General features: G+C 36.6%; 1 non-coding gene across 1 annotated transcript; it reads left to right on the top strand.

Annotated features, from left to right (window-relative positions):
- The first annotated feature begins 90,090 nt into the window (after nt 1–90,090).
- On the top strand, nt 90,091–90,196 carry LOC128294460 (small nucleolar RNA R71). Its single transcript, XR_008284770.1, has one exon. It is a non-coding gene; the product is annotated as a small nucleolar RNA R71 (small nucleolar RNA).
- Nucleotides 90,197–288,358: the final 198,162 nt, after the last annotated feature.

Genomic DNA, 288,358 nt, shown 5'->3' on the forward strand with positions numbered 1-288,358 from the left:
TTACTAATATATATCCATAATAAGAGCTGGTAAAACCGGCTTGAGCTTGAAAGGCTGTTTGTGTCGGTTCGAGTCCGAGAAAGCTCGAGCATGAGAAAATCTTAGCCCGAAAAACCAGAGCTCGAAAAATACTCGAGTCTATAAGAATTTGAGTTCGGGACCAATTTGACCTGAGCTTGAGAATAACCTGACTCAAAGTTCGAATTTATAATTAAACAATCATAGACATTAATAATTAATATAGATTTCAATATTAAAAAATATATAATATTTTTATGAAAATTTATTCATATGCATGACATATTTATAATAAATTTTATTAATAGGAAACACAATTAATAGTAATTTTTATGTTAAATTATAAAGTGAAAATTAAAAATATTAATTTAATATAAAATATTTTTATTACTATGATTATATATGTATAATAAATATATAAAATTAATAGATATTAAAATCTATACTATATAACTATTATTATATTACATAATATATTATATATTATATGATATAACATTATATGACATAGAAGAAGAGCTAACTTTCAAATGTATGAAAAGTATAACGACCTAGAGCATATTTCAAATAATATAATAATAATTAATAATTAATAATTAATATATAACGTACTTCTATTATATATAATAAAAATATAATATTACTAGATATTATAATGTTTAATCATTGATGCATATATATCAATTATTAATATATTATATACTATAAGATATAACATTATGTAATATAGTAGGAGGCCAACTTTGAAATTTATGAAAATATAGGGACTTAGAGCATATTTCAACCAAGATAATAATAAACAATAATATATGATAATAATTAAAATATTATGTACTACTCTACTATTATAACATGTGATATAGTATTATATAGTGAAATAATATTATATATATAACTATAATTATATTATAGACTATAATAAAATATATCATATCCGTAATGGGCCGAATCTACCCAGGCCTAATAACAAAAAATCAAACCCAGATACCCATTTACAATGGGGCCCAATGGCCCAAAACCTAAACCTAAGTTTAGCCAACCAGCCAAACCCTAGCAGTAAGGAGCGCCGCAGCCCTAACCTCCAGCGCCATACAAGCTTCCAGCGCCTCCGTACGCCGTACACTTCCACGCGCCACGCACACCTGCAAACAGACAAGAAAACAACAGCAAATAGAAGCAAAAAACAACGGAATAGCAAAAAAAGAGGGCTTGTATTTTCATTTTTGATTATTGTTTGGCTAATAAAACCAAAAAACCTTTTCATTGTAAAACTATGAACGCACACTACAATACATATATTAAATAGTAGAAAAGAAAAAAAAAAGAGTGATCTAAAGGTGATTTCAAATTTTTCCCTCTTTTCTGTCAATTTGCTTGCATTATTTTGGCATAGAAAACGAAAAAGGATGCTTGAAACAACACCGATGAAAGCCCTCATGTCTCAGGAATATGGTGATTCGGGCTAGGGTTGTTTTCTCTTGTTTTTCGTCGGATCTCGCCTTGTTTTTGACAGAATAGTACAGGATTTTAAAGTTTCTTTTTTTAAAAAAAAAAAGGGGGAAGGAGTACTCTTACCGAATCTTCGTGGGTAAGGCTTTCTTTAGTAAGATCCGATCCCTATTCGTGCACCGTCAGTCATCAAATTGATGGTGGTTTGGGCAGTTGCTTAATGAACCCAAAGAGAATGAAGGGTTCTGTTTCTTTTTTTAAATTAAAAGGTTATTTGTGTTTTGAAAGGAAAATAAATGGGAATATGGATTTTAGCATTAAAATAAGTCTGTGCCTTTTCATTAGAAGTGGGAAATTTGCGCATTAAATCCTTCCTTTTGTGCGATTATTCAATTGTGCCTTATTTGTTTTGCCCTTTTTTTAATTTGGCTCTTTAATTCGTGCGCGTTTCCATTTTAGTCCGCGATACAGTGCTGCGTTTTGGGCTAGGGATATTTGCAATTCTAATCCCCATACATTCATGCGCCTTGTACATTGATCTTATTTATGATTATTTGTAAATTATCCCTGTTATTTTGGGTTCAATTTTAATTTGGTCTTTCATTTGTATAGTTTGCTAATTTAAAATGCATTTAATATTTTTATATGTATTAATCCATGTTAATAATTTTGTTTGTTTACATTTGTATAATTATTTTGAGAATTTTTTTATCTTATTATTTTTACATTGTGCATCCCATTTCTTTAAATATTTTATACATATTTGTATATACATCATTCTTATTAAATTCTTAATCTATAATAAACATTATTTTGAAGTTAACAACATTCTTATTTATTTTTGACAAGATCATCGTTTTAAAATTCTTTTTACATTAAATTATTTTAATACCTCATTATAAAGTTTTGCTTAAATATTTTTACATATTGATACATAAATTATTTTAATAGAGTTTTCTATTTAAAATATTTCTTGATTCATGATTTACTTAATGTTTTTATGTATATATGACACTATTTTGGGAACTTCATTTTATGTTTATAAAATTATTATTTTGAAATGTTTCTCTATATTATATTATCTTAGTATGTTATTTAGTATTTCTTTTAAATGTTTTTAAGTATAATGGTACTTATATAATTTATAAGCTAACTTAATTTTGTATGCATCATTCATTTCATGCCATTTTTTTACAAGTAATTATTCTTAAATATATATATATATTTGGTACGTATATCTTATCATGTACTCCACCATTCTTTCATATTTTTAAGTTATTGTATATTGTCATTTTTAAATGAATTTGTGTTGAAAATGTTTCGCATACTATTTGATTCATATAATGTATTCTATAATATTTATTTCAATGATTATATTTATAGCCTTGGTTTTTTTACCTAAATTATTTCAAATTTATCAATTCACCCACTCATATATCATATATATTATGTGTTCATTCGTCTATTTTGAAATTGTCTTATACCACATTGACTTCTAAATTCCATTTTGTCTTGTATATGATCTGTTGATTGATTTATATTGTGGCATATTTATTGTTGTTGTATATTATTTATTCGTTGTTTTATTTTTTATATTAATTGTTTTTGATCCATGCTAAAAAATTTGATCACATTTTTCGTAGAATAGTCGTACTTAATCGTTGGAGTTATCAATTGTGGTTTATTGTACTTTAGGTGTGCATATTATCGCATGTTTATTCTTTTTTAAATGTTTTTTTGAAATACACTAATTATTCTATTCTATTTCAAGTAAAATTAATATGTTTTAAGCTAGTTTTATAACTATTCGTTTAAAAATTCTTTAAAATGAAGGTAATGTTCGATGTTTGGCAATTTGGGGAATCGTGCCCTATCGTGCTGGGTTACGATTTCCTGTTTGTTCAAAATAATCGAATATCCCTTTAGAATTTCACTCATGTTCTCTAAATTCTAAAATAAGGCAATGTTCAATGTCTAGAAATTCGAGGAATCATACCCTACTGTGCTGGGTTTCGATTTTTTCGTTGGACTAAATAATTGGGCATCATTTTGTGATTTTCGACATATAAATTTTTAGAAGTTGAAATTTATCGTGTTTCGAGGATACAAAGGATCGTGTCCTATTGTGCTGGATGTGATGCTGTATTCCTCTGAAACAAGAGAATTTTGACGACCAACTCGGGCTATTCAAATAAAAAAAACCACCTTTCAAAAACTCTTTTAAATCTCAGACATAAGGACAATATTTAATCATTTTGGTACCAATTTTGGGCGTAATGAGGGTGCTAATCCTTCCTCATACGTAAGCGACTCCCGAACCCGTTTTCTCAAAATTCGTAGACCAAAATCATTGTTTTAGTAAACCAAAACGTTTTATTAAAATGACCAAACTCCTTGGTGATCCAGTCACACCTAAGTAAAAGATTGGTGGCGACTCCATTTTTGTTTTAAAAGTTGATCGTCCGTTTTTGTTTTCAAAATTTAAAGATGGTTTCGACAATATCAATAGCTATGTGTAATTTAGTATATTAAAATGCATATTTACAATTATAACTAGCAATACATAAAATATTATTAAAAATTTAATATCTTAATATGTTAGGATGTCGACCTATAAAAATAAAAACTTATTTGAAAAATATAAAAATTAGTAAATAGCAGCAAGTAGATTCATATTCATAAAGACCAATGATAATTTTATTTCTCTAATAAACAAGTAAAATAAAGATAAGGGGTTTACAGTTAAAAACTAAAATTAAAATGAAGCAAAGTAAAAAAGTTCATAAAATAAAATAAACATGAAGAAACTCTAGTCAAAGGTAAAATATTTGTTTGATTCATAGATTCAAGTATCGATGCAAGAATAATTGCAGTGCCTTAAATTAGTTCTAGTTGTTGATTCAATGTCGTGCAACCAATCTTTTTTTAGTTGTTCGGTAACCAAGAGACAACTCATTTGAAATTACTTCCCTAACCAATAAATAACCTTGCAATTCAACAATTAAGATTTAACTTATCAACAACATTTAGAACCAGAGTTACCTAATTCTAACCAACAAACTCACCTCAACGGGGTTCATAACGTATATGAGTTATGCAGTTCGTCACTAGTATTAGAATAATTTAAGTAATTACAAATTTAATTATCCTAATTGACAAAGAATGCGTTCTAAACTATCAAATATGACCACATATTTAATAAACCTGAGCAATTGTAATTAAAATAGAAGATGCATGAATATCAAAGAATCAAGAATAATTAAAGTGAAAATTAAGTCCCACGAATTTATTGAATCAAATTTCAATTAATCTTCGACTAGAAAAACAAGTCCAGAAACCCATAAAATAAGGAAAACAAAATAAAACTAAGAACGACTAGGTCTAAGTCCTCCTAATCTTAACCTGATAATGTCTATTTATAGGGAAAAAATATTACATTGAAGAAAATACAAAAGTGCCTTTAATTAAATAAAATAGAAAATTTCAAGATATTTTGGCAATTTTTGCATCAAACTTCTAGACCATATTTGGATGTCTTCTTGATGTTTGTGGAATTCATCTGTGAAACCACCTTAGTTATATATTTTGATTCCTTTCGAATTTGTATATTATAGGTCCAAAACAGATGTCTATAACTCAAGTTATAGGCAAAATACTAAAGCTACATGATGTTGAAAGTCCAAACCGCAAAATAAATAAAATATAAGTATAAATACTATAATTAAGAATAGAAATAAAATAATTTAAGGTGAGAAATATCACAAATAATTGAAAAATTATGCACTTATCAAACTCCTCCAAAGTTGAATCATGCTTGTCCTCAAGCATGAAACTAATGCAAATAAAAATGCAAATGCATATGTGAAACCTAAAGAAATGCTTAACTTGAATTAACAATTGAAATTATTGTCATATACCAATGAAACAAATAAACATGCTTTTATGGATACAATCGAAGTCCTATATGCTAAACAATATATAGCAGTAATAATAATTTGTACAATTATGAAGAATTATAAACAATAGGTCTTCATACTTGTGTGCGGTTGTCTTCCCTAATAATATGCAATGTTTAAGAGATAGAAAAAAATCAAGAGAATATTTTCAAACTTCATCGTACATCCAAAAATGATTAGGTCGCCAAATTTAACAATTTAATTGAGCACAAAGTATCAAACCAATTTCTTTTTCCAATTTCATCGCAAAGGTTTATCAATTAGCATTAGATGAAGGCATAATTCAAATAATATAACAATTAAAATTTTCCATTTTTTTAAAATTTAGGTCTATTACCTTTGAATGTGAGTGTCGATAACAACGTAAGCACCTACCCTGAATTACTCAGTTAATCAAACCTAGACAGCCTTTGACTTTACTCATATCTACAGCAGCGGAGTATACTAGAAAAAATCGAACATTTTGACACAAAGGTAAATGACAACTAAGCACCTACCCCTGGTTATTTAGTCAGGACATTAGTTTATTTTAGGGCTCATATAGTAGATAGCAGGGTAAACAATTCTCATGCTCATTATCAAAATTATTCAATTAAGCACATTCATCAATATATAGTCCACAACTCAAGCTAAAAATAATTCAAATTCTCACCTAGATCACTCTTTGTAAGCATTCTTCAAACAAAATTATTCTCAAGAAAATTCTAAATTGATTATAAAAATATATCAATAGAAAAGAACAATGAATTTAAATCATATGGAGCATCTATAGTTCTAATAAACATCCTAACAACATATATCAATGTTACAAATTCTATGTAAACTCAATATACAAGTTTAGAAAATATTCATTACGAAAAATTTACAAACCTCAAGAGCATATAAAAATATTTCAACATCTTATTGAGTTAAGATTTCATTCAAACTACATGCATCATGCAAAATTGAAAGGAAAAGAAAATCAACAATAAAATAAAACATGCAAAAATTAAAAAAAATTAACCAAAAAATTCATGCAAAATAAATTGACTCAACTCGACTCTCCCACACTTAAATTGAACATTGTCCTCAATATTCCAAAATTAAACAAAGAATTAGTGAACTTCCCTTTTAAAGTGATCATAAATTAGATTGAAATAGACCCATCTTTTGCTCTTTTTCCAAGCATCAACAACTCATTTTTATTAAGCTGTGGTGGTACTTACAACACAAAATAAAAAAATAAAATAAAAGCAACTAAAAGAACATAAAAAATTTAACTAAGTCTAGCCCAAGAATTAATTCCACAGTCGTATCTCTCTCTCGTCCATGTGTTCAGAAAATAAGTCTAATAACAACGAGAATTTAATGATAAAAAACTCACATAACAAATTAAAATGGTCTCACCAAATTTTCGAAGTCACTCCCTTGATCTATTGTCGAAACTGTTCTTTCATTGCGCTTGATTTTGAAGAAAAATAGGAAATCAACTAAAACAAGTAAAATGACTTTTAGAAGATCAAATATAGTGTATAATATTATATATAAAATTTTAAAATACCAAAATACCCTCAAATCACGAGTTCGGGTTGTCCATTCCATCAAAAACACAAAAAAATTGACGAAACTTTCTAAAGGAGGAGGTTCTATCACGAATGACTTCAGTTCTTCACTATTAGGTTAACCAATTAGCTTCTCGAAATCGACCACCTCTTGTTCAACTTCTTCTTGAGATTCTAATCTAGTCACAAAAGTACCGGTTTGACTGATTTGATTTTCCATATTTCCAAATTCGCTCTCCATACGTTTTTCTTGGCTTTCAATTTTTGTTTGCAAACGTTGAATTATATTAGTGAGAGACTCAACTAAATCTTCAAGAGATTTACCCAGCTTAGAAGATGATGATTTTGTGGGAGCATGCGAGCTTAGTTCATTGCCAAAATTTAAATAATCCCTCTATCCATAATTGTAAATATTGATATATGGATTATATCTCCATTGTGGCCAATTGGGAAGCCCTACAACTATATTGGCATATTCACTTTTATCTTCAAGAAGTATAAGGCATGAATTAGTGGGGTGGCTATAATTAGTGCATGGGCCACACGTCTTCATATGAATTTCATAATGGCATTTGTCCAAAGATTGCAGTTAGTTTATTGAGACGGTTTTCAAGAGAAGATAAATTTACCTAATTCACTCTGCTTGGAAAATCCTAATTGAATCCAAAGTGTTGTGAATATGCAACCATGATCTAAAGTTAAAGATACTAAAAGGAAATAAAATTAAAAACAAGAAAGGAATAAAATTATTAATATTAGTCTCTGGAAACGATGCCAAAATTTGTTAGGTTTTCAAGACCTACAAAAATAAAAATATACTGGAAAAATATAAAAATTAGTAGATAGTAGCAAGTAGGGTTGTATCCACAAAGACTAGTGATAATTTTATTTTTTTTAACAAAACTAAGAGGGGTTTAGAATTAAAAACTAAAACTAAAATTAATCAAAGTAAAAAAAGATCATAAAATAAAATAAAATCAACGAGCATAAACTTTAACCAAAGGTAAAATCTTCGTTTGATTCATATATTCGATCATCAACGCAATGATAAATTTAATGCCTTTAATAAATTAGTTCTAGTTGTTGACTCAACACCAGGAAACCAATCTCTTTGTTGATACAGTAATACAACAAGGAGTGAATATGGAAGAGAGGACAACCGATCTCTCTGTTCACCTAATCGGGGTGAAGAGTCGGAGGTTATAAAGAGTGAAGATAAAGAGAGTCTGAAAGTTGAAGGCTAAATGTTGGTTAGTAGAGTTTAGGTTCGTAGGTATTTATAGGTGAGGATTTTGTGTAAAGTGATGTTAACATGTTCGACTTGTCATTAAACTATCATTATGGAATGTGTGGGGTGGATGTCTTCAACGGGATGATGATGTTTGTGATGGGATAGATCCTGTCATTTATTCTACCTTAATGGTATGGATCAATTGAGCCCACTCGGTATTTGGTGACCAACAACTTTACGTTGCCGATAAAGACTAAGACCTGGACAACAGATGGCCTGCACTTGTCCAGATGGTCATCCTGGAAGGGAAAACTCGTAAGGGACTTCCTAGTTTGCTGGTGGTATACCTACTATTTGCCCGCCTTTCTAGCTTGTCACGTGTCTTGATGTGGATAGGAGTATAATAGTATTTCCCTCCCTTTCGAGTTGAAAGGAGGGACATAAAGTTACTTTCCTCAAAAGGCTCTGATTCACCAACTTTTCCTTTTATAGATTGCTCCGGGCCGTAACTTGCTTTATTGAGAAAGTATTCAAAACCTCTGAGATTTTGCCATAAACGCATTTTGAGGATTACATTTCTGGGAAGGTACTATTGGATGTTGTTCGTCCTTTGAAACATGCATTTGGGAAATAGGCTTATATATTCTGGGTTTTCTTCTTTGAAGTTGTTTTGCCTCCTTTTCTTTTTGAAATTTCTATAATTATTGCTGGTGATTTTCTAGTCTCTGTTGGTTTTCTATGACGATTTCTACATTTTCAGAGTTTTCTCACTTCAATTCACTTCGTCGTTCTTCTTCTTTGCTATTATTAGAGTTATTTTTAGCTTTTTTGCTAAAATATGGATAGAGGAGATGAATAGTTTGATATAACTTATGGAAATGGTGGTGCTCAGACTTGTAGTGTTTTACCGAGTGAGGCAGTGAGCAGCCAAAAAATAACATCGACAAAGTTTTTCTGAGCTGCTGAAACAAAGTCTGAGAGGGGGAGTTATGAGCTTGTTGTCAGCCTTAGTTACCAATGTTCTATGATCAAACAAGATATGAAGAACCTATTATTATGTCGTGGGTTACTCACGAAACATTACAAGTATGAATTTAGCATCCCAAAATGGTCGCATCATGTTAGCGAAGTATTTGGCCCAGACGTTACTAGTGGGAGGCCAAGATTACCTTCTATTGTTCCTTCTAGAGGCAAATTTTACTCTTCCCATCTAGAATTTCATCTGGGACGTCTTGTATGACTTCAACGTAGCACTGGGGCAACTGATAGGTCTTTCTTGGTGGCTACTTGTTGGATTTTTTTATGATGTTTCTCCTCAAGAGAGGCATATATCATTTTGACTAGATGCTTGACCGCCTCTTGATGTGCAAACGACCAGAGTGTGAATACTGCTACAAAAAATATGGAATTAGGTGGTGTTAGAAAGTAAACGGGTTAGACTATAATATAGTTTGGACAACAGGGTACAGAAGTAATCTGAGAATCATACCTAAAGGAGGCTTGATTAAACAATAATTAATTCCTTAAAGAATAAGTCTATCTAGGACTCACTTGGAATCATATTACGATTAGTCATGCAAAAAGATTGGCTTAAAAGTAGAATATGCAATATAATAAAATAACGAAATCAATAACGAATCTCTCAAATATGCTAATTGGAAAACTAACTCATTTCAGTGTTCATAGTTAGCTCATGTTCTAGAGTTTTAGTCAATCAACTAGTAGTTAACCTATTTATTACCTCTCAGCCTCTAACTAACCTAACTAGTTAATAGGAATTGCTTATCTCTAGACCTCACAGTTCAAACTAGGACAGGCTGAGTGATGCTCAGTAGACTATTCTCTCGATCTCATCTACCAAGTAGCTTCCTAGAGTCGTCAATCTAGGGTTTAAACTTCCTCAACCCAATCCTGCCAATTTTAAGAGAATCCCTAAAATGATTGCTAACTAATCCCACACCCATTCATTAATCTCACCTTAGAATTTAGTTACCCATGGATTTAATTACTAAAAACTCCAATTTCAATTCAAACATTGAAAAATATCAAAATAGAAAGAAGAGAAAAGAAATTTGATCTTGAATTTTGATTGTGCGCTAGAATTGAAATCCGTAACAAGTAGTGAGTGATCCATGATTTGAATTCGGAAACATTGAAATAATGGAATAAAACTTGCAATTGAAATGAAAGTTGAAAGTTTAGAAAGAAAACTAATTCCAAAACCTTGATATAAAGAAAAACTAAATTAAACTTAAAAGAAAAGTCCCCATAATGTTCTAAGCAGTCCTATTCATAGGAGTTCTTTTTAAATGACGCTTTTAGGCTTCATACAATAGACAAAACATGCTATAATAAAGTTGTGCGGATGAAAACACCCTTTCCAATTTAAGTGGCCTCATCACAGCAGTGTCTACCTCAGAACAACATCAATTGGAAAAATCATCACACATAATTTTGACATGATATGTAACCAATTCCCCATTTTTAATTTCAAATAGATTAGTTCAGTAAATTACACGAGAAACAAGTAAAAAGATCATTAAGTACATGGTTACATCAAAGTGTCTACGCAAGTATCACAATTATGCTAGCAGAATACATAAAATTATCATCTCATGTATTTAGTCTGATTTTCATCCATGAACAGAGTTGCCTATGCCACATAGGACTTTTCAAATTGTAATATTCTTGGGCTTAAAGTTGGTTCAAATTTTAAGAATAGGACACTTCAAAATGGATCAAGCATGAAAATAGTTTGACACATCACATTGTACCCTATACACCCCTTTAAGGTGATTCTTAAGCTCACTTCAATTTATCCCCTTTTCTCACCTTTCTTTTCTCTCCAAATTCGAAGATACATTATAATACTAATAACTATAATTAGCTTAGCGAATTTTTGTGCAATTATGAATGATACTTTTCTAAGTGTCGTGATCTTTATGGAATCACTCGATTTTTCTCTTCTTGTCACACACAATGCTTTTAACTCGTTCTATGCTTTTATCCTTTCACTTTGCTTTTGACCTTTACAATGCTTTTGTTCATACTTTATTTTCCTTTATGCACATATGTGCAAGAGTCCTATAATTATTGTATTATACTGTCTCTTCTTTTACACTTCGATTTTTCAAAATCATCTTGATATATCTACCTATCCCTCAATATGTATGGCTCGATGCCTAAGTTCGATGCCTAAGTTCATGCCTAAGTTCCAAGTTTTTTCTGAAGGTTTATCAAAAATTGGATTTAGGCTCAATTCAGTACTAAGGTATAATGTATATGGTTGGATTTGGCTCTAGGTAATACTAAATAAAGCCTTAGGTCATCCCTAGGCACTTCATGTTTATGGATTTCATCAACTACGTTATAAGATTCTGACTACATATAATTCAAACTAACATTCACACTTCCCTACATATTCATTCATTATATCGTATATTTAATTACTACTTACTATTCACTATGTAATATATTTAACTAACTAGTTTGCAAAATTAAACCATTTAGAGTCTACTATTATCATGCTAAATTTATAGTATATACAATCACTTTTATTTCTATAAGCTCAAGCACACATCACACACAAAAACAAAAGTTGCACGGAAAAGAAACTAACTAAGAATATCAAAGAAAAATACTACTAAAACTACCAATGAAAAATACTAAAATTTTCTACGTTACCCCTCACACTTTAGATGACACATCGTCCCTAATGTGGTCCCCCAAATATAAGAGAAAAAATACCCGATTTTTCCTTGAAAGTGTCGCGAGATATGTTAGATAAATCTCTCATTGCTCGTTTAGTTCTTCCTTATAGTGCCTCCTCATATGGGGTTCCTACATCGAAAATAAACAATTGTTTTCCTAGTTCATATTAATAATAATATACAAGTACTATTCTAAAACAAAAAAAAAACATCTAAGTTTAAAAAATTAATTATAGTCTATAATACCCTTAACCTGACCCGATTCTCCGATTCGGATCTTAGGTACTAAATTTTAAGAAACAAATTTGGTACTTAAACATATGATATTTACCCTACCTGTAATACCCCTTACCCGAGTTCGAGGCCGGGATTGGGCACGAGGCATTACCATTCTTAACCACATGCATACAATCATTTTCGAGTCACCAAGACTTGATCAAATTTAAAACTTTTTCTAACCTTGTTTAACCTCCTTAATGTGGGCCTACGAGGCCTCAAACTCTCATTGGAAACCATTCAGAACCAATTCGAGTCTTTAAACCGACTTAAAAAAAATGACCCTTGAAACAGGGCACACGTCCGCGTGGAAGGGTAACACACCTGTGTGTTCATTATAACACGGTCATGCTGATGGCCCGTGTGACACACATGGCCTAAGCCTCTAGGGACATGCCCGTGTCCTACGCGCGTGTGAATTAAATTCTAAATTCAAACCTACAGGGGATTTCACACGGCTTGACACACGCCTGTGTCCATGGCCCGTGTCTCTCACACGACCATGACATGCCCGTGTCTTAGCTCATGTCTAAAAATCTTGACATTCTGTTTCTGACGTCAGCAATCTTTAAGGGTCACATGGCTAAGGCACACGCTCGTGTGCTAGGCCATGCCCTTCACACAGCTGAGACACACGGTCGTGTCTCTGCCCGTGTGTTTACTACCATGCGTACTGACTTGAAATTTTTATGTGCAAGGGACACACGGTCGGACAGCACACCCATGGGGCTGGCCGTGTGTCACATACGGCCTAGACACGCTGTGTGTCTACCCGTGTGGACAACATAGAGCTATTTACCAAGCACTTTGCCACCCTGAAATGCAAAATAACAACATCCATCATGCTAAAGATGATCATAATATGATTCTTCAATCCAACAACCACATCTAAGACCTTTACACATTTCATATTTACTAACACAACCAACAAATTACCCATTCATGAAATAACTTCTCGTATTCATATCCCAACTTTCAACTTTATCAAATTCCGTGGCCTTATACAAAATGAATCAAAATGCTAAAGTAAGCCAACACATTTGACCAATTAACAGTGACACAAAATTCTAAAGTTAGGGTCCTATACGTGCCATAATCAAAATAAATAGATCTAACTATACCAAGTGTTTCAATTGATAGTGTGATCGATGCCTCCGACGTCCGTTGATCCAAGAGCTAATTAGGCGGCACTATAAGAAAATGGAAAGAAAATAGGGTAAGCATAAAGCTTAGTAAGTTGTATGAAAATAAATATAATGACAACTTTACCAATTCATCATCATGCTCATAACACTAAAATAGGCATAAGCACAACTTACTCATCACTATCCAACACAATTCACATAGCATATACTAAGCTCACATCTTATGCTTTTCATTTAGGTACCTATATCACTCACAACATGGTTATACTTTTCTAGTTTAACTTGAACTATAAGTCTCACCGTTGAACCATTTGGAATACTATCGGATAGTCACTAAGCCTCAAACATAGGGTATAATGCTGATGCCATGTCCTAGACATGGTCTTACACTGGCTCATTCATCAAGTCGATGCCATGTCCCAAACATGGTCTTACACTGACTATCGAAATCGAGGCCGACGCCATGTCCCAAACAAGGTCTTACACTAGCTCTCACATATCCATGCCGATGTCATGTCCTAGACATGGTCTTACACTGACACATCTCGTAGTCGATGCATGTCCCAGACGTGTCTTACACTGGCTTACATCTCGGGGCCGATGCATGTCCCAAACATGTCTTACACTAGCTCTCGTCTCAATGTCGATGCCATATCCCAGACATGGTCTTACATTGGCTCTCATAATGTGGCTGATGCATGTCCTAGGCATGTCTTACACTAGCACACAAATATCCCAAATGTCATGGCCTGAATATCCGATTTATTTCCTAAGGTTCAAACGGGAGTCCTACTATCTCAATATTCATCATACATGATTATTTCCATAAACAAGCAATTCATACTATCTCAATTCAAGCACATATAATAACAATGTAGTTGTATTATTTATATACAACTTACCTCGTATTACAAAATATAGACGACTAGTTCGGCTTAGTCCATTGCTTCACTTTTCCCCCGTTTAGGCCCGGATTTTGTAATTCTTGATCTAGAATGATAAAAATTTACGAATTTAATCATTTTATTAATCTAGATACTCAAAAATTTAAAATTGGGAAAAATGACCATTTTGCCCCTAGACTTTTGCAAAATGACCATTTTACCTTTAGGTTCGAAAATCAATTTTTATTGAATTTCTTCATATCTTAAGCCTAGTCGATTACTTTTTACACTAGAAACAGTCCAAAATTCTCAATATTTCACACCTTTATCACCTATTTTACAACTTATGCAAGATGGTCCATTTTAGGGTTTTCATGAGAAATCTCTTCACAAAAGTTGTTTATTTCACAACCATGGTTCATTTTCTTCCATAAAATTTCAGAAAACAACATGTCTACTATGAAGGCAAAACCCTAGACTTTCAACCATTTTGTAAAATAGTTCCCTCATTTGAAAGCTCATGCTACAGGGGTTCTAAAAATGTAAAAATTTTCAAGAAAAGCCATCAAAGTCACTTACTTGTAAGAGTAGAGAGTGGCTGGAATTTTTGAAGCTCAAATCCCCCTACAATGGCTGAATTTTTGGTGGAGAAGATGGTAGAAAAATATGATATCTTTTCTCTTTTTTTTTTTATTCTAGTCAAAATTAGGTCATCAAATTACCTAACCATTTGACCCTTTGATTTCCTTGCCCCTATGGCCGGTCATGCCTCTTGGAAGGGGTCTAATTGCCCTTTAAAGACCTCCAATTATGACTCTCTAGCTATATTATATGTCTATAAAATAAAATAGAACTTTTACCCTTTTTTGCGATTTAGTACTTTTTTCACAATTGAGCATGCAATCGCTAGAATTATTTCACCAAAATTTTCATGCACTCATATAAACATGCTATAACACATAAAATAATAATAAAAATAATTTCTCCAACCTTGGGTTAGTGGTTTCGAAACCACTGTTCTGACTAGGCCTAAGGTTGGGCTGTTACACTACCAGATTTCTCACTAAAACTATCTAAAACAACCACCTGCTAATTAAAGATTCATTTAAGAACTACAACAATAAGCCGCCCTATCAGCTCTGTATGCATAATAACCCAACATGCCTCTTTCTTGGCGTAGTCTTAACATGATTCCTCTAAGCTTAGTCTCCCGACAACGAAGCCAGAAATAATTAACAAGTCTTGTAAGTTCATGAGTAATTTAATGAATGTTATTTCATTTAACCTTGATGCTTACTTTATAATCTTTGATTATCATCAATGCGCCAACTAACATTCAGAACTAATTATTGGGCATATACCAATATAACTTGATTCACATATGTGTAAACTATTTTATTGTTAATATACCAATTCTTTTTCACTTGACTAACTGAAGATTCTTTTAGATATTACTAAATTCTTTCATTTACATATGTGCTTCTCAATACAAGTTATCTTCAAAATTCATTTTGTATATAGATAACATTTTTTGACAACATTAATCATAGACGGATACGTATGCATTTAGCGAATACTTACACATATCTGAGTACCATCAAACTATTAAACTAGTTATACCTTGAATTAATATCATACAAATCATATTGATAGTGTAATTCAAAAATTAATATGATGACATCCACAACATAACTTCAGAATCCCATGTGTTCGTAATAATAAATATATTAGGTGAAGTCATTATTCAATTCAGATATGATAGATTCCAAATAAATTTAATTAAATCGTACCATGAAAAATCCACGTTGACAATATCTTAGATCATACATAATTATGAATATGTCCCGATCCAACATTGTCATAATGTCATGGCGAATACGTTTACTAACATCCAGATACATAGTTCCTAACAACAACATTCTTAGAACCTATTCATTTATTTCACTAATCTTACTCAGCCCTTACTCATGAGAGCATAAATACCTTATCTTAGCCATCCTTATTAAAGAACTAACAAAAGTTATTCACATCTTACCATAGAAGGTGCCATGAATTTCTACCTTATGGACTTATACAGAGTTTCATGTATCGTGATATGCCATTTCTATTTATACATTATTGATGGCTACACCATGAACATGCATACAATCATATCATATCATGCCATGGGCCTTAACCACATGGTCTTACGCACAATCATGTATTGTGTTCTACCATTTTAGTTTCATTTTACTGAAGGCTACATCATGAAAGGTTCCCAATCATACCAAGCTGCCATGGTCCTCTACTCCATGATCTTACACCCGTTTTCAAACTATGATATCCCTGTCTAGTTAGCACTAAAACTGTGTTACTAGAGGCTTCACAATAAAGCTTCAATTTAGCATTCACTTACCCATATAATCACCTCTTTATTGGCACGTACATCTTGTGTACCAGAACTTACTTGTCTGCTTATAAAACATCATTCATTTAACTGAACTTTATACATTTTATTACAACACATCTCTCATGTTTACCATATTCATACCTTACCAGTTTTCATAAACTTCACCATTGCTCCATTTATGTAGGTATATAAATATATTTCTTATTTGAACAGTTCGTATAAAATGGTCAAGATGAATACCCAAGTTAACCCACCTAAACTTTATTTCGAAACTCCATACTTGAACATTTAACACGATCTAGTAGCAACAACTACTTACAAAACATATAAACACCAATAAAGACTTATTCACATACAATTTACGATCAATTCAAAGACTTTCAACCCCCATACAAAGCCTTATACAAACATCTTAATGTTCATACACTCCTTACAGAATCTAACATGCAGAGTTGTAATGCTTACCCAGATATGAAATAATCACTAATTTAACTAAAAAAAATCTCAATTTCTAGCTTAAGGAGGAAGAAATGAATCCGGTTCCAAAAAAGAATTGAAAAGTAACACTTTAAATCCAACCTCAAACTCTTCTCAGAGTCCTTATCACATGTATATATATAATCCAATCTGTCTTACAAACATTCAACAAATGTCACCTAAATTCAAAGCTTATCTCTCTTATTGGCCTACAGACTCTAATGAAAACATGAATAAAAATCCTGCATAAGAAATATTAAGATAGTCAATTTAGTTGGTACCTAACCAAGCACTTCACGGTCCAATGAGAACAGTGCTAAATAAACTGGGTGCACTATACATCCACAAGTAGACACCAAAAGAAACAAATGGGCGAACTACAATCTACCAAACACATGTCCTTTCACTGTTATAAGCCTAATCCTTGAACCCACGTCAAACAGATATCGTTTGGGTCTTTGAAATTTTCTTACTTACAAGAAGTCTACTAAATAAGTAATAACTTACCGTTTACGTCCAACAGATACCACCCATTTGGCATATAACTTAAGTATTCCTTATTGTCAAGAATACTAATAGTTTAATTTACCTAGGTGGATCCATATTTAATAGTCAGTTGTGAAATTTCAAATGTTTCACAACTTACTCTGTGAAAAATGTCACTTTCATATTGGAGAACTTGAACAGTTTCCATTTATTCAACTTCTAAACACAATTGCTATTCTATAAAACAAATGCCCAAACATCATTTAAACACTTTACTACAATCACTAAAACTCTAATTCCTTTGGTTTAATCTTTCTTCTTCCTTTGTCTTCAATCTTCATCGTACTTAAAGGTACAATTTAATTTATTTTCTTTATTTTTTTTCTTGTATATCCTTCATACAAAATGGTTTGAACCACAACCAAGGAAGGGCCCAAAACCAGGCTAGCCAAAACACCACTCCTAAAAATCCTATTCCCTTTGAACCTTAAGGTCCCAAAGATACTCTACCACGGGTAGAGTCACAAATGATCAACTATAGTACTACCTAGAATGCAATGCATAGGTATTTAGGATTACGGGGTATTCAAGACACCATAGGTTTCATATTAACTCTGATGTTGCTAGAAACCAAATTCCATTTTCCACTCAACCCTTTCTTTTGTGATGTACTAAATGAATATGAAATTGCACCAGAATAGTTATTGGCCCTATCCTGGTGGACATTATTTTTTTGTTTCGTGTATGTGTGACACATAAGTGTGTATCTGCTTCACTGGTTAAGTGTTCTGGGTATCTATGAGAGGTCCCAAGTTCAAGCCTTACTTGGTAAAATATTGATTTTTTTATAAATACAGCTTTAACCTTATGCAAAGGGCTTAAGTTTAATTGTTGGTAAGTTTATATCAGAATGAACCTGCTGGTCTGGTGGATAAGTGGAGTGTTCGAGCTCATGTGTTCGATTATCTGTGATGGCGTGAAGACAATATTTTTGCTCCAATTTCGGCTAAGAGTTGTGTTGGGGCAAAATTCTTAGTAGTTGTGTTTTAGTGGGTTAATAGGGAGTGATTTTAGGAGATAATTGGGGAGAGGTTATCAGAAAATAATCTAATTATCTTTTTGCTGCCAAAAAATAATAATAATAGACTTTCAGTTTTCTCTCCAATTCCCCAAACTTTTTCTGACGTTTTATTCTTTTTCTTTTTTTCTCTCCTTTGCTGATTCTTTCCCCTAGTTGCTGCCAAAATTTCCATATTTTTTCCTTCCGTTTCTTTCTCTTTTTTTTCTTCCAATTGATTCGGTTGTTCATCGTTGGTTACACGTTTTCGATAAGTAACATTTTTGTCTATTGTTAATCGTTCTTGGTTAATCTCTAAAAGGGGGGATTCCTTTTTGGTGTTTAGGAGTTAATCAAGGGGCTAGTGGTTTTGAGTCAACGCTGTGATTGTGTGAAGTCATGGTTACTCAAGCGAGGTAAGGGTTTTGTTAGGTTTTTAGTCAAGTTCCTTTCGAAATTGGTTGATTAAAAACGAATTAAGTGATTAATCTGAAGATATGTTGGTCGATTTTTAGGTTCTGGAGGCTTAGGAGTGCTTACGCATTAGAAACGATACCAGGTGTGTACCCAAAACTCAAAAAATGGGATTTGGCGAAAAGATAAAATTGCTTGTTTCGAGAAATAAGAGAAAATGGTGCGAAAGAATTGTAGAGAAATGAAATAAGGGTGTTATAAACTTGGAAATCAACATTTTGCACTAAAATAGTTTTGGACACCAACAGTAGTCTAATTTTGAAATATCATCAAAAATAGTGGAAATTGAGTTATAAGTTGAATAAAATATGAAATTGAGTCTAGTTTTTCATGAAAAAACAGTGTAAGCAATGGAATTGTAAATTATGAGATATAATAAATTTTGTAAGACAAGGTCAGAATGATTTCGGGTTCCCCTATTCTAACTTTGGAAAATCATCAAAAATTGTAAAAAATAATTAAGAGCTTAAATTTATATGTTTAAATCCTTAATGAGTCTATTTTCAAGAAAACAAACAGAAACATCATCCAAATTCCGTACTAAGAGATAAATAATTTTTAGTAAGGAAAGGATGAAGTTGTCAAATAGTAGAATAGGGATAAATTTGAAGATTTTACTGTACTTATTTATAAATTATAAATTCTGAAAATTTTATGGTAGAAAGGTATTTGAGTCTAGTTTTAAAAAAATCAAGTGAATATTAATTTGGAATTCTGTAGCTCAAGATATAAATAATTTAGTGACAATGACTCAAGTAGATAGCTTTGAATGAACATATAAGTAAATAGTGAAAACATATATGAAATTTAGCTAGCATGGGTTACATTAAAAATGGATCACACGGCCAAGGCCAATTTGGGCCGAGTGGGCCCACACGGGCAGATCAAATGGGTGTGTGAGCCCATTTTTACCGAAATGTTTCTAAGGTTGCACGGGTTGCCCAAGTCAACCGTGATCCTACTGTAAGGTCGGTAAGCGCTACATAGACCCCTAAATGTGTGAAATTGACTGAATGGTATCTGTACTATGCATGTTAATATCTGAATTGAATATATGTACTGAAATTGCATAATAGCATATCATCCATTTTATGTTGCATTGCATTAGGTTGGGGGTTGTTATTTGGAGGAAGTGTACTGAAAGGCTTTAAGCCTAATTTACTGGCATCTTAGCTGCAAACTACTGTTTTGTGCCGCATTCGGTACTAATTGGATTGTAGGGATGGGTGGTTGATTATATCCGCATATAGAGTGTAAAGTTGGATGGAGATGGTTTGTAGAGGCTGGTTGGGTAGGATTTTGTTACTGCATAACTGTTGCTGCTACTTATACTGTGATAGGTTAAGGCCCTACTACATTTTTGACACTGTACTGAGATGGGCTAAGGCCGAAACTATCACTAATACTGAAAAGGGCTTAGGCCCAAGACTGTTCAACTGTGCACTATGAATACTGATTGTTTGTTTGTTTCTGCAAGATTACACATTGAGTTTACGTAATCTCACCCTTTTTGTTTAATGTGCACAAGAAATCCCCAGACTTAGACGGATTGGTGTAACGGAGGACTCAACGGTGACCACAGTAATTTTTGGACTTCATGGTTTTCAATTTACGATTTATAATTTGATTATTATTGATTATTTGGGTTGTAATTTAAGGACCCTCTGGGACTTTGGTTTTAAATTTGGGTTTTTATTTATTTATTTTACTTTATGGATTTATACCTGCTGGTCATAGGAAATTCAATTTTCAAAAAGTTAAAGTATTTTTTAAATGCATGATTACTTAGACTATTTTATTAAAGCTTCCGCAATGAGCTATGTTGCAAAACAAATGTTTTAAATGAATAAAGTCGACTTCCTAAGTTCTAACAAAGGGTTACTAAAGATAATAACATGAAATGTTTTCATCGTAAGAACGAGTTTTCAAAAACACTATCGTGTGACATTGCCAGATACGGCCATAACGTCTAGGCCGGGTTTGGGGTGTTACAAACATTGGTGGCTTTCTAGATTGATTGTTTTATGCACAACAAGCCACCACTATTAGTTGTTTTCCAGAAATTCTATCAGTTAAGGTAAGAATACAAAGGACTTCTGTTGGTAGTGTTAATTTCAATGTACTTTCAGTCATGAACATATAATCCAAAATAGTATCTAAAATCTTCATCAAAGAAAAGACAAATATATAAGAGTTATTTGTAAGCTCAAATATGGATTTGGTTTCCCCCCAAGATGGTCCCTCCCCAAAGAGAGCATTTGTGCACAATATCAATCAGTAGATTCCTAACTTGTTGAAAAACAATATAAATAGTTATGAAGGGGGTGTGTTTTTTATTTAGTGGAACTCGTTTCATTTAGGAACATATTCCAATATTGCTTACATGACTTAAGCCCAAACGGTTACTAATCAAATGATTCTACAAAGAGGTTGAATGATCTTGTCGTGGCTTCTACATTTGAAGCTTGGCCTTACATTTCAGATAGTGAATTAGCACACATCTTGTTAGGGTGTAAATAAGAACGCCATTTCTATTTTTACAACATTGGTGGTCTTCAACCACACAATTGGAATCTAATAACTAATCCTGTTACAACTTCTACCTCATCTTCAAAACATGTTAATTCTCATGTTGTTGGTGTAAGGTCTTCTTACACGTTCACATACCGCGCTTGATTCCTCTCATAACATGGATATTACTTCAATTCTCAAAGAATCTCGAACGAAGGATAAGATTAATATTGCTCCATTAAGAAAGGCAACAACAAAGAAAACTAAGAAAAGGCCCAGACTAGAAGAAAATATTCAAGAGACTAGAAGTAGTGAATACTCTCATTTGATTTGGCATAAATATGGTAATAAGCCTACTACCACTATTACCCATACATCTCTAATTATTACATTACCTTTGGTGCTAGCTCTATTCGCAGATTCGATACCTCCTATAGACTCTCCAATTTATATATCTGATCCACCACTGGTAGAAAATCCTACAGAAGAAATACCTCGAATTCAATTAGTTACTCCTCCCAATAATCCACCACTCAATGCTCCTTTTGGTAAGGTAAAAAGACTTTTTCCTTGGCCTGACCTTATGAAGTCTAATCTATCTTTTGTCTCACTAAGTTCTATTTTTCAACAACACCGAAATTCAGTACCCTAACAATTAAGGGAAGCTTTTTTCTCATACTTGTCTTCCAATTCTAAAGAGTCTCCTCTTTCCATCATGGAAAAAGTTTCCAAAGCTTTATCAATAGAATAAAATATTTGGAGTGGTGTTCTGGAAGATTCTAGTAAGCGTTATAATGATAACATTGCAGATTTAGAAAAGGCTATAAAAACTGGTGAGGACCTACAGATCAACTACGCCAAAAATATCAAGAACCTACCAATTTGATTGGAAAGCTTGATACTCGAGTTATAACTTTGAAAGGTAAATATAAGGATGCATAGACTAAGTGTGAGTAGTTTAAAGAAGAGATCAATCAATTGAAGGGTGAAAAATCTATTTTATAAGAGAAGCTCAAGGTAGAAAAATCTATTAATCAACTGAGGTATGTTACACAGTAGAGTTAGAAAATATATGATAATCTCATGAAGTAAATTTCAGAAAACTTCAAGAGGATACAAAAAATAATCTAAATGATGCTCAGCCAGAATGGAGATCTAATCTGATTCTACACACCTAAGGGTTGCAGGTCCACTTGATCTTAGTCATGTAGATTTTCAGCTGCTTGAGAGTCATTTCTATTGGGTCACTTAACTTTAACATTTATCAACTTTAGGGCGAGGAATTGGAAGCCTTTTGTAACACCCCTAACCCGTATCTATCGCAGAATAGGGTTACGGAGCATTACCAAAGTTTACATTTCCAAAAAAACAAAACGTTTTTAACATTTTAACTCAAATCATTAATAATAGCAAAACAAATCAATAACATGCATATCATCCCTTATACGAGTCCTTGAGGCCCTAAAAACACATTAGTAACAAGTTGGGACTAAATCGGAAACATATAGAAGTTTTTAGAAAAAGATGAAAATTTTTAAATTTCAGGGATCACACGGCCGTGTGACTCACATGGCTGAAAGACACACCCGTGTTTCATGCCGTATGGACATTCAAAGCAGGGACCCACTACTGTGTCGCAGTCCATGTAACACCCCGTACCCGAGTCCGTTACCGGAATCGAACACAAAGTGCACACAGACTTAACTTAATTGTTTTCACAGTCCATAAAAAAAAAATTTTCCAGACTAGCTGGTTACTGCATCACTGTCGCCTTAAAAATAATATCTTGAGTTTTAAAGCTCGAAAATCAGTTTTGCAATTTTTCCCTGAAACTAGACTCATAATTCCATCAACATATTTTTTTCTAGAATTTTTTGTCAGGCCAATTAGTACAGTTTATTAGTTAAAGTATCCCCTAATCTAGGGTTTGACTACTCTGACCTTCACGCATTACGAATTGGATATCTCCCTGTACAGGTCTTCAATACTGATGCCGTTTGTTTCTATAGAAACTAGACTCAGAGAGGAATCTATAAATATATGGCATGACTCCTAATTATCTCTGGTTAATTTACAATAAATTTCCAAAGTCGGAACAGGGGATCCAGAAACTGTTCTGGCCCTGTTTCACGAGAACTTAAATATCTCTTAACATATAACTCATATGACCGTTTCGTTTCTTTCATATGAAAGTAGATTCATCAAGGTTAATTTGAATAATTTATTCACTATTTAATACTATTCCTACTATTTTTAGTGATTTTTCACATCCACATCACTGCTGCTGTCAGCATCTGCCTTTAAGGTAGGCTTTACCTATTTCATGATTTCCATGATTCAATTGGCCCTTTTTGCATACATAGCACAAAGTGTGATCATGATTAACCATTCCAATGGCTAATCATTTCAAAACCATTCCATACCTCATAATGATCAACATACAAACGATTATAGTACTATGCTAAAAACGTATATAAGCCATTTTCGCATGGCTATCCATGTTTACACAAAACCGAAAGGTACATGACCTACAACAAAAGGGTAGTCCTATACATGCCATTTCAAAGTTCAACCAAAATTGTACCAAAATGGGGGCTTTGATAGTGTGGATGACTTCGACTTCGATGATCCCGAATCCGATAGCTAACGAGCAAAATCTATAAAACAAAGATCCAAAGCAACGGGGTAAGCATTTTAATGCTTAGTAAGTCTCAAGTAATGAAATCAGCTTTGACTAAAGTATTACATTTACATAACTAAATGAATCGATTTATTAATACACATTCTCATAATCATACTTACTTCACATTACCGACCCTTATGTTCATACACAAAAGAACAACTTAGCCAAAGGCCGGTAGCTCGTTTATCAACTGAGCGAATACTTACTTGTAAGGACTCAACTAATTCAAGCACATACGAACATACCTCATTGCTGGAATTTTCACAAGTGTATAAACTGAAATTTTTACAGCAAGATAGCTCATTTCCGAGTCACGTACCTTCGGGATTTAACCGGATATAACCACAAGCACAATTGCCTTCGGGTCTTAACCCGAATTTAGTAACTTGCACAATTGCCTTCGGGTCTTAACCCGGATATAACAACTCGCACGAATGCCTTCGGGTCTTAGCCCGGATATAATCACTAGCATAAATGCCTTCGAGACTTAGCCCGGGTATCATTCAAATGCTCATGTACACATATATCAATAATCACGACACATTCATATTTCATTTTCGTTACTAAGGCTCAAACACAAAATATTTATCAAACCTTTACAATTTCGGCTCAATAGCCACACACAAGAAGCATGATTTCAATATAATTCAAGTAGGGTCATTACTCGAAGACTTACCTCGGATGTTGTCGAACGATTTCGACGGCTATTCGATCACTTTTTCCTTTCCCTTATCCAACTGTGGTCCTCTAAGCTCTTGAGCTAATTCACACAAATTTAACTTATTAAAATCTCATTATGATAGCTTATGGCCGAATATGACAAGGAGTTTAAATGGTCATATGGCCATCCTTTAGCTCAAATACACAATGGTCATGCACATTTTTAATCACAACAAGCAATTCAATACAATTCATTCAAACATCAAAGTGAAGCTCAAGGTACTTAGCCCTTATATACATTAGACATTAGAGTCACATGTGCACGAAATCACGAATCGAATTCAACACATTAGTTAGTACTCTCCTTAGCCGAATTTTCCAAGCCAAGAATAGGCATCAATATGCTTGCCTCTAACCGAATGCATGCACACCAGCTCCCCTCATGTGGCCGAATATGCATGTCCATGTTGAGGCCAATTATACACTTAATACCACACAAAAAAAATAGCATACATTTTACTAACTAACGCATTACATATTGTAGCTCAATACACATCTCTCATTTACTTCATAACCGAAACATCATCACAAGCAAATATACACCTTGAAATAGTATACATGTCATACCAATACATCATGTGCAAACATATATTCATGTAGGTGCAAGGGCCGAATCTCAAGTTGCTTATATCCAAGTATAAACACATATCCAAAGCTCAAATCTTACCTACCATGCAACATGCATGAAACATACTTATGGATATACCATGGCCGAATACACCACAACACCATATCGTTTCAATTTGGTCATGGTTAACAAAGAACTTAGCATCTCATTCAAAAATGCTAAAAGAAAATCTAAGAGTCCTCAATCCCCCATCGCATGTATCATTATCAAGCTTGATATTTAGCATGCAATGGCATTAACACCACATCCACTTTGGCCGAATATCATTCCCATGACATAGCAAAGATTTGAACCATGGGCTAATAAGAACATCAAGCTAGCAACTAAAAACATGCATGAATCTCATGGCACAACCTCAAACATACCTTAATCTTGATGCAAGTATAGCCAAATCTCTTCCTAATCCCCTTCCAAACCAAACATGAAGCAAAAATTCCTTCCTTCCTCTTTAGTATTTTCGGTCAAGAGAGAATGAAATGGATGAACAATTTTTTTCTTTTCTTTTCTTCAATACATGGCAATGGGGAGGGGAGAAGCCTTCACACACAATTTTTTTTCATTTTTTTATTACCCATACCCCTTAGTTTAATGTTTCTCCCTAATGCACCAACAAAACATGTCTATGACATGTTTTGCCCATCCTCCCTTGTCATGGCCGGCCACCTCTTATAAAAAGAGGGATATTTGACATGCAAGGCCATTGTTTTGCATCCATGCTTTAATTAGTCATCACACATTTCCCCATCATACTTTCAAAGTTTTCTACTAGGTCCTTTCTAGTGAAATTCACATTTATAACTCTAAATCAAACATCAAAAATGTCACACACGAATTAACACATATCATAAGCATCAAAATGAACATTAAATTATTTTTATGCCTCGGTTTTGTGGTCCCAAAACCACATTCCGACTAGGGTCAATTTTGGGCTGTCACAGTCCATGTTCGTGCCCATGTAACTCATTAACCTGGGTCACACGACCAAGCCAAACGCCCGTATGTCAAGCCGTGTACCTTTTGAAATAACATCAAACGTTCGTGTGCTAGGCCATGTAACTACTTGACTTGCAACCCTTTGAAACCAACAAGGGACACACGACCATGTTGCCTGGCCGTGTGTCACACATGGATGAGACACACGCCTGTGTCTTTGCCCCTGTTGATGAAAAATAGGTCATTTCCAAGCCATTTTCTCACCAATTAAAGCACATACCTACAACCAAATTTTCTCATATAAACAAGCCTTCAAATTGTACTAATAAGATGCATCATCAAGCTACCTAATTAAGGTATATAAACATACAACCAAAATGCCTAAAAGACACCTCAATCACAACAATTAATCATGTACAATTATAAGCACAATTTGGCCAAATGTTAAACTAACCATTAGCTAAGTTATTGCCAAAAAATACCATTTTGTTTACCTATCAATTTCATACCAAAAAGTACCAAATATACCAATTAACATTAGCATCATAAACCATATATGCCAACTACATGTTTCATACCAAGATGACCATGTTCAACTTCCATCACCCAAGCATCATAAGAACTATAAAATCAACCATCATAAGGTCACACATATATATCAACATAACAACCATTACAAGGCCTAAAAATATATATATCAACTTAATAATAACTCCTTCATAAGAAAATGCCATAACCACAAGCCAAAAAAAATGGCTACATCATCAACCAAAAATACCTATACATGAGCATATTTAACCAATTATCACTTAAATTGTTCCCATGCCAAAGCATTACATAATTGATATATAACCAACGTACCATATTAGATTAAAAACCTTTCCAAAACATACCATAACTTGACCATGTTAAGGTCAACTCATCATCTATAACTTTGGCCATTCAAATATGCTTTAACACATTATCAAATTAACACATATCAACAAGGCACCAAATGTACCAAGCCTACATCACACCAAACGACATACGTATGCCAAACTCATCTCCTAGCATTCAACCAATCATCAACCATAAGTCCACCTATACATGCCATTATAAAAACCAAGACATCAAAATCTACTGATATAATTGTTGGATAGTGTGATAGATCTTCGATGAACTTCCAACACAATCAAGCTTCTGATAATTTAAAAAGGGGAAAACAATTATGTAAGCAATGAATGCTTAATAAGCTTGTATAAACTTTAGTCATATCAATCCATTTCAAATATGAGATTTATACATATCCAGAATAATCTTATAGAAATACCGCAAGATTCATGAAACCATATTCAACAACTCACACCGTGCCTAAATCCACAGCATTACATATATATATATCATCCCTAGCATAGTAGGATTTTATAAAACTTAAACCCTCTCAAATTTTCTTATTTTCATTTCCATTTCGTTACTTTCTATTGGATTTACTTTCTTTAACTTAAATAACAACATCAATTCAACTCATCATTCCCTTTTTCATCATTTTACAATTCAAGTATGAGCTTACTATTTCATTACCCTTCCACACCAATTTCATATGCATAACAGACAAGACATACGGATATCATTCAACCATAACCACAAGCTAGTACATTTAAACATAGCTCTTTTGGGAATTATCCACATGATAAATCATTTCATAAGAAATTTCATAATTTAAACCTTGCAACTCTTTTATGAAAAAAAGCACATTTCCATTTGGGTTCTTACCATTTCAATACAACTTATAAGTAAACATAATACCATTCAACCAATAGCTTGGTACATGCATAAGCTTCAAACAACAACACAAGTTAGTATACTTGAACATATTTTAGATAAATTCAACATGGATAACCATTTATTCTCAACATGTAACACTTGAGTTTTATTACCCCTATCACCTTACATAATTTCCATGTATCATCATATCCAGGATGTTCATATATGTACATGTCAAAATACATATCATTCTCTTACCGTTTCTTATCTGAATAATGCTTGTTGAACCATTTAGAATACCATTGGATTCTCGAGATAGCTCACATATAGTGTGCTAACTCATATAACTATAATCCATCAATTCTTGTACATGTATGCTCACACGATCTATAAATCAAAATGCTTACACGAGCTGTGAACTAGAATGCTCACACGAACTGTGAAAATGGCCTGCTCACACGAGCTGTGGGTCAGAACGTAGCTACACGATGCTGTTCACATGAGTTGTGGAGTATCGGCAACACATGTCGAACCTCAGCCATTGGTAAGACATTCAAGACTAGCACTTGAATCATATAAACCCTAATGACATGTCATTTATACCCTACATATTTCTAAAGTTCAAACACGGCTTAGTAATCATCGTACGTCGTTGGATTTACGTTGTTTCATAACTTGATAAATGGTATAATAACATATATATATATGTATATATTGATTCATTTCCAATAGAACCATATATTAACATTCAATTTAATCAACATTATATATAAAACAGTTCATACGAACTTACCTGGATAGATTGCAAAAATATCAAAGTTTACGGCCATTTTCGCAATTTTCCATTTTCCTCGATTTTCTACCTAATCTTGATCTAAATTAATAATTTAATTTAATCTATTAATTTAGAAGTAAAATAATGTTTTTTATGCAATTTAGTCATTTTTGACATTTTTACAAAATTTCTCCTAAAGTTTTACTTTTGTTCAATTTAGTCCCTGAGCCTAAAACATGCAAATTAACCATTTTTACCCAAAATTGAGCCTAGTCAAATACTTATGGGATCCAATATAGCCCATTCATGCAATAATTTCACATAAAATCCTTGTACTTCTACTATTTTAACAATTTAGTCCCTAATTAGAAAATTCATCAAAAATCACTTAATAAAATACTTTTAAATAACAACTAATATCTCAAATTCATCATTTAACATCTAAAATCACAAGGTTCATCAATGGAAACATTCAAAATCTTTAATAGTTTCAAAATCGAAGGTACGGGCTAGCCAGACCTAGTTGCAATGATCTCAAAAACATAAAAATTAAGAGAAACAGCGCTAAAACGGGCTTACATGCACCATCCAAAACAAGGTCGAAGCTTGACACTTCTCCCATTCTTTTTCCATGACAGCCATCGGTGGTGAAAAACAAATGGGGAAGAAAACATTCTGTTTTCTTTATTTTATTAACCTTTTATTTTATTTTATTTTATCAAATAAATAACATATAAAACATTATAATTTAAGCATCCAACCACCCCACTATATTTAGGATGGCTAATTTACTCAACTAGGCCTTCCAATTACAATTCTTTAAGTAATTAATGATTGCGATTTTCATGACAGGTAAGTTTTATATATTTATAATTAATCATTCTTGAAACTAACTATTATCATGAAGTAGGCAAGTGTACCTATCGAACAGTAGTATAGTTTTAGCAAGGTCGGATTGTCGAACCCAAAAGAACTAAAAGAACTAGTAATGACTGTCTTTTTATTATCTAGCCTAAGAATAAAGGGTTTTTGTTTTAACTAACTAATTATCTAAACTAAGAATTCTCAGAAAATAGAATTGGGGAATTACTTTTGGAAAAACAATTGAATTAAGACAATGCCTAAGGAAAAATCCACCTAGACTTCACTTGTTATTCTGACTCCTAATCGGACGATTTATTCATTTAACTTGTTCCGTAGAGATCTGTAAGTTATGTTATTATCCCTATTTAAGACTAATAACGTCTAATCCCTAGATTGAATAATTGAGACTTTTCTCTAATTAACACCCTAGGGTTGCATTAACTCGATCTATGGATCCCCTTATTAGGTTTTACCCTAATCAGGCAAAATCCTGTCACCCTATCTCTAGGTGCGCAATCAACTCCACTTAATTATGAAAAATGTACTCTTAGACAGGGCCTATTCCTCCTCTGAATAAGAGCTTATCTTGAATCAGTACCCTGGGATATCAAAATAAGAATTAAGAACACATAATTAAGAACAAGTTAAATATTTATCATACAATTCAGATTATAATAACAAGATTCATCTTAGGTTTCATTCCCCTTAGGTATTTAGGGGATTTAGTTCGTAACTAAAAAGGAAAACATCTCAGAAGAATAATGAACATAGAACATAAAGAAAACCTAAAACTCTTGAAGGGAAATTGAGGGGAGATCTTTAGTCTTGATGGTGACTCCGGCTTCTGAGATGGATCAATCGGCTTCCCTTGAGCAGTTCCCTGCCTCCTTCTCTCTGTGTGTCCTCTCCTATTCCTTTAGGGTGTATTTATAGGCTTTAAAATGCCTATAAGCCCTCAAAATTGGCCTTTTCCAAATTGCACTCAACTTGGGCTCGAGAGGGACACATTCGTGTACGATTACTTTAGGCCGTGCTCGAGCCTGTTAAATAGGCACGACTGTGTGGTCCACCCGTGTGAGTCGTGCTTCGATTCTACCAAATTGACACGGCCGTGTGGTCTGCTGGTGTGAGGAAGTCCAGGCCGTGTTGATTTTGTACTTTGACCCATTTTCTCTGTTTTTGGCCCGTTTCTCATTTCTTTCACTCTCCCATGCTCTCCTAAGTATAAAACATGAAATTAAGGCATTAGGAGCATTGAGTTCACAAATTCTAAGGGAAAAATCATCCATAAAATGTGTTAAGCATGGGGTAAAAATATGTATAAATTACGGTTTATCAAATACCTCCACACATAAGCATTTGCTTGTCCTTAAGCAAAATTCTCAACTCATAATCAAAATAAATTCTTCTCAACTTATAATCTCTATCGAAAATATCTCGAAATAATCCACAGGTAATCATACATTGAGAATTCAACTAAAAGAACATCAAAGTTTCAAACATTCCAACCTAAGCATTTTATCATGAAAACATAGGTATCTCCCCTTATCTAGGTGGTTACCCTTGATTCGAAATCTCACGGAGTTTAACATCCTTACTAAAGATTCACTCAAATCACTCGAGGTGTTTAAGGACAATGAATGAAGCACTCAATAGTCAATAATGAAAAAATATTACCATAGGCTTGCATGAAAATCAAATCTCCACCACTATAAATTTAGATGATACATCAACCAAAAGGTCTTTAGAGGGTTGTAACGAGGCTTGGTTAGAGGGTACGGTCTCAAGCTGAAAGAAAAAGTTAGAATCGAGATTGAATTGAAAAAATCACTTAACTAGAAAAAGATTTAATCATCACTTGTGTACAACAAATCTTCTTCTCAGAATATGGAATTTAAATACTTAAGCTCAAAAACAAAAGATTACTATTAATGTATATACACAGTTTTTTTTTAAGAACAAGTTAAATAACATAGACTACCTATTAAGAACAAGACATAGCCGAGCAATTATTTCAATTCTAATCTCGACAAAAATAGGGATCAAATTTAATTTAGGGGATTTCAACAATAATGGGTTAAAGGTTAATATTAAGGGTAATACAAGAAATGGCTTGTTAGCTCAACGGGGCTTACTAAGGGTTAATCGTGGAGGTAGGCTTTTCATGACTTGAGTGGGTTAATCCTAAGTGCCTTAATCATTTTGACATATGAAATCAAATGGTGTGGTCTTGACATGCATAATCAAGCAAGTTCTAGAATAACAGTTTAATACTGACGTACTCAAAGCAATAATAAAAGTGAGCATGAAAGAATTAATAGATGCTCAAAAGGGTCAAAAATCTCACAAAAGTTTTGGCTTTTTAATGTTTAAAACTTGTGAATTCCAACTCAAAGTAATATCTAAACTTTGGGAAAACAACCTAAAATTTGAAATTCTTAAAAAAATCAACTTATCATGCTTGATTCCCTAATGTCTTAAAGTTTAAACAATCAATGCATAAATGCCTATGTTTTAATTCAAGATATATCAATAAAAGTCATGAATCAATAAAAATTTATCCTAAATATGATATGAGAGCTGTTCAAGAGAACAAGGCAATCATTCAGGGATTTTTCTGATAGTGAAATGAATACCCCCCACACTTAAGATGTACATTGCCCTCAATGTAAAAAGATAGATATATAGAAAAGAATGTCAGAATAAGATAGGGAGAGAAGTGAAACTTCTTGAGTGATGAATGAATTTCCTTGAACTGGATTTTGGAGAATAATCGGCGTGAGGGTGGAGGAGGATACTCCAGCGGTGGTAGAGGTTCTGTGACAGCCCAAAATTGACCCTAGTCGGGAAGTGGTTTCGGGACTGCTAAACCGAGTCACCGAAATGTTTGAACGTAATATTTATTGTCTAGAATATGTAATTATGAATGTGTGAAAATTTCAAGCTTTGATTTAGTCGATTGCATGTGAATTCAGTTAGTAGGACTTGTGTGACACTTTTGAAATGTGATAGGCTAATCTATAAGGACCTAATAGTGCATGTAATCAAAAGGGGGGACTTGCATGTCAAATTTCCCCCCCTAATTGGTAGTGGCCGGCCATGACAAAGGATTATGGGCAAAACATGTCATAGACATGTTATGTTGGTGCATCATGGGAGGAAAAAAATAAATTAATGAGTATGGGTAATAAAGAAATGGAAAAGAAAAAAAAAAGAAAGGATGTGTGAGTGTTACCCCCCATTTTGCCGTGAGTTGAAGAAAAAAAGAAAAAAATTGTTGTTCATCGTTTTTCATTTCTTTGAGCCGAAAATTCTAAGGAAGAAGGAAGGAGTTCTTGCTTCATGCTTGGTTTGGAAGAGGATTAGGAGGAGGTTTGGTCATACTTGTGTCTAGATTAAGGTATGTTTGAGGTTGTGCCATGAGATTCATGCATGATTTTAGTTGCTAGCTTGAGTTCTAATTAGCCCATGGTTCAAATCTTTGCTATGTCATGGGGATGATATTCGGCCAAGGTGGATTTTGTGTTAATGCCATTGCATGCTAAATATGAAGCTTGATAATGATACATGTGATGGTGGATTGAGGACTCTTGGATTTTCTTTTTAGCATTTTTTTGAGTGAGACATTAAGTTCTTTGTTTAACCATGACCAAAATTGAAATGGTATGGTGTTGTGATGTATTCGGCCATGGTATACCCATAAGTATGATTTATGCTTATTGCATGGTAGGTAAGATTTGTGTTTTGGAGTTATGTTCATGTTTAGTTATAATCAACTTGAGATTCGACCCTTGCACCTATATGTATATATGTTTGCACATGATGTATTGGTATGACATATATACTATCTCAAGGTATATATTTACTTATGATGATGTTTCGGTTATGAAGTAAATGATAGACGCGTATTGAGCTACAATATGTAATGCATTAGTTAGTAAAATGTATGCCATTTATGTGTGGTATTAAATATGTAATTGGCCTCAACATCAACATGCATATTCGGCCACATGAGATGGATTGGTGTGCATGCATTCGGTTAGAGGCAAGCATATTGATGCCTTTATCTTGGTTAGGACAATCGGCTAAAAAGGGAGTGTGGGTTAATATCTTGAGTTGATGCATGATTTCACATGTATATGACTTTAATGTCTAATGTATAAATATGGGCTAAGTGCCTTGTGTTCCTCTTTTCGATGCTCAAATGATTAAATCGATTTATTTATTTAATTAAGCTCAAGAGCAAAGGGGATCTAAATCCGATAAAGGGAAGGAAAAAGTGGTCGAATAGCCATCGAAATCGTTCGACAACATCCGAGGTAAGTTTTCGAGTAATGGAACTTAGATTATGATCTAATTAGATTATGTAATAAACAAATCAAAATCATGCCCTTGTATGTGGCTATTGAGCCGAAATTGTAAATATGATAAGTGTCTTGTGTTTGAGCTTTGGTAATGAGAATGTAATAAGGATGTGTTATGATTTGTTGATATATGTGCTTGGTTATTTGAACGGTATCCGAGCTAAGTCTCGAAGGCTTTTGTGCTAAGTGACTAAATCCGGGTCAATTCCCGAAGGCATTTGTGCGAGTTACCAAAACCGGGTTAAGTCCCAAAGGCATTTGTGCGAGTTACTAAATCCGGGCTAATTCCCGAAGGCAATTGTGCGAATTACTATAACCGGGCTATGTCCCGAAGACAATCGAGCGAGTCGCTATATCCGGTTAAATTCCGAAGGTACGTGATTCGGGAATGAGCCATCTTGCTGTAAAAATTTCAGTTAATACGCTTGCAAAAATTCCAGCAATGAGGTATGTTCGTATGTGCTTTGAATTAGTTGAGCCCTTACAAATAAGTATTAGCTCAGTTGATAAACGAGCTACCGGCCTTTGGCTAAGTTGATCTTTTGTGTATGAACATAAGGGTTGGTAATGTGAAGTAGGTATGATATTGAGAATGTGTGCATATGAAATTATCCGTTTAGCTATATGAATGCTATGCTTTTGTTGTGTTGGAATCCCTTGCTCAAAACTTACTAAGCATAAATTGCTTACTCCATTTCTTTGTTCTCTGTTTTATAGATTTTGGCTCGTCAGCTATCGGACTCGGGATTTTTGGAAGTCGAAGTCTCCCACACTATCAAAGCCCCCCCTTTTGGTACAAATTTGGTTGAACTTTGAAATGGCATGTATAGGACTACCCTTTTTGTTGTTGGTCATGTACCCATAGATTTTGTGTAAATTTGGATAGCCATGCGAAAATGGCTTATATACGTTTTAGCATAGTACCATAATCGTTTTGTATGTTGATCATTAAGAGGTGTGGAAATGTTTGGAAACGATTAGCCATTGGAATGGTTAATCATGATCATACTTTGTGCCATGTATGCAAAAAGGGCTAATTGAATCATGGAAATTATGAAATAGGTAAAGTCTACCTCAAAGGCAGATGCTGACAGCAGCAGTGATGTGGATGTGAAAAATCACTAAAAATAGTAGGGATGGATTAAATAGTGAATAAATTACTTAAATTAACCTTGATGAATCTACTTTCATATGGAAGAAACGAAACGGTCATATGAGTTGTATGTTAAGAGATATTTAGGTTCTCGTGGAACAGGGCCAGAACGGTTTCTGGAATCTCTATTCCGACTTTGGAAATTCATTATAAATTAACTAGAGATAATTAGGAGTCATTCGATATATGTATAGATTCCTATTTGAGTCTAATTTCTATAGAAACAAACGACATTAGTATTGAAGCCCTGTACAGGGAGATATCCAAGTCGTAATGCGCGAAGGTCAGTGTAGTCAATCCCTGTAACAGGGAAGACTTTAACTAATAAACTGTACTAATTTTCCCGACCAAAAATTCTAGAAAAAAATATGTAGATGAAAATATGAGTCTAGTTTCAGGGAAAAATTACGAAACTGATTTTCGAGCTTTGAAACTCAAGATATGATTTTTAAGGCGACAGTGATGCAGTAACCAGCTTGTCTGGAAATTTTTTAAAATGGACTGTGAAAATAATTAAGTTAAGTCTGTGTGCACCTTGTGTTTGACTCCGGTAACGGACTCGGGTACAGGGTGTTACAATTTTATTGGTATCAAAGCTACGGTTTAGTCGATTCTAGGACTACCGTAATGCGTTTGGGTCTAGCTATACATGCCATTTTATGTGATTATTTGATAGTGTGGTGATTTTTGACAATTGCAAATGTGTTTATTTATAGTAATGGATCCCGATCCCGATCGAGCGATGGTGATGATCTTGAGAGTGTAGCGCTGCGCCTCAAGACAAGGGACAGCGCCGGCGGACTCTCAACCTAATGCTAGTAATCCAAATGATGAAGCTAGACAAGCTTTCTATAGCGTGATGAATGATTGGTTCAACCAATACATTCGAACTAATACGGCTGTTCCACAACCTCCATTCCCAACAAACACAACCCCCGCACCTACAATGCCTCCAGAATCGACCAAATAAGGTTAAATAAGCCCTCAGTTGACAGAATTCGAAAACATGGGGCTACTGAATTTAAAGCTACGGATAGCGACGATGCCGAGCAAGCTGAATTTTGGTTGGACAACACTATCCGAGTACTCGATGAGCTATCTTGTACACCCGATGAATACCTAAAGTGTACTATCTCCTTGCTACGCGATTCTGCCTACTATTGGTGGAGTACTCTGACTTCTGTTGTGCCCCGAGAGCAAGTAACTTGGGAGTTTTTCCAAACTGAGTTTCGGAAAAAGTATATCAGTCGAGATTTGTTGATAAAAAACGGAAGGAATTTCTTGAGCTTAAGCAAGGTTCTATGTCGCCATCGATTACGAGTGAAAATTTGTTAGACTTAGTAGATACGCGGGAATGTATTTCATCCGAGGCTATCATGTGTAAATGCTTCGAGGATGGGCTGAATGAAGATATAAAATGTTCGTTGGCATTCTTGAAATACGAGAGTTCGTAGTACTTGTCGAGCGAGCTTGTAAAGTCGAAGAGCTTAGAAAAGAAAAACAAAAGTTGATGTGGGAACCGGAGAGTTTCGTAAAAGATCCTCGGAAAGTCTCTTCAACAGCATCGAAGAAATTTCGTGATGATGTGGGCGGTCTAGAGGCACTTCGGCCTTTTTAGACGAGATCGTGATCGACTTCAATGGGTACACGAGGCACTTGATTCGCCAAGTGTTGGGAATGAACGTCGAGATAGAACGAGTGTCGACATTGTGGCAAATGGCATTCTGGAAGTTGTAGATTCCATGACCGCTCCTGTTACAAGTGCGGATATGTTGACCACTTCATTAAAGATTGCCCGAGGTTGCCTGAACAGAATGTAAATCAGAGTGGGAAACCGGGCGCTACCACTGCTCGAGGTAGACCATCTAGAAATATGGGCAATGCTAGTGGTAGTCGAGAGGATCTAGAGATGCTACGACCAGATCCGAGGCTCGGCGCTCTGCTAGGGCTTATGCAATCTGGCGACGCGAGGATGCTTCCTCGCCGGATGTTATTACTGGTACTTTCACTCTCTTTGATACTAATGTGATTGCTTTGATTGACCCCGGTTCTACTCATTCTTATATATGCGAAACCTTAGCATCCAAAGAAGACTTTACCTATTGAGTCTATCGAGTTCATAATTCGTGTCAAATCCTTGGGTCGTTACGTGCTTGTCGACAAAGTGTGTAAGAAATGTCCCCTAGTAATTCGAGGTTTTTGTTTTCCGGCGGACTTGATGCTTCTGTCGTTTGATGAATTTGATGTTATTCTTGGTTTGGATTGGTTGACTGTGCATGATGCGATTGTGAATTGCAAAAGCAAGACTATTGATTTGAGGTGCGCAAATAACGAGATGATCCGAGTTGAGTCTGCGGACTTAAAGGGGTTGCCAGCTGTAATATCATCAATGTTGGCCCAGAAATATGTAAGAAAGGGGTGCGAAGCATACCTTGCGTATGTATTTGATGATAAGGAGTTAGAGATAAAACCCGAATCTGTGCGATGAGTTTGTGAATACCGGATGTTTTTCCAAGAATTACCGGGTTTGCCACTGCTCGGAGATAGAGTTTGGTATTGAGCTTGTACGGGACTACGCCGATTTCGATAGCTCCGTGATCGTATGGCACCAATCGAGTTAAAAGAGTTGAAAGCTCGGTTGCAAGAATTGACGGATAGAGGTTTCGCTCGACCAAGTTTCTCACCTTGGGGTGCACCAAGATTGTTTGTGAAAAGAAGGACGGGACCATGAGGTTGTGCATTGACTATCGTCACCGAATAAAGTGACGATAAAGAATAAATATCTCATATCAGCGTATTGATGATTTGTTTGATCAACTAAAGGGAGCCTCGGTGTTTTCAAAGATAGATTTGAGATCGGGTTATTATCGATTATGGATTCGAGATTCGGATGTACCCAAAACCGCTTTTAACGAGGTACGGTCACTACGAGTTCTTAGTAATGCCGTTCGGGCTCACTAATGCCCTGCGGTATTTATGGATTTGATGAATCGGATCTTTACAAGATTTGGACCGGTTCGTAGTTGTGTTCATTGATGACATCTTGGTCTATTCAAGAGATGAGACCGAACATGCTGAACACCGAGATTAGTGTTGCAAATACTACGGATAAGCGATTATATGCTAAGTTCAGCAAGTGTGAGTTCGGTTAAGAGAGGTTAGCTTCTTGGGTCATGTGGTATCTCAGACGGGTATTCGAGTCGACCGAGCAAAATTTCAGCCATACTTAACTGGAAGCCTCGAGAAATATTATCGAGGTTCGAGCTTTTGGGGCTTGCCGGTTACTATCGACGGTTTGTAAAGGTTTCTCGATGATAGCCACACCCATGACGAAGCTACTTCAAAAGATGTTAAGTTCGAATGGACGGAAAAATGTCGAAAAGTTTTGATCAATCGAAAACTTATTTGTGGAAGCTCAATTTTAGTGCGGCCGAATCGTGCAAAGAGTTTGTCATCTATAGTGACGCCTCCTACTTGGGTTAGGTTACGTATTGATGCAAGAAGGTCGAGTTGTGGCCTATGCGTCGAGACAATTAAAGCCACATGAGAAGAATTATCCGACCCATGATCTCGAATTAGCTGCCATCGTATTTGCCTTGAAAATATGGCGACATTACTTATTTGGTGAGAAGTGCCATGTATTTTCGGATCACAAAAGTCTCAAATATTTGATGACTCAAAGAGACTTGAATCTACGACAAAGGCGTTGGCTTGAGTTGTTGAAAGATTATGAGCTGGTCATTGATTATCACCCGAAAGGCTAATGTGGTTGCGACGCCTTAAGCCGAAAATCACCGTTCGCTGCGAAGCGATGAATGTACACTTGTCCGTTTCTACCCGACAATGTGTTAGTAGTGAATTAAAAGCCAAACCATTATTGATTCATCAAATTCGTGAAGCTCGTAAAGTCGATGATGAATTGGTTGCAAAACGGGCTGAGTGTGTTCAACAAGGAATCGAGTTTCAAATTGATGATGATGATTGTTTGAGGTTCGAAGTCGTTTGTGTGTTCCAAGGAATTCGGAACTCATTTCGATGATTCTGAATGAAGCCCATTGTAGCCGAATGTCAATTCACCTGGGGAGTACGAAGATGTACAACGATTTGAAACGTCGGGTTTGGTGGCATGGTATGAAACGAGACATCTCCGACTTTGTTTCGAGATGTTTAATATGTCAACAAGTGAAAGCGGAACATCAAGTGCCTTCAAGGATTACTTCACCGATCAAGATACCCGAGTGGAAATGGGATCGAGTCACAATGGACTTTGTGTCCGGACTGCCATTGTCCGCAAGTAAGAAGGATGCGATTTGGGTTGTTGTTGATAGATCGACTAAGTCACTCACTTTATCCCCGTGCGTACGGATTTTTCATTGGATAAACTAGCTGAATTGTACGCTTTCGATTGTGAGATTACACGGGGTACCAATTTCTGTTGTGTCGGATAGAGATCCGAGATTCACCTCGCGATTTTGGAAGAAATTGCAAGAAGCTTTGGGTACCAAGCTGCATTTTAGCACCGCTTTTCATCCACAAACCAATGGTCAATCTGAGCGGGTAATTCAGATACTTGAGGATATGTTGAGATGTTGCGTCCTTGAGTTTAATGGTTCATGGGAACGATATTTACCTTTGATTGAATTCACTTACAACAATATTTTTCAGTCAAGTATTAAGATGGCACCTTACGAGGCTTTGTACGGTCGAAAATGCCGTACGCCATTGTTTTGGACCGAACTCGGTGAAAGTAAAATTTTCGGAGTGGACTTGATTAAAGATGCTGAACAGAAAGTAAAAGTAATCCGTGAAAGTCTAAAGATAGCCGCAGATCGTCAGAAATCGTTGGCTGATGACTCAAAGAGATCTAAATCTACGACAAAGACGTTGGCTTGAGTTGTTGAAGGACTATGAACTTGTTGTTGATTATCACCCGGGAAAGGCTAACGTGGTTGCCGATGCTTTAAGTCGGAAAGCACTGTTTGCTTTGAGAGCGGTGAATGCTCACTTATCCGTCTCACCCGATGGGGTGCTAGTAGCTGAATTAGAGGCCAAACCATTATTGATTCGTCAAATACTTGAATCTCAGAAAGTCGACGCTGAATTGGTCACTAAACGAGCTGAATGTGCTTCGGATGAGGAATCGGAGTTTCGGATTGACGACAATGATTGCTTGACGTTCAGAGGTCGATTATGTGTTCCAAGAAATTCGAAACTTATTTCAACGATTTTGGACGAGGCTCATAGTAGTCGAATGTCAGTCCACCCGGGTAGTACTAAAATGTACAATGACCTGAAACGCCAATTTTGGTGGCCCGGTATGAAACGAGACATTTCTGAATTTGTCTCAAGGTGTTTGATATGTCAACAAGTGAAAGCGGAACATCAAGTGCCATCGAGATTACTTCAGCCAATCATGATACCCGAATGGAAATGGGATCGAATAACAATGGACTTTGTATCTGGGTTACCGTTGACTCAGAGTAAGAAAGACTCAGTCTGGGTCATTGTCGATAGGTTGACCAAGTCTGCTCATTTTATCCATGTTCGTACTGATTTTTCGCTCGATAAATTGGCAGAATTATATGTCTCCCAAATAGTTCGATTGCATGGGGTACCCATTTCCATTGTGTTGGATAGAGACCCAAGATTTACCTCGCGATTTTGGAAGAAATTACAAGAAGCATTGGGTACTAAGATGCATTTTAGCACCGCATTTCACCCCCAGACTGATGGCCAATGTGACAGCCCAAAATTGACCCTAGTCGGAAGGTGGTCTCGGGACCACAAAACCGAGGCATAAAAATAATTAAAAATTTATTTTGATGCCTATAATATGTGTGTGCTCATGTATGACATTTTATGATGATTGATTTAGTGTTATAAGGGTGAATTCCACAAGAAAGGACTTAGTAATGAACTTTGAAAGTATGATAGGAAATGTGTGATGACTAATTAAAGCATGCATGCAAAATAATGGACTTGCATGTCAAATTCCCCTTTTATAGGTGGTGGCCGGCCATGACAAGGAGGATGGGCTAAACATGTCATGAAACATGTTTTGTTGGTGCATTAGGGTGAAATAATAAACAAAGGTGTATGGGTGATAAAAAATGAAAAAAAATGTGTGTGAGTGTGGTAATCCCCCATTGCCGTGAGTTGTAGAGAAGGAAAGAAAAAAAAATTGTTCATCCTTTCTTTGAGCCAAAACTAAGGAAGAAGGAGGATTTTTGCTTCATGCTTGGTTTGGAAGAGATCTAGAAGGAGATTTGGCTAAGTTTGCATCAAGATTAAGGTATGTATGAGGTTGTGTTAGGAGTTTCATGCATGTTTTGGTTGCTAACTTGATGTGCATGTTAGCCATGGCTCAAATCTTTGTTAAGCCATGGAAATGGTATTTGGCCAAAGTTGTTATGGTGATAAAGCCATTGCATGCTAAGTGTGAAGCTTGATGATGATGCATGCAATGATGGATTGTCTACTCTTGAGTAAGATTTTGAGCTTTCTTTTGTTTTATCATGATTGAAGTTGAAAAGGAGCATGATTGTCATATTCGCCATGATGCATTCATGAGCATGGTTCATGCTTCTTGCATGTTAGTTAAAATTTGTGTTTTGGATGGCTATGGACACCTTGAAATTCGCCATGCTCATATATGTATATATATGTTTGCACATGATGTTTTGGTTATGAAGGAAGTGATGAATAAGTTTGTTTAAAGAAGAAGATGTTGAAGAATAATTGTGAAATTGTAAGCACATTCGGCCTAGCACACATATGAGTGCTTGATGCTATATTGTAAGTTTTGAGCTACAATATGCAAAGCATTAACTAGTAAAATGCATGCTGTTTTTGTGTGGTATTAAGTGCATAATTGGCCTCAACATGGACAAGTATATTCGGCCTTGGGTAGCCTATTGAAGGCCTTAGCTTTTCCTTGATGCTCGAATAAATTGTATTGAATTGCTTGATGTAGTATAAAATGTGCATGACCATTGTGTATTCAAGCTAAAGGGTGGCCATATGACCATTTAAATTCCTTGTCATATTCGCCATAAGCTAGCACAATGAGGTTTTGATAAATTGAATTTGTTTGAATTAGCTCAAGAGCTAAGAGGGCCACAATTGGACAAGGGAAGGAAAAGTGATCGAATAGCCGTAAAAGCCGCTCGACAACATCCGGTAAGTCCTCAAGAAGTGACCTTACTTGAATTATGTGGAATGAAATATGGATGTATTGATTATTGATTTATGTGTGTATGAGTATTCGAATGATACCGGGCTAAGTCCCAAGGCGATTATGTTAGTGATTATAATTGTGTTTGAGCCTTAGTAACGAAAATAAATATGTATGTCCAATGATTATTGATGTATGTGTGCATGAGAAATTGATTGATATCCGGCTAAGCCCAAGACAATTATGCTGGAAATTATAACGGGTTAAGACCAAGGCAATTGTGCTAGTGGCTACATCCGGCTAAGACCAAGGCATTCGTATGAAGTCATTCTATCCGGCTAAGACCAAGGCATTTGTGCAAATCGTGATATCTAGGTTAAGTCCCGTAGGCCTTGGTGCGGGTTACCATAACCGGCTATGTCCCAAGGCGATTGATCGAGTAGCGACATCCGGTTAAACTCAAGGTATGTGATTTGAAAATTATAAGCTTGCTGGAAAATTTCAGCTAATGCACTTGTGAAATTTCCCAATGACAAGGTAAGTACGGTGTGTGCTTTGCGGCGCTAGGAGTAAGAGCGTGTGAATATCCGCTCCTATGATGGAACGAGTTATCGGCCTTAATGAAGCCGTTATTTGTGTATGAACATAAGAGTTGGGATGGTGAAGTAAGTATGATTATGTGAATGTGCATTAATGAAATGATGCATTTAACTATGTGAATGTATTGCTGTAATTAGAGTTGATTATATTCCTTGAGACTTACTAAGCATAAAATGCTTACTCACCGCTTTGGCTCTCGCTCTAGATTTCGCTCGATAGCAATCGGATTCGGGATCGTTGAAGTCGAAGTCATCCACACTATCAAGCCCCCATTTTGGTATAAATTCTTGATTGAACTTGAAATGGCATGTATAGGACTACCCCTTGTTGGTTTAAATATGTTATGATGTATATGTGTACGGCCATACGAAAATGGCTCGTAATAGTGAAGTATCAACTTAAACTATTTGCGGTTTGTATATATATATATGGTGTCATGATGTGACTATGAATTGAAATGGAATGTTGGTCACATGATCAGCCATTGGCATGGTTAAAATGATCATATGTGGACCTATGTAAGGCAAGACTAGTTGGTTCATGGAGACTACAAAATAGGTAAGACCTACCTTAAAAACAGATGCTGCCAGCTGCAGTAACGTGAATGTGAAAAATCACCAAAATTTTTAGGAATGGTATTAAATAGTGAATCAGCTATGTAAATGAACATTGATGAGTATATTTTCATATGGAAGAAACGAAATGGTCATAGGAGTTACATGTTAAGAGATATTAAAGCTATTGTGAGACAGGGCCAGAACGGTTTCTGGGTTCCCTATCGCAACTTTAAAAATTTACTATAAATTATCCAGAAATAATTAGGAGACATACCTTATATGTACAGATTCCATTTTGAGTCTAGTTTCATTAGAAACAAACGGCACCAGCATTAAAGCCCTGTACAGAGAGATATTTAAGTTATACCGCGCAAAGGTCAGAGAAGTCGATCCCTGTAACATGGGTGACGTTAACTAATAAACTGTACCAATTGGCCCGACCAAAAATTCTAGAAATAAATCCATGGATGGATATATGAGTCTAAATTCAGGGAAAATTTACGAAACCAGTTTCCAAGTTTTGAAACTCGAGATATGATTTTTTAAGGCGACAGTGACGCAGTTTTTCCAGCCTGACCGAAATGTCCAATGGATGGGCAAAACAAGTGAACTTGGCTTGCTAACCCTCGTGTCCCTAATCGGCGATGGTCTCGGGTTCGGGTGTTACAATTTTATTGGTATCGAGCCACGGTTTAGTCGATTCTAGGACTACCGTGAGGTGTTTGGGGTCTAGCTATACATGCCATTAAATGATGAATCGATAGTGTGGTGATTTCGACAATTTGACTTTGAGTTTGTTTATAGCAATGGATCCCGATCCCAACCGAGCAATAGCTGATGATGTGGAGAGTGTGGCGCTGCTCAAGACAAGGGACAGCGCCGCGGCTCTCAACCTATGGCCAGCAATCCGAATGATGAGGCTAGGCAAGCCTTTTATAGTGTGATGAACGAATGGTTTAATCAATACATTCGAACTAACACTACTGTCCCACAACCTCCATTCTCGACAAATGCAACCTCAGACCTACAATACCTCCGAATCGACCAAATAAGGTCAAGTAAGCCCCAATCGATAGGATTTGAAAACATGGGGCCACCGAATTTAAAGCTACGGATGATGATGATGCCGAACGAGCTGAATTTTGGTTGGACAACACTATCCGGTGCTCGATGAGCTATCTTGTACACCGATGAGTGCTTAAAGTGTACCATCTCCTTGCTACGTGATTCCACCTACTATTGGTGGAGTACTCGACTTGTGGTACCTAGAGAGCAAGTGACTTGGGAATTCTTTCAAACCAAGTTCAAAAAAAAAAGTATATCGATCGAGATTCATCGACCAAAAGCGAAGGGAATTTCTTGATCTTAAGAAGGTTCTATGTCTGTTACCGACTATGAACGAAAATTTGTGAGGCTTAGCCGACACGCGAGAATGCATTTCGTCCGAAGCTATTATGTGTAAACGCCGAGGATGGGCTGAATAATGATATAAGGATGTTCGTTGGCATTCTCGAAATACGAGAGATCGTAGTACTTGTTGAGCGAGCTTGTAAAGTCGAAGAGCTTAGAAAGGAGAAACAAAAAGCGATGTGGGAACCGGAGAATTTCGAAGAGGTCCTCGGAAAGTCTCTTCAACAGCATCAAGAGATTTCGAGATGATGTGAACCGGTCTAGAGGAGCTTTGGGCTTTTCTAGACGAGGACGCGATCGACCCCTGTGACCACACGAGTCACTTCGATCGCTGATGGTGGAAATGATCGCCGAGAGAGGCGGAGTGTCAACATTGTGGCAAATGGCATTCGGGAGCTGTTGGTTTCGTGATCGCTCCTCGCTATAAGTGTGGATCGGCCGACCACTTTAGGAAGGATTGCCCGAGGATGCTTGAGCAGAATGTGAGTCGAGTGGAAACTCGGGTGCTACCATCGCCGAGGTAGGCCACCTAGAAATATGGGCAATGTCGTTGGCGGTCGAGAGGATCTAGAGATGCTACCATCGATCCGAGGCTCATGCTCCTGCGAGGACTTATGCCATACGCCGCACGCCGAGGATGCTACCTCTCCGGATGTCATTACGGTGCTTTCACTCTTTTCAATACTAATGTGATTGCTTTGATTGACCCCGGTTCTACTCAATCTTATATATGTGAAACCTTAGCATCCAAGAAGACTTTGCCTATTGAGTCTCTCGAGTTTGTAATTCGGTGTCAAACCCTTGGGTCATTACGTGCTTGTCAACAAAGTGTGCAAGAAAAGTCCCCTAGTGTTCCGAGGTTCTTGTTTCCGGCGGACTTGATGCTTTTGCCGCTCGATGAATTGACGTTATTCTTGGTTTGGATGGGTTGACCATGCACGATGCGGTCGTAAATTGCAAAAGCAAGACTATCGATTTGAGGTGCTCGAATAACGAGATAATTCGGGTTAAGTCTACGGACTTAAAGGGGTTGCCACCGTAATATCGCAATGTTGGCCCAAAAATATGTAAGAAAAGAGTGCGAAGCGTACCTTGCGACGTGCTCGATGACAAGGAATCGAAAAAGAAACCGAATCTGCGTCCGTGGTTTGTGAATACCCGGATGTTTTCCCAAGAATTGCCGGGTTTACCACTGCTCGGAAATAGAATTTGGCATCGAATTGGTACCGGTACCACTCCAATTTCGATAGCTCCGTATCGTATGGCACCAATGTAATTAAAGGAGTTGGAAGCTCGGTTGCAAGAATTGGTGGATAGAGGTTTTGCTCGCCCGAGTTTTTCGCCTTGGGTGCGCCGGTGTTGTTCGTGAAAAGAAGGATGGAACCATGCGGTGTGCATCGATTATCGCCGACTTAATAAAGCGACAATAAAGAACAAATATCCGCTGCCACGTATCGATGACTTGTTCGATCAACTAAAGGGATCCTCGGTGTTCTCGAAAATAGATTTGAGATCGGGCTATTATCAATTGCGAATCCGAGATTGGACGTACCCAAGACCGCCTTGAGCGAGATATGGTCACTATGAGTTCCTAGTGATGCCGTTTGGGCTCACTAATGCCCTGCGGTATTTATGGATTTAATGAATCGGATCTTTAGACCATATTTGGATCGATTCGTAGTCGTGTTCATTGATGACATCTTGGTCTATTCAAGAAATGAGACCGAACATCTTTGAACACTGCGGTTAGTGCCGCAAATTTTACGGATAAGCAATTATATGCTAAGTTCAGCAAGTGTGAGTTCGGTTAAGAGAGGTTAGCTTCTTGGGTCATATGGTATTCGCATCGTATTCGAGTCGACCGAATAAAATTTCAGCCATACTTAATTGGAAGCCTCCAGAAATATTACCGAGGTTCGAGCTTTTTGGGGCTTGCCGGTTATTACCGACGATTTGTAAAGGCTTCTCAACGATAGCCACGCCGATGACGGTTACTCCAAAAGGATGTTAAGTTCGAATGGACGGAGAAATGCCAAAAAGTTTCGATCAACTGAAAACTTATTTGGTGAAGCCCCAATTCTAGTGCAACCCGAGTCCCGCAAAGAGTTTGTCATCTATAGCGACGCCTCTCTACTTGGGTTATGTTGCGATTAATGCAAGAAGGTCGAGTTGTGGCCTATGCGTCGAGGCAATTAAAGCCACATGAGAAAAATTATCCGACTCATGATCTCGAATTGGCGCCATCGTATTCGCCTTAAAGATTTGGCGACATTACTTATTTGGTGAAAGGTGCCATGTATACTCGGATCACAAAAGTCTCAAATATTTGATGATCCAAAGAGACTTAAATCTGCGACAAAGACGTTGGCTCGAGCTGTTAAAGGATTACGAGCTGGTCATTGACTATCACCGGGAAAGGCGAATGTGGTTGCGGATGCCTTGAGTCGTAAATCATTATTCGCTTACGATCGATGAACGTGCACTTGTCTGCTTGATCCGATAGTGTGTTAGTAGCTGAATTGAAAGCCAAACCACTATTGATACATCAAATTCGAGAAGCTCGTAAAGTCGACGACGAGTTGGTCGCAAAACGGGCCGAGTGTGTTCGAACAAGGATTCGAGTTTCAAATCGATGATGACGATTGTTTGAGGTTCAAAGTCGTCTGTGTGTTCCAAAGAATTGAACTCATTTCGATAATTCTGAATGAAGCCCATTGTAGCCGAATGGCAATCCACCCGGGAGTACGAAGATGTACAATGATTTGAAACGTCGATTTTGGTGGCATGGTATGAAGCGAGACATCTCGACTTTGTTTGAGATGTTTAATATGTCAACAAGTGAAAGCGGAACATCGGTGCCTTTGATTACTTCACCAATCACGATACCCGAGTGGAAATGGGATCGAGTCACAATGGACTTTGTATCCGGACCGCCATTGTCGCAAGTAAGAAGGATGCGGTTTGGGTCGTGGTAGATCGATTGACTAAGTCGGCCCACTTTGTCCCCATACGCACGGATTTTTCAATGGACAAATTATTTGAATTGTACGTTTCTCGATTGTGAGATTACACGGGTGCCTATTTCCATCGTGTCGGATAGAGATCCGAGATTTACCTCGCGATTTTGGAAAAAGTTGCAAGAAGCTTTGGGCACCAAGTTGCATTTCAAGACCGCCTTTCACCCCCAAACCGATGGTCAATCCGAGCGGATAATTCAGATACTTGAGGATATGTTAAGATGTTGCGTCCTCGAGTTTAGTGGTTCATGGGAACGGTATTTGCCGTTGATTGAATTCGCTTACAACAACAAACTTTCAATCAAGTATTAAGATGGCACCCTACGAGGCCTTGTACAATCGTAAATGCCGTACACCATTGTTTTGGACTGAGCTCGGTGAAAGCAAGATTTTTGGGGTGGATTTGATTAGGGATGCTGAACAGAAAGTGAAAGTAATCCGTGAAAGTCTCAAGATAGCCTCCGATCGTCGAAGTCGACGCGGACTGAAGCGTAAGGATATCGAGTATCGTGGGTGATAAAGTGTTTCTCAAGGTATCGCTTGGAAAAAGATACTCGATTCGGTCGTAAGGGCAAGTTGAGCCCGAGGTTCGTTGGGCCATATGAGATATCCGGCGAGTCGATCCGGTGGCATATCGTTTGATTTTGCCCCGAACTCGAAAAGGTTCACGATGTCTTTCACGCTTCGATGCTTCGACGCTATAGATCCGATCCATCGCACGTGATTAGTCCATCAGAAATTGAAATTCAAGCTAATATGAGTTATGAGGAAGAACCGATTCGTATCCTATCACGAGAAGTGAAAGAGTTGTGAAACAAGCGGGTTTCGCTAGTAAAAGTGTTATGGCTCAAGCACGGGATAGAAGAAGCTACTTGGGAGACCGAGAACTCTATGAAAGAGCGATATCCAAACCTATTTACGGTAAGATTTTCGGGACGAAAATTTCTTAAGTGGGGAGAGTTGTGACACCCAAAATTGACCCTAGTCGGAAGGTGGTCTCGAGACCACAAAACCGAGGCATAAAAATAATTAAAATTTATTTTGATGCCTATAATATGTGTGTGCTCATGTATGACATTTTATGATGATTGATTTAGTGTTATAAGGGTGAATTCCACAAGAAAGGACTTAGTAATGAACTTTGAAAGTATGATAGGGAAATGTGTGATGACTAATTAAAGCATGCATGCAAAATAATGGACTTGCATGTCAAATTCCCCCTTTATAGGTGGTGGCGGCCATGACAAGGAGGATGGGCTAAACATGTCATGAAACATGTTTTGTTGGTGCATTAGGGTGAAATAATAAACAAAGGTGTATGGGTGATAAAAAATGAAAAAAAATGTGTGTGAGTGTGGTAATCCCCCATTGCCGTGAGTTGTAGAGAAGGAAAGAAAAAAATTGTTCATCCTTTCTTTGAGCCAAAACTAAGGAAGAAGGAGGATTTTTGCTTCATGCTTGGTTTGGAAGAGATCTAGAAGGAGATTTGGCTAAGTTTGCATCAAGATTAAGGTATGTATGAGGTTGTGTTAGGAGTTTCATGCATGTTTTGGTTGCTAACTTGATGTGCATGTTAGCCATGGCTCAAATCTTTGTTAAGCCATGGAAATGGTATTTGGCCAAAGTTGTTATGGTGATAAAGCCATTGCATGCTAAGTGTGAAGCTTGATGATGATGCATGTAATGATTGATTGTCTACTCTTGAGTAAGATTTTGAGCTTTCTTTTGTTTTATCATGATTGAAGTTGAAAAGGAGCATGATTGTCATATTCGCCATGATGCATTCATGAGCATGGTTCATGCTTCTTGCATGTTAGTTAAAATTTGTGTTTTGGATGGCTATGGACACCTTGAAATTCGCCATGCTCATATATGTATATATATGTTTGCACATGATGTTTTGGTTATGAAGGAAGTGATGAATAAGTTTGTTTAAAGAAGAAGATGTTGAAGAATAATTGTGAAATTGTAAGCACATTCGCCTAGCACACATATGAGTGCTTGATGCTATATTGTAAGTTTTGAGCTACAATATGCAAAGCATTAACTAGTAAAATGCATGCTGTTTTTGTGTGGTATTAAGTGCATAATTGGCCTCAACATGGACAAGTATATTCGGCCTTGGGTAGCCTATTGAAGGCCTTAGCTTTTCCTTGATGCTCGAATAAATTGTATTGAATTGCTTGATGTAGTATAAAATGTGCATGACCATTGTGTATTCAAGCTAAAGGGTGGCCATATGACCATTTAAATTCCTTGTCATATTCGCCATAAGCTAGCACAATGAGGTTTTGATAAATTGAATTTGTTTGAATTAGCTCAAGAGCTAAGAGGGCCACAATTGGACAAGGGAAGGAAAAAGTGATCGAATAGCCGTAAAAGCCGCTCGACAACATCCGGTAAGTCCTCAAGAAGTGACCTTACTTGAATTATGTGGAATGAAATATGGATGTATTGATTATTGATTTATGTGTGTATGAGTATTCGAATGATACCGGGCTAAGTCCCAAGGCGATTATGTTAGTGATTATAATTGTGTTTGAGCCTTAGTAACGAAAATAAATATGTATGTCCAATGATTATTGATGTATGTGTGCATGAGAAATTGATTGATATCCGGGCTAAGCCCCGAAGACAATTATGCTGGAAATTATAACCGGGTTAAGACCCGAAGGCAATTGTGCTAGTGGCTACATCCGGGCTAAGACCCGAAGGCATTCGTGCGAAGTCATTCTATCCGGCTAAGACCAAGGCATTTGTGCAAATCGTGATATCCGGGTTAAGTCCCGTAGGCCTTGGTGCGGGTTACCATAACCGGGCTATGTCCCGAAGGCGATTGATCGAGTAGCGACATCCGGTTAAACTCCGAAGGTATGTGATTTGAAAATTATAAGCTTGCTGGAAAATTTCAGCTAATGCACTTGTGAAATTTCCCAATGATAAGGTAAGTGCGTGTGTGTGCTTATGCGCTAGGAGTAAGAGCGTGTGAATATCCGCTCCTATGATGGAACGAGTTATCGGCCTTAATGAAGCCGTTATTTGTGTATGAACATAAGAGTTGGGATGGTGAAGTAAGTATGATTTATGTGAATGTGCATTAATGAAATGATGCATTTAACTATGTGAATGTATTGCTGTAATTAGAGTTGATTATATTCCTTGAGACTTACTAAGCATAAAATGCTTACTCCGCCGCTTTGGCTCTCGGTTTTCTAGATTTCGCCGATAGCAATCGGATTCGGGATCGTTGAAGTCGAAGTCATCCACACTATCAAGCCCCATTTTGGTATAAATTCTTGATTGAACTTGAAATGGCATGTATAGGACTACCCTTGTTGGTTTAAATATGTTATGATGTATATGTGTACGGCCATGCGAAAATGGCTCGTAATAGTGAAGTATCAACTTAAACTATTTGCGGTTTGTATATATATATATGGTGTCATGATGTGACTATGAATTGGAAATGGGAATGTTGGTCACATGATCAGCCATTGGCATGGTTAAAATGATCATATGTGGACCTATGTAAGGCAAGACTACTTGGTTCATGGAGACTACAAAATAGGTAAGACCTACCTTAAAAACAGATGCTGCCAGCTGCAGTAACGTGAATGTGAAAAATCACAAAAATTTGTAGGAACGGTATTAAATAGTGAATCAGCTATGTAAATGAACATTGATGAGTCTATTTTCATATGGAAGAAACGAAATGGTCATAGGAGTTACATGTTAAGAGATATTAAAGCTATTGTGAGACAGGGCCAGAACGGTTTCTGGGTTCCCTGTCGCAACTTTAAAAATTTACTATATATTATCCAGAAATAATTAGGAGACATACCTTATATGTACAGATTCCATTTTGAGTCTAGTTTCATTAGAAACAAACGGCACCAGCATTAAAGCCCTGTACAGAGAGATATTCAAGTTATACCGCGCGAAGGTCAGAGCAGTCGATCCCTGTAACATGGGTGACTTTAACTAATAAACTGTACCAATTGGCCCGACCAAAAATTCTAGAAATAAATCCATGGATGGATATATGAGTCTAAATTCAGGAAAAATTTACGAAACCAGTTTCCGAGTTTTGAAACTCGAGATATGATTTTTTAAGGCGACAGTGACGTAGTTTTTCCAGCCTGACTGGAAATGTCCAATGGATGGGCAAAACAAGTGAACTTGGCTTGCTAACCCCTCGTGTCCGACACCGGCGATGGTCTCGGGTTCGGGGTGTTACAGCCAATCTGAACGAACAATTCAGATACTCGAGGATATGTTGAGATGTTGCGTCTTAGAGTTTTGTGGTTCATGGGAAAGATATTTGCCTTTGATTGAATTCGCTTACAACAATAGCTTTCAATCAAGCATTAAGATGGCACCTTACGAGGCTTTATACGGTCGTAAATGCCGAACCCCATTGTTTTGGACGGAACTTAGTGAAAGTAAAATCTTTGGGGTTGATTTGATTAAGGATGCTGAGCAGAAAGTTCGAGTAATTCGTGAATGTTTGAAAGCCGCTTCGGATCGTCAAAAGTCGTACGCGGATTCAAAGAGAAAAGACATTGAATATCGGGTTGGGGACAAGGTATTTCTCAAAGTTTCACCCTGGAAGAAGGTGCTTAGATTTGGCCGTAAGGGAAAATTGAGTCTGAGATTCATCGGCCCGTATGAAGTATCCGAACGAGTTGGACCAGTTGCATACCGATTAATTTTGCCCCCTGAGCTTGAGAAGATTCACAACGTTTTTCATGTCTCGATGCTTCGACGATATAGGTCCGATCCATCGCACGTAATCACTCCATCTGAGATCGATATTCGGCCTAATTTGAGTTATGAAGAAGAGCCGATTCGTATTTTGATGCGTGAAGTGAAAGAATTGCGAAATAAGAAGATCCCATTAGTGAAGGTGTTGTGGCATAAACACGGAATCGAAGAAGCCACTTGGGAACTTGAGGACTCTATGAAGGATCGATATCCTAAATTGTTCACTGATAAGATTTTCGGGGACGGAAATTTCTTATGTGGGGGAGAGTTGTGACAGCCCTAGTGTGACCCTAGTCGGGAAGTGGTTTCGGGACCACAAAACCGAGTCATAAAAATAATTAATTGCTATATTCTATGCTTATTATGTGTGTACATGAGTATGTGGAAGTTTCATTCTCTAATTTTGCCAATTGCATGAGAAATTATTAAATAGGGATCAATATGAGACATAGTGAAATGTGATAGGCTAATTTTAAATGGCTTATTAGTGCATGTTAACACAAAGGTGGACTTGCATGTCAAGTTGCCCAATTTCTTTATAGTGGCCGCCAAGATGGAATGTTGATGGGCAATACATATGTTTAATTAGATATTATAATAAGAAATTGGGTTATTGGAAATAAAATAATGTTAGTAAAGAAGGAAAAGAAAAAAAATGCTCATCTCTCTTCTCCATTGCCGTGACTTGAGAAGAAGAAGGAGTGTTCATGTTTTCTTTCTTTTGCAATTGCCGTAACTAGAGGAAGGGAAGAAGGAAGATTCGCCAAGGTGGTCCTCTAGATTAAGGTATGTTCAAGGGTATCTTTGGAAGTATATACAACCTTTGGGTGATGAGTCTAAATTCTATCTATCTCATGGTTGGATTTGGGGTTGATGGAGAGTTAGAATTTGGCTAAGGAGCCTAAAATTTTGGTTGATACCTTGATGCTATTAGCATGCTAGTTATATGGATGTGTTAAGTTGCTTGGGATGTTAGCATGAAAGTTGGAATTGTTAAGCTAATTTGTTGGAAGTGCCGAATTTAGGACTAAGAAGAGAATGAGTATTCGCTAACATAGTGAAAAGGTAGGTGTTGCCGATTGTTAGATTTAGACCATGGGAGTGGCTATAATGGGCATTAAGATGTAGAACTTAAGAAATGTAGTTATATGTGAATTTACATGATGTTACAAATAGATGTGAAAATATATGCTAGATTAGGAAAATTTGATTAAGTGTTCATGAGATGAAATTAGGTGTTTAAAAGATGTTATAGTTGACATTGTATATATATACATACATTCGACCATCTAATTGAGTATGAAGGTGGTGTTAAATCTAATTGTGATGCCCATTTGGAAGTGTATATATATATATAAATATACATAAGTATGCCCGTTCGTGATGTTACCTTTAATTATGTGTATAATCGACTAAATGGGTAATTAGTGAGGATGGTTGCTGAATATACAAACATACATATGCATGTGTAATTGAATTATGAATGTTTAGCAAGATGGTTAAACTAGTTGATTTATTGATTAAGCTCAAGGAGTTAAAGGAGGAGAATCAAGCAAGGGAAAGACGAAGGTCATCGAGTAGCCGACTTGGAACTATTTTACCCAACACAAGGTAGGTCACTAAGCATATATTTTGTATTGATTTAAATAGACATAATGTCTATGTAATTATGCCGAAAGGAATGATAAATTTATATACATGTATGTATGTGGTGATGAAAGTATTGAATGAAAAGAAAAGAGGTGAGATGTATTGAGTTGTTGATTTCGGCACTAAGTGTGCGGCTATAAACATTTATGATCATGAGATTGGCACTAAGTGTGCGGGTTTAAAATTTGTACAGCACTAAGTGTGCGAGTTTGATTATATAGCACTAAGTGTGCGAGTTGATTATATAGCACTAAGTGTGCGGACTCACTATATGCTTTTGAATCACTATTGACACTGAGTGTGCGACATTATTGAGTTGATCACGGACAGCGGATCGAGTAAGTACCTTGAGTTCATGGCTAATAGGCGCTATGTTTATATTTGGAGTTGAGCTTGGTAAGTTTTGAACCTATGTGACAATTTTAATTGAAGTCACGTACATAAGAATTATCGTGGAATAAGTGAAAGGTCATTTAGTTGTATGATTGTAACGAAAACAAAATGATGTATAAAATGCCTCAAATATCCTATTGATTAGTATATGGAATGTGAATGTGTAACTTGGTATGAGATTGAATCGAAGGTCTAAGGAACTATGGTATAGTTCGGTTTGGATGGAGTAATTAGCCTCGTTCCATTTTGTTTCCTCTTGTGATAATGTTATTAATGGATGGTAGTGCATTGTTTATGACTTACTGAGTTATATACTCATTCGGTGTTTGCTTGTCACCTATTTTAGGTTCCTTGGACTCGTCTTTTTGCGTGCTCGGACCGTCATCTAAGTCATCACACCGGATTACAACTTTTTCGGGTATCTTCTTCTTAGTTGGTCTAGGAGAACATTTCGGCATGTATAGGCTATTATGTTTTGTTGAACTTTGGTACGTAAACTTTAGCCATGCGAAAATGGCATAAATATTAAGTTGAATTTTGGTCCTATGATACTTCGTCATAAGTCTTAGTAAAAATTGGTTTGATAATGTTGTCATGGTTGATTATTATCGGTGTTAAATTCATGATATGTATGATGAATTATTAGTTAGATTAAGGAAAAATCACAAAATAGGCATAGTTTGCTTTAGTAACAGATGCTGGTAGCAGCAGTGATGTGAGATTGAAAAAAATCACTAAAAATAGTAGGAATAGAATTAAATAAGGAATAAATTATGTAATCGAAGCTTGATGAGTCTATTTTCATATGGAAGAAATGAAACCACCATATGAGCTGTATGTTAGGAGATAATTAAACTCTTGTGAAACAGGGCCAGAGCAAATTCTGGATCCCCTGTTCCAACTTTAGAAATTCACCATAAATTAATCAGAGACAATTAGAAGTCATGCCTTATATTTATAGATTCCCTTTTGAGTCTAGTTTCATTAGAAACAATTGGCATAAGCATTGAAGCTCTGTAAAGGGAAATATCTAAGTCGTAATGCATGAAGGTCAGAGTAGTCGAACCCTGAAACAGGGGTGACTTTAACTAATAAACTGTACCAATTGGCCCAACCAAAAATTTTACAAAAATTCTACCATATAGATATAGGAGTCTAGTTCCGGAGAAAGTTTATGGAACTGGATTTCGAGTTTCAGAACTCAAGATATGATTTTTGAAGCGACTAGTACGCAGATTGGCAGCTTGTATGGGAAATTTTTAATAAGTGGTTTGAAGTCTGTTAACACCTCGTGTTCGACTCCGGTGACGGTCTCGGGTTCGGGGTGTTACACCACGGGTGCTAGACATGGACGTGTTGAATGCCTGTGTTAATTTGACAGTTTGGCCACAGCTTCAAGGCACGGGTGTGTCACACGTCCGTGTTGTTTTGGCAGGTTCGCCTATGGCCATGTCGCACGGCCGTGGTGATTTATCGTAGCCCGTTTTGGGGAAATCTTTTTCCTTTATTCAAGAGTTTCGTTAGTAAGTTAGGTGTCAAAAACTAAAATTGAAAGAAGTTAATACAGTTAGTGCTCGGGTTGCCTCCCGAGAAACGCTTATTTATAGTCTAAGCTCGACTTACCTCTCCATTGAATGGTCATGGTGGTTCGAGGAGTTTATACTCCTCATTCCTGCTATCATTCTCATCAAAATAAGGTTTTAGACGGGTGTTGTTTTCCTTAAAAGTGCTGAACTTGGGATGACTTACCTCGACTGTACCAAATGGGAAAATGCTAAGTATCGTAAGAGGGATTTCTTCGTTCAGTTTGGCAGTGACAATGTGAGGATCTGTGGTATCTAATAATACTTTATCTCCAACCTTAAGTTGATTTGGAAAGGTATTGAGCTCGTTCTGGTGTAGTTTTAGTTTATCGTGTGTTCTTGGTTTATGCATCCGCCATTCATCTAGCTCCTCGATTTGTAGCCTTCGTTCTTCATGAATAGGTCCTTTACTATTTCTTGAAAATGGCTCATGTACTTCCTTCAGACTCATTTCCTGCAAAGTAGGTTGCACCATATTGTCAGTTTTAGTAGAATGGTTTAGACGATCACCTTCAATTTCCGATGTGTTACCAGAATTGCAAGCTTGAAAGGTGATTGTTTCGTCTCCCACACGAAGTATGAGCTCACCTGTGCCAACATCAATAATAGTTTTGGCAGTTGCTAAAAAGGGCCTTCCTAAAATCAAAGGAGTGTTGGTATCCTCCTCTATGTCTAGAATAATGAAGTCAATGGGAAATATAAATTTATCGATTTTAACTAGCCCATCTTCAATAATACCCCTAGGAAATCTTATTGTTTTGTCTGGTAATTGAATGCTCATCCTAGTCTGTTTGGGTTTCCTAAGACCTAATTGTTTAAACATTTTGTAGGGCATAATGTTAATACTATTCCCTAAATCAACTAATGCATTATTAACATCTAAACTACCAATTAAGCAAGGAATTGTAAAACTCCTTGGATCTTTTAATTTGTTAGGTAGCTTATTCTGCAGAATAGCTGAGCAAACTACGTTTAGCTCCATATGCCACACCTCGTCCAAATTTCGCTTAATTGCGAAAAGCTTCTTTAAAAATTTCATTGCTTTTGCCATCTGCAATAGAGCTTCAATAAACCGTAAGTTAATATGTAAATACTTTAAGAGTTTAAGGAATTTACCAAATTGTTCATCTAAGTGGTCTTTCCTTGTCGCGTTGGGGTATCGTACACGAGGTTTATATTTGAAATTCACTGATTTGTTTTTATTATGACCTACCTCACCTTGACCTCTACTCACCACAGTTTCTTGCCTCAGTTCTTGCTCAAGCTCAACGAATCCTTCTTCATCTTGAACATTAATCGCGTTGAGCTGTTCCCTTGGATTAGGTTCAGTATTACTTGGCAAGCTACCTTGTGGTCGTTCAGAGATTAGTTTGGAAAGCTGGCCTATCTGAGTTTCGAGCCCTTGGATCGACTCTTGTTAATTTTTAAGTGTTGTCTCGGTGTTTTGGAAATGAGTTTCTGACACCAAGATAAATTTAGACAGCATCTCTTCAACGATCGGTTTCTTTTCTTGTTGATAGGGTGGTTGTTGAAAACCCAGAGGATGTTGTGGTCTTTGATTTCCTTGACCGCCCCACGAGAAATTGGGATGGTTCCTCCAACCTATATTATAAGTATTGCTATATGGGTTATTTTGGGGTCTAGAGTTATTGTTACCCATATATTGGACTTGTTCCTCCTCGATGCTAGGGTTGAAGGTGTAACATCCCAAAATAGGGCCTAGTCAAAATAGTGGTTTCGAGACCATAAATTCGACATCAAAATATTTATTTTGTGATTATTATGAGGCCTAGAATATGAGTATATGCATGTGTTAAAGTTTCATGAAGAAATTTGAAGTATAAGGTGTCCAATTGGAAATCAGGGACTAAATTGAATAAATTGCAAAACTTGGTTTCTAGAAGAAATTCGTATGAAATTGCTTTAGATTATGAATTAGAAGGTCTTGGAGAGCAATTTTCCCAAATTTGAAATTTTTGGACAAAAATGGGCTTGCATGGATGAAATTTTAAATAAAGGGCATAAGGGCATTAGGGCATTTTAGTCATTTGTCATTTTAATGAATTAAAATGGGAAAAATCAAGCCAAAATCAGCCATTTTATTCTCCATGGCTGCCAAAAATTGAAGAGACACCGTAGCTAGGGTTTTCAACATTTTCAAGCTTAATAGTAAGTGCTCCCAAGCCCCGTTTTTAACATTCTTTAGTATTTTTGAAATCCCGGTAGCTTGATCTCTCCATTTCTACCCAAATTTCATGCTAGGGTTCATGTTTAAAAATTTACCCATGCATGAGTTGCTTGTATTTTAATAGATTATGAAGGAATATGAAAGATTAATTTGTATTAAACATCTTTTTCTAGTTGATTTTCATAAAAAACCCTTATAGGGACCATTTTGCAAAAGATGTAAATGTGTGATAGAAATGCGAAATTAATGGAAAATGTGGGCTACCATAAGAAGGAAAAGTGTTCGGCTAGGCTTGGGTAAGGTAGGAATTGCATGTGTTTCATTATACGAACCTAGGGACTAAATCGTAAAAATATGAAAGGTTAGGGACAAAATGGTCATTTGGACCAAAGGTAGATATTAAACTCAAAATGTATAATGTGGGGTATTAATGGGTTAATTTTGCTGATATAGACCCCGAGAAACAAATTTCGGAGGTTGATCGTGGTAAACGCAAGGTTTCGAAATAACCAAAACACATTTTCGAGAAGAGTACCAGGTATGTAACACCCCTCACCCGTATCCGACGCTAGGATAGGGTTCGTGGTGCTACCTGACTTAAACTCAAAAAACTGTATAAAACTGGGCCATGAAATTTTAAGCAATTTAAAAACTTCTCTTTTCACAAGCAACTATCTTGTATATGGGCTTACAAGGCCTAATCATAAATCCAGGGTTGTTTGCAACCTAATCGAGACCTCATGAAAACTTAGAAAAAATTTTTGCATCAAGACTCCACATGCCTGTGTGGGCATAGAACACATGATCGTGTGCCAGGGACATGCCCGTGTCCTGAACTCGTGTCTGAAATCATAAGCATTCTACCAAAACCACACGACCCACGAACACACCCGTGCCCTATAACCGTGTCCTTCACACGGCCGATACACACGGTCATGTCTCTTGTCTGTGTGCTACAAGCATGCATACTGACTTTATGACACGACCTTGGCACACGCCCGTGTGCCTACCCGTGTGCTATAATGACTTTAAAAATTTAAGTGCAGGGGACACACGGCCATAACACACGCCCATGGGTGTGAACAATGTGTCACACACGGCCTAGACACATGCCCGTGTGTCTTACCCATGTGGACAAACTAGGCGATTTCCCAAGCCCTTTTGTCACCCATTTTGCACAGCCTACACAAGATTATTTCAATATATAAGTCTCATCACAATAGGCACTAATTCATCCATAGAAAGAACATTATATGCATTCATCAAAATGAATAATAGCCATTATTCCAGGCTTGATTACAAAATTAAGGGCCTTTAACTTAAGCCAAAATACATGAATCATTCTCTTAATACAACATCCTAGTCTAGCTTTATAATGTCACCATCAAAAATATAAATCCAACTATATCGGGTATTGCGGCCGATAGTGTGATCGATATCTCTGACTTTAAGGGATCTTTAAGTTAGCTTGATAACACTGAAAGAAGAGGGAAAGGAAAGAGGGTAAGCATAAAGCTTAGTAAGTTGCATATAAATAAATATACAACAACAATCTCACCATTAGTCATCATACTTATCACTCAAAGGTAAACATAATTGAACTTACTCATTCTCATCTACTCGAGTCACATTCTCTAAATTAAGCTTGTTACTCATGCTTACCATATAGGTACATGTACCACTCACACATGATTATTCTTTCTTTATCAAAATTGATCTATAACTCTCATCATTGAAACATTTGGAATACTACTAAATATTCTATGAACCTTCAACATGGGATATATTGCCGATGCCATGTCCCAGACATGGTCTTACACTGGCTCTCATATACGCGTGCTGATGCATGTCCCAGACATGTCTTACACTAGCACAACTCTTAGCCGATGCATGTCCCAGACATGTCTTACACTGGCACTCATCTCTGTGCTGATGCCATGTCCTAGACATGGTCTTACATTGGCTCTCATAATGTGGCCGAAGCATGTCCCAGACATGCCTTTAATCTCTCGAAGCTCTGTTGGTACTCTTCTGTGCATTCGAACTTGACATCTTTCTGTAATAGCCTCATTATCGGTGTAGCTATCATGGAGAATCCATTTACAAATCGTCACATTCTTTGGCGGTTTCCATTCTACAATAGCTGAGATCTTATTCGGATCAACTCTGATCCCGTCTCCCGACACAATGTGTCCTAGAAATCCAACTTCCTTAAGCCAAATTCACTCTTACTATACTTAGCATAGAGTTGTTTATCCCTCAAAGTCTGTAACACAGTTCTCAATTGTTCCGCATGCTCACTCTCATCACGCGAATAAATCAATATGTCATCGACAAAAATGAAAACAAACTTATCCAAGTATGGCTGGAAGATGCGGTTCATCAAATCCATAAACACTGCCGGGGCATTCGTTAATCCAAAAGGCATAACAAGAAACTCGTAATGCCCATATCTTGTCTGAAAAGTAGTTTTCGGCACGTCTTGCTCCTTAACCCTTAACTGGTAGTAACTTGATCTCAAGTCTATCTTAGAGAATACAATGGCCCCTCTCAATTGATCGAAGAGATCATCAATCCTCGATAAGGGATACTTATTCTTCACTGTCACCTTGTTAAGCTGCCTGTAGTCGATACATAACCTCATCGTTCCGTCTTTCTTTTTCACAAAAAGTACTAGAGCACCCCATGGTGAATAACTCGATCCAGTAAAACCTTTATCTGTTAACTCTTGCAACTGTACTTTCAACTCCTTTAACTCAGTGGGGGCCATCCTATATGGTGTAATCAAGATTGGCATCGTACCAGGAGCCAACTCGATACCAAACTCAACCTCTCTCTTTGGGGGTAACCCTGGTAACTCCTCCGGAAAGACATCTATAAACTCATAAACCACTGGTACTGACTCAATCTTCGATTTGGACACTTGGGTATTCAGTACAAAAGCTAAATAAGCTTCATAACCTCTTCTCAAATATTTTTCAGCGGTCAAAGACGATATTACCACAGGCGGTTATCTGACTTATCTGGCCCAACTCGAAGAACTTTACCATTCTCACATCTTAACTGAATTACTTTTCTCCCACAGTCTACTACAACGCCATGGGAGGTCAGCCAATCCATCCCAAGAATTACATCGAATTCGTTAAACGACAAAAACATCAAGTTGGCCTGAAAACAATAGCCTCTAATCGCCAAAAGACAATTTTTACATACTTGGTCCACTAATACATGCTTGCCTAACGGGTTAGACACTTTCATAACAAACTCAATGGACTCTATAAGCATGTCTATATGAGGTATCAAATCAATACACATGTAAGAATGGGTAGATCCTGGGTCAATTAAAGCGAAAACAGTTATGTCATGAATAGAAAAGGTACCCATAATCACGTCTAGAGACTCTAGCTCTTCCCAGGCTCGTATAGCATAGGTCTTCGCTGGTGCTTTACCTTCAGACCTCATCGCAGTATCTCTCGGCGCACCTTTACTACCAGCCCCACTCCTAGGGTTCCTTTGAGGCCTACCCGTAAAGGGAGCACTTCTTGCTTTCACATCTTGTTTTCTCTCTCTCTCGTCCATCTCAAGACCCTCGCAGATAAAGTGGTCAAGTGACCCATACTTGAAACAGCCCCTCTCATTTACTCGGCATTCGCCCAAGTGACGTCTTGCACATTGCAAACACTCTGGCCTATTTGGCCGAGCACTACAAACACTTGCAACTGAAGTAGTTTGGGCTTTAGATGCCATGTTCTTCTGATTCTTATTTCTCTTCGAGTACCCCACTGAAGTATTCGATCGGGTAGTAAATTCTTTTGATCTCTTGGAGGACGACTGATATGCTCTCCCCATCTATCTTTTCTTTAAATCTCGCGACTCACTGGTTGCTTTCCTCCTCTCTTTCACTAGCTTTTCTGCTTTGCACGCTCTCTCAATGAGCACTACAAATTCTCTTAACTCCAGGATGCCCACAAATACTCGAATGTATTTATTGAGGCCATCCTCAAACCTCTTACACATGGTAGCTTTAGTGGATACGCACTCCCGCGCATACTTGCTGAGTTTCAGAAACTCCCACTCATACTCTGTCACAGTCTTATTACATTGCTTCAACTCTAGAAATTCCTTTCTTTTCTGGTCCATAAACCTTTGGCTAATGTACTTCTTTCAAAAATCTCCTTGGAAGAATTCCCAAGTTACTCTTTCTTTCGGTATTAAAGACACGAGAGTGTTCCACCACTGATAAGCTGAGTCTCAAAAAAGTGACACGGCACACTTCACGCACTCTTCAGGTGTGCATGACAGTTCATCGAATACCCTCATGGTATTCTCTAGCCAAAACTCTACTCTCTCTGAGTCATCATCTACACTAGCCCAAAATTCCTCGGCCCCTTGCTTCCGGATCTTGTCTACTGGAGGCTTCTCTCGTCTGAACACATCCGCACCTTGTAGAGCCATCGGGGCATATTGAGGAATCGGAGGAGGTGAAGAAGGTGGAGTGTTTGGGTTCGCACGAACAAACTCCATATACCAAGCATCCATTATTAGGAGGTAGGCTTCCCTAGCCCCTCCGCCTTGGCCCATACTTACGGGCTCATTCTCAATCGGCACGGTCCCTTCTGCAAGAGCCGACACATTACTTTCCACATCATCTGTCGTGGTTCTATTAGGATCCATTACTATAATAAATAAAATTTATAATCATCAAGAATCATCACACTATTAATATGCATATATGTGGCATGTATAGCTAGACTTGTACTCTAGCTAGTTTAGTCCTAAAATTGACTAAACCATGCTCTAATACCACCAAATGTAACAGCTTTCACCCGTATCTGACGCTAGGATAGGGTTCATGGTGCTACCTAACTTAAACTCAACCAACTGTGTAAAACTGGGCCGTGAAATTTTAAACAATTTAAAAACTTCTCTTTTCACAAGCAACTATCTTGTATATAGGCTTACGAGGCCCAATCATAAATCCAGGGTCGTTTGCAACCTAACCGAGATCTCGTGAAAACTTAGAAAATTTTTGTGCATCAAGACTCCACACGCCCGTGTGGGCATAGAACACAGGACTGTGTGCCAGGGACACACTGGTGTCTCGAACCCGTGTCTGAAATCATAAGCATTCTACCAAAACCACACAATCCATGAACACAACCGTGCCCTATAATCGCGTCCTTCACAATGCCGATACACACGGTCGTGTCTTTTATCCGTGTACTACAAGCATGCATACTGACTTTATGAAAAGGCCTGGGCAAACGCCCGTGTGCCTACCCATGTGCTATAATGGCTATAAAAATTTAAGTGCAGGGAACACACGGCCATAACACACACCCATGGGTGTGAACTGTGTGTCACACACGGCCTAGACACACGCCCGTGTGTCTTACCCGTGTGGACAAACTAGGCTATTTCCCAATCCCTTTTGTCACCCATTTTGCACAACCTACACAAGATCATTTCAATATATAAGTCTCATCACAATGGGCACTAATTCATCCATAGAAAGAACATTATATGCATTTATCAAAATGAATAATAGCCATTATTCCAGGCTTGATTACAAAATGAAGGGCCTTTGACTTAAGCCAAAATACATGAATCATTCTCTTAATACAACATCCTAGTCTAGCCCTATACATGCCACCATCAAAAATATAAATCCAACTATACTGGATATTGCGGCCGATAGTGTGATCGATATCTCTGACTTTAAGGGATCTTTAAGTTAGCTTGATAACATTGAAAGAAGAGGGAAAGGAAAGAGGGTAAGCATAAAGCTTAGTAAGTTGCATATAAATAAATATACAACAACAATCTCACCATTAGTCATCATACTTATCGCTCAAAGGTAAACATAATTTAACTTACTTATTTTTATCTACTCGAGTCACATTCTCTAAATTAAGCTCGTTACTCATGCTTATTATATAGGTACCTGTACCACTCATACATGATTATTCTTACTTTATCATACTTGATCTATAACTCTCATCATTGAAATGTTTGGAATACTACTAGATATTCTATGAACCTTCAACATGGGATATATTGCCGATGCCATGTCCTAGACATGGTCTTACACTAGCTCTCATATATGCGTGCTGATGCATGTCCCAGACATGTCTTACACTAGCACAACTCTTAGCCGATGCATGTCCCAGACACGTCTTACACTGGCTATCTCTGTTGAGGCCGATGCATGTCCCAGACATGTATTACATTGGCACTCATCTCTGTGCCGATGCCATGTCCCAAACATGGTCTTACACTGGCTCTCATAATGTGGCCGAAGCATGACCCAGACATGTCTTACACTAGCGCACAAATCACCCAATGCCTTTGCACGAATATCCAGTTCGTATCCTAATGTTTCAACGGGATGTTTCTATTATCTCAAATATTACTCGACATTCTCAATTCATAACTTGACAACTCATACAATATCAATTCAATGGTTATATGAATACCAGTATTAACAGTGTAGTTGTATCATTTACATACAACTTACCTCGATTTACAAAAAGTACTTGGCTATTCGGTTTAGTCGGTTTGCTTGGCCTTCCCCTGATCTAGGTTTGGATTTGGTAATTCTTGATCTATAATGACAATATGCACTCATTTAGTCACTAATTAGGATTAAGCAATCATAAATTTACAACTTTGGTAAAATGACCATTTTTCCCCTAGACTTTGGCAAAATGACCATTTTACCCTTATGCCCGAAAATCGATTTTCATTGAATTTCATTGTATCTTAGGCCTAACTGAACTATTTTTACTATTATAGCAACTTCAAATTATCACTATTTCATTTACTTATTAACTATTTTACAACTTATGCAAAATAGCCCCTTTAGGGGTTTTCATGCTAACACCTTTTACAAAAGTTGTTTATAACACAACTAGGACTCATATTCCTCCATAAAAACTCAATAAAAATCTCAAATAATTTCATGGAAACACTCTAAGCTCTTGACCATTTTGCAAGATATCACCCTCATTTGAAAACTCATGTTTCAAGGGTCTCAAAAATGCAAAACTCATCAACAAAGGGTGCGGGAATCACTTACTTATGAGGGATTTTAGTTGCTGAAAATTTTCAGCATTCAAAACTCCATTTATTCTGATATTTTTGGTGGAGAAGAGAGATGGAGAAGAAAGAAATGATAGCTAGGCTTTTAGGCATTATTTTATCACCAAATAATGATATCATCTACCTAATACTTTGACTAATTGCTTAAAACCCATCACATGGCCGGCCAACACTAATAAAAAGGGTGTAATTTCCATTTAAAAGCCCTCAATTTAAGTTTTTTAGCTATTTAACTCATTTGGGTACTAAAATGCAACTTTTTCCTTTTATGCGATTTAGTCCTTTTTCAAAATTGGGCTAGGAAACATTAAAATTAGCTCACCAAACTTTTCATGCACTAATAAAATAATACAATAACCTCATAAAAATAATAGAATAATTTTTTTTCTAACTTCGGATTTGTGGTCCCGAGACCACTGTTTCAACTAGGTTCTAAATCGGGCTGTTACAAGGTAAGTTTGGATAACTTAAAGTAAACCCCTAATATGTATAATTGCATGATTTATGAATGCATGATATTTGCAATTATTGATCGCATGAAAATGTATGAAATGCATCTTTGATAATGAATTGTTGATAACCGTCTCGGTTGAGGTTAAAAAGGTAATTCGATGGATAAACCATGTTTTACATATGGAATGAGATCCTGCATGTGTTGCAGTAAGGATTTAGCTCGGACTGGTAATCCGTGATCTCAAGTATAAAAAGGAATCTAGCCCAGACGGGTGCTCCTTGAATGATCAAGCCTCCCGAAGAATATGTGTGCACTATGGATTTAGCCTGGACGTGTAATCTGATTAGGGTCTGAATTTAGCTTGGACTAGTAATTCAGATCTGAGCTCAATAAAGGTGTTTGTCACTATAAGGGATTTAGCCTGGACTGGTAATCTCGATATCACATTACGAGTTCATGATATGGCGAATTTAGCCTGGACGTGTAATTCCGCCATGAAATGTGAGGTTCACGGAAGTGCATATATGTAAAATGATCATTCATGAGAATTGACGAATACTGGGTATTCCATTGAGATTTCCTAGAAACTCAACGGGGTTAATATGATGTATGCTAACAAGATGATGAATGATGAACTCATCTATATAAATTACATGATGTTTTGTTAAGTGACTAACTCATTGATTGAGTTCACATGGTAGGAAATCATTTAATAATAGATGATTCCATGATTTAAGTATGGACGTATGCTAATTACTCGGTAAGTTTACTTTCCGGTTATTCGAGCTTACTAAGCATGTAAATGCTTACCCCTCTCTTTTTCCCTGTTTCACAAAGCTCGAGGACTTGAAAGGATTGGAGGACATCTGGAGAGTCAACACACTATCAACTAAATAAGCTTTGGTATCGAGACTTTGTTGATTTTGTTCAATGGCATGTATAGTATTTTTGAGTATTTTGTTATATGTGTCATTTGATTTGCCAAATGAAAGCATGTAGAAATATATTTATCTCTTTGTATATAGCCATGAAAGTTGGCTTAATTTAAGTAGGCTATGACCTACGATTTTATGCATGGTTTTATTTACAAACGATGGGTTGCTATCAATTGGCAATGAGACTCTTGAACGAGCCAATTTCGGATGGATTAATGCAGCATAGGAACCCATAAACACTAAATGGGAAATAACCTATCATGTATGAAACCAATGATATGAGGTTTCCATATAATGAGTTTTATTAAGATTATTTACAAATGTAAAATTGTGTTTTCTCTTAAACTTGGAAATTTCTAAACATAAGACGTAGAAAGGGGTGACTTTAGGCTTGGAAAATATGCTATTAGAGTCCATATGGTTGGACACACGGGCATGTGTCTAGGCCGTGTGTGATACACGGTTTTCTCCCATGGGCGTGTGCTAAGGTCGTGTGTCCCCTGCACTTAAAAATTTTTATCTCGAAGTTGTACACGGGTAGGACACACTGACGTGTGTCTGGGCCGTGTTAATTTAACAGAATGCTCAAGTTTTGAACACGGGGTGAGTCCACGGGCGTGTGCCATGGTCGTGCCTAAATGTCAATGTTGCCCACGGGTTAAAGGCATGGACATGCCCTAAGTCACACAGGCGTGTGAGTCCACACGGCCCACTTGTATAGGCGTGTGCCCTTTTTTTGCTAAGGAAAATGCTCTGAGGAGCCCAAGGGAAATCGAACGAGCCCGAATTCATCCCATATTACCTTCCGATATGTTATAGGTTTCGAAGGCCTATGCAAGGGACGAGATGTTCATGATTGAAAGGTTTTAAATTCAAATGAAATTTTGTGACTTGAGTTCGTGTACCGAAAGTGTAAAGTCCCGGTAACACCTCGAGCCCTATCCAGAGTTGGGTGCGAGTTAGGGGTGTTACATTTATTGGTATCAGAGCTATGGTTTAGTCGGTTCTAGGACTACCGTAGAGGATTGTTAATGTCCGCTATACATGTCATTATTTGAGTGTTGATAGTGTGACGTCTCCTAATTGTTTAAATTGTTTTGAAAATAGTAAATGTCTTCCAATCAAGCATAAGATGAGTTCGAGGGAGCCGAGAGCCATGCTTTAGCTTTCGTACAATGAGCAGTATCTAGTAGTAGTAGAAGACTAATGTTAGAAGGCCGAGAAGAGGCCCGAGCGGCCTTCTTTGATATGATGGGTGAATGGTTTGGGGATTATCTAAGAAATCGCCCCAATATACCAAAACCTCCCTCGCCCCCTAACCAAACTGGTGAGGGTGTGCCACAAGGTATGGCACCAGTGAGAATCAGTAAAGCCCCAGTAGATAAACTTAGAAAGTATGGGGCTGAGGAATTCAGAGCGAAAGTTGATGATGACGCTAGAAGAGCTAAGTTCTGGCTCGAGAACACTACGCGGGTGCTAGATGATTTTTCATGCACACCCGAAGAGTGTTTGAAGTGTGCTGTGTCCCTTTTGAAGGACACTGCATACAATTGGTGGAAAACCATATCCTCGGTAGTGCTGAAAGAAAATATTACTTGGGATTTCTTCCAAGCAGAGTTTAGGAAGAAATAGATTAGCTAACGATTTTTGGACTCGAAGCGAAAGGAGTTCCTGGAACTCAAACAAGGGAGCAAGACCGTAGCAGAATACAAGAGAGAGTTCGTATGACTAAGTCAGTATGCAACTGAATGGATCCAAACGGAATGGGAAATGTGTAAACGCTTCAAGAAAGGTTTGAATGAGGACATCAAGTTGTTGATTGGGATCTTGGAAATACGGGAGTTTGCCGCATTGGCCGATCGAGCCAAGAAGGCAGAGGAACTCAATAATGAAAGAAAACAAGCTAAGCAAGAGGCTCGAGTTACAAGTAAGAGGTCTAGTGGTAAGACACACTTGTTCTCCATGAAGAAAGCTAGGAGCCTGCATGAACACTTCACTTCGTCAGTGGGATATTCGGGTAGATCAAGAAGCTCTAAGCAACGAGGTCAAAAGTCCTCCTCCCCGATGGTAACTAGTGTGCGGAGTGTAAACGATCAAAAATTGAAGTGTAAGAGATGCAAAAAATTTCAATTCGGAGAATGCCGAATGAAAAGCGGTGCATGTTTCAGATGTGGTTCTCTTAATCATTTTCTTAGAGACTGCCCAGAACGAGCTGAAAAAAGATGAGAAATTAGCTCAAAAGACGAATGCTCCCATGTCACGAGATAGACCTCTGAGATACCCTAAGAGTGTTAGTGGTAGTCGAGTCGAGGTGAAGGGCGCTACAAAACCATAGGTTCAAGCCCCGGCAAAAATGTATGCGATACGTGCTCGAGAGGAAGCCTCTGCTCCTGATGTTATTACGGGTACTTTCTCTCTTTTTAATACCAGTGTTGTTGCTTTAATTGACCCGTGGTCGAAGCATTCATATATCTGCATGAGATTAGCGTCTAGTATGAATATATCTGTTGAACCTATAGAGTTCATCATTAGAGTGTCGAACCCACTAGGCAGATCAGTCCTGGTTGAAAAAGTCTGTAAAAATTGTCCTTTGACAATTCAAGGTCATTGTTTTCCGGCTAACCTTATGTTGTTACCATTTGATGAATTTGATGTAATACTTGGTATGGATTGGTTAGCCCTTCATGATGTAATTGTGAATTGTGGTAGTAAGTATATTAAGTTGAAATGTCTGAATGGTAAGACTCTACGGATCGAATCAAGAGAATTGCATTCGTCGCCGGCTGTAATTACTGCAATGGTTGCCCAGAGATATATGAGGAAAGGATACGAAGCTTACCTTGCGTTTGTGATGAACACTAAGGAAATTGAATTGAAGATTGAGTCTGTGCCGATAGTATGTGAGTATTCAGATGTGTTTTCTGAGGAATTACCTGGATTACCTCCTGAAAGAGAGATAGAGTTTGGTATTGAGTTGGTGCCAGGGATGACTCCCATTTCTATTGCCCCGTATAGAATGGCAGCTACCGAGTTGAAGGAGTTAAAAGCACAGTTGCAAGAGTTGACGGATAAAGGATTTGCTAGGCCAAGTTTTTCAACCTGGGGTGCTCCCGTGTTGTTTGTAAAAAAGAAAAATGGTTCAATGAGGTTATGTATCGATTATCGGGAACTGAATAAGGTGACTATCAAGAATAAGTATCATTTGCTAAGGATCGATGATTTATTTGACCAGTTGAGAGGAGCCACAGTATTCTCTAAGATAGACTTGAGGTCTGGCTATTATTAGCTGCGAGTTAAAAAATTGGACGTACCAAAGACAGCCTTCAGAACGAGGTATGGCCATTATGAATTTCTTGTCATGCCGTTTGGGCTGACGAATGCACCGGCTTTGTTTATGGATCTAATGAATAGGATCTTTCAGCCATATTTGGATAAGTTCATCGTTGTGTTTATTGACGACATTTTGATCTAATCTAAAGATGAGACAGAGCATGCGAAGCACTTGAAAATTGTGTTGCAGACCTTGCGAGAAAAGCAACTATATGCTAAGTTTAGGAAGAGTGAGTTTTGGCTCTAGGAGGTTGGATTTTTGGGTCATATAGTTTCGGGTGAAGGCATCCAAGTTGATCCAAGTAAGATTTCTGCAATTGTTGAATAGAAATCACCTAAGAATGTAACTGAGGTTAGAAGCTTTTTGGGCTTAGTCGGTTACTATCGAAGGTTTGTAAAAGGATTTTCTATGATAGCGACAACAATGACGAAGTTGGTATAGAAAGATGTTAAGTTTGAATGGACGGAGAAGTGTCAGCAAAGTTTTGAGAAGTTAAAGACATTATTGACCGAAACTCCTATTTTAGTGCTACCTGAACCGGGAAAAGAATTTGTGGTCTACAGTGATGCATCCTTAAATGGATTGGGGTGTGTGCTTATGCAAGATGGCAAAGTGATAGCATATGCTTCACGACAATTGAAGCCCCATGAGAAGAATTATCCAATCCACGGCCTAGAGCTTGCCGCTATTGTTTTTGCCTTGAAAATTTCGAGGCATTATTTGTATGGAAAGACTTGTAGTATATTCACGGACCACAAAAGTTTGAAGTACTTGATGACTCAGAAAGAACTAAATTTGAGACAGCGAAGATGGTTAGAATTAATTAAGGATTATGACCTGATTATCGACTATCACCCGAGAAAGGCGAATGTGGTCGCCGAAGCATTGAGTAGAAAATCCCTATATGCTTTGAGAGCTATGGATACTCATTTGACATTGCTTAATGATGGTTCAGTTCTGGCCGAATTGGAGGCTAGGCCAACATTTCTGCAGGAAATTCTTGATGCTCAGCTTAATGATGATGACTTGCAAGTAAAAAGAGCTCAATGTGAGTCTGGTGTTGAGTTAGAATTCTGAATTAGTCCTGATGGATGTTTAATGTTTAGAGATAGGGTTTGTGTACCCAAAGACAATGAACTTATTCAGAAGATTTTGCAAGAAGCACATAACAACCATTTGTCTGTTCACCCGGGAAGTACCAAGATGTACAATGATTTAAAGAAGATGTACTAATGGAACGGTATGAAAAGAGATGTATCTGAATTTGTATCGAAATGCCTGGTGTGTCAGAAAGTTAAAGCTATACATCAAGTACCTTTAGGTTTGTTACAACCTGTAATGGTCCCCGAATGGAAGTGGGACAGAGTTACCATGGACTTCATGACAGGATTACCTAGGACTCCGAAAAAGAAAGATGCCATTTGGGTTATAGTGGATAAATTGACAAAGTCATCTCATTTTATTCCGGTAAGGACGGATTATTCTCTTGATAGATTGGCCAATTTGTACATTTCTGAGATAGTAAGATTGCACGGAGTACCACTGTCAATTATCTTTGACAGAGACCCGAGGTTCACTTCGAGATTCTGGAAGAAGTTACAAGAAGCCTTGGGTACAAAGTTGAGCTTTAGCACAGCTTTTCACCCTCAGACCGATGGCTAGTCTGAGTGGGTGATTCAGATTCTTGAGGATATGTTGCGTTGTTGCATCCTTGATTTTCAGGGTTGTTGGGAAAAATACCTGCTATTGGTAAAATTTGCCTACAATAGCAGTTTCCAAAAAAGTTTGAAGATGGCACCTTATGAGGACTTGTATGGTAGGAAATGTCGGACTCCATTGTACTGGACAGAACTCAAGGAACATCAGATTCATGGAGTTGATCTGATTAAAGAAACCGAAGAAAAAGTTAAAGTGATACGAGATTATTTGAAAGCGGCATCAGATAGGAAAAAGTCTTATGCTGACTTGAAAAGAAAGGAAATTGAGTTTCAAGTTGGGGATAGAGTATTCTTGAAAGTGTCTCCATGGAAAAAGGTGCTGAAATTTGGTGGGAAAGGTAAACTGAGTCCGCGATTTATTGGACCGTACGAGATTACCGAAAGAATGGGCCATTAGTGTAACACCCCTTACCCGTTACCGTCGCCGGAACAGGATACAAGGTATTACCAGAACATAACATATACCAAGATAGAAATATGTCATCCCATTTGATAATGCATCGTATAACATATATCTTGAACAATATTAGCCAACTTTTATGGCTTGTACAAAGTAATGGTCGAAATCAGTAACTAATATTTTAAACCTAGACAAATATGACACATAACAAAATAATTTTTGCCTACTATACATGCCATAATTCAAAACATTTAGTTCAAATACCCCAAAGTATGATAGTGCGGGTAGATCTTCACGATCCTTGACTCTGAGCAAGTGGAGAACACTATAAGACAAAAGAGAGAAAACGAAGTAAGCTTATAGCTTAGTAAGTAGTATGTAAATACTAATTTAAGAATCTAACATGTTTACACAACAATTCAAGTATGTCTACTTTAACTTCACTACTTATTCCACTTTGATTAAGCTGTCTCTGCTGTGTCATATTCACTAAATAAATTATAACTCGAGTTACAAAACTCGAAATTCATATCCGTAAAATTTCCTGAATCTAGACTCATAAAGCTTCTTGCTAAATTTTTTTATAATTTTGGTTCAGCAGATTAGTACAGTTTATTAGTTAAAGTTTCCCTGTTACACAGCTCGACTGGCCTGACCTCTGTCCACTACGAATTGAATTTATCTCAGTACATAACTCAAACAACCCTGAAGTCTGTTGTATTTAAAACTAGTCTCAATAAGGAATTTAGGCATGTAAACTATATTTCTTAGTTTGCTTTGTACAATTTTTAATGATTTTTCAAAGTGGAAACAGGGGATCACGTATTCATCCTGAGCAAGTCAGTTACAATTGTAAATATCTCAAAATATAGAATTCCTTTGCTTGCCCTGCTTCTTTTATATGAAAGTAGACTCATTAAGCTTTAATTTAACATCTCATTCAACCTCTAATTATATTCCTCCTATTTTTGGTGATTTTTCAAAATCACGTCACTGCTGCCATCTAAAAACAGTTTTAATACTAATTTCACTCTTTCACACATTCTTTATGCTAACCTCATTTTATCGTATATATGTATATGCCACAATTCATTTTCACCACATTTCATTCACTATAAGTGTAGGTCCAAACCACAATGTCACCACAAAACCATCCCGTTGAACAATTCGGATCAATCCTCGATATTTAACGGTTTCAAAGACACTGACCCCACCATCATACTTCATTTAGTTCGGCTCTCTTGTACACATGGGGAACACTTAGTACCACTCATGCGACCTAGCCGATTTGTCTCGTAGCTCTCTTGTCTACATGGTGTCCTTCACTTGGAATCACGCATGCGACCTAGCTACATTTATCTTTCACGTAGCTCTCTTGTCTACATGGTGTCCTTCACTTGGAATCACGCATGCGACCTAGCTACATTTATCTTTCACGTAGCTCTCTTGTCTACATGGGATACATCTCGTATCACGCATGTGACCTAGCTACTACAGGGTGTCTCGTAGCTTTCTTGTACACATGATGTGCACTCAAGCATCATACATGTGACCTAGCTACGCCCTCTATTTCATTCGATCTCTCCAATGTTCAACCGGATCTCTCTCTCTGATTTATTTCCATTCTTCCCATAGTCAATTTATATTTTAATATCAGCTAGTATATTTATATAATAGGCTGAAATATAAGAATGTACATGAAATTATTGTAATATTTACATACAACTTACCTTGGTGCAAAATATGGAAATTTTGCAATTTAGTCCAAAACTTTTTCTTTCCCGCTCGAGGTCGGTTCAGCGCCTTTCTTGATCTATAATAACACATTTAGCTCATTTAATACTCATACTATTTATTTCAATCCAAAAATCACATTGTAGAAAAATTACATTTTGCCCCTAACTTTTACAAAATTACAATTTTGCCCCTAGGCTCGAATTTAATTTCAGCCCTTATTCTTATGTTTTATGATATGCTGAACATTTTCTCTTCTACAACAACATCAAATTCCCACTCTAACATATAGTTATGAACATTAGGTATTTTTACCAATTATGCTGCTTTTACTCGCTTTCACTTAAAACCGAGTAGCACAAATTATTTAACACAATTTAAAACCTCATATTCTATCATAAAACATCAAAATACACAAATTTCACCTATGGGTATTTTTCCAAATATGAACCCTAGGTTAAATTATTACTAGCATAAGCTTAATCGAGCTTCCGGATTCCAAAAACGTAAAGAACATTAAAAGCGGGCTTAGAATCACTTACTATGGAGCTTGAAAGTTGAAGAATCCCTAGCTATGGAGAGAATGAAGTTTCGCAGCAACTAAATGGGAAGATGACTATTTTGTGTTATTTTTCCCATTTTATTTCATTTAATATCAAAATGACTAAAATACCCTTACTACTAAACTTTCCAAAATTCCTTCCATGTCCTAAATTTGTCCATGAACTTAAAATTGGTAGAATTGCTATTTAAGACCTCCTAATAAATATTTCAAAACAATTTCATACTAAAATTTCTAGTATGCAAATTTTGCAACTTATTCGATTTAGTCCCTACTTTCAATTTAAACACTTTAGACATAGAATTTCATCACGAAATTTTCACACAATCATGCAATCATATCATAAACCCCAAAATATTTATAAAACAATTATTTCTATCTCTGATTTGTGGTCACGAAACCACTATTCCGATTAGGCCCTAATTCGGGTTGTCACAATTCTCCCCCTTTAGAGATTTTCGTCCCGAAAATCTTACCCAGTAAAGAGGTTTGGTCTTGTTTCCTCATAGCTTCCTCGGGTTCCCACGTAGCCTCTTCTATCCCATGTCTGTGCCACAATACTTTCACTAAGGCTATACTTTTGTTTCTTAACTGCTTAACTTCTCGAGCCAAAATCTTTATTGGTTCCTCCTCATAGGTCATATCCGATCGAATCTCAATTTCATTGGGAAATCACATGTGAAGGATCGAACGATAACGTCGCAACATTGATACATGAAACACGTTATGAATCTTTTCTAACTCTGCCGGTAAGGCCAACCGATATGCCCTTGGTCCAATGCTCTCGTAATCTCGACGGCCCAATAAAACGCGGACTCAACTTGCCTTTTCGACTAAATCTCGAATCTTTTTCCATGGTGACACCTTCAAGAACACTTTATCACCCACTTGAAATTCAATCTCTTTTCTTTTTAAATCGCATATGACTTTTGTCGATCTGAAGCGACTTTCAAGCAATCCCAATTACTTTTATTTTCTCTTGGTTTCTTTAACTAGATCAACTCCGTGAATCTGCTTTCTCACTAAGCTCGGTCCAATATAAAGGAGTCCGACACTTACGACCATATAAGGCTTCGTGACGATGCCATTTGTATACTTGATTGATAACTGTTATTGTAGGCAAACTCAATCAAAGATAGATATTTCTCCCAACTACCTCCAAATTCTAAAACACAAGATCTAAGCATATCTTGAGTACCGGATTACTCTTTCCGTTTGACCATCTGTTTGTGGATGAAATGCGGTACTAAAGTTCAATTTTGTACCCAAAGCTTCTTGTAACTTTTTCCAAAATCTCGAGGTAAATCTTGGATCTCTATCGATATTATAGACATAGGTACTCCGTGCAACTTCACAATTTCAGCAATATATAATTCGCTAATTTATCAAGTGAGTAATCGTACGTCATGGTATAAAGTGGGCTGACTTTGTTAATCTATCAACCACTACCCAAACAAAGATCCTTCTTTTAGGAGTTAAAGGCAAACCGGTTACAAAATCCATGGTAATCTTGTCCCATTTCCACTCGTGCACCATTACCGGTTGAAGTAATCCTCAAGGTACTTGATGTTCACTTTTACTTGTTGATGATCAAACACTTAGTTACAAATTCGAAATGTCCCTTTTCATACCGCCACCAATACTGACTTCTTTAAATCATTATACATTTTTGTGCTACCGGGGTGAAGCGATAAACAGACCATTGTGCGCCTCATGTAATATTTTCGAATCAATTTATCATTTTTTTACACATATTCGTCTCAAACATCAAACACTATCCGTCCAACTCGAAAATCGAGTCATAACTCGATTCGCATTGAGTTCTCTTGATCCGCAACTCACTATCATTCTTTTGAGCATCACAAATCAACGGAGAAATAACGGTTTAGCTCTCATCTCGCTAAAATTGACCCGTCATCGACAATGCTAACCCGTGTTCATGGCTCTCAAAGTGAAAAGAAATTTTACGCTCAAGGCCAAGAACTACATTTGCTTTTCCGGATGATAATCAATCACTAGATCATAATCCTTTAATAATTCAAGCCATCTTCATTGTCGCAAATTTAGGTCCTTTTGATTCATCAAGTACTTCAAACTTTTATGATCGGTAAAAATTCGCATTTTCACCAGTATAAATAATGTCGCCAAATCTTCAAGGCAAAAACAACAATGCCGGCCCAAATCATGTGTAGGATAGTTCTTCTCATGCGGTTTTAAGCGCCTCAAGCATAAGCTACTACTTTGCCCTCTTGCATCAACACACATCCAAGGCACATCAATGATGCATCACTATAAATTACGAACTCCTTTCGACTCGGCTGTACTAAAATTGGTGCTTCATCAATCGTGCTTTCAACTTTTCAAAACTCGTTGACATTTATCAGTCCATTCAAACTCAACATTCTTCGCAACAATTTAGTCATAGGAGAGGCAATTATCGAAAATCCTTCAACAAAACACCTATAATACCCGGCCAAGCCTAAAAGCTTCTAACCTCAGATACATTCTTGGCGGTTTCCAATCAACGATCGCAGAAATCTTGCTTGGATCCACCAATACCATCACCGAGACTATATGCCCCAAAATCCGACTTCACGAAGCCGAACTCACTTTTACTAAACTTGGCAACAGTTTCTTTTCTCTCAAGATCTGCAATATAGTTCTCAAGTGTTCGCATGTTCAAACTCATCTCGAGAATAAATTAAAATGTCATCTATAAACACTACTACAAACTTATCCAAATATGGCGGAAAATCCGATTCATTAAGTCCATAAATATGGTGGAGCATTTGTTAAGCCAAAAGGCATCACCGAAACTCATAATGTCCATACCTTGTCCTAAAGGCGGTTTTCGCACATCGACTCCTTAACTCTCGGTGATAGTAACCGGACCTCAAATCAATCTTTGAAAACACTGTGGCCCCTTTAACCGATCGAATAAATCATCAATCCTCGGCAATGGGTACTTGTTCTTTATAGTCACCTTATTGTCGACGGTAATCAATGCAAAGTCTCATTGAACCATCCTTCTTCTTCTGAATAATACAGAGCACCCAGGAGAGAAACTCGGTCTCACAAATCCCTTGTCCGTTAACTCCTGAATCGAGCCTTCAATTCTTTTAATTCAATGAGCCATTCTATATGGAGCAATCGAGATCGGTGCGATGCAAGCAACAAATCAATGGCAAAATCTATCTCTCTGTTTGGAGGCAACCCAGGCAATTCCTCTGGAAATACATCTGGAAACTCACAGACTATAGGTACTGATTCAAATTTCAGTTGAGACATCTCAACATTCATTACATAAGCCAGATAAGCTTCACACCCTTTTCTCATGTATTTCTGTGCAGACATGTGCGAAATCACCATAGGCAATTTATTTGATTCGTCTGTTTCAACCCACAGAATTTCTCCATTTTCACATTTTAACTCTAGTGTCTTTTGTTTACAATCTACCTTAGCATCATACAATGTTAACCAGTCCATTCCCAAGATAACGTCAAACTCACCAAATGGTACTTGACATCAAGTTGGCGGAAAACAGTGACCTTGAATCATTAATGGGCAATTCTTGCAAACCTTGTCAACTAGCACATATTGGCCTAAGGGGTTCGACACTTTAATCGTAAACTCAGTAAATTCAACAGGCAACTTTTTATTGGATACTAAATTCATGCAAATATAGGAATGGGTGGACCCAGGATCAATCAATGCAATAACAATAGTATCATAAAGAGAAAATGTACCAGTAATGACATCGGGAGATGATGCATCTTCTCGAGCACGTATAGCATAAGCTCTAGCAGGTGCTCTAGCTTCTGATCTTGCCGTTAAATCTTTCATCACAGTTCTACTACTAGTCCCACCTCCAGATTTCTCGGTGGTCTACCTCTACTAGCAGTGGTATTTCATCTAACACTCAAATCTTTCTTCTTTAACCTTCTCCGGACAGTCTCTAATAAAATGCTCATGAGAACACTTTTGAAACAAGCTCGCTCGGTCCCCAACACTCACCATAATGTTGCTCGCCACATTGTCGACACTCGGGCTTTCTAGGTCGCACATTACCCACACTTGCCATCAAGTAGCTTGAGCTTTAGACCCGAATATGCTCTACCACGATCTGTGTAAATCCCCAATTGAAACTGTCATTCGAGGGTTTGTCTCTTTGGACCTCTTTGGTTGAGATTGAAATGGCTTACTTATCTGTCTTTTTCGACATCTCGAGCCTCAATAGCGACTTTTCTTCTTTCTTTGTTCAATTCTTGGCTTTAAGAGCTCGATCAACCAATACTACAAATTCTTTCAACTCCAAAATCCTACAAACACTTTAATGTCCTCATTCAGCCCATCTTCAAATCTTCTACACATAATGGCCTCGGTGGACACACATTCACAGGCATACTTGTTGAGTCTTACAAATTGCGTTCATACTCTGCTGCAGACATTTTCCTTGCTTCAATTCAAGGAACTCCTTCCGCTTTTGATCAATAAATCGCTGACTTATGTATTTCTTTCTAAATTCTTCTGGAAGAAATCCCAAGTAACTTTTCTTTTGGCACCACTGCAACCAAAGTCTTCCACCGGTGGTAGGTCAATCTCTCAAAAGTGATACAAAGACACTTTAAGCATTCCTCGGTGTACATGAGAGCTCATCAAATACACGGTAGAATTTTCAAGCCGAATTCCGCTTTCTCAGATCATCATCAACCTTTGCTCTAAACTCTTGCCCCTTGTTTTCGAATCTTGTCAACCGGAGGCTTGTTCATTCTTACCAAATTTATACCTTGAGCTGACTCTGAGAATCGCCCGAGGTATAGGAGGGGTGGAGGAGGTTGAGCATTTGGATTTGCTCGAATAAATTCAAGATACCAATTGTTCATCATTTGGAGAAAGGCGCCCGAGCCTCATCTCCTTGTCCCAATGTCTCGTGTCTACTTTCCACAGTAGCGGTCCCTTGTAAAGGGAGCCGGCGCATTACTAAAGATCATCACCGCAGTTCCTTCAGGATCCATTACTATATTAAAATAAAACAGCTTTAGAATAATCAGAGTCACCACACTATCACAATATTTTTATGGCATGTATAGCTAGACTTTTACACACACTTTATTAGTCCGAGAACCGACTAAACCATAGCTCGATACCACTAAATGTAACACCCTTACCCGTTACTGTCAGGAACAGATACAAGGTATTACCGAACATAACATATACCAAGATAGAAATATGTCATCCCATTTGATAATGCATCGTATAACATATATCTTGAACAATATTAGCCAACTTTTATGGCTTGTACAAAGTAATCGGTCGAAATCATCAGTAACTAATATTTTAAACCTAGACAAATATGACACATAACAAAATAATTTTTGCCTACTATACATGCCATAATTCAAAACATTTAGTTCAAATACCCCAAAGTATGATAGTGCGGGTAGATCTTCACGATCCTTGACTCTGAGCAAGTGGAGAACACTATAAGACAAAAGAGAGAAAACGAAGTAAGCTTATAGCTTAGTAAGTAGTATGTAAATACTAATTTAAGAATCTAACATGTTTACACAACAATTCAAGTATGTCTACTTTAACTTCACTACTTATTCCACTTTGATTAAGCTGTCTCTGCTGTGTCATATTCACTAAATAAATCATAACTCGAGTTACAAAACTCGAAATTCATATCCGTAAAATTTCCTGAATCTAGACTCATAAAGCTTCTTGCTAAATTTTTTTATAATTTTGGTTCAGCAGATTAGTACAGTTTATTAGTTAAAGTTTCCCTGTTACACAGCTCGACTGGCCTGACCTCTGTCCACTACGAATTGAATTTCTCTCAGTACATAACTCAAACAACCCTGAAGTCTGTTGTATTTAAAACTAGTCTCAATAAGGAATTTAGGCATGTAAACTATATTTCTTAGTTTGCTTTGTACAATTTTTAATGATTTTTCAAAGTGGAAACAGGGGATCACGTATTCATCCTGAGCAAGTCAGTTACAATTATAAATATCTCAAAATATAGAATTCCTTTGCTTGCCCTGCTTCTTTTATATGAAAGTAGACTCATTAAGCTTTAATTTCACATCTCATTCAACCTCTAATTATATTCCTCCTATTTTTGGTGATTTTCAAAATCACGTCACTGCTGCCATCTAAAACAGTTTTAATACTAATTTCACTCTTTCACACATTCTTTATGCTAACCTCATTTTATCGTATATATGTATATGCCACAATTCATTTTCACCACATTTCATTCACTATAAGTGTAGGTCCAAACCACAATGTCACCACAAAACCATCCCGTTGAACAATTCGGATCAATCCTCGATATTTAACGGTTTCAAAGACTGACCCCACCATCATACTTCATTTAGTTCGGCTCTCTTGTACACATGGGGAACACTTAGTACCACTCATGCGACCTAGCCGATTTGTCTCGTAGCTCTCTTGTCTACATGGTGTCCTTCACTTGGAATCACGCATGCGACCTAGCTACATTTATCTTTCACGTAGCTCTCTTGTCTACATGGTGTCCTTCACTTGGAATCACGCATGCGACCTAGCTACATTTATCTTTCACGTAGCTCTCTTGTCTACATGGGATACATCTCGTATCACGCATGTGACCTAGCTACTACAGGGTGTCTCGTAGCTTTCTTGTACACATGATGTGCACTCAGCATCATACATGTGACCTAGCTACGCCCTCTATTTCATTCGATCTCCAGAATGTTCAACCGGATCTCTCTCTGTATTTATTTCCATTCTTCCCATAGTCAATTTATATTTTAACATCAGCTAGTATATTTATATAATAGGCTGAAATATAAGAATGTACATGAAATTATTGTAATATTTACATACAACTTACCTTGGTGCAAAATATGGAAATTTTGCAATTTAGTCCAAAACTTTTTCTTTCCCCTGCTCGAGGTCGGTTCAGCGCCTTTCTTGATCTATAATAACACATTTAGCTCATTTAATACTCATACTATTTATTTCAATCCAAAATCACATTGTAGAAAAATTACATTTTGCCCCTAACTTTTACAAAATTACAATTTTGCCCCTAGGCTCGGAATTTAATTTCAGCCCTTATTCTTATGTTTTATGATATGCTGAACATTTTCTCTTCTACAACAACATCAAATTCCACTCTATCATATAGTTATGAACATTAGGTATTTTACCGATTATGCTGCTTTTACTCGTTTTCACTTAAAACCGAGTAGCACAAATTATTTAACACAATTTAAAACCTCATATTCTATCATAAAACATCAAAATACACAAATTTCACCTATGGGTATTTTTCCAAATATGAACCCTAGGTTAAATTATTACTAGCATAAGCTTAATCGAGCTTCCGGATTCCAAAACGTAAAGAACATTAAAAACGGGCTTAGAATCACTTACTATGGAGCTTGAAAGTTGAAGAATCCCTAGCTATGGAGAGAATGAAGTTTCGCAGCAACTAAATGGGGAAGATGACTATTTTGTGTTATTTTTCCCATTTTATTTCATTTAATATCAAAATGACTAAAATACCCTTACTACTAAACTTTCCAAAAATTCCTTCCATGTCCTAAATTTGTCCATGAACTTAAAATTGGTAGAATTGCTATTTAAGACCTCCTAATAAATATTTCAAAACAATTTCATACTAAAAATTTCTAGTATGCAAATTTTGCAACTTATTCGATTTAGTCCCTACTTTCAATTTAAACACTTTAGACATAGAATTTCATCACGAAATTTTCACACAATCATGCAATCATATCATAAACCCCAAAATATTTATAAAACAATTATTTCTATCTCGGATTTGTGGTCACGAAACCACTATTCCGATTAGGCCCTAATTCGGGTTGTCACAATTAGCCTATAGTTTGGTGTTGCCACCCGAACTGGAAAAGATTCATAACGTGTTCCATGTATCCATGTTAAAGAGATACCGATTAGATCCCTCTCATGTAATTTCACAGACTGAGATTGAAATTCGGCCAGCCATGACCTGTGGAGAGGAACCGGTTAAGATATTGGCTCGCGAAGTTAAATGGTTGAAAAATAAAGATGTGGCTCTTGTAAAATTTTTATGGCAATGACATGGTGTAGAAGAGGCTACATAGGAGCTGGAAAGAACTATGAGGAGTCAATATCCGAATCTATTTCCTGGTAAGACTTTCGAGGACGAAAGACCCTAAGGGGGGAGAAATATAACATCCTGAAATAGGGCTTAGTCAAAATAGTGGTTTTGAGACCACAAATCCTACATCAAAATATTTATTTTATGATTATTATGAGGCCTAGAATATGAGTATATGCACGTGTTAAAGTTTCATGAAGAAATTTTAAGTATAAGGTGTCCAATTGGAAATCAGGGAGTAAATTGAATAAATTGCAAAACTTGGTTTCTAGAAGCAATTCATATGAAATTGCTTTAGGTTATGAACTAGAAGGTCTTGGAGAGAAATTTTCCCAAATTCTAAATTTTTGGACAAAAATGGGCTTGTATGGATGAAATTTTAAAGAAAGGGGCATAAGGGCATTTTAGTCATTTGTCATTTTAATAAATTAAAATGGGAAAAATCAAGCCAAAATCAGCCATTTTCTTCTCCATGGCTGTCGAAAATTGAAGAGACACCATAGCTAGGGTTTTCAACATTTTCAAGCTTAATAGTAAGTGCTCTCAAGCCTCGTTTTTAACGTTCTTTGTATTTTTGAAATCCCGATAGCTTGATCTCCCCATTTCTACCCAAATTTCATGCTAGGGTTCATGTTTAAAAATTTACCCATGCATGAGTTGCTTGTATTTTAATAGATTATGGAGGAATATGAAAGATTAATGTGTGTTAAACATCTTTTTCTAATTGATTTTCATAAGAAACCCTTATAAGGACCATTTTGCAAAAGATGTAAATGTGTGATAGAAATGAGAAATTAATGGATAATGTGGGCTACCATAAGAAGGAAAAGTGTTCGACTAGGCTTGGGTAAGGTAGAAAGTGCATGTGTTTCATTATACGAACCTAGGGACTAAATTGTAAAAATGTGAAAGGTTAGGGACAAAATGGTCATTTGGACCAGGGGTAGATATTAAACTCAAAATGTATAATGTGGCATATTAATGGGTTAATTTTGCTGATATAGACTTCGAGGAACAAATTCCGGAGGTCGATCGTGGTAAACGCAAGGTTTCGAAATAACCGAAACACATTTTCGAGAAGAGTACCAGGTAAGTTCGGATAACTTAAAGTAAACCCCTAATATGTATAATTTCATGATTTATGAATGCATGATATTTGCAATTATTGATGGCATGAAAATGTATGAAATGCATCTTTGATAATGAATTGTTGATAACCGTCTCGGTTGAGGTTAAAAAGGGAATTTGATGGATAAACCATGTTTTATATTTGGAATGAGATCCTGCATGTGTTGCAGTAAGGATTTAGCCCGGACGGGTAATCCGTGATCTCAAGTATAAAAAGTAATCTAGGCCAGACGGGTGTTCCTTGAATGATCAAGCCTCCCGAAGAATATGTGTGCACTATGGATTTAGCCCGGACGGGTAATCCGATTAGGGTTTGAATTTAGCCTGGAGTGGTAATTCATATCCGAGATCAATAAGGGTGTTTGTCACTATAAGGGATTTAGCCTAGACTGGTAATCTCGACATCACCTTACAAGTTCATGATATGGGGAATTTAGCCTAAACTTGTAATAGCCCAAAATTGGGTTTAGTTGGAACAGAGGCTTCGGGACCATAAAATTTGAAATAGAAATAATTATTTTATGATTATTTTGAGGTCTATGATATGATTGCATGATTGTGTGAAAATTTCGTGAAGAAATTCTATGCATAAAGTGCTCAATTTGAAGTTAGGGACTAAATTGAATAAGTTGCAAAACTTGCATTCTAGAAGTTTCTAGTATGAAATTGCTTTGAAATATTAATTAGGAGGTCTTAAATAACAATTTGACCAATTTCTAAGTGATGGACAAAAATTGGACATGGATGGAATTTTTGAAAGTTTAGTAAGGAAGGGCATTTTGGTCATTTGGTAATTAAAAGAAATAAAAAGGGAAAATAAAGCCAAAATTGACTCATCTTTTTCATGGAGGCCGAAATTAGCACGGGGGAAGCCATGGCTAGGGTTTTCAAGCTTTCCAAGCTCAATAGTAAGTCCGTTCTAACCCCGTTTTTCAAGTTCTTTACGTTTTTAGAATCCCGGTAATTTGATTAAGCTTATTCTAGCAATAATTTAATCTAGGGTTCATATTTGGAAAAATACCCATAGGTGAAATGTGTTTATTTTGTTGTTTTATGATAGAATATGAGGTTTTAAATTATGTTAGACAGCTTGTGCTACTCGGTTTTGAGTGAAAACGAGTAAAAGTGCTTAATCGGTAAAAATACCTAATAGTCATAAGTATATGTTAGAGTGAGAATTTGATGTTGCCATATAAGGGAAAAGTGATCAACGTGTCATAAAACGTAAGAATAAGGGATGAAGTTTAATTCCCGAGCCTAGGGGCAAAAGTGTAAATATGCAAAAGTTTAGGGGCAAAATTGTAATTTTCCAAAGTTTGAGTTAAGGACTGTTTTGAATAGTAAATTAATTAAATAAGTAAAATATGATGTTTTAGATCCCGGAAAATGAGATTTGAACCTAGAATGAGAGAAAAATCGAAAATTGGGAAAGTTGGTAAAATGGCCGTTTTAGTATCGAGGTAAGTTCATATGTATAATAAGGATTAATTTATGCATTTTTCAATGTAAAATTGATATATTTATTATGATTTCCAAGATGTTGAAAGTATGTAAGTTGGTATGATAATAATACAACAATAATGTTGTAATTTATAATTGAAAGTTAAATTTAGTGAATTAATTGAATTATGTTAAATTAAATGGTTATGGTGCCAAGTTTATGAATTGATTTAAAAATATGTCTATGGTACATGAAGTGCATTTAATTATCATACATAAATGTGATTTCTATGATTATGGATATTATGGGAAATTGTAAGTTCATATGATTTTTAATAAGGCAATGTGTAATTTAATGTTATTGCCTCGATATTAAATGAGATGTAAGTTTATATGTAAGTAATACATCAATATTACTTGTATTATGATATTTTATAATAATATTGGAAATATGTTGCGGATAATTACTTGATTGGTGAAATTGTTGGAAAATAGAGAAATCCGGTTGAACCTTGGAAAGATTGGATGATCTGAGATAGTATGTAGCAGGTCACATGTATAATGAGTGCACATCATGTGTACAAGAGAGCTACAAGACATTATGATGTAGCTAGGTCGCATGGGTGATACTATGTGTACACCATGTAGACAAGAGAGCTACGGGATATATGTAGCTAGGTCGCATGCGTGGTTCCAGGTGAAGGACACCATGTAGACAAGAGAGACGAGATAAATTGGCTAGGTCACATGGGTGGTACTGAGTGTTCACCATGTGTACAAGAGAGCCGAACTATATGATGGGTGGAGCTATCTGCTGAAACTACCAAGTTTCGAGGATTGATCCGAAGTGTTCAACGGGAGACTCTCTATGTATTGCTTTGTGAGTTTTGTGATGAATAAGTGCAGAAACTTGGTTATGTGAATGATGTGTTCATTAAGTGACCAGGATGTGGTAAGGTTATAAACAAGTAAGTTATACATGAGGATGGTTTTATGGTGACCTTTTGATCATGGGCCTATACTTGTAATGTATGAAATATGGTGAAAATGATTTGTGATATGTATGTTAAAATGAGGTTAATACAAAGAAAGTGTGAAAGAGTGAATTAGCAATAAAACTGTTTTGGACAGTAGCAGTGACGTGACTTTGAAAAATCACCAAAAATAGTAGAAATTGAATTAGATACTGAATGAGATATAAAATTAAATCCTAATGCGTATATTTTCATATAAAAGAAACAGAGCAAGAAAAGGAGTTCCATATTTTGAGATATTTATGTTTTTGTGAGACTGGTTGAGAATGATTACGTGATCCCCTGTTCTGAATTTGGAAAATCACAAAAATTTGGATAAAAATAATTAGAGACTTAAACTTATATTTTTAAAATCCCTAATGAGTATATTTTCAAGATAAATCAACAAGAACATTATCCGAGTTCTCTTGTGAGATAATTAATTTTAGTGAAGAGAGGTCAAAGCGTCGAGAAAGTGAAATAGGGAAATTTTAATGAATAAACTGTACTAATTGGCTAAACCAAAAATTATGAAAATTTTATGGTTGAAAGATATGTGAGTCTAGTTTCAGAGGAAATTTATGGATCTTAATTTGGAGCTCTGTAGCTTGAATTATAAATAAGTAAGTGACTATGATTCGTGTGGACAGTTTGATGTGAGCATTTATTAGTAAATTGTGAAATCGTACTTACAAGAATGTTATATACATTAAGGATGTGGAATGGAGAGGAGGAGGAGGAAAATAAATATATGTGGAATATATGGAAACTATGGTATGTAAAATATTAATATATTGAAATAAATGATATGTGTTTATAAGAAAAGCAGAAGAGAATGATATGTATCATGACATGTATATATATATATGACTAGTCTCAATGTAATGCTTGTTGGGTATGGAGTTGAATTGAAATGTTTAGAGCAAACATGTTATTTTATGATCTGAATTGTGGTATTTTATAAAGATATGATCTAGTTTTAAATATGAATGCTTGATGATTAAGTGAAGATATTTGGTAAGATGATAATCTTGGTATAAATGTATAAGTGGTACTATAATAAACAAGGTAAAATGAGTATGAGAGGCACATGTGTGATGATATACAAATGCTATGTTTGTGGTTTAATTGAGAAATTTAATCATTAAATGAATACCATGTTATATGCTTTTGATTTTGTATAAGTGTGTAAGAGATTAAGGTCGACCAAAGCTTGGAAAATAGCCTAGGTATATTCCACAGTGCAGAGACACGACCATGTGTCTCAAATAGTGTATGGAACACTTAATTTGGGACACGCTTGTGGAGCCTTAAAGCATGAAATTTCCAAGATTTTCATAAGTTCTCGGTTTAGTCCTGAACCCTTTCTAAAGTATGTTTCGGGCTTCGTAGACTCAAATAAGGGACTATGTGTAAGTGAATGAATGTTTTGAAATATGAATGAAATTTTATGGCCCGTATTTTAGTTTAATGTTTGTATGTTTGTCCAATAACGCCTCGTACCTTATCCCGACCTCAGGTACGGGTAAGGGGTGTTATAGGACTGGTAATTCTGCCCTGAAATGTGATGTTAACGGGAGTGCATAAATGTAAAATGATCATTCGTGAGAATTGACGGATACTGGGTATTCCATCGAGACTTCCTAGAAACTCAATGGGGTTAATATGGTGTATGCTAACAAGATGATGAATGATGAACTCATCTATATAAATTACATGATGTTTTGTTAAGTGACTAATTCATTGATTGAGTGCACATGATAGGAAATCATTTTATAATAGATGATTCCATGATTTAAGTATGGACGTATGCTAATTACTAAGTAAGTTTACTTTCCAGTTATTCGAGCTTACTAAGCATGTAAATGCTTAATGCTTACCCCTCTTATTTTTCCTGTTTCACAGAGCTCGAGGACTCGAAAGGATTAGAGGACATCTGGAGAGTCAACACACTATCAACTAAATAAGCTTTGGTATCGAGACTTTGTTGATTTTGTTTAATGGCCTGTATAGTATTTTTGAGTATTTTGTTATATGTGTCATTTGATTTGCCAAATGAAGGCATGTAGAAATATATTTATCTCTTTGTATATAGCCATGAAAGTTGGCTTAATTTAAGTAGGCTATGACCTACAATTTTATGCATGGTTTTATTTACAAACGATGGGTTGCTATCAATTGGCAATGAGTCTCTTGAATGAGCCAATTTCGGATGGATTAATGCAACATGGGAACCCATAAACACTAAATGGGAAATAACCTATCATGTATGAAACCAATGATATGAGGTTTCCATACAATGAGTTTTATTAAGATTATTTACAAATGTAAAATTGTGTTTTCTCTCAAACTTGGAAATTTCTAAACATAAGAGGTAGAAAGGGGTGACTTTAGGCTTGGAAAATAGCCTATTAGAGTCCACATGGTTGGACACACGGGTGTGTGTCTAGGCCGTGTGTGACATACGGTTTTCTCCCATGGGCGTGTGCTAAGGCCGTGTGTCCCCTGCACTTAAAATTTTTTAGCTCGAAGTTGTACACGGGTAGGACACACGGGCGTGTGTCTGGGCCATGTTAATTTAACAGAATGCTCAAGTTTTGAACACAGGGTGAGTCCACGAGTGTGTGCCATGGCTGTGCCTAAATGTCAATATTGCCCATGGGTTAAAGGCATGGACGTGCCCCAAGGCACACAGGCATGTGAGTCCACACGGCCCACCTGCACGAGCGTGTGCCCCTTTTTGCTAAGGAAAATGTTCTGAGGAGCCCAAGGGAAATCGAACAAGCCCGAATTTGTCCCACATTTCCTTTGATATGTTATAGGTTTCGAAGGCCTATACAAGGGACGAGATATTCATGATTGAAAGGTTTTAAATTCAATTGAAATTTTGTGACCTGAGTTCGTGTACCAAAAGTGTAAAGTCCCGGTAACACCTCGAGCCCTGTTCAGAGTTGGATACGGGTTAGGGGTGTTACAAAAGGGTTGATATTCTGTGCACGCTTCTCCTCCATTCGAATCGCACCTCATTACTAGATGTACCTGAATAGAACCAAGTAAACCATCAATCTTTTTATTCAAAAATTCTACCTGGTTTGACAGCATAGTAATCAAATCGACGTTATAAACGCCTGCTGTTTTAGTTGGCTTTGTCCTCTTGACTTTCCACTGATAGTTGTTCAGTGACATCTCCTCTATAAACTCATAAGCATTTTCAGGTGTTTTATTATTGATGGTTCCACCAGCAGCTGCGTCAACCATTTGTCGAGTCGAAGGATTCAGGCCATTATAGAATGGTTGAAACTATAGCCGAAGCGGTAACCCATGGTGAGGGCACCTTCTTAGTAAGTCCTTGTACATATCCCATGCATCGTAAAGAGTTTCTAAGTCCATCTGCACAAACGAAGAGATATCATTATGTAATTTGGTTGTTTTAGCTGGTGAAAAATATTTTAATAGAAAGTTTTTGGTCATTTGTTCCCAAGTAGTGATTGACCCTTGTGGTAACGAGTTCAACCACTGTTTAGCTTTATTCTTTACTGAAAAAGGATACAACCAAAGACGTATGGCATCAACAGAAACGCCATTGATTTTAAATGTATCGCAAAGTTCCAAAAAGTTTGCCAAGTGAGCGTTGGAATCTTCGTCCTGCAAACCATCAAACTGAACAAATTGCTGTATCATTTGAATTGTGTTAGGTTTCAGTTCAAAAGTATTTGCACCTGCAGCAGGTCTAACTATACTTGACTCAATTCCTGTTAAAGTAGGTTTAGCATAATCATACATAGTACGAGGAGCAGGATTTTGATTTGCTAGTTCAACGGGTATCGCAGGAGGTAGCTGATTGTCTTGGTTTTCAGCCATATCTTTGGTTGGGGTTTGAGTATCATCCTTTTGCTTGTTCTCTGTGTATCTTAAGCTTCGTCTTATTTCTCTTTGGTTTCTGCGAACTGTGCGATCGATTTCTTCGTCAAAAAGTAGTGGTCCTAACTGGTTTCTTCTAGTCATAAACTATAAAAACCTGCCAAGATAAAGAAAAATAAATAAATAAATAAAAATAAAATGGAATTAACTTGCAAGAAAAATAAATGGATAAAGTAATAAAAATTGAGTGTTCCTAATATCTTAGTTCCCCAGCAACGGCTCTAAAAACTTGATCACGATTTTCGTGACAGGTAAGTTTTATATATTTATAATTAATCGTTATTGAAACTAACTATTATCATGATGTAGGCAAGTGTACCTATCGAATAGTAGTATAGTTTTAGCAAGACTGGATTGTCGAACCCAAAGGAACTAAAAGTACTAGTAATGACTGTCTTTTTATTATCTAGCCTAAGAATAAGGGGGTTTTGTTTTAACTAACTAATTATCTAAACTAAGAATTCTCAAAAAATAGAATTGAGGAATTACTTTTGGAAAAATGATTGAATTAAGACAATACCTAAGGAAAAATCCACCTAGACTTCACTTCTTATTCTGACTCCAAATCGGACAATTTATGCATTTAACTTATTCCGTAGATATCCCTAAGTTATGTTATTATCCCTATTCAAGACTAATAACGTCTAATCCCTAGATTGAATAATTGAGACTTTTCTCTAATTAATACCCTAGGGTTGCATTAACTCGATCTATGGATCCCCTTATTAGGTTTCACCCTAATCTGGAAAAATCTTGTCACCCTATCTCTAGGTGTGCAATCAGCTCCGCTTAATTATGACAAATGTACTCTTAGACAGGGTCTATTCCTCCTCTAAATAAGAGCTTATCTTCAGTCAGTACCCTGGGATATCAAAACAAGAATTAAGAACACATAATTAAGAACAAGTTAAATATTTATTATACAATTCATAAAATAATAACAAGATTCGTCTTAGGTTTCATTCCCCTTAGGTATTTTGGGGATTTAGTTTATAACTAAAAAGGAAAACATCTCAGAAGAATAATGAATACAAACATAAAGAAAACCCAAAACTCCTGAAGGGAAATTAAGGGGAGGTCTTCAATCTTGATGGTGAATCAAACTTCTGAGATGGATCAATCGACTTCCTTCAAGCAGTTCCCTGCCTCTTTCCCTCTGTGTGTCCTCTCCTCTTCTTTTAGGGTGTATTTATAGGCTTTAGAATGCCTAGAAGCCCTCAAAATTAGCCTTTTCCAAATTGGACTCAACTTGGGCTTGACAGGGACACGTCCGTGTGACACGCCCTTGTGCAATTACTTCAGGCCGTGCTCGAGCCTGTTAAATAGGCACGGCTGTGTGGTCCACCCATGTGAGTCGTGCTTCAATTCTGTCAAATTGCCACGGCCGTGTGGTCTGCCCGTATGAGGAAGTCCAAGCCGTGTTGATTTCATACTTTGGCCCATTTTCTCCGTTTTTGGCCCGTTTCTCGTTCCTTTCCCTCTCCTATGCTCTCCTAAGTATAAAACATGAAATTAAGGCATTAGTAGCATCGAATTCACCAATTCTAAGGGAAAAATTATCCATAAAATGTGTTAAGCATGGGATAAAAATATGTATAAATTACGGTTTATCAAATACCCCCACACTTAAGCATTTGCTTGTCCTCAAGCAAAATTCTCAACTCATAATCAAAATAAATTCTCCTCAACTTATAATCTCTATCGAAAATATCTCGAAATAATCCACAGGTAATCATACATTGAGAATTCAGCTAAAAGAACATCAAAGTTTTAAACATTCCAAGTTGACCATTTTATCATGAAAACATAGGTATCTCCCCTTATCTAGGTGGTTACCCTTGATTTGAAATCTCACGGAGTTTAACATCCTTAAGAAAGATTCACTGAAATCACTCGAGGTGTTTAAGGATAATGAATGAAGCACTCAATAGCCAATAATGAAAAATTATTATCATAGGCTTGCATGAAAATCAAATCTCACCACTATAAATTTAGATGATACATCAATCAAAAGGTCTTTGGAGGGTTGTAACGAGGCTTGGTTAGGAGGTGTGGTCTCAAGCTAAAAGAAAAAGTTAGACTCGAAATTGAATTGAAAAAATCACTTAACTAGAAAAAGATTTAATCATCACTTGCATACAACAGAGCTTCTTCTCAGAATATGAAATTTAAATACTTAAGCTCAAAAACAAAAAATTACTATTAATGTATAAACACAGTTTTTTTTTTATAGAACAAGTTAAAAAACATAGACTAACTATTAAGAACAAGACATAGCTGAGCAACTATTTCAATTCTAATCTCGAAAAAAGTAAGGATCAATTTTAATTTAAAGGATTTCAACAATAATGGGTTAAAGGTTAATATTAAGGTAATACAAGAAATGGCTTGTTAGCTCAATGAGGTTTACTAAAGGTTAATCATAGAGGTAGGCTTTTCATGGCATGAGTGGGTTAATCCTAATCGCCTTAATCATTTTGACATATCAAATCAAATGGTGTGGTCTTGACGTGCATAATCAAGCAAGTTCTAGAATAACAGTTCAATACTGACGCACTTAAAGCAATAATAAAAGTGAGTATGAATGAATTAATAGATGCTCAAAAGGCTAAAAAATCTCACAAAAATTATGGCTTTTTGATATTTAAAACTTGTGAATTCCAACTCAAAGTAATACCTAAACTTTGGGGAAACAACCTAAAATTTGAAATTCTTAAAAAAAATCAACTTATCATGCTTGATTCCCTAATGTCTTAAAGTTTAAACAATCAATGCATAAATGCCTATGTTTTAATTCAAGATATATCAATAAAAGTCATGAATCAATCAAAATTTATCCTAAACATGATATGAGAGCTTTTCAAGAGAACAAGGCAATCATTCAAGGATTTTTCTGATAGTGAAATGAATACCCTCCCACACTTAAGATGTACATTGCCCTCAATGTACAAAGATAGATATATAGAAAAGAATGTCAAAATAAGATAGGGAGAGAAGTGAAACTTCCTGAGTGATGAATGAATTTCTTTGAACATGACTACTCGGTAGGAAATAGCCGAAATTCAAAATCGTTAAATAAAAATTATAAATCCTAATAAAAATAAGATGAAAGAAAAATAAAAGGTAGTCTTAAAATAAAATAAAAGTAAAAACATAAAATAATAAATAAAAGTTTTTAAACATCTTCATCGCTAGATGGTTCGCGAGGTAGGGGTGGCGATGAGATGTGGAGGTGTTGACAGATCTACTGTAGGGTAGCATCAATGTTATCAAATCGTTGAAAATACTGCTGCTCGAATCGAGTGAGGCACTCAAAAATGTCAGCATATGAAGCTGCGGCATGAACTGGACGAAAGGTGGCGGTGACTGAGACGGTGGGTCCTTGTGCTATGAATCGACATCATCAGTAATGTCCTCGAGGGCCTCCTCCTGGGCAGATTGGGCAAGACGATATTGAGGAGGGTAGGTTCCTCGATGCTTTTCGATCATCCTCATGCTAAGCATGCTCAAGATTCCTTGTGGAGACATCTGGCCAATGAGGATCAAGGATGATTCTTGGGCTGTGATGCGGAGGAGTCCGAAGTGTCAAGCCAACCGAGTAACATAGGGGCCAATGGAGATGAACCCCTTTCTTATGCCGCTCTGTCTGGTGCTAAATGGTGAGAGCAATAAAATAAGCAAGGTCGATGATGTGCCCGAGCGACATACACTATAGAAAGTAGTCGTCATGAGTATTGACGATGCCAGTGTTCTCTCGCTTTCCTGTTATCGTGTGAGCCAAAATGATGTGTAGGTACCTCAGAGATGGAGGGAGAGCCGATGCCTTGGAGCGGCTAGAATAATATCATCATATGAGTCTTATCATCAAGTCTTCTACTAAACATAATGGAATAAAAAACCAAGGAAAGATAAAGCAATTCCAATCATAATCAACCAGACTAACAATACTTCCCCCTAACATTTTTGTTAGCTAGCATTCTCATATAATAAGAATCACATCTGAAAAATGAATAGTTGTATATACCTCTTAGGATAAAAGAACATATAGAAGACCCATAAGAGATCATCATAAGATACTCGACTATAACCACTGCATTTAGATATCTTTGCAGTTCAAACTTTATCCCACTGACTACTATAGTCATCAATAATCCCACATTATCTCATTAACTAAAGAAATCAATTCAAAAGAAATTTAGGTTAATACGTTCTTTAAATACCATACCTGAAGAAGCCGATTACCTGTGATTAACCTCTTCTTTAACAGTGACATTGCGTGTCCCGAATGATCTTCAGAAAAGTCTAATATCTCTTCTAGAACTGTCTTTACTTGCTAACTCATTCATAGCTCTAATCATATTTTTATTCATTCAGCCACTGAACTCTTCGGTTTCACACTTGTGAGTTTAACCAATATAAATCTTGTGAATTCCGTTGTATAAGACTATACAGGTGAGGGGGTGAAGGTTGTAAAGCCTCTAAATTTGACTCTCATATATATATATATACACACACATAACATAACATTCATCATTAACATAATCTTATGAACTTTTATTCATACCTTTATGAGTTCTAACCCATCATAAGCTAATTTTAACTTATTCCAGCATTACCGGAATTAGCTCAGTTAAAAAGCATCTCTGTCTAAAAATGAATCAAATATCATCAGAGTTAGGAGATATCACACTATCATAGGTTAAATAATGGCATGTATTTCTAGACTTCATACATGCTACGTTCAGCCTGAGAACCGACTAAACTGTAGCACTGATACCAATAAGTGTAACACCCCTGACCCGTATCCATCGCCAGAATAGGGTTACTGAGCATTACCAAAGTTTACATTTCAAAACAAATAAAAAGATTCTAACATTTTAATTCATATCATTAATCATAGCAAAACCAATCCATAACATGAATATCGTCCCTTATATGAGTTCTCGAGGCCCTAAAAACACATTAGTAACAAGTTAGGACTAAATCGAAAACATATAGAATTTTTTAGAAAAAGATGACAATTTTCAAAATTGCAGGGGACATATGGCCGTGTGACTCACACGGCTGAGAGACACGCCCATGTCTCAAGCTGTGTAGACATTCGAAGCGGGGACACACGGCCATGTCCTAGTCTGTGCCTGTGTAACTTACTAACTTGGGTCACATATCCAAGCCACACTCTCTTGTGTCAGACTATATGCCCTTCGAAATGACCTCACATGCCCGTGTGATAGGCCCTGTGCTAAGCCCTGTAACAGTCTGACTTGCAACCCTTTGAAAGCTACAGGGGACACATGACCGTGTCGCCTGGCCGTATGTCACACACAGCTGAGACACATGCCTGTGTCTTTGCCCGTGTGGATGAAAAATAAGACATTTGAAAGCCATTTTTCTCACCCATTAAAGTACATAACTACATCCAACTGTCCACATATAAACAAGCCTTCAAATTGCACTAATAACATGCATCATCGAGTTACCCAATTAAGGTATATAAACATACAACCAATATGCCTAAAAGGCACCTCAATCGCAACAATTAAACATGTACATTTATAAGCACAATTTGGCCAAATGTTTAACTAACCTTTAGCTAAGTTAGGGCCAAAGCATACCATTTTATTTACCTATCAATTTCATACCCAGGAGTACCAGATATACCAATTAACATTAGCATCATAAACCATATATGCCAACTACATGTTTCATACCAAAATGACCATGTTCAACTTCCATCACCTAAGCATCATAAGAACTATAAAATCAACCATCATAAGGTCACACACACATATATATATTAGCATAACATGTAACACCTCCTACCCGTATCCATTGCCGGAATAGGGTACGAGGCATTACCGAATTTTACTGAACATTTTCAGATAATTCTGAGTCATTTATTATTCATATTTTGAAAATAATCATAACGTCTCTCTATTGGGCCCTCGAAGCCCCAAACATACATTAGAAACCAACCTAAATTAAATCGGGAACATAGAATTTTTTTTTTTAAATCTTAAATTATATTTTCATCTAAGTACTTACCATTTCAATGCTCCTTATAATTAAACATGTTACCATTCAATCAATAGCTTGGCACTTGTCTAAGCGTCAAACAACTTCATTGTTAGTATACTTGCACATATTTCATATAAATTCAACATTGATATACTTATTTTCTCGACATGTCATACTTGAGTTTAATAATTGTCTTTACTTACATAATTTCCTTGTATCAACATATAAGAGATAATCATATATGCACATGAAATATATCATAATCATATATGCACATGAAATATATCATTCTCTTATCGTTTCTTCATAAGTATATATCAATCATTTCATTATATCAATGTTTCATGCTCCATCATTTCCATATATTTTGAATATTTATTCCGGTAATAGTTTATATCAAACTTAACATAAATTATGTTCCATGTACTTATACTTATTTCGTTTATCTATCTTCATAATTATTTCATACAACTATTTTGTACATATATTTCCATATGACCAGTTCTTGTAAATATTTCACACAACCATTTCATTTAACCATTCGTCGTCTGATACATATTACCTGAATATCAATTGTTCGATAGATGCCATAGCGTCTCCCATCCACGGTCTTATTTATCTTTGACATGATGCCATAGTGTCTTTCAACTATGGTCTTACTCATTTTCTGCCATGTTGCCATGGTATCTTTCAACCATGGTCTTATTCATTTCATATCACATTGCCATGGTATCTTTCAACCATGGTCTTATTCATTTCATATCACGTTGCCATGGTATCTTTCAACCTTGGTCTTACACATTTCATATCAGGTTGTCATGGTATCTTTCAACCATGGTCTTACACATTTCTTACACATTTCGTATCAGGTTGCCATGGTATCTTTCAACCATGGTCTTACACCTTTCGTATCAGGTTGGCATGGTATCTTTCAACCATGGTCTTACACATTTCATATCAGGTTGCCATGGTATCTTTCAACCATGGTCTTACACATTTCATATCAGAGAGCACACTCCCATTTAACTCGATCCTTATGGCGGGATTACCACCTAGGCTAAATCAGAATATAAACTCATAGAGTATTGTCGGGATTACCGGTCTAGGCTAAATCCTTGCAACGACAATTACTCTAATGAGCTTGGATCTAAATTACCATCGAGCTAAATTCAGACCTAATTCGGATTACCCGTCAGGCTAAATCCATTTTACACATATTTTTCTGGAGGGCTATATCAGGATAGGATCACCCGTCCGGGCTAGATCCTTTTTACTGTCAATTCCTTTTCGTTCAACCGAGGTTTCTTCCCCTTTTTATCAAATATATCAATGTTTCATCAATTTTCATACAAGGGATATTTAAAATCATATTCACATCAATAACATACATTTCAAGTATTTAAAAATATAGTTCAAGTTATACGAACTTACTTGGCAAAATTGCAGAAATATCAAGATTCAAGGGGATTTTGGTAATTTACCATTTTTCCAATTTTCACCCGATCTTAAATTGACAATTTCATTCAATTTATTAATTTAGATAATAAAATAATTCATTCCCTTCAATTTGATTATTTTTGATATTTTTACTAAATTGCCCCCTAAAGTTTTACTTTTATTCAATTTAGTCCTTAAGCCTAAAACATGCAAATTAGCCATGCTAGCTGAATATTCATATATATTTTCCTTCTCCTCCTCTCCCTTCCATATCCTTAATGTATATAACACACTTGTAAGTAACATTATCTATAATTTTTATTATTTACTTTTATGAATATTCAAGCTGTCCATCTGTATCATAGTAACTAAATTATTTATATCTGGAGCTATAGAACTCAAAATTAATATCTGCTAATGTTTACTAAAACTAGACTCATATATCTTATTACCATAAAATTTTAATAATTTTTGGTTTATCCAATAAGTACAGTTTATTCTTTAAATTTACCCCTGTTCTGCTGTCTAACAGTTCTGACACTTCTTCACTACAAATTAATTATCTCCTCGTACAGAATTCAAATGATGTTCTTGTTTCTTTCTATTTAAAATAGACTCATTCAGGATTCTAAATATATAAATTTATTCCCATAATTATTTTTATCCAATTTGTTATGATTTTCCAAAATCAGAATAGGGGAACCCAAAATCTTTCTGACCTTGTCTCACAAAATTTATTATATCTCATGATTTACAATTCCATTGCTTGCATAATTTCTTCTATAAGAAGCTAGACTCAATAATATTTAATTTCATATTTTATTCATCCTATAATTTGATTTCTACAATTTTTGGTGATTTTTCAAAGTTAGACTACTGCTGCTGTCCAAAACTGTTTTAGTGCAAGATATTATTTACCGTGTTTATAACACCCTTATTTTCTTTCTCTACACTATTTCTCATCACTTTCTCTTGTTTTCTCTTCACTAACATATCAAGAACATAGGACCATATGTAAGGAAACTCTACATTAACATTAATCCCATGCTTTTTCAATAATAACAAACTTAAAAATATATTGAAATCATGATGTTCTTACCTTGTTCTATTGATTTCAATCTTCATCTTGATTTTCTCTCTCCTTCAGCCTCCATTTGTTGAATCCAACTTGATATTCTAACTTCCCATAGTCTCCTTAACATTTTTCTCTCTTGATAGCTATGGAAATTCTTTTGATTTTTGGGTGAAAATATTGAATTTTTGGTGGAAGGACCAAATTGTAAAGAAAAGAAAACTTTCTTTCCTTTATTCTCTTCTAACGTTTGCATGCATGGAAAGGTGGATGAGAATTCCTCATCTTTCTTTCTTTATATACTAATAAAATAATAAAAAATAATAAAAAATATCTTATTAAAATATTAATAAAATAATATTTATCTAATTAAATAATTATAAAATATCAAAATATCTCTAGCATCATTATTACTTTCTAAATTTCTCTCTCTTCCAATTGACCATTTTACCCTTTATTATCTTTTAAAATTTCATCCTTGAGTCATCATTTAATTTGGTAAAATTGTAATTTAGTCCCTCATAGTTCTTCAACTATTCAATATGGTCCTAATTCATCCATTTTCCTTAGTTTCTAGATCATTCCACCTTTAAAATATTTACACTATTGGTCCTTCAACTTTTTCATATTTACACTTTAACCCCTCAAATTTTGAGTATTTACTCTTATGCAACAAAACTTTTCTCACTTTTACAATTTAGTCCTTTCTTGAATTAATATATCATAATATACTTCCCAATATTGACATAACTAAAAATTCCCCTTTTTGTCACTTTATTTCCTTATTTTACTATATAACGGATAATATTTTACTGTAAAAATTTTCAAGGTATCACATAACAACCATTACAAGGCCCAATTATATATATGCCAACTTAATAATAACTCCTTCATAAGAAAATGCCATAACCACAAGCCAAAAAAAATGGCTATATCATCAACCAAAAATACCTATACATGAGCATATTTAACCAGTTATCACTTAACTTGTTTCTATGCCAAAGCATAACATAATTGATATATAACCAACATACTATATTAGATTCAAAACCTTTCCAAAACATACCATAACTTGACCATGTTGAGGTCAATTCATCATATATCACTTTGGCCATTCAAACATGCTTTAACACATTATCAAATTAACATATACCAACAAGGCACCAAATGTACCAAGCTTACATCACCCCAAACAACATATACATGCCAAACTCATCAACTAGCATTCAACCAATCATCAACCATAAGTCCACCTATACATGCCATTATAACCTTAACCAAGACATGAAAATCTACCGATATAATTACTGGATAGTGTGATAAATCTTCGATGAACTTCCAACCCAATCGAGCTTCTGATAATCTAAAAATTAAAGGAAAAACAATTAAGTAAGCAATGAATGCTTAGTAACCTCGTATAAACTTTAGTCATATCAATCCATTTCAAATATGAGATTTATACATATAAAGAATAATCTTATAGCAATACTGCAAGATTCACGAAACATATTCAACAACTCACAACGTGGCTAAATCCACAACATCTCATATACATATCCTCCCTAGCATAGTAGGATTTTATAAAACTTAAACCCTTTTAAATTTTCTTATTTTTCATTTGCATTTCATTATTTTCCATTGCATTTACATTCTTTAACTTAAATAACAACATAAATTCAGCTCATCATTCCCTTTTTCATCATTTTACACTTTAAGCATGAACTTACTATTTCATTACCTTTCCACCCCCGTTTCATATGCATAACACACAAGACATATGAATATCATTCAACCATAACCACAAGCTAGTACATTTAAACATAGCTCTTTCGGGAATTAACCACATGATAAATCATTTCATAAGAAATTTCATAATTTAAACCTTGCCACTCTTTCATGAACAAAAGCATATTTTCGTTTGGGCTCTTACCATTTCAATACAACTTAAAAGTAAACATAATACTATTCAACCAATAGCTTGGCATATACCTAAGCATCAAACAATAACACATGTTAGCTTACTTGAACATATTTCATATAAATTCAACATGGATAACCATTTATTCTCAACATGTAACACTTGAGTTTATTACCCATCTCAACTTACATAATTTCTAGGTGTCATCATATCCAGGATGTTCATATATGCACATGTCATAATACATATCATTCTCTTACCATTTCTTATCTGAATAATACCCGTTGAACCATTTAGAATACCGTTGGATACCCAAGATAACTCACACATAGTGAACTAACTCATATAACTTTAATCCATCAATTCTTGTACATGTATGCTCACACGAGCTGTAAATTAGAATGCTCACATGAGCTGTGAAAATGGGCCTGCTCACATGAGTTGTGGGTCTGAATGTAGCTACACGATGCTGCTCAACGAGCTGTGAATCAGAATGCTCACAGGAACTATGAAAATAGGCCTATTCACACGAGCTGTGTATCGGAACGTACTACACAATGCTTCTCACACAAACTGTGGAGTATCTGCAACACATGCCGGGCCTCAGTCATCAGTTGGACATTCGAGACCAACACTCGAATGATGTAAACCATAATGACATGTCATTTGTATCCTATGTATTCCTAAGGTTAAAACGGGGTGGTTAATCGTCGTACGTCGTTGGATTTACGTCGTCCCATAACTTGATAAATTGTAGAATAACATAAATATATTAATTCATTTACAATAAAATCATATATTAACATTCAATTTAATCAGCATTATACATAATACAGTTCATACGAACTTACTTAGCTAAGTTGTAGAAATACCAAAGTTTAGGGTCATTTTGGTAATTTTCCATTTTCCTCAATTTTCCTCCCGATCTTGATCTAAATTAATAATTTCATTTAATCTATTAATTTAGATAGTAAAATAATGTGTTTTATTCATTTTTACAAAATTTCCCCTAAAATTGTACTTTTATTCAATTTAGTCTCTAAGCCTAAAACATGCAAATTAACCATTTTTACCTAAAATTGAGCCTAGTCGAATACTTATGGCATCAAATACAGCCCATTCAAGCAAAAATTTCACATCAAATCCTTGTACTTTTACTATTTTAATAATTTAATCCCTAATAAAAAAATTCATTAAAAATCACTTAATAAAATACTTTTAAATAACAACTAATATTTCAAATTCATCATTTAACATCTAAAATCACAAGGTTCATCAATGAAAAATTTCAAAATCTTTAACAGTTTCAAAATCAAAGGTATGGGCTAGCTGGACCTAGTTACAACGATCTTAAAAACATAAAAATTAAAAGAAACGGTGCTAAAACGGGCTTACATGCACCATCCAAAGCAAGGTCGAAGCTTGAAGCTTCTCCCATTCTTTTTCCATGGCAACCTTCAGTGGTGAAAAACAAATGGGGAAGAAAACATTTTGTTTTCTTTAGTTTATGAACCTTTTATTTTATTTTATTAGATAAATAACATATAAAACATTATAATTAAAAGAAATTAATTATCCAACTGCCTCACTAACTTTAGGATGGCTAATTTACTCAATAAGGCCTTCCAATTATAATTCTTTTAGCAATTAACACCTTTAAACTAATAGCAATTTAGTTTATTGAAACGAGGTCTTGATACCTTATTTTTTAAAACAATTTGACCTTTGGGTCATACCATTTGAACTTAATAAATCATTTATAAAACATAATTCATCAAATCAAAAACCTCTTTAGAACCATATTTTACACGTAAATATTAAATAATAATATTTATGAGCTTACTCGTTGGATTTGGTGGCCCTGAAACCACTGTTTCTGAACCATTAAAAAACTGACTGTTACAACTCTTCTCGAAAAGAATGGAAACAATTATATGAATTTATCTTTCTTGCTACGCCCAAAGCTACAGATGGTAAAGACAGCTCAGCAGAGGAGGATCAACATCCTAAAGATCATTCCCTAGTAAAAGAGGCTCCAACTGAACCCATCAATCAACTCGGTGAAGGAGAGGATTGAAATTTTCTTTCTTAAATATTGTACTTTACTTTTCCATTAATTCGATAATGTTTTACCACTTTAATAATGAAACCGAATTTCGTCCTTCCTTAGCCTCCTTAATACAACATTAAACTTTAATAATATAACATACATCTTTCACATAAATAAGAAAATTCGACCTACCTGAGGAACTTAACCAGGTTGGGCATATTATGCATACAGACTCCTTTCAATACTAATTGTCCAAGGAACGGCTGAAATGAGCTCTGATACCAACTTGTATGTGACAGCCCAAAATTGACCTTAGTCGAGATGTGGTTTCGGGACCACAAAACCGAGGCATAAAAATAATTTAAAATTTATTTTGATGTCTATGATATGTGTTAGTTTGTGTGTGACATTTCTGATGTTTCGATTTAGAGTTATAAAGGTGAATTTCACTAGAAAGGACCTAGTAGTAAACTTTGAAAGTGTGATGGGAAATGTGTAATGACTTGTTGATAATGCATGCAAAAATAAGGATTTGCATGTCAAATTTCCCCCAACATGTAGTGGCCGCCATGACAAGGGTGTATGGGTTAAACATGTCATGAAACATGTTTTGTTGATGCATTAGGGAGAAATGATAAAATAAAGAGTATGGGTAAGTAAAGAATGAAAAAAAAATGTGTGTGAGTGTGGTATCTTCTCCCATTGCCGTGAGTTGTAGAGGAGGAAAGGAAAAATTTTGTTCATCCATTTTCTCTTCTTTGGCCGAAAATACTAAGGAAAAAGGAAGGATTTTTGCTTCATGCTTGGTTTAGAAGAGAACTAGAAGGAGATTCGGCTATGATTGCATCAAGATTAAGGTATGTTTGAGGTTGTGTCATGAGGTTCATGCTTGTTTTGGTTGCTAGCTTGATGTGCATGTTAGCCATGGTTCAAATCCTTGTTATGACATGAAAATGGTATTTGGCCAAGGTTGATATTGTGTTAAAGCCATTGCATGCTAAATGTGAAGCTTGTTGATGATGCATGTAATGATGGATTGACTACTCTTGAAATTTCTTTTTAGTATTCTTGAGTAGGACATTGAATTCTTTGTTTAACCATGACCAAAGTTAAAAGGGTATGGTTGTGATGTATTCGCCATGGTGCATTCATGAGCATGATTTATGCTTGTTACTTGATTGGTAAAATTTGTGTTTGGATGGGTATGAACCCTTGAGATTCGCCATGCACCTATATGTATATATATGTTTGCACATGATGTGTTGGAATGACATATATACTACCTCAAAGTATGTATTTTCATGTGATTGTGTTTTGATTATGAAGCAAATGATAGATGTGTATGGAGCTACAATATGTAAAGCATTAGCTAGGAAAATGTGTGCCATGCATGTGTGGTATTAAACATGTAATTGGCCTCAACATCAACATGCATAATCGGCCCATGAATGAGTACCTAAGAGGTTGTGTTGTTCGCCATGAGTAAGCATGTTGAAGGCTTTGTGCGTTGAGTCGATTCATGAATTCGCACTTATGTGACTTTAATGTCTAGTGAATATACGTGGGCTAAGTGCCTTGAGTTCCTCTTTTTGATACTCAAATGATTAAATCAATTTATTTGCTAAATTAAGCTCAAGAGCAAAGAGGGACCAAATCCGATAAAGGGAAGGAAAAAGTAGTCGAATAGCCATCGAATCATTCGACAACATCCGAGGTAAGTTTTTGAGTATCGAACTTAGATTTTGATTCGATTGGATGAAGTAATAAGCAATCGAAATTGTGCCCTTGTATATGGCCATTGAGCGAAATGATATTTTTGATTAAGTAAAATGTGCATAAAAGTTTGTTATGAAATTGAAACAAAGATGTGAATGAATGTGCGAATTGTGATATCCAGGCTAAGTTCAAGGCAATTGTGCGACCAGATATCGGGCTAAGCCCAAGGCAATTGTGTGAGCTATGATATCGGCTAAGCCCAAGGCAATTGTGCGAGTTGTGATATCCGGGTTAAGTCCCAAGGCATTTGAGCGGGTTACCATAACGGACTACGCCCCAAGGTGTTTTGAACGAGTAGCTATATCCGGATAAACTCCAAGGTATGTGATTTGAAATTTATAAGCTGCTGGAAAATTTTCAGTTAATGCACTTGTGAAATTCCCAACAACAAGGTATGTTTTGTGTGTGCTTTGCACACTATGAGTAAGTGCGTATGAATATTCGCTCCAATGATAAACGAGCTATCGGCCTTAACTAAGCCGTTGTTTGTGTATGAAAATAAGAATTGGGATTGTGAAGTAAGCATGTCTTTGAGAAATTGTGCATATGAATTATTGTTTAGCTACTTGAATGCTATGCTTTGGTTGTGTGTATATTATGGCTCGAAACTTACTAAGCATAAATTGCTTACTCCGTTTCTTTGTTTCTCTATTTATAGATTTTGCTCGTTAGCGATCGGATTCGGGATCATAGAAGTTGAAGTCAACCACACTATCAAAGCCCCTTTTTGGTACTCCTTTAGTTGAGTTCGGATATGGCATGTATAGGACTACCCTCGGTTGTCTTTAAGTACTTGTGTTGTATATGTGTACGGCCATGCGAAAATGGTTCGTAATAGTGGAGTATGGAAATAGACAATTTGTGGTTTGTAATTATATATGGTTTCATGATGTGATTATGGATTGGAATGGGAGTGTTGGTCACATGATCAGCCATTGGAATGGCTAAATATGATCATATGTGGACCCATGTATGGCAAGACCATAGTTGGCCCATGGAGACTACAAATTAGGTAAAGCCTACCTTAAAAACAGATGCTGCCAGCTGCAGTGACGTGGTTTTGAAAAATCACAAAAATTTTTAGGAATGGTATTAAATGGTGAATAAATTATGAAATCGAACCTTGACGAGTCTATTTTCGTATGAAAGTAACGAAACGATCATATGAATAGTATACCGAGAGATATTAAAATTCTCGTGAGACAGGGCCAGAACGGTTTCTGGGTCCCCTGTCGCGACTTTGAAAATTTACCATAAATTATCCAGAATGAATTAGAAGTCATGCCTTATATGTGCAGATTCCTTTTTGAGTCTAGTTTCATTAGAAACAAACAGCATCAGTATTGAAACCCTGTACAGAGAGATATTCAAGTTGTAACGCGTGAAGGTCAGTGTAGTCGACCCCTGTAACATGGGTGACTTTAACTAATAAACTGTACCAATTGGCCCTACCAAAAATTCTAAAAATAAATTCATGGATGGATATATGAGTCTAAATTCAGAAAAAATTTATGGAATCAGTTTCTGAGTTGTGAAACTCGAGATATGCTTTTTAAGGCGACAGTGATGCAGTTTTCCAGCTTGCCTGGGAATGTCAAATTGGTCGGTGCCATAAGTGGTTTTGGCTTGTTAACCCCTCGTGTCCGACACCGGTAACGGTCTCGGGTTCGGGGTGTTACATTGCAACACCCTAAACTCGACCCGATTTTTCAGATTTGGATTTTAGGTATTACCACACAAAAACACTTAGCCAAACTAACTCAACCATATCAGATAGCATCATATTTAAGACATACACTTTTTAATTACATTCAAGACTAAATTTTAAGAAACAAATTTGGTACTTAAACATAAAATTTTTGCCCTACCAGATTTCTCACTAAAAACAACATCTACTAATTATAGATTCATTTAAGAACTCCAAAAAATATGCTACCCCATTAGATCTATATGCATAAGAACCGGACATGCATTTTCTTTGGTGTAGTCCTGGCATCGTTCCTCCAAGCGTAGTCTCCCAACATCGAAACCTGAAATAATTAACAAGTCTTGTAAGTTCATGAGTAATTTAATGAATGTTATTTCATTGAACCTTGATAGTTACTTTATATTCTTTGATTATCATCTATGCGCCAACCGACCTTCAAAATTATTTATTGAGTGTATAGCAATATAGCTTGATTCACATACGCGCCGACTATTTTATTCTTAATATGCCAATTCTTTCTCATTTGACTAATTGAAGATTTTTTTAGATATTACTAAATTCTCTCATTTACATATGTGTCTCTCAACAGAAGTTATCTTCAAAATTCATTTTGTATAGATATATCCTTATCACTTATCACATAATAGTTGCTCACAATATTAATCATAGATGGATACATACGCATTTGGCGAATACTTTCACATATCTAAGCACCATCAAACTATTAAACTAGTCATATCCTGAATTAATACCATACAACTCAATTGATAGTGTACTTCATAAATTAATATGATGACATCCACAATATTACTTTAGAATCCCAAGTGTTCATAATAATCAATATTCAAACCCATAAGATTTCAGCCGAAATCATTATTCAATTCAGATATGATAGATTCTGAATAACTTTAATTAAATCGTACCATGACAAATCCACGTTGACAATATCTTAGATCATGCATAATTATGAATCTGTCCAAATACATTTACACATTTTATTACAACACATCTCTCATTTTTACCATACTCATACCTTACATGTTTAAGTAAACTTCACCATCACTCCATTTATGTAGGTATATAAATATATTTCTTATTTGACCAGTTCATATAAAAGAGTCAGGGTGAAGGCTTACCTTAACCCGCCTAAACTATATTCCGAAGCTCCATACTCGAACATCTAACACAATCTAGCAGCAACAACTACTTACAAAATATATGAACACCAATAAAGGCTTGTTTGCATATAATTTACCATCAACTCAAACACTTACAACCCCAATGCAAAGCCTTATACTTATATCTTACTATTTATACACTCATTATAGATTTACTCTTTCAGAATCTAACATGTAGAGTTGTAATTCTTACGTAGAGATGTAATAATCACTAGTTTAACTAAAAAGGTCTTAATTTCTAGCTCAAGAAGGGAGAAATGAAATCTGTTCCAGAAAAGAATCGAAAAGTAATATTTTGAATCCAAGCACAAATTCTTTTCAGAGTCCTTATCACATGTATATAAATAATTCAATCTCCCTTACTGACATTAAAAAAATGTCAATTAAATTCAAAGCTTGTCTCTTTTAGTAGCCTACAGAATTTAAAGGAAACATAATTCAAAATCATGCATAATAAATATTAAGACAGTCAATTCAGTTGGTTCCTAACCAAGCACTTCATGGTCCAACAAGAACAGTACTAAACAAACTAGGTGTACTATACATCAACAAGTATATGCCAAAAGAAACAAATGGGTGAATTACAATCTGCGAAACACAAGTTCTTTCACTGCTATACACCTAATCCTTGAACCCGTCTGAACTGGGGCCAATATATCCGTAATACACATTTAGTTTTTGGTTTATGCACACTTACACATATAATGGTTTTCATGATCAAACATGTATCGTATGTTTACATAAATGCACTTCAAGTGCGAACACTTTGCTCATTAAGCCAAATACACTCTCATATCAGATGTGTGTGCATAAAACTAGCTATTCGAATGGCATAATCAGACATATATTCAACACATATATTCACATTACACATTTCACACAACACATGTAGTTTGTTTGCAAAATAACAAAGCTCAAGTAAGAACACTTACACTTATGACTTAGATTAGATTATTAGACCACATAAGCCCCCTTTAACTCACTAATTTGTGTATTAATTATAGCTCACCACCACATACCTTAGCAACTTGCTTTAATAGCAAAGCTCAAATCAACTTTTGTTTGCCTTTTTCCTTGTTTGTGGAGGCTGCCAAATGAGTTGACACTTGACATAAACATCAAACACAATACAAAATCATTTCAAAAAGCAACAAACACAACTAAAACATCCTAAAATCACAGATCAAAGCCTCTCAGCCTCTATACTGAAATAGAAATTGCACCTCTCAAATCTAGTTTCTAAGTCTTAATTTCAATTCCAATCATTCTAATATCATCTAATTATAAATCTAAACCTTCAGTTTTGTCCAATTACACGGATCCAACTTTTCTGAAAATATCAAGCTCATATGATAATTAGAAAGGCAAAAACATTTACTTGGTTAAAATTACTTCAAGACTTGTTAAATCAAGATTAAAAACCTTTTAATCACACCAAAATGAGTTAGAAATCACTTTAAAATAGAAGCTTAGCTTAGTAATATGAGATCTACAATTTTCAACCTAAAAATAGGTTTAAAATTAATGGATCTATTGAAATCTTGATTAAATCAATTAAAATTCAAATTGAAAGAATAACATACTTAGTTTAATAATAAAAGTCAGAATGTTACCTCAATTTGAAAAAATCGACGAACTATAGAGCTAATTCGAGTTAAAATGTGTAAAGATCTTTTGAGAATTTGAGGATGAAAATGTAACACCCCTCACCCGCATCCAACGCTAGGATAGGGTTCGTGGTGCTACCTGACTTAAACTCGACCAACTATATAAAACTGGGCCATGAAATTTCATAAAATTTAAAAACTTCTCTTTTCACAAGTAATTTGTCTCATATACAGGCTTACGACGCCTAAAACATACATCCGGGGTAATTCAGAGCCCAATCGAGAACTCATGAAAAACTTAGAAAATTTCATACATCAAGACCTCACACGCCCTTGTGGATATAGAACACACGACCGTGTGATAGGGACACACCGATGTCCCGAACCCGTGTTTGAAAACCTGGACATTTTGCCAAAACCATACGACCCAAGCACACATCAGTGCCCTATAACTGTGTCCTTCACACGGCTGAGACATACGGTCGTGTCTCTTGCCCATGTACCACTAGCATGCATACTGACTTTATGACACGGCATGGGCACACGCCCGTGTGGCCTGCCCGTGTACTAAAATGACTTTAAAGTTTTAAGTGCAGGGGACGCATGGCCATGACACACACCCATGGGGGTGAGCAGTGTGTCACACACGGTCTAAACACATGCTCGTGTGTCTCGCCCGTGTGGGCAAATTAGGCTATCTTTCAAGCCATTTTGTCACCCATTCTGCACAACTTACACAATGCCATTTCAATATGCTAATTCCATCCCAAAAGACATCAATTCATTCAAGAAGAAACATCACATGTATTACCAAATGAATAATAGCCATCATTTAGGCTTAATACAAAATGGAGGGCTTTTATCTTAAGCCAAAATACATGACAATTTCTCAATAATAAAACTTACTTTTCTAGCCCTATACATGCCACCTTAAAAAATATAAATCAAACTATACCGAATGCTGCGATTGATAGTGTGATCGATATCTATGACTTTATGGGACCCTTAAACTACCCTGGCGATGCTGAAAGAAGAGCGAAAAGAAAGGGGGTAAGCATAAAGCTTAGTAAGTCGTATATAAATAAATATACAACAACGATCTCACCATTTGCCATCATACTTATAGCTCAAAGGTAAACATAACTTAACTTACTCATTATCATTTACTCGAGTCTCACTTTCTAAATTAAGCTCGTTACTCATGCTTATCATATAGGTACCTATAACACTCGTAACATGATCATCATTTCTTTATCAAAATTGAACTACAACTTTCACCATTGAACTGTTTGGAATACTACTGGATATTCTATGAACCTTCAACATGGGATAAATTGTAGATGCCATGTCCCAGACATGGTCTTACACTCCCTCTCATATATGCATGCTGATGCATGTCCCAGACATGTCTTACACTAGCTATCTCTGTCGAGGTCGATGCATGTCCCGGACATGTCTTACTCTAGCCATCGTCTGGATGCCGATGCCATGTCCTAGACATGGTCTTACACTGGCTGTCATAAAGTGGCCGAAGCATGTCCCAGACATGTCTTACACTAGCGCACAAATCACCCAATGCCTTGGCACGAATATCCAGTTCATATCCTAAGGTTTCAATGGGATATTTCTACTATCTCAAATATTACAAGGCATTCTCAACTTATAACTTAACAACTTGTACAATATCAATTCAATGACAATATGAATACAAGTATTAACAATGTAGTTGTATTATTTGCATACAACTTACCTCTGTTTACATAAAATGCTTGACTAGACGGCTTAATTGGATTGCTTAGCTTTGCCTCGGTCTAAGCTCGGTTTTGGAAAATCTTGATCTATATTAACAATATACATCCATTTAGTCACTAAACACAATAAAGCATTCATAAATTTACAACTTTGGTAAAATGACCATTTTACCCCTAGGTCTTGGTAAAATGACCATTTTGCCCCTAGGTCTTGGCAAAATGACCATTTTACCCTTATGCCTGAAAATCCATTTTTATCGAATTTCTTCGTATTTCAAGCCTAGCTAAACTCTTTTTACTACTGGAGCAATCCAAATTTCTCACTATATCACACACTTATTACTTAATTTGCAACTTATAGAAACTAGTCCCTTTAGGTGTTTTTATGCTAACACCCTTCATAAAAGTTGTTTACAGCAGAACTAAGACTCATATTCCTCCATAAAAACTCAGGAAACATTACAATATTTTCATGGAAAAACCATAAACTTCCACCATGTTGCAAAATAGACCTCTCATTACAAAGCTTATGCTTTAAGGAGTCCAAAAATGTAGAAATCATTAATACAAACTTTCAATATCACTTACTTGAGAGGCTTAATATTGCTGAAATTTTTGGAGCTTCAAAACCCTCCTAAGGCTGGTAAAAATTGGTGAAAGAGAAGAAGAAAATAAAGAAGAAATGGCCTTTGTTTTGTTTAATATAAAACTGGTCAAAATTGATGACCTCACCCTCACCTAATTTTGACCTTCTCTCCAATTTGTCTCCCCATGGCCGGCCAAGCCAATGCACAAGGGTCTAATTCTTCTTTAAAGGCCCCAAATTTTAGGTCCCTAGCTAATTGACACATTTGGGGTACTAAAATGCAACTTTTTTCCTTTTATGCGATTTAGTCCTTTTTCGCAATCGGGCTTGAAAACATTAAAATTAACTCATTAAATTTCTCATGCACTAATATAATCATACCGTAACTTCATAAAAATAATAAAAATAATTTTTTTCTATATTCGGACTTGTGGTCCCGAGACCACTGTTCCGACTAGGCCCTAAATCGGGTTGTTACAGAAAAGGTGGATGTTTTTAAAATTGAATCAGGATTTTGTGTTTGGGGAGCTTGAAAAAAAAAGATAAAATAATTTTAGGAGAATAGCTTTAACGGTGTTTAGTAAATTTTTTAATAAGTTAAACAGGAGGGATGGAGATGGTGGATGGTTTAAATAACCAACCAGCTTTTAAAAATTGGGCATTTGCCCCATTGACCACCTACAACTTCCTTCCATTTCTAAATAGGTCATTTTTTCTTAATTAAACCCATTTTGTAAATTATTTTCAAATCTAATCTTGTTTTTAAAAGCTGTTTTAACCAAATTAATTCTCGAACACTTCATTTTAATTTCTTAAGCTAAAATTGTAATTGTAATTATTTTTATATTTTACTTTTTTATTTATAAATATTTTAATTATCTAACCTAATTACGATTTCTAATTCACTAACGCTCGATTTACTAACCCAATTCTACGAAGTCGATTTTTGGGATGTGACAAATCTCCCCCTCTAAAAAGATTTTCGTCCTCGAAATTATCTGAACCGAAGAGATAGGGATATTGATGTCCCATTGCTTCCTCGACTTCCCAAGTAGCCTTTTCGTTTTGTTATTATGCCACAAAACCTTAATTAGAGGTACGCTCTTATTCTGCAATACCTTAGTCTAACGTGCTAGAATCTCAATCGGTTCTTCCTCATATGTCAAATCAAGTCAAACCTCGATCTCCTCAGTCAGAACTACATGTGACGGATCAGATTGATATTTTTGCAATATGGACATAAGAAACATGTAATGTATACCCTCAAGTTCAACAGGCAACTTGAGCCAATATGCTACCAATCCAATCTTCTCGATAACCTCATAAGGTCCAATAAATCTTGGACTCAGCTTCCCATATGATCGAGGCTCAACACCTTCTTCCAAGGCAACAACATTCACTTTATTGGGATGATACTCAATCGCCCAATCGTATTTTTTAAAAAGCTCAATCCAATACCTCTGTCTCAAGTTCAACTTCTTTTGGGTAAGGAGATACTTAAGACTCTTGTGATCGGTGTAAATGACACACCTCTCGCCATATAGATAATTATGTCAAATATTGAGCACGAAAACCCACTGCAGCTAACTCCAAATCATGGGTAGGGTAATTAAGCTCTTGTAGCTTCAACTTCTCGAGGCATAAGCTAACAACTTACCCTCTTGCTTCAGTAAACAACCAAGTCCCATCTATGATGCATCACTAAAGACCACATACTTCTTCTGGGACTCCAGCTAAACCAAAACTGGTGCCTCAGTCAAAACTATCTTAAGCTTCTCGAAACTTTTCTGACACTCATTGGTCTACTCAAAAACCACATTATTCTGAAGTGGTTTCATTAAGGGAGCAACTATAATGGAGAACCCCTTAATGAATCTATGATAGAAACAAGCTGTAGCACCCCAAACCCGGCCCAGAAGTTATGATCGGATCCGACATGCCACATCAAAAACGTTAAAAAAAAATTTCCATTCTAAGTCCAGAAAATCGTACTTGATGTTCAAAAGATTAATTCATTAAGGATTAAAGTGAATGGAAGTCATGCACCGGTAGGAAACCGGAAAAGAGGTGGTGAGTCCATCTGATCGCTAAGTACCAAGCTCCTTCGGATCCAATCCTAGACATGCATACCGCCATTGCCACACCTTAATGTCATGGATATTTCTAGGAAATCGATTTGATTAAGTCATTTTTAGGAAAAGTGATTAATTTTGGAAAATACTTTCATTGCGGAAGCTTTGTTTGTTGTCGTGTTATTTTGAAATCAACTGTTGTTTTTGAAAACGCGCCCTAAAGCTATCCAATTTCAACAGTTAAAATAAGTATTACCTATCTTAGTAATACATATTAAAACCATCAAAAATAGTTAAGTGGCCTTATTACATTTAAAAACCCAAAACTTCAATCGTAAATAAAAGAATGTCCAGTTCACCAGAAGAAAATCAAACTTTCAGAATTGGTGGTCACTCCGAATTCCCTCACAGCTCCAAGCCCACTGTGGTTGGGGATTTCCTGCGTGTATGAAAATAAAAGGGGTGAGTTTGGGGAAACTCAGTGTGTAAATTAACCCAACCATAGTCTATATCAGCTCAAACCACAGAAATAGAATAAGTTGGCCTTAGCCCAGAACAGAATTCAGAATAAAGCCCATAGGCCCATAACAGAACAGAACATATATTACATGTTTATGCAGAAACCCAACCATATCCAACCATATACACCCCCGTACCAACCTTACACCATGTGGGGAGACAACTCGACCCACCCAACCGCTACACACCACAGAATTTGTAGCATGGCTGCCAGAACAGATAATGTGACAGAGTCACCAAATACAGATAATCGTGGTAGAGCCACCAGAACAGATATATGTGGCAGAGCCACCAGATCAGATATTTGTGGCAGAGCCACCAGATCAGATATTTGTGGCATAGCCACCGAACGCTTCCTCCATAATATAACCCATGTCCCCATGCAGCAGATATATAATCATGGCATACATCATACGAATCGATCGTCATGTTTTTGGTCAAAATTAACCCTAGGGGTATAACGGTAATTTTGCACCTAGGGGTATAACAATAATTTTCCATACATAGGGTATTCTAGTAATTTAGCTACTTTTAGGGTTTTCATGCATATTCTAACTATTTACGTACTATCGAACACTTATCACAAGATACTTACTTAATTGGGCGTTGGCCCATGAACCCGATCTTTGGCCCATTAAGCCCAAATTATCAAAATGTACGAAATCGCGCGTCTTTGCAGTTTATTACTTTAGATTACCAAATATACAAACCCAACTATCTTACAAGCATTCGTACACTCGCAAATTCCCAAAATATCGACTTTTCGGCATTTCGGCTTTTCGGCTTTTGCCAATCTAGTCTATGAGAGGGTGTCATTACACATTGCTTTGCTGACGATATCTCGACGAGATCCACACACGAACCGCCTACAATTGGATTACTAACACGTTAATCTAACTATTCAAATAGAAACTACGATTAACCCCTTATAATAATCGCCAACCACACCTACAGATCATAGTAAGCTTATAAGAAATCAATAAGCAACTCATTAACAAATTTTTGTCAATGTTTACCACATAATCATAATTTCACCGCAAGTGTCTTCCCGAGCAACAGTCACTAAATCATTTATAACTGGAGCTAAGAAACTCCAAATCAAGTGCCGTTAATTTTCCTGAAAATAGACTCATATATCTTCTATCCGTAAAATTTTCAGAATTTTGGTTTAGCCAATCAATACCATATTTTTCTTAAAGTTTCCCATGTTTCCTTGTTTGACTAATCGACCACTCTTCATTACGAATCAAATTTCTCATTGTACAGAATTCAAAATATGTTCTCGTTTATTTCATTAGAAACTAGACTCAATAAGCTTTAATTACATAATTTATTCAGCTTCTAATTCATCTCCCAAAATTTATGGTGATTTTCAAAGTCACATTATCGCTCATTGTCCCAAGCGATTTATTACCAAATCACTCTTTCACACATACCTTGCATGCATGTTATTTAAACATGTATATCACCAATCAATCATCGCATATCTATGATTTTACTTAAGTATAATCTCCATTTCATCATTTTAAAGCACAACATGTTAGCTGATTTTTCCTTTAACATCTAAGGCACATGCATGCTCATTTGTTTGGCTCAACTTCACCTATCTTCCATTTTTCATCAAAAGAACATGAAACAACAACCATTTCCTTCATTTTAATTCATGACTAAATGCTCACAACACAACTAAAAATCAAAATATACTTCAAGAGTTAAGGTAGAATCAAGAAGAACTCATGAACCTCAAAATAGAAGCAATGTACCAAGAACTTACCTCCAATTTTCCTCCTCCTAATGACCAAATACTCAAGAGCTTTCTCCTCTCCTTTCTCTTCTCTAACTTTCAGCTATGATGAACAAAGATGGACAAAACTTTGTTCTTTTCACCCCTTTTTCTTTTAATAAAACTTCAAATTTCATCCATTTAATTCTTTAATACAAAAGACATGAAATTCTTATCATGAAACATTTACCTAACCCATTATCATGAAACATTTATCTAACCCATTATCATGGAACATTTACCTAACCTATTATCATTGAACATTTACCTAACCTATTATCAATTTGTATCAATTTGTACCATAAATTATGGATATCAAGTGTACATTTTGTCTACAACAACATGATGGCTGGCCACTTCATTTAAAATGGGAGGTTTGTCATGCAAATCCTCCTATTTTGCACTCCTATTTATTTGGTCACTTCAATTTAGCCTATAGCATTTTCAAACATTTTCACATAGCTCCTATCTCATAATTTCACTCCCTTTTTCTTTTGGAACAAAAATTAACTAAAATTGTAGGGTTTTATCTTAAGTTTGGGCTTTCTAGAGGCCCACTAACATAATTAAACCTATGCCAACATTCACAGAATTCCCGAAAATTAGGGCGTTACAACTCTACCCTCCTTAAAGAAATTTCGTCCTCGAAATTTATCTAATCCAAACAGATGAGGGTATTGCTGTTGCATCGTCTCTTCTGGCTCCCAAACTCAGAAGTTTCCCCTTCCTTAGCTTGTTGAAAACGAGCGACCAAAGACTCATCGTTCAACTGTTTTTCCTTAATCTGATCCACTCAGGTTGGCCTCGCTTGCAACTCAGCCAATAGACTTCCATCATCATAAAGACTCAGACGAGCAAACATTGCTCTCGGATCGACATCTGACATTCGACTTAGAGCATCGGCTACCACATTAGCCTTGCTTGGGTGATACTCGATCGAGCAGTCATAATCCTTAAGCAACTTAATCCATCTCCTTTGCCTAAGGTTCAGCTCCTTCGAGTCAACAAATACTTAAGACTCTTATGGTCGGTGTATATAATACACCTTTCTCCGCACAAGTAATGTCTCCAAATCTTAAGTGCAAATATCATCACGACAACTCTAAATCATGAGTCAAATAGTTTCCCTCATGAGGCTTAAGCTTTCGTGATGCACATGCAACCACCTTGCCCTCTTGCATTAACACGCAGCCCAAACCCACGTGTGATGCGTCACTATACACAGTAAAATCATTCCCAGACTCCGGCTGAATTAACACAAGTGCTTCAGTTAGAACTTTCTTCAACTTCTCAAAAGCATCAGGCTGCTTCTTAGTCTATACAAACGGTACTCCTTTTCTTATGAGTTTTGTCAGAGGTGCTTCCATCACAGAAAAACCTTCCACAAACCTTCTGTAGTATCCTGCCAGTCCTAGGAAACTTCGTATTTCTGACACCGTCCTAGGTGGCTTCCACTCTAAAATTGCTTCAATCTTTCGAGGGTCCACCTTAATCCCTTCAGCAAAGACCACATGTCCTAATAAGGTTACCTCCCTCAACCAAAATTCACACTTGCTGAACTTGGCAAAGAGTTCCTTCTCCCTTAACACTCGCAACACTATACGGAGATGCTCATCATGTTTCGCTTCAGTTTCAGAATATACCAAGATATCGTCAATAAAGACGACTAAGAACTGATCTAAAAATGGTTGGAACACACGATTCATCGATCCATAAATCTTTGCAGGAGCGTTAAATGGGTCAAATGGCATAACTAGAAACTCGTAATGACCATACCGAGTCCGAATGTCGTCTTTTGGATATCGCCTCCTTGACCCTTAATCGATGATATCCGGATCGAAGGTCGATCTTGGAAAATACTGAAGCTCCTCTAAGCTGGTCAAATAGATCGTCAATCCTTGGCAGTGGATACTTATTCTTAATTATCAGTTTGTTCAACTGGCGATAATCAATGCACATCCGCATCGTACCATCCTTCTTTTTCATGAATAGCACTGGTTCTCCCCATGGAGACACGCTTGGCCTAATAAAGCCCCTATCCAACAACTCTTGAATTTGAGCATTTAACTCTGCCATCCTATACGGTGCGATAGACACAGGCACCATTCCAGGCAACAAGTCTATTCCAAACTCAACTTCTCAATTCGGAGGCAATCCTGGAAGCTCCTCCGGAAAAACATCTTGGAACTCCTTTACGGTCCTAACCTTATCCACTGTTAGTCCCTCCTCTTCCGACTGACTTACAAATACCAATTAGGCCTCATAACTTTTCCGAATCCACTTTTCGGCTCTTAATGCCGACACCACATTGGACAAATAATCCCTTCTCTCACCTATCACCATAACCTCCTCATCCTTTGTAGTTCTTAACACCATTCATTTAGCAGCACAATCCAGAGTCGCCTTATGCTTAACAAGCCAATCCATTCCTGAATGAGGTCAAACTCTCTCGACAGTAACTCCATCGATCTCCGGAAAAACCTTGCCTTGAGTTTCAAAGGGTACATTCTTATACGCTTTGTCTACCCTAACCGAAAGTGACCCAAGGGACTTAGTACAGATACCCCACTCACAATCTCCTCGAGAAAGGTGCAAGTCATCCATAATCCGTTCTGTGGCCTCCAACCAATATTCCGCCACATTCGGGGCTATACCAGACACGCCCCTAAAGATCTCCGTTCCGTTAGTCCCGAAGTCATTCAGAAATAGATCCCTGAATTTCGTTGCTCGAACTTGCTCTGGCAACCCTTTCCAGAACACGAAGCATTGCCTATGACAGGGCATCATCCTCGGCACCACGGTCATGAGACTCTACCTCTGTTGCAGGTGGTACCGGTGCATCCACCGCCGGCATATGTCTCAAAGATGAAGATCTCGCTCGAGCACGTCCTCGACTACTTCCACGGCCTCTTGTACTCATATCGTATTATCTTGATTACAAATTTTTATGCATCAATTAATATTCCAGTGTTTATTACAGATGTTTTATGAATCAGACAGTAGTTCAGAGTTTGTTTTCGCAGAATCGAAGTCTAGCTACAGTTTCAGTCTCTTATCATATTTTCCTATGGTTTCAGTATCATCCTATCTAGAGTATCCTAATAGGGTTTCAGTACAGATAGATAATTCAGGAAAATAATCAGAAAAGTTTAGAGTAATACTTACAGGCTTGAGCCGGAGATTCGGAATACCACCTTCTAAAGATCTAAATTTTGAAAAATGCGTTTTTCGCAATCTTTATAAAATTTTTGTTTTCGAAGATCTAAATTTTATAAACCCATTCCATAGCCGAGCTATTGTAACCTAGGCTCTGATACCACTAAATGTAGCCCACCAAACCCGGCCCAGAAGTTATGACCGGATCCGGTATGCCACATCAAAAACGTTAAAAAAAATTTCCATTTTAAGTCCAGAAAATCGTACTTGATGTTCAAAAGATTAATTCATTAAGGATTAAAGTGAATGGAAGTCGTGCACGGTAGGAAACAGGAAAAGAGGTGGTGAGTCCATCTGACCGCTAAGTACCAAGCTCCCTTTGGATCCAATCCTAGACATGCATACCGCCATTGCCACACCTTAATGTCATGGATATTTCTAGGAACCCGATTTGATTAAGTCATTTTTAGGAAAAGTGATTAATTTTGGAAAATACTTTCATTGCGGAAGCTTTGCTTGTTGTCGTGTTATTTTGAAATCAAGCTGTTGTTTTTGAAAACGCGCCTAAAGCTATCCAATTTCAACAGTTAAAATAAGTATTACCTATCTTAGTAATACATATTAAAACCATCAAAAATAGTTAAGTGGCCTTATTACATTTAAAAACCCAAAACTTCAATCATAAATAAAAGGATGTCCAGTTCACCAGAAGAAAATCAAACTTTCAGAATTGGTGGTCACTCCGAATTCCCTCACAGCTCCAAGCCCACTATGGTTGGGGATTTCTGCGTGGATGAAAATAAAAGGGTGAGTTTGGGGAAACTCAGTGTAAATTAACCCAACCATAGTCTATATCACTCAAACCACGAAATAGAATAAGTTGGCCTTAGCCTGTAATGTAATTTGAATAAAGCCCATAGGCCCATAATGTAACGTAATGTATATTACATGTTTATGCGAAACCCAACCATATCCAACCTTATACACCCCGCACCAACCTTACACCATGTGGGGAGACAACTCGACCCACCCAACCGCTACACACCACGTAATTTGCAGCATGGCTGCAGAGCGAATAATGTGACAGAGTCACCAGATCTGATAATCGTGGCGAGCCATCGAGCAGATATATGTGGCGAGCCACCAGATCGAGATATTTGTGGCGAGCCACCAGATCGAGATATTTGTGGCATAGCCACCGTAACGCTTCCTCCATAATATAACCCATGTCCCCATGCAATGATATATAATCATGGCATACATCATACGTAATCGATCGTCATGCTTTTCGGTCAAAATTAACCCTAGGGGTATAACGGTAATTTTGCACCTAGGAGTATAATAGTAATTTTCCATACATAGGGTATTATAGTAATTTAGCTACTTTTAGGTTTTCATGCATATCCTAACTATTTACGTACTATCGAACACTTACGTGCATACTTACGAATTGGGCCGTTGGCCCATGAACGAATCTTTGGCCCATTAAGCCCAAATTATCAAAATGTACGAAATCGCGTCTTTGCAGGTTTATTACTTTAGATTACCAAATATACAAACCCAACTATCTTACAAGCATTCAGACACTCATAAATTCCCAAAATACCGACTTTTTGGCATTTCGGCATTTCGCTTTTGCCAATCTAGTCTATGAGAGGGTGTCGGTTACACACATTGCTTTGCATTTATCTTCGACGAGATCCACACACGAACCGCCTACAATTGGATTACTAACACGTTAATCTAACTATTCAAATAGAAACTACGATTAACCCCTTACAATAATCGCCAACCACACCTACAGATCATAGTAAGCTTATAAGAAATCAATAAGCAACTCATTAACAAATTTTTGTCAATGTTTACCACATAATCATAATTTCACCGCAAGTTGTCTTCCCGAGCAACAATCACTAAATCATTTATAACTGGAGCTAAGAAACTCCAAATCAAGTACCGTTAATTTTCCCTGAAAATAGACTCATATATCTTCTATCCGTAAAATTTTCAGAATTTTTGGTTTAGCCAATCAATACCATATTTTTCTTAAAGTTTCCCATGTTTCACTGTTTGACTAATCTGACCACTCTTCATTACGAATCAAATTTCTCATTGTACAGAATTCAAAATATGTTCTCGTTTATTTCATTAGAAACTAGACTCAATAAGCTTTAATTACATAATTTATTCAGCTTCTAATTCATCTCCCAAAATTTATGGTGATTTTCAAAGTCACATTACTGCTGCTGTCCCAAGCAGATTTATTACCAAATCACTCTTTCACACATACCTTGCATTCATGTTATTTAAACATGTATATCACCAATCAATCATCGTATATCTATGATTTTACTTAAGTATAATCTCCATTTCATCATTTTAAAGCACAACATGTTAGCTGATTTTTCCCTTTAACATCTAAGGCACATGCATGCTCATTTGTTTGGCTCAACTTCACCTATCTTCCATTTTTCATCAAAAGAACATGAAACAACAACCATTTCCTTCATTTTAATTCATGACTAAATGCTCACAACACAACTAAAAATCAAAATATACTTCAAGAGTTAAGGTAGAATCAAGAAGAACTCATGAACCTCAAAATAGAAGCAATGTACCAAGAACTTACCTTCAATTTTCCCCTCCTAATGACCAAATACTCAAGAGCTTTCTCCTCTCCTTTCTCTTCTCTAACTTTCAGCTATGATGAACAAAGATGGACAAAACTTTGTTCTTTTCACCCTTTTTTCTTTTAATAAAACTTCATATTTCATCCATTTAATTCTTTAATACAAAAGACATGAAATTCTTATCATGAAACATTTACCTAACCCATTATCATGAAACATTTACCTAACCCATTATCATGGAACATTTACCTAACCTATTATCATTGAACATTTACCTAACCTATTATCAATTTGTATCAATTTGTACCATAAATTATGGATATCAAGTGTACATTTTGTCTACAACAACATGATGGCTGGCCACTTCATGTAAAATGGGAGGTTTGTCATGCAAATCCTCCTATTTTGCACTCCTATTTATTTGGTCACTTCAATTTAGCCTATAGCATTTTCAAACATTTTCACATAACTCCTATTTCATAATTTCACTCCCTTTTTCTTTTGGAACAAAAATTAACTAAAATTGTCGGGTTTTATCTTAAGTTTGGGCTTTCTAGAGGCCCACTAACATAATTAAACCTATGCCAACATTCACAGAATTCCCGAAAATTAGGGCGTTACACCAGCCAAACCTAAGACACTTTGAATCTCAGTGACACTTTTCAATAGTTTAAACTCGAAGATACTCTTAATCTTCTTCAGGTTAACACGGATCCCCTCAGAAGACACCACATGCCCTCTAAACATCACTTCTCTCAATCAAAACTTGCACTCGCTAAACCTAGAATACAATTGCTTCTCTCGCAAGATCTGAAGAAAAATTTGCAGATGTGCATAATGATCATCCTCAGTTCGGGAATATACGAGAATGTCGACAAATACGAACTAATCCAGATACAAGTGAGAGACACGGTTCATCAGGTTCATGAATGTTGCAGATGCATTAGTCAACCTGAATGGCATAACCAACAACTCATAGTGACCATATCGAGTCCTAAACATAGTTTTCAAAATATCAAACTCCTTCACCTGAAGCTGACAGTAACCAAACCTCAAATGAATATTCAAAAACAGAATTGCAACTCTAAACTGATCAAACAAGTCGTCAATCCAAGGCAAGGCATACTTGTTCTTAATGGTCAACTTATTCAGTTGTCGATAATAGATACACAACCTCAAAGTACCATCCTTCTACTTTATAAACAATACCAGTGCACCTCAAAGAGACACATTTGGTCGAATAAACCCTCGATCCGGTAACTTTTGCAATTGGATCTTCAACTCCTTAAGTTCCTTCAGTGCCATGCATTAGGGTGCAATGGACATTGGTGTAATACCAAGATAAACCTCGATACCAATCTCTAGTTCCCGGTTTGGTGACAAACCGAGATGCTCTTTCAGAAAAACATCATGAAAATATTTTACAGTACAGATGTCTTGAAGTCTCAACTCCTTGGTCCTGAATTTAGCACAAAGGCTAAGTAAGCTTCGTAACCTTTACTCAACAGCTTCTCCACCTTGGTTACTGAAACCAGTTAGAGAGAAATTTAGGTCTCTCACCAACGACTATGACCTCCAAACCATCCAAAACTCGCAAGGTGATCTGCTTCATCTCAAAATCCACCATTTCCTTATGCTCGGTCAACCAATCCATTCCAAGTATCACCAAAAACCATGGAATGTAACACCCCTAACTCGTGACCGACGCCGGTGTCGGACACGAGGGGTTAACGAGACAAATCCTCTTAAAGTACCGACCAATTTGGCATTTCTGGACAGGCTGGAAAACTGCGTCACCGTCGCCTTAAAAATCATATCTCGAGTTCCAAAACTCGGAAACTGGTTTCGTAAATTTTCCCTGAATTTAGACTCATATATCCATCCATGGATTTATTTTTAGAATTTTTGGTTGGGCCAATTGGTACAGTTTATTAGTTAAAGTCACCCATGTTACAGGGATCGACTGCTCTGACCTCCGCGCGTTACAACTTGAATATCTTTCTGTACAGGGCTTTAATACTGGTGCCGTTTGTTTCTAATGAAACTAGACTCGAAATGGAATCTGTACATATAAGGCATGACTCCTAATTCTTTCTGGATAATTTATGGTAAATTTTCAAAGTCACGACAGGGGACCCAGAAATCGTTCTGGCCCTGTCTCACGAGAACTTTAATATCTCCCAGTATACTGCTCATATGGTCGTTTCGTTTCGTCCATATAAAAATAGATTCATCAAGGATCAGTTCCATAATTTACTCACTATTTAATTCTACTTATACTATTTTTAGTGATTTTTCAATCTCATCTCACTGCTGCTGTCCGCAACAGTTACTGCAGTAGACTATGCCAATTTCATGAATTTTTCCTTGGCCTTAATCATCCATCATACATGACACAAATTATGGCCACCTTAACAAAATTTGAGTTTCTAAGACTCGTGGCTATAGGTTCTAGCATCCCACTCGACGACCACATAGGCCATTTTCACATGGCTTAAAGTTTACAACCCACAATTCGACAAAATATAATAGCCTATACATGCCAAATGTTCTTCAACAACAAAAAAACAATACCACAAGATTTCAGCCGGTGTGATGACTTCAACGACGGTTCCGAGCACGCAACAATACGAGTCTAAGAGACCTAAAATGGGTGACAAGAAAACACCGAGTGAGTTTACAACTCAGTAAGTCATAAGCATTCGTCAATCCAGCGATAAAGTTACTACTACATGTACAACAAATGAGGCTAGGTACTCGTCCATATCGAATCTATACCATAATACCTCGGACCTTTTGGTCCAATCTCGCACCAATTCATACATCCACATTTCATATTCTACACAACAAGATAATCAAGCATTTTTACACATTAACTCATTTTCCAGCACAACCATACAATTTCAATCATCACATAGATTTAAGGCTTACCAAATTCAACCCCAAGCATGAACGTATTACCTATTCGTCATGAGCTCAAGGTACTTACCCGATCCGCTGTCCATACTCACTCGATGGAGACACACCTCCATATAATTGTTCGATTGGAGATATTTATATATATATAGTACGCACACACGATTGCTTAATACTCGATTTCGCACACTTAGTGCCATGCGATTTAGGCCCGCACACACAAGTGCCATGCCCTTCGAGCTCGCACACTTAGTGCCATATATTTCCAGCATGCACACTTAGTGCCATATATTTCCAGCACGCACACTTAGTGCCAATCTAAATCACCGTACACACGATTGCCCAAGCACACTTAGTGCCGAAAGCAAACTTTCTACACATTTCACTATTTCTTTTACATTCAACAATTGTCATCACTCCATACACATACATTTTCATTTATATATATATCATCCCATTAAACACAATTGCATAAATTTTACAATCATTTAAGCAATATCAAATACGTGCTTAATGACTTACCTCGTGTTGGGTAAAATAGTTCCAAGTCGGCTACTCGATGACCTTCGTCTTTCCCTTGCTTGATTCTCCTTCTTTAACTCCTTGAGCTTAATCAATAAATCACTAGTTTAACCATCTTGCTAAACATTCATAATTCAACTACACATGCATATGTATGCTTGTATATTCGCAACCATTCTTACTAATCGTCCATTTGGTCGATTATACACCTAACCGAATATGCACCAAAACTTGATTCAACATTACCTACATACTCACTTTAATGGCGAATATATATATATATGTACAATGTCAACTAACATCTTTTAATCACCTAATTTCATCTCATGAACATTTAATCAAATTTTCCCAATCTAGCATATTTTCACATCCATTTGTAACATCATGTACAAACACATATACACATATATCAAAACACAAATTTTACCTATCATGCAACAAGCATAAATCGCACTTATGAGCATGCCATGGCGAATACATCCCACACCATCCCCTTTCAATTTTTGGTCATGGTTAAACAAAGAAAACTCCATGTCTTACTCAAGAATGCTAAAAGAAATTTCAAGAGTAGTCAATCCATCATTACATGTATCATCAACAAGCTTCACATTTAGCATGCAATGGCTTTAACACAATATCAACCTTGGCCAAATACCATTTCCATGGCATAACAAGGATTTGAACCATGGGCTAACATGAACATCAAGTTAGCAACTAAAACATGCATGAATCTCATGACACAACCTCAAACATACCTTAATCTTGACACAAGTATGACCAAATCTCCTTCTAGTTCTCTTCTAAACCAAGCATGAAGCAAAAATCCTTCCTTTTTCCCTTAGTATTTTCAGCCAAGATTTTGAGAATGGATGAACAATTTTTTTTCCTTTCTTTTTCCTCTACTCACGGCAACAAAGGGGGGGGGGCATCCATGCTCATTTTTTTTTTCATTTCTTTATTTTTTCTACATAATCCACTAACTAAACATGTTGGAAACATGTTCCCTTGCCCATATTCTTGTCATGGCTGGCCACTCGCCTTAGGAAGTGGGTTATTTGACATGCAAGGACAACTATTTTCCCACATGTATTAATAGGCCACCTTACAATTGCCTAGCACATTTCTAAATTTTCTCACATAAGTCCTATTTGATAAAAATTCACTTACTATTAACAAAATCCAAACACGAAATTTTCACACATGCATATATACATATAATGAGCATCAATTATGATGGTTAATTATTATTATGACTCGGTTTGGTGGTCCCGAAACCACTTTCCGACTAGGGTCGATTTAGGGATGTCACAACTCTCCCCACTTAGAAATTTTCGTCCTAGAAAATCTTACCGTAAATAGGCTCGGTATCGCTCTTTCATAGAGTCCTCAAGTTCCCAAGTGGCTTCTTCCATTCCGTGTTTATGCCACAACACCTTCACTAACGGGATTTTCCTATTGCGCAACTCTTTACTTCACGCCTCATAATGCGAACCGGTTCCTCTTCATAGCTCAAATTAGGTGAATCTCAATCTCGGATGGAGCAATTACGTGCGATGGATCGACCTATATCGTCAAGCATCGAGACATGAAAACGTTGTGAATCCTTTCGAGCTCAAGGGCAAAATTAATCGATATGCGACTGGCCCAACTCGTTCGGATACTTCATATGGCCCGATAAACCTCGGACTCAATTTGCCCTTACGACCAAATCTAAGCACCTTCTTCCAAGGTGAAACTTTGAGAAAGACCTTGTCTCCAACCTGATATTCAATATCTTTTCTTTTCAAATCCGCATACGACTTTTGGCGATCCAAGCGACTTTCAAACTTTCACGAATTACTCGAACTTTTTGCTCGGCATCCTTAACCAAATCAACTCGAAGAATTTACCTTCACTAAGTTCGGTCCAGAATAATGGGTGCGGCATTTACGACCGTATAAAGCCTCGTAAGGCGCCATCTTAATACTTGATTGAAAGCTATTGTTGTAGGCGAATTCAATCAAAGGTAAATACTGTTCCATGAACCACTAAACTCAAGGATGCAACATCTCAACATATCCTCGAGTATTTGAATTATCCGTTCGGATTGACCATCGGTTTGGGGATGAAAAGCGGTGCTAAAATGCAGCTTGGTACCCAAAGCATCTTGCAATTTCCTCCAAAATCGCGACGTAAATCTTGGGTCTCTATCCGACACGATAGAAATAGGCACCCGTGTAATCTCACAATCGAGAAACGTACAATTCGCTTAATTTGTCCATTGAAAATCCGTGACGACGGGATAAAGTGAGCCGACTTAGTTAGTCTATCGACAACGACCCAAATCGCATCCTTCTTACTCACCGACAATGGCGGTCGGATACAAAGTCCATTGTGACTCGATCCCATTTCCATTCGGGTATCATGATCGGCTGAAGTAATCCCGATGGCACTTGATGTTCCGCTTTCACTTGTTGACATATCAGACACCTTGAAACAAATTCAGAAATGTCTCGTTTCATACCGGGCCACCAAAATTGGCGTTTCAGGTCATTGTACATTTTAGTACTACCCGGGTGGATTGACATTCGACTACAATGGGCTTCATTTAGAATTATCGAAATAAGTTCCGAATTCTTTGGAACACACAGACGACTTCTAAACCTTAAACAATCGTCATCATCAATTTGAAACTCTGATTCCTTGCTCAGAACACACTCAGCCCGTTTTGCAAGCAACTCCTCATCAACTTTTTGAGCTTCCCGAATTTGATGAGCCAACAATGGTTTGGCCTTCAATTCGGCTACTAACACATTGTCGGGTAGAATAGACAAGTGTACATTCATCGCTCGTAAAGCAAACAGTGATTTCCGACTTAAGGCATCCGCAACCACATTGGCCTTTCCCGGGTGATAATCAATAACGAGTTCATAATCTTTTAACAACTCGAGCCATCGTCTTTGTCGCAGATTTAAGTCTCTTTGAGTCATCAAATATTTGAGACTTTTGTGATCCGAATACACATGGCACTTCTCACCAAATAAGTAATGTCGCCATATCTTTAAGGCGAATACGATGGCAGCCAATTCGAGATCATGGGTCGGATAATTTTTCTCATGTGGCTTTAATTGTCTCGACGCATAGGCCACAACTCGCCCTTCTTGCATCAATACGCAACCCAACCCAAGTAGGGATGCGTCACTATAAATGACAAACTCTTTGCCCGATTCGGGTTGCACTAGAATTGGGGCTTCAGTCAAATAAGCTTTCAGTTGATCGAAACTTTTCTGACATTTCTCCGTCCATTCGAACTTAACATCCTTTTGGAGTAGCTTCGTCATTGGCGTGGCTATCATCGAGAAACCTTTACAAATCGTCGGTAATAACAAGCAAGCCCCAAAAAGCTCCTAACTTCGGTAACATTCCTTGGTGGTTTCCAATCGACTATGGCGAAATTTTGTTCGGGTCCACCACGACACCGTCACGGACATCACGTGCCCCAAAAAGCTAACCTCTTTCAACCAAAATTCACATTTCTTGAACTTTATGATAAGCGCTTATCTCGTAAGATTTGCAACACTAGCCTCGGTGTTCAAGATGTTCGGTTTCATCTCTCGAATAGACCAAAATGTCATCGATAAATACAACTACGAACCGATCCAAGTATGGCCTGAAAATTCTATTCATTAAATCCATAAACACCGCGAGGGCATTAGTGAGCCCAAACGGCATCACCAAGAATTCGTAGTGACCGTACCTCGTTCTAAAAGCGGTTTTGGTATGTCCGATTCTCGGACCCTCAACCGATAGTACCCGACCTCAAATCTATCTTTGAAAACACCGAGGCTCCCTTTAATTGATCAAACAAATCGTCAATTCGTGGCAATGGATATTTATTCTTTATCGTCACTTTATTGAGTTGACGATAGTCGATGCACAACCTCATGGTTCCGTCCTTCTTCTTCACAAACAATACAAAGCGCCCCATGGAGAAAAACTCGATCGAGCGAAACCTCTATCCGTCAATTCTTGCAATTGAACCTTCAATTCCTTTAATTAAGTTAATGCCATACGATACGGGGCTATTGAAATCGGCGTAGTACCGGTACAACTTCGATGCGAATTCCACTTCTCGAACCGGTGGCAATCCGGTAACTCCTCGGGAAAAACATCTGAATACTCACAAACCACGGTACCGATTCGAGTTTCCTTTCCGTCTCTTTACTCCCAAACACATACGCAAGGTATGTTTCACACCCTTTTCACATATCTTCGACGGTCATAGAAGATATTATTGCGGCACTCCCTTTAAATCAAGAGACTCGACTCGGACTACCTCATTATTTGCACTCCTCAAATTAATGGTTTTCCTTTGCGATCCACCTTTGCATCATGTACGGTCACCAATCCATACCAAGAATAACATCAATTCATGAAATGGTAGAAGCATCGATCGGCCGGAAAAGCAGATTCTCGAATTATTAGGGGCATCTCTTGCACACTTTATCAACAAGCACGTATTGACCCAAAGGGTTTGACACTTGAATTACGAACTCAGAGACTCAGCGGTAGAGTCTTCTTGGATGCTAAGGTTTCACATACATATGAGTGAGTAGAGCGGGGTCAATCAATGCAATCACAATAGTATCAAAGAGAGTAAAAGTACCGTGATAACGTCGGGGAGGATGCCTCCTCTCGTGCTGGATGGCATATGCTCTAGCAAGAGCACGGGTCTCGGATCGGACGGCCGTATTAGAGGCTCCTCTCGATTACCACCCCTACCTCCAGAGATTCTCGGGGCCTACCTCCACCGTCGTTCCACTAGGTCTTGCACCTTGCGTCTTATTCCTCTCATCTAGCTCCGTGCAATCTCTAATGAAGTGGTCCTTGAACCGCATCCATAACAGCCCTATTAATGCAGACTTACCCCAACATTCACCTAGGTGTCGTCTTCCACATTGGGGGCATTCGGTCTCTCTTGACGATTATTGCCCACACTAGCTACTGAAGTAGCTCTCGAGTCCGTCAATGGTCGGGCTCTAATGGAAATTCCCGCATCGTCCTCGACTTCATGGTGTCCTCCACGAACCTCTTTACAGCCGAGAACGGAGCTTTACTCGTCGATCTTTTACGGTAATCTCTTGCTTCAAATTCAGCCTTCTTCTTCTCCTCCCAAGTTCTTCCGCCTTGCGTGCTCGTTCGACTAGTGTCACGAACTCCTTTATCTCCAAAATTCCCACTAGTAACTTTAACTCTTCATTCAATCCTTCTTCAAATCTTTTGCACATCGCAACCTCATCAGCCACACACCCCGAGCATACCGACTAAGTCTTACGAACTCATGTTCGTATTCGAGATCTGATCATCCCGCCTTGCTTGAGTTCCAAGAATTCCTTACGCTTCGATCGATGAACTGTTGACTAATGTATTTCTTTGAAATTGGATTGGAAGAAATCCCAAGTAACTCGTTCATTTGGGACTATGGAAATTAAAGTCCTCCACCAATAGTAAGTCGAGTCTCATAACAAGGATATAGCACACTTAAGACATTCGTCGGTGTGCATGACATTCATCTAACACTCTAATGGTGTTATCGAGCGAACTTCGGCCTTTTCGGCATCATCGGTAACTATGGCCTTGAACTCCTCGCCCCACGCTTCCTAATCAAGTCCACGGTGGTTTACTCAGCCTCACGGGATCGAATCGGAGGCATTGCGAGTCTTGGGGTGGAGTATTTAAATTCGGGAATGGTTGGACAGCCGGGTTGGTTCGGGCATATTATGCGACCCACTCATTCATCATAGTGAAGAAGGCATGTTTAGCCTTCATTTTGATTATTCGCGGATGATCGAGGCTCAACAGCGGTGTCCCTTGCGCAGAGCAGCCGCTACACTTTCAACGTCATCCGCCAAGGGTCTCTCTACCGGGTTCCATCGCTAATCAAAACAAAAATTTCAACCGTCGAAGTCATCACATTATTAAGCACTATCAATTTGGCATGTATAGCTAGACTCACACGCGCTATGGTAGTCCTAGAACCGACTAAACCATAGCTCTGATACCAATAAAATTGTAACACCCTAACTCGTGACCGACGCCGATTGTCGGACACGAGGGTTAACGAGACAAATCCTCTTAAAGTACCGACCAATTTGGCATTTCTGGACAGGCTGGAAAACTGCGTCACCGTCGCCTTAAAATCATATCTCGAGTTCCAAAACTCGGAAACTGGTTTCGTAAATTTTCCTGAATTTAGACTCATATATCCATCCATGGATTTATTTTTAGAATTTTGGTTGGGCCAATTGGTACAGTTTATTAGTTAAAGTCACCCATGTTACAGGGATCGACTGCTCTGACCTCCGCGCGTTACAACTTGAATATCTTTCTGTACAGGGCTTTAATACTGGTGCCGTTTGTTTCTAATGAAACTAGACTCGAAATGGAATCTGTACATATAAGGCATGACTCCTAATTTTTCTGGATAATTTATGGTAAATTTTCAAAGTCACGACAGGGGACCCAGAAATCGTTCTGGCCCTGTCTCACGAGAACTTTAATATCTCCCAGTATACTGCTCATATGGTCGTTTCGTTTCGTCCATATAAAATAGATTCATCAAGGATCAGTTCCATAATTTACTCACTATTTAATTCTACTTATACTATTTTTAGTGATTTTTCAATCTCATCTCACTGCTGCTGTCCGCAACAGTTACTGCAGTAGACTATGCCAATTTCATGAATTTTTCCTTGGCCTTAATCATCCATCATACATGACACAAATTATGGCCACCTTAACAAAATTTGAGTTTCTAAGACTCGTGGCTATAGGTTCTAGCATCCCACTCGGCGACCACATAGGCCATTTTCACATGGCTTAAAGTTTACAACCCACAATTCGACAAAATATAATAGCCTATACATGCCAAATGTTCTTCAACAACAAAAAACAATACCACAAGATTTCAGCCGGTGTGATGACTTCAACGACGGTTCCGAAAGCACGCAACAATACGAGTCTAAGAGACCTAAAATGGGTGACAAGAAAACACCGAGTGAGTTTACAACTCAGTAAGTCATAAGCATTCGTCAATCCACTGATAAAGTTACTACTACATGTACAACAAATGAGGCTAGGTACTCGTCCATATCGAATCTATACCATAATACCTCGGACCTTTTGGTCCAATCTCGTACCAATTCATACATCCACATTTCATATTCTACACAACAAGATAATCGAAGCATTTTACACATTAACTCATTTTCCAGCACAACCATACAATTTCAATCATCACATAGATTTAAGGCTTACCAAATTCAACCCCAAGCATGAACGTATTACCTATTCGTCATGAGCTCAAGGTACTTACCCGATCCGCTGTCCATACTCACTCGATGGAGACACACCCTCCATATAATTGTTCGATTGGAGATATTTATATATATATATAGTACGCACACAAGTGCTTAATACTCGATTTCGCACACTTAGTGCCATGCGATTTAGGCCCGCACACAGTGCCATGCCCTTGAGCTCGCACACTTAGTGCCATATATTTCCAGCATGCACACTTAGTGCCATATATTTCCAGCACGCACACTTAGTGCCAATCTCGTCACCGTACACACGTATTGCCCGCACACTTAGTGCCGAAAGCAAACTTTCTACACATTTCACTATTTCTTTTACATTCAACAATTGTCATCACTCCATACACATACATTTTCATTTATATATATATATCATCCCATTAAACACAATTGCATAAATTTTACAATCATTTAAGCAATATCAAATCGTGCTTAATGACTTACCTCGTGTTGGGTAAAATAGTTCCAAGTCGGCTACTCGATGACCTTCGTCTTTCCCTTGCTTGATTCTCCTTCTTTAACTCCTTGAGCTTAATCAATAAATCACTAGTCTAACCATCTTGCTAAACATTCATAATTCAACTACACATGCATATGTATGCTTGTATATTCGCAACCATTCTTACTAATCGTCCATTTGGTCGATTATACACCTAACCGAATATGCACCAAAAACTTGATTCAACATTACCTACATACTCACTTTAATGGCCGAATATATATATATATGTACAATGTCAACTAACATCTTTTAATCACCTAATTTCATCTCATGAACATTTAATCAAATTTTCCCAATCTAGCATATTTTCACATCCATTTGTAACATCATGTACAAACACATATACACATATATCAAAACACAAATTTTTACCTATCATGCAACAAGCATAAATCGCACTTATGAGCATGCCATGGCGAATACATCCCACACCATCCCCTTTCAATTTTTGGTCATGGTTAAACAAAGAAAACTCCATGTCTTACTCAAGAATGCTAAAAGAAATTTCAAGAGTAGTCAATCCATCATTACATGTATCATCAACAAGCTTCACATTTAGCATGCAATGGCTTTAACACAATATCAACCTTGGCCAAATACCATTTCCATGGCATAACAAGGATTTGAACCATGGGCTAACATGAACATCAAGTTAGCAACTAAAACATGCATGAATCTCATGACACAACCTCAAACATACCTTAATCTTGACACAAGTATGACCAAATCTCCTTCTAGTTCTCTTCTAAACCAAGCATGAAGCAAAAATCCTTCCTTTTTCCCTTAGTATTTTCAGCCAAGATTTTGAGAATGGATGAACAATTTTTTCCTTTCTTTTCCTCTACTCACGGCAACAAAGGGGGGCATCCATGCTCATTTTTTTTTCATTTCTTTATTTTTCTACATAATCCACTAACTAAACATGTTGGAAACATGTTCCTTGCCCATATTCTTGTCATGGCTGGCCACTCGCCTTAGGAAGTGGGTTATTTGACATGCAAGGACAACTATTTTCCCACATGTATTAATAGGCCACCTTACAATTGCCTAGCACATTTCTAAATTTTCTCACATAAGTCCTATTTGATAAAAATTCACTTACTATTAACAAAATCCAAACACGAAATTTTCACACATGCATATATACATATAATGAGCATCAATTATGATGGTTAATTATTATTATGACTCGGTTTGGTGGTCCCGAAACCACTTTCCGACTAGGGTCGATTTAGGGATGTCACATGGAATGACAACTCTATTAGATCCACCGAAAATTCATACCTTTGGATCATCAAATGACACCTACGGTACACCTTATTGTCCATAACACTCTCACCTAGTGAACTCGTAACTACCATACCCAAATTGATAATCTCTATTGAAATTCCCAACTCACTAGTTAGTTTGATCAAAATATACGAGTGCATAGAACCAGACTCAAATAACCAAAAAAAAGAAAAAGGAATAGACTTTAGGGTGAAAATACCTACAATCGCATCTGTTGTCTTTCAATTCTGTGATTCCCTAATAGCATATACATAAGCTGGACCTCCGAACTCAATCTGTGCTGTTACAGTGTAGGCAATGATCCTTTATCCATTTGGTCTCCCATTACCTCTACGACCATGGCCTCAACCTTTAGTAGATGTGGGCACAGAACTCTGGGTCTGGGACACTTCAGCCCTCTCTAGACAACCCCTCAAGAAATGGCCCTTCGAACCACATCGAAAACAAGCTCTAGTCCTCTTTCTAAGATCTCCTTGATGCCTACTATTTTTGTAACACCCCAAACCCAGCCCAGACGTTATGGCCGAATCTGACATGCCACATTGGAGTTGAAAACCCACGTTTCGTTTTAATGTTTTAAAAACCATATATTTTATTGAGTTAACAAAGTGTATGGAAGTGGGCACCGGTAGGTATCCGAGAGGAGGAGGTGAGCCATGAAGGTGCTTAAGTACCAAGCTCTTTGATTGGAACCAATCCTAGACATGCCCACAACCATAGCCACACTTTGTTATATCGAGTTTAAATTTGTTTAAGTGGACGCCTTTGATAAATCGATTAATCGTGATGTTGAGATATTTTAAAACAAATATCGTTTTGAAAACACGTCCTAAGTCTAGCCCATTTGAATAATTATTAACCAATTTTTTAAAGTTATTAAAATTAAAATAATCCCAAAAAAATGAAAGGAAAGTTAAAATTGGCCTTATTACAACCCAAAAGTAAATAATAATTAAAGTAATTAAAACGAAAACCAATACTTGTTTAAGAGCCCAAAGATGATCACCGTGGCCACTCAATCCTCTCCGCCCAAGTCCTCACATCAAGGCTCACTGCAAGGTTAAGGAAGGGGTGAGTTTGGAAACTCATGTGCAACAAGCCCTTTCGAGCCCAAAACAATAACGGCCTATTGGGTCTAAGCCCAAATCCAATCTCAATCATGCCTTTGGGCAGTAGCCCTTTTCAGTATTTCATATTTCATATCTTGGGCGAAGCCTTTTCATGTTTCATATTTCATATCTTGGGCGAAGCCTTTTCATATTTCATATTATCGGGTCAAGCCTTTTCATGTTTCATATTTCATAATATTGGGCGAAGCCTTTACTATAAGCGGTATGGCCCTTAGGCCCATTTCAATGTCACATATAATTTCAATGAAAGAATGCAACCCATTTGGGAGACTACTCAACCCACCATCCGCTACTCTCCACCCGTACCAACCAACACACCATGTGGGATTAACTCGACCCACCCCGCCAAACTCTCCATTGGCGACTAGTGCTTTATCATATAACCGAGGCCTAGCCTCTTTTAATAATCAGGGCCAAAGCCCTTTCAATAATCGGGGCATAAGCCCTTTTATAAGCGGGGCATAAGCCCTTTTCACTTCCTCCATCCATATAAAACCCAACCCAATGCATTTATGATTACCTCATGTGCATATCATACATATCATATGCGTATCATACATTTCATGTGCATATCATACATACCATATTTATCAAAATCCCATGTATTAAAATCATACATAAACCCTAGGGGTATAATGGTCATTTTACCTAGGGGCAAACGGTCATTTTCATATTATAAGGGTAATCTTGTAATTTTACCACAAATTAGGGTTTCCATGTTTATTAATGATTACTTAACAATTCATGGGTGCAACCAGTGATTCTGGCCCATTTTTAGCGAGAACGAGTTATTGGGCCTAAAACCCTTAATGGGCCCTACTTAGCCAATTTCGTCATCTAGGCCCATTTAGCCTATATTCCATAATGGTTTTATCAGTCTCGATGTGCAATTTAACTAGTTTTTATATTCTACCAATTTTACCCAAATGGGCCCGAAAGCCCAATGGGCCCCACTTCGACCCCTCGAGGCCCAACTTACCAAGAACGCCAAAAATCACACTCTTACCGTTTCCATCATTCTTGATCATCGTCTCATCGATTCTAACTAACTAGTGAGCGTTCGCTTGCTCACAAGTCCTCGAAATGCCAGAATTTCTGCATTTCGGCTTTTCGACATTTATCGCTTTAAGCTATGGAAAAGGGTTCGTTACACACTTGATTTGCGATATTCCTTGACGAGATCTCCTACACGATTTCTCCTATAATCAATTGTTAAATAGATCAGCTCGCAATAATTGAACCAAAATAAGAACTTTCCAATATTAACACTTACACATTCGGCCACCATCCATAATGGCCTTAGGCACCTTACCTTTGTCGCGATTGATGACTAGGCCTAGCTACTCTGGCGATCCAAGCTACTCCAAAACGACACTACACCTTGCTGCTCCTTCAATAAATAAACCAAAAATATTAAAAGAAGACCCCATAAAGTCTATGCCCATATTCGGCCATCTCCCTAAATTAGAGAGGTTTCGGCTTTTCTTAAACTCCCTAAGATTGAATTGATTAAAGCTTCGAGCACTTACCAAGGTTCACTTACCCAAACGGTTTCAATCTCGTGTTAACTCCGATTCAACGCATCATGCACTCTAAAACACTAGCGAACCCGTACCACAAGGATCCTACGAATCGGCCACCAAGTCACCCAAGGGTCTTTGTGTTTTTTGGCTTTTGGGTCTTTCAAGAAAAAGCGGTTATGGACCAAAAGGGTGTTGACAAAAGAGTTGAAAGGCTTTTTAAAATAACAAGAATCGGCTAAAAGAAAAGAACAAGTGTATACCTTTATAGAGCAATCGACTTCCTTTGACTCCTTGAGTTTGGCTTATTGATATTCGGTTAGAAAGCGAGAAGAATGATAGGTTCGGCTTTTACTATAAACGAAAGAGAGGAAGAATAAGAAGTAGAGAGTTTGTGGAAGAAATAACGAAAGAGAAAAGAGAGGATTAGCTTAAGAACAATCGGCAAGAGGAGAAAGAAAGAGAAGAAGGCTACATACCAAAGAAGAAATCGGCACACTCGGACCCTAATGCCGAAATTAACTAGCTCGATATCCTTCTCGCAGAAAATCCCTCTCAAATCTCCCTTCCAAACGGCTAAGCTCTATCCTTCTCTCAAATCCTAAAATCTCTCCCTTATCCCTCCTTAATTTATGCATTTGACTTGATCCAACTCTCCTCTTACAGAATCCACTTAGGTTCCAACACTTACCCTTCCCGCACATAAAAATAAATCCTCTTATTTGCCAACACAGGAATCGAACCGGGACTTCCCTTATGCTCCACACGCCACCTTTTTAGGAGCTTAGTGGCGCCACCCATGCCACTTTACCAAAGCTCTTTTTGTGATACATTTTACCCACAACTTAATATAAGGGCACCTAGCCGTAACCCCTAACTCCTAAGTCCAAAATTTTAAAAATTCTCTGGGTTTTGGCCAACTCATGGGCCTTCCATAAGCTCATTAACATACCCACATTATGAATTCCATAATCACATACCAAATTTTAGAAATTTACTTAAAATATCAAGATTCATGAAACCCGAAAATCGGGATGTTACAACTCCACCCTCCTTAAAGAAATTTCGACCTCGAAATTTACCCGGTCCAAACAGTTGAGGGTATCACGACGCATTGCCTCTCGGTCTCCCAAGTAGCTTCTTCCTTGCCATGGTTCCTCCAAAGTACCTTTACCAACGGATCGACCTCCTTCTCAACACCTTGACATCACGATCAAGTATTTGCACAAGTTCCTCTTCAAAGGTCAAACCGATTGTACCTCAATTTACGCAATCGGCACGATATGAGTTGGGTCGAACGATATCGCCTTAGCATGGACACATGGAAAACATCGTGAATGCGATCCATTCGAGGTAACTCTAGTTGATAAGCCACCGCCCTATCCGCTTAATGATTCGATAAGGTCCAATAAACCGTGGGCTCAACTTACCCTTCTTTCCAAATCTCAAGATCTTCTTCCAAGGCGAAACTTTCAAAAAGACCATGTCTCCTACCGCATATTCAATATCCTTACGCTTCAGATCGGCATAAGACTTTTGTCGATCCGCCGCCTCTTTTAACCGCTTCCTGATCACCTTAATCTTGTCTTCAGATTCGCCACCAACTCGCCCAAGTATTTGCCTTTCCCCAATTACGCCCAACAAGTAGGCGGCGACACCTTCGCCCATATAGTGCCTCATATGGAGCCATCTGAATACTTGCTTGGTAGCTGTTGTTATCTGCGAACTCCGCTAAGGGCAAATGGTCCTCCCAGTGCCTTTAAACTCAATAGCACAACCCTCAACATATGCTCTAAAATCTGAATAACCCTCTCGACGCCCATCCGATTGAGGGTGAAAAGCCGTCTTGAAATCCAATCGCGTTCCCAATGCCTCATGCAACTTTCGCTAAAACCGAGATGTAAACCTTGGGTCTCGATGCGAAATTATCGATCTTGGCACACCATGCAATCGCACTATTTCCGCCACATACAATCGGCCAACTTCAAGTGAGTAATCGGTTCGGACGGTATGAAATGAGCGATTTCGTGAGTCTATCCACAATCACCCAAACCGAATCCTTCCTAGAAGGTGTCAACGGCAACCCACTTACAAAGTCCATAGTTACCCTTTCCCACTTCCAAAGTGGTATCTTTACCAGTTGTAACAATCCGAAGGTAGTTGATGCTCGGCCTTCACTTGTTGACATGTCAAACATATCCCAACAAATTCGGTCACTTCTCGCTAAGCCCGGGCCACCAATATTGCTCTCGCAAGTCTCGATACAACTTACTCCCTCACGGATGCATAGCACAAGGTCCATTATGTGCCTCTTTCAAAATCATCAATCTCAAGTCAAGTCTTTAAGCATACAAATTCTTCCTCGAAAACAAAGAACTCCCTCACTATTTAACCCAAAGTCGATTCTCCCCTTCTCAACTTGCGAACCCGAGCAACCAACGACTCGTCCTCCAACTGTTGCTTTTAATCTGTTTCTACCCAAGTCGGTCTTACTCAGAACTCGCCAATAAACTTCCGTCATCATACAAACTTAGACGAGCAAACATCGCCTTTAATTTCGCCATCGTCCTTCGACTTAGCAGATCAGCCACGACATTCGCCTTACGGATGATACTCGATCGAGCAGTCATAATCCTTTAACAACTCTATCCACCTTCACGCCTAAGATTCAGCTCCTTATGAGTCGACAAGTACTTAAGACTCTTGTGATCCGTATAGATGATGCATTTCTCCCCATACGTAATGCCTCCATATCTTAAGTGCAAAGATTATCACGCCAATTCCAAGTCATGAGTAGGGTAGTTCACCTCATGTGGCTTAAGGCGTCGTGAAGCATAGCGACCACTTTACCCTCTTGCATCAACACGCACCCAAACCTACATGTGACGATCGCAGACACAAGTGAAATCCTTACCGGACTCTGGTGAATCAAACCGGCGCTTAGTCAAAACCTTCTTCGATCTCTCAAAAGCCTCTTCTGCTTATTTGTCCAAACAAAAGGTGCTCCTTCCTTATAAGTTTAGATAAGCAGTCTTCGCCAACACGTAAAATCCTTCCACGAATCTCCGATAATAACACGCCAACCCCGAAAACTTTGAATCTCTCATTACCGACTTGGTGGCTTCCATTCCGAATTGCTTCAATCTTTCGAGGGTCCACCTTGATCCCTCGGCAGACACAACATGCCCCAAGAAGGTAACTTCCTTCACCAAAACTCGCACTTACTAAACTTTGCATATAGTTGCTTCTCCCTTAACACTTGCAAGACTACGAAGATGCTCATCATGCTTCTCTTCCGCTTCGAATACACCAAGATATCATCAATAAAACGACTACTTAACCGATCCAAGTATGGCTGGAATACCCGATTCATCAAATCCATGAATGCCGCCGGTGCATTAGTCAACCCAAATGGCATTACCAGAAACTCGTAATGTCCGTATCGAGTCCTGAACGCCGTCTTATGAATATCCCCCTCTTTAACTCTTAATTGATGATATCCCGACCGAAGGTCGATTTTAGAAAACACCGAGGCTCCTTTTAGTTGGTCGAACAGATCATCAATTCTTGGTAACGGATACTTGTTCTTAATAGTCAGCTTATTCAACTGCCGATAGTCAATGCACATGCGCATAGTCCCATCTTTCTTCTTTACTTAACAAGACTGGGCACACACGGGAAACACTTGGTCTTATAAACCCTCTATCCAAGAGCTCTTGAATCGAGCTTTCAATTCTACCAACTCCTTTGGTGCCATCGATAAGGTGCAATGGACACGAGAGTCGTTCCGGTAGTAAGTCGATTCCAAACTCGAGTTCTCTATTCGGGGTAATCCAGAAGTTCATCCGGGAATACATCCCGAAATTCCCTAATAGTCCTAACCGATTCCACCGTTATCTCCTTAAGTCCCGTTTGACTCACAAAGGCCAAGCACGCTTCACAACCTTTCCGGATCAACTTCTCGGCTCTTAACACCAAACAACATTGGATAAATAATCCTTCGTTCCCCTATGACCATTATCTCCTCATCTTGGTAGTTCTTTGTACCATCCTCTTTGCCGCACAATCCAACGTCGCCTTGTGCTTAATTAACCAATCCATTCCCAGAATAAGATCAAAATCCCGAAATGGCAGCTCCATCAAATCTCCTTCAAAGATTTTATCTTGTGTCCCTAACGGTACTGCCCTAAAAATTTTATCTACCTTAACCGAATGTCCTAATGGACTTATTACTGATACCCCACTCACAGTCTTCACAGGAAGCACATCCAAAGCCCCCGATACATCACAAGCAACATACGAGTGGGTGGAACCCACATCAATCAAAGCAGTGTAAGGCATGCTATGAATGAAGAACGTACCAGTTATAACATCAGGAGCGTCACCCTCCTCACGACGTCGTGCAGCATAAACTAACGTCGGTTGTCAAGCTTCAGCATGACCAGCACCTCTGCCAAGGGCCCCACGTCCTCGTCCATTACCATTGCCACCTCTACCTTGCCCACGACCCCTCTGTGGTGGTGGTCCTCCTCGCCGTGGTTGGACATCCCTTTGCTCGCCGCCAGACTCCGAGCCGTCCTCCGAGGACACTCTCTGAACTTATGCTCTTTTGACCCACATCGAAAACATGCTCCAGTTCGTTTCCAGCACTCCCCCATATGCACCCTACCACAGTCCCTACAAGCCTGCGGTCTATAAGTATTTACTGGAACTGCTCGAACCGGTTCCTCCATCCTTGCTCTTTTAACACTTGATTCGTGGCACTTGAGGGTGCAAATCCTCTTGAATCTGGGTTGATCCTTCTCACGATTCGCCGCTCACTCGGCTTCACCTCCTCGGCTATCTTAGCCTTTTCTACCAACGCAGCAAAACCACGCTCCCTCGTGGAGCTATCAATATCCTAAGCTCATCGCGGAGACCATCCTCAAAGCGAACACTGCGCTCATATTCGGTTGCCACTATACCACTAGCATATCGACTCACCTCAAAATTCGCCTCATACTACTGCTACAGTCTTATCACCTTGAGTCGATTCAAGAATTCCTTCGACGAGCATCCACATAGCTTGCTCCAACATACCTCCCTTTAAAGGCGCTTTGAACAATTCCTGTGTTACTTGCTCAATTGGGGTACTCTCCTTACGGTGATCCACCATTAATATGCCTCGTCACGTGGCGACACGGCTCCCTCACTTTTGCTCCACCGAGCGATCTAGGTCGATCCATGATCCGTTCTGTTGCCTCCACCAATATTCTACCACATTGGGGCCACTCCAGATACACCCTAAATACCTCCGCTCCGTTGGCGGAGTCGCTCCGATATAGACCCTTATTCACCGTCCCAAGACTAGCTCCAGCCACTCTTTCTAAAACCCTTAACATGGCTTGGGATAAAGCGTCATCCCCGCAGCCCGATCATAAGACCAGTCTCGTTGCTTGCGGACACGGTGGCTCCTCGGTGGCCTATGCCCCGAGGATGAAGATTCACTTGCACCCTTCCGCGACCACGTCCGCGGCCTCGCCTGAGCTCCTCTAGTACTCATATCGAATTATCGATTTATGAATTTTATGAAATTAGTATAACGTTCCTTTGTTTATTAAGAAAATGTCTTATGTAGATATAGCGTTCAAGGATTTTTCGTATCATCGTAGCCTAGCTACGCCTCATTCCTACTGCTTACTGACTCTACCCTAGCTAAAGTCTCATAGTAGGGTCTCAAAGACTATTCATAATATCAATATCATATATTGTAAGGAAAATATACTTACAGACTTGGTGCCGGGATTCAAGGCGCCACTTCTTTCTCCAATCCATTTAAAAACATGTTTTTGATTATCGAAAATAGTAATTCAAAACTTTGATTTGAAAACTCCTTTATTTTGAACTCTTGATTTAAAAGCAGAAAAATTGGTACCCTTTTTACCTATATTTCTCATAACCATATTTAAAATGAACTTTTCAAAACTATTTTAAAAAATACCCTTCTTAGGCCTAAGTTTTCGAAAACATTTTGGACCCGATCCACGGTAGAGTTGTTGCAACCTAGGCTCTGATACCACTAAATGTAACACCCCAAACCTGGCCCAGACGTTATGGCCGAATCGGCGTGCCACATTGGAGTTGAAAACCCACGTTTCGTTTTAATGTTTTAAAAACCATATATTTTATTGAGTTAACAAAGTGTATGGAAGCTGGGCACCAGGTAGGTATCCGAGACAGAGGAGGTGAGCCATGAAGGCTGCTTAAGTACCAAGCTCTTTGATTGGAACCAATCCTAGACATGCCCACAACCATAGCCACACTTTGTTATATCGAGTTTAAATTTGTTTAAGTGGACGCCTTTGATAAATCGATTAATCGTGATGTTGAGATATTTTAAAAACAAATATCGTTTTGAAAACACATCCTAAGTCTAGCCCATTTGAATAATTATTAACCAATTTTTTTAAAGTTATTAAAATTAAAATAATCCCGAAAAAAATGAAAGGAAAGTTAAAATTGGCCTTATTACAACCCAAAAGTAAATAATAATTAAAGTAATTAAAACGAAAACCAATACTTGTTTAAAAGCCCAAAGATGATCACCGTGGCCACTCCGAATCCTCTCCGCCCAAGTCCTCACATCAAGGCTCACCTACAAGGTTAAGGAAGGGGTGAGTTTGGAAACTCGATGTGCAACAAGCCCTTTCGAGCCCAAAACAATAACGGCCTATTGGGTCTAAGCCCAAATCCAATCTCAATCATGCCTTTGGGCAGTATCCTTTTCAGTATTTCATATTTCATATCTTGGGCGAAGCCTTTTCATGTTTCATATTTCATAATCTTGGGCGAAGCCTTTTCATATTTCATATTCTTGGGCGAAGCCTTTTCATGTTTCATATTTCATAATCTTGGGCAAGCCTTTATCAGTAAGCAGTATGGCCCTTAGGCCCATTTCAATGTCACATATAATTTCAATGAAAGAATGCAACCCATTTGGGAGACTACTCAACCCACCATCCGCTACTCTCCACCGTACCAACCAACACACCATGTGGGGATTAACTCGACCCACCCCGCCAAACTCTCCACCGGCAAGATAGTTGCTTTATCATATAACCGAGGCCTAGCCTCTTTTAATAACTGGGCCAAAGCCCTTTCAATAAGCAGGGCATAAGCCCTTTTATAAGCGGGGCATAAGCTCTTTTTCACTTCCTCCATCCATATAAAAACCCAACCCAATGCATTTATGATTACCTCATGTGCATATCATACATATCATGTGCGTATCATACATTTCATGTGTATATCATACATACCATATTTATCAAAATCCCATGTATTAAAATCATACATAAACCCTAGGGGTATAATGGTCATTTTTACCTAGGGGCAAAATGGTCATTTTTATATTATAAGGGTAATCTTGTAATTTTACCACAAATTAGGGTTTCCATGTTTATTAATGATTACTTAACAATTCATGGGTGCAACCAGTGATTCTGGCCCATTTTTAGCGAGAACGAGTTATTGGGCCTAAAACCCTTAATGGGCCCTACTTAGCCAATTTCGTCATCTAGGCCCATTTAGCCTATATTCCATAATGGTTTTATCAGTCTCAATGCGCAATTTAACTAGTTTTCATATTCTACCAATTTTACCCAAATGGGCCCGAAAGCCCAATGGGCCCCACTTCGACCCCTCGAGGCCCAACTTACCAAGAACGCCAAAAATCACACTCTTACCGTTTCCATCATTCTCGATCATCGTCTCATCGATTCTAACTAACTAGTGAGCGTTCGCTTGCTCACAAGTCCTCGAAATGCCAGAATTTCGGCATTTCGGCTTTTCGGCATTTATCGCTTTAAGCTATGAAAAAGGGTTCGTTACACACTTGATTTGCGATATTCCTTGACGAGATCTCCTACACGATTTCTCCTATAATCAATTGTTAAATAGATCAGCTCGCAATAATTGAACCAAAATAAGAACTTTCCAATATTAACACTTACACATTCTACCACCATCCATAATGGCCTTAGGCACCTTACCTTTGTCGCGATTGATGACTAGGCCTAGCTACTCCGGCGATCCAAGCTACTCCAAAACGACACTACACCTTGCTGCTCCTTCAATAAATAAACCAAAAATATTAAAAGAAGACCCCATAAAGTCTATGCCCATATTCGGCCATCTCCCTAAATTAGAGAGGTTTCGGCTTTTCTTAAACTCCCTAAGATTGAATTGATTAAAGCTACGAGCACTTACCAAGGTTCACTTACCCAAACGGTTTCAATCTCGTGTTAACTCCGATTCAACGCGATGCAGACTCTAAAACACTAGCGAACCCGTACCACAAGGATCCTACGAATCGGCCACCAAGTCACCCAAGGGTCTTTGTTTTTTGGCTTTTGGGTCTTTGAAGAAAAGCGGTTATGGACCAAAAGGGTGTTGACAAAAGAGTTGAAAGGCTTTTTAAAATAACAAGAATCGGCTAAAAGAAAAAGAACAAGTGTATACCTTTATAGAGCAATCGACTTCCTTTGACTCCTTGATTTGGCTTATTGATATTCGGTTAGAAAGCGAGAAGAATGATAGGTTCGGCTTTTACTATAAACGAAAGAGAGGAAGAATAAGAAGTAGAGAGTTTGTGGAAGAAATAACGAAGAGAAAAGAGAGGATTAGCTTAAGAACAATCGGCAAGAGGAGAAAGAAAAGAGAAGAAGGCTACATACCAAAGAAGAAATCGGCACACTCGGACCCTAATGCCGAAATTAACTAGCTCGATATCCTTCGCCGAAAATCCCTCTCAAATCTCCCTTCCAAACGGCTAAGCTCTATCCTTCTCTCAAATCCCTAAAATCTCTCCCTTATCCCTCCTTAATTTATGCATTTGACTTGATCCAACTCTCCTCTTACGAGAATCCACTTAGGTTCCAACACTTACCCTTCCCGCACATAAAAATAAATCCTCTTATTTGCCAACACAGGAATCGAACCGGGACTTCCCTTATGCTCCACACGCCACCTTTTTAGGAGCTTAGTGGCGTCACCCATGCCACTTTACCAAAGCTCTTTTTTGTGATACATTTTACCCACAACTTAATATAAGGGCACCTAGCCAGAACCCCTAACTCCTAAGTCCAAAATTTTAAAAATTCTACCGGGTTTTGGCCAACTCATGGGCCTTTCATAAGCCCATTAACATACCCACATTATGAATTCCATAATCACATACCAAATTTTAGAAATTTACTTAAAATATCAAGATTCGCGAAAACCCGAAAATCAGGATGTTACAATTTTAGTGCTCACAAAGCTGCCATCTTGAACCTCCCATTGAACCTGCAACACAGACCACAGCCCCTATTGCCTAGATTGACCCGATCGGAGTCCCCATCGAGTACTCCTACCTAAAGTCTCTGTCTCATGACCTCTTTTAACTAGTCGTCTAGAGGCTTCAAACTTATCAGAGATTTTATTTGTGAACTCAATTACGATTGATCTCAATGTCTTGACTAATACTTCCTCTATGCCTTAGGCTTCTCAACCATTTCGTTGAAGACTTCACCTCTATGTGTTACCATATAAACATGAATGTCATGATTTAGCCTAAACCAAGACCTCTTACATCTATCTCTCTTAAAATGGACCATCTTAGAGCGTATTGACTAAGCCACAGAAACACTAACTCATACTCCGCCATTTACATACTATACTAAACCAGATCCAGGAACTCCCTCTTCCTCACATCCATATATTACTCACCTAGATAGTTCTTCATAAACTCCTCTAGAAAGAAATTCCATGACAAGCGATTTGGAGTAGTTCTTCTCCTAACCGTGCACCACTATTGATGTACTTCACTGTTTAATAGGGATAAGGTGAAACCAAATTTCTCCTCATCTGAGCAATCTATCTCCTCAAAGATTCTCTCCACACTCTCCAACCAATACTCGATATTGGTCGGATCAACTCCTTTTGTAATACCCCTAACCCGTATCCGTCGCTTGATTAGGGTCATAAGGCATTACAGAATAAAAGCACAATTTCAAACAATTATTTATACACATGAACAAGTTCCAAAAATCAGTCAATATTTATTTCAGAATTAATACAATCTTAAACTTAAAACATTTCATATCATACTTATATATATATAGTCATGTCAATCATATGCAACAATATGAAATATATCATTCAAAATATTAAAGCATATCTTGATTTTAATATAGATAAGATATAAACCTAAATGATTGTCCAACTATTATTATACCTAAGCATACATTGAATTTTATATTAACTAATGATATTATCACTCAACTCAAATTCAAGCATCATTTTAATATCTAGTATTAATTAAATTCATACTAAAAACTACATATTGATACTTTATACAAACTAATGTCTTTATAAATATTTACAGAGTGATTAATCAAACCAACACCGAATATCAAACTCAAACAACTACATAAGTCACAAATAATGCCGAACACTAATGTATGCTAATACCATGTAATAGTTCACTTATTAAACTAACTTTTATGACATAAATGAGTGTTTTGTCATGGTAACCGAATACGTACAACCAAATGCATATATACTTACCAACGAACACAGACCACAACCAAATTCTCAATCAACTTATTCCAATCATTTTGTCTTATAACATATAATTCAACTAATACATCAAACCAATTCAATATATGCATATATTCATATGTGCCAAATCACAAGTAGCTCATAATTATAATTCATGTCATCCATCTCATAACTGAATGCCATTACCTTAATCACATTCGAACACAGCCATATATCATTTAACACCAGTTCACATATTATTACCTATATCAAACACAACGACCAATTCATATATGTTTTACCTATACAAAACCTTAGCCAAACCAAATAAACATGCTATGAAAATGCATACACACAATGATCATTACATCAACTATTTCCAAATTCACCAATCATTATCAAGCTAATACTAAAACATATAACATCCATCACATAAATTATTCATGCATAGTGTATAGCATTATAACCAAAAGTGAGCTCAAACCATAATCAAAACATAACCGAATTTAACATGGAAATTAAGCCATTTTTGCATGCTCAAATTATACAAAACCAAAATCCAACATTTCAAAACATGTTCCAACCTATACATGCCATAATTCAAGTTTAACTTTTAAAGGTACCAAAATAGTAGATAATGTGATGAACTTTACTACTAGTCCCCGAGCTCGTAGCTTGACTCCAAAATCTATAAAACAGAGTAGATATGAACACACAGAGTAAGCTGTCATAGCTTAGTAAGTCATAAGCAAATAAACAATCCAACGGTATAATCTGCTCATTTAAAACTAAACCGAATTACATTAATATTACCCTGCTTAGTCTCAAACATACAAGTTTCTTAAATAATACTTTTTCATACATAATTCCCACATTGGCTGAATGCCCATATAATAAATTTAAGCAATTATCATCCCACTTTCAAAGCCAATATGTTTTTAAACAACCAAATATACATACACTCATAGACACAAGCTCAAGTATCATAATATGACATCATGTACACATATTACTTAAATGGCCGAATATACATGGTCGCATATATACACATATCCATGAATCAATTCTAAAATTTACATACTATTTGTTCAAAAGCCAAATACACTTACCAAATTCATGTATATATATCCATCTTTTGCATCACACATAATTTGAAACAACTATCAAGTACATACTTACCGTATTACTAGTAGCCAACAAGCTAACTCATACCTGGCCATTTAACTAGTTTTACACATCCGATCACGATTTACCATTACTCGATGAAACATTTAGAATTGGATAGGACACTCGAATAATCACACATATATCGTACAATGCCAACGTCCAAGACGTGGTCTTACATGTAATCACATATTGATGCCACTGTCCCAGACAAGGTCTTACTCGCACATATATATCGGAGTCACATATTGGTACCATGGTCTTACTCGCACATCACATATCGGAATCCTGTCATGACCTATGTATCCTAACTATTCCTAATGTTCATACGGGGATTTTGGACGTCGTAACTCGATCGAGGTGAAGTCGTAAACATAGTTGCTAAGCTTAACAACATTCGGCTATTACATATAGAAATTCATATATTTCATTTCAGCATATATACAATACATTTAATTAAAATTAAGTACATATATTTGCTTATAAACTTCCCTCGGACGATATTAACTGCGGAACGAGACAGCTAGTTGACAACATTCGTTTTCCCCCGATCCAAATCCAATTTCTTTGGTTATTGATCTAAACATATTCGAATTAAGTTCATTCAAACATGTTTTCATTCAATTTAGTCCAAAAACACATAAATGGGAAAATTATCATTTTACCCTGATATTTACATTTTTTTACAATTTAGTCCCTATTGCACAAAACACAAAATATGTAAAATTTCAACACACCCACGTTAGGCCGAATCTTAGCCATATTCATACATGTCCATATATTTCATTTATTTCACATTTTAGTCCCTCAAATTTTATTTTTTTGCAATTTAGTCCTAATTACTCAAAATCATCGAAAACTCCAATACAAAACATGTTAATCTAAAACACATATTTCATATTGCATCATCAAACAAAAAAAAAATCACAAGCTCTCAACAATGGCATAATTCAAAATATTCACCAAAATAAAAAATTCAAGCATGGGTTTACTAGTACTCGAAGCAACAATCTCAAAAATGTAAAAATTGTGAAAAATCGACTAAGAACGAACCTTGAATCAAGCTTGGATGGATGGCCGAACCTAGGTTTCTCTTTTCTTTCTTTTGTTTCTTATTTTTGGTGGATGAACATAGTAAAATAAAATGAATATGATAACTTTGTTTTAGCTATTATATGTTTATTAACCAAATTACTTATTTAACCTTTATAATATAACATAAAATCATTATATTCCTTGGCCATTACCGTCCACTTATTCATTCAATAGGATAATTGCAACACAAAGACTTCCATTTAAAAAACCAAATGCAATTTAGCCCCTTTTAGAAATAATCACCAAATTTTCATTTTATGCGATTAAGTCCTTTTATTTAATCGGACACCTAAATGACAAAATTAAATCACGAAAATTTCACAGACATAAATTCACACAAAATAAAAACAAAAAATAATTTTTAAATATTTTTCTGAATCAGATTCATGGTTCCAAAACCACCATTCCGATTAAGGTCTAAATTGGGCTGTTACAACTCTCCCCCAGGGATTTTCAAAAAATCTTACTAGTGAATAAGTTCAAATAACACTCTCTCATTGCATCCTCTGGCTCCCACGTTGCTTCTTCAACTCCGTGTTTATGCCACAGCACTTTAACTAACAAAATTTTCTTATTTCGCAATTCTTTAATCTCGCGACCCAGAATACAAATCGGTTCTTCCTCATATGTCATATCAGACCTAATCTAAATCTTAGATAGACTAATCACATGTGAGGGATCCGATCGATATATTCGAAGCATTGAGACATGAAATAGATTATGGATATTTTCTAGCTCAGGTGGCAACAACAGTCTGTAAGCAACCAGCCCGATACGCTCTATAATCTCATATGGCCTAACAAATTTCGGACTCAATTTGCCTTTACGACCCAATCTGAGTATTTTCTTCCATGGTGAGACTTTCAAAAAGACTTTGTCTCTGATCTGAAACTCTATATCTTTTCGTTTCAAGTTCGCATACTATTTTTGATGATCTGATGCTATTTTCAAACTTTCATAGTGTAACAGCCAAATTTAGACCATAATTAGAATGGTGGTTTCGGGACCAAAAATCCGAGTCAAAAAATATTTAAAAATTATTTTCTGTGTTTATTTTGTGTGAATTTATATCTGTGAAATTTTCGTACTTTAATTTTATCGTTTGAGTGTCCAATTGAATAAAGGACTTAATCGCGTAAAACAAAAATTTGGTAGCTAAAAGTATAAGGGGTCGAATTGCTATTGGTTTATTAAATGGAAGTCTTTAAGTTGTAAATAGCCCATTGACATATTAAGTGGGCGGTAATAGGCATATATTATAAGGTTTTGTTATAATTTTATTAAGGTTAAAAGTGTAATTAGGTAAAATGTTAATATAAGATATAACAAACATAAAATAAGCCATATTCATATTATTTTCTCTGTTCTTGCACCGAAACTAAATACAAAAGAAAAGAAAAAGAGAAACCTAGGGTTCAGCCATTTCTAAGCTCAACAAGGTATGTGTTTAGCTCGATTTTTTTATAATTTTTACGTTTTTGAGATCGTTGCTAAATTATCTTCAAGACCCATGCTTGAATTTTTTATTTTGGTGAATATTTTGAGTTATGTCATTGTTGAGACTTATGATTATTGTTGTTTGATGATGAAATATGAAAGATATGTTTTAGATTAACATGTTTTGTATTGGAATTTTTGATGATTTTGAGTAATTAAGACTAAATTGCAAAAATAAAAATTTGAGGGACTAAAATGTGAAATAAATGAAATATATAGACTTGTATGAATACTAAGAATATTCGACCAAACATGTGTATATTCAAATTTTGCATATTTTGTGTTTTGTGCAATAGGTACTAAATTGTAAAAAGTGTAAATGTCGGGGGTAAAATGGTAATTTGCCCATTTATGTGTTTTTTGACTAAATTGAATGAAAATATGTTTGAATGATTTTAATTTGAATATGTTTAGATTAATAACCAAAGAAATCAAATTTGGATCGGGGGAAAACGAAAGTTGTCGACTAGCTGTCCCGTTCCGTTTTACTTAGTCCGGGGTAAGTTTATAAGCAAATAGATGTACTTAATCTTAATTAAATGTAATATATATATGTTGAAACGAAATATATGATTTTATACATGCTATAACCGAATGTAAATAAGCTTGGTTGCTATGTTTCCGAATTCGTTTCGACCGAGTTACGACATCCGAAAGCCCTGTATGAACCTTAAGAATAATTAGGATACATATGTCATGACATAGGATTCTGATATATGTGTGCGAGTGAGACCATGGCATTGATATGTGACTCTGATACATGTGTGCGAGTAAGACCCTGTCTGGGATAGTGGCATTAATATGTGATTAGATGTAAACCACGTTTGGGACGTTGGCATTGTACGATATATGTGTGATTATCCGAGTGTCCTATCCAATTCTGAATGGTTCATCAGGCATCGATAAGTTGTGACTGAAAGTGTAAAATGAGTGGAAACGACCAGGTATGAAATAGTTGGCTACCTAACTAAAATAAGGTAAGTAAGTAATTTGGTTATTCGTTATAAATCTTGTGTGATGCAAATAAAGGATTTATGTGACTATGATATATGTGTTTGGTTTTATGAATAAATGATATGAATATTATATAAATGACTTTTGAATAGGTATATACAAGATCATGTTTATTCGGCCATAGATATGTATATATATATGATGTTTTATTATGATTTTGAGCTCAAATATATAAGTGTAAGTATATTCAGCATATATATATATATGTTGACATTTTTGCTTGAAGGTTGAGTGATAAATAATTATTGGGTTATATTAGCATTCGGCCAATGTGGTGTTTATGTATGAAAATGCATTAATTATGAAACATGGTAGTTGCAACTAAATGTAATAACTATATTATATTATGGTTTAGTTTAATTAAGCTGATAAGATCAATGGATTGTTTATTTGCTTATGACTTACTAAGCTGTAATAGCTTATTGTGTGTATATTTGCTTCTGTTTTATTGATTTTGGATTCAAGTTACAAGCTCAGGGATAGTCAGCAAAGTCTATCACACTATCGACCGCTTTCGGTATTTTATAAGTTGCATTTTTGAACTATGGCATGTATAGGTTGGATTTTGTTTTGAATTAATGAACTTTGGTTATGTATAAGGCCATGCGAAAATGGCTTAATTTCTATGTTTAGTTTTGGCTTTGTTGGATTATGATTTAAGTTCTTTTTGATTATTATGTAATGTGTCATGGTTGATTATAACTTATGCAATGTGATTACATTCTGTGGTTAGTTGTTGAATCTACATGTGGCATCAATATATTGATTAGGTTATATATATATGTTTGGTCTTGTATTGAGTTTATATCGAGAGTGTAACCAAAATACATGATATTTGTAATGATGTTATGTATTCGGTCGTATGGTTCATTATGGCTGTAAATTATGAATTCGTTAGGTAAAGATTAAGACATATGCATGATACAAATTTTGGTGTTCACTTATGGATTAAGTTAAGACATGCGTACTTGACATTTGGCCTTATCATATTAGTTGAATTTTTATATGCTTACATGTGTATAAAGATGTGCATATTTATGGATGCAATATACATATGTATATGGCTATATGAACTTGCTAATTACGTGTAAGTTTGCAAATGTGTACAATGATTTATATTAGCCGAATAGATCAGAAAATGAAGCGAGTTTACTTATAATCGAATGCTTGTTTTTATTTGGTATTAATATGTAAAATATATGAGTTTCATATAGATCAATATGCTAATGCTGCATATATGAAATAAAAAGGTTGATAGGGAAATTTATTTCAATTGATGTATATCATGTGTAAGAATACGTCATATAGAAAAAAATAGGTTTAATATTCAATAATGGAGTTGTTGATGTATTGTATGTTCTGTATATGTATAAATTGTTTGATATATCTTGGATTATATTTTATTTATGCTCTGTTATGAATGATTGAATATTTAAGCTTTGATAGTTGATTTTGTTATAAACATTGATGTGATCATATATCTCGAATTGTAATATAATGCAGATCTGTATGAATTGTAAAAAGATCAATAATACCTCATAACCCTAATCTGGTGATGGATACGGGTTAGGTGTGTTACATTTGATTGGTATCAGAGCTGCGGTTTAATCAGTTCTAGGACTAACGTAGCGCGTATGAGTCTAGCTATACATGCTATATTATATATTCCGATAGTGTGATGATTTATGACATTTGAAAATGTGTTTTCATATAGTAAACGGATCTCGACAGAGCTGTAGCTGATGATGTCGAGAGTGTAGCGCCTGCTCCCGCACAAGGGACAGTGCCGGTTGATTCTCGACCGATTTCGAGTAACCAGGAGGGAGAGGTTAGACAAGCCTTTTACGAAATGATGAATGACTGGTTTACTCATATATCCGGACTAACCCGGCTGCACAACAACCTCCACCCTCGACTAACCCATCTTCGATGCTCGCTATACCTCAAGTAAGTGATTCGCTGAGATTATATAAGCCACCTGTTGATAAAATCAAAAAACACGGGGCTGAAGAGTTTAATGCTACTGATGATGATGACACTAAGCGAGTTGAGTTCTGGCTTGATAATACTATTTGTGTGTTTGATGAGCTGTAGTTGAATAGCCGAAGAGCATAAAGGGGCAAATTCGGATAAAGGAAAAGAGAAAGTAGTTGAATAGCTGATCCGAGACTGTTCGAAAATATTCAAGGTAAGTTTTAAGTAGTTTTATATATAATATTATTCGAAAATGACATGACTGATTATGAGAATTAAGTGTTACTTGTCATATATGTACATGGCCGAATGGCAATTTGTATTGGAAGTAAAAAATGATATGTTTTCATGATCAAATGATAGTGTTAGAAGAAAATGAGTAAGATTTTTCGTGTAAACTATTATGTATTTAAATGTGAGTGATGAAATGAGATAAAAGTGAATGAAGTATAGGATGATATATTCGAATGATGATTGTACCTAAATTGGTGTGATTGTGTTGTATAAAACTTGTTGACTTGAATATTGTACAGTACTATTCGGGCCTTTGAGCCTAGCAGGCTATAATGCCGGTGAGATATTATTCGGGCCTTTGACCCTAGTAGGCTATAATATCGGTGAGATAATATTCAGGCCTTTGGGCCTAGCAGGCTATAATGCCGGTGAGATATTATTCGGGCCTTTGACCCTAGCAGGCTATAATGTCGGTGAGATAATATTCGGGCCTTTGGGCCTAGCAGGCTATAATGCCGGTGAAATAATAGTCGGGCCTTTGAGCCTAGCAGGCTATAATGCCGGTGAGATATTATTCGGGCCTTGAGCCTAGCAGGCGAAATGCCGGTGAATGAATTCGGGTTTTTAAACCTAGCAGGCTGAATGCCGGTGATTTGATAAAAGTCGAAAATTAAAATACCTCGTGTTAGAACGATGAATGAATACATTCAATACGTTAAGTTGGCCAGGTACGTATTATGTATTTATATGTGAGTATGATTTAAATTGAATCATAAGAGTATAATTTGATACATATGTGAATACATGGTATATTTATATCTATGATTATGATACATTCAGTCAAGGTGTGAATGTATGTGAAAATGTTCGATTTATTTATGCCATATGAATTCAAATTAAGTGTAATTAGAATGCTAAGTGTGCATTATATGCTTGTGTATATTCGGCCAATGGTAATAAATATATAGGAAATGACCTTTTGAGAATTGGATAATTGATGTATAATTGAGTTTATTTGATGCATTGCTTAAAACTTACTAAGCTCATGAAAGCTTACTCCTTTTGTTAATTTCTTTGTTTTATAGATTGTTGATTCCAGTTACCTGCTCAGGGAGGGGATTGTCAGCAACTCGTCACACTATCTGTCTTTTTGGTACTGCTATATTTTGGAACTAGTATGGCATGTATAGAATAGACTTAAGTGAATGTTATTTTGAGATGTTTTTGTATATATGCCATGTGAATATGGAAAATTTTGAATGTCGATATAAGTTGAATTTCTATCTTTGATGGTGTTTGGCTATAAGTATAACTGCTAATTAAATTATGTAAATGTGTATGTACTAATGTTGAAATTCAGATTAGTAATTCTTCATAACCCATTCCGGCGACGGATACGGGTTATAGGGGTGTTACAAAGTGGCACTCCTAGATTAACAGCAGGGGACCCTGTTCTATCTGGCCCTAGCCCTAGGCATCTGTCCAACACCAGGAGTCTCAGCCTCCCTTTTACTCTTACCCATTTCTTTTTCTCGATTTAAGCGCTCAGTACGCTTTACCTCCTCCGCTATCTTTTCCTTCTCCACCAACTCCTAGAAAACTCGATCCCTTTGTCGAACTATCAGTACCTTGAGGCTATCTCTATGTCTATCCTCAAACATAACGCAACGCTCATACTCCGTTGCCACCATTACTCTTGCATACCTACTAAGGCGTAGAAACTCCGCCTCATACTCCACCACCGATTTGTTTCCTTGGGTCAGGTTCAGGAACTCCTTTGTTTTAGCATCCACATAGCTTGCACCCACATACTTCCCTTGGAAAGCAGCTTTGAAGAACTACCAAGTGACCTGCTTCTGTTGGGTGCCCTCTTTCATTGTCAACCACCACTGGTAGGCTTCTTCCCTTAATAGTGACACAGCTCCTTTCAGCTTTTGTTCCAGTGAGCAGTCCAAATCCTCCATTATTCTTTCAGTGGCCTCCAACCAATATTCAGCCACGTTAGGAGCCACGCCAACCACGCCTTTAAAGATCTCAGCCCTATTCGATCGAAATCACTTAGGAATAGACCCCCAATTTTTGCTGCCATTATTGGGCCCAGCGACCCTTTCCAAAATTCTTAGCATTGCCTGCGAGAATGTATCTTCCCCCGCGGCCCGATCATATTGTCCATTCCTAGCCACAGGTGAGGCCGGAGCCTCTTCTACTCCAATATCTGGCATATGGCCTGATACCGACAATTTAGCCCTAACACTTCCGAGGCCTCAGCCACAGCCCCTTGCACCTCTTCTAGCACTCATCGTCGATTCGTGTATTATCTGGATTAAAAATTTTATGAACTTTTAGTTAGTTTCAATAGTAACCCGATGTTTTATGGAAGTAATTAAAGAGAAGATTATTTTCGAAAATCCTCTACAGTTCCAAGATCCTACGGGCTTCAGTTCCATTCGAACAAAATCATCTAAAGTAGCCCTCTAACTATCTACTGTATAACAATTTAAAAAAATTTAAGAGTAAAAGTACTTACTTGGTTTGACGTCGGAGACTCGGTGTGCCACTCAGCAAGACTTCCCTTTTTCTAAAACATTGTGATTCAAAATATATATTTTTTAAGACACAAAAAAACCAAGTAATAAGGCCCAATTCAAAGCCCGAGTTTTGCAACCTGGGCTCTGATACAACTAAATATAACACCCCAAACCCGACCCAGATGCTATGATCGAATTTGGCGTGTCACATTAAAGTGTTTTAGCAAAAACTGTGTTTTTATTGAAAACTCTTTTTAAAAAAAACCCTAATTAACTAAAAAAAACCTTTCAGTTACGAAAGCCTTGTTTAAATCATTTGATATTTATAAAAAAAAAACTTATTTGCGGAAGCATAGAAAACATACTATAATTTAGGAAACCCATGTTCAACTTCTCGTAATTACAATGAAAATAGTAATAATAATTCAAATAATAATAAAAAGGAAGCCTTATTACATTCCGGTCCTAAATGTACTTAATAAAATAAAGAACTTATATGTTTTTAAAAGAGAAACAAGTCCAAGTTGTCTTGCTAGCTGGACACCCAGAGTCCCTCCAAACATCGAACCTTCTACTGAGTATCACCTGAAAATAAAATAAAAGAGAGGGGGGTGAGTTTTCGCAAACTCAATGTGTACAACCCTCAACGGAAAACAGGCATTCAAAAAAAAAACATCATTCATCAATCATGCAATGCAATCCCATCCAAATTATCCATCCGCTACACACCAGCTCCGTCCCCTGTCACAGCATGTGGGGATATAAATATCAACCCACCCAGCCCACAAACCATGGTAGCCCGAATGCGGAACTACTTTCATTTACATATTAGGCTTTAAAAGCCGTCGGTGAATCTACGGTTGTCAACCAACCATGCGATCCTTATATACTTCCTCCGTTCTATAATTCCCACCCATATGCAACCTAAGCAGAATATCATATGTATGCATGTCACATCCATAAAACTTACATTCTATACATAGGGGTATTTTGGTCATTTTTGCCCTTAGAGGCATTTCGGTAATTTTCTCTTAATTACGGTTTTCACTTACCTTGGCCCGTTAACGAGTCCCGTGAGCTAAGATGAATGAACACTACACACCAGGTAGGATTCCAGAGAAGAGGAGGTGAGTCATTAAGACCTCTTAAGTACCAAGCTCTCCCTAGATCCAATCCTAGACATGCATATACCTGTTGCCACACCTTAACCCTTTGACTTGTCCACGGTCGCAATATATTAATTAAGTTTTATATAGTCATCATATACTATGCCCAAAACCCCTTACAAAGCCTAAACAATTTCACATACTTGTATCTGGCCCATTAAGCCCAATCATATTCGTATGGCCCATTAGGCCCAAATCACTCGTATATGGCCCATTAGGCCCAACTCACATTTATATGGCCTGTTAGGCCCAATAACATTCATATTCATGCTTACATACAAATTCCTATCACATAGCATCAATATTCAATTTTTGCCTGTTATGGGCCCAACAGCCCATCGGGTCTATTTAGCCCATTTTGACCCATATGGCCAAATCACAACCCAATTCCATGGAATTGCCCATGAGTCTCAAACAACCTATTGGTCTCCCCTTTACGAGTGTTTGCGCACTCGCAAGACTACCGTAGCCAAACTTTTGACTTTTCGGCATTTCGGCTTTTGCCGATTCATAGTGTATGTGCAATGTATGTACACACCTGGTAAGCAAGCGTGATGCGATCTCTTTAGCCCAAACCTACAATCGATATCACTCAAAGATTAATCTTACATACTTATCGAATACTTTACCAAAAGTCAGAATCTCACCTTAACCTTACCTTGCACGATAAGTATAACAACCCCTTTACTAACCACGATCAACTCCTAGATCTGCACCAATCATAACTATTAAAACCAGAATAATAGGTGACTCGTATCCAACACAAGTCCCCTTACCTTACTATGGCTATTCGGTCAACCTTAGCCAATGGATGAGGAATACTTACCAAAATCGTAAACACCTAAAGAGCAATTCGGCAGAGAACTAACATCCGAGATCCGATACTAATTCCCTACCAAATTTGATTGAAAGAGTGAGGGACAATAATCGATACCTAGCAAAGAAAACCGATTGGAAGAGCAACACTTACACTAGATTCGGTCAAAGAGTATTCAGCCCTTGGGAGATTCGGCTTTTCGGCTTTTCAAACTTAGTATGGGGAATAAGGTTTATTTGGTACAGATTAAAGAAGAAGAGTAGAAGAAGAAATCGGCAAAGTGAAACAAAGAAAATTGTGTAAAGAAGAATAGAAATCAGCAGGAAGAAAAGAAAGAAAAACAAAAGGGTTTTCAGCTTTTTGGATCTTGTAAAGAAAAGGATTTTTGGCTTTTGGAGAAGGGGGTTTCTGGCAACAAGGTGAAGAAGAATATCGGTAGTAGCCTGGAAACCCTGTATTCGGCCCCTATTTATAGCCCTTATAGCTGAATTTTCCATGCCCAATTCCCAATTCGGCTCCATCACTTCTCCCTTCTCATCTCCTCGTTTTTCTCCCTGATAACCCCTTGACATTTTCCTTAATTTTCTCTTCTGAACACTCCCCTTGGAGTCCATCTTCACGCCACTTCCATCCTTTTAGAAGGCCAAAATTAAACTTCTAAAAACACTAAGCTAGGATTCGAACCTTGGATCTCCTTGCTAGCTACTAACGCCACCTCCCTACTCCCTAAGTGGCGTCACTTAGCCACTCCTCCACAAGGCTTTTTGATGCTATTTTCCCTATTTTTATTTAAAAGCCCAACTACTTGCCAACCCTGATTCTTTTAATAATTAAACTATAATTTCATTTATTCCTCAGTTCGAAATCAAACCTTAATTAAGACCTACTATAATTATCACATGGTTAGGAACATAAAACACAATTTTTATCTAAACCGAAAATAAAGAAAGTTTGAGATTTCAGGATTTTTGGGTTTCGATATTTTTGGGGCGTTGCAATAATAATCATCAAGTCCCAGAAAACTTCAAACTTCGAAAACATTTCTCGGAGGTCTCCAATGAAGTATAGCTGAAATTTTACACGGATCAACTTGAATACCAGATGTTAATACAACATGGCCCAGAAAACTAACTTCGCTTATCCAGAACTCACATTTACTGAACTTTGCATACAACTATTTATCTCACAAAGTCTGTAACACAAGTCTCAAATATTCAACATGTTCAGTTTCATCATGGGAGTAGATCAAAATGTCATCTATGAACACAACCACAAACCAATCCAGATACTTTCTAAAGATTCAATTCATCAAATCCATGAAAACAGCAGGTGTATTAGTAAGTCCAAAAGGCATAACCAAAAACTCATAATTTCTATACCTCGTTCGGAAAGAAGTCTTTGGCACATTGGAGTCTTTTACTCGCAACTGATAGTAGCATGATCTCAAATTTATCGTCGAAAACACTATAGCCCATTTCAGTTGATCAAAAAAATCATCAATCCATGGCAACGGGTATTTATTCTTTATGGTCACCTTATTGAGCTGTCTATAGTCGATGCACATTCTCATAGTTTTGTCTTTCTTTTTCACAAACGACACTGTGCACCCCAAGGAGAGAAACTCAGTCGCGCGAAACCTTTATCTGTCTACTCTTGCAACTGAGCTTTTAACTCTTTTAATTCTATAGGTGTCATTCTGTACGGAGCTATTGATATCGGAGTCATCCCAGGTATTAACTCAATACCAAACTCTACCTCCCGAATAGGTGGTAAACCCGACAATGCTTCAAGAAACACATCCAGATACTCGCACACAACAGGTACTAATGCAATATTTCTTTTAGCCACTTTACTATCAAGCACATATGCAAAGTAAGCTTCGCAGCCTTTTTTCACATATTTCTAAGCTAGCATCGAAGAAATCACTGCTGGTAAACCATTTTGATCATTAGATTCAATCCAAATAATCTCATTATTCTATCACCATAAGTTAATAGTCTTTCTCTTGCAGTTTACAATAGCATCATGTAAAGTCAACCAGTCCATACCCAGAATTATGTCAAATTCATCAAATGGCAACAACATCAGATTAGCCGGAAAGCACGAATCTCGAATCATCAAAGGACAATTCTTACACACTTTATCAACCATAACAAATCGGCTCAAGAGGTTTGACACTATAATCACAAACTCAGTAGACTCAACAGGCAGAGTCTTATTGAATACTAAAGTCTTACACACATAAGAATGAGTCGAACCAAGATCAATCAATGCAATTACATTAGTATCATAAAGAGTGAATATACCAGTAATGACATTTACAGATGAAGCCTCCTCTTGTGCATGAATAGTATAGGCTCTGCCAGGTGCACGAGCCTTAGATATGACTGTTGTATCTTTAGTTCCTCTCTGACTGCCACTCACATTACCCGCATTTTTGCGTGGTCTACCTCGAGCTGCAGTGTTACCCGATCTCATGTTCTGCATTGGATTTTCTTCAACTAACTCTGGGCATTCGCAATATAATGATCCATCGATCCACATTTAAAACAGGCCCAATCATGCAATTTGCAACTGTCAAGATGTCGTTTACCATAACGTTTACACTCGAGTTGATTTGATATGGCATTACCATTAGCTACTGAGGTAGCTCTCGAGCTCACAGGTGGTCTATTCTGATCTCGTCGAAAATAACCCGAAGTAGCTTTAGAACGGCTAAAATCATTTCAGAACTTCTTTGATGCCAACTGGAATGACTTACCAGATGGTCTCTTACGTGCATCTCTAGCTTCAAAGTTAGCTTTTCTTGTCCCTTTCCCGAGCTCTTCAGCTTTGTAGGCTCGCTCAACAAGTACCACAAACTCTTTTATCTCAAGTATGCCAACTAACAGTTTAATGTCTTCGTTCAACCCATCTCCAAATCTTTTACACATTATAGCTTCGGTAGAAACACACTCTCAGGCATACCGACTGAGTCTTACAAATTTTTGCTCATACTCTGTCACGATCATCCGACCCTGTTTCAACTCTAGAAATTATTTGTGCTTCTGATCAATAAATCTCTGGCTGATATATTTCTTACGGAACTCAGTCTTGAAGAATTCCTAGGTCACCTTGTGACAACCCAAAATTGACCCTAGTCGGGAAGTGGTTTCGGGACCGTTAAACCGAGTCACCGAAATGTTTGAACGTAATATTTATTGTCTAGAATATGTAATTATGAATGTGTGAAAATTTCAAGCTTCGATTTAGTCGATTGCATGTGAATTCAGTTAGTAGGACTTGTGTGACACTTTTGAAATGTGATAGGCTAATCTATAAGGACCTAATAGTGCATGTAATCAAAAGGGGGGACTTGCATGTCAAATTCCCCTAATTGGTAGTGGCCGGTCATGACAAAGGATTATGGGCAAAACATGTCATAGACATGTTATGTTGGTGCATCATGGGAGGAAAAAAATAAATTAATGAGTATGGGTAATAAAGAAATGGAAAAGAAAAAAAAAGAAAGGATGTGTGAGTGTTACCCCCATTTTGCCGTGAGTTGAAGAAAAAAAGAAAAAATTGTTGTTCATCCTTTTTCATTTCTTTGAGCCGAAAATTCTAAGGAAGAAGGAAGGAGTTCTTGCTTCATGCTTGGTTTGGAAGAGGATTAGGAGGAGGTTTGGCCATACTTGTGTCTAGATTAAGGTATGTTTGAGGTTGTGCCATGAGATTCATGCATGATTTTAGTTGCTAGCTTGAGTTCTAATTAGCCCATGGTTCAAATCTTTGCTATGTCATGGGGATGATATTCGGCCAAGGTGGATTTTGTGTTAATGCCATTGCATGCTAAATATGAAGCTTGATAATGATACATGTGATGGTGGATTGAGGACTCTTGGATTTTCTTTTTAGCATTTTTTTGAGTGAGACATTAAGTTCTTTGTTTAACCATGACCAAAATTGAAATGGTATGGTGTTGTGATGTATTCGGCCATGGTATACCCATAAGTATGATTTATGCTTATTGCATGGTAGGTAAGATTTGTGTTTTGGAGTTATGTTCATGTTTAGTTATAATCAACTTGAGATTCGGCCCTTGCACCTATATGTATATATGTTTGCACATGATGTATTGGTATGACATATATACTATCTCAAGGTATATATTTACTTATGATGATGTTTGGTTATGAAGTAAATGATAGATGCGTATTGAGCTACAATATGTAATGCATTAGTTAGTAAAATGTATGCCATTTATGTGTGGTATTAAATATGTAATTGGCCTCAACATCGACATGCATATTCGGCCACATGAGATGGATTGGTGTGCATGCATTCGGTTAGAGGCAAGCATATTGATGCCTTTATCTTGGTTAGGACAATCGGCTAAAAAGGGAGTGTGGGTTAATATCTTGAGTTGATGCATGATTTCACATGTATGTGACTTTAATGTCTAATGTATAAATGTGGGCTAAGTGCCTTGTGTTCCTCTTTTCGATGCTCAAATGATTAAATTGATTTATTTATTTAATTAAGCTCAAGAGCAAAGGGATCTAAATCCGATAAAGGGAAGGAAAAGTGGTCGAATAGCCATCGAAATCGCTCGACAACATCCGAGGTAAGTTTTGAGTAATGGAACTTAGATTATGATCTAATTAGATTATGTAATAAACAAATCAAAATCATGCCCTTGTATGTGGCTATTGAGCCAAAATTGTAAATATGATAAGTGTCTTGTGTTTGAGCTTTGGTAATGAGAATGTAATAAGGATGTGTTATGATTTGTTGATATATGTGCTTGGTTATTCGAATGGTATCCGGGCTAAGTCCCGAAGGCTTTTGTGCTAAGTGACTAAAACCGGGTTAAGTCTCGAAGGCATTTGTGCGAGTTACCAAAACCGGGTTAAGTCCCGAAGGCATTTGTGCGAGTTACTAAATCCGGGCTAATTCCCGAAGGCAATTGTGCTAATTACTATAACCGGGCTATGTCCCGAAGACAATCGAGCGAGTCGCTATATCCGGTTAAATTCCAAAGGTACGTGATTCGGGAATGAGCAATCTTGCTGCAAAAATTTCAGTTAATACGCTTGCAAAAAAATTCCAGCAATGAGGTATGTTCGTATGTGCTTTGAATTAGTTGAGCCCTTACATATAAGTATTCGCTCAGTTGATAAACGAGCTACCGGCCTTTGGCTAAGTTGATCTTTTGTGTATGAACATAAGGGTTGGTAATGTGAAGTAAGTATGATATTGAGAATGTGTGCATATGAAATTATCCGTTTAGCTATATGAATGCTATGCTTTTGTTGTGCTGGAATCCTTGCTCAAAACTTACTAAGCATAAATTGCTTACTCCGTTTCTTTGTTCTCTGCTTTATAGATTTTGGCTCGTCACCATCGGACTCGGGATTTTGGAAGTCAAGTCTCCCACACTATCGAAGCCCCCCTTTTGGTACAATTTTGGTTGAACTTTGAAATGGCATGTATAGGACTACCCTTTTTGTTGTTGGTCATGTACCCATGGATTTTGTGTAAATTTGGATAGCCATGCGAAAATGGCTTATATACGTTTTAGCATAGTACCATAATCGTTTTGTATGTTGATCATTAAGAAGTATGGAAATGTTTGGAAATGATTAGCCATTGGAATGGTTAATCATGATCATACTTTGTGCCATGTATGCAAAAAGGGCTAATTGAATCATGGAAATTATGAAATAGGTAAAGTCTACCTCAAAGGCAGATGCTGACAGCAGCAGTGATGTGGATGTGAAAAATCACTAAAAATAGTAGGGATGGAATTAAATAGTGAATAAATTATGTAAATGAACCTTGATGAATCTACTTTCATATGGAAGAAACGAAACGGTCATATGAGTTATATGTTAAGAGATATTTAGGTTTTCGTGGAACAGGGCCAGAACGGTTTCTGGAATCCCTGTTCCGACTTTGGAAATTCATTATAAATTAACCAGAGATAATTAGGAGTCATTCCATATATGTATAGATTCATACTTGAGTCTAGTTTCTATATAAATAAACGGCATCAGTATTGAAGCCCTGTACATGGAGATATCAAAGTCGTAATGCGCGAAGGTCAGTGTAGTAATACCTGTAACAGGGGAGACTTTAACTAATAAACTGTACTAATTGGCCTGACCAAAAATTCTAGAAAAAAATATGTAGATGCACATATGAGTCTAGTTTCAGGGAAAAATTACAAAACTGATTTTTGAGCTTTGAAACTCAAGATATGATTTTTAAAGCGACAGTGATGCAGTAACCAGCTTGTCTGGAAATTTTTTAAATGGACTGTGAAAATAATTAAGTTAAGCCTGTGTGCACCTTGTGTTCGACTCTGGTAACGGACTCGGGTATGGGGTGTTACACACCTGCTCTTTCAGAACCATTGATTCTAGTGTATTCCACCAGTGATATGCTGCATCTCAAAGCAAAGATATGCCACATTTCAAACATTCATCCAGGGTACAGGACAGCTCATCAAACATACGGATAGTATTATAAAGCCAGACCTCAGCCCGCTCAGCATCATCATTGTCAGTAGCTGTAAACTCTTCAGCCCCATGTTTTCTGATTTTATCAACAAGTGGCTTATACAATCTCAACGGATCACTTACTTGAGGTATAGTAGGCATCGAAGATGGACTAATTGGGGGTGGAGGTTGTTGTGCAGGTGGATTAGTCTGGATATATTGAGTAAATTAGTCATTCATCATTTGATAAAAGGCTTGGTTAGCCTCACTCTCTTGATTACTCGAAGTCGGTCGAGAATCTATCAGCGTTGCCCTTGCGCGGGAGCAAGCGCTACACTCTCGACATCATTAGCTACAGCTCTGTCGGGATCCATTTACTATACAAAAACACATTTTTAAAAGTCAGAAGTCATCACACTATCACAGTATATAATATGACATGTATAGCTAGACTCACACGCGCTACGTTAGTCCCAGAATCGACTAAACCATAACTCTGATACCAATCAAATGTAACACCCCTAACCTGTATCAGTCGCTTGATTAGGGTCATAAGGCATTACAAAATAAAAGCACAATTCCGAACAATTATTTATATACACATGAACAAGTACCGAAAATCAGTCAAAATTTATTTCATAATGAACACAACTCTTAAACTTAAAACATTTCATATCATACTTATATATATATATATATATATACAGTTATGTCAATCATATGCAACAATATGAAATATATCATTCAAAACATTAAAGCATATACTAATTTTAACAGAGATAAGATATAAACCTAAATGATTATCCAACTATTATTATACTTAAGCATACATTGACTTTTATATTAACTAATGATATTATCACTCAACTCAAATTCAAGCATCATTTTAATATCTAGTATTAATTAAATTCATACTAAAAGCCACATATCGATACTTTATACAAACTAATATCTTTATAAATATTTACGAGTGATTAATCAAACCAACACCAAATATCAAACTCAAACAACTACATAAGTCACATAATAATGCCGAACACTTATGTATGCTAATACCATGTAATAGTCCACTTATGAAACTAACTTTTATGACATAAACGAGTGTTTTGCCATGGTAACCGAATACTTGCAACCAAATGCATATATTTTATACTTACCAACGAATGCAGACCACAAACAAATTCTCAATCACCTTATTCCAATCATTTTGTCTTATAACATATAATTCAACTAATACATCAAACCAATTCAATATATGCATATATTCATATGTGCCGAACCACAAGTAGCTCATAATTATAATTCATGTCATCCATCTTATAATCGAATGCCATTACCTTAATCACATTCGAACACAACCATATATCATTTAACGCCAGTTCACATATTATTACCTATATCAAACACAATGACCAGTTCATATATGTTTTGCCTATACAAAACCTTAGCCGAACCAAATAAACATGCTATGAAAATGCAAACACACAATGATCATTACATCAACTATTTCCAAATTCACCTATCATTATCAAGGTAATACCAAAATATATAACATCCATCACATAAATATTCATGCATAGTGTATAGAATTATAACCAAAAGTGAGCTCAAACCATAATCAAAACATAACTGAATTTAACATGGAAATTAAGCCATTTTCGCATGGCTCAAATTATATGTAGTAGCCCAAATTTGACCGGACTGAAAACAGAATAAAAAAATTAAATAAATAAGTATTTATTTATTTAAAATGTCCATTTAAAAGTCCAATTACAAAGCCCAAGTGTTTTTGGTTCAATACAGAAGCACTACCCGTGTACCCGGTTACACCTAAATACACTCGTAGCCCAAACTTAAACCAAACCCATTACAATAGACCCAAACAGACCCACCTAATACCAATAAACCCGAAGGCCCAAATAGTAGGGGCCCAAGTGACTTTCAGATAGGGTTAGAAACCCTAGCTCTCTTTCTTCTCGCGCCGCAAAGGATTCTGGAAGCTTCAGGCACCTCAACCGTCATGCCCAATTAGAGCCCTTTCGTTTCACGAAACACCAGAACTTTTGGGGAGCGTCTATTGGCCTCACGTCAAGGCTCCATCAGCGCCACGACTTTCTCCATGACCTCAGATACTGGTTGTCGCACCACCATCGGCCCGCAAACAACGCCGAGATCATCGCCTTCCTCAGCGTGCTACACCTCAGCCTTGTCTCACCACTGAGATCCTCGCGCTCACCCGCAAACAAGGGAAAGAAATCGCGATAGACAAGGAACAAATATGGAAAGAAACACAGCAAAAGCGAAACGAACATGGAAAGAAATCGAAGATTTCTTTCCCCAAAATGTAAATATTTGAAGAAAAGGCTATAAAAACCCTTTTTCTAATCTGTAAAGACTACGGTTTTTTTTATAACTACAAAATATATAAAAAAAAAGAAATCAAAGAGTAAACTGAAGAACAGAGGTGATATTTCAATTTTTTTTTTGTTTTTCGATATTTATTATCTTTTGCTACAGCATATAGCAAAAATACATTTTAAAAACAGTAAAGAAAGGTTACCTTTTGATTCGCTGCAAAAAGAGTAGGGCTTTGAAAACCCTAACTGCTGAACACAGTGGCTCAAACGGTGGCGCGTGAGGCCGAAGGCGGTGGTGCTCTGGGACGAGTCAGGATGGCCCTAGGCCGAAGCTCTGAGAGAATTTTAGACTTCTCTCTCTGTTTTTTTTATGAGTGTTTGAAAAATGAAAATTTTAAGCTGTTGTTTTACTTTTATAACATCGGTAAAACGACGTCATTTTAGCTTAATTCGATAAGCTTAAAAACGATGTCGTTTCGAAGCATTAGGATCCGCGTGTTGACCCAATTACCCGGGGAGGATTCGTGTGTTTTTGTAAATGGGTTAATTGCTCAAATAGTCCTCTCATAATTTTAATATTTATAATTTCATTTTATTTAATTTTGATTTAGCTCTAATATTTTAATTTTGTTTCAATTTAGTCCCAACGGAAACCGCTCTAAGGCCTATAACGACACAATGCCATTTAGGGACAAGGGAAAATTTCCCGATGAATCCCTAGGGTTTTAGTGGTCGTTTCAATTAGGTCCAATCTCAGTTTTTTTTATTAAATTAGCCACTGATTTTTATTTACATTTAATTTTAGTCCCTTTATCCCTTTTAAAATTATTTGTAACTTATTTATATTAAATTGTATATATATTATTTTATGTATTATATTTTCTATTATTATTTACTTATATTTTATTATATTTTATTATATTTTTATCATATTAATATATATTTTAACATATATCATTACTCATTATTTATTATATTATATTTTTATCACATAATATTTATATATTTTTATATTATTATATTATTTTATATTTTAACAATATATTATTTCATATTATTATTATCTAATATATATTTTTCATGTATATTATTATTCACATTATTATTTTCATATTAAATTGATATTAAATATTTTATTAATTATTTCCTTTATATTTTTAAAACCTATGTATATTTTTATCCAAAACTATAAAATTAGTATTTTATATACTATTTCAAAATTCATTATTAATTACTATGTTTTCATGTATTATTAAATATGTTTATTATCTTATACATAGTACAATATCATAGTATTTATATTTTATTATTTTATTATAATCCTAAAACTAAAGTTATTATGTATACTATATTAGCATTACATTGCCAAAAATTTGATTTTAATTCACACATTTTAAAAAATTACTCACTTTATTTATATTTTAATATATATACACAACCCTTTTTTTATATATTATGTCAATATATTAAATGTTGGTCTCATAATTAAATGTTGAGTGTTGGGCATATTATTATTTTTATATATATGTGTCAAATTGTATATCATGCATCATTTTTTAATATATTTAAATATGGGTTGAATTACATGTTTATGTATTTTTACCTATTCTTCTCAAATATATATATATTGTTTTTTATGTATATTTTACTTATTTAAAATTTGCCATGTTTTATTTCTTATATATATGTTAGTTAATGTATGATATTTATGCTATTGTGCTTTTATTTACCTATTATTATAACATGTTATCTCGTATATGCTCCTTCATACATCGATTTTAAAAACAAAACTCTAAAGTTTTCAAAAAAAATAAAGGCAATGCTTGGTGTTTGAAAGTTTCGAGAAAAGTAGTGCCCTAACTTACTGGGTTGCAACTTTCCTCGTTGAGTTCAAATGATCAAGCACCCTTCTAAGTTTTTAAGGTTTTCAAAATGCAAGCAACTGTCTTGGAATTTCAAAGCGTTGTGTCCTAACTTACTGGATATGACGTTTCGTTGTTTCGAGATAGGGATTTCCAAAATGACTAACTTAGTTTCAAATGTCTTAAAAATATTGTGTCCTAACTTATTAGATGTAATATTTTGATTCATTTGATACAAGTGAACCTTAATTTTCAAAGTCAAAAATATTTAAAAAAGGATTGCATCTTAAATTTTTTAAATTTCCGACATTAAAGACATTTTGATAATCAATTAGATACCAATTTTTGGGCGTTATGAGGGTGCTAACCCTTCCTCGTACGTAACCGGCTCCCGAACCCGTTTTCTAATTTCGTAGACCAAAACTAATGATTTTTAAACAAAATGTTTTAAAAGGTGATCCAATCACACCTAAAAAGATTGGTGGCGACTCCTGTTTTCGTTTTTTAAAGTCAAACCCCGTTTTATTTCAAACTCAGTTTTAAAAATGGTTTTGACATTATACAAAACCAAAATCCAACATTTTAAAACACATTCCAACCTATACATGCCATAATTTGAGTTTAACTTATAAAGGTACCAAAATAGTAGAAAATGTGATGAACTTTGCTGACAGTCCCCGAGCTCGTAGCTTGACTCCAAACTCTATAAAACAGAGTAGACATGAACACACAGAGTAAGCTATCATAGCTTAGTAGGTCATAAGCAAATAAACAATTCAATGGTATAACCTGCTCATTTAAAACTAAACCAAATTATATTAACATTACCCCGCTTAGTCTCAAACATACAAGTTTCTTAAATAATACTTTTTCATACATAATTCCTACATTGGTCGAATGCCCATATAATCAATTTAAGTAATTATAATTCCACTTTCAAAGCCAATATTTTTTTAGACAACCAAATATACATACACTCATAGACACAAGCTCAAGTATCATAATATGACATCATGTACACATATTACTTAAATGGCCGAATATACATGGTCGTATATCTACACATGTCCATGAATCAATTCTATAATTTACATACCATTTGTTCAAAAGTAGAATACACTTACCAAATTCATGTATATATATCCTTCTTTTGCATCACATAATTTGAAACAACTATCAAGTACATATTTACCTTATTACTAGTAGCCAATAAGCTAACTTATACCTAGCCATTTAACTAGTTTTACACATCTGATCATGATTTACCTTTGCCCGATGAACCATTCAGAATTGGATAAGACACTCGGATAATCACACATATATCGTACAAAGCCAACGTCCCAGGCATGGTCTTACATGTAATCACATATCGATGCCACTGTCCCAGACAGGGTCTTACTCACACACAATATCAGAGTCACATATCGATGCCATGGTCTTACTCGCATATCACATATCAGAATCCTATGTCATGACATATGTATCCTAACTATTCCTAAGGTTCATACGGGGCTTTTGGACGTCGCAACTCGATCAAGACAAAGTCGTGAACATAGTTGGCAAGCTTAACAACATTCGGCTATTACATATATAAATTCATATATTTCATTTCAGCATATATAATTTACATTTAATTAAAATTAAGCACATCTATTTTCTTAGAAACTTACCTCGGACGATATAAACCGGAACGAAATAGCTAGTTGACAACTTTCGTTTTCCCCTGATCCAAATCTGATTTCTTTGGTTATTGATCTAAAAATATTCAAATAAAGTTCATTCAAACCTATTTTCATTCAATTTAGTCCAAAAACACATAAATGGGCAAATTACCATTTTACCCCTAATATTTATATTTTTTACAATTTAGTACCTATTCACAAAACACAAAATATGCAAAATTTCAACACACCCACGTTAGGCCGAATCTTAGCCATATCCATACAAGTCCATATATTTCATTTATTTCACATTTTAGTCCCTCAAATTATTTTTTTTGCAATTTAGTTCTAATTACTCAAAATCATCAAAAACTCCAATACAAAACATGTTAATCTAAAACACATCTTTCATATTTCATCATCAAACATCAAAAATAACAAGCTCTCAATAATGGCATAACTCAAAATATTCACCAAAATCAAAAATTCAAGCATGGGTTTACTAGTACTCGAAGCAACGATCTGAAAAATGTAAAATTTAACAAAAATCGACTAAGAAGGAACCTTGAATCAAGCTTGGAAGGATGGCCGAACCTAGGTTTCTCTTTTCTTTATTTTGTTTCTTACTTTCGGTGGAGGAACATAGTAAAATAAAAAGAATATGATAACTTTGTTTTCATTATTATATGTTTATTAACCAAATTACTTATTTAGCATTTATAATATAACATAAAATCATTATATTCCTTGGCCATTACCATCCACTTATTCATCTAATGGGCTAATTGCAACATAAAGGCTTCCATTTAAAAAGCCAAATGCAATTCGACCCCTTTTAGAGATAACCACCAAATTTTTGTTTTACGCGATTAAGTCCTTTTATTTAATCGGACACCTAAACGAAAAAATTAAATCACAAAAATTTCACATACATAAATTCACACAAAATAAACACAGAAAATAATTTTTAAATATTTTTCTGACTCGGATTCGTGGTCCTGAAACCACCGTTTTGATTAAGGTCTAAATTAGGTTGTTACACCTTTAGCCCCTCTAAATTCATGTCCATCCAAAGCTTGTAAATGCTCGAATAGCAATCCCTAATGAGCAAGTACAGGGCTACTACCCACAATACGCTAAGAAACTCTGATTATAGCTTGTACTAAATGCTCTACACCCGTCTCTGGTTTCACCTGACCCGGAGGAGAAGCTACCTCAGGTGCATTCACATTAACTCTATCGTGTCTAGGAGGCATATCGTTTACACTATAACATTAAAGGAAAAAAAAACAACACAAATGAGTGAAAAGTGGCAAGTGATCCAAGGCAAATCCCTACAAAGAAAATAACATTTAAAAGATGGCAATGTGTTTCCGTTCCTACCCCAAAACAAACAATTCAAATATAGGTATCTTAGTCCAATGTTTAAGAACTCCCAGTTTTGTTTCAGAACTAATTCGTCATTTTTATTTTCAAAATTTTTAAACCCAAGAATTGATTAAACCATGGAAAACCCAGTTTATTGGGAAACTTAACCCTGATACCACCAAATGTGGCACACCAAACTCGATTGGGATTAACTTGGATCCAGAACGTCACATTAGCCACTTGCATGACTCTCATTATTGACCACCAATCATACCGTAAACCAACCATCACACCAAAAAAACATGTGTAAACAAGTAATTTTAAACATTCAAAGCCTAAAACATGCTTCTTCTATCATCATACAACAAAGTATTGGTAGGGGTAAAATCTTCAATTTGCACAATGTAGGCAAAAAACAAATAATCATGAATTTAATCCAAAAAGTGTCTTGGGCATTTTATATTGAATAATTTATGAAAATTTTAGCTCAAAATGACTATTAAAACTCTTTTAATTCCAAAAGGACCTAAACGTAAATTTTACAAAATGTCCAGATAAACCATTTTATGAATTTGAAGGTTACATGTTGAAATTAATCGTTTAAAACCATGTCATGTACATTTTAAAAACATTTCATGGTGTTTATGGCCTGGCCTCCAATTTTATTGTATGAAAATCAGGACTTAATTACAAGAGTTCCAAAACATGCCAGGTTCATTCATTAGCCATGTTGAGACAACGTGATTTTTTGCATCCTGATGATGCAATTTTTCATGTCCTGAAGACACAATAAATGACGTCTCGACGTCAGTTCCACGTCACGATGTTGTTAGGCTTCGTCACAATGACACACTGCAATTTATTGCAGAAAAGTTGCAGTACTTACAGATGACACTTTGACACTCAAATACACATACAATTTTGTGATATCATGCTATCATACTTATCTATAGTCTCAATTTAATTTGCTCAACATATCAAATTTGCATATAAGGCAATTTAAAGTGCATATTGTCATTTTGCATCTGTTCAAGCATTCAACAAGTCATTTAAATCATTCTAACCATAATTCACTATGCCATATACATGTTATTCAACATAAAAACCAATCATTCATCTAGCATACTTCGTCCAATCATCCAAGCAATATAAAACATCCACAAAACAATTATAAAAGTCCTTAAATAGTCCATGGAAAGTCCATTTACAAACTCAAAACAAAAGTAAAGTCTAATCCCTCAAAATAAACCTACATTTCCATCCATTATAAACCAAAAGACATCTTACATACACAACCACAATGCTTTTGCCTTAGGATCACAAGCTTGCCCACTTCATGACTCCACACAAGCTATTTATCTGTAAAATGGACACAAAAGAGTGTGAGTTTAACCAAGCTTAGTGAGTGTTCAAAATGCTACAATAAGTCACAAAAACAAGAGTTAAAAACAAGCATGCTAAATACATTTATCACATAGCACCATCAAATACCATATCACCTTGATACATTGGAAACTTGTGAATATGAAAGTGTATATAAATACCTCTCATTGGATACTCAGATATCCATCACACCATGACTCAAAAGAGCCTACATGTCCCAAGTAAGTGTAGCTTGAAGCTAACACTCTCCAACATACCAACATATCCTAATGAATGGAAAATGCTCTACATTCCATTATCCCTCCAAACATCTCCCAATTTCAAAGCATATAAAAGAGTACTCAAATCCTATGACAAGCCAACTATATCCAATGTTTTCAATAGTTCACAAGGCCAATTTATCCATAACACACATTCATTTTTTGGTTTATGCACACTTACACATATCATGGTTTTCATGATCAAACACTTATCAAATGCTCACATAATGCACTTCAAGTGCTAACACTTTTCTCATTGAGCCAAATACACTCTCATATCAGATGTGTGTGCATAAAACCATCTATTCACAGGGCCTAATCAGACATATATTCACATTACGCAGTGAACACAACACATGTTGCTTGTTTGTAAAATAACAAATCTCAAGTAAGAACACTTACACGTAGGAATTAGATTAGATGACACCTAATCCCCCTTTAACCCACTTATTTGTGCATTAATTATAGCACATCGGACTACTCAACTTAGCAACTTGCTTGAACTGCATAACTCAAGTAAGCTTTTGTTTTCATTTGTCCTTGCTTGTGGAGGCTCCCAAATGAGTTTGCACCTTACATACATATCAAACAAAATACAGAGGCATTACAACAACAACAACAACAATAACAACAAACACAATTAAATCATTCTAAAATCACAGATTAATGCCTCTCATCCTCTATACTAAAAACTTAGTTTTGTTGAAATAGTAATTTCACCTCCAAAATCTAATTTCTAAGTCATAATTTTGATTCCAATCATCCTAAATATCATCTAATTATAGATCTAAACCTTAAATTTTGTCCAATTACAAGGATCCAACTTTTTCAGAAAAATCAAGTTTATGTGATCATTAGAAAGGAGAAAACGTTTAACTAGTTAAAATTACTTGAGGGTTTGTTAAATCAAGATTAAAAACCTTTTAATTAGATCAAAATGAGTTAGAAATCACTTTAAAATAGGAGTTTAGCTTAGTAATATGGGATCTACCATTTTCAACATAAAAATTGGTTAAAAGTCAATGGATCTATTGAAATCTTAATTAAATTAATTAAAACTCGAACTGAAATAATAACGTGCATAATTTAATCATAAAAAGTTAGAACGTTACCTAATTTGACAAAATCGATGAGCTATGGAGCTAATTCAAGCTAACACGTATGAAGATCTTTTGAGAATTTGAGGATGAAAAGGTGAACATTCTTTAAAACTGAATAAGAATTTTGTTTTTTGGAAGAGCTTGAAAATAAAAAAGGATGAAATAATTTTAGGAGAAAAGTTTTAATTTGGTATTTAGCAATTTTTTAAATGGGCAGCTGAATGGGAGGGGAGGGGAGGGGAGGGGAGGGGAGGAGGCGGTGGGTGGTTTAAATAACCAACCATATTTTAAAATTTGGGCGTTTTCCTCATTGACCACCTATAGTTTCCACTCTTTTCCAAATAAGTCATTGTTTCTCAATTAAATTATTTTTCTAAATTATTTTCAAATTTGATCCCGGTTTTAAAATTCATTTTAACAAAATTAATTCTCGAATACTTAATTTTAAATTCTTAACCTAAATTTTAATTCTAATTATTTTAATATTTTAGTTTATTTTTTCCCAGTTATTTTAATTATCTAACCTAATTATGATATTTGGTTCACTAACCACCGATTTACTAACCTGATTCTATTAACCCAATTTTTGAGATGTGCACCTATTCATCATGACGTCGGTTTTGTTTCATCTCTGGCTTGCCCGAAATTGTGAGACACACCCCATAATTCCCAACAATCCATACTATAAAAGCCTCCATTTCATCATGTATCCAACAATGGCATTTTGAACCAACTTACATAATAACAAAAAATAATCAATGGGTTAGCTAGAACTAAGTCTCTATATGAAAAGTCCATAAAAAATTCGAAAGAAAAACTTATCTAGTAGCTAATAATCCTTAGATAAGATGATTCCTTTCTCTCTCCCTCTCACTTGGTATTTATAGACTTGATTGGTTTATTGATTAAGCTTAGTTAATCTATTTAAGAACAAATAATTAATTACTATCATTAAAGCATAATATCATTAGTGGTATCTAATTATTCTTCTAGTAATTATCCACAAACCAAAGTTTAAATATGATTTTATTATCATTTGGTCCTTAGTTTAACCGTCATTTAAGTCTGTACTTAATTCTTAATCAATTCCAACTAATTTTGGTCACTAAATAATTTAGTCCGTGTACTATTTTCTTTAGCCATTTCAATAAATAACTTTATAACTCTGATTACTAATTTTGTAATTAAGTCATAAATATTCTCGATTTTATACTCAGACAATCTAAATTTAAAAAATTTGAGCATTGAATTGGGTTTTTTCGGCACTGACAAAAAATTTAGTCATTACAACTTTATCGTTTTAGAATTTATAAGGAAGTATATTTAATTCCCCCATTTAATAGAACTAAGACATCTTTTGAAGAAAGCAATTTTAATTTCTAAGACATCTTTTTTACTCAGTGAGAAAATGCATGCGATATATTTCTTTTAATTTTCATTTTCATTCATTCCATAAAATTGGTCTACATGAAATTTGTTTTAGGTTACTTCGAGCTAGTAGAGAGACTGGTTGGACATATATAATCAATGCTCAAATAATTTGTAATTCAGTTTCGACTCTTCTTCTATTAATTACAACATTATTTAATCATGGAGTTATTCCATTGAAGTACCAAGATTGAACTCAACCTTCTTATATACCATTATGACAGTAACTCTATATATGCTTGTCTAAAGACATTTTCATGGAGTTAAATTCGTTTGCCCAATATGATCCTTTTTTTATCTGAAAAAAGTCTATAGTCTACTCAAAATTGAACAAATCAATTGAAAGACTATTATGTTGTTTATCAAGTCTATTTAGAGAGAGGTCTTGTCTTGGGCATCAGAACAAATAACTCCTAAAAGATGAATGAAAATAGGTGGAAAAAAAATCTTAAACCAGGGGTGCTGCCATTAGAAGAAAAGAGGGGAATTAAAAGGGTTGGCCTTACGTTACATTAGAGGTGATCATGGGCTAAGCCAGGTTTGGGTTGACATTGACCTGAACAAGTTGAAACTTCCCTAGTCTTAGGTTGGGGGTCAACACACTAAAAATTTCCACCTCCTCAGCTACTTCCATCATCAACTCTCCCTTGCTTACATCTATCGTGGCCTTAGAGGTGGCTATAAGAGAATCAGGATATCTAAATCTTCCTTAAAGTTTAAAACAATAAAGTACACATGAAGGATAAATTGTCAACCTTTAACAAAATATCCCCTAAAACTCCTTTAGGGTGAACTAAGGATTGGTCAGCAAGTTGAAAGGTTATCAAAGTTTCCCTAAGGTCGATTAGGCCTAACCTATTATAAATAGATAGAGAATGACCTATTGTCAAATGTAGTAGCTAATTCAGGTAAATTTTGCACTTAAGGAGTTTGTTTTCTAGCAAATTTGGTATTTAATATTGCATTTTCAGTATTTAGGACTTAAGATTAAAAGTTAATAAAAACAAGTATTTTTAACACATTTTTAAGTCTTTATGACCTATTAGGTTGACACGGGCCTTATGTAACACCCCAAACCCGGCCTAGACGTTATGACCGGATCCGACGTGCCACATCAAAAACGTTAAAAACATTTTTCCATTCTAAGTTTAGAAAATCATACTTGATGTTCAAAGGTTTAATTCATTAAGGGTTAAAGTGAATGGAAGCTGTGCACCAGGTAGGAAACAGGAAAAGAGGAGGTGAGTCCATCGGATGCTTAAGTACCAAGCTCTTTCGGATCCAATCCTAGACATGCACACCGCCCTTGCCACACTCCAACATCGTGTGTTTCCTTAAGTTACCTTTGTAATTATGTTCATTTTAAACTAAAACATATTTAATTTTGGGAAAACGTTATCACAGTAGAAGCCTTGTTCGAGATCGTGTTACTTTGAAATCAATTTATGGTTTTTGAAAACGAACCCTAGATCTAGCCCATTTTGATAGTTAATATAATTTAAGATCATCATGATAAGTTATAAATCAAAACCCCCCCCAAAAAAATAATCATAAGCAGCCTTATTACATAACAAAACCCAAATCATCAAAGTAAAGAAAATTGAAGTCCAAATCACTAGAAGAAATCCATATTGCAGAACGAGTGGCCACTCCGAATCCCTCGCAGCTCCAAGCCCACTATGGTTGGGGATTACCTGCATGGATGAAGATAGGGGATGAGTTTGGGGAAACTCATTGTGTAAAATTAACCCAACCATAGCCCATATCGGCTCAAACCACAGAAACAGAATAGATTGGCCTTAGCCCGAGCAATTATCTGAAATTAAGCCCATAGGCCCATAACAGATCAGATCAGATATTTCATGTATATGTAGAACCCAACCCATAACCAACCACATACACCCCCTTACCAATCTTTCACCATGTGGGAGACTACTCGACCCACCCAAGCTGCTACGCCACGTAATTATGCAAAGCATGGTCGCGAGCAGAATAATGTGACAGGTCACCAGATCTGAATAATCGTGGCAGAACCACCAGAACAGATATATGTGGCAGAGCCACCAGATCAAATAATTTGTGGCATAGCCACCAGAACGCTTCCTCCATAATATAACCCATGTCCCCATGCAACAAATATTCATTCATGGCATACATCATACAGATTTAAATCAACATGCTTTTTAGACAAAATTAACCCTAGGGGCATATTGGTCATTTACACCTAGGGGTATCATGGTAATTTTCCATACATAAGGGTATTGTAGTAATTTAGCTACTTTTAGGGTTTTCATGCACATCCTATCCATTCACGAACTATCAGAATACTTACCGCGCATACTTACCAAATTGAACCCGTTGGCCCATGAACTCGATTTTTGGCCCATTAAGCCCACATTAGCAAAATGTACGAAATCGCATGTACTGTAGTTTATTACCTTCAGAATACCAAACATGCAAACCCAACTATCTTACGAGCATTCGCACACTCGCAAATTCCCAAAATACCAACTTTCCGGCATTTCGGCTTTTCGGCTTTTACCGATCTAGTCTATGAGAGGGTGTCAGTTACACACATGTTTTATGACGATTCGCTGACGAGATCCACGCACGAACTGCCTACAATTATAATACTACCACGTTAATCTTACTACCGAAATGAACTACATATTAACTTCTTACCATATTCGGCCAACAACACCTTAGGCCTTAGTGTTCCTACCTTTGCCGAAAATAGTGTCTCGATCCAGATCTGTTCGCTCTACTTGTCCAAGCCCTTGATCAACAGCCTCTTAATCACACTATTACCAAAATAATACTATTATCACAACCCCTTAGGGCTACAAGTCCAAAAAAACGACAACCTCCCTAACCTTTTAGGGATTCCGGCTTTTCTTAAAATATGCAAGATAGACTAAGTTGGAAAGACTTACCACCGATTCTTCCAGTCAACGTTCCCCCTTAGTTTCTACTTGATTCTGATGAAGTTCTAAGCCCTCAAACGATAAAAAAAGTCGAGCCCTCAGTGATCTCAGTATTCGGCTATGTCCCTAGGATAGTGTGGGATTTTCGACTTTTTTTGCAATAGTGTAGAGAAAGATAAGATATAAGGGTTTTACTGTGGTGTTGTCAACAGAAACTTGGGGTTTAGAGGATAAGAAATTGGCCAAAGATGATGAGAAAAATTAAGAGAATTGGCTAGGGAAATCGGTATAAGAGGAATCAAGTTTTCAGGATTTCGGGATTTGAGGCAATCGGCTATAGTTTTAAAAATAATGGAAGAAAGGTGGTATAGAGTAAGGTGGCTGAAGGATTTGGCTATGGGGAATAGAAGAAGAAAAGAATAACAAATGGAGAGAAAAAGAAAAATAAAAGGAGAGGAAGAGTGATCAGAAAACGGCTCACTTACCCCATTGTGCCGAATTTATACAAGCACTACCCTAGCCGAATTTCCCATGCTAAAGTCCCTTGGCCGGCCACCTCTTGTTCCTTGATCAGCTCCTAGATTTCCTCCCTTATCTTTATCCTTACTCAATCCCCTTATCATCTTAAAATCTCCCTAACAGAGTTCCCCCTTGAATTCCATCACCTCCCCTTTTTGTGCACAAAAAAATAAACACCTTATTTGCTTGTCCTGCGGCTTGAACCTGGGCTCTTCCTACCCTTCTACACGCCACTTTTATAGCCTTCCCGGTGGAGCCACATGCCACTTTGCCACTTGCTTCCTTATGTCTTATTTTACCCAAATAATATTTAAGACCCCTATTAACCAAAACCCCCTTTTTCTCTTATGGATTAAAATCACACAAAGTTACTGGGTTTTAGCTTAAGCTTGGGCCTTCTAGAGGCCCCCTATCATAAATAAACCTTCATCAAGCAGACAGAACACAAAATTTTAAATTTTATCAACCAATCATAGAATTCCCGAAAATTGGGGCGTTACACCTTATGTAGGTTTAATTTGGGTATTTAAGTGTGCAAAAGGCTTAATTTTAAGTCCAATTGACATAGGAACTTGGGGTAAGTGATGCACAAGCTTCCCGAGCCATGAAAGCATGAGAAAAATGTCCAAAGCCATAAAATGCTTTGCGTGGCGTGACATGCAATGTGTGTGGCACGATAAGCAATGTCTGTGTTGCAACACGCGGTCATGTGTTGAGCCACAGCAGCCCTGTGTTAAGTTACATCAACCTGTATTCAGCCATAAGCCTGAACGTAGGCTATAAGCAAGGATGATGTCAGCAACAGTATCTTATTAGATTCTATATAGCAAGGATAATGTCAGCAACAGTATCTTATTAGATTCTCGAAGATTTTATTCCTTACTTGCACCCAAAACATTAGGGGCATATCAAGAATAAAGTGCACATCTTTTAGCCTACAAATAAGAGGCTTTTATACACAAATTAGGGCATCAATCAATCAACCCATTCATCAAACATAATTTTTTAGTTTTCTATTCTTTTATGTTTTAGTTAGAACTTTTCTATTCATATGTGAGGACAATAGCAAGTGAAGATTGCTCCAACATCAAGTTTCAATAATATTCATGAGCATTCTTTTATCTTTTTCTTTATTCTTTTATTTATACTTTGTTAACTTGATCAATTAACTATTGTATAAATAATTGAATAATTTCTTGTGCTTATTTTATATCTCGTATGATTCAATTATTATAGTAATTTATTTGTTAAGTAATTATTTATTTGAAATTGGGTATTTATTCAAGGGTACTTAGTATATTGGGGAGTGATGCCCCTAATAAAATATCGAGACAGGTGAGACCGAAAGGGTATCATTTCATGTATAACTTGTGCCAAGCAGTGAGACCGGAAGGGTATCCGTATGCCTAGGAAAATACCAAAAGGGTGACTTAGTTGGTACTCCTTGGTGAAAATGAACTGGGAAGGTAGTCATAGATAAGAGTGATAAATAACTCAATCTAGGATAATTAATTATTTTATTAGATAATTATGGATTTAATTGATCATAATCTAGAGTCTCGCGTTGTTGACAATAGGAATAGGAAAGTCTATTAGGTTAGTTTGGGGTAGTTAATTTAATAGTTTTATTAAAATATTAATTTGGATTTACACTAGTAGTTCTTGACTCATTAGATTAGTAATATTTTCTATAATTAATTTAATATTAATTTCTCCAATTTGCAATCCCTTAGGTACAATCCTCAAAATACTTATTAGTGTTTCGTTGTAACATATACTATATTATGATTTGACTTGCATATTGTGAACACTGTCGTTCTTAATTCTTATATTTTTGGTGTGATATTTATTTTATAAACAATAACATGTTTATAGGCGGTCAAGGCATAAGGTTGATGTTTGCTCCTATGTACAAAGCACTCTTCCAAAGTTAACTCCACCTATTTCTATGGGAATGGTGAAGTTATCGGAATCCTTAAGCTTCAGAAGTACCATACGGGATACCATCGCACTACATTCAGCATTGAGAGCTATTTGCTCTCCTCCCCCTATCTTCTGTCTTCGAGATATCACATCTCTAAGAAATTTGGCATACTTGGCCCTTTTTTCTAAAACCTCAAGTAAAGAGAGGTTGATTTTCAAAGCTTTAAACATTTTGAGGAAGTCTAAAAACTCTTCACTCTCTTTCATTTTTTGCTCTTCCAAACGAGATGGAAAGGGAATCAGTTCTTGACTAGGGGGTCTAATTGGCTTATCCTGACTTTTGGTTGTTCGGGTTCCAATTCCTCTTGCGCTTCCTATTGTACCATATCTCCAACACTAGGAATATGGGTACTTTCTTCCTTCTTACCTTCTTCTTCACCACTCACCAACCTATTTAGATCTTTAACCAACATATCTGACCTAAAGGTTATCACCTTGCTATGCTTTTTTCCCTCCCATTTTGGATTCGGCTCGATATTGCTCGGAATGCTAAAAGAGGAGTGGGTTTGCATCCATTGAGACATTTGGTCTAGCCGTGTAACACCCCTTATTCAGAGTCGAAACAGGGTTCGAGGCATTACCGGACTTACATCGAATCATTTAGTCATATTTCACAACATAAACTTGCATACAATTTAAAACTTTAATACATTCATCCATATTGTCCCTTATAAGGTTCTACATACCTTAAAACATACTTAAAAGAGGTTCAGGACTAAACTGATAACTCGAGAAAACTTTACAAAACTTAGAAAATTTTCCTCACTGTATGGGTTACACGCCCATGTGAATAGGCCATGTGCCTCACACAGCCTCAGACACACCCGTGTGACTAAACAGTGGCCAAATAGGGCATACTTATTGACTTGATCATACAGCCGGACCACACGCCCGTGTGTCCAGCCCGTGTTCCCTTCACAAGCCCGTGTTCAGGCCGTGCCAAAACTAGAGGGTATACTGACTTTAATTTGAAGGGCTACCCTAAGAGACACACAGCCGTGTTCCAAGGCCATGTGTCACACGCATACGAGCCACACGCCCGTGTGCTCGGCCATGTGGAGTGAAAATAGGCTTGGTTAAAGCCACATTTCTCACCTTCCACAAGCATACCTAAACACCACACTTCATGCCATTTCAATACACACATAAGCAATCACAACATGCCAAATTCATATACAAATCAAGCCATTATATCATAATCCAAATCACTACTCACAACTCAACTTTAAACATATCCAAAGCAACATATCATTATCAATAATTTTACCTATCTTTCTTATGCATTTTTCTAATCCTTTCATCATCTATTTCATGCCATGAAATATACCAACTCAACCATACCAAAACATGACAAAACACAAGGCTATATATACATCATACATCATTAACTAAACTTATGCATCAAGCCAACTTAAATGGTTATTACTCAACAACATTTATAAGCCAAATCACATGGCTAAATCACAGCAAAATATACCATCTTAACACTAGCCTATACATGCCATAAACCAAGCCCAAAAGTATAAAAATACCGTAAATCAATAACTGGATAGTGTGATACGATCTCTATTGACTTCCAACTCGAGCAACCATTTGAAACACTGCAAAACATGGAAAATATCACAAAGTAAGCTTCACAGCTTAGTAAGTTTGTATATGAGCCTAAAATGATCATAACATTCATGTAACAGTTTCGAATTAGATAAATCTTTAACACTTAAAGCATTAATTCATGAACTAATTTCAAATTATTCATGTCCTCATTCGTAAGTTCTCAATTTCATATAACTCGATACTTAAGTAGTTTTCCATACCCAACTGTACTGATACCTTTTATTTATCACACATACACTTATCAAACCTTTCTAGTTTATAAGTACTTATGATACAAATTCATCGATTTTCCGGTGCTATAGTCCAACTATGGTCTTACTCATATATTGCCAAGGCCCTATCGTGGTCTTTCTTTTACGTGCCATAAGTATATTTAGTTAAAGCAACTATAATTCATATCTCACATAATGTTCAATACATACTTCATTATAATCAAATAAACATATTTTGACATGAAACATATCTATACACAATTCATCCCTATATAATATACATAATACAATATGAACTCACCAATTTACTTTCATTCAATTCTCACATAGGTTCTGTACGTACCTGCATTGCTTAATTTATTTACACTTTCTTTCTCGACTTGACTTTGCCCGTTGAACCATTCAGAATCGTTAAGGATACTTGGTAATCACATATAGCTCGTACAATGCCATATCCTAGATATGGTCTTACACATTATCACATATCGATGCCACGTCCCACACAGGATCTTACACGAAGTCGATTAACGATGCCGATGTCCCACACATGGTCTTTCACGTAATCACAATACAATGCCATTGTCCCACACAGGGTCTTACATGTAATCACAATACAATGCCACTGTCCCACACAGGGTCTTACATGTAATCACATCTCAATAACCTAATGTCATGACATTTGTATCCTATACTATTTCTAAGGTTCGTACGGAGCTTTCGAACGTCGTAACTCTGTCGATTTCGACTCGTAATCATGACCATCCAGTATTCAATTCAATTCAATAATAAATAAGCATTTATAACACAATTAAAGTACGTTTATTAGCATACGAATTTACCTCGTTCGCAGTAACGACGAATTAGATTGACAAATCCGATAATTCGTTTTTCCCTCAATATAGACTCGTACAAAGCTTAACTTGATCTAATCAATCAAATTCAACTATTACAATTCATATTTTATTAATTTTAACTCAATTTCATATTTTGGTAAAATTTCTATTTTACCCCTAAAGTTTCCCTTTTTTTTGCAATTTAGTCCTTATCACCTAAAATCACAATTTCATGAAATTAAATATAAACCCAAGCTAGCCGAATTTTTCCATATATGACTATCAGCCCATATTTTCAATTAATTCACACTTTTAACCACAACATTTCACATTTTTTCAATTTAATACCTAATTGACATTTTTGTCAAAAATCACTCTATAACACTTGTTAATCTAACTTTAAATATTCATACTTCACTATTAAACATCAAAGAACACATAATCTCATCAATGGAAACTATTAAAATCTTTAACAATTTTGAAAATTAAGGTACGGGCTAGCTAGAGCACAAAGCAATGATCTCAAAACATAAAATTCATTAAAAACAGAACAAAATTAAGCTTACATGCATTCAATTCTCCATGGCCGAATGCTTCAAACTATAATGGCTTTCTCTTCTTCCACTTTCGGTTTAAGAAACAAAAGAAATCAAATGCATGTGTTATTTTATTTCTTTATTATTTAACATTTATTAACTATTTACTTATTTAACCTTAAAGCCAACCCAAAATTTCAATATTGCCAAACCATTTCCATCAACTAACTCTTTATTGGGTTAATTACCATTTGAGGACCCTCACTTTAAAAGCCAAGGATAAATAACTCCCTTTTAATAATAGCATGCAACTTTTTCATTTTACGCGATTTAGTCCTTTTTACTGAATTAACCACTCAAACGGTAAAATTTTTCAATGAAACTTTAATACCATCTTATTGCCGTTTCATAAATATTTATAAAAATATTTACGACTCGGTTTATAGAAACGAGGTCCCGATACCTCATTTTTTAAAACCACTTGAACTTAATAAATCGCTTATAAAGCCAAAAAAATCACAATATCAAAAACCTTTTTTTTCGTTAAATCACAATTAACTCGTAAATATTAAAATAATAATGAAATAAATTTTTTGATATCAGATTTGTGGTCTCAAAATCATTGTTCTGGTTAACCCTAAAAACGGGTTGTTACAAGCCGACCATGTATCTGACGCACATCGACTTGTAAAATGTGTACAGTCTCCTCTAACTTATACACTTAAATGGGTAGAGGAGGGTCGTTATTAAAGGTTGGCTTCCTCTCAGCCTCTTGCAGTGGCCTATATGATTATTGAAGTTGATAAAAAGGATTAGGTCGAGGGGCATTAAAGTTTTGGACTCCTTGATTGGAGGGGCTTCCTTGGTTCCCCCTACCTAAGGTTTGGATGGTCACGCCATCCCAGATTGTAGGTGTTGGAGTATTGGTTATATCCTTAGTTTCCCACATAGTTAACCTCATTGATATTGTTCGTGCCTCCCTAATGTGTGCCTTTGTCTTAATTACTTATATGAGAAATGGTTAAAATGGGCAGATTTGGAGCTTGTATTCTTGCTGAACACATTTCAAGTTGATTGAACACATTCACGATCGATTTCTTAGCTCTATATTTGAATCTTTCAGCCGTCCACATATACAAATTCATTATCATATCTTCAATAAGTTGGCATGCTTTGACATGTCTTTAACATGAACGCCCCATTGTATGCCCCATCTAGACTAGAACACAAGTTTCCATCTAGCCCATTATAAAAGATTTGAAGTTGTAAACAATCCTGGAGGCTATAATACAAACACTTACAGAGCATGAGTTTGAAACGCTGTCATGTCTCATAAAGTGGCTCCCTTTCTAATTGATAAAAAATTGTTATGTCCATATAAAGCTTCATTTTGTGCTAGGGGGAAGTACTTAGCCAAGAACTTGCTTGCTACCTCATCCCACGTATTAATTGAATCTACCAGTTGTGAATCTAACCACATAAAAGCATCGTCAATAAGAGAGAAAGGGAATAATCAAATATGGATAGTGTTATTAGATACCCCATTGTATTTACATGTATCAAAAATAGTTAAGAATTGCTTGAGATGTTGGTTAGGATCCTCATTCATCGACCCCCTAAATTGGAGATTTACTTGTATCATTTGGATTATTTCTGGTTTGATTTCAAAGTTGTTCGTATTGATCACAGGGAGATTAATGTTTCCCTGAACAACCTCCAAGTTAGGCATAGCGTAGTCGCACAAGGTTCTTTGTTCCATTGGTGGTGGTCGTGGTGGTTTTCTTTCTACTCCTTGGCCTTCCAACAGTCGATCTCTTTATTGAGGTTGGGCGTCCCTCGAATGTTGAGCCCTTCTCATGTGTGAAATGATACGTTCTAGTTTTGGATCGAATGGTAAGACACTATTGCTGGTTTGAGTTATACACTACCTCCTATAAACTCAAGAAAATAAACAAATTACAAAACTTTCAAACAAATAAAAACAAGACAAGAAAAATTTGTATCTATATATTTAACTTTTGTTACTTATCTCCTAAAAAACATGCAACGAAACTAAAAAAAAATCTCTCAATCTAGCCAGCCTCCTCGTCAACGTCACTAACAACTTAGTCGTTATCGCGCATTGTTGCGTGTAAATAACTAATGCAATTGTGCAAGTGTACACGTCATTCAAGTAATAAAGTGATAACTAAGTATCATTTCCACAGGGATAAAAAATTGGTAAGAAATTGAGTAAGTTATTGTAACACCCCTAACCCGTATCCGCTGCCAGAATAGGGTTTCGGAGCATTACTACCATTTACAGATCACTAAAAAAAATTTAAATACTTACCGATTCAATGCATCATATAAATAAATATATTACCATTCAATCAACAGTTTGATGTTGTATAAGCATCAAACAACAACATTGTTAGTATACTTGCACATATCTCATATAAATTCAACACCGATATATCTATTTTCTCGACATATCGCACTTGAGTTTAATAATAGTCTCAATTACATAATTTCCTTGTATCAACATATCAAAGATAATCATATATGTACATGTCATGAAACATATCATGCTCTTACCGCTTTCTTCATAAGCATATATCATTCATTTCATTATATCAATATTTCATGCTCCATCATTTCCATATATTTTATGTATATTTATTAGGTAATAGCTTATATCAAACTTAACATAAATTATATTTCATGTACTTATACTTATTTCGTTTATCTATCTTCATAATTATTTCATATAACCATTAGTCATCCGATACATATTACGAATATCAATTGTTCAACGAGATGCTAGGCGTCTCCCATCCACGGTCTTATTTATCTTTGACATGATGCCATAGTGTCTTTCAACTATGGTCTTACTCATTTTCGTCATGTTGCCATGGTATCTTTCAACCATGGTCTTGTTCATTTCATATCACGTTGCCATGGTATCTTTCAACCATGGTCTTACACATTCATATCAGGTTGCCATGGTATCTCTCAACCATGGTCTTACACATTTCATATCGAGAGCACACTCCATGAACCTCATCCTTGCAATGGGATTACGGTCCGAGCTAAATCCGCAATATAAACTCATAGAGTATTGTCGGGATTACCAGTCAAGCTAAATCCCTGCAATGACAATTACTCTAATGAGCTTGGATCCGAATTACCGATCCAGGCTACATTCAGACCCTAATTCGGATTACCGTCCGGGCTAAATCCATTTTACACATATTCTTCGGAGGGCTATATCAGATAGGATCACCCGTCCGGGCTAGATCCTTTTACCGTCAATTCCTTTTCGTAAATCCATCAATTTTCCTTTCATTCAACCGAGATTTCTTCCCATTTTATCAAATATATCAATGTTTTATAAATTTTCATACAATGAACATTCAAATCATATTCACATCAATAACATACAATCTCAAGCATTTGAGAATATAATTCAAGTTACGAACTTACCTCATTGATTGCTCGTGTTTATTATTTCATTATTCGATATATTTTCTTTCCATGATCAAGTCTCGTATTTGTGTCGTCCGGATCTTTATAAATAAATTTGATCATCATTTTCATTCATTTCATATTCTAATACATTTAATTAATGCTCTAGGCAAAATTACCATTTTGCCCCTAAACTTTAATTAATGACGATTTCATCCTTAGGGACGGGAAAGTAAAATTCTTGCAATTTAATCCTTATTTCCAACTATTATTCTCATATATATTGATAACGATCCATGAATTCTATAAAATATCAAAATTTTCCATAATTTCAACACTTTTCAATTTAATCCCTAAAACATGTTTTCCGGATCTTGAACTAAATTGATAATTTCGTTAAATTTTTGTAATTTAAATAATAAAATAATCTATTTCATGCAATTTAGTCATTTCGACATTTTTACAAAATTGCCCATAAAATTTTACTTTTATTCAATTTAGTCCCCGAGCCTAAAACATGCAAATTAGCCATGCTAGATGAATATTCATACATATTTTCCTCCTCCTCCTCTCCATTCCACATCCTTAATTTATATAACATACAACAAGTAACATTATCAATAATTTCACTATTTACTTATATGTACATTCAAAACTGTCCATTTGCGTCATAGTCACTAAATTATTTATATATTAAGCTACATAACTCAAAATTAAGATCCGTTAATTTTTCCTGAAACTAGACTCACATGTATTCTTATCGTAAAATTTTCAGAATTTTTTGTTTAGCCAATTAGTACAGTTTATTCATTAAAGTCACCCCTGTTCTGCTGTCTGATAGTTCTGACCCTTCTTCACTAAAAATTAGTTATCTCCTTTTACAGAATTCAAATGATGTTCTAGTTTGTTTCTAATAAAACTAGACTCATTCTGGATTCTATAAATATAAATTTATGCCTCTAATTTTTTTTCTTCATTTTTTTATTATTTTTCAAATTCTGAACAGGGGAACCCGAATTCATTCTGACCTTGTCTCACAAAATTCATTATATATCAGAATTTACAAATTCATTGCTTACACTGTTTCTTCTATGAGAAACTAGACTCATTAAGATTTAATTCCATATTTTTTTCATCTTCTAATTCAATTTATAAAATTTATGGTGATTTTTCAAAGTTAGACTACTGCTGCTGTCCATAACTGTTTTAGTGCAAGATATTAATTACCATGTTATAACACCCTTATTTTCTTTTTCTACACCATTTCTCATCACTTTCTCTTATTTTCTCTTCACTAACATATCAAGAACATAGGACCTTATGTAATAAAACTCTACTATAACATTATTTCCATGATTTATCAACAATAACAAACTTAAAAACATATTGAAATCTTGATGTACTTACCTTATTCTCTTGATACCAATCTTTAACTTGATTTTCTCTCTCCTCCAGCTTCTATTTCTTGAATCCAACTTGATATTCTAACTCCCCATGTTCTCCTTAACATTTTCTCTCTTGGTAGCTATGGAAATTCATTTGATTTTTGGGTGAAAATGGTGAATTTTTGGTAAAGGACCAAATTGTGAAGAAAGTAAAACTTTCTTTCTTCCTCTCTTTCTCTCACGTTAGTTTGCATGGAAAGGAAAGATGATGAAAATTCTTCATCTTTCTTTCCTTATATACTAAATAAATAATAATAAAATAATATTAAATATCTCATAAAATATTAATAAAATAATATTTATCTAATTAATTAATTTAAAATATCATTAACATAATCATTACATTCTAGAATTCTCTCTTACTAATTGACCATTTTGCCCTTCATGATCTTTTAGAATTCCGTCCTTGAGTCATCATTTAATTTGGTAAAATTGCAATTTAGTCCCTCATAGTTCTTCACTTATTCAATTTGGTCCTAATTCATCCATTTTCCTTAGTTTCTAGATCATTCTACCCTTAAAATATTTACACTATTGGTCCTTCAACTTTTCATATTTACACTTTAACCCTTTAAGTCTTGAGTATTTACTCTTAGGCAACAAAACTTTTCTAACTTTTACAATTTAGTCCTTTCCGAATCAAGATATCATAATTTACTTCCCAATGTTGCCATAACTCAAAACTTCCTTTTTATCACTTTATTTCCTTATTTTATTATATCAAGGATAATATATTCTTGTAAAGATTTTCGTGGTATTACGCTTATTATAATCACGGTGACTATACTAAATAGTAGGAAATATTCTCAAGTTGAATAAGATGTTTGTATAATAAATTAATGAAATCAAATGCTAAAAACAAATAATTAATATGGAAAATAAAATGTTATGGCAAATTAAAGAGAAAAGCAAGAGTATTTTTGTTGTTGAATGAATAGGGCTAGAATTATTCAGGTGAAATGGTCATATCAAAATAATGCCATGGAAAAATATTGTTTAATCAACTGCTTAAAGAGTCACAACTATAACCTGCCTCTTTCGATAGCTAGATCTTGAGCTAGAAACCTAAGTTATTGCATGTCTATAGAACTCTACATTAATAACTACAATGAACATTCTTCTCTGTACAACTCGCAACATCTATGTCTAGAGTGCTACAAATATTCTGTCGAGTATTTGCTTGCATTAAACGATTCCATATCTAGTATATTTAACCTTTTCAAAATTAAAAATACATCTAAGAACACAACACAGAATCAACTATGTCTAGAGCTTGCATGCATGTATTTAAAATAAGCATAAATCGAATACAACAGTGATAGACGATTTCAAATCACGAGCATTAAAGATGATAAAACATTCACCCAAAAAACTCCAACCCAAAAAAGATTTGTCCTCCTTCTTCACGTCTGTCTTCTACTCTCTTAAGCTACTATCCTTTCTTTCTCTGGAATTCTCCACTAGATTTTTCTAGAGAGAAAAAATGATCCCTAAATCGTCTCTAATTCATCTCTCAAAAAATCCTCTTCTCCTTTCTTTTCTCTTTTCTCTTTAATGGGGTAGGTCCCCCCTCTCTCAGCACACACTTTTCTCCCTTTTTTCAGGTGGATTTATCTGGTTCATGGACAACTAGCTAAGAGTGATGAGGACTGAGTGCTGCGTCAGCATTATCCTGGAATTGACATGGCATTTATGTTGGCAATCCATCCAAACTTTTCCCATGGCAATATTTCACTTCCTTCATTCTCTTCCTCATTTTTCTCCTTTTCTTTGTCTTTTCTAAACCTGTTGCATACAATAACCAATTCTCTTTCTCCCATCAGGAAAACTAACATAAAATGAAATTCAATGCACAATCCAAGTGTTATTATACAATGCTTTAAAAAATAACCTAAAATGCAAATATATCTACTTATGTACAAGCATTTAATCAAGTCTAGAGGCTCGAAATATAACTCTTTTCAAGAGTTATCACACCCCCAAACCTGAATTCTTGCTTGTCCTTAAGTAGAATATGTGTAAGTATGGACGAATGCATGAATTTTCCATAACACTAAAATTACCTCATATATTGTTAAACTATTTGAAGTATATTTCATACCTCCATACTTAGCAGTCTTTTATCTCAAAAAATTGGTTCAAATTTTATAGTTTTGTTTAGCATACAAAGTATAGGAAATGTTACCTAAAAATAAAAATTACTAAATATTCATGCAATTCTGACTATAGCAAACACCCCTTAATGTACTTAGTTTATCTTTCCACTAAGAATTTATCTTTCCACTAAGAATCAATCTCTCTTCTCATAATTATTCTATCATTGTATACCTTAATTATATTTTTTTCTTAGGGAATTCATTTTGTCACATGATTTCTTTACTTGACAATCTCAATAGAGCATACACTAGACTATCATATATTACATCACACCACAATTTGAATGTAATTCACGCATGAAGCTAAGGCTTTTGACTAAAAAGATAGATGGAGCAAACAACTACCCCCTTACCCACTCAGCCTACTATATAATAGAGTGTCCCTAAACTGTTTTTTCTCTTTTTCTGTTCTTTTTTTTTTACTCATTCTTATTTGATATTACTTTTCTGATAAAAAAATACAATGGAACAAATAGAATATTAGTGACCTACTCAACAATTTCAAACATTGGACTGCTTCATAGCGTCTTTTTAATTTTCTTATCAATTTGCCATTAGCTTTGCTGTGGTATTTATTATTACACATTGCTAATTTACTGGTCTTAGGCTCAAAAAATTCTAAGTGTATTAAAAGAAACCTATTATAGACTAATTTCAATTATAATTAGGGCATTCTACTTTTAGGGATCAATTTTCAAACAACTATCCTAAGCTAAACATACCTAATCAACTATCACAATTTTCTAAATTTATTGAAGAGTTATTATCTTTATCGAACATCATAGATAACAATATATTTGTCATAGTCTAGCAGTTATTTGGAATTTGTATGTCATGGAAAAGTGAATGACAAAATGAAAAAATATTAAAACATATATCTACTGCAGACTATATGCACAACACAACACACCCCCAAACCTAAGGGATGCATTATCCTCAATGCATGAATAATTTAAAATTCAAAAATACAAAAACAAACATATATATACAGTGCAATGACAACAATTATGAATTCATGAAAAACACATGGTATATAATGAAAAATATGCAAATGAAAATAAAGACAAAAGCTAGGGAAAATTTTGGTGTTATTTTAATTCAAGTGAGTTGTTTTTCTAATAGCGCACTTGTAACGTTGCTTCCTTTTCATCATATTGATTGGCACCTCTTCTTCATCATTATCATCTAATATTTTGAGATCATCAATTAGTTGATTAATCTCAGGATCTTGCTTCGATATGGGTGAAGTTGATTGAGGTGCAGTAACAAGTTCAGTTGGTGCAGGAATATGGTTCACTTCTTCTCTTTCTTGGTCAAATTCAATGTTCACCGATTATGTCTTCTCTTCATCACCCTCTATTCCTTTTTGTTCCTTCTCCTAAGTGGTAGTGTGTGGTAGGTCCAGGCTCATTAGCTTCAGCTTCATCCTCGTCCCCTTCATTTTCATCCGATAGTAGCTCCTTTTTATTGGGTACAAATCCTCCCTTTCTTTATCAGACTCCGTGATCTCATTAATAAGGCAATAAATTAGAAATGAAAATAACGTTAACTAATTAAATATAAAAATAAGAAGAACAAAATTAAAGTAAAGCAATTAAAGAAAAGAAAGATAAAAAAGATTGTTTTTTATGCTTTTTCCAATTCCGCAGCAATTTGGAGTTACTAAGTCTCAAAGAGGTTAAGTTTCTTCTACAACTAACCAAGTGAGTTCAGCATTTTCTACTCAAACAAACTGTTGGAGATAGAAGATTTTGCTAAGGCAAATGTTTTACAAACTTTTCTTCCAGTGCCATTTCTAGCAAACCAATGGCCTGAAAATCTTCACTTTCATTAACACATTTCAAGGCATCGAATATGTTGAATGTAACCTGTTGATCATTCGCCCTCATAGTTAGTTTGCCTTTCTACACATCAATTAGTTAAGGAAATGGTGGCCGTCCTTCAGGTTACTGATATTGTTTTGTTGTGGCATTTTTGTTGGCAACATGATCTGATTCTGGTGCAACATTTTTTTGTTGACCATTTTCAGATGTTTTATGCTTTTCAGTTGGTTCTAAGATCTTTTCATAATCGAGTCTTGAGTCGTCCTCTTCTTCTGTGGCGTCTTTAACAATATCATTCAATCGAGTTCCACTTCTAAGAATGATTGCTTTGCAATGCTCTTTTCCTTGTGATATCAAATTCTTAGTATCATTTGGTAAAGCTCCTTGTGTTCTCGAATTTAAAGCATTTGTATCTACCTGACTTGATTCTCAAGAGCTCATAGGGACGTAGCTTGAAACTGGATTACGACATCATCTTAGCCATATATTCCTTCAACATAGCTTCCATAAATGAAGAAGATGATGCTAAACTTTGTTGAACATTTTGTCGTGGCATGGTTGATTAAAATCAGATGGTGCACTTGTAACGCCCTAATTTTCGGGACTTCTGTTAATTTTGGTGAATTTTGGAACTTTTTGTGTTTTGACTGTTTGGCGTAAGTTTAATTATGTTAGTGGGCTCTAGAAGGCCCAAGCTTAAGCTAAAACCCGGTAATTTTAGGTGATTTTAATCCATAAGAGGAAAAGGGGGGTTTTGGTTAATAGGGGTCTTAAATATTATTTGGGTAAAATAAGACAAAAGGAAGCAAGTGGCAAAGTGGCACGTGACGCCACTGGAAAGGCTATAAAAGTAGCGCGTGGATGCTAGGGAGAGCTGAGGTTCAAGTCACAATGACAACATATTAAGGGAATTATTATTTTATGTTCGGAAAAGGTAGCGGTGGGCCAAGTGAAAGTCTGTCAGGATAGGATTTAGGAGTTGATAAGGGATAGGATTTAGGAGCAAATAAGGGAGGAAATCTAGGAGCTGATCAAGGAACAAGAGGTGGCCGGCCAAGAGACTTTAGCATGGGAATTTCGGCTAGGGTTAGTGCCAGTATAAATTCGGCATTAGTGGTAAGTGGTGTCGTTTCCTGACCATTCTCTTATTCTTCTTTCTTTCTCTTCTCTCCATCCACTTATTCTTTTCTTCTTCTTTTCCCCATAGCCAAATCCTTCAGCCACCCTACTCTATACCACCTTCCTTCCATTATTTTTAAGACTATAGCCGATTGCCTCAAATCCCGAAATCCCGAAAACTTGACTCCTTTTGTACCAATTTTTCCCTAGCCAAATCTCTTATTTTTCTCATCATCTTTGGCCGATTCTCTCAACCCCTAAACCCCAAGTTTCTGTCGACAATACCACAAGTAAAAACCCTCATATTTTATCTTTCTCTACAGTTTTGTAAAAAGCTAAAACTCCCACACTATCCTAGGGACATAGCCGAATACTGAGATCACTGAGGGCTCGACTTTTGTTATTGTTTGAGGGCTTAGAACTGCATCAGAATCAATTAGGAACTAAGGGGGAATGTTGACTGGAAGAATCGGTGGTAAGTCTTTCCAACTTAGTCTATCTTGCATATTTTAAGAAAAGCCGGAATCCCTAAAAGGTTAGGGAGGTTGTCATTTTTTTGGACTTGTAGCCCTAAGGGATTGTGATAATAGTATTATTTTGGTAATAGTGTGATTAAGAGGCTGTTGATCAAGGGCTTAGACAAGTAGAGCGAACGGATCTGGATCGAGACACTATTTTCGGCAAAGGTAGGAACGCTAAGGCCTAAGGTGTTGTTGGCCGAATATGGTAAGAAGTTAATATGTAGTTCGTTTCGGTAGTAAGATTAACGTGGTAGTATTATAATTGTAGGCAGTTCTTGCATGGATCTCGTCAGCAAATTGTCATAAAACAGGTGTGTAACTGACACCCTCTCATAGACTAGATCGGCAAAAGTCGAAAAGCCAAAATGCCGAAAAGTTGGTATTTTGGGAATTTACGAGTGTGCGAATGCTCGTAAGATAGTTGGGTTTGCATGTTTGGTATTCTGAAGGTAATAAACTGCAGTACATGTGATTTCGTGCATTTTGATAACTTGGGCTTAATGGGCCAAAAATCGGGTTCATGGGCCAACAGGCTCAATTTGGTAAGTATCTTGTGATAAGTATTACGATAGTGCGTAAATGGATAGGATATGCATGAAAACCCTAGAAGTAGCTAAATCACTACAATACCCTTATGTATGGAAAATTACCATGATACCCCTAGGTGTAAATGACCAATATGCCCCTAGGGTTAATTTTGTCTGAAAAGCATGTTGATTTAAATATGTATGATGTATGCGATGAATGAATATTTGTTGCATGGGTACATGGGTTATATTTTGGGGGAAGCGTCCTGGTGGCTATGCCACAATTATCTGATCTGGTGGCTCGCCACATATATCTGATACGGTAGTTACGCCACGATTATACGTATCTAGTGACTCTGTCACATTATCATGCTCGCGACCATCTTTGCATAATTGCTGGCGTGTAGCGGTTGGGTGGGTCGAGTAGTCTCCCACATGGTGAAAGGTTGGTAAGGGGTGTATGTGGTTGGTTATGGGTTGGATTCGCATATACATGAAATATCTAATCGATCATTATGGGCCTATGGGCTTAATTTCAGATACGCTCAGGCTAAAGCCAATTTATTACATTTACGTGGTTTGGTGATATGGGCTATGGTTGGGTTAATTTTACACACTGAGTTTCCCCAAACTCATCCCTATTTTCATCCATGCGGTAATCCCACCATAGTGGGCTTGGAGCTGCGAGGGATTCGGAGTGGCTACTCGTTCTGCAATATGGATTTATTCTGGTGATTTGGACTTCAATTTTCTTTACTTTGATGATTTGGGTTTTGTTATGTAATAAGGCCGCTTATAATTATTTTTTTGGGGGGTTTTGATTTATAACTTATCATGATGATCTTAAATTATATTAACTGTTAAAATGGGCTAGATCTAGGGTTCGTTTTCCAAAAACATAAACTGATTTCGAAGTAACACGATTACAAACAAGGCTTCTGCTATGATAATGTTTTACAAACTTAAATACGTTTTATTCTAAAATAGACATAATTTCAATGGTAACCTAAAAATTGACGCGATGTTAGAGTGTGGCAATGGCGGTGTGCATGTCTAGGATTGGATCCGAAAGAGCTTAGTACTTAAGCAGTCCGATGGACTCACCTCCTTTTTCTGGATTCCTACTTGGTGCGCAGCTTCCATTCACTTTAACCCTCAATGAATTAATCCTTTGAACATCAAGTACGATTTCCTAGACTTAGAATGAAAAAATGTTTTAACGTTTTGATGTGGCACGTCGGATCCGGTCATAACGTCTAGGCCGGGTTTGGGATGTTACAGCACTGATGGTATTCTGTCAAACAACATTACTGGAATTTCTGAATCCGTGATTACTCCAGCTAAAATTTAGATGTTGTTTCCACCCTGGATTGTAGGTGTTGGAATATGGGTTATTATTCCAATTGAAATTTCCCATGTAATATAATGATGTTGGGTTCAATGGGCATTCATAAAAAACATGATCTTCCCCACAATAGACACATGTTAGCTCTTAAAGTTGTTCTCATCAATGTTTGAATCATATTAGTTAGGGATGATACCTGAGCAGTTAATGAGGTGATTGCATCAAGTTCCATAGCTCCAACAACTCTTCTGCCCGTACCCACTCTTGTAGTTGGATATTGATAATCGTTGCTAGCTATCATTTCCAGAATTCCATATGCCTCATTATATGATTAATCTAGAAAATTCTCATTGACAGATGCATCAACTCCCATTCTTGTATGGGCATTTAATCCATTATAAAATATTTCTATTTATAACAACCTATTTTTAGTCAAATCAGAACAGTGGTTTTAGAACCAAAAAATTTGAGGTTGAAATATTCATTTTATTATTATTTTGAGGTCTACAACATGATAGTATAATTGTGTAAAAATTTCGTTAAGAAATTTTATCGTTTCAATGCTTAATTTGATAAAAAGGACTAAATCGCATAAAGTGTAAAAGTTGAGCTCTAATAGCTAAAGGGGTTTAATAGCTATGGAACTTTAAAATAGAGGTCCTTCAATGGTAATTATCCCATTAATAAGTTATTGGATGATAATGGCTTGGTATTTAGTGAAATATTTAATTTTTATAAACGATAATTTTGTAATTTGGTAAATAATGATAATTAAAATAAGTAAAACATAGTTATTATCTTTCTATTATTTCTTCAACCAAATTTTCAAATAAAAATGAAGCCATGGAAGCTTGCTAGGTTCGGCCTTGGTGTTTTGTGTGCATGATATGATTTTTCATCCCATTTTTAATGATTTCTATGTTTTTGGAGTCGTTGTAGCTTAATCTAACTAGCCAAAGGACTAATTTTCAAAATTGTTAAAATTATAGGTATCATTGATGAATATGTATGTGTTTTGATGTTTGATGATAGAAAATGAATGGTTGTTGTTAGATAAACAACATTTGTTAAGTGATTTTTGATAAAATTGTCAATTAGGGATTAAATTCAGAAATGTGATAAATTGTGTGGTAAATGTGTGAAATAATGAAAAATATGGGCTGCTCTAAGTATAGGTGAAATTTGGCTAGCATGGGTGTGGACTTAATTGTATGAATTTGCATTTTTATGAGCTAGGGACTAAATTGTAAAGAATTCAAAATATAAGGTGTAAAAGTGTAAAATTTCCATAATATTAATTTTTGGACTGAATTGAATAGAATGTATTTTGAATAAGTTAAATTTGATTATATATATATATCAAGAAAATAGAAGTTCGAAATTAGATCGAGGGAAAAACAAAATAGTTGATTGATAGTTCGATTCTCTCCGTATAAATCTGAGGTAAGTTTGTATGTTAATAAGCATTATTGTATTTGTGTTTTAAATGCTATATAATTGCATTATTTATGAATACAATCTTATGAAAATGTTCGATGAAGATTCAACAATGTGGAATCCCAGTTGAACTTTAGGAATGATAGGACACAAATGACATGTCATTAGGGGTTATAGTGTTTTGGGTGCTGGTCCGTATGTTCTACCGGTGGCTGAGTTTATTGGAATGTGTTGTGCCGGTCCATATGATAGGACACGGGCTGGGACACGACCATGTGATCCCATTTCGAATGTCCACACAGCCTGTGACACAAGCGTGTCTTTGGTAGTGTGAGACACACAGGTGTGTGTCCCTTGTATTTTGAAAATTTTCTATGTTTTTCTAAAATTTTCCTAAGTTCTCGGTTTAGTCTAGAATCACTTGTAATGCTTGTTTTTAGCCTCGAGGGCTCGTATTAGGGACAATATGATTGATTGTGAATGACTTTTATTTGGATATAAAAATTGTATGTTTGTTTAAGTAGTAAGTTTGGTAATGCTCTGTAACCCTATTCCAGCGACGGATACGGGTTAAGGGTGTTACATTTATTGGTATTAGAGCTACAGTTTAGTCAATTCTCGGACTAATGTAGCGTATGTGAGTCTAGCTATACATGCCATATATAACCTATGATAGTGTGAAATCTTCTGACAGTTTTAAATCATGTTTTCATATAGTAATAGATCCCAATCGAGCAGTTACTGATGACGTAGAAAGTAATGCGCCAGCCTCCATTCATGGAGCAACACCGTATAAATTGAGACCTATGTCTAAGACTCAGGGAGGAGAGGCCAAAGAAGCCTTCTTCCAAATGATGAACAAATGGTTCACTGAGTTTGTCCGAACGAATCCGACTACTCAGCAACCTCCACCCCACCTATTCCCCAATCGATTCCTATAGCTCCTCAAGGTTTGGAACCTTTACATTTGAGTAAGCCGGCTGTGGATAAATTCAAAAGTATGGGGCTGAAGAGTTTAGAGCTACAGTTGATGATGATCCTGAGAGATCAAGGTATTGGCTTGAGAATACGATCTGGGTATTTGATGAATTATTTTGTAGGCAAGTAGAATGTGTTAAATATGTTGTATCACTTCTGAGAGGTACTGCTTATCAGTGGTGGAACACTTTGATATATGTGGTGCCGAGAGAACGAGTCATGTGGGAATTCTTTTAGACTGAGTTCAGAAAGAAATACGTAAGCCAGCGATTTATCGATCAAAAGTGCAAAGAAATTCTAAAACTGAAACAGGGTCGTAAGACTGTGATCGAGTCTGAAAGAGAATTTGTGAGACTAAGTAAATTATGTGTAAGCGATTCGAAGACGGGTTGAATGAAGACATTAAACTTCTAGTTGGAATTCTGAAATTGAAAGAATTTGTTGTTTTGGTCAATAGAGCTTGCAAAGCCGAGGAATTTATCAAAGAAAAGGGAAAAGTTGATTCTGAGGCAAGAGATTCGAGAAAGAGGTCGATGAGTAAACCCTATCATTCCTTGTTAAAGAAATCAAGAGATTACTATAACCATTCGACAGCTTCAGTGGGGAATTCTAATAGAGATCGTGGGAAGCAACACACGCGTCCAAAAGCTCAAGCTACTTCAGTATCGAGTGTTGGTAGTGTTAAAACCAACAAACTTGAGTGTCAACGGTGTGGAAGATGACATTTTGAAGATTGTTGGATGAATACTAAAGCATGTTTTAAATGTGGCTCGCAAGATCATTTCATTCGAGATTGTCTTGAGTTACCCGAGAAAGACAAATATCTTAATAGAAGGCCAAGTAATACAGTTGCCAGAGGGAGACCACGTAAAAATACATGAAATGTAACTAGTAGCAAAGGTGCAACAAAGGATTCTACTGTGAGATCCGAGGCTCGAGCACCAGCCAGAGCTTATGCTATTCACACTCGTGAAGATGGATCGTCACCAGATGTTATCACCGGTACATTTTCTCTCTATGGCATTGATGTAATTGCTTTGATTGATCTTGGATCGACTCATTCATATGTCTGTATGAATTTAGTGCCTAGTAAGAGTTTACCTATTGGGTCAACTGAATTTGCAATTAAAGTATCGAACCTTTTTTGTTAGTATGTCCTAATTGATAAAGTTTGCAAGAATTGTCCTTTGATGACTCGAGGTTATTGTTTTCTGGCTGATTTGATGTTTTTATTGTTTTATGAATTTGAAGTGTCTTGGGTATGGATTGGTTGACTTTGCATGATGCTGTTGTGAATTGTAGACGAAAGACTATAGAGATGAAATGTCAGAATAGTGAAATTCTTCATATTAAATCTGATGATTTGAGTGGGTTGCCTGCTGTGATATCGATGATGTTAGCTCAGAAATATGTGAGGAAAGATTGCGACACTTATCTTGCATATGTACTAGATACAAAACTATCTGAATTGAAGATTGAATCAGTGCTAGTGGTTTGTGAATATCCGAATGTGTTTCCAGGAGAGTTACCTGGGTTACCACCATCAGATAGGTTGAATTTGCAATTGAATTAGTATTGGGAACATCACTAATATCGATAGCTCCATATAGAATGACTCCTACAGAATTGAAAGCTCAGTTGCAAGAGTTAACAGATAGAGGTTTTTCACGACCTAGTTTTTCGCCCTGGGGTGCACCAATTCTATTCGTAAAGAAGAAAGATGGATCAATGAGACTGTGTATCGATTATCGTCAGCTTAACAAGGTTACGATTAATAATAAGTACCCTCTACCGAGAATTGATGATTTGTCTAATCAGTTGAAAGGAGCAACAGTATTTTCAAAGACTGATTTGTGATCTAGCTATTATCAGTTGCGAGTCAAAGATTCGGATGTTCCGAAAACTGCGTTCAGGACCAGGTACAGGCATTATGAATTTCTTGTTATGCCATTTGGATTAACTAACGCTACTGTAGTATATATAGATTTGATGAATCGAAACTTTAGACCGTATTTGGATAGATTTGTAGTTGTATTTATTGATGACATTCTGATTTACTCTCGAGACGAATCTGAACATGCCGAACATTCTAAGATTGTGTTACAAACATTGAGAGATAAGCAAATGTTTGCTAAATTCAGCAAATGCGAGTTTTGACTCCAGGAAGTTGGATTTTTAGGACATATTATTTCAGCGAAAGGCATCCGAGTTGATCCAAGTAAAATTTTAGCAATTGTTGACTAGAAACCACCAAGAAACGTATCTGAGGTCAGAAGTTTTCTGGGATTAGTTGGCTACTATCAGCATTTTGTAATAGGATTCTTGATGATTGCTACACCGATGACTCGATTGTTACAGAAAGATGTGAAGTTTGAGTAGTCTGAGAAATGCCAACAGAGTTTAGAACAGTTGAAAACACTGTTAACTGAAACACCAGTTTTAGTTCAACCTGAGTCAGGTAAAGAGTTTGTGATTTTCAATGATGCATCATTGAATGGTTTGTGATTTTCAGTTATGCTTGGTTTGTCAACAAGTCAAAGCCGAACATCAAATGCCTTCGGGACAACAGCAGCTAGTGATGATATTAGAGTGGAAATGGGATAGAGTTACTATGGATTTCATATCGGGGTTACCCTTATCTCCGAAAAAGAAAGGTATTATTTGGGTTGTAGTTGATCAATTGACTAAATCTGCACATTTCATTCCGGTATGTACAGACTTTTCACTCGATAGATTAGCTGAATTGTACATCTCTGAGATTGTCAAATTGCATGGAGTGCCAATTCTATTATTTCGGATAGAGATCCACAGTTTACGTCACGATTTTGGAAGAAATTGCAAGAAGATTTGGGTACGTAGTTGCATTTCAGTACTACCATTCACCCTCAAACAGATGGTCAATCTGAGTGAGTGATTCAGATTCTCGAAGATATGCTACGTTGTTGTGTTTTAGAATTTGAAGGCAACTGGGAAAAATATTTACCATTGGTTGAATTCGTGTATAACAATAATTTTTAATCAAGTATAAAGATGGCACCGTATAAAGCTTTATATGGTTTTAAATTCCGAACTCCATTGTACTGGACTGAGCTTAGTGAGAACAAGATTCACAGGGTTGATTTGGTTAGAGAGACCAAAGATAAAGTGAAAGTAATTCACGACAATTTGAAAGTAGCTTTAGATCGACAGAAATTGTATGCGGATTTGAAATGTAAAGATATTGAATTTCAAATCAGCGATAGAGTGTTTTTGAAAGTATTTCTGTGGAATAAGATTCTTCGATTTGGTCACAAAGGAAAATTGAGTCCGTAATTATCGGACTGTACGAGATTATCGAGAGAATTGGACCAGTAGCTTATCGACTAGCTTTACCGTCAAAATTTGAAAAGATCCATAATGTATTTCATGTATCTATGTTACGACGGTACTGATCAGATCCATTGCATATCCTTTCTCTGGCAAAGATTGAAATTCAGCCTAATATGTTGTATAGCGAAGAACTGATCAGAATTTTGGCTAGAGAGATTAAAGAGTTAAGAAACAAAAGCATAGCTTTAGTGAAAGTACTTTGGCACCATCATGGGGTTGAAGAAGCTACGTGGAAACTTGAGGAAGCTAAGACAAAATAGTACCCTAACCTATTTTCTAGTAAGATTTTCGAGGACGAAAATTCCTAAGGGAGAAGAGTTGTAACAGTCGATTTTTAGTCAAATGAGAATAGTAGTTTTAGAACAACAAATTTGAGCTTGAAATATTTATTTTATTATTATTTTAAGGTCTACAGCATGATAGTATAATTGTGTAAAAATTTTATTAAGAAATTTTATCTTTTGAATGCTTAATTTGATAAAAATGACTAAATTGCATAAAGTATAAAAGTTGAATTCTAATAGCTAAAGGGGTCTAATAGCTATGGAACTTCAAAATAGAGGTCCTTAAATGGTAATTAGACCATTACTAAGTTAGTGGATGATAATGGCTTGGTATTTAGTGAAATAATTAATGTTTATAAAGGTTAATTTTGTAATTTGGTAAATAATGATAATTAAATAAGTAAAACAAAGTTATCATCTTTCTATTCTTTCTTCAACTGAATTTTCAAACAAAAGGAAGCCATGAAAGCTTGCTAGGTTCAGCCATGGTCTTTTTTGTGCATGTTATGATTTTTTATCCCGTTTTTAATGATTTCAATATTTTTAGAGTCGTTGTAGTTTAATCAAACTATCCCAGGGACTAATTTGCAAAACTGTTAAAAGTCTAGGGTTTTACCATTGATGAATATACATGTGTTTTGATGTTTGATGATAGAAAACGAATGGTTGTTGTTAGATAAACAACATTTGTTAAGTAATTTTTGATAAAATTATCAATTAACGATTAAATTGAGAAATGTGAAATTGTGTGGTAAATGTGTGAAATAATGAAAAATATGGGCTGCTATGAGTATAAGTGAAATTCTGCTAGCATGGGTGTGGACTTAGTTGCATGAATTTACATTTTTATGAGCTAGGGACTAAATTGTAAAGAATTCAAAATATAAGGGGTAAAAATGTAAATTTTCCATAATATGAATTTTGGGACTGAATTGAATAGATTGTATTTTGAATAAGTTAAATTTGATTATATATAGATCAAGAAAAGTGAAGTTCGGAATTAGATCGAAGGAAAAATAAAATAGTTGATTAATAGCTCGATTCTCTCTTATAAATCTAAGGTAAGTTTGTATGTTAATAAGCATTATTGTATTGGTGTTTTAAATGCTCTATAATTGCATTATTTTTAAATAAAATCTTACGGAAATGTTCAAAAAAGATTAGGCAATGTGAAGTCCCAGTTTAACCGTAATAATAGATAAGATACAAATGGCATGTCATTAGGGGTTATAGTGTTTTAGGTGATGGTCCGTACGTTCTACCGATGGCTGAGTTTTCTGGCATGTGTTACAAATTCTCGTCATCTTGTGTGAGCAGCACCATGTAGCTACGTCTTGACCGTCAGCTTGTGTGAGTAGACCTGGTGATAGCTCGAGATGAGCATTTACATATGAGATATGAGATTGAGATGGTTTCGACTATGTACTGGCACTCAGTGTGCGAGATTCCTGAGTATCTGATATTATTCCAAATGGTTCAACGGGTATATTGATGACATGAAAGGGTAAGAGATTAATATGTATCAGTACAGGTATGTATGTAAACCATATACGCATTGAATCCATGAAAGTTGTGAGTTTCATGATTTATTATGTGGATGAATATATGTTAGCCTTGTAATCAAGTTGAGTTGTAGTATATTATGTTTAGATTACTTAATTTGTCAATGATGGTAAGTTATACTTATTAGCAATACGAGCTTACAAAGCTTTATAGCTTTGTTAACTTTTTCGTGTTTTATAGTGATTTCAAAGCTTGCTCGGATTTGGGAGTTGTCGGAGATCTCGTCACACTATTCAGCTGTCATTTTGGTACTTTTGAACTTGTGTACTTGGTTATATGGCATGTATAGGTGTTGTGGATAATATGGTTTTTATGTTTGTGATGTGTATAGCCAATTGAATTGGCTTGTAAATGATATATGTAAAGGTTATGTGTTTAGCCATGTGATTTGGCTTATTTTGGTATACTTGGGGATGTATATATGTGTAAATGGCCTTTTCTTATGTGGCTTATAATTTCTATGTGAATGCTTGTTGTGAATTGGTATTTTGAGTACCAAATGGTTGAATTTTAAGATATGGTATACATGTGGTTTTAGGCAAAAATAATGCATAGTTGAAAGTGACCATTTAGGTGATTTTTAGATGTGAAATTGGTTTGAAAGTGAATGGTTAATTGTGATACTTATGATCCTTGTAGTTATTGGTATTGATATTGCATGAATTGGACTTGATTGTCGATGTTTTGAATGCCTATTGAAGATAAGGTTATACGCCATTTGATGTGTTTAGGTTGTTGCATATTTTGGGTGAAAAATGTGGCTTAAAACATAGGTTATTTTTGTCCACACAGGCAGTGATACAGACATGTGTCTCAGCCATGTGTGACACACGGTTGGGTGACATGACGTGTATCCCCTAGTACTTAATTAGAAAACAAGCCAATATCTCCACACGGGCCAACACACGGGCATGTGACTTGGCCGTGTGGCATAAGTCAGTATATCTTATAGTTTTAACACGGGCATGTGACTTGGCCGTATGGCATAAGTTAGTATATCCTATAGTTTTAACACGGGCTAGCACACGGCCTGGAACACGGGCATGTGAGGCCATTTCGAAGGGTACACGGGCTAGTCACACGGGCGTGTTTTTGGTCGTGTGACCCAAGTTAGGGAGTTACACGGGATAGGACACGGGATGGGAAATGGCCATGTCATCCCATTTCGAATGTCCGCACGGCTTGTGACACGGGCGTGCCTTTAGCAATGTGAGATATACGGTCGGGCAACATGGGTGTGTATCCCCTGTATTTTGAAAATTTTCTATGTTTTTCCAAAATTTTCTTATGTTCTCGGTTTAGTCCCGAATCACTTCTAATGCTTGTTTTAGCCTCGAAGGCTCATCTTAGGGACAATATGATTGATTGTGAATGACTTTTATTTGGATATGAAAAATGTATGTTTGTTTAAGCAATAAGTCTGGTAATGCTTCGTAACCCTATTCTAGTGACAGATACGGGTTAGGGGTGTTACACCATTTGTCTCCAATGTTGGAAACCATGCATTGGAAAATTCTGCAATAATTCCATGAATTGCTCCCAAGCTTCATATAACATCTCATCCTCTAATTAACAAAAAGATATGATATCATTTCATAATTTGGCATTCATATTTGGAGGATTATACTGTAGCAAAAACCTTTGACAAATTTTATTCCAATATGCCACCGTTCCTGACGACAAAGCAATTAAACATGCTCTGGCATGATCACGCAATAAGAAATAACTTAAGTCTAAGGGAATTTTCAAGAACACCTTGCTGCATAAATGAATCACAGACCTCCAAAAAGAGTCTCTGATGCAGTCATAGATCTTCAATAAGTAACCTACTAAACTGTCCTACTGTTTGTAGCATTTGAAACGTCATTTGTTTCAACTCGAAATGTTGAGCTTGAATATGCGGCCTGAAAATTCCTGGATTTCGATCATCAAAAATAGGCACTACATATTCTCTAATGGGTCTACATATTCTCTAATGGGTCTATCACTATTATCTATCATTCGAGGAATATCAGCATTCCTTTCATTCTGAAGTATTGGATCTTCTCTGATTGGATCATTTCTATTTCTCTCCATTTCTCTTAACTCTTTTCTTCGTCACCTTAATGCCTTTTCAATTTCAGGATCAAAACAATGTTTTGAATCCTCTTGAATACTTTTTCTCATGCACTAATACAAACCTGAAAAATAAAATAAAATAAAATACAAATTAACTACTCTAATAAAAATAACAGGAATAATAACAAATCAAGTTTTCACCAATATTGTTGATCCCCAACAATAGCGTCAAAAACTTGTTGTGTGTAAATAACTAATGCAATTGTGCAAGTGTACATGTCATTCAAGTAGTAAAGTGATAAGTAAGTATCGTCTCCATAGGGATCAGAAATTGGTAAGAAATTGAGCAAGTTATTATAATCCTATTGACCATACTAAATAGCAGGAAGTACTCTCAAGTTGAATAAGATGTTTGTATAATGAATTAATGAAATCAAATGCTAAAAACAAAGAATTGATATAGCAAATAATATCATGTGGAAAATTATAGATAAAAGCAAGAGTCTTTTTGTTCTTGAATGAATAGGGCTAGAATTATTAAGGTGAAATGTTCATAAAATAATGCTACGGAAAAATATTGTCTAATCAACTGCTTAGAGAGTCACGACTATAACCTGCATCTTTCGATAGCTAGATCCTAAGCTAGAAACCTAAGTTACTGTATGTCTACAAAACTCTAGATTAATAACAAAAATGAACATTCTTCTCTGTACAACTCACAACATCTATTTCTAGAGTGCTACTAATATTCTGTTCAGTATTTGTTTGCATCAAATGATTCCAGATCCAGTAAATTTATCCTTTTCAGAAAATACATCTAAGAACACATCACACAATGAACTATGTCTAGAGCTTGCATGCATGTATTTAAAATAAGCATAAATCAAATGAAATAGTGACATAGTAAATATCAAATCACGGGCACTAAAGATGATAAAACATTCATCTAAATAACTCTAACCTAGAAAAGATTTAGTGTAACATCCCAAAATAGGGCCTAGTCAAAACAGTGGTTTCGGGACCACAAATTTGACGTTGAAATATTTATTTTATGATTATTATGAGGTCTAGAATATGAAAATATGCATGTGTTAAAGATTCATGAGGAAATTCTATGAGTAAAGTGTCCAATTAGTAAATAAGGACCAAATTGAATAAATTTCAATACTTGGATTCTAGAAGCAATTTCCATGAAATTGCTTTATATTATTAATTATAAGGTCTTAAAGAGAAAATTTCCCAATTTCTAAGTTTCTGCAAAAAAAAAGGGCATGTATGGATAAAATTTTAAAGAAAGGGCATAAGGGCATTTTGGTCATTTGGCTAATTAATGAAATAAAATGGGCAAATGAAGGCAAAAATCAGCCATTCTCCTCCCTATCCAGCCGAATTTCTCAAGCCCTCCATAGCTAGGGTTTTCAACATTTTCAAGCTAAATAGTAAGTGCTCCGAAGCCCCGTTTTTAATGTTCTTCGCATTTTTGAAATCCCGGTAGCTTACTCTCTCCATTTCTACCCATATTTTGAGTTAGGGTTCATGTTTGTAAAGTGACCCATGTGTGACATGTTTATTCTTTGATGTTTTATGGAGGAATATGAAAGTTGTATGTGTGTTAAACATCTTTTTCTAGGTGATTTTCATGAAAAACCCCTAAAAGGACCTTTTTGCAAAAGGTGTAAAATATGTGATAAAATGTGAAATAATGGAGAAATGTGGGTTTCCATAAGAGGAAAGAACAATCGTCTAGGCTTGGGTAAGGTAGAAATTGCATGCATTTTATTATACAAGCCTAGGGACTAAATCGTAAAAATATGAAAGGTAAAGGGCAAAACGGTCATTTTATCCAGGGGTGAAATTTAGGCTCAAAAAGAATAATATGAGGTATTCTGTGACACCCCTAATTTGACCCTAGTAGGAAAGTGGTTTCGAGACCACAAAACCGAGCCACAAAAATAATTAATTGTTATATTTTATGCTTATTATTTATGAATAAGTATGTGTGAAAATTTCATGCTTTAATTTTGTCATTTGGATGTGAAATAAATAAAAGGGGCTTATGTGAAAAATCTTGAAAATGTCATAGGTTAATTGGTAGTGGCTAAAATTTGCATGGTTTGAAGCATGAGGGACTTGCATGTCAAACATTCCTTTTTCTTGGTAGTGGACTGCAAGGATGGGCATGAATGACACATTTTAGCATTTTGTATGTTATATTTTAGTTAAATAATATCAAATAGTTTTATAATAAATCAAGTTATTATATGTCATAAATTATAAGAGGAATTAAATAATTAAAGGGTGAGAAAAAAAACAAAGTTGGGTCTTTTCTTCTCTTCCATTCTTAGTAGCCTAAAGGGGAAGAAAGTTTGGTTGCTTTGATTTTTTGGCTTAGAAGATAGCTAGAATGAGGTATGTATTGAATGATTCTTGAAAATCTATGCATGTTTGAGATGATTAGTTCAAACTCTACTTATCCCATAGATTAAACTTAGAATTTTGAGGTTTGAGATTCGGTCAATAAGCTTGAAACTCATAGTAGTTTGTTTTGGTAAGGTTGGTATACAAATGATAGATGTGTTTTGGTTTTGGTTTGATAATGATGTTAATGATGGTGATTTTCGGTCATGCATTAACTTAAATTGTAAGTATGATTTATGGTATAATTTGTGTGATGGAATGGTCTTGAGATTTGGCTTGATTAAATGGGTAAAATGCTAAGTGTTTTAAAGATGCTGTAATGGTTATTTTGGTTTATGTGAAGTAAATATAGATGATGGTTATAAGTTGTTTTATGATTTGATAATGGTGATTAAATCTTGTAGTTAAGTGTTTAGATATATATATATATATATATATATATTAATAATAAATTTAGTTGTACTTGCTATGTGAGAAATGTGCAATGCTATAGGTATTTGATTATTAGATATGGTTATTTTAAGTTGATTTGTAATGGTATGATTGCATTGATGAATTGGTTTGGAAATGGTGGGAAGAATTGGCTATTATGCTTGATACTAATGCGAATATGAGAATGTTGTACTTGAAAAATGTAGGTGAACATGACAAGCGTATTCGACTTAGGGCATAAAGGATATGAAAATTTGGTATTTATTTTGATTGTGTGTGTATGACCATGGATAATTGGCTGCACAAATATTATGAATACATAATGTATGATAAATTTATTAAGCTACAAAACATTATACATGATCGGCCAATGTAAATTATTTGAGTAAAGTATATCTTGATGGTACATTTCGGCTAGTATAAAATGTATATGGATGTTGTATGACTATGTTTAATTTGGGAAGTAAATTGTTTGATTTAGCTCAAGAGCCTAGAGGATCAAAGTTGGATAAGGGAAAGGAAAAAGTGATCGAATAGCCATCATAATCGTTCGGCAACTTCCGAGGTAAGTTTTAAGTGATTAAACGTTGAGTAAATTCAATCATAATAGGACATAATGAGTTGATTTAATAAGATATGATGTGGCCATGATATGTCTTAAACTCAAATGGTAAGTTCATAAGTGTTTGGACTTGGAAATTTAAGAGCAAATTGTAATAACTTGCTTAGGACAGCGGCAGTAACGTGATTTTAGAAAATCACTATAAATTGTTGGTGTGGAATTATAGGCTGAATAAAATATGTAATCAAAGCTTAATTAGTCTAGTTTCTTATAAAAGAGACCGTGTAAGCAAAGAAATTTCCTATAAAGAGATATTTAAAGTTGTGTGAGACAGTGTCAGAATGACTCCGAAATCCCCTGTTCTGTTTTTAGAAAATCATTATAATTTGTAAAAAAAATGATTATAAGATAAAATTTATATGCTTGGACTCCTTAATGAGTCTAGTTTCAAATGAAATCAAATAGAACATATTTTGAATTCTTTACAATGAGAAATTTGATTCGTAGTGAAGAGTGGTCAGAATAGTCAAACAGTGAAACAGGGGAAATTTTAAGAAAAATCTGGTATTGATTGGCTAAACCTAAAATTCTGAAAATTTTATGGATGGAAGATATATGAGTCTATATTCAGGGAAAATTAACAGCAATTGATTTTGAGTTTTGCAGCTCCAATTATAAATAATTTAGTGACTATTGCTCAGGAAAAACAGCTTGTAGTGAATATGTGAATTTGTTGTAAACATTGATGAAACTGTTTGAGTTGCTTATAAGCTATTGCTGAAATTGATGTACAAGATAAATATATATGTGTGTGGTAAAGCCGAATGGCTAATGTGAAATATGTATGAGATATGTATATGTGGTAAAGCCGAATGGCTAATGTGAAATATGTATGAGATATGTATAAGTGGTAAAGTCGAATGGCTAATGTGAAATATGTATGAGATATGTATATGTGGTAAAGCCGAATGGCTAATGCGAAATATGTATGAGATATGTATATGTGGTAAAGCCGAATGGCTAATGCGAAATATGTATGAGATATGTGTATGTGGTAAAGCCGAATGGCTAATGCGAAATATGTATGAGATATGTGTATGTGGTAAAGCCGAATGGCTAATGCGAAATATGTATGAGATATGTATATGTGGCAAAGCCGAATGGCTAGTGATTCGGCTAGTGTGAAATATGTAGGAGATGTGTGTATATTGTGGCCGAATGACCAAATGTGAAAGGTGTGTATTATTAGATATTTGATGAGGCAAATGAATTACAAATATGACAGTCGATGTGAATGTTGTAACATGTGGATAAATGTACATGAAACTTGGAAATATATTCCGGGTAAGACCTGATGACTACGTGTGAAGATTATGTCCGGGTAAGACCCGATGACTACGTGTGGAGATTTTGTCTGGGTAAGACCCGATAACTACGTGTGGGGACTATTCGAGCTAAAGGTTTCGCTGAAGATTCGAGTAAAGCATAAGATTATACGACCTCATAGTAACGATTGGTAATAAATACGCTCAATGCGTTAAGCTGGTCAGGTATGTATTTTGAGATTATATTTAAGCTTGATTTGGACTAAATCACAAGGTCGTTATGTGATGCATATGTGAGTAAAGCAATAAGACTGTTCTATGATTATTGTGCGTTTGGTCAATGTGGAAAGTTAGGTGAAAATGTGTAATGTACCTATGTTTATAAGAGATCACTATCAAGTGAGAATTTATCTGCCTATTATATATGATGAGATGGGCATATTCGGTAAAGGGATGGTATGCCCGAAGGAAGAGTGAAATAAAAATACGAACAACTATGTTATAATTTGATTGTTATCTGTTGACACTGCTTAAAACTTACTAAGCATTGTAATGCTTACTCCGTTTACTTTGTTTCCTCTGTTTTATAGATCTCATTTGGAAGCTACAGGCTCGAGGATCGTCAGCAACTAGTCACACTATCACTATCCACTGCTTGTTACTGTTATGTTTTGAATTATTTTATGGCATGTAAAGAATAAACTAGTGGCCGAAGAATATTTTGGTTAATGTATATAAGCCATGCGAAAATGGCATCTTTTAAATGTGTACTTATAGCAGTTAAATTGTGCCCCTGACTGTCTTTAGTATTTACCTAAAGGAATTTTCTTTATAAAAAATATATATTCAAAATTTTTCTTTGTTGGATATGAGTTTCAAGTCGGTAATGCCCTTTACCTATTAAAACTACGGATACGGGATAGGGTGTTACATTTATTGGTATCGAGCTACGGTTTAGTCGATTCTAGGACTAACGTAGCACGCGTGAGTCTATTTATACATGCCATAAAGTGATAAAGTGATAGTGTGATGATTTTTGACTATTAAAATGTGTTTGTTGTATTGTAATGAATTTTGATCCCGATCGAGCTGTAGCAAGCTTCTGACTATGAGAATTTGCGATATAACTTCACTTTGATATGCTTAAATTATTAAGTTGATCAGGTACGTATCATGTACTCGTATTTGAATTTTGATATGGATTGAATTATAAGGGTATAAGTGATGCAACTTTGAAAGAGTGTTACGACTATAAATGTGATCTTTGTATGTGGCTATGGAACTGAAAGTTGAATGGTCGATAAGCATGTTGTGTTTGTTTTCAAGTAATGTAAATGATATACTAATGTGTATTGTTATATATGTATATGTGCATGAGAATTGAGAGTTATATAGCCAGGCTAAGTCCCGAAGAGCATTCGTGCTGGTGTTATGTCCGGGCTAAGTCCCGAAGAGCATTCGTGCTGGTGTTATGTCCGGGCTAAGTCCCGAAGAGCATTCGTGCTAGTGATATATCCGGGCTAAGTCCCGAAGAGCATTCGTGCTAGTGATATATCTGGGCTAAACCTCGAAGGCATTCGTGCTGGAATTATGAGGCACTGTGTGTGCAAGTTCTTCAATCGAGCGCTATGTGTGCGAGATTGGTAATTGAGGCACTATGTGTGCGAGTTCTTTAATTGAGGCACTATGTGTGCAAGTTCTATAATCGAGCGCTATGTGTGCGAAATCAGTCAGTGGGCACTGCGTATGCGAAGTGTGTTTCATGTATGACCTCGTGTGAGACGATGGCATTGATTTGTAATAGTAAGTAAGACCTAAAGAGAAAATTCGTTAAACGGACTAAACACTGGTGAACTAATTAGAGTCGGAGATTATACAACATTGTGCCAAATTGGTAATGAAATAAGTTCGAGACATTAAATTGACAAGGTACGTGATATATATATGCATTATAAATACGAGATTCTCGGTATATGCAATTATATGTGCTATTGTGAATAAACACTATTTTGTTAATCATGTTCAAGAAATTATTTTGACTAAGTTTCGGCATTTGAAAGTTGGTAAGAATTTCTGATGAATGGTGATAATTTTGGATATATGAGTTATGTGCTAAGAATAAATCTCATGCCAGAATATTATATTAGGCTTTATGCTTATTCGACTGTATACGGGTAATGTTAACTATGAAAGAATGTGCTAAATGAAATAAATGTTTAGGTACGTGGAAGTTGATTTTTCCTTTGAAAATAAGTTAAGTTAAATATTGATGCAAGATGTTAACATAATCTCGTATCAGCTTATATATGTTGCTGAATTGAGAATTTAACACTTTCAGCTACTATATCAGTGGTTACTTGAAATAGCCGAAGATAAAGGATAGTATTAAATTCTTATTGATAGTGCTTTATTGATGAATGGGTGTGTGAAAGATTACCTAAGTTACATGTATAAAAAAATATATATAAAATACTTTCATAAGATGTTAAATGAGTGTTGTCATGAACCAAATGAATATATATATATTTGAGTTATTCAGGCCTTGTGCCTAGTAGGTTTGGGACCGGTGAAGTGTATACTAGGCTAATAGCCTAATTAGTTGATGGTTGTCGAGTTTATTCGGACTTTGGGATTAAGTAGGCTAGAACCTGTGTGTGGGGTTCGAGCTTATACCTAGTAGGTTCAGACCGATGAGTAAATTGTGTTATACCTATGTGTGTTATTACCGAAATGAAAAGTAAGTGAGTAAATGTCAATTTTGTGGATCTCTGTGATTTATTATGATCAAACTAAGAAAGTTTTGTTAGTTAAAGCCTTTGAAGCGTAAGTTCGAGTAGGGGAAACTAGGTGGGATCTAGAGAACACAACGAGAGAAAGTTACCCTATCTTATTTTCCGGTAAGATTTTCGGGGACGAAAATCCGTAAAGGGGGGGAGAGTTGTGACACCCCTAATTTGACCCTAGTCGGAAAGGGGTTTCGGGACCACAAAACCGAGCCACAAAAATAATTAATTGTTATATTTTATGCTTATTATTTATGAATAAGTATGTGTGAAAATTTCATGCTTTAATTTTGACCACAAAACCGAGCCACAAAAATAATTAATTGTTATATTTTATGCTTATTATTTATGAATAAGTATGTGTGAAAATTTCATGCTTTAATTTTGTCATTTGGATGTGAAATAAATAAAAGGGCTTATGTGAAAAATCTTGAAAATGTCATAGGTTAATTGGTAGTGGCTAAAAATTTGCATGGTTTGAAGCATGAGGGACTTGCATGTCAAACATTCCTTTTTCTTGGTAGTGGACGGCAAGGATGGGCATGAATGACACATTTTCGCATTTTGTATGTTATATTTTAGTTAAATAATATCAAATAGTTTTATAATAAATCAAGTTATTATATGTCATAAATTATAAGAGGAATTAAATAATTAAAAGGGTGAGAAAAAAAAACAAAGTTGGGTCTTTTCTTCTCCTCCATTGCCGTAGCCTAAAGGGGGGGGGGAAGAAAGTTTGGTTGCTTTGATTTTTTTGGCTTAGAAGATGGCTAGAATGAGGTATGTATTGAATGATTCTTGAAAATCTATGCATGTTTGAGATGATTAGTTCAAACTCTACTTATCCCATAGATTAAACTTAGAATTTTGAGGTTTGAGATTCGGTCAATAAGCTTGAAACTCATAGTAGTTTGTTTTGGTAAGCTTGGTATACGGATGATAGATGTGTTTCGGTTTTGGTTTCATAATGATGTTAATGATGGTGATTTTCGGTCATGCATTAACTTAAATTGTAAGTATGATTTATGGTATAATTTGTGTGATGGAATGGTCTTGAGATTTGGCTTGATTAAATGGGTATGCTAAGTGTTTTAAAGATGCTGTAATGGTTATTTTGGTTTATGTGAAGTAAATATAGATGATGGTTATAAGCTGTTTTATGATTTGATAATGGTGATTAAATCTTGTAGTTAAGTGTTTAGATATATATATATATTAATAATGAATTTAGTTGTACTTGCTATGTGAGAAATGTGCAATGCTATAGGTATTTGATTATTAGATATGGTTATTTTAAGTTGATTTGTAATGGTATGATTGCATTGATGAATTGGTTTGGAAATGGTGGGAAGAATTGGCTATTATGCTTGATACTAATGCCGAATATGAGAATGTTGTACTTGAAAAATGTAGGTGAACTTGACAAGTGTATTTGGCTTAGGGCATAAAGGATATGAAAATTTGGTATTTATTTTTGATTGTGTGTGTATGACCATGGATAATTGGCTGCACAAATATTATGAATACATAATGTATGATAAATTTATTAAGCTACAAAAAATTATACATGATCGGCCAATGTAAATTATTTGAGTAAAGTACATCTTGATGGTACATTTCGGCTAGTATAAAATGTATATGGATGTTGTATGACTATGTTTAATTTGGGAAGTAAATTGTTTGATTTAGCTCAAGAGCTTAGAGTATCAAAGTTGGATAAGGGAAAGGAAAAAGTGATCGAATAGCCGTCGTAATCGTTCGGCAACTTCCGAGGTAAGTTTTAAGTGATTAAACATTGAGTAAATTCAATCATAATAGGACATAATGAGTTGATTTAATAAGATATGATGTGGCCATGATATGTCTTAAACTCAAATGGTAAGTTCATAAGTGTTTGGACTTGGAAATTTAAGAGCAAATTGTACTAACTTGCTTAGGACAGCGGCAGTAACGTGATTTTAGAAAATCACTATAAATTGTTGGTGTGGAATTATAGGCTGAATAAAATATGTAATCAAAGCTTAATTAGTCTAGTTTCTTATAAAAGAGACCGTGTAAGCAAAGAAATTTTCTATAAAGAGATATTTAAAGTTGTGTGAGACAGTGTCAGAATGACTCCGAAATCCCCTGTTCTGTTTTTAGAAAATCATTATAATTTGTACAAAAAATGATTATAAGATAAAATTTATATTCTTAGACTCCTTAATGAGTCTAGTTTCAAATGAAATCAAATAGAACATATTTTGAATTCTGTACAATGAGAAATTTGATTTGTAGTGAAGAGTGGTCAGATTAGTCAAACAGTGAAACAGGGGAAACTTTAAGAAAAATCTGGTATTGATTGGCCAAACCTAAAATTCTGAAAATTTTATAGATGGAAGATATATGAGTCTATATTTAGGGAAAATTAACGGCAATTGATTTTGAGTTTTGTAGCTCCAATTATAAATAATTTAGTGACTATTGCTTAGGAAAAACAGCTTGTAGTGAATATGTGAATTTGTTGTAAACATTGATGAAACTATTTGAGTTGCTTATAAGCTATTGCTGAAATTGATGTACAAGATAAATATATATATGTGTGGTAAAGCCGAATGGCTAATATGAAATATGTATGAGATATGTATATGTGGTAAAGCCGAATGGCTAATGTGAAATATGTATGAGATATGTATATGTGGTAAAGCCGAATGGCTAATGTGAAATATGTATGAGATATGTATATGTGGTAAAGCCGAATGGCTAATGCGAAATATGTATGAGATATGTATATGTGGTAAAGCCGAATGGCTAATGCGAAATATGTATGAGATATGTATATGTGGCAAAGCCGAATGGCTAGTGATTCGGCTAGTGTGAAATATGTAGGAGATGTGTGTATATTGTGGCCGAATGACCAAATGTGAAAGGTGTGTATTATTAGATATTTGATGAGGCAAATGAATTACAAATATGACAGTCGATGTGAATATTGTAACATGAGGATAAATGTACATGAAACTTGGAAATATATTCCGGGTAAGACCCGATGACTACGTGTGGAGATTATGTCCGGGTAAGACTCGATGACTACGTGTGGAGATTTTGTCCGGGTAAGACCCGATAACTACGTGTGGGGACTATTCGAGCTAAAGGTTTCGCTGAAGATTCGAGTAAAGCATAAGATTATCGACCTCACGAGAACGATTGGTAATAAATACGTTCAATGCGTTAAGCTGGTCAGGTATGTATTTTGAGATTATATTTAAGCTTGATTTGGACTAAATCACAAGGTCGTTATGTGATGCATATGTGAGTAAAGCAATAAGACTGTTCTATGATTATTGTGCGTTTGGTCAATGTGGAAAGTTAGGTGAAAATGTGTAATGTACCTATGTTTATAAGAGATCACTATCAAGTGAGAATTTATCTGCCTATTATATATGATGAGATGGGCATATTCGGTAAAGGGATGGTATGCCCGAAGGAAGAGTGAAATAAAAATACGAACAACTATGTTATAATTTGATTGTTATCTATTGACACTGCTTAAAACTTACTAAGCATTGTAATGCTTACTGTAACACCCCGAACCCGAGACCATCGCCGATGTCGGACACGAGGGGTTAACAAGCCAAATCCACATGTTTCGCCCATCAATTTGACATTTCCAGTCAGGCTGGAAAACTGCGTCACTGTCTCCTTAAAAATCATATCTCGAGTTTCAAAACTCGGAAACTGTTTTTGTAAATTTTCCCTGAATTTAGACTCATATATCCATCCATGGATTTATTTCTAGAATTTTTGGTCGGGCCAATTGGTACAGTTTATTAGTTAAAGTCACCCATGTTACAGAGATCGACTGCTCTGACCTTTGCGCGTTACAACTTGAATATCTCTCTGTACAGGGCTTTAATACTGGTGCCGTTTGTTTCTAATGAAACTATACTCAAAATGGAATCTGTACATATAAGGCATGACTCCTTATTCTTTCTAGATAATTTATAGTAAATTTTTAAAGTTACGACAGGGGACCCAGAAACCGTTCTGGCCCTGTCTCACAATAGCATTAATATCTCTTAACATGTAACTCCTATGACCGTTTCGTTTCTTCCATATGAAAGTAGACTCATCAAGGTTCATTTACATAACTTATTCACTATTTAATACCATTCCTACAAATTTTGGTGATTTTTCAAAACCACTCCACTGCTGCTGCCAGCATCTGTTTTCAAGGTAGGTCTTATCTATTTGTAGTCTCCATGATCCAACTAGTCTTGCCATACATAGGTTCACCTATGACCATTTTAGCCATTCCAATGGCTGATCATGTGACAGCCCAAAATTGACCCTAGTCGGGAAGTGGTTTCGGGACCGCTAAACCGAGTCACCGAAATGTTTGAACGTAATATTTATTGTCTAGAATATGTAATTATGAATGTGTGAAAATTTCAAGCTTGATTTAGCCGATAGCATGTGAATTCAGTTAGTAGGACTTGTGTGACACTTTTGAAAAGTGATAGGCTAATCTATAAGGACCTAATAGTGCATGTAGTCAAGGGAGGACTTGCATGTCAAATTTCCCCCTAATAGTTAGTGGCGGCCATGACAAGAGATTATGGGTAAAACATGTCATAAAACATGTTGGGACAATGGTGTATGTAAGAAAAAATAAAATAGTGAGCATGGGAATTTAATAATGAAAGGAACAAAAAAAAAGAGAAAAAATGGTCTCATGCATGCCCATTGCCGTGAGTGTGGAGAAAGAAAGAAGAATTTTTGTTCATCATTTTTCATTTCCTTTGGGCTGAAAATTCTAAGGAAGAAGGAAGGAATTCTTGTTTCATGTTGGTTTGGAAGAGGTTTAGGAGGAGGTTTGGCCATACTTGTACCTAGATTAAGGTAAGTTTGATGTTTTGCCATGAGATTCATGTATATTTTAGTTGCTAGCTTGATGTTCTTGTTAGCCCATGGTTCAAATCTTTGTTATGTCATGGGAATGAAATTCGCCAAAGTGAATATGGTGTTAATGCCATTGCATGCTAAATATCAAGCTTGATAATGATTCATGTGATGGTGGATTGAGGATTCTTAGATTTTCTTTTAGCATTTTGAATGAGATACTAAGTTCTTTGTTTAACCATGACCAAATTGAAACGGTATGGTGTTGTGGTATTCGGCCATGTTATATCCATAAGTATGATTCATGCATGTTGCATGGTAAGTAAGATTTAAGCTTTGGATATGTGTGTATATTTGGATATAAGCCACTTGAGAATTCGGCCATTGCACCTACATGAATATATGTTTGCACATGATGAATTGGTATGACATGTATACTATTTTAAGGTGTCTATTTGCTTGTGATGTTGTTTCGGTTATGAAATAAATGAGAGATGTGTATAGAACTACAATATGTAATGCGTTAATTAGGAAAATGTATGCTGTTTTTTTTGTGTAGTATTAAGTGTAAAATTGGCCTCCACATAGACATGCATATTCGGCCAAAGGAAGTAGATTGGTGTGCATGTATTCGGTTAGAGGCAACCATATTGAAGCCTTATCTTGGCTTAGATTGTTGACCAAATGGGTAATAAGTGAGGATGGTTGCCGAATATACAAACATACATATGCATGTGTAATTGAATTATGAATGTTTAGCAAGAGGGTTAAACTAGTTGATTTATTGATTAAGCTCAAGGAGTTAAAGAAGGAGAATCAAGCAAGGAAAGACGAAGGTCATCGAGTAGCCGACTTGGACTGTTTTACCCAACACAAGGTAAGTCATTAAGCGTATATTTGGTGTTGATTTAAATGATCAATATATATATGCAAATGTGTTTAAATGAGTTGGTGTGTAAATGGAAATGTATGTGTATGGAATGATGCCATTGTTGAATGTATAAAGGCAGCAAAATACATAAGGTATTGGTCTCGGCACTAAGTGTGCGGGTATAAATGGACACGGTGACAAGATTGGCACTAAGTGTGCGGGTTTAAAATTGTACAGCACTAAGTGTGCGAGTTTGATTATATAGCACTAAGTGTGCGAGTTGAATACATATAGCACTAAGTGTGCGGATTCACTATATGCTCTTGCATTACAATTGGCACTGAGTGTGCGACATTATCGAGCTAATCCCGGACAGCGGATCGGGTAAGTAGCTCGAGCTCATGACGAATAGAAAATATGTTCATGCTCGGGGTTGAATTTGGTAAGTCTTAAATCTATGTGATGATTGAAATTGTATGATTGTGGTGGAAATGAGTTAGTGTGTGAAAATGCCTCAAATATCTTCTTGTGTAGAATATGAAATGTGGATGTATGACTTGGTATGAGATTGGACCGAAAGGTCCGAGGAATTATGGTATAGATTCGATATGGATGAGTACCTAGCCTCGTTTATTGTTTCATGTTGTAGTAACTTTATCGATGGATTGATGAATGCTTACGACTTCTGAGTTGTAAACTCACTCGGTGTTTTCTTGTCACCCATTTTAGGTCTCTCGGACTCGTATTGTTTGCGTGATCGGGACCGTCGTTGAAGTCATCACACCGGCTGAAATCTTGTGGTATTGTTTTTGTTGTTGAAGAACATTTGGCATGTATAGGCTATTATATTTTGTCGAATTGTGGGATGTAAACTTTAAGCCATGTGAAAATGGCCTATGTGGTCGCGTCGAGTGGGATGCTAGAACCTATAGCCACGAGTCTTAGAAACTCAAATTTTGATAAGGTGGCCATAATTTGTGTCATGTATGATGGATGATTAAGGCCAAGGAAAAATTCATGAAATTGGCATAGTCTACTGCAGTAACTGTTGCGGACAGCAGCAGTGAGATGAGATTGAAAAATCACTAAAAATAGTAGAAGTAGAATTAAATAGTGAGTAAATTATGGAACTGAACCTTGATGAATCTATTTTTATATGGAAGAAACGAAACGACCATATGAGTGGTATACTGAGAAATATTAAGGTTCTCGTGAGACAGGGCCAGAACGGTTTCTGGGTCCCCTGTCGCGACTTTGAAAATTTACCATAAATTATCCAGAAAGAATTAGGAGTCATGCCTTATATGTAAAGATTCCATTTTGAGTCTAGTTTCATTACAAACAAACGGCACCAGTATTAAAGCCCTGTACAGGGAGATATTCAAGTTGTAACGCGCGAAGATCAGAGCAGTCGGTCCCTGTAACATGGGTGACTTTAACTAATAAACTGTACCAATTGGCCCAACCAAAAATTCTAAAAATAAATCCATGGATGGGTATATGAGTCTAAATTCAGGGAAAATTTACGAAACCAGTTTCCGAGTTTTGAAACTCGAGATATGATTTTTAAGGCGACGGTGACGCAGTTTTCCAGCCTGACTGGTAACGTCAAATTGGTTGGTATCTTGAGAGGGTTTGGCCGTTAACCCCTCGTGTCCGACACCGGCGTCGGTCACGAGTTAGGGGTGTTACAATTTTATTGGTATCAGAGCTATGGTTTAGTCGGTTCTAGGACTACCATAGCGTGTGAGTCTAGCTATACATGCCAAATTGTTAGCGCTTAATAATGTGATGACTTCGACGGTTGGAATTTTTGTTTTGATTAGCAATGGAACCGGGTAGAGACCCTTGGCGGATGACATTGAAAGTGTAGCGGCTGCTCTGCGCAAGGGACACCGCCTGTTGAGCCTCGGTCATCCGCGAATAATCAAAATGAAGGCGAAACAAGCCTTCTTCACCATGATGAATGAGTGGGTCGCGCAATATGCCCGAACCAACCCGGCTGTCCAACCATTCCGAATTTAAATACTCCACCCCAAGAGCCCGCAATGCCTCCGATTCGATCCTGTGAGGCTGAGTAAACCACCGTGGACTTGATTAGGAAGCGTGGGGCCGAGGAGTTCAAGGCCATAGTTCTTGATGATGCCGAAAAGGCCGAGTTTCGCTCGATAACACCATTAAAGTGTTAGATGAACTGTCATGCACACCCGATGAATGTCTTAAGTGTGCTATATCCTTGTTATGAGACTCACTTACTATTGGTGGAGGACTTTAATTTCCATAGTCCCAAATGAATGAGTTACTTGGGATTTCTTCCAATCCAATTTGAAAGAAATACATTAGTCAACGGTTCATCGATCGAAGCGTAAGGAATTCTTGGAACTCAAGCAAGGCGGATGATCAGATATCGAATCTGAACATGAGTTCGTAAGATTTAGTCGGTATGCTCGGAGTGTGTGGCTGATGAGGTTGCGATGTGCAAAAGATTTGAAGAAGGATTGAATGAAGAGTTAAAGTTACTAGTGGGAATTTTGGAGATAAAGGAGTTCGTGACACTAGTCGAACGAGCACGCAAGGCGGAAGAACTTGGGAAGGAGAAGAAGAAGGCTGAATTTGAAGCAAGAGATTACCGTAAAAGATCGACGAGTAAAGCTCCGTTCTCGGCTGTAAAGAGGTTCGTGGAGGACACCAAGAAGTCGAGGACGATGCGGGAATTTCCATTAGAGCCCGACCATTGACGGACTCGAGCTACTTGATAGCTAGTGTGGGCAATAATCGTCAAGAGAGACCTGAATGCCCCCAATGTGGAAGGCGACACCTAGGTGAATGTTGGGGTAAGTCATTAATAGGGCTGTTATGGATGCGGTTCAAGGACCACTTCATTAGAGATTGCACGAGCTAGATGAGAGGAATAAGACGCAAGGTGCAAGACCTAGTGGAACGACGGTGGAGGTAGGCCCCGAGAATCTCTGGAGGTAGGGGTGGTAATCGAGAGGAGCCTCTAATACGGCTGTCCGATCCGAGACCCGTACTCTGCTAGAGCATATGCCATCCGCACGACGAGGAGGCATCCTCCCCGACGTTACCACTGGTACTTTTACTCTCTTTGAAACTATTGTGATTGCATTGATTGACCCCGCTCTACTCACTCATATGTATGTGAAACCTTAGCATCCAAAGAAGACTCTACCGTTGAGTCTCTTGAGTTCGTAATTCGAGTGTCAAACCCTTTGGGTCAATACGTGCTTTCGTTGATAAAGTGTGCAAGAGATGCCCCTAATAATTCGAGAATCACTTTTCCTACCGATCGATGCTTCTACCATTTAATGAATTCGATGTTATTCTTGGTATGGATTGGTGACCAGTACATGATGCGGTGGTGGATCGCAAAGGAAAACCATTGATTTGAGGAGTGCAAATAATGAGGTAGTCCGAGTCGAGTCATCGATTTAAAAGGAGCGCCAGCGATAATATCTTCTATGACCGCCGAGGTATGTGAAAAAGGGTGTGAAACATACCTTGCGTATGTGTTTGGAAGTAAAGAGACGGAAAGGAAACTCGAATCGGTACCAGTGGTTTGTGAGTATTCAGATGTTTTTCCCGAGGAGTTCTGGGATTGCCACCGGTTCGAGAAGTGGAATTCGCATCGGTTGTACTGGGTACTACGCCGATTTCAATAGCCTCGTATCGTATGGCATTAACGAATTAAAGGAATTGAAGGTTCAATTGCAAGAATTGACGGATAGAGGTTTCGCTCGACCGAAGTTTTTCTCCATGGGGCGCTTTGTATTGTTTGTGAAGAAGAAGGACGGAACCATGAGGTTGTGCATCGACTATCGTCAACTCAATAAAGTGACGATAAAGAATAAATATCCATTGCCACGAATTGACGATTTGTTTGATCAATTAAAGGGAGCCTCGGTGTTTTCAAAGATAGATTTGAGGTCGGGGTACTATCAGTTGAGGGTCCGAGAATCGGACATACCCAAAACCGCTTTTAGAACGAGGTACGGTCACTACGAATTCTTGGTGATGCCGTTTGGGCTCACTAATGCCCCTGCGGTGTTTATGGATTTAATGAATAGAATTTTCAGGCCATACTTGGATCGGTTCGTAGTTGTATTTATCGATGACATTTTGGTCTATTCGAGAGATGAAACTAAGCATTTGAACACCGAGGCTAGTGTTGCAAATCTTACGAGATAAGCGATTATACGCAAAGTTGAAAATGTGAATTTTGGTTGAAAGAGGTTAGCTTTTGGGGCACGTGGTTATCATGACGGTGTCGTCGGTGGACCGAACAAAATTCGCCATAGTCGATTGAAACCACCAAGGAATGTTACGAAGTTAGGAGCTTTTTGGGGCTTGCGGTTATTACCGACGATTTGTAAAAGGTTTCTCGACGATAGCCACGCCAATGACGGCTTACTCCAAAAGGATGTTAAGTTCGAATGGACGGAGAAATGTCGAAAAGTTTCGATCAATCGAAAGCTTATTTGGTGAAGCCCCAATTCTAGTGCAACCCGAATCGGGCAAAGAGTTTGTCATTTATAGTGACGCATCCCTACTTGGGTTGGGTTGCGTATTGATGCAAGAAGGGCGAGTTGTGGCCTATGCGCGTCGAGGCAATTAAAGCCACATGAGAAAAATTATTCACCCATGATCTCGAATTGGTCGCCATCGATTCGCCTTAAAGATATGGCGACATTACTTATTTGGTGAGAAGTGCCATGTGTATTCGGATCACAAAAGTCTCAAATATTTGATGACCCAAAGAGACTTAAATCTGCGACAAAGCGATGGCTCGAGTTGTTAAAAGATTATGAGCTCGTCATTGATTATCACCCGGAAGGGCTAATGTGGTTGCGGATGCCTTAAGCCGAAATCACTATTTGCTTTATGACGATGAATGTACACTTGTCTATCCTACCCGACAATGTGTTAGTAGCTGAATTGAAAGCCAAACCATTATTGATACGTCAAATTCGTGAAGCTCAGAAAGTCGACGATGAGTTGGTTGCAAAACGGGATGAGTGTGTTCCGAACAAGGACTCGGAATTTCAAATCGATGATGACGATTGTTTGAGGTTCAGAAGTCATCTGTGTGTCCCAAAGAATTCGGAACTTATTCCAATAATTTTGAACGAAGCCCATTGTAGCCGAATGGCAATCCACCCGGGGAGTACGAAGATGTACAATGATTTGAAACGTCGGTTTTGGTGGCATGGTATGAAACGGGACATCTCCGACTTTGTTTCGAGATGTTTAATATGTCAACAAGTGAAAGCGGAACATCAAGTGCCTTCAGGATTGCTTCAGCCGATCACGATACCCGAGTGGAAATGGGATCGAGTCACAATGGACTTTGTGTCCGCCGCCATTGTCGACTAGTAAGAAGGATGCGATTTGGGTTGTTGTTGATAGATCGACTAAGTCGGCTCACTTTATCCCGTCGCGTCGGATTTTTCATTGGATAAACCAGTCAATTGTACGTTTCTCGATTGTGAGATTACACGGGTACCGATTTCTATTGTGTAGGATAGAGATCCGAGATTTACCTCGCGATTTTGGAAGAAATTTCAAGAAGCTTTGGGTACCAAGTTGCATTTCAAGACCGCCTTTCACCCCCAAACCGATGGTCAATCCGAACGGATAATTCAAATACTCGAGGATATGTTGAGATGTTGTATCCTTGAGTTTAGTGGTTCATGGGAGCAGTATCGCCTTTGATTGAATTCGCACAACAATAGCTTTCAATCAAGTATTAAGATGGCGCCTTACGAGGCTTTATACGGTCGTAAATGCCGTACCCCATTATTCTGGTGAACTTAGTGAAGGTAAATTCTTGAGGTTGATTTGGTTAAGGATGCCGAGCAAAGAGTTCGAGTAATTCGTGAAAGTTTGAAAGTCGCCCGGATCGCCAAAAGTCGTATGCGGATTTGAAAAGAAAAGATATTGAATATCGAGGTTGGAGACAAGGTCTTTCTCAAAGTTTCACCTTGGAAGAAGGTGCTTAGATTTGGCCGTAAGGGAAAATTGAGCCCGAGGTTCATCGGGCCATATGAAATATCTGAACGAGTCGGTCCAGTCGCGTATCGTTTGATTTTGCCCCCGAACTTGAAAGGATTCAACGTCTTCCATGTTTCGATGCTTGACGTTATAGATCGACCCGTCACACGTAATTAGTCCATCGAGGTTGAAATTCAAGCCGATATGAGTTATGAAGAAGAACCGATTCGTATCCTAGCTCGTGAAGTGAAGGAGTTGCGAAACAAAAGAGTTCCATTAGTAAAAGTGTTATGGCTCAAACACGGGATGGAAGAAGCTACTTGGGAACCCGAGAACTCTATGAAAGAGCGTTACCCAAACCTATTTACCGGTAAGATTTTCGGGACGAAAATTTCTTAAGTGGGGAGAGTTGTGACAGCCCAAAATTGACCCTAGTCGGAAGTGGTTTGGGACCGCTAAACCGAAGTCACCGAAATGTTTGAACGTAATATTTATTGTCTAGAATATGTAATTATGAATGTGTGAAAATTTCAAGCTTGATTTAGCCGATAGCATGTGAATTCAGTTAGTAGGACTTGTGTGACACTTTTGAAAAGTGATAGGCTAATCTATAAGGACCTAATAGTGCATGTAGTCAAAGGGGAGGACTTGCATGTCAAATTTCCCCCCCCTAATAGTTAGTGGCCGGCCATGACAAGAGATTATGGGTAAAAACATGTCATAAAACATGTTGGGACAATGGTGTATGTAAGAAAAAATAAAATAGTGAGCATGGGAATTTAATAATGAAAGGAACAAAAAAAAAAAAAGAAAAAAATGGTCTCATGCATGCCCATTCTTAGTGAGTGTGGAGAAAGAAAGAAGAATTTTGTTCATCATTTTCATTTCCTTTGGGCTGAAAATTCTAAGGAAGAAGGAAGGAATTCTTGTTTCATGTTGGTTTGGAAGAGGTTTAGGAGGAGGTTTGGCCATACTTGTACCTAGATTAAGGTAAGTTTGATGTTTTGCCATGAGATTCATGTATATTTTAGTTGCTAGCTTGATGTTCTTGTTAGCCCATGGTTCAAATCTTTGTTATGTCATGGGAATGAAATTCGCCAAAGTGAATATGGTGTTAATGCCATTGCATGCTAAATATCAAGCTTGATAATGATTCATGTGATGGTGGATTGAGGATTCTTAGATTTTCTTTTAGCATTTTGAATGAGATACTAAGTTCTTTGTTTAACCATGACCAAATTGAAAGCGGTATGGTGTTGTGGTATTCGCCATGTTATATCCATAAGTATGATTCATGCATGTTGCATGGTAAGTAAGATTTAAGCTTTGGATATGTGTGTATATTTGGATATAAGCCACTTGAGAATTCGCCATTGCACCTACATGAATATATGTTTGCACATGATGAATTGGTATGACATGTATACTATTTTAAGGTGTCTATTTGCTTGTGATGTTGTTTGGTTATGAAATAAATGAGAGATGTGTATAGAACTACAATATGTAATCGTTAATTAGGAAAATGTATGCTGTTTTTTTGTGTAGTATTAAGTGTAAAATTGGCCTCCACATAGACATGCATATTCGGCCAAAGGAAGTAGATTGGTGTGCATGTATTCGGTTAGAGGCAACCATATTGAAGCCTTATCTTGGCTTAGATTGTTGACCAAATGGGTAATAAGTGAGGATGGTTGCGAATATACAAACATACATATGCATGTGTAATTGAATTATGAATGTTTAGCAAGAGGGTTAAACTAGTTGATTTATTGATTAAGCTCAAGGAGTTAAAGAAGGAGAATCAAGCAAGGAAAGACGAAGGTCATCGAGTAGCCGACTTGGACTGCTTTTACCCAACACAAGGTAAGTCATTAAGCGTATATTTGGTGTTGATTTAAATGATCAATATATATATGCAAATGTGTTTAAATGAGTTGGTGTGTAAATGGAAATGTATGTGTATGGAATGATGCCATTGTTGAATGTATAAAGGCAGCAAAATACATAAGGTATTGGTCTCGGCACTAAGTGTGCGGGTATAAATGGACACGGTGACAAGATTGGCACTAAGTGTGCGGGTTTAAAATTGTACAGCACTAAGTGTGCGAGTTTGATTATATAGCACTAAGTGTGCGAGTTGAATACATATAGCACTAAGTGTGCGGATTCACTATATGCTCTTGCATTACAATTGGCACTCGAGTGTGCGACATTATCGAGCTAATCCCGGACAGCGGATCGGGTAAGTAGCTCGAGCTCATGACGAATAGAAAATATGTTCATGCTCGGGGTTGAATTTGGTAAGTCTTAAATCTATGTGATGATTGAAATTGTATGATTGTGGTGGAAATGAGTTAGTGTGTGAAAATGCCTCAAATATCTTCTTGTGTAGAATATGAAATGTGGATGTATGACTTGGTATGAGATTGGACCGAAAGGTCCGAGGAATTATGGTATAGATTCGATATGGATGAGTACCTAGCCTCGTTTATTGTTTCATGTTGTAGTAACTTTATCGGTGGATTGATGAATGCTTACGACTTCTTGAGTTGTAAACTCACTCGGTGTTTTCTTGTCACCCATTTTAGGTCTCTCGGACTCGTATTGTTTGCGTGATCGGGACCGTCGTTGAAGTCATCACACCGGCTGAAATCTTGTGGTATTGTTTTTGTTGTTGAAGAACATTTGGCATGTATAGGCTATTATATTTTGTCGAATTGTGGGTTGTAAACTTTAAGCCATGTGAAAATGGCCTATGTGGTCGTCGAGTGGGATGCTAGAACCTATAGCCACGAGTCTTAGAAACTCAAATTTTGATAAGGTGGCCATAATTTGTGTCATGTATGATGGATGATTAAGGCCAAGGAAAAATTCATGAAATTGGCATAGTCTACTGCAGTAACTGTTGCGGACAGCAGCAGTGAGATGAGATTGAAAAATCACTAAAAATAGTAGAAGTAGAATTAAATAGTGAGTAAATTATGGAACTGAACCTAAATGAATCTATTTTTATATGGAAGAAACGAAACGACCATATGAGTGGTATACTGAGAAATATTAAGGTTCTCGTGAGACAGGGCCAGAACGGTTTCTGGGTCCCCTGTCGCGACTTTGAAAATTTACCATAAATTATCCAGAAAGAATTAGGAGTCATGCCTTATATGTAAAGATTCCATTTTGAGTCTAGTTTCATTAGAAACAAACGGCACCAGTATTAAAGCCCTGTACAGGGAGATATTCAAGTTGTAACGCGCGAAGATCAGAGCAGTCGGTCCCTGTAACATGGGTGACTTTAACTAATAAACTGTACCAATTTGCCCAACCAAAATTCTAAAATAAATCCATGGATGGGTATATGAGTCTAAATTCAGGAAAATTTACGAAACCAGTTTCCGAGTTTTGAAACTCGAGATATGATTTTAAGGCGACGGTGACGCAGTTTTCCAGCCTGACTGGTAACGTCAAATTGGTTGGTATCTTGAGAGGGTTTGGCGTTAACCCTCGTGTCCGACACGGCGCCGGTCACGAGTTAGGGTGTTACAATTTTATTGGTATCGAGCTATGGTTTAGTCGGTTCTAGGACTACCATAGCGCGTGTGAGTCTAGCTATACATGCCAAATTGTTAGCGCTTAATAATGTGATGACTTGACGGTTGGAATTTTGTTTTGATTAGCAATGGAACCCGGGGTAGAGAGACCCTTGGCGGATGACATTGAAAGTGTAGCGGCTGCTCTGCGCAAGGGACACCGCCCGTTGAGCCTCGGTCATCCGCGAATAATCAAAATGAAGGGCGAAACAAGCCTTCTTCACCATGATGAATGAGTGGGTCGCGCAATATGCCCGAACCAACCCTACTGTCCAACCATTCCCGAATTTAAATACTCCACCCCAAGAGCCCGCAATGCCTCCATTCATCGATCCCTGTGAGGTGAGTAAACCACCGTGGACTTGATTAGGAAGCGTGGGGCGAGGAGTTCAAGGCCATAGTTCGATGATGCCGAAAAGGCCGAAGTTACGCTCGATAACACCATTAAAGTGTTAGATGAACTGTCATGCACACCGATGAATGTCTTAAGTGTGCTATATCCTTGTTATGAGACTCACTTACTATTGGTGGAGGACTTTAATTTCCATAGTCCCAAATGAATGAGTTACTTGGGATTTCTTCCAATCCAATTTGAAAGAAATACATTAGTCAACGGTTCATCGATCGAAGCGTAAGGAATTCTTGGAACTCAAGCAAGGCCGGATGATCAGATATCGAATACGAACATGAGTTCGTAAGATTTAGTCGGTATGCTCGGGAGTGTGTGGCTGATGAGGTTGCGATGTGCAAAAGATTTGAAGAAGGATTGAATGAAGAGTTAAAGTTACTAGTGGGAATTTTGGAGATAAAGGAGTTCGTGACACTAGTCGAACGAGCACGCAAGGCGGAAGAACTTGGGAAGGAGAAGAAGAAGGCTGAATTTGAAGCAAGAGATTACCGTAAAAGATCGACGAGTAAAGCTCCGTTCTCGGCTGTAAAGAGGTTCGTGGAGGACACCGAGAAGTCGAGGACGCATCGGGAATTTCCATTAGAGCCCAGACCATTGACGGACTCTCGAGCTACTTCATAGCTAGTGTGGGCAATAATCGTCAAGAGAGACCTGAATGCCCCCAATGTGGAAGACGACACCTAGGTGAATGTTGGGGTAAGTCATTAATAGGGCTGTTATGGATGCGGTTCAAGGACCACTTCATTAGAGATTGCACGAGCTAGATGAGAGGAATAAGACGCAAGGTGCAAGACCTAGTGGAACGACGGTGGAGGTAGGCCCCGAGAATCTCTCGGAGGTAGGGGTGGTAATCGAGAGGAGCCTCTAATACTTTGTCCGATCCGAGACCCGTACTCTGCTAGAGCATATGCCATCCGCGCGAGAGGAGGCATCCTCCCCGACGTTACCATCGGTACTTTTACTCTCTTTGAAACTATTGTGATTGCATTGATTGACCCGGCTCTACTCACTCATATGTATGTGAAACCTTAGCATCCAAAGAAGACTCACTGTTGAGTCTCTTGAGTTCGTAATTCGAGTGTCAAACCCTTTGGGTCAATACGTGCTTTCGTTGATAAAGTGTGCAAGAGATGCCCCTAATAATTCGAGAATCTCGTTTTCCTACCGATCCGATGCTTCTACCATTTAATGAATTCGATGTTATTCTTGGTATGGATTGGTGACCGTACATGATGCAGTGGTGGATCGCAAAAGGAAAACCATTGATTTGAGGAGTGCAAATAATGAGGTAGTCCGAGTCGAGTCTCATCGATTTAAAAGGAGCGCCCGCGATAATATCTTCTATGACCGCCGGAGGTATGTGAAAAGGGTGTGAAACATACCTTGCGTATGTGTTTGGAAGTAAAGAGACGGAAAGGAAACTCGAATCGGTACCAGTGGTTTGTGAGTATTGGATGTTTTTCCGAGGAGTTCCGGATTGCCACCGGTTCGAGAAGTGGAATTCGACATCGAAGTTGTACGGTACTACGCCGATTTCAATAGCCTCGTATCGTATGGCATTAACGGAATTAAAGGAATTGAAGGTTCAATTGCAAGAATTGACGGATAGAGGTTTCGCCGACCGAGTTTTTCTCCATGGGGCGACTTTGTATTGTTTGTGAAGAAGAAGGACGGAACCATGAGGTTGTGCATCGACTATCGTCAACTCAATAAAGTGACGATAAAGAATAAATATCCATTGCCACGAATTGACGATTTGTTTGATCAATTAAAGGGAGCCTCGGTGTTTTCAAAGATAGATTTGAGGTCGGGTACTATCGGTTGAGGGTCCGAGAATCGGACATACCCAAAACCGCTTTTAGAACGAGGTACGGTCACTACGAATTCTTGGTGATGCCGTTTGGGCTCACTAATGCCCTACGGTGTTTATGGATTTAATGAATAGAATTTTCAGGCCATACTTGGATCGGTTCGTAGTTGTATTTATCGATGACATTTTGGTCTATTAGAGATGAAACTAAGCATCTTGAACACCGAGGCTAGTGTTGCAAATCTTACGAGATAAGCGATTATACGCAAAGTTCAAGAATGTGAATTTTGGTTGAAAGAGGTTAGCTTTTGGGGCACGTGGTGTCGCAGACGGTGTCGGTGGACCCGAACAAAATTTCGCCATAGTCGATTGGAAACCACCAAGGAATGTTACGAAGTTAGGAGCTTTTTGGGGCTTGCGGTTATTACCGACGATTTGTAAAGGTTTCTCGACGATAGCCACGCCAATGACGGCTTACTCCAAAAGGATGTTAAGTTCGAATGGACGGAGAAATGTCGAAAAGTTTCGATCAATCGAAAGCTTATTTGATGAAGCCCCAATTCTAGTGCAACCCGAATCGGGCAAAGAGTTTGTCATTTATAGTGACGCATCCCTACTTGGGTTGGGTTGCGTATTGATGCAAGAAGGCGAGTTGTGGCCTATGCGTCGAGGCAATTAAAGCCACATGAGAAAAATTATTCGACCCATGATCTCGAATTGGTCGCCATCGTATTCGCCTTAAAGATATGGCGACATTACTTATTTGGTGAGAAGTGCCATGTGTATTCGGATCACAAAAGTCTCAAATATTTGATGACCCAAAGAGACTTAAATCTGCGACAAAGCGATGGCTCGAGTTGTTAAAAGATTATGAGCTCGTCATTGATTATCACCGGGAAGGGCTAATGTGGTTGCGGATGCCTTAAGCCGAAATCACTATTTGCTTTATGACGATGAATGTACACTTGTCTATCCTACCCGACAATGTGTTAGTAGCTGAATTGAAAGCCAAACCATTATTGATACGTCAAATTCGTGAAGCTGTAAAGTCGACGATGAGTTGGTTGCAAAAGCGGGATGAGTGTGTTCGAACAAGGACTCGGAATTTCAAATCGATGATGACGATTGTTTGAGGTTCGAAGTCATCTGTGTGTCCCAAAGAATTGGAACTTATTCCAATAATTTTGAACGAAGCCCATTGTAGCCGAATGGCAATCCACCGGAGTACGAAGATGTACAATGATTTGAAACGTCGGTTTTGGTGGCATGGTATGAAACGGGACATCTCCGACTTTGTTTCGAGATGTTTAATATGTCAACAAGTGAAAGCGGAACATCAAGTGCCTTGAGATTGCTTGGTACCGATCACGATACCCGAGTGGAAATGGGATCGAGTCACAATGGACTTTGTGTCCGGCCGCCATTGTCGACTAGTAAGAAGGATGCGATTTGGGTTGTTGTTGATAGATCGACTAAGTCGGCTCACTTTATCCCCTGCGTGACGGATTTTCATTGGATAAACTAGCCGAATTGTGCGTTTCTCAGTTGTGAGATTACACGGGTACCGATTTCTATTGTGTAGGATAGAGATCCGAGATTTACCTCGCGATTTTGGAAGAAATTTCAAGAAGCTTTGGGTACCAAGTTGCATTTCAAAGACCGCCTTTCACCCCCAAACCGATGGTCAATCCGAGCGGATAATTCAAATACTCGAGGATATGTTGAGATGTTGTATCCTTGAGTTTAGTGGTTCATGGGAGCGGTATTCGCCTTTGATTGAATTCGCTACAACAATAGCTTTCAATCAAGTATTAAGATGGCGCCTTACGAGGCTTTATACGATCGTAAATGCCGTACCCCATTATTTCGGGTGAACTTAGTGAAGGTAAATTCTTGAGGTTGATTTGGTTAAGGATGCCGAGCAAAGAGTTCGAGTAATTCGTGAAAGTTTGAAAGTCGCCGGATCGCCAAAAGTCGTATGCGGATTTGAAAAGAAAAGATATTGAATATCGGGTTGGAGACAAGGTCTTTCTCAAAGTTTCACCTTGGAAGAAGGTGCTTAGATTTGGCCGTAAGGGAAAATTGAGCCCGAGGTTCATCGGGCCATATGAAATATCTGAACGAGTCGGTCCGATCGCGATCGTTTGATTTTGCCCCTGAACTTGAAAGGATTCACAGCGTCTTCCATGTTTCGATGCTTGACGTTATAGATCGACCCGTCACACGTAATTAGTCCATCGAGGTTGAAATTCAAGCCGATATGAGTTATGAAGAAGAACCGATTCAGTATCCTAGCTCGTGAAGTGAAGGAGTTGCGAAACAAAAGAGTTCCATTAGTAAAAGTGTTATGGCTCAAACACGAGATGGAAGAAGCTACTTGGGAACCCGAGAACTCTATGAAAGAGCGTTACCCAAACCTATTTACGGTAAGATTTTGGGGACGAAAATTTCTTAAGTGGGGAGAGTTGTGACAGCCCAAAATTGACCCTAGTCGGAAGTGGTTTGGGACCGCTAAACCGAGTCACCAAATGTTTGAACGTAATATTTATTGTCTAGAATATGTAATTATGAATGTGTGAAAATTTCAAGCTTCGATTTAGCCGATAGCATGTGAATTCAGTTAGTAGGACTTGTGTGACACTTTTGAAAAGTGATAGGCTAATCTATAAGGACCTAATAGTGCATGTAGTCAAAGGGGAGGACTTGCATGTCAAATTTCCCCCCCTAATAGTTAGTGGCCGGCCATGACAAGAGATTATGGGTAAAAACATGTCATAAAACATGTTGGGACAATGGTGTATGTAAGAAAAAATAAAATAGTGAGCATGGGAATTTAATAATGAAAGGGAACAAAAAAAAAAAGAGAAAAAATGGTCTCATGCATGCCCATTGCCGTGAGTGTGGAGAAAGAAAGAAGAATTTTTGTTCATCATTTTTCATTTCCTTTGGGCTGAAAATTCTAAGGAAGAAGGAAGGAATTCTTGTTTCATGTTGGTTTGGAAGAGGTTTAGGAGGAGGTTTGGCCATACTTGTACCTAGATTAAGGTAAGTTTGATGTTTTGCCATGAGATTCATGTATATTTTAGTTGCTAGCTTGATGTTCTTGTTAGCCCATGGTTCAAATCTTTGTTATGTCATGGGAATGAAATTCGCCAAAGTGAATATGGTGTTAATGCCATTGCATGCTAAATATCAAGCTTGATAATGATTCATGTGATGGTGGATTGAGGATTCTTAGATTTTCTTTTAGCATTTTGAATGAGATACTAAGTTCTTTGTTTAACCATGACCAAATTGAAACGGTATGGTGTTGTGGTATTCGCCATGTTATATCCATAAGTATGATTCATGCATGTTGCATGGTAAGTAAGATTTAAGCTTTGGATATGTGTGTATATTTGGATATAAGCCACTTGAGAATTCGCCATTGCACCTACATGAATATATGTTTGCACATGATGAATTGGTATGACATGTATACTATTTTAAGGTGTCTATTTGCTTGTGATGTTGTTTCGGTTATGAAATAAATGAGAGATGTGTATAGAACTACAATATGTAATGCGTTAATTAGGAAAATGTATGCTGTTTTTTTTGTGTAGTATTAGTGTAAAATTGGCCTCCACATAGACATGCATATTCGCCAAAGGAAGTAGATTGGTGTGCATGTATTCGGTTAGAGGCAACCATATTGAAGCCTTATCTTGGCTTAGATTGTTGACCAAATGGGTAATAAGTGAGGATGGTTGCGAATATACAAACATACATATGCATGTGTAATTGAATTATGAATGTTTAGCAAGAGGGTTAAACTAGTTGATTTATTGATTAAGCTCAAGGAGTTAAAGAAGGAGAATCAAGCAAGGGAAAGACGAAGGTCATCGAGTAGCCGACTTGGACTGTTTTACCCAACACAAGGTAAGTCATTAAGCGTATATTTGGTGTTGATTTAAATGATCAATATATATGCAAATGTGTTTAAATGAGTTGGTGTGTAAATGGAAATGTATGTGTATGGAATGATGCCATTGTTGAATGTATAAAGGCAGCAAAATACATAAGGTATTGGTCTCGGCACTAAGTGTGCGGGTATAAATGGACACGGTGACAAGATTGGCACTAAGTGTGCGGGTTTAAAATTGTACAGCACTAAGTGTGCGAGTTTGATTATATAGCACTAAGTGTGCGAGTTGAATACATATAGCACTAAGTGTGCGGATTCACTATATGCTCTTGCATTACAATTGGCACTGAGTGTGCGACATTATCGAGCTAATCCCGGACAGCGGATCGGGTAAGTAGCTCGAGCTCATGACGAATAGAAAATATGTTCATGCTCGGGGTTGAATTTGGTAAGTCTTAAATCTATGTGATGATTGAAATTGTATGATTGTGGTGGAAATGAGTTAGTGTGTGAAAATGCCTCAAATATCTTCTTGTGTAGAATATGAAATGTGGATGTATGACTTGGTATGAGATTGGACCGAAAGGTCCGAGGAATTATGGTATAGATTCGATATGGATGAGTACCTAGCCTCGTTTATTGTTTCATGTTGTAGTAACTTTATCGGTGGATTGATGAATGCTTACGACTTCTGAGTTGTAAACTCACTCGGTGTTTTTCTTGTCACCCATTTTAGGTCTCTCGGACTCGTATTGTTTGCGTGATCGGGACCGTCGTTGAAGTCATCACACCGGCTGAAATCTTGTGGTATTGTTTTTGTTGTTGAAGAACATTTGGCATGTATAGGCTATTATATTTTGTCGAATTGTGGGTTGTAAACTTTAAGCCATGTGAAAATGGCCTATGTGGTCGTCGAGTGGGATGCTAGAACCTATAGCCACGAGTCTTAGAAACTCAAATTTTGATAAGGTGGCCATAATTTGTGTCATGTATGATGGATGATTAAGGCCAAGGAAAAATTCATGAAATTGGCATAGTCTACTGCAGTAACTGTTGCGGACAGCAGCAGTGAGATGAGATTGAAAAATCACTAAAAATAGTAGAAGTAGAATTAAATAGTGAGTAAATTATGGAACTGAACCTTGATGAATCTATTTTTATATGGAATAAACGAAACGACCATATGAGTGGTATACTGAGAAATATTAAGGTTCTCGTGAGACAGGGCCAGAACGGTTTCTGGGTCCCCTATCGCGACTTTGAAAATTTACCATAAATTATCCAGAAATAATTAGGAGTCATGCCTTATATGTAAAGATTCCATTTTGAGTCTAGTTTCATTAGAAACAAACGGCACCAGTATTAAAGCCCTGTACAGGGAGATATTCAAGTTGTAACGCGCGAAGGTCAGAGCAGTCGGTCCCTGTAACATGGGTGACTTTAACTAATAAACTGTACCAATTGGCCCAACCAAAAATTCTAAAAATAAATCCATGGATGGGTATATGAGTCTAAATTCAGGGAAAATTTACGAAACCAGCTTCTGAGTTTTGAAACTCGAGATATGATTTTTAAGGCGACGGTGACGCAGTTTTCCAGCCTGACTGGTAACGTCAAATTGGTTGGTATCTTGAGAGGGTTTGGCCGTTAACCCCTCGTGTCCGACACCGGCGTCGGTCACGAGTTAGGGGTGTTACAGATCATGTGACCAACACTCCCATTTCCAATCCATAATTACATCATGAAACCATATATATATATATACAAATCACAAATGGTCTAAATTCGTACTTGACTTCTACGAGCCATTTTCGCATGGCCGTACACATATACATCACAACACAATTGAACCGTCCTATACATGCCATTTCAAAGTTCAACCAAAAATTATACCAAAATGGAGGCTTTGATAGTGTAGATGACTTCGACTTTAATGATCCCGAATCCGATTGCTATCGAGCAAAATCTATAAAACAGAGAGCCAAAGCAACGGGGTAAGCATTTTTATGCTTAGTAAGTCTCAAGGAATAAAATCAGCTTTAATTAAAGCAATACATTCACATAGCCAAATGCATCATTTCATTAATACACATTCACATAATCATTCTTACTTCACACTTCATCATTATATACTTTCACAAGGTATCAACCACTTCAATAGTTGATATTCGTTAGTCGATTGAGCAAATGTTGCTCAAACATGTCGACTTTTCCAATGCACATATAAACATACCTTATTCTTTGGGCTTTTCGAGCATACTAATTGAATTTATTACAGCAACCAACACTCACCTCCAGCCCAAGCTTCTTGAATACAACCGGATATAACCACGTGCACGAATGCCTTGGTCTTAGCCGGATAGAACGACTTGCACGAATGCCTTGGTCTTAGCCGGATGTAGCCGCTAGCACAATTGCCTTGGTCTTAACCGGATATAATTTCAAGCATAAATGTCTTGAGGACTTAGCCGGATATCATTCAATTGCTCATGCACACATACATCAATAATCATTAGACATTCATGTTTCATTTTCGTTACTAAGGCTCAAACACAAAGGTAATCACTAGCATAATCGCCTTGGGACTTAGCCGGGTATCATTCAAATACTCATACACACATAAATCGATAATCATTACACATCCATATTTCATTTCACATAATTCAAGTAGGGTCACTTCTTGAGGACTTACCTCGGATGTTGTCGAGCGGCTTTTACTGACTATTCGATCACTTTTCCTTCCCTTGTCCAATTGTGGCCCTCTAAGCTCTTGAGCTAATTCAAACAAATTTAATTTATTAAAACCTCATTATGCTAGCTTATGCCCGAATATGACAAGGAGTTTAAATGGTCATATGGCCACCCTTTAGCTTGAATACACAATGGTCATGCACATTTTATACTACATCAAGCAATTCAATACAATTCATTCAAGCATCAAGGAAAAGCTAAGGCCATCAATAGGCTACCTAAGGTAGAATATACATGTCCAATTTGAGGCCAATTATCCACTTAATACCACACAAAAAAACAGCATGCATTTTACTAGTTAATGTTTTACATATTGTGGCTCAATACTTATAATATAGCATCAAGCACTCATATGGCCGATTATACTTGCAATTTCACAAACATTCTTCAACATTTTCTTCTTTAAACAAACATATTCATCACTTACTTCATAACCAAAACATCATGTGCAAACATATATATACATATATGTGCATGGTCAATTTCAAGGTGCCCATAGCCATCCAAAACACAAATTTTAACTATCATGCAAGAAGCATGAACCATGCTCATGAATGCATCATGGCGAATACATCACAATCATGCCCTTTCAACTTCAATCATGGTTAAACAAAAAGAAAACTCAAAGTCTTACTCAAGATGGCTACAAAGAAATTTCAAGAGTAGACAATCCATCTTTGCATGCATCATCATCAAGCTTCACACTTAGCATGCAATGGCTTTATCACCATATTCACTTGGGCCGAATTTCATTCCCATGACATAACAAAGATTTGAACCATGGGCTAACAAGAACATCAATCTAGCAAAACATGTTTAAGACATGTTTTCTTTTGCCCATCTTCATCACCATGGCCGGCCACTTCCTTCTCTTTGGGTAAATTGACATGCAAAACCATTCTTTTGCATGCATATACTATTAGACCATTGAAGATTGGCCTATCACCTTTCAACAATGTTTCATATAAGTCCATCTTAATAAATTCACATAGAAATGATCAAATTAATGCATGCAACTTTCACACATGCATTTGCTAACTTCATAAACATAGAATATAACTTTTAATTACTTATAAGACTCGGTTTAATGGTCCCGACAACACTTCCCGACTAGGGTCAAATTAGGGATGTCAAAACTCTCCCCCACTTAAGAAATTTTCATCCCCGAAAATCTTACCGGTAAATAGGTTTGGATATCGCTCTTTCATAGAGTTCTCGGTCTCCCAAGTAGCTTCTTCTATCCCGTGCTTGAGCCATAACACTTTCACTAGCGGAACCCGCTTGTTTCGCAACTCTTTCACTTCCCGTGATAGGATACGAATCGGTTCTTCCTCATAACTCATATTAGCTTGAATTTCAATTTCTGATGGACTAATCACGTGCGATGGGTCGGATCTATAGCGTCGAAGCATCGAAACATGAAAGACATCGTGAACCTTTTCGAGTTCAGGGGGCAAAATCAAACGATATGCCATTGGACCGACTCGCTCGGATATCTCATATGGCCCAATGAACCTCGGGCTCAACTTGCCCTTACGGTACCGAATCGAGTATCTTTTTCCAAGGTGATACCTTGAGAAACACTTTATCACCCACGATACTCGATATCCTTACGCTTCAGATCCGCGTCACGACTTTCGATGATCGGAGGCTATCTTCGACTTTCACGGATTACTTTCACTTTCTGCTCAAAGCATCTCTAATCAAATCCACCCGAAAATCTTGCTTTCACCGAGCTCGGTCCAAAACAATGGTGTACGGCATTTACGACCGTACAAAGCCTCGTAGGGTGCCATCTTAATACTTGATTGAAAGTCGTTGTTGTAAGCGAATTCAATCAACGGCAAATACCGCTCCCATGAACCACTAAACTCGAGGACGCAACATCTCAACATATCCTCAAGTATCCGAATTATCCGCCGGATTGACCATCGGTTTGGGGTGAAAGGCGGTCTTGAAATGCAACTTGGTACCCAAAGCTTCTTGCAACTTTTTCCAAAATCGCGAGGTAAATCTCGGATCTCTATCCGACACGATGGAAATAGGCACCCGTGTAATCTCACAATCGAGAACGCATACAATTGGCTAATTTGTCCATTGAAAAATCCGACGTCACGGGGACAAAGTGAGCCGACTTAGTCAATCTATCTACCACGACCCAAACCGCATCCTTCTTACTCACGACAATGGCGGTCCGGATACAAAGTCCATTGTGACTCGATCCCATTTCCACTCGGGTATCGTGATTGGTCAAGTAATCACAAGGCACTTGATGTTCCGCTTTCACTTGTTGACATATTAAACATCTCAAACAAAGTCGGAGATGTCTCGTTTCATACCATGCCACCAAAACCGACGTTTCAAATTGTTGTACATCTTCGTACTCCGGATGGATTGCCATTCGGCTACAATGGGCTTCATTGAGAATTATCGAAATGAGTTCAATTCTTTGGAACACAGACGACTTTTGAACCTCAAACAATCGTCATCATCGATTTGAAACTCGAGTCCTTGTTCGAACACACTCGGCCCGTTTTGCGACCAACTCGTCGTCGACTTTACGAGCTTCTCGAATTTGATGTATCAATAATGGTTTGGCTTTCAATTCAGCTACTAACACACCGTCGGATCGAGCAGACAAGTGCACATTTATCGCTTGAAGCGAATAATGATTTACGACTCAAGGCATCCGCAACCACATTCGCCTTTCCGGGTGATAGTCAATGACCAGCTCATAATCCTTTAATGTACTCGAGCCAACGTCTTTGTCGCAGATTTAAGTCTCTTTGGGTCATCAAATATTTGAGACTTTTGTGATCCAGTACACATGGCACCTCTCACCAAATAAGTAATGTCGCCAAATCTTTAAGGCGAATACGATGGCGGCCAATTCGAGATCATGGGTCGGATAATTTTTCTCATGTGGCTTTAATTGCCTCGACGCATAGGCCACAACTCGACCTTCTTGCATCAATACACAACCTAACCCAAGTAGGAGGCGTCACTATAGATGACAAACTCTTTGCGGATTCGGGTTGCACTAGAATTGGGGCTTCATCAAATAAGTTTTCGATTGATCGAAACTTTTCGACATTTCTCCGTCCATTCGAACTTAACATCCTTTTGGAGTAGCCGTCATCGGCGTGGCTATCGTTGAGAAACCTTTACAAATCGTCGGTAATAACCAAGCAAGCCCCAAAAAGCTCGAACCTCGGTAATATTTCTGAGGCTTCCAATTAAGTATGGCTGAAATTTTATTGGTCGACTCGAATACCCGATGCAGATACCACATGACCCAAGAAGCTAACCTCTCTTAACCGAACTCACACTTGTGAACTTAGCATATAATTGCTTATCCCGTAAAATTTGCAGCACTAACCTCGGTGTCAAAGCATGTTCGGTCTCATTCCTTGAATAGACCAAGATGTCATCAATAAACACGACTACTTAATCGATCCAAATATGGTCTCAAGATCCGATTCATTAAATCCATAAATACCGCAGGGCATTAGTAAGCCCAAACGGCATCACTAGGAACTCATAGTGACCATATCTCGTTCGTAAGGCGGTCTTGGGTACGTCCAATCTCGGATTCGCAATTGATAATAGCCCGATCTCAAATCTATTTTCGAGAACACCGAGGCTCCTTGAGTTGATCGAACAAGTCATCGATACGTGGTAACGGATATTTGTTCTTTATCGTCGTTTTATTAAGCTGACGATAGTCGATGCACAGCCTCATGGTTCCATCCTTCTTTTTCACAAACAACACTGGCGCTCCCCAAGGCGAACAACTCGGCGAGCAAAACCTCTATCCACCAATTCTTGCAACCGAGCTTTCAACTCCTTTAATTCCGTTGGTGCCATACGACACGGAGCTATCGAAATTGGAGTGGTACGGTACCAATTCGATGCCAAAATCTATTTCCGAGCAGTGGTAAACCCGGTAATTCTTGGAAAACATCCGGGTATTCACAAACCACGCACAGATTCGGGTTTCTTTTCGATTCCTTATCATCGAAAGCACGTACACAAGGTACGCCGCACCCTTTTCTTACATATTTACGGGCCAACATTGCGATATTACGGTGGCAACCCTTTAAGTCCGTAGACTCAACCCGAATTATCTCATTATTCGCGACCTCAAATCGATAGTCTTGCTTTTGCAATTTACAACCGTATCGTGCATGGTCAACCAATCCAAACCAAGAATAACGTCAATTCATCGAACGGCAAAAGCATCAAGTCCGCCGGAAAACAAGAACCTCGGAACACTAGGGGACTTTTCTTGCACACTTTGTTGACAAGCACGTAATGACCCAAGGGTTTGACACCGAATTACAAACTCGATGAGACTCAATAGGCAAAGTCTTCTTTGGATGCTAAGGTTTCACATATATAAGAATGAGTAGAACCGGGGTCAATCAAAGCAATCACATTAGTATTGAAAAGAGTGAAAGTACCGGTAATGACATCCGGAGAGGTAGCATCCTCGGCGTCGCGCGTATGGCATAAGTCCTAGCAGAGCACGAGCCTCGGATCGATGGTAGCATCTCTAGATCCTCTCGACCGCCAACGACATTGCCCATATTTCTAGGTGGCCTACCTCGGCGATGGTAGCACCGGTTTCCACTTTGACTTACATTTTGTTCAAGCATCCTCGGGCAATCCTTCATAAAGTGGTCGGCCGATCCACACTTATAGCAGAGCGATCACGGAACCAACAGCTCCCGAATGCCATTTGCCACAATGCGACACTCGCCTCTCTCGGCGATCATTTCCACCATCGGCGATCGAAGTGACTCGTGTGGTCACAGGGGTCAATCGCGTCCTCGTCTAGAAAGCCCGGCGCCTCTAGACCGGCTCACATCATCTCGAAATCTCTTTGATGCCTATTGAAGAGACTTTCCGAGGACCTCTTTCGAATTCTCCAATTCCCACATCGACTTTTTGTTTCTCCTTTCTAAGCTCTTGACTTTACAAGCTCGCTCAACAAGTACTACGAACTCTCGTATTTCGAGAATGCCAACGAACATCCTTATATCATCATTCAGCCCATCCTCAGGCGTTTACACATAATAGCTTTGGACGAAATGCATTCTCGGCGTGTCGGCTAAGCCTCACAAATTTTCGTTCGTAGTCGATGGCGACATAGAACCTTGCTTAAGATTAAGAAATTCCTTCGCTTTTGGTCGATGAATCTCGATGATATACTTTTTGAACTCGGTTTGAAAGAATTCCCAAGTCACTTGCTCTCTAGGCACCACAGTCGAGTACTCCACCAATAGTAGGCGGAATCGCGTAGCAAGGAGATGGTACACTTTAGGCACTCATCGGTGTACAAGATAGCTCATCGAGCACCGGATAGTGTTGTCCAACCAAAATTCAGCTCGCTTGGCATCGGCATCATCATCATCCGTAGCTTTGAATTCAAGTGGCCCCATGTTTTGAATCCTATCGATTGGGGCTTACTTGACCTTATTTGGTCGATTCACGGAGGTATTGTAGGTCTTGGGGTTGCATTTGTCGGGAATGGAGGTTGTGGAACAGCCGTGTTAGTTCGAATGTATTGGTTAAACCATTCACTCATCACACTATAAAAGGCTTGCCTAGCCTCATCATTCGGATTGTTGGCCATAGGTTGAGAGTCCGCCGGCTGTGTCCCTTGCGCGAGCAGCGCCACACTCTCCACATCATCAGCTATCGCTCGGTTGGGATCGGGATCCATTACTATAAACAACACAAAGTCAAATTGTCGAAATCACCACACTATCGATTCATCATTTAATGGCATGTATAGCTAGACCCCAAACACATCACGGTAGTCCTAGAATCGACTAAACCGTGGCTCGATATCTGAATAAAATTGTAACACCCGAACCCGAGACCATCGCCGTGTCGGACACGAGGGTTAACAAGCCAAATCCACATGTTTAGCCCATCAATTTGACATTTCCAGTCAGGCTGGAAAACTGCATCACTGTCGCCTTAAAAATCATATCTCGAGTTTCAAAACTCGGAAACTGTTTTCGTAAATTTTCCCTGAATTTAGACTCATATATCCATCCATGGATTTATTTCTAGAATTTTTGGTCAGGTCAATTGGTACAGTTTATTAGTTAAAGTCACCCATGTTACAGAGATCGACTGCTCTGACCTTTGCACGTTACAACTTAAATATCTCTCTGTACAGGGCTTTAATACTGGTTCCATTTGTTTCTAATGAAACTAGACTCAAAATGGAATCTGTACATATAAGGCATGACTCCTGATTCTTTCTGGATAATTTATAGTAAATTTTTAAAGTTGCGACAGGGGACCCAGAAACCGTTCTGGCCCTGTCTCACAATAGCATTAATATCTCTTAACATGTAACTCCTATGACCGTTTCGTTTCTTCCATATGAAAGTAGACTCATCAAGGTTCATTTACATAACTTATTCACTATTTAATACCATTCCTATAAATTTTGGTGATTTTTCAAAACCACTCCACTGCTGCTGCCAGCATCTGTTTTCAAGGTAGGTCTTATCTATTTGTAGTCTCCATGATCCAACTAGTCTTGCCATACATAGGTTCACCTATGACCCTTTTAGCCATTCCAATGGCTGATCATGTGACCAACACTCCCATTTCCAATCCATAATTACATCATGAAACCATATATATATATATACAAATCACAAATGGTCTAAGTTAGTACTTGACTTCTACGAGCCATTTTCGCATGGCCGTACACATATACATCACAACACAATTGAACCGACAAGGGTAGTCCTATACATGCCATTTCAAAGTTCAACCAAAAATTATACCAAAATGGAGGCTTTGATAGTGTAGATGACTTCGACTTTAATGATCCCGAATCCGATTGCTATCGAGCAAAATCTATAAAACAGAGAGCCAAAGCAACGGGTAAGCATTTTTATGCTTAGTAAGTCTCAAGGAATAAAATCAGCTTTAATTAAAGCAATACATTCACATAGCCAAATGCATCATTTCATTAATACACATTCACATAATCATTCTTACTTCACACTTCATCATTATATACTTTCACAAGGTATCAACCACTTCAATAGTTGATATTCGTTAGTCGATTGAGCGAATGTTGCTCAAACATGTCGACTTTTCCAATGCACATATAAACATACCTTATTCTTTGGGCTTTTCGAGCATACTAATTGAATTTATTACAGCAACCAACACTCACCTCCAGCCCAAGCTTCTTGAATACAACCGGATATAACCACGCACGAATGCCTTGGTCTTAGCCCGGATAGAACGACTTGCACGAATGCCTTGGTCTTAGCCGGATGTAGCCTTAGCACAATTGCCTTGGTCTTAACCGGATATAATTTCCAGCATAAATGTCTTGGGACTTAGCCGGATATCATTCAATTGCTCATGCACACATACATCAATAATCATTAGACATTCATGTTTCATTTTCGTTACTAAGGCTCAAACACAAAGGTAATCACTAGCATAATCGCCCGGGACTTAGCGGGTATCATTCAAATACTCATACACACATAAATCGATAATCATTACACATCCATATTTCATTTCACATAATTCAAGTAGGGTCACTTCTTGAGGACTTACCTCGGATGTTGTCGAACGGCTTTTACGGCTATTCGATCACTTTTTCCTTCCCCTTGTCCAATTGTGGCCCTCTAAGCTCTTGAGCTAATTCAAACAAATTTAATTTATTAAAACCTCATTATGCTAGCTTATGCCCGAATATGACAAGGAGTTTAAATGGTCATATGGCCACCCTTTAGCTTGAATACACAATGGTCATGCACATTTTATACTACATCAAGCAATTCAATACAATTCATTCAAGCATCAAGGAAAAGCTAAGGCCATCAATAGGCTACCTAAGGCCGAATATACATGTCCAATTTGAGGCCAATTATCCACTTAATACCACACAAAAAAACAGCATGCATTTTACTAGTTAATGTTTTACATATTGTGGCTCAATACTTATAATATAGCATCAAGCACTCATATGGCCGATTATACTTGCAATTTCACAAACATTCTTCAACATTTTCTTCTTTAAACAAACATATTCATCACTTACTTCATAACCAAAACATCATGTGCAAACATATATATACATATATGTGCATGGTCAATTTCAAGGTGCCCATAGCCATCCAAAACACAAATTTTAACTATCATGCAAGAAGCATGAACCATGCTCATGAATGCATCATGGCGAATACATCACAATCATGCCCTTTCAACTTCAATCATGGTTAAACAAAAAGAAAACTCAAAGTCTTACTCAAGATGGCTACAAAGAAATTTCAAGAGTAGACAATCCATCTTTGCATGCATCATCATCAAGCTTCACACTTAGCATGCAATGGCTTTATCACCATATTCACTTGGGCCGAATTTCATTCCCATGACATAACAAAGATTTGAACCATGGGCTAACAAGAACATCAATCTAGCAAAACATGTTTAAGACATGTTTTCTTTTGCCCATCTTCATCACCATGGCCGGCCACTTCCTTCTCTTTGGGTAAATTGACATGCAAAACCATTCTTTTGCATGCATATACTATTAGACCATTGAAGATTGGCCTATCACCTTTCAACAATGTTTCATATAAGTCCATCTTAATAAATTCACATAGAAATGATCAAATTAATGCATGCAACTTTCACACATGCATTTGCTAACATCATAAACATAGAATATAACTTTTAATTACTTATAAGACTCGGTTTAATGGTCCCGACACCACTTCCCGACTAGGGTCAAATTAGGGATGTCACACTTACTCTATTTAATTTGTTTCCTCTGTTTTATAGATCTCATTTGGAAGCTACAAGCTCGGGGGTCGTCAGCAACTAGTCACACTATCACTATCCACTGCTTGTTACTGTTATGTTTTGAATTATTTTATGGCATGTAAAGAATAGGCCAGTGGCCGAAGAATATTTTGGTTAATGTATATAAGCCATGCGAAAATGGCATCTTTTAAATGTGTACTTATAGCAATTAAATTGTGCCCCTGACTGTCTTTAGTATTTACCTAAAGGAACTTTCTTTATAAAAAAAATATATTCAAAATTTTTACTGTTCGGATATGAGTTTCAAGTCCGGTAATGCCCCTTTACCTATTCCGGCGACGGATACGGGATAGGGGTGTTACATTTTATTAGTATCAGAGCTATAGTTTAGTCGATTCTAGGACTAACGTAGCACGCGTGAGTCTATTTATACATGCCATAAAGTGATAAAGTGATAGTGTGATGATTTTTGACTATTAAAATGTGTTTGTTGTATTGTAATGAATTTTGATCCCGATCGAGCTGTAGCAAGCTTCTGACTATGAGAATTTGCGATATAACTTCACTTTGATATGCTTAAATTATTAAGTTGATCAGGTACGTATCATGTACTCGTATTTGAATTTTGATATGGATTGAATTATAAGGGTATAAGTGATGCAATTTTGAAAGAGTGTTACGACTATAAATGTGATCTTTGTATGTGGCTATGGAACTGAAAGTTGAATGGTAGATAAGCATGTTGTGTTTGTTTTCAAGTAATGTAAATGATATACTAATGTGTATTGTTATATATGTATATGTGCATGAGAATTGAGAGTTATATAGCCAGGCTAAGTCCCGAAGAGCATTCGTGCTGGTGTTATGTCCGGGATAAGTCCCGAAGAGCATTCGTGCTGGTGTTATGTCCGGGCTAAGTTCCGAAGAGCATTCGTGCTGGTGTTATGTCTGGGCTAAGTCCCGAAGAGCATTCGTGCTAGTGATATATCCGGGCTAAGTCCCGAAGAGCATTCGTGCTAGTGATATATCCGGGCTAAGTCCCGAAGAGCATTCGTGCTAGTGATATATCCGGGCTAAACCTCGAAGGCATTCGTGCTGGAATTATGAGGCACTGTGTGTGCAAGTTCTTCAATCGAGCGCTATGTGTGCGAGATTGGTAATTGAGGCACTATGTGTGCGAGTTCTTTAATTGAGGCACTATGTGTGCGAGTTCTATAATCGAGCGCTATGTGTGCGAAATCAGTCAGTGGGCACTGCGTATGCGAAGTGTGTTTCATGTATGACCTCGTGTGAGACGATGGCGTTAATTTGTAATAGTAAGTAAGACCTAAAGAGAAAATTCGTTAAACGGACTAAACACTGGTGAACTAATTAGAGTCGGAGATTATACAACATTGTGCCAAATTGGTAATGAAATAAGTTCGAGACATTAAATTGACAAGGTATGTGATATATATATGCATTATAAATACGAGATTCTTGGTATATGCAATTATATGTGCTATTGTGAATAAACACTATTTTGTTAATCATGTTCAAGAAATTATTTTGACTAAGTTTCGACATTTGAAAGTTGGTAAGAATTTCTGATGAATGGTGATAATTTTGGATATATGAGTTATGTGCTAAGAATAAATCTCATGCCGAATATTATATTAGGCTTTATGCTTATTCGATTGTGATACGGGTAATGTTAACTATGAAAGAATGTGCTAAATGAAATAAATGTTCGTGCGTGGAAGTTGATTTTCCTTTGAAAATAAGTTAAGTTAAATGTTGATGCAAGATGTTAACATAATCTCGTATCGCTTATATATGTTCTTTGAATTGAGAATTTAAAACTTTCAACTCTTGTGATCGTTGGTTACTTGAAATAGCGAAGATAAAGGATAGTATTAAATTCTTATTGATAGTGCTTTATTGATGAATGGGTGTGAAAGATTACCTAAGTGACATATATAAAAAATAAATATAAAATACTTTCATAAGATGTTAAATGAGTGTTGTCATGAACCAAATGAATATATATATATATATATATATATTTGAGTTATTCAGGCCTTGTGCCTAGTAGGTTTGGGACCGGTGAAGTGTATACTAGGCTAATAGCCTAATTAGTTGATGGTCGTCGAGTTTATTAGGACTTTGGGATTAAGTAGGCTAGAACCTGTGTGGGGTTCGAGCCTATACCTAGTAGGTTCAGACCGATGAGTAAATTGTGTTATAACTATGTGTGTTATTACCGAAATGAAAAGTAAGTGAGTAAATGTCAATTTTGTGGATCTCTGTGATTTATTATGATCAAACTAAGAAAGTTTTGTTAGTTAAAGCACTGAAGTGTAAGTTCAAAGTAGGGGAAACTAGGTGGGATCTAGAGAACACAACGAGAGAAAGTTACCCTATCTTATTTTCCAGTAAGATTTTCGGGGACGAAAATCCGTAAAGAGGGGGAGAGTTGTGACACCCCTAATTTGACCCTAGTCGGAAAGGGGTTTCGGGACCACAAAATCGAGCCACAAAAATAATTAATTGTTATATTTTATGCTTATTATTTATGAATAAGTATGTGTGAAAATTTCATGCTTTAATTTTGACAACAAAACCAAGCCACAAAAATAATTAATTGTTATATTTTATGCTTATTATTTATGAATAAGTATGTGTGAAAATTTCATGCTTTAATTTTGTCATTTGGATGTGAAATAAATAAAAAGGGGCTTATGTGAAAAATCTTGAAAATGTCATAGGTTAATTGGTAGTGGCTAAAAATTTGCATGGTTTGAAGCATGAGGGACTTGCATGTCAAACATTCCTTTTTCTTGGTAGTGGACGGCAAGGATGGGCATGAATGACACATTTTCGCATTTTGTATGTTATATTTTAGTTAAATAATATCAAATAGTTTTATAATAAATCAAGTTATTATATGTCATAAATTATAAGAGGAATTAAATAATTAAAAGGGTGAAAAAAAAAACAAAGTTGGGTCTTTTCTTCTCCTCCATTGCCGTAGCCTAAAGGGGGGGGAAGAAAGTTTGGTTGCTTTGATTTTTTTGGCTTAGAAGATGGCTAGAATGAGGTATGTATTGAATGATTCTTGAAAATCTATGCATGTTTGAGATGATTAGTTCAAACTCTACTTATCCCATAGATTAAACTTAGAATTTTGAGGTTTGAGATTCGGTCAATAAGCTTGAAACTCATAGTAGTTTGTTTTGGTAAGCTTGGTATACGGATGATAGATCTGTTTTGGTTTTGGTTTGATAATGATGTTAATGATGGTGATTTTCGGTCATGCATTAACTTAAATTGTAAGTATGATTTATGGTATAATTTGTGTGATGGAATGGTCTTGAGATTTGGCTTGATTAAATGGGTAAAATGCTAAGTGTTTTAAAGATGATGTAATGGTTATTTTGGTTTATGTGAAGTAAATATAGATGATGGTTATAAGCTATTTTATGATTTGATAATGGTGATTAAATCTTGTAGTTAAGTGTTTAGATATATATATATATATATATATATATATTAATAATGAATTTAGTTGTACTTGCTATGTGAGAAATGTGCAATGCTATAGGTATTTGATTATTAGATATGGTTATTTTAAGTTGATTTGTAATGGTATGAATGTATTGATGAATTGGTTTGGAAATGGTGGGAAGAATTGGCTATTATGCTTGATACTAATGCCGAACATGAGAATGTTGCACTTGAAAAATGTAGGTGAACATGACAAGTGTATTCGGCTTAGGGCATAAAGGATATGAAAATTTGGTATTTATTTTTGATTGTGTGTGTATGACCATGGATAATTAGCTGCACAAATATTATGAATACATAATGTATGATAAATTTATTAAGCTACAAAACATTATACATGATTGGCCAATGTAAATTATTTGAGTAAAGTATATCTTGATGGTACATTTCGGCTAGTATAAAATGTATATGGATGTTGTATGACTATGTTTCATTTGGGAAGTAAATTGTTTGATTTAGCTCAAGAGCCTAGAGGATCAAAGTTGGATAAGGGAAAGGAAAAAGTGATCGAATAGCCGTCGTAATCGTTCGGCAACTTCCGAGGTAAGTTTTAAGTGATTAAACGTTGAGTAAATTCAATCATAATAGGACATAATGAGTTGATTTAATAAGATATGATGTGGCCATGGTATGTCTTAAACTCAAATGGTAAGTTCATAAGTGTTTGGACTTGGAAATTTAAGAGCAAATTGTAATAACTTGCTTAGGACAGCGGCAGTAATGTGATTTTAGAAAATCACTATAAATTGTTGGTGTGGAATTATAGGCTGAATAAAATATGTAATCAAAGCTTAATTAGTCTAGTTTATTATAAAAGAGACCGTGTAAGCAAAGAAATTTCCTATAAAGAGATACTTAAAGTTGTGTGAGACAGTGTCAGAATGACTCCGAAATCCCTTGTTCTGTTTTTAGAAAATCATTATAATTTGTACAAAAATGATTATAAGATAAAATTTATATGCTTAGACTCCTTAATGAGTCTAGTTTCAAATGATATCAAATAGAACATATTTTTAATTCTTTACAATGAGAAATTTGATTCGTAGTGAAGAGTGGTCAGATTAGTCAAACAGTGAAATAGGGGAAACTTTAAGAAAAATCTGGTATTGATTGGCCAAACCTAAAATTCTAAAAATTTTATGGATGGAAGATATATGAGTCTATGTTCAGGTAAAATTAACAGAAATTGATTTTGAGTTTTTTAGCTCCAATTATAAATAATTTAGTGACTATTGCTCAGGAAAAACAACTTGTAGTGAATATGTGAATTTGTTGTAAACATTGATGAAACTATTTGAGTTGCTTATAAGCTATTGCTGAAATTGATGTACAAGATAAATATATATGTGTGTGGTAAAGCCGAATGGCTAATGTGAAATATGTATGAGATATGTATATGTGGTAAAGCTGAATGGCTAATGTGAAATATGTATGAGATATGTATAAGTGGTAAAGCCGAATGGCTAATGCGAAATATGTATGAGATATGTATATGTGGTAAAGCCGAATGGCTAATGCGAAATATGTATGAGATATGTATATGTGGTAAAGCCGAATGGCTAATGCGAAATATGTATGAGATATGTATATGTGGTAAAGCCGAATGGCTAATGAGAAATATGTATGAGATATGTATATGTGGCAAAGCCGAATGGCTAGTGATTCGGCTAGTGTGAAATATGTAGGAGATGTGTGTATATTGTGGCCGAATGACCAAATGTGAAAGGTGTGTATTATTAGATATTTGATGAGGCAAATGAATTACAAATATGACAGTCGATGTGAATGTTGTAACATGTGGATAAATGTACATGAAACTTGGAAATATATTCCGGTAAGACCCGATGACTACGTGTGGAGATTATGTCCGGGTAAGACCCGATGACTACGTGTGGAGATTTTGTCCGGGTAAGACTCGATAACTACGTGTGGGGACTATTCGAGCTAAAGGTTTATTGAAGATTCGAGTAAAGCATAAGATTATGCGACCTCACGAACGATTGGTAATAAATACGTTCAATGCGTTAAGTCTGGTCGGTATGTATTTTGAGATTATATTTAAGCTTGATTTGGACTAAATCACAAGGTCATTATGTGATGCATATGTGAGTAAAGCAATAAGACCGTTTCTATGATTATTGTGCGTTTGGTCAATGTGGAAAGTTAGGTGAAAATGTGTAATGTACCTATGTTTATAAGAGATCACTATCAAATGAGAATTTATCGCCTATTATATATGATGAGATGGGCATATTCGGTAAAGGGATGGTATGCGAAGGAAGAGTGAAATAAAAATACGAACAACTATGTTATAATTTGATTGTTATCTGTTGACACTGCTTAAAACTTACTAAGCATTGTAATGCTTACTCCGTTTACTTTGTTTCCTCTGTTTTATAGATCTCATTTGGAAGCTACAGGGCTCGGGGATCGTCAACAACTAGTCACACTATCACTATCCAACGCTTGTTTCTTGTTATGTTTTGAATTATTTTATGGCATGTAAAGAATAGACCAAAGGGTCAAGAATAATTTGGTTAATGTATATAAGCCATGCAAAAATGGAATCTTTTAAATGTGTACTTATAGCAGTTAAATTGTGTCCCTGACTGTCTTTAGTATTTACCTAAAGGAACTTTCTTTATAAAAAATATATATATAATTCAAAATTTTTACTGTTCGGATATGAGTTTCAAGTCCGGTAATGCCCCTTTACCTATTCCGGCGACGGATACGGGATAGGGGTGTTACATATTCATGATTCATTTTTATTATTATAGACCCCGAGAACCAAATTCTGGAGGTCGATCAAGGAAAACAAAGTTTTTGGAATAACCGAAACGCGAAATCGAGACGAATACCAGGTAAGTTCGAATAACTTTAAGTAAACTATTAATATGCCTAATTTTGTGAGTTATGAATGCATGATATTTAGTTATAATGATGGCATTAAAATCCATGAAATATGTCAATAATAATGATATGATAACAAATGTCCCAGTTGAACTAAAAAGGGAAATTCGATGCATAAACCATGGCTTACATGACTTGAGATCCTGCATGTGTTGCAGAAAAGGATTTAGCCCAGACGAGTAATCCATTGATCTCAATTGTAGAAAAGATCTAGCCCAGATGGGTGTTCCTTGAGTGATCAAGTCTCCCGAAGAATATGTGTGCATTGTGGATTTAGCCCTAACGGGTAATCCGATTAGGGTCTGAATTTAGCCTAGACTGGTAATTCAAATCCGAGCTTATAGAGGGTGTTTTTCACTATAAGGGATTTAGCCTAGACTGGTAATCCCGACATCACCTTATGAGTTTACATTACAGGGGATTTAGCCTGGACTGGTAATCCCACCGTAAGATGTGAGGTTCGCAGGAGTGCATACATGAGATGATCGCTCTTATGACTTGACGGTAAATAGATAATCCATCGAGATTTTTTTAGTAACTCAACAAGATTAATTGTGATACAAAAATGAAAATGTTGAATGATGAGCTCATCTTAGATAAGTTACATGGTGTGATGCTATGTGACTAACTTGTTGATGGAGTGCATGTGATAGGGAAACCATTCCATACTTGTTGGTTTATTTGCCTAATACGGTTGCATGCTAAACAAATCAGTAAGTTATTTTCTAGTTATTTGAGCTTACTAAGCATGTAAATGCTTACCCCTCTCTTTTCCCTATCTTACAGAGCTCGTGGACTCACGAAGATTGGAAGACGATTGGAGAGTCAACACACTATCATCTTGTCTAGCTTTGGTATATAGATACTCTTATTTTGTTCAACGACATTTATAGGGCTTTTTTTAATTTTGTAATATGTGTCATTTGATTAGCCAATATGAAGGCTTCTAAGGTGTACATGTCCACATGCATATGGCCATAGGATTTGGCTCATTTTGTTATAAGGTATGACCTACATAGTTGTGCATATTTGTGTTCTAATGTTATTGAGATGAATGAACATGGCGTATCACAAGTAGATACACATGTAACATGACCGAATTACATGGGATGGCTAGACCATAATTGGCAATGAGTTATAATAATGAGTCAATCTTGAATGTGTTATAAGTCATAGACATTCTTGATACAAGAGAAATAATCCTAGCATGTGTAAGATCGATGGAATGAGGTTTACATGCAATGAGGTTTATCGAGGTCATTTGAGAGTATAATTAAGCCTGGCTATATGTTAGGGAAACCTATAAGTGAGAACATATGTTAGAGGGTGAACAAAGGCTTGGAAAATAGCCTAACATGGTTCACACGGGTAGACACACGAGCGTGTGTCTAGAGCGTGTGTGACACATGGACCACCCCTTGGGCGTGTGGCATAACCGTGTGTCCCCTGCATCTAAAATTTTAAGTTAGAATGCATGGTAGTAAACACACTGGTAAAGACACGGCCTAACACACGTGCGTGTGTCTTGGCCGTGTGCCCCTAAATGCATGCTGACGTCATAAACAAAATGCTCGAGTTTTTGGACATGGGTGACCACACGGGCGTGTCAAGGCCGTGTGAAAGACACTGGCTAGAGACATAGGCGTGTGCATGACCATGTGAAAACCCTTGTAGGTTCGAAGTAGAAAATAAATTCAATTAATTCCACACGGGTAGGGGACATGGGCGTGTCCCAAAGCACACTGGCGTGTGCAGTGTCTCCACACGAGCATGTGAGACATTAACTCAGAATTTTTCTTAAATTTTTATTATGTCCTCGGTTTAGTTTCGGATCAATTTCAATGTACGTTTGAGCCTCATAGGCTCATAATAGAGACACCAAGATGCTATTGGATTGGTTTCAAATTGGAATGAAATTTTATAACCCGTATTTCCTGAAAATGTTCAAGTACATGCCTGGTAACACTTCATACCTGGTCTTGGTCTCGGGTATGGGTAAGGGGTGTTACATTTAGTTAATGGGTGGAAAAGTTAATATCAAAATAAGATCATTCATCAACATTCTCAAATAAGTTCAAATCATAGAAATCAGGAAAATAAAGGCAGAAATGCAGGAATTCTTGCCACACTTTATCTTCTCTTTGATCTTCAGATTGTACATGAATCTAGGATAGTTGTCTCTCCTCCTTCTTCATGTCTGTATTCTTCTCTCTTAAGCTACTACCCTTTCGTTCTCTAGAATTCTCCACCAGATTTTTCTAGAGAGAAAAATTGATCCCTAAATTGTCTCTAATTCCTCTTTCCAAAAATCCTATTCTCCTTTCTTTTCTCTTTCTTCTTTTATAGAGTAGATCTCCCTCTCCCAGCACACACTTTTCTCCCTCTTTTTTAGGTGGATTTATCTGGTACACGGACAATTGGCTGAGAGTGACAAGGGCTGAGTGCTGCATCAACATTATCCTAGAATTGCCATGGCATTTATGGTGGCAATCTATCCAACCTTTTTTCATGTCAATATTTCACTTCTTTAATTTTATTTTATTTTTTTCTCCTTTTCTTTATCTTTTCCACACTTGTTGCATACAACGACCAATTCTCTTTCTCCCAACAGGAAAAGTAACATAAAATGACATTCAAGGCACAATCCAAGCATTATTATGCAATGTTCTAAAAATAACCTAACAATTCAAATATATCTACTTAAGTACATGTATTTAATCAAGTTTAGAGGCTCGAAATATAACTCTTTTCAAGAGTTATAACGTCTGCGCGTAAAAATAAATGATTTTAAAAAACCTATTTTAAGGAGCGATTTTAACTACAAGCATACGGTGTCGATTGTAATAATTATAATTCTAATGGAACACGAAGTTTTCCAAGGGGTCGAACCCATGGGAGGAGGCGATTGAGAAATTCCTAGCTACGAGTATGCAAAAGGAGTCTAAATAACTACTTGCTAAAAGCTATAATAAGGCAAGTCATAAAATGAAGAGTGATTAACCTAAATTACCTATTAACTATTTGAAGGACTAAATTGTAAAGAGTGAAAAGTTATGAAAGTCACAAATAACTAACAAACGGTAGTTGGTTGACTTTGATATGGTTCACTAATCATTTTATTAAGGTTCTAAATTTCTTAAACTCCTAAAGTGGCTTTATTTTACCTCTCGGTCTCAAATTTACCAATTAGACAAATTAGTCTGATTTATATCTCGATTTCGTTGACTAACCTAAGACTAATGAATTGGTGCTCAACAAGATTACCTATCGGTGTCACAAGCCTAAATCTTCCCTTAGGGCATCAATCCTAAATTTTATATTCATTCAATTTAATCCAATTTGTTGCAATGTAGTCCCGTAACAAAAAATTAGCTTACCTAAATCTCTATCAACCAACCCCCTTAGAAGTTTAGTTACTAATGTTATAAACTAAGCTAACAACCATAAAAGGAAGAAACATAACAGGCATGAAGATAAAGCTTAAGAAAAGGATGAAGGATGCGATTTTTAAGGTATAAAACTTGAAGGAAAAGTAAAGATGAGCATTTAATGGTAAAATGAAGACTAAGAAACATAAAAGGTAAAGTCTTTAACAGATTAAACTAAAAGAAACTTAAAATAAAATAAGCTAAAGGTTGAAATGTCATTACAAGTAAGTAAATGGACTAAAAGTGCAAATAAACCCTAGCTACAGTAATAACTAACTTAATTAACAAAAAGAACAACAAGAACAAGAATAAAGTGCAAGAAAAATAAACACTACATTAAGGATGAAGATGAAAAGAAGAAACCCTAGAATATGAAGAAGAAAAACCTAAGAGAAAACTAAAGAAACTAAAGCAAGAACTAAAACTAATGTGACATTCTCTCTCCTCAGCCAATTTTGGCTGATTTAGAAACAATTTTTGACCCAATTTGTTAACCAAAATGCAATGAGTGGGCCTACTTTGATTGGTGCTTCGATTGGACAAACATTACCCATGACATCATTTTTTTCCCCTCACGAAAATGATATCGCAATACCTTGGGTTGGATATCGCGATATTATCGTCAGTCTTGAAATAGGGTGTTCTTTTTCACATAGATATCGCAATACTCGAGGATATCGTGATACCACTATAGGATGCCTCAACATTGAGCCTGTTAGGGGTATCATGATTCCTATGCTTTGATGTCATGATACCACTTTCTTTGGTAATCTTTTAGCACGATTTCGGGCCTACTTCAACTACCTACAACAGTCAATGGAATGTTAGGGCCCCCAATGGCCCAATTGGCCAATTTGGCTCTCAAAAATGAGTATAACGAGCATTTATACTTAATTAGTTGAAAGCCTAAAACTGCGAAAAATACACAAAACTACCCAAAAATAAGCTCCTTAAGTATAACAGGGAAGCCTAATTTGACATATCAAATTATAGCAAATCAATCATGAATGATGATATTTAGTTCCTTGCATGTATTTTCTATTCTTAACTATCATTACATAATGTTTGATTTTGCTTGGTTTAATATAATTTGAATATGTACAGGAACTTCTAATTTATACATGGTTTTTTTTTATCATAAATGTACACTTATTGCAATGTGTTATGTATTACGTTGTTGAAGTTTGTAACTGCCATATTCTCTTTATTTTCAAGTACATATTTTCATATACACATGCACAATGTGTTATATTGTTAACTTATGGATTTCTCCATTGTTGTCGAATTCTTTCTAATATTTATGAATACTTTATATAGCTTCTTCAGGGTTTTTTGGATAGCATAAATAAGCATTCATTACCTTCATAAAATATCACAATTATGTTCACAAAATTCAATTATTTTAGTCACCTATCCTTACCCTTACCCTTACCCTTACCCTTCCTCTACCCTTACCCCTCCCACTCATGCTTTTCTCCATTTCAAACCTAAAGCAATTTGCATGAGGCCTTCCTCAGGTACAAGTTATCTTCGGATTCTTTACTGGACTATGACCTTTAGTACTTTTAACTTTAGTATTATGTGTTGGAATCTTGTACCCACCACTATCATTCCAATTTACCAATCCATTCTTTAGTTCAATCATATTTTTTTATACATAATTTAGCATTGCACCACTACCTATGCATATATCAACAATGTGGTCAAAGTAACCAAAGAGCCCTTTTTATTTCATTTATTCAGCAGACATTTCTGTATACCCACCTTTGAAGAATTTACTCAACTTAGGTCTATATACATCCTCCCTTCATATTTTCATAATTTATCTTTCGTTCAGTACATCAATTTGTTTGTGAGCCAACATTTGCATAATATAGAAGCATATTATTCCACTAAACTTAAATAGGTTGCAATTGGAATCCAAATATTAGCCCACAGAATTGTACTCAATTGTGAAAACAAATGTGTTTTTGTAGTATTTGTTTCTTATTGATTCACCAACTCATAATGATATAATTTCAATAATTGTTTTTAAACTAATTTAAAAATATTAAATGTCAAAGCCTTTTCCAACTATTGTTCCATAAGAATCCAAACTCACATCTAGTTGCATTATACTTTGACCTTAACTCTTACATTAACTCATTCTTGTACCTTTCTTTAATAGCGGCCTTTTAGTACACAAAGTTCTTCAATGTGCTCCTACTGTTGACAAACCCATTGAAATAAGCATGCATCTCTTCACTTCTTTGAGTTGATTTCTTTCCAGCCCAAAGTAGGTTGCTAACATTAATGGGAATCCATACTTCCTTTTTTTAGAGTTGAGTGATCCAAATTCTTGTTAAAGAAAAAATATAGTGGTAAAACTAAGGGATCTATAGTAGGTTTAAGGCTGAAGACCGTATAGAACTACAGTTCTTGCCCCAACGGTATGGACCATGTAGCACAACTAGATTCCGTATAGAACTACACTTCCTCTATTTGAATTTGATTAGTATAAGGCTTTTCAACCTTTAAATAGATGTAGTCGAAACTCCTCTTGTATCATTCAGTTTTCAATATTAGTGAATTTATCCTCCTCTACTCGTGATTTTTCTGTGTATTTTATTTTCCCTTTTCTTTCTGTTTTACGATCATTCTATATTCCCATTGTTGAAGTTAGATTTAGCAAACTGGTATTAGAGCTTTTGGGTTGCTTATAACGATCATGGTAATGGCAACATTTAAGTATGATATTTCCCTGTTGGATCACAACACCAAATTTACATTGTGGCAAGTAAAGATGTAGGCAGTTCGTGCGCAGATGAATTTGGAGGATGCTCTGCTAGGGTTAGATAAGATACCTTCAAAATTGATGGATGAAGAGAAAAGGCGTAAGATTGAAAGGCTTTAACACAATTACATATGCATCTTTTGAATGAAATTTTATAGGACGTGTTGAAGGAAAAGACTGCCGCTACATTATGGTAAAGCTGCAGTAGCTATGCATGTCAAAAACCCTAACTATCAAGTTGCATATGAAGCAGTGTCTTTATGCTCATCATTTCAAAAAAGGTGCGTTTGTGCACGTATAAATTCTCTCAAACCTAGAAGCCATTAGGGTTAATTCTACTTTGTTCATTATCCCTTCTTATTCAGCCTTTTGAGATACGATTTTGTATAGCCACGAATCTCTCTCAGTTGATAAAATCTATGCTTTCTTAACCTTGTATGACAAGATGAAGCATCTTGTGGTTGGATCTGACTCTCAGGAAACGGGTCTCATTGTTAATGAAAAACAAGAACAAAATACTGATGATAATCATGGGAGGACATAAGAATGAAATCCTCGCAATAAATTTAAGGGTAGATTGAGATTTTCAAATAGAAGTAAAATTTGTTACTTCTGTAAGAAGAAAGGGCACATTAAGTATAAGTGCTATAAGTTGCAAAACAAGATCAAAACGGAGGCTACGAATCAAAAGGGAAAACAACCAGAACAATCCAGTGAAGCTGAGGTTGTAGAAGACTATAGCGATGGTGAACTCCTAGTTGCTTCTGTCAAGAACTCCAAAGTGAGAGAAGAGTGGATCCTCGATTCTGGTTGCACCTTTCATATGAGTACCAATTAGGATTGGTTTACAATATATGAAATAGTGTTTGAAGGCATTGTTTTGATGGGAAATAATGCTTCATGTAAAATCGTATGTATTGGCACGATCAAAACTAAGATGTTCGATAAAATCATCAGAACACTTAGTGGCATACGACATGTACCAGAATTGAATACTCTTGATTCAAAAGGCTATAGGAACACAGTTGAAAGTGGGGTTTTGAAGATTAGCAAGGGTTCCCTCGTTGAGATGAAAGGCCCGAGAAAGACTGCCAAGTTATATGTATTGCAAGGTTCAACTATTACTGGTGACACAATCGTCACTTCCTCTTCCTTATTAGATGATGATGTTACTAGACTTTGGCATATGCGTCTAGGGCATATGAATGAGAACAACATGGAAGAATTGAGCAAAAGATGACTTTTTGATGGACAAGGCATTAGCAAACTGAAGTTCTGTGAGCACTGCATTTTTGGAAAGTAAAAGAGGGTTCAATTCACTAAAAGACCCCATAACATGAAGGGAACTCTAGATCATATTCATTCTAATCTTTAAGGACCATCTAAAGTGCCTTCGAGAGGTGGCACTAATTATATGCTGACAATCATTGATTTTTTTTCCAAAAAAGTTTCGGCATTCTTCCTGAAATAGAAAAGTGGTATGTTTTCCACGTTTAAGGCTTGGAAAACTATGGTCGAGAAGCAAGTAGGAAAACAAATAAAACACCTCCACATAGATAATGTCTTAGAATTTTGTTCTGATGAGTTTAATGAATTGTACAAATCAGAAGGGATCGTGAGACACTTAATAGTTCATCATACGCCACAGCAAAATGTCGTTACAGAATGGTTGAATAGAAAAATCATAGAAAAGGTTCGATGTATGTTGTTGAATGCTTGTTTACCGAAATCATTTTGGGTTGAATCGCCCTTTGCTGCATGTTTTTTTATTAACCAGACTTCATCCGTTTTCATTGAGAAAAAGACTCCACAAGAAGTATAGTCTGGTAACCTTACTGATTATTTTTATTTGAAGATTTTTGGGTGTCCTGCATATGCTCATGTTGATAATGGGAAATTGGAACCTAGATCCATTAAATTTGTTTTTCTTGGTTATAAAGGTGGTGTTAAAAGGTATAAGTTATGGTGTTCTAAAAATAAAAAAGTTATGATTAGCAGAGATGTTATTTTTTTATGAAACTACTATGCTGCCTAACTTATCTCTTAAAAACTCTTCCAATAAAGACCAGCAAAGTTCAAACACACATGTGAAGCAGGTGGAGCTTTAGATTGATTTAAGATTTACAACACAATCTACTCAAGTTAGTATAGAAACTAAGAGTAGAGTTGCTTCTTCACCACTGTAACGCCCCACACCCGTGCCCTATGTCAGGACGAAATACGAGGTATTATTAAACTTAAGCACATGTATTCAAAAGTTTCCGAGTCAGCAAACTTGATCAAATTTAAAACTTTCTGGAACTTTGTTTAAACTCCTTAATATGGGCTTACGATGCCTCAAACGTTCATTGGAGGCCATTCGGAACCAACTTTGGTCCTTAAATTGACTTAATAAAAATAACCCTTGAAACAGGGCACACGCCTATGTGGAAGGGCAACGTGCCCGTGTGGCAATTATGACATGGTCGTTCTGATGGCCCGTATGACACACATGGCCTAAGCATCAAGGGACATGCGCATCTCCCATGCCCGTGTGAATTAAATTCTAAATTCAAACCTACAGGGGCTTCACACGACCTAACACACGCCCGTGTCTATGGTCCATGTCCCTCACACGGCCATGACACGCCCGTGTTCTAGCCCGTGTCTAAAAACCTTGACATTCTATTTCTGTCAGCATCCAATTTAGGGCACACGACCAAGGAACACACCCGTGGCCAGAAGCCGTGTCCTCCACACGGTTGGGACACACGGCCGTGTCTCTACCCGTGTGTTTACTACCATGTATACTGACTTGCAAACTTTACGTGCAGGGGACACCCGTGTGTCAACTCGTCTGGACAAAATAAAGCTTTTTACCAAGCCTTTTTGCCACCTTTACTTGTACTAACCTGCATAACATCTAACATGACAGATCCGCACAACAATACAAGGTCTAATCAGCCACACAAGGCATTATCTCATTCATGCAATTTACTCATCCATGAAAATATCATCATTTGCATATATCAATAACTAACATTAGCCATTATCTAATGCTCTATACAAAATGAAGGGATTCATCCCAAGCCAACACAATTGGCCAAATTAACATTGACAAAAAACTCAAAAGTTTAGGCCCTATACATGTCATATTCAAAATAATAAAACCAACGATACCAAGTGCTTTGGTTGATAGTGTGATAATTGCCTCCGACTCCGATAATCCTCGAGCTAATTAGGCAGCACTATAAAAAAATAGAAAGGAGAGGGAGTAAGCATAAAGCTTAGTAAGTTGCATACAAATAAATATAACAACAACTTTACCATTCATCATCATGCTCATAATACAAAAGTAGGCATAAGCACAACTTACTCATCACTACTCAATACAATTCACATAGTATATTTTGAGCTCACATCTCATACATTTCAAATAGGTACCTGTACCACTGACAACATGGTTATACTTTTCTAACATAAACTGTAACTCTCATCATTGAACCATTTGGAATACTATCGGATATTGACTAAGCCTCAAACATAGGGTATAGTGCCAATGTCATGTCCCATACATGGTCTTACACTGGCTCATCCATCAAGTCGATGCCATGTGCCAGACATGGTCTTACACTAGCTCTCACATATTTGTGTCGATGCCATGTCCCAGAAATGGTCTTACACTAACACCTCTATACGTGCCAATGCCATGTCCCAGACATGGTCTTACACTGACACATCTCGTAACCGATGCATGTCCCAAACATGTCTTACATTGGCTTACATCTCGAGGCCGATGCATGTCCCAGACATTTCTTACACTAGCTCTTGTCTCAATACCGATGCCATGTCCTAGACATGGTCTTACACTGGCTCTACTAATGTGGCTGATGATGTCCCAGACATGTCTTACACTAGCACATAAATAACCCGAATGTCATGGCAAGAATATCCGATTTATTTCCTAAGGTTCAAACGGGAGTTTTACTATCTCAATATTCATCATACATAATCATTTCCACAAACAAAAAATTTATACTATATCAATTCAAACACATATAATAACAATATAGTTGTATTACTTACAAACAACTTACCTCGAATTACAAAATGTAAACGACTAGTTCGACTTAGTCCACTTCTTTTGCTTTTCCCTGATCTAGGCCCGAATTTTGTAATTCTTGATCTATAATGATAAAAATTCACAAATCTAATCATTTTATTGATCTAGGTACTCAAAAATTCATAATTGGGTAAAATGATCATTTTGCCCTTAGACTTTCACAAAATGACCATTTTACCTCTAGCCCCAAAAATCAATTTTTATCATATTTCCTCTTTAATCAAGCCAAGCCGAATAATTTTTATACTAGCAGTAGCCCACAATTCTTATTATTTCACACATTTATCAACTATTTTACAACTTATGCAAAATGGTCCTTAGTTAGGGTTTCCATGAAAACTACTTTACAAAAGTTGTTTATTTCACAACCATGATTCATTTTCTTCCATATAATTTCAGAAAACAACATGGACACTCTCATTGTAAAACCCTAAACTTTCAACCATTTTGCAAAATAGTCCCCTTATTTGAAAGGTCATGCTACAAGGGTTCTAAAAGTACAAAAATCTTTAAGAAAAACCATCAAGATCATTAACTTGTAGAGAGACTAAGTGGCTGAAATTTCAAGCTTCAAAAACCACTCTAATCGCTACTATTTTCGGTAGAAAAATGGAGAAGAAAGATGACCCCTTTGATTTTATTTTAATATTCAATTTGCTAATGTCATCAATTACCAACCCTAGTCATCTTTTGACTTTTTTGACTCCTCATGTCTCTATGGCTAGCTAGCTTGTCTTTTAAGGGTCTAATTGCCCTTTAAAAACTCCCAATTTAGGTTCTCTAGCTAGTTGACACCCTTAGCTATCAAAATAGGACTTTTGCACTTTATGCGATTTAGTCTTTTTTCACAATTAAGCATGAAGTCGCTAAAATTAATTCACCAAAATTTTCATACTCTCATATAATCATGCCAAAGCACATAAAATAATATTAAAAATAGTTTCTCCATCCTCAGATTAGTTGTCTCGAAACCACTATTCTGACTGTGCCCAAAATCGGGTTGTTACAACCACAATATTTTATTGCCAAGAATAGACCTAGAAGAGAAATTAAACCTTGAAAGAGGTACGCTGAGGCTAATTTAGTTACTTATGCTTTAAACATGGCTGAAGATATATATTTAAACCAAGAGCCGTCTACTTATCCTGAAGCAATTAGCTGTGAAGGTTCAGGAAAGTGGATGTTTTTCATGCAAAAAGAGATGGAATCGCCCATAAGAATAGAACATGGGACCTAATGAAGCTTCCTAAGGGTAAAAAGGTTGTTTTTTGTAAATGAGTGTTCAAGAAGAAAGAATGGACTCCAAGAGTTAAAGAACCCAATATAAAACAAGGTTAGTTGCAAAAGGTTACAGTCAGATTCTAGGTGTAAACCTCACAGATGTGTTTTCTTTAGTTGTGAAGCATATTTTGGTTTGAGCCTTGCTTCGTATTGTGGCCATGTATGATTTAAAGCTTGAGCATTTAGATGTAAAAACAATATTCTTGCTTGGAGAACTTAAGAAAGATCTTTTTATGCAACACTAAAGGGTTTTAAAGTCTCATAAAAATAGGATTATGTTTGGTTGTTGAAAAAGTCCCTTTATGGCTTGAAACAGACACCAAGGTAGTGGTACAAGAGGTTTGATAATTTTTTTTACTAATGATTTCGAAAGAAATAGCTTTAACAGTTGTGTTTATTTTAAGAAAAACAATTATGGTTCTTTTGTATATCTACTCTTTTATGTTGATGACATGTTGATAGCAACCAAAGATAAATGAGAGATAAAAAAGGTCAAAGCCCAACTTAGTAAAGAATTTAAGATGAAAGATTTGGGAGCAACAAAGAAGATACTTGGGATGGATATTCTCATAGATAGAAAAGCATGTAAATTGTACCTAAGTCAGAAATGGTACATTGAGAAAGTTCTTTACAAGTTCAATAAGCAAAGTGTTAAGCCTGTTAGTACTCCATTAGCAGCCCACTTCAAACTTTCACCAATTTTGTATCCATAATCAGATGATAAGATTGACTACATGTCACGCACTCCATATTCTAGTGCAATGGGATCTCTCATGTACTCTATGGTTTTCTCACGTTCAGATTTATCATATGCAGTTAGTGTAGTTAGTAGATACACGGCGAATCCCAGTAAAGAAGCCTGGAAAGTAGTTCAATGGATTTTCAGATACTTACGAGGTACTATTGATGTTTGCTTACAGTTTGGAAGAACTAGAGATAGAGTCATTGGGTATGTTGATTCTGATTTTGCTGGAGACCTTGATAAAAAAAAGATCTCTCACTATGTCTTTATTATTGAGGGTTGCACAATTAGTTGGAAAGCCACTTTGTAAACTATAGTTGCTTTGTCTAGTACTGAAACTAAGTATATGGTGATTACTAAGGCTTGTAAAGAAGCTATTTGGTTAAAGGGACTCTTTGGTGAACTCAATAAAGACCTTCAGATCAGTACAATGTTTTGTGATAGTTAGAGTGTCATCTTCCTTAAGAAGGATTTTCATGAGAGAATAAAGCACATTGATGTTTGGTATCATTTTGTGCGTAATATTATTACTCGTGGTGATAATTATTGTGAGCAATTTTAGTACTCATGAGAATCTTGCAGATATGATGACTAAGTCACTTCCTATAACCAAGTTTGAGCATTTCTTAGACTTGGCTAGTATTCATTGTTGATGAAAACCCCTTTCTAGGGTTTTATGGAAGAGGTGGAGAACTTGCTCATTAAGAGTTCATGGCGAAGAACTTGTTCGTTGAGAATTCATGTCAATGTGGAGATTGTTAAAGTTATGTGACCTAAATTCCTATTAAAGAAATAATACAGTGGTAAAACTAGGGGATATGTGGTGGGCTTAAGGTTGAGGGCCGTATAGAAATACACTTCTTGCCTTAACGGTACGGACTATGCAACACAAATAGAATCCATATAGAACTACACTTCCTCTATTTAACTTTGATCAGTATAAGGTTTTTCAACCTTTAAATAGATGTATTTGAAACTCCTCTTGTATCATTCAGTTTTCAACATTAGGAATCTCTCCTCCTTTCCCCATGGTTTTTTTCCCGAAAGGGTTTCCACATAAAATATGTGTGTTTTATTTTCTCTCTTCTTTTTTATTTGAGATCGTTCTATATTGCCATTATCGATGTTAGATTTAACACCTTTCATCATATAACTTCCGCAACTATTCATTTTCTTCTAGGCCATGATTTTTGAGAAACTGAGCTCACCTAGTCTTAAATTCAATGATTCTTAGGCTATTGTCAACAATGGCTTTGAATCATTTCTTTGTTACCTTATAATCAGAAACTCCCCTAAGCTTATTAAGGACCTTGTTGTATATGTGTTATATGCAAAATCTATGAGTTATGTTAGGCATTACCTCATTGATCGCCAACCTAATACTTACATGTTGATCTATCGATATTCATTGAGGATGAACATCTCCCATAACAAACAACCACGTTAAAAACACCACCTAAATGTTGCTACAACTTCATACAAAACATGAGTAAAACTAAGAAAAATAGACTAACCATGGTGATTAATCCCCACAAATGAAACAAATGGCATCTTGTACCTATTCACAAGATAAGTTGTGTTGAAACTAATAACATCATGAAAGTCCTTATATGTTGCTTTACTCTAAGGATGGATCCATGTGATATTTCTTAATCTTCCATTGCCATGAAGACCTATCTAATGGTAAAAGTCCTTATCTTTCCTTTGCATTTTGCAAAAGAAAAAATGTGTAATGACTCACACCCCCTTGTAAAATTAGTCTCATATTAGTATGGATAAAATTTCTACAATCCTATGATAAACACTTCATTTCATCTAGACCACCTGATGGAAAAAATAACATTAATCCACAATATGTTCACAACTGACAATGTTTTAGATAAATTCTATATAATTTATTTTTCTTTAAAAGTATTTTTTTTTAAATTTGCCCATTTTTGATTGGCAATAAATCTTGAAAAGATATAAAGAAGGGGAAGATAGATGAAACCGATAATGAAGAAGATTTTGTTACACCAATCAAATATCAATGTATGAGCTATACTTTCAACATGTAAACTCTTCACAACTTTATATTCCTAGTCCAACACTATTTCCAATTTTAATAAATATATTTTTCTATAGTTTGAACCCACAACTGAAGCAATAATGGAGGTTCATAAAATCATTTAATTTCTTTCTTCATAAAATCATTTAATTTCTTTCTTTTTTCCGAACACATATTCATTATAGAATTTACATTTCAAAACTCTCTTACTTATATTTGGTTTCTTATTTCAGTACATTTAAAACTGTAATTCACTATTAATAGTTTTCCTGTGATCAAAATTTAATTAATATTTTACCTTTAAACCCTCTTCAGTATTAAACACCGTAAAATTTTGTTTTCATTCTATTAAAGGTATTTCATCTACTTCATGATTACATCATATATCCTTCATTCATATCATACTTTTAATCTAAACTCACTACTTAGTTACATTAAGATTAAACACCTCCTTTTATATGCACTATTATCCCATATTTTATAAATATTATACTATTTGAAAACATTTTCAACTTTATTCTAGATTTCATGATAACTTTATTTAAATTAATTTATAAAAAATTCATGAATATTTATTACGTGAATTTAAAGTAACATTGAAAAAACCAAGAATCTAAAACTTCTTATAAGAGAAAAATATAATAAAAATGTAATGATGTTCAACTGAAAAGAAAAAAGTTTGATTGTTATTTATAAAATTAATTGAAAAACTAAATAGTAAATATTTAAAAATCTAATAAATAAATGAGACGGACACAAAAAAACACAAACTTTTCCAAATAAAAGAAAACGTTAATAGAAGAAAATAATAAGGTATAATTCTCTTTTAACATTATGAAAATTAAAACAGAAAAGTTTAATTAGGTTTTCTTATTGGTTAAATTTTATTTACTCTCTCTATGTTTTTTTTTAAATTGATAGGTTTTTCTATATTTCTAACCTTATGTTACAGGTTTAACAATATTAAAAGAAAAGAAAAAAAGTTTAAGGAGACAACAGGATTACTTAATATTTTGTTTGGATGGTTAAAATTATTAAAGTATAATAATTTTAACAATATTTATTTGGTTAAAAGATGGACAGGAAAGGAAAAAATTTATTATGATGATTTTTACAATTTTTATAAAATAATTTATATAGAAAATAAAGAGGATAAAAATACGTTACATATTAAAATCTTTTTTTCTTTCCCTATCTTTTACCTCAAATTGGGGTGAATGAAAACTATGTATTTTAAAGGAAATCAATGGATACTTAATTTTTCTTATTTTTCCTTGCTTAAATAACAATATTAATTCGAAAAGATTTTCCCTTTCCCTTACTGTCCTTTCCTTTCCCTCTCCCTAGCCTATACAAACATGATGTAAATGTTAATACAAGGAATCAACAATGGAGGAGATAAGGAGGAGATAATGTTGGAGACCATGTGGCTGGTTCACTTGTAACAAGCAGAGAGCTAAAATAAAAGGGCTAGGAAGAGAGAGAGGGGGGAAGAGGAGAAGGTTAAGTTATCAAGCGATACGCTTGGGAAAGAAAAGGATCATTCATATCTCATCTGTTGAGGTATATATAGCGGAGGTCCCTTGTCATGTAGTGTCATGTCATCGACAATATAGATGGTAGACTACCTGTGTGGTCAACCAAGTGACAAGCCCATTACATGTCAGTTATCATCTAGTATAGTAATGTGTGGTCATGCTCTAACATAGTAATGTGTGGTCATGCTTTAACATTCTCCTTGTTGACGGGTACAAGGTTGTCATGCCTTGGTGGTCCTTTAATGGTCCCCTAGAAGGATAAAAATGGTATTTTGTCAAATGAAAAGTTCCCCACCCAAATATCAAACTACTAATTTCCTTTGGGTTGTCAAAAGTGGATGGGATTTCAACATTTTCTAGTATTTTATTAAAACTTTAAAAATTTAAATAAAAATAGAGAATCTTTTGATAACAATATGTAAGTTGTAAAATGAATTATCAAACATTCTCCTACCTCTCATTTATAAGATTGTAAGTGGAAAATTCTAGTGGATTTTCAAACTCTAATTAGCTTGTATTGTTTCTGTTAATGAATTAGTCAACATCATCTCAGTGTTACTCTTTCTCTCTATTGTAAGTATATATAAATATTTATTATTTCTATATATATATATATATATATGTGTGTATATATATAAAGGATTCTAAACCTTTTTCATTGTAATTAGTCAATGCTGACAATTTTATTGATGATTCAAGTTGATGTGCTTTTAGGCTGAATCTAGGATGCAACTTCTTTAGAATAGCATGCTTTATTGATGTAGGATTGCAGAAAAATCATAGGATTTCTTTGAAGTTACTATGATGTTGGTATTGATGGAGAGAAAGGACCCAACCCTATAAGTGTAATCAAACAAGCCATTTTTATGACCACAGTTTAGTTTGCAAAATAATTTTAGTACGAGTTGAGTTTGGATTATTAAGATTGGTTTCTAATATTTGGTTCCATAAGCATATGTTGTTATTATTATGGTTATACCTCTTTTTTTTTTCTCTAATAATTCTCTTGGTGCAATATCATGGGTTCAAAATTATTTTTGATCAATTTTACAGCAAGCATTTTGCAAGTGGCATGAAATTGGACTAATATGTTGCAAGCAACTAATGTTGGATCAAAAGAGCAAAAGGCAATTAAATACGAATGTTATTTACCTTAGGAATAATATTGTTATTTGGATTCAAAATGATTGTTAAATACAAGTATATTGCTAAACAAAAGGATGCTTTATTTTTATTATTTTTAGATTTTTCATATACAATGGATCATACTTTTATTCTTTTTCTTTTTTTTCTTAAATGCGGGATCTGTGGTGGAATATGGTCATAGAATTATAAGTTTCTTCCTTTCTTTATACCTTTGCATTATAATGATGCTTATTTTATCAAATTTGCATTCTTCTAATTATTTTTCAATATTATTTTGAAAGTTTTAATTTATGAATGAATTATTATACTTCCATGTTCTAGCCACATGGCAAGTCTTTTAGCTTAAATATTTTACATCTTTTCCCCCTTGTCCTTTTTCTTTGAATGAAGACCAAGGCTATATAACCTCTCATTTTCTTAATTCATGTTATTCAATGGTAGAGTTAAGAAATTTAGATTATGCGGTCAACTTTTTAAAAAATTACAATGTTTATAAAAGTCATACAAATTAATGCATAACTTTTTTTTTTATTGTTTTTCCTTTACTTCACTAGTAAATTTGTTTTAAAATGTTTCCTATGTTAAAAATTTAGAACAAATATATCTAAGCATTAAACATACACAGGCTTTCATGAAGCCAACATACCACTAGTAATTTTCTTTCACAAACATAAACATCACTTAAGTATTTTTTTGGTGTCATGAGAATGCACTATATCAATTTTTCTATAACATCCCAATTCTTTTTAATTTAAAGTTCATAAAAGAATGAGCTATTGGCTTAGTGATTAAGAGATAGTAAAGAGATGACGCATTTGTCTTGGAGATCCAAGTTTGATTCCTTTCCCATGAAAAATAATTAATTTTTCTATTTTTTTCCCACTCCTTTATGTGTGTATCGTCTAGCCTAGTTTAACCGAGGTATATATGTTATTTTTCATTAAGTTTTTTAACCTATTCATTTGATTTTGCCTCACTTGTTATCCAACCCTTCTTCTCTCTAAAAGATCTCTTATTTTCTTCTTCATTTTTTTCTCCTTTTCATTGTGTCGTCCAAACAAGGGTGTTTTCCACCATTGTTGTGCCGCCCCAAATGATCCCATTTTCTCGCTGCCGTTAGTGGTGATGTGCTGCACCTTTGTGCACCACTTGTTGGTTGCTAATTTTTTTTTTGCCACACATTTAGAATAGTGTTTTCCTCTATTCTCTTTAGTTTAAAGCAACCCTTGACGCTGTCAATTAGGAGTGTATCTGATCTTGATCATATAACATCTTAGATCTAGTTAACATGAAGTGTAAACATGGATTTAAGCAAGTTATTATGCCGTATTAATTTTGTTAAATTTTCTGGTTAAGTTGAATGCTCTAAAACCTTTTGTGACATCCCTAAATTGACCCTAGTCGGAAAGTGGTTTCGGGACCACTAAACCGAGTCATAATAATAATTAACCATCATAATTGATGCTCATTATATGTATATATGCATGTGTGAAAATTTCATGTTTGGATTTTGTTAATTGTAAGTGAATTTTTATCAAATAGGACTTATGTGAGAAAATTTAGAAATGTGCTAGGCAAATATAAGGTGGCCTATTAATACATGTGGGAAAGTGTTGTCCTTGCATGTCAAATTAGCCAAAATGAAGCATGATGGCCGGCCATACTATGGGTGGAAACATGTCTCCAACATGTTAGACTAGTGATGCATGTAGGAAACAATAAATTAAGAAAGTTAGCATTAAAGAAATGGAAAAAAAGATAATGATGATAACAAAAAAAAAAAAAAGAGTGTGGATGCTTTCCCCCTTGCCGTACATGGGAGAAACAAAAACAAAGAAAGAAAGAAAAAAAAAAGTGTTCATTCTCTCATTTTCTCCTTGCTTTGCCGAATGTACTAAGAAGAAAGGGGGGGAAGCTTGAGAAAATCAGCCATGGGAGTTTGCTCTAAGGTATGTTTTTGTTATCCATGAGATTTATGCATGTTTTTAGTTGATAGTTTGAGTTCCACCTAACCCATGGTCTAAACCTTTACCATGAAATGGGGATGATATTCGGCCATGGGTGTTGTCTTCTTGGTATCATTGATGTTTGATGTTTGATGTTGTGGTGGTGAGGCATGAAGATGAGTTAAGGTTCAACTAAGGTGGATTTGTGGATGTTATTTGCATGCTAAAGGTAAAGCTTGTAATGATGCATGGTATGGTGTTGTATGGCATTTGGCCATGGTAGGAAATAAAAGGAAACTATGTTCGTTGTTCATGTCATTTGAATGAGAAGTGCTAGTAAGGTGAAGTACAAATGTTAGTGTTTGATTTACTAGTGTATATATGCATACTAGCCTAGTTGTGAACTTGAATCAAATTGGTGTTAAGTCGATACAAGCGACCTTACTTGTTGAATGTATCAAGTGTGGAAATCGGCCTTAACATGAATGTGTATGTTCGCCACATGAACGAATACATATGTTGATGTGTATATTCGCCTTAGGTAGCCTATTGAGGGCCTTAGCTTTTCCTTGATGCTTGAATGAATTGTATTGAATTGCTTGATGTAATATAAAATGTGCATGACCAATGTGTATCCAAGCAAAAGGGTGGCCATATGACCATTTAAACTCCTTGTCATATTCGCCATAAGCTAGCATAATGAGGTTTTAATAAGTTAAATTTGTGTGAACTAGCTCAAGAACTCAAAGGATCAAAGTTGGACAAGGGAAAGACAAAGTAATTGAATAGCCATTGAAAACGTGCGACAACATCCGAGAAGTCATTAAGCATATATTTGGTATTGATTTAAATGATCATAATATATATGCAATTGTGTTTAATGAATTGATGTGTAAATGAAAATGTATGTGTATGGAATGATGCCATTGTTGAATGTATAAAGGCAGCAAAATGCATAAGGTATTGGTCACGGCACTAAGTGTGCGGGTATAAATGGAGACGGTGACAAGATTGGCACTAAGCGTGCGGGTATAAAATTGTACAGCACTAAGTGTGCGAGCTGAAAATATATAGCACTAAGTGTGCGGATTCACTATATGCTCTTGTATTACAATTGGCACTGAGTGTGCGACATTATCGAGTTAATCCCGGACAGCGAATCGGGTAAGTACCTTGAGCTCATGACGAATAGACAATATGTTCATGCTCGGGGTTGAGCTTGGTAAGCTTTAAATCTATGTGATGATTGCAATTGTGTGATTGTGGTGAAAATGAGTTAGTGTGTGAAAATGCCTCAAATATCTTATCGTATAAATATGAAATGTGGATGTATGGCTTGGTATGAGATTGAACCGAAAGGTCCGAGGAATTATGGTATAGTTCGATATGGATGAAGTACCTAGCCTTGTTTCATTGTTTCACTTTGTGATGAATTTAGCTAATGGATAATTGTAAAGTGCTTATGACTTACTGAGTTATAAACTCACTCGGTGTTTTCTTGTCACCCATTTTAGGTCTCGTGGACTCGTATTGTTGCGTTTCGGAACCGTCGTTGAAGTCATCACACGGCTGAAATATTTTGGTATTGTCTTCGTTGTTGAAGAACATTTGGCATGTATAGGCTATTATATTTTGTTGAACTGTGGGTTGTAAACTTTAAGCCATGTGAAAATGGCCTATGTGGTCGTCGAGTGGGATGCTAGAACCTATAGCCACGAGTCTTAGAAACTTTAATTTTGATAAGGTGGCCATAATTTGTGTCATGTTTGATGGATGATTAAGGCCAAGGAAAGATTCATGAAATTGGCATAGTCTACTGCAGTAACTGTTGCGGACAGCAGCAGTGAGGTGAGATTGAAAAATCACTAAAATAGTAGAAGTAGAATTAAATAGTGAATAAATTATGCAATTGAACCCTGATGAATCTAGTTTAATATGGATGGAACGAAACGACCATATGAGCAGTATATTGAGAGATATTAAAGTTCTCGTGAGACAGGGCCAGAACGGTTTCTGGGTCCCCTGTCGTGACTTTGAAAATTTACTATAAATTATCCAGAAAGAATTAGAAGTCATGCCTTATATGTGAAGATTCCATTTTGATTCTAGTTTCATTAGAAACAAACGACACCAGTATTAAAGCCCTGTACAGAGAGATATTCAAGTTTTAACGTGCGAAGGTCAGTGTAGTCGACTCCTGTAACATTGGTGACTTTAACTAATAAACTGTACCAATTGGCCCAACCAAAAATTCTAGAAATAAATCCATGGATAGATATATGAGTCTAAATTCAGGAAAAATTTACGGAATCAGTTTCCAAGTTTTGAAACTCGAGATATGATTTTTATGGCGACAGTGACGCAGTTTCCCAGCCTGTCTGGAAATGCCAAATTGGTTGGTACCTTGAGAAGATTTGGCCCATTAACCCCTCGTGTCCGACACCGGCGACGGTCACGGGTTCGGGGTGTTACATTTTATTGGTATCAGAGCCATGGTTTAGTCGGTTCTAGGACTACCATAGCGCGTGTGAGTCTAGCTATACATGCCAAATTGTTAGTGCTTAATAATGTGATGACTTCTGACGGTTGAAATTTTTTTTGTTTTGATTAGCAATGGAACCCGGGGTAGAGAGACCCTTGGCGGATGACGTTGAAAGTGTAGCGGCTGCTCCTGCGCAAGGGACACCGCCCGTTGAGCCTCAGTCATCCGCGAATAATCAAAATGAAGGGGCGAAACAAGCCTTCTTCACCATGATGAATGAGTGGGTCGCATAATATGCCCGAACCAACCCGGCTGTCCAACCATTCCGAATTTAAATACTCCACCCCAAGAGCCCGCAATGCCTCTAGTTCTTGATCTGTGATTTGAGTAAACCACCGTGGACTTGATTAGGAAGCGTGGGGCGAGGAGTTCAAGGCCATAATTACCGATGATGCCGAAAAGGCGAGTTCGCTCGATAACACCATTAGAGTGTTAGATGAACTATCATGCACACCGATGAATGTCTTAAGTGTGCTATATCCTTGTTGCGAGACTCACTTACTATTGGTGGAGGACTTTAATTTTCATAGTCCCAAATGAACGAGTTACTTGGGATTTCTTTCAATCCAATTTGAAAGAAATACATTAGTCAACAGTTCATCGATCGAAGCGTAAGGAATTCTTAGAACTCAAGCAAGGCGGATGGCCAGATCGAATCGAACATGAGTTCGTAAGACTTAGTCGGTATGCTCGGAGTGTGTGGCTGATGAGGTTGCGATGTGCAAAAGATTTGAAGAAGGATTGAATGAAGAGTTAAAGTTACTAGTGGGAATTTTGGAGATAAAGGAGTTCGTGACACTAGTCGAACGAGCACGCAAGGCGGAAGAACTTGGGAAGGAGAAGAAGAAGGCTGAATTTGAAGCAAGAGATTACCGTAAAAGATCGACGAGTAAAGCTCCGTTCTCGGCTGTAAAGAGGTTCGGGAGGACACCCGGTATGTCGAGGACGATGCGGGAATTTCCATTAGAGCCCGACCATTGACGGACTCCGAGCTACTTGATAGCTAGTGTGGGCAATAATCGTCAAGAGAGACTGAATGCCCCAATATGGAAGACGACACCTAGGTGAATGTTGGGGTAAGTCTGCATTAATAGGGCTGTTATGGATGCGGTTGAAGGACCACTTCATTAGAGATTGCAGAGCTAGATGAGAGGAATAAGACGCAAGGTGCAAGACCTAGTGGAACGACGGTGGAGGTAGGCCCCAAGAATCTCTGGAGGTAGGGGTGGTAATCAGAGAGGAGCCTCTAATACGGCCGTCCGATCCGAGACCCGTGCTCCTACTAGAGCATATGCCATCCGCGCACGAGAGGAGGCATCCTCCCCTGACGTTACCACTGGTACTTTTACTCTCTTTGAAACTATTGTGATTGCATTGATTGACCCGGCTCTACTCACTCATATGTATGTGAAACCTTAGCATCCAAGAAGACTCTACTGTTGAGTCTCATGAGTTCGTAATTCAGTGTCAAACCCTTTGGGTCAATACGTGCTCGTTGATAAAGTGTGCAAGAGATGCCCCTAATAATTCGAGAATCTGTTTTCCACCGATCGATGCTTCTACCATTTAATGAATTCGATGTTATTCTTGGTATGGATTGGTGACCGTACATGATGCGATGGTGGACTGCAAAGGAAAACCATTGATTTGAGGAGTGCAAATAATGAGGTAGTCCGAGTCGAGTCTCTTGATTTAAAAGGGCGCCGCGATAATATCTTCTATGACCGCTCGGAGGTATGTGAAAAGGGTGTGAAACATACCTTGCGTATGTGTTTGGAAGTAAAGAGCGGAAAGGAAACTCGAATCGGTACCAGTGGTTTGTGAGTATTCAGATGTTTTTCACGAGGAGTTACTGGGATTGCCACCGGTTCGAGAAGTGGAATTCGGCATCGAAGTTGTACTGGGTACTACGCCGATTTCAATAGCCTCGTATCGTATGGCATTAACGGAATTAAAGGAATTGAAGGTTCAATTGCAAGAATTGACGGATAGAGGTTTCGCTCGACCGAGTTTTTCTCCATGGGCACTTTGTATTGTTTGTGAAGAAGGACGGAACCATGAGGTTGTGCATCGACTATCGTCAACTCAATAAAGTGACGATAAAGAATAAATATCCATTGCCACGAATTGACGATTTGTTTGATCAATTAAAGGGAGCCTCGGTGTTTTCAAAGATAGATTTGAGGTCGGGTACTATCGGTTGAGGTCCGAGAATCGGACATACCCAAAGCGCTTTTAGAACGAGGTACGGTCACTCTGAATTCTTGGTGATGCCGTTTGGGCTCACTAATGCCCTGCGGTGTTTATGGATTTAATGAATAGAATTTTCAGGCCATACTTGGATCGGTTCGTAGTTGTATTTATCGATGACATTTTGGTCTATTCGAGATGGCGAACGTCTTTGAACACCGAGGCTAGTGTTGCAAATCTTACGAGATAAGCGATTATCGCAAAGTTCGATAAATGTGAATTTTGGTTGAAAGAGGTTAGCTTTTGGGGCACGTGGTGTCCGCATCGGTGTCGAGGTGGACGAACAAAATTCGCCATAGTCGATTGGAAACCACCAAGGAATGTTACCGAAGTTAGGAGCTTTTTGGGGCTTGCGGTTATTACCGACGATTTGTAAAAGGTTTCTCGACGATAGCCACGCCAATGACGGCTACTCCAAAAGGATGTTAAGTTCGAATGGACGGAGAAATGTCGAAAAGTTTCGATCAACTGAAAGCTTATTTGGTGAAGCCCCAATTCTAGTGCAACCCGAATCGGGCAAAGAGTTTGTCATTTATAGTGACGCATCCCTACTTGGGTTGGGTTGCGTATTGATGCAAGAAGGGCGAGTTGTGGCCTATCGTCGAGACAATTAAAGCCACATGAGAAAAATTATCCGACCCATGATCTCGAATTGGTCGCCATCGTATTCGCCTTAAAGATATGGCGACATTACTTATTTGGTGAGAAGTGCCATGTGTATTCGGATCACAAAAGTCTCAAATATTTGATGACCCAAAGAGACTTAAATCTGCGACAAAGGCGATGGCTCGAGTTGTTAAAAGATTATGAGCTCGTCATTGATTATCACCGGGAAGGGCTAATGTGGTTGCGGATGCCTTAAGTCGGAAATCACTATTTACTTTTGCGGCGATGAATGTACACTTGTCTATCCTACCCGACAATGTGTTAGTAGCTGAATTGAAAGCCAAACCATTATTGATACGTCAAATTCGTGAAGCTCGAAAGTCGACGATGAGTTGGTTGCAAAAGCGGGATGAGTGTGTTCGAACAAGGACTCGAATTTCAAATCGATGATGACGATTGTTTGAGGTTCGAAGTCGTCGTGTGTTCCAAAGAATTTGGAACTTATTCCAATAATTTTGAACGAAGCCCATTGTAGCCGAATGGCAATCCACCCGGGAGTACGAAGATGTACAACGATTTGAAAGCGTCGGTTTTGGTGGCATGGTATGAAACGAGACATCTCGATTTTGTTTGAGATGTTTAATATGTCAACAAGTGAAAGCGGAACATCAAGTGCCTTGAGGATTACTTCACCGATCACGATACCCGAGTGGAAATGGGATCGAGTCACAATGGACTTTGTATCCGGATCGCTATTGTCGTGAGTAAGAAGGATGCGATTTGGGTCGTTGTCGATAGACCGACTAAGTCGGCTCACTTTATCCCCGACGTCGGATTTTCAATGGACAAACTAGCCGAATTGTACGTTTCTCAGTTGTGAGATTACACGGGTGCCTATTTCCATCGTGTCGGATAGAGATCCGAGATTTACCTCGCGATTTTGGAAGAAGTTGCAAGAAGCTTTGGGTACCAAGTTGCATTTCAGCACCGCCTTTCACCCCCAAACCGATGGTCAATCCGAGCGGATAATTCAAATACTCGAGGATATGTTGAGATGTTGTATCCTTGAGTTTAGTGGTTCATGGGAGCGGTATCGCCTTTGATTGAATTCGCACAACAATAGCTTTCAATCAAGTATTAAGATGGCGCCTTACGAGGCTTTATACGATCGTAAATGCCGTACCCATTATTCTGGTGAACTTAGTGAAGGTAAATTCTTGAGGTTGATTTGGTTAAGGATGCCGAGTAAAAGTTCGAGTAATTCGTGAAAGTTTGAAAGGCGCCGGATCACCAAAAGTCGTATGCGGATTTGAAAAGAAAAGATGTTGAATATCGGGTTGGAGACAAGGTCTTTCTCAAAGTTTCACCTTGGAAGAAGGTGCTTAGATTTGGTCGTAAGGGCAAATTGAGTCCGAGGTTCATCGGGCCATATGAAGTATCCGAACGAGTTGGGCGATCGCATATCGATTAATTTTGCCCCGAGCTCGAAAGGATTCTAGCGTTTTCATGTCTCGATGCTTGACGATATAGGTCGATCCATCGCACGTAATTGCTCCATCGAGATTGAGATTCAGCCTAATTTGAGCTATGAAGAGGAACAGGTTCGCATTATGAGGCGTGAAGTAAAGAGTTGCGCAATAGGAAAATCCCGTTAGTGAAGGTGTTGTGGCATAAACACGGAATGGAAGAAGCCACTTGGGAACTTGAGGACTCTATGAAAGAGCGATACCGAGCCTATTTACAGTAAGATTTTTGGGACGAAAATTTCTTAAGTGGGGAGAGTTGTGACATCCCTAAATTGACCCTAGTCGAAAGTGGTTTCGGGACCACTAAACCGAGTCATAATAATAATTAACCATCATAATTGATGCTCATTATATGTATATATGCATGTGTGAAAATTTCATGTTTGGATTTTGTTAATTGTAAGTGAATTTTTATCAAATAGGACTTATGTGAGAAAATTTAGAAATGTGCTAGGCAAATGTAAGGTGGCCTATTAATACATGTGGGAAAGTGTTGTCCTTGCATGTCAAATTAGCCAAAATGAAGCATGATGGCCGGCCATACTATGGGTGGAAACATGTCTCCAACATGTTAGACTAGTGATGCATGTAGGAAACAATAAATTAAGAAAGTTAGCATTAAAGAAATGGAAAAAAGATAATGATGATAACAAAAAAAAAAGAGTGTGGATGCTTTCCCCCCTTGCAGTACATGGGAGAAACAAAACAAAGAAAGAAAGAAAAAAAAGTGTTCATTCTCTCATTTTCTCCTTGCTTGGCGAATGTACTAAGAAGAAAGGGGAAGCTTGAGAAAATCAGCCATGGGAGTTTGCTAGACTAAGGTATGTTGATGTTATCCATGAGATTTATGCATGTTTTTAGTTGATAGTTTGAGTTCCACCTAACCCATGGTCTAAACCTTTACCATGAAATGGGGATGATATTCGGCCATGGGTGTTGTCTTCTTGGTATCATTGATGTTTGATGTTTGATGTTGTGGTGGTGAGGCATGAAGATGAGTTAAGGTTCAACTAAGGTGGATTTGTGGATGTTATTTGCATGCTAAAGGTAAAGCTTGTAATGATGCATGGTATGGTGTTGTATGGCATTTGGCCATGGTAGGAAATAAAAGGAAACTATGTTCGTTGTTCATGTCATTTGAATGAGAAGTGCTAGTAAGGTGAAGTACAAATGTTAGTGTTTGATTTACTAGTGTATATATGCATACTAGCCTAGTTGTGAACTTGAATCAAATTGGTGTTAAGTCGATACAAGCGACCTTACTTGTTGAATGTATCAAGTGTGGAAATCGGCCTTAACATGAATGTGTATGTTCGGCCACATGAGCGAATACATATGTTGATGTGTATATTCGGCCTTAGGTAGCCTATTGAGGGCCTTAGCTTTTCCTTGATGCTTGAATGAATTGTATTGAATTGCTTGATGTAATATAAAATGTGCATGACCAATGTGTATCCAAGCAAAAGGGTGGCCATATGACCATTTAAACTCCTTGTCATATTCGCCATAAGCTAGCATAATGAGGTTTTAATAAGTTAAATTTGTGTGAACTAGCTCAAGAACTCAAAGGATCAAAGTTGGACAAGGGAAAGACAAAGTAATTGAATAGCCATTGAAAGCGATGCGACAACATCCGAGGTAAGTCATTAAGCATATATTTGGTATTGATTTAAATGATCATAATATATATGCAATTGTGTTTAATGAATTGATGTGTAAATGAAAATGTATGTGTATGGAATGATGCCATTGTTGAATGTATAAAGGCAGCAAAATGCATAAGGTATTGGTCACGGCACTAAGTGTGCGGGTATAAATGGAGACGGTGACAAGATTGGCACTAAGCGTGCGGGTATAAAATTGTACAGCACTAAGTGTGCGAGCTGAAAATATATAGCACTAAGTGTGCGGATTCACTATATGCTCTTGTATTACAATTGGCACTGAGTGTGCGACATTATCGAGTTAATCCGGACAGCGAATCGGGTAAGTACCTTGAGCTCATGACGAATAGACAATATGTTCATGCTCGGGGTTGAGCTTGGTAAGCTTTAAATCTATGTGATGATTGCAATTGTGTGATTGTGGTGAAAATGAGTTAGTGTGTGAAAATGCCTCAAATATCTTATCGTATAAATATGAAATGTGGATGTATGGCTTGGTATGAGATTGAACCGAAAGGTCCGAGGAATTATGGTATAGTTCGATATGGATGAAGTACCTAGCCTTGTTTCATTGTTTCACTTTGTGATGAATTTAGCTAATGGATAATTGTAAAGTGCTTATGACTTACTGAGTTATAAACTCACTCGGTGTTTTCTTGTCACCCATTTTAGGTCTCGTGGACTCGTATTGTTGCGTGCTCGGAACCGTCGTTGAAGTCATCACACCGGCTGAAATATTTTGGTATTGTCTTCGTTGTTGAAGAACATTTGGCATGTATAGGCTATTATATTTTGTTGAACTGTGGGTTGTAAACTTTAAGCCATGTGAAAATGGCCTATGTGGTCGTCGAGTGGGATGCTAGAACCTATAGCCACGAGTCTTAGAAACTTTAATTTTGATAAGGTGGCCATAATTTGTGTCATGTTTGATGGATGATTAAGGCCAAGGAAAGATTCATGAAATTGGCATAGTCTCTGCAGTAACTGTTGCGGACAGCAGCAGTGAGGTGAGATTGAAAAATCACTAAAAATAGTAGAAGTAGAATTAAATAGTGAATAAATTATGCAATTGAACCCTGATGAATCTAGTTTAATATGGATGGAACGAAACGACCATATGAGCAGTATATTGAGAGATATTAAAGTTCTCGTGAGACAGGGCCAGAACGGTTTCTGGGTCCCCTGTCGTGACTTTGAAAATTTACTATAAATTATCCAGAAAGAATTAGAAGTCATGCCTTATATGTGAAGATTCCATTTTGATTCTAGTTTCATTAGAAACAAACGACACCAGTATTAAAGCCCTGTACAGAGAGATATTCAAGTTTTAACGTGCGAAGGTCAGTGTAGTCGACTCCTGTAACATTGGTGACTTTAACTAATAAACTGTACCAATTGGCCCAACCAAAAATTCTAGAAATAAATCCATGGATAGATATATGAGTCTAAATTCAGGAAAAATTTACGGAATCAGTTTCCAAGTTTTGAAACTCGAGATATGATTTTTATGGCGACAGTGACGCAGTTTCCCAGCCTGTCTGGAAATGCCAAATTGGTTGGTACCTTGAGAAGATTTGGCCCATTAACCCCTCGTGTCCGACACGGCTGACAGTCACGGGTTCGGGTGTTACATTTTATTGGTATCGAGCCATGGTTTAGTCGGTTCTAGGACTACCATAGCGTGTGAGTCTAGCTATACATGCCAAATTGTTAGTGCTTAATAATGTGATGACTTGACGGTTGAAATTTTTTTGTTTTGATTAGCAATGGAACCGGGTAGAGAGACCCTTGGCGGATGGCGTTGAAAGTGTAGCGGCTGCTCTGCAAGGGACACCGCCGTTGAGCCTCGATCATCCATGAATAATCAAAATGAAGGGCGAAACAAGCCTTCTTCACCATGATGAATGAGTGGGTCGCATAATATGCCCGAACCAACCCGGCTGTCCAACCATTCCGAATTTAAATACTCCACCCCAAGAGCCCGCAATGCCTCTAGTTCTTGATCTGTGAGGTGAGTAAACCACCGTGGACTTGATTAGGAAGCGTGGGGCGAGGAGTTCAAGGCCATAGTTCTTGATGATGCCGAAAAGGCCGAGTTACGCTCGATAACACCATTAGAGTGTTAGATGAACTGTCATGCACACCGATGAATGTCTTAAGTGTGCTATATCCTTGTTGCGAGACTCGACTTACTATTGGTGGAGGACTTTAATTTTCATAGTCCCAAATGAGCGAGTTACTTGGGATTTCTTTCAATCCAATTTGAAAGAAATACATTAGTCAACAGTTCATCGATCAAGCGTAAGGAATTCTTAGAACTCAAGCAAGGCGGATGACCAGTATCGAATCTGAACATGAGTTCGTAAGACTTAGTCGGTATGCTTGGGAGTGTGTGGCTGATGAGGTTGCGATGTGCAAAAGATTTGAAGAAGGATTGAATGAAGAGTTAAAGTTACTAGTGGGAATTTTGGAGATAAAGGAGTTCGTGACACTAGTCGAGCGAGCACGCAAAGCGGAAGAACTTGGGAAGGAGAAGAAGAAGGCTGAATTTGAAGCAAGAGATTACCGTAAAAGATCGACGAGTAAAGCTCCGTTCTCGGTGTAAAGAGGTTCGGGGAGGACACCGGTATGTCGAGGACGATTGCGGGAATTTCCATTAGAGCCCGACCATTGACGGACTCCCGAGCTACTTGAGTAGCTAGTGTGGGCAATAATCGTCAAGAGAGACTGAATGCCCCCAATGTGGAAGGCGACACCTAGGTGAATGTTGGGGTAAGTCATTAATAGGGCTGTTATGGATGCGGTTGAAGGACCACTTCATTAGAGATTGCACGAGCTAGATGAGAGGAATAAGACGCAAGGTGCAAGACCTAGTGGAGCGACGGTGGAGGTAGGCCCCAAGAATCTCTGGAGGTAGGGGTGGTAATCGAGAGGAGCCTCTAATCTACCGTCCGATCCGAGACCCGTGCTCCTACTAGAGCATATGCCATCCAGCACGAGAGGAGGCATCCTCCCCGACGTTACCACTGGTACTTTTACTCTCTTTGAAACTATTGTGATTGCATTGATTGACCCGGCTCTACTCACTCATATGTATGTGAAACCTTAGCATCGAGAAGACTCTACTGTTGAGTCTCTTGAGTTCGTAATTCGAGTGTCAAACCCTTTGGGTCAATACGTGCTCGTTGATAAAGTGTGCAAGAGATGCCCCTAATAATTCGAGAATCTGTTTTCCTACCGATCGATGCTTCTACCATTTAATGAATTCGATGTTATTCTTGGTATGGATTGGTGACCGTACATGATGCGGTGGTCGCAAAAGGAAAACCATTGATTTGAGGAGTGCAAATAATGAGGTAGTCCGAGTCGAGTCTCTTGATTTAAAAGGGCGCCAATGATAATATCTTCTATGACCGCTCGGAGGTATGTGAAAAAGGGTGTGAAACATACCTTGCGTATGTGTTTGGAAGTAAAGAGACGGAAGGAAACTCGAATCGGTACGATGGTTTGTGAGTATTCAGATGTTTTTCTGAGGAGTTCTGGGATTGCCACCGGTTCGAGAAGTGGAATTCGGCATCGAAGTTGTACCGGGTACTACGCCGATTTCAATAGCCTCGTATCGTATGGCATTAATGGAATTAAAGGAATTGAAGGTTCAATTGCAAGAATTGACGGATAGAGGTTTCGCTCGACCGAGTTTTTCTCCATGGGCGCTTTGTATTGTTTGTGAAGAAGGACGGAACCATGAGGTTGTGCATCGACTATCGTCAACTCAATAAAGTGACGATAAAGAATAAATATCCATTGCCACGAATTGACGATTTGTTTGATCAATTAAAGGGAGCCTCGGTGTTTTCAAAGATAGATTTGAGGTCGGGTACTATCGGTTGAGGTCCGAGAATCGGACATACCAAAACCGCTTTTAGAGCGAGAGTACGGTCACTACGAATTCTTGGTGATGCCGTTTGGGCTCACTAATGCCCTGCGGTGTTTATGGATTTAATGAATAGAATTTTCAGGCCATACTTGGATCGGTTCGTAGTTGTATTTATCGATGACATTTTGGTCTATTCGAGAGATGAAAGCGAACGTCTTTGAACACCGAGGCTAGTGTTGCAAATCTTACGAGATAAGCGATTATCATAAAGTTCAATAAATGTGAATTTTTGTTGAAAGAGGTTAGCTTTTTGGGGCACGTGGTGTCGCGTGACGGTGTCGAGGTGGACCCGAACAAAATTCAGCCATAGTCGATTGGAAACCACCAAGGAATGTTACCGAAGTTAGGAGCTTTTGGGGCTTGCGGTTATTACCGACGATTTGTAAAAGGTTTCTCGACGATAGCCACACCAATGACGGCTTACTCCAAAAGGATGTTAAGTTCGAATGGACGGAGAAATGTCGAAAAGTTTCGATCAACTGAAAGCTTATTTGGTGAAGCCCCAATTCTAGTGCAACCCGAATCGGGCAAAGAGTTTGTCATTTATAGTGACGCATCCCTACTTGGGTTGGGTTGCGTATTGATGCAAGAAGGGCGAGTTGTGGCCTATGCGTCGAGACAATTAAAGCCACATGAGAAAAATTATCCGACCCATGATCTCGAATTGGTCGCCATCGTATTCGCCTTAAAGATATGGCGACATTACTTATTTGGTGAGAAGTGCCATGTGTATTCGGATCACAAAAGTCTCAAATATTTGATGACCCAAAGAGACTTAAATCTGCGACAAAGGCGATGGCTCGAGTTGTTAAAAGATTATGAGCTCGTCATTGATTATCACCGGGAAGGGCTAATGTGGTTGCGGATGCCTTAAGTCGAAATCACTATTTACTTTATGAGCGATGAATGTACACTTGTCTATCCTACCCGACAATGTGTTAGTAGCTGAATTGAAAGCCAAACCATTATTGATACGTCAAATTCGTGAAGCTCGAGAAAGTCGACGATGAGTTGGTTGCAAAGCGGGATGAGTGTGTTCGAACAAGGACTCGAATTTCAAATCGATGATGACGATTGTTTGAGGTTCGAAGTCGTCGTGTGTTCCAAAGAATTTGGAACTTATTCCAATAATTTTGAGCGAAGCCCATTGTAGCCGAATGGCAATCCACCCGGAGTACGAAGATGTACAACGATTTGAAACGTCGGTTTGGTGGCATGGTATGAAACGAGACATCTCGATTTTGTTTGAGATGTTTAATATGTCAACAAGTGAAAGCGGAACATCAAGTGCCTTGAGGATTACTTGACCGATCACGATACCCGAGTGGAAATGGGATCGAGTCACAATGGACTTTGTATCCGGACCGCTATTGTCGGTGAGTAAGAAGGATGCGATTTGGGTCGTTGTCGATAGGTGACTAAGTCGGCTCACTTTATCCCCGACGCACGGATTTTTCAATGGACAAACTAGCCGAATTGTACGTTTCTCGGTTGTGAGATTACGGGGTGCCTATTTCCATCGTGTCGGATAGAGATCCGAGATTTACCTCGCGATTTTGGAAGAAGTTGCAAGAAGCTTTGGGTACCAAGTTGCATTTCAGACCGCCTTTCACCCCAAACCGATGGTCAATCCGAGCGGATAATTCAAATACTCGAGGATATGTTGAGATGTTGTATCCTTGAGTTTAGTGGTTCATGGGAGCAGTATCGCCTTTGATTGAATTAAACACAACAATAGCTTTCAATCAAGTATTAAGATGGCGCCTTACGAGGCTTTATACGGTCGTAAATGCCGTACCCATTATTCGGTGAACTTAGTGAAGGTAAATTCTTGAGGATGATTTGGTTAAGGATGCCGAGTAAAAAGTTCGAGTAATTCGTGAAAGTTTGAAAGCTACTTCGGATCACCAAAAGTCGTATGCGGATTTGAAAAGAAAAGATGTTGAATATCAGGTTGGAGACAAGGTCTTTCTCA

The sequence above is a fragment of the Gossypium arboreum genome, chromosome 6, assembly GCF_025698485.1.
Source record: "Gossypium arboreum isolate Shixiya-1 chromosome 6, ASM2569848v2, whole genome shotgun sequence".
In the NCBI taxonomy this organism is placed as follows: Eukaryota; Viridiplantae; Streptophyta; class Magnoliopsida; order Malvales; family Malvaceae; genus Gossypium; species Gossypium arboreum.